At 42.1% G+C, this 277,118-nt stretch overlaps 12 protein-coding genes across 30 annotated transcripts; 6 read left to right on the plus strand and 6 right to left on the minus strand.

Annotated features, from left to right (window-relative positions):
* Positions 1 to 3,588: 3,588 nt before the first annotated feature.
* znf644b (zinc finger protein 644b) lies at positions 3,589 to 29,367 on the minus strand. Of its 2 annotated transcripts, XM_047586329.1 has the most exons (7): positions 29,222 to 29,367; positions 26,052 to 26,101; positions 11,376 to 14,039; positions 9,428 to 10,000; positions 8,011 to 8,133; positions 7,366 to 7,462; positions 3,589 to 5,504 (listed from the first exon to the last, which is right to left on the minus strand). In XM_047586329.1, the coding sequence occupies exons 3-7, from the start codon at positions 14,023 to 14,025 to the stop codon at positions 5,366 to 5,368; spliced, it is 3,582 nt and encodes a 1,193-aa protein (XP_047442285.1). In that variant the 5' UTR covers positions 14,026 to 14,039; positions 26,052 to 26,101; positions 29,222 to 29,367; the 3' UTR covers positions 3,589 to 5,365. The 2 variants fall into 2 exon arrangements, with proteins under 2 accessions (XP_047442285.1, XP_047442286.1); XM_047586330.1 differs by lacking the exon at positions 26,052 to 26,101 and having other exon boundaries at positions 29,222 to 29,324.
* A 22,668-nt stretch (positions 29,368 to 52,035) lies between these two features.
* tgfbr3 (transforming growth factor, beta receptor III) lies at positions 52,036 to 119,618 on the minus strand. Its single transcript, XM_047586974.1, has 17 exons — positions 119,394 to 119,618; positions 114,303 to 114,442; positions 97,285 to 97,472; positions 84,463 to 84,600; positions 77,565 to 77,748; positions 75,484 to 75,646; positions 74,906 to 75,053; positions 72,552 to 72,729; positions 72,131 to 72,408; positions 70,945 to 71,100; positions 69,038 to 69,181; positions 68,407 to 68,583; positions 66,031 to 66,324; positions 65,323 to 65,440; positions 61,237 to 61,272; positions 60,527 to 60,634; positions 52,036 to 56,344 (listed from the first exon to the last, which is right to left on the minus strand). Exons 2-17 carry the CDS (start codon positions 114,361 to 114,363, stop codon positions 56,226 to 56,228), a joined length of 2,490 nt encoding a protein of 829 aa, XP_047442930.1. The 5' UTR covers positions 114,364 to 114,442; positions 119,394 to 119,618; the 3' UTR covers positions 52,036 to 56,225.
* Positions 119,619 to 126,999: 7,381 nt separating this feature from the next.
* brdt (bromodomain, testis-specific) lies at positions 127,000 to 144,773 on the plus strand. 7 transcript variants are annotated; one of them, XM_047586195.1, is made up of 21 exons: positions 127,001 to 127,166; positions 127,289 to 127,499; positions 130,204 to 130,473; positions 131,102 to 131,239; positions 133,025 to 133,160; positions 133,413 to 133,534; positions 133,861 to 134,211; positions 135,843 to 135,971; positions 136,109 to 136,309; positions 136,410 to 136,591; positions 136,710 to 136,999; positions 137,131 to 137,241; positions 137,336 to 137,479; positions 140,147 to 140,202; positions 140,295 to 140,469; positions 141,606 to 141,676; positions 142,594 to 142,657; positions 142,749 to 142,855; positions 143,233 to 143,426; positions 143,553 to 143,772; positions 143,864 to 144,773. In XM_047586195.1, the coding sequence occupies exons 3-21, from the start codon at positions 130,282 to 130,284 to the stop codon at positions 143,927 to 143,929; spliced, it is 2,949 nt and encodes a 982-aa protein (XP_047442151.1). In that variant the 5' UTR covers positions 127,001 to 127,166; positions 127,289 to 127,499; positions 130,204 to 130,281; the 3' UTR covers positions 143,930 to 144,773. The 7 variants fall into 7 exon arrangements, with proteins under 7 accessions (XP_047442155.1, XP_047442152.1, XP_047442153.1 ...); XM_047586199.1 differs by having other exon boundaries at positions 127,000 to 127,499; positions 142,597 to 142,657; XM_047586196.1 differs by having other exon boundaries at positions 127,000 to 127,483.
* A 1,190-nt stretch (positions 144,774 to 145,963) lies between these two features.
* On the plus strand, positions 145,964 to 160,273 carry ephx4 (epoxide hydrolase 4). The gene is made up of 7 exons (XM_047586219.1): positions 145,964 to 146,575; positions 149,510 to 149,595; positions 152,379 to 152,536; positions 154,802 to 154,930; positions 155,336 to 155,439; positions 156,816 to 156,964; positions 159,367 to 160,273. Exons 1-7 carry the CDS (start codon positions 146,333 to 146,335, stop codon positions 159,605 to 159,607), a joined length of 1,110 nt encoding a protein of 369 aa, XP_047442175.1. The 5' UTR covers positions 145,964 to 146,332; the 3' UTR covers positions 159,608 to 160,273.
* Positions 160,274 to 161,225: 952 nt separating this feature from the next.
* btbd8 (BTB domain containing 8) lies at positions 161,226 to 183,613 on the plus strand. 2 transcript variants are annotated; one of them, XM_047586929.1, is made up of 19 exons: positions 161,226 to 161,313; positions 162,253 to 162,370; positions 163,175 to 163,354; positions 165,930 to 166,054; positions 166,369 to 166,486; positions 167,680 to 167,769; positions 168,411 to 168,491; positions 168,577 to 168,673; positions 169,838 to 169,926; positions 171,634 to 171,736; positions 172,860 to 173,042; positions 173,157 to 173,327; positions 174,139 to 174,268; positions 175,183 to 175,244; positions 175,755 to 176,298; positions 176,980 to 177,064; positions 178,216 to 178,340; positions 178,491 to 180,416; positions 182,821 to 183,613. In XM_047586929.1, exons 2-19 carry the CDS (start codon positions 162,267 to 162,269, stop codon positions 183,318 to 183,320), a joined length of 4,713 nt encoding a protein of 1,570 aa, XP_047442885.1. In that variant the 5' UTR covers positions 161,226 to 161,313; positions 162,253 to 162,266; the 3' UTR covers positions 183,321 to 183,613. The 2 variants fall into 2 exon arrangements, with proteins under 2 accessions (XP_047442885.1, XP_047442884.1); XM_047586928.1 differs by having other exon boundaries at positions 161,230 to 161,335.
* Positions 183,614 to 184,110: 497 nt separating this feature from the next.
* On the plus strand, positions 184,111 to 188,078 carry LOC125009523 (protein SPO16 homolog). 2 transcript variants are annotated; one of them, XM_047587558.1, is made up of 6 exons: positions 184,111 to 184,283; positions 186,294 to 186,393; positions 186,627 to 186,720; positions 187,456 to 187,627; positions 187,764 to 187,842; positions 187,928 to 188,078. In XM_047587558.1, exons 2-6 carry the CDS (start codon positions 186,328 to 186,330, stop codon positions 188,033 to 188,035), a joined length of 519 nt encoding a protein of 172 aa, XP_047443514.1. In that variant the 5' UTR covers positions 184,111 to 184,283; positions 186,294 to 186,327; the 3' UTR covers positions 188,036 to 188,078. The 2 variants fall into 2 exon arrangements, with proteins under 2 accessions (XP_047443514.1, XP_047443513.1); XM_047587557.1 differs by lacking the exon at positions 184,111 to 184,283 and having other exon boundaries at positions 186,194 to 186,393.
* A 127-nt stretch (positions 188,079 to 188,205) lies between these two features.
* Positions 188,206 to 195,505, minus strand: LOC125009522 (glomulin-like). Its single transcript, XM_047587555.1, has 18 exons — positions 195,177 to 195,505; positions 194,819 to 194,944; positions 193,465 to 193,575; positions 192,943 to 193,051; positions 192,445 to 192,694; positions 192,226 to 192,316; positions 191,975 to 192,141; positions 190,897 to 190,950; positions 190,789 to 190,819; positions 190,609 to 190,698; positions 189,909 to 189,950; positions 189,725 to 189,798; positions 189,370 to 189,454; positions 189,144 to 189,253; positions 188,873 to 188,936; positions 188,651 to 188,786; positions 188,444 to 188,538; positions 188,206 to 188,352 (listed from the first exon to the last, which is right to left on the minus strand). The coding sequence occupies exons 1-18, from the start codon at positions 195,222 to 195,224 to the stop codon at positions 188,257 to 188,259; spliced, it is 1,779 nt and encodes a 592-aa protein (XP_047443511.1). The 5' UTR covers positions 195,225 to 195,505; the 3' UTR covers positions 188,206 to 188,256.
* Positions 195,506 to 209,615: 14,110 nt separating this feature from the next.
* gfi1ab (growth factor independent 1A transcription repressor b) lies at positions 209,616 to 214,598 on the minus strand. Its single transcript, XM_047587787.1, has 6 exons — positions 212,907 to 214,598; positions 212,209 to 212,397; positions 211,389 to 211,765; positions 210,941 to 211,078; positions 210,626 to 210,791; positions 209,616 to 210,502 (listed from the first exon to the last, which is right to left on the minus strand). Exons 1-6 carry the CDS (start codon positions 213,016 to 213,018, stop codon positions 210,324 to 210,326), a joined length of 1,161 nt encoding a protein of 386 aa, XP_047443743.1. The 5' UTR covers positions 213,019 to 214,598; the 3' UTR covers positions 209,616 to 210,323.
* A 1,260-nt stretch (positions 214,599 to 215,858) lies between these two features.
* Positions 215,859 to 248,881, minus strand: evi5b (ecotropic viral integration site 5b). Of its 7 annotated transcripts, XM_047587782.1 has the most exons (21): positions 247,669 to 247,871; positions 240,593 to 240,825; positions 236,030 to 236,219; positions 233,244 to 233,468; positions 232,992 to 233,066; positions 232,780 to 232,905; positions 232,541 to 232,684; positions 231,177 to 231,266; positions 230,872 to 230,969; positions 230,432 to 230,492; positions 230,300 to 230,353; positions 229,215 to 229,247; positions 228,669 to 228,827; positions 227,728 to 227,859; positions 227,484 to 227,624; positions 227,190 to 227,348; positions 226,040 to 226,186; positions 225,750 to 225,845; positions 220,594 to 220,689; positions 219,735 to 219,744; positions 217,547 to 217,743 (listed from the first exon to the last, which is right to left on the minus strand). In XM_047587782.1, exons 2-21 carry the CDS (start codon positions 240,742 to 240,744, stop codon positions 217,694 to 217,696), a joined length of 2,238 nt encoding a protein of 745 aa, XP_047443738.1. In that variant the 5' UTR covers positions 240,745 to 240,825; positions 247,669 to 247,871; the 3' UTR covers positions 217,547 to 217,693. The 7 variants fall into 7 exon arrangements, with proteins under 7 accessions (XP_047443732.1, XP_047443731.1, XP_047443733.1 ...); XM_047587776.1 differs by lacking the exons at positions 219,735 to 219,744; positions 247,669 to 247,871 and adding an exon at positions 248,590 to 248,881 and having other exon boundaries at positions 215,859 to 217,743; XM_047587775.1 differs by lacking the exon at positions 219,735 to 219,744 and having other exon boundaries at positions 215,859 to 217,743.
* A 2,155-nt stretch (positions 248,882 to 251,036) lies between these two features.
* LOC125009656 (60S ribosomal protein L5) lies at positions 251,037 to 255,476 on the plus strand. The gene is made up of 8 exons (XM_047587788.1): positions 251,037 to 251,180; positions 251,655 to 251,724; positions 251,818 to 251,933; positions 252,190 to 252,324; positions 252,453 to 252,655; positions 254,268 to 254,445; positions 255,079 to 255,167; positions 255,318 to 255,476. Exons 1-8 carry the CDS (start codon positions 251,178 to 251,180, stop codon positions 255,415 to 255,417), a joined length of 894 nt encoding a protein of 297 aa, XP_047443744.1. The 5' UTR covers positions 251,037 to 251,177; the 3' UTR covers positions 255,418 to 255,476.
* A 196-nt stretch (positions 255,477 to 255,672) lies between these two features.
* On the minus strand, positions 255,673 to 264,269 carry LOC125009653 (divergent protein kinase domain 1A-like). 4 transcript variants are annotated; one of them, XM_047587786.1, is made up of 5 exons: positions 263,780 to 264,256; positions 257,262 to 257,396; positions 257,048 to 257,155; positions 256,793 to 256,972; positions 255,673 to 256,711 (listed from the first exon to the last, which is right to left on the minus strand). In XM_047587786.1, the coding sequence occupies exons 1-5, from the start codon at positions 263,831 to 263,833 to the stop codon at positions 255,899 to 255,901; spliced, it is 1,290 nt and encodes a 429-aa protein (XP_047443742.1). In that variant the 5' UTR covers positions 263,834 to 264,256; the 3' UTR covers positions 255,673 to 255,898. The 4 variants fall into 4 exon arrangements, with proteins under 4 accessions (XP_047443742.1, XP_047443740.1, XP_047443741.1 ...); XM_047587784.1 differs by having other exon boundaries at positions 255,673 to 256,972; positions 263,780 to 264,265; XM_047587785.1 differs by having other exon boundaries at positions 256,793 to 257,155; positions 263,780 to 264,261.
* Positions 264,270 to 272,765: 8,496 nt separating this feature from the next.
* On the plus strand, positions 272,766 to 275,176 carry si:ch73-389b16.1. The gene is made up of 2 exons (XM_047587193.1): positions 272,766 to 273,112; positions 273,233 to 275,176. The coding sequence occupies exons 1-2, from the start codon at positions 272,932 to 272,934 to the stop codon at positions 273,448 to 273,450; spliced, it is 399 nt and encodes a 132-aa protein (XP_047443149.1). The 5' UTR covers positions 272,766 to 272,931; the 3' UTR covers positions 273,451 to 275,176.
* Positions 275,177 to 277,118: the final 1,942 nt, after the last annotated feature.

Here is a 277,118-nt window from a genome sequence, read left to right on the forward strand (position 1 = left end):
GCCTGGTTCAGACAATAAAAGCCTGAATGAAAAGCAGCACTTGGAAGCTGGCAGACAACGCCGGTCTGAATATCTGCTCTTGTTTGAGGATAACCATAAAGAGACAGTCAATCAACTATTTAATTATGCCGCTTAAAGTGATCTCAAAACCCAGGAGTCGCGGAGTATCTGATCATTACGTGTAGACAAACAAGAATAAAAAGGTTTGACAAGAGGCGAGAGGCTGTTTCGGGAGGGCCAAAAGGTTCATCTGAAGCACATTTGATCCTTGTCAAAATATATTGATTCATGTTCTTTCAAGAGACAGTTGATGTCTTCCTTAATTTCTGACCGGCCATCTGGACTGACTGATGAGAGCAGACTCCGGTTTTCTTTGTAGGTGAAGGGCTAATATGGCAGGAAGTCAATAATGGCTACGGAAACGGTGGATTCCTGCAAAATGCTGACATTTCTTTGGATGATTATTAAGGAAAAGGATGGGGGAGGAACAGCGGTGTTTTAGTAGCCTGTGTGCATATTTACCATATGAAATACTGAGGTATCGCAGGTGAGGTTCGCATAGGTTTCGGAGGAGCGGCTGGCTGGCCAGCCGCGGTGGATGCAGACCGGGCCGTAGGTTTCGTGAAGCTCCCCTCAGCCACAATCAGTGCAAGCGAGTTTCCTTTGGTGTATCCAGAGGTGAATAATTTATGGGAGGATAAAAGCATTTGTGGTTGAGAGCTAGACAGTCAGACAGTAGAAGGAGGATTGGAGGGGGAGGGGGGGCATCCCTACCCACCACTACCACCACCACCACTTCTCAACCCTTACCCAACCCCAACCGAGCTCGCTCCTCCGCCGCGCGGTGGCCTCCACACGATACCTCCTCGGACGGCCGCTTGAAGTGCAAATCTGTGTTCTAACTTGTTCCCGGTGCCTGTCAGCATGTTTTCCTCTTGTCAGCAGCGATTGAGTGTGGGCCCGCGTCACCCTTGTACCACCGCTGTAACAGGATCATTGACAGGCCAGTGACACTGCCCGACCAGATAATGGAAACCTATTGATTTTTCTTCTCCTTTTTTTTTTTTTTGTTCCCTTTTTCACACAGGCAGTCTGTGGCACTTGTGAATAACTGGTCAAAGAACGGGTCGTGATCAATGGTCCTGACCTCTGGGTCGCTGCTGCTAACCGAATGGGAGGATAAAAATGAAAAAAAAAAAAAAAAACAGACTGAATGCGCATATTGTCGAGAAAGACGCTGCGGCGCACGTCACGCAAACAACACACGGAGGTCATTTGCTAAACATGAAGTCATGTCATGATTTTAATTAGCTAAATTTAAGGAAACTGTTACCTCTGACTTCAGCCTCCCTCTTCCCCTGTGTGCCTGCGGTTTTAATGGCGAACCCTCCAGAGAGGAGGCCTCTTTGATACCCATGGCAATGATAAGCACGCATTGACTGCCTACCGCTGGACCCCCATGGCAGATGGCGAGTGCAGGTCCTGCAACAACACATTTCTTTCTGTCAGCCTTGTCCCTCTATGCCCCCCACCCACCCCTCCCACACCTCCCCGCTCCCTCTCCAGCCAGTGGAATAATGAAAAGCCCAATTCTGGTCATGGCTAACTCAATCTCATTATAATCTCTCCTCTCTTTTTTTTTTTTATTCATTCAGCCCCTTGGGATGCTGTCTGCCAGTGATGTGGCTTTCAACCTCCAGAGAGAACATCTTTTGAAACAGCCAGGAGACCTAATGAAGTCACAGAGTGGCACAATTATTTCCCAAAGAAGGAGCATTAATGTACTTCAAAATTCCCTCCGGAGGAGCATGATGACAATTGGTTTGTACAGCTTTGATCGCTGCTTTAAATACTGCCCAAGATAAACTGCAGGGTTAGCCCCCTTTGCCACTGGTAAGTAGAAAACCCAGAAGTGGCTATCAAGCGTTAGATACATCACATATACAGTCGCCTGTACTGCTGAAAAAAAAAAAAAAAAAAATGAGAAGAAGAAAGTAGTCAAGTTCAAAATACTAAAAATTACTTTCCATTGGGAATAACAGAAGTGCAAAAGTGACACCGAGTGTGCTCGTTTCAGCCAACGGCGCTGCAACAAAATTCGTTAAACATAACAAATAGAACTGGGTCGCGTGTTGTGGGGCAGGGGATGATTCATTATCGCATGAGACACCTTTAGACAACCGAGAGTGGCAACTCCAGCTGCTGCTAAAAGTTGCATCTGCGCTCGGTAAATCGGAGACACTTTGAGTTCTCGGAGAAACGAGAATTATGAAATCATCCTGACGTTCGTACTTGTTTTTACCACTGCTGGCGGGGCAGATTCGCAGACCGCGGCGCATGTTAAACACCAGTCAGCCTTAAATTGTCTTCAAGAAAATCCACCAGAAATTCCACTTTTTTTTTTTTGGTTTGCTTTTGCTGAGATCTTTCTTTATTACATTTTTTTTCCCCCTCCACAGATTACGCGTTTCTGCATCCGTGTTTCCTCCCGTCAGAGAAATCATTTTATTGGAGTTAGGGTTCTTAAAGGCAACAGTCATCTGCATAAACACAAACACTACAGATTCCTAATATGTCATCGCTAACTGCGCAGCATAAATCCTCCGCAGCAAAAGGTGAAATCATTCAGTTGTTACGTCCATGAAGGAAGCAAAATTAGAATTTATTGACGTGACAATATAAATTACAGAAACTGGTTAAACATTTGGATAAATATATCTATATTTTATGGGCAAAATCTAAGTGAATCTATATGACACCAGTGTTTCATCCTTCCTGTGTTCAGAACAGCCTTGCCATCCTTGAATTCTGAATTTGCCGGGGTTGGGGCGGGTGTCCACAAGGCCCTGAAAATGCAAAGGCATGAGGCTCATCTCTTCCTTGAAGGTTAGCTTCACAACTTTTTAAGTCTGGATGTAAAGAAATCAAGGCCTTCCTTGTACGCTTCCTTACCAAACATTTGCTAGGATGCTTCAGGAGCCTGTGTTGACTTCTTAAGACGACATCCTGCTATGAAGTTGCAACTTTTGTTGGAAGGAATTCATGCCCTCTCCTCCCTTGACTGAGCAACTGAGCCACAGTGGAGTAGAGGGATGAAAACTTTAGAAACTTTGGAAAGATGGCTGATGATTTTGGACACTTCCTGACCAGCGCGGACAGGCGGACATACTGCAGTGCAGCAGCCATGACCATGACCACACAGTGATGATAAACTCTTCTTTTCAGCAGCATCTCTACTGATAAACACCTGTCAGTGCTAGGTCAAGTTTAATATATAACACATATAGTAGGTAGGGGGTCCCTACTTAATCAGTCAAAACGTTGAAGAACTCTGGTTTAAGCCATTTCCTAAATTCATAGTGATGCTTTTAAACCGTGCACGTGTCTAATTAATGGCTATACAATCAGTTGCCTACAAAAATTGTATTAGAGTACGACAAATAATTTTATAATTAGAGAAGTAGGACATAATAAAAACTAATTTAGTAATTTAGTGAATTCCTAAAACTTCTACTGTAACTAAGAGGGCGCTATGACAACAATGTTAAAACTTCCAGTGTGACAAGTAAATAAATGCATGATGCAGAATGTGAGCAAACATTTATTTGACTTAGTTACACTAACATTTCTATGCTATTTATTAAGTTGTACTTTATTATTGTTAGTATTATAAAGTGAAACATGAGTGTTTTTGCAATAGGTTCAATAAGAATCGTGAAAAGTAAAAACGCATAAAAAGAACAGAAAAAAACAGACATGTAATGATGACATTTAAAATGATATCCCATCTTGGCGATGTCTTAAAGTGCGGCCCTGTCTCTCTGCAAGACGAGCACCAAATCGTGAGAGCTGTTAAAAGTTTGGCGAACACGTTATAGACAGTTTCTGTTCTGTTTAATACCACAGATGTTAAGATGGTTTAGTATGAAATTTAAGTACGGCGTCTCTTAATTACAACACATGCTTACCGACACATGAACCACAAGCAGAACCTTGGATGAACCCAATTACAGAAAATGTCGATTTGAACTTTTCGCGTTCCAACTGCAGAGTTTTCTCATTATAAGAAGCTGCTACTTTGCGCATAATGAGAGGCAGATTTCAGAAATTACACTGATTGTTGAAGGTTAAACCAAAGAACAAACAATGACAGAACAAGCGGTTCCCACATTTATCACAGCCTTTTCATAAAGAGAGTGTCTCTCTCTGATGCAGGTGCAGACGGGGGGAATTCTACAAAGCGTCTGCAAACTAATGCCTCTACTGAGCGAGAGCGTAGCTGAATTGGATTTTGTCTCCAAAAGAAAGTCATGAAACTCATTTAAAAGCTAAGGCTTGTCTATTTCTACAGTACAGAGTACTCGTTTTCTTGCTCGTCTTGTTGGGATAAAAAACTTCCGATAAGCAAAGTCAGATAATGTTTTTTTTTTGCTTTTTTTTCAATTTTAAGTTTTCTCATTATAAGAAGTAGCTTTGTTATAATAACAAGGCACTTTATATCACTCCAAAAAGAAAAAAAAACCTGTAAAAACACTTTTGGCATGTCAGCAAACACGTTTCTAAAAGAAGGGGGAAAGTCACCGCGACTGTAACGGTTTTCGCTCTGAACATTTTATACTGAAACACGTCCTAATTTCAGGCAAAGACCTACGTGTGTGCTGTCGTAAACCACCGTCACTAGAAAAGATAGCGTTAAAACGGAATTCATACGTTTGTGCTCATTCCAGACCAAGACTAGCATGCGTGTCATGACTAAGAACTGATTCATGCAGACAGCTATGTAGATCTTAGCTCCATGGCATAAAAAAAAAAAAATGAATAAAAAAAACAAAAAAAACAACAGACTTTAGGCTAAATCAGTTTTCAAGTCACCTGAGTCGTGTTGATATTTCTCAGGGATGTTTATCGCTGCGCCGGCCACATGCTGACACCATGACAACATGTTGACATTTACGCAGTAACAGTCGCAGCTGTAATGTGTTACGTTTAAGGCAACTCTCCCCTCTGCATGACTGCCGCTGTGGTTCAACCACCGCTGTCCGAAATTCAAATATCAGCGAACAAATATGAATTCTGTGACGTGTATTAGCTAAATTGATAAGGCAAAGCGTAGCATTAAAATATTCTATCCTATATTCTAAAGTTTTTGCTAATTCGTACAGTATGAATATTATAAACTATTATTTAACAATGTGCCTTAACCGTTATATACAGTTTTCCTTTACAAACTGCAGGGATAATGTATATATATTATATATATTTATCTCTCTCTCTATATATATATATATTTAAATAATGTGCAATTTCAGGAGGCAACTGGAAGTTCTAGATGGGTAAACGTCTCCTCACGACACATGCTTATTTTTTATTTTGTGATGAAACCCAAAACCTCTACCATCCCCGTCCCTGAGTGGGGCACGCTGGTGTGCAGAAGGTGCCTCTGTAAGTGCTTGATCCAATCCTCCTGGACAGACAAGGGACCCTGGAAGACTAGGTCACAGAATCTGCAGATGTGGAATGAGGAGACAAAAAAAAAAAAAAAAAAAACAGTCAGTGCTCACAGGCCGAACGCACAAACATTCCACTAAAGCAGGTTGAAAATGACCAGTGGCCAAAGACATGGTTTAAATTGAGCCTATCTTCCCACATAAAGAGAAAGGATAAGGGTGAGGGGTAAATGTGTTGAGGTGGCACTTGTGTGCACCAGTGATGGATGTGCAGGCCAGAACCAGGAGGGAGTAATCAAGAGCACATTGGCTGTGGCATATCATACTCAGTTTGTGCAGTAACTACCAAAGAAGTGAAAGGGGAAAAGCATAACATAATGACCACCTTCCTAATACTGTGTATGTGTACTACCTTGTTCCTCCATAATACAGTGCGTTTACATGCAGAGCTTAATCGAGCTATGCTCAAAATTCGACTTTCTCACTACAGTCCTTGTCCCAGTTTACATGCAGCGGAGAAAATCGAATAATTGTTCTCCTCCTCCACACTAGGTGGCAATACGTGTCTTTTCAGCGGGTTAATACCACGTATATATGGCCCAATTTCCGGGTTGACCCATTATGTGATATAATAAACTAGAGTCGCTCATGCGGCGGACCGGCATCTCAAACAACAACCGGACGGATATTGGTACATTTTTTAATCTTGTACGTAATGTTCGCACTATTTCTGGTGGAGGTAAGATCCGCGCTATCCCTCGACGGCTCCGTTTATCTTCTTCTTCTTCTTCTGCGATTGTCTTTCTTGGATGTTTTTGCTCCGGGGTCACACGCCAGCGCAGTGGTAGTGGAGCATGCGCACACGCATTATCCGATTGAAAAGTCCAATTCAATCGAATTATCTGGGTGTCTCATTCGGATAATGAGAACTCCGATTTTAATCGGACGTGTTTACATGCACTTAACTTCTCCTGTTATAGTCCGATTAAGGCAATAATTCGTTTTTTTTTCACATGTAAACGTACTGATAGTTGTGACTCATCAGAGAATGGGCCTTCTGAGGGTGTCCTGTGGAGTCTGGCAACAATATGATGTTAGTGGGGGCATTTGGGTCCTATAGGTTGAGGGGAGGGGCCTCTGTGGATCAGGTTTGTTCCACTGATACTTGATCAGTTTAGGATGTAGTAATTTGGAGGCCATATCAACATGATGGCTGCTGCCATCAAGGAGTGTCATTTCTATGGGGTGGAGGTGTCTGGTCTAGGTGGGTGCTACATGTCTAAGTAACATCCACACACATATGCCAGGTCCAAACATTTTCCGGCAGAACAATGTTTTGTCACACGATGGTCAGTGTTTTTCACTTCACTCCGTCAGTAGTCATAATGTTATGCTGATGTATAGCAGCCTGAAACCCACAGAGCAAGCACGAAAAACTTCCTCTTGACGGGAAGAAACCTTGAGCGGACCCATCTGCTTGAGGTCAGTCGGGTAGAGACAATCAGGGACATCAAAAAGGACCATGCAGTGTACAACTGTTTGAGAACAGAACCAAGGATGGGAAATATATAAGATTCCAAAAGGGTTTGATTTTCTATCTAGCACATGCACAGTCGTTGTGCTTGTTGTGTGTACAGTGGATGCAATCAATAATTTTGGTGAGTGTGTTGAACAGCTCTGGAAAGGAAGAGGTGTCTGCAGTCCTTTGTAGTAGATGACACAATGTACATCACATGGACACCCACATATGCGCAAAGTTGAATACAATGAATATGGATTTATTTGTCTTCCAGTTCAATCACGGTTTTATGCCAGGTTATCCAGCTATTGGCCCAGTGCACGCAACATATACTGTATATAAATATAGCTGGGCAGAGAAATCTATCCACTCTGGTCCATGTGTAACCAATCTACGTACCTGCAGGTGAGTGTGTATATCTCTGTGTTCATGGAGGGTAAAAGCTTCCTCTTTAACCCAGGCCTTGGTCTTGGTTTCTTCTGTTTGGAATCATAGCCTAGAAAGTAAAATAGCACTCTGTGTTATCTCGGGCGATATAGTTCGTTATTACGACCAAATCTGCCAAAAATAAAACATACGTAAATGTAAATTTGTTTAAATTTAGGATGTATTTAGGAACAGGGGTCTTAAACGTTTTTCATACCAAGGACCCAAAACTGATGGAGAGATTAAGTAGGGACCCCCTACCTACTATACGTGTTCTATATTAAACTTGGCCTAGTGCTATTTATAAATATACATTATTATTATCATTTTGCATTCAATATTAAGTGATTCAAATAATACACCGGTACAAATATGTATTTTTTTTTTTATTTCAAACATGTGCAACAGAGATAACGTCTTATTTAAAGAAATTTTAATTTGTGGGGGAAAATTAAAAAAAGAATATATATATATAAAAAAAGTGGCTAATCAACCAAAGATTTTGTGATATTGAAGATCCCCCATAATGAAGACCTATGATTTAGGATGTATTTAGGATGTATTTTCAAACCCATTTATTTAGGATGCATCACCACCATTTCCTTCCTCGGAACTCACCTCGTTCTTCCAAAATGGCTATCCTCTTCCTGTGTGCAAAGGCTCGCAGATGACCTGGGAGCATGGCAGCAGAGGGGAAGGGGTCTGTGCACTGAATACAAATCCTTTTTGAATGGCATTCCCCTAAACAAACAAACAAACAAACAAACAAAAAACATGGGAAACTTATGTGATTATACTTGCCATTTGCTCAGTCTCAAAGCGTTAATGGAAGGTGTTCCTTATAAAATAGTTTTGCTCCAATCACGGTCCGGATTGTCAGAATTTAGACCTGTACGAAGATGAATTGTAGGACAGCGTTTGAGCTCATGCAGTAATTTTATTAAGCAAAACCGTTAGTCCCAGTGTGCGCTAATGTCTTCCTCCGCATGGTTTCATTCCAAGCGCCTGGTTTGCTCTCTCCTGTTTACAAAGTGTTACTGGGAAAGTTTAACACAATCTTGTGTCTTCGGGGGGGCTATTTTCGCATCCAATACACACCTCACAAGAGTCACAGAGGATTCATAAACTACACAAACACACACACACACACAACTCTGTTCATCCTATGACAGGAACCGGGCTCTGCTGAGCATCACTGGCTGCTAACAAATCTTGAGAAGTGGCATTGTTAAGTAGTTACAAAGAACATGACTCTATTTTAGCTTAAAGTAAAACTATGAACAATGCTGCAGTGATAAAAAAAAAAAAGTTAAATCTGAACAAACTTGATGTATTTACATGACACGACACACAGAAAACACTGCAGCAGTAAAATAAATAAATTCACTTAAAATGCATCTTTACAAAGAACAATTTGATTTGAGAACTTTGTGCACATTTGTTTGGTACTTAAAGAAATTGTGCAAACACAGATGATGAAGCTTCCAACTCAACATCAAGAGCATCCTATGATTTCTTTTGTTTAAATATATAATAATATATACTTGAAAAGCACTTTGCCAACATTCCCTCTACAGATTGTGTTTGTCTCACAGTTCTAATGGTTGTGGTGATCCGTGCTGAGCTCCTGTAAATCAGTAATAAACAGCTCATTTAAAATCGATATCAGAATGCAGGAGTTGTCTGCAAGCGAACCTAATTTTCTACGCTAAAATCTAAAAAAAGACACAGAACTAATTTTCTGGCATTGCCACCCTCTGTCAGTGCCAAACCTGTAGAGACGTTCACGGTGATGTCCAAAAACTCCTGCTCCAACAAAGTGATATTCACAACATTCAACCATTCAGATTCAACATGAAATAGATTGGACGCTGTTAAATGAATTTGATTTAATTATTGTCGAGGCCCCACGTGTACTGGATGTGAGAATAGAGTGTGTTATAGGGTTCTAATAAGGTTTATTATTAGCTAGAGGTACACTCCCAAAGGAACCCTGGGGAGGAGGGGGGGACATTTAAGCAGCAGGAATCCGTACCTTGTTCCCAGTTCGGTTCCACGCTGGTCGCCCAGGTCTCCTCCATGTAATCTTTGGTTATGTTGCAGATCACGCTGGTTGCATAGGTTTCCTGCTTCTGTTTCTCTCCAAGCTCCACACTTTCCTGTTTGGTTTTGAGCAGTTCAACTAAAGTGCTTGATGGCTCCTTAGGGCCTCTTTGTGCTTCTACCTGTAGCTTCGTCCTTTCCAAGAACACCTCTGCCTCCCGTTTTGGTACAAAACCGTCCAATATAGGACTTCTCACCCCATACTCTGTTTTCACTGGTATGCCTGCGCGCATAAAGAACAAGTCATCTCTGCTGATGAACTTCTGAGAGGCCGACGTATGTGAGGGGAACTGGCTCTCGTTGAGGACCTGGAGGATGTCCCGGTGCTCCTTTTTGTCCTGTAGCAGTTCATTTAGGATGCACAGTGGCGACTTACTGCTGCTCGAGACGCTTCTGCCTATTCGTTTCAGGTGTCCCCTGACGTGGTTGGAGAGGCCAGTCTTCGTGTCAAACCAGCCGCAACACAGGGGACATGTGTGCTCTCCCTGGGTTTGTGGTTTCACAGCTGTAATACAAGACACATGGAAATAGTATGTGTTTGTTACAGACGTACAAAAAGGTCAAGGTAAATAGCGCTATGATTTTTTTTCTAATGCTTGACTGTAAACAACCCCAAATCTAGAAAAGAGTGAACAGAGCCACCCACACTCTAAGGCCTGGCTGCCCGATCTGGGGCCCATTATATTTGGCCCTTGTCCACTGTATAATTTTTTTTGCTGCCGCCAGCGCTCGGGAATCTGTGCTCACTCACTGCACTTGCTCTCTTTGAATACTATTTGTTAGTGCACTTACACTCCTGGCCAGAGAATAACATTGTGGTACATTTATGGTGAGGGGGGCGCTGTTGAGCTGCTGCCAGCTCATATCTTGTGAGGTGAAGAAGACCAGCAGGAAGTGAGGACACAGATGGACCGTGTTTGGCGGTGGCACAGGCAAACGAAAATTCAAAAACAGTTGGGGAAAACAATTATCTTTTTACCCATTCGATTCCACCGCAGTGTGTGTTGAATTGTTGTTGAATTGTATGCCTAATGGGGGCATGTTTTGTCCTGTTTGTTGCACTAGTAAGCTCAGTACTGATTCCATTTCGGGCATGTTTTTTCCCATGTTACTTGCACAAAATGTCTCTGTATTTCAAGATGTACAGTAGGACCAACTCCTAGTAATGATCCAGGTCCGTCTTCTAATATTTCAGAGTGCTTCAATTATTTTTCTTATTTGCAGACGGCAGATTGATGTCCAGTGTTTATTTTGCACATGCATATTAACTTAATGTACTGCAAAATTAACGTTTTGGCCCACGACCCTCTCTCAATTTTGGTCCTCCAGTGGGAAGGATTTGGGCACCTCTGGTCTAAATTAACACCTAGGACTTAGTACTTTGTAGTGGGAAAATATATTGGCTATAATCATGGCCATGCATTAGATATACTTAATGGTGTTGCTAACATAATCTGTAATGCCACAAACTAATCTTAGGCCTTAAAAAAACAAGCTTCTTACGAAGCAGCTTCAGTCTTCTATGCCCCTTCACCCCATTATAGTTAAAGCAGGTAATGTGGATCATACAGTGTTTCAAGTAAGCAGTCTCAGAGTGTTTTCTTTTCAGTGCATCATAGGAAACGACGGGTCCTGACACCAATGGAAAAAAACACATTTAGCTATGAGCTACAACGTTTTTCTGCAAACAAGCTCCATGTTTTACTACATCCACCATTAAATGGTTCTGGTACGTAGGACGCTAGGTAGTTGGACATGCTAGTATCTAGTCTTCCTCCAGGCTCCAGCACAATGCACTTCGCGTAGGCACATGCAGAAACTGAAAGCTTCACAGGCCTTAGATCAACTGCTAAGCTCTAATGGACAATTGCTGTTCTCACCTTTTCTCGTTTTCCTCATACCAGTAGGGGTCCTTCGGCGAACTCGTAGCCGGCGGTCCCGCAGCGTCACCTGCTCTGGCGTGACCATGTGTCGAGCGTCGTAGCTCAGGCCGACTCGGTGAAGGTGCCCTCGCACATGATTGGACAGGCCCACCCCGGATTCAAACAAGGCAGGGCAGTAAGGACAGGGCCTGTGTTCTACGGCCGGCGTAGGGAAAATATCAAAGCGGTCAACAGGAGATGTAACAGGCAATTCTGGGGAATCATCACACGCTGTAGTCTCGATATACTCCTCCTTTATTATGAGTTGCTCTATGTCACTACAGTCTTCATCACCATCATCCGAGAGTTTGTGGGGGCTTTGGTGTTTGGCTGAAAAGCTCTGCCTCTTTCTGAGATACCCCTGAGCATACGGGATGCTTTCATTCTCGTTGCTTTCTAAGAAGCTGCCTGTAGCCTCGCTGGTGACATCACTGAAGTTATCGTCGACCTCGGAGCTTTTGCTCAACTCCCTAACTGCACACTGTTTCTTGAGCCTCTGGCTAAGTCTGGGCAATACATTACCATTCATACTTTCAATAGTGTTATGCAAAGGTGTTGACATTTTCCTCATTGATGGAGAATTTTGTTTTGTTTGAGCTTGCAAAATCCCGCTTGCCGGGTCGTTCTCGCTTCCCTGACAGAACATCTGGTCTAATTTAAGCTTCCTGGCTGATAGAAAAGAATCGGCGGTTGCAGGACAGATTGCCTGCTTTGAGCTGCCAAAAGCCTGGCGGCCATTGTTTTCTTCTTCTTCATCTTCTTCGTCTTCTACACAGGTGAGATCAGTTGCCGCATCGAAATTTTCGAGCTGTTGTAGGAGTAATTTTCCGTGGTTGTCTATTCTCCACAAAGATGGCGACAGCGAGTTTATGGAAGGAGAACGTTTGGCTTTGTCGTTAGGCTTTTGAACGTACATGTCTCCTTTTCTTTCTTCAAAAGTAGACTTGAATGGATTGGGTTTAAATGCGGCTTTTTTGGGTCGGTCAGTTAACTTTTTATAATCACCGCAGCACGACTGCTGCCGCTCTAGCTCGGGGTTTCTTTCCAGCACTGCTTTGTCTCGACTAGTAAAAGAACCCATTTGAAACAGAACACAGTTCGGCCCCTCTGCATCATTAGTATGAGTCATTCTCCTGTATTTAGGCTGGTGTGTGTTGAGGTGTGTGACATCCATGTGCGCCTCGAGTGCCTGCTGCGTTAGGGTAATGTAGTTGCACTCCTCACAGAAGTAGTAGTGCTTCAGATTATCATGTGTTTTGGCGTGCTGGACGGAGATCTTAGGACAGCTACAGTCAAATATGCACTGAGGGCACTGCCCTGTGGTGGCCCCGTCTTCAAATTCAGTGGTTTTGAGACCTTTGATTTCCTCCATAAGTTTTTGCAGCCTATCTCTGTGAATAATGATGTGTCTCATGAGGGAGTTGCTATCACAGAACAAACGCCCACATTCCCTGCATATAAAGGGCTGTGAAACAGTCTCACTCTTCACCTGATTATGCTTTCCTAAATGATACATCATATGTCTATGGAAATGCCTTTTTTTCTTGAAATTAACATTGCATATTGTGCATGAAAAGAATAGTGGATCTTGCTCAAGTTGCTCAATCTTCGGCTGTTCCACTTTTGCGCTAGCACTGTTTTCATCTTCAGGGTCATTTTCCTCATTATAGGCTTCCTGTGCTGTGCTATAAATACGGCGTTCAGAGTCTAAAGCTATGTTCCTGGAAAGGTCTTTGGATGGCATAACTGAATGTTTAATATCAAATTGTCCACCCGGAGATTGGTCTTTACTGCCAGTGTCAACATTTTCAGCATCATTTCCACTGCAGAAATGAGCGTAGCGGTTGTTAACCTTTTCTAGACAGCCTGACAAGCTCTCTGTGTATGTATTGTGCTTGCTGTCTCTTTGGTGCGTCACGTTGGTCTCCAGCCTTCTGCCATCGTGTAAAAAGCACTCTCTAGCTGAATCCCACCTGATTACTTCAGCATTATCATAACCATCCACGGAGCTTCCTGGCCATTCCGCGTCCCGCAGAGATCTTGTTTTTATTGTCTGTTTTGTCAAAGGTTGACTAATGTGCATTTGGTCTGCACTGTCACCTGACTGTGTGGAACAGGCCAGTTTAGACTCATTCTCCTCCGAGTGAGACAGTGGCGTGTTGACACCTGGCTGTGTGGCCAGTGTTTTTACGATGGGCCCCGCTGTGTTCTTCCAAGCGTCTGATTGAAGCTCACTAGGTGGTGGTAACACCTCGGGGCTCGTGTCCTTCTCCGCTTGCCACGCTGCATCCAGGACACTGTTGGATAAAACAGTGCCTTTGTTCAGGACACAGTGTACCTCTGAGGTGGGGTGTGAACCAGGTCCATTAACAAGTGCTCCTGAAGGCAATGAATTGCCTGCATGGGGAACAGCAGGGACACTGCTGTATACAAATGGATTCGGCTGGGTTCCATTTAAAGGGTTTTCGTGTTCATCTGAGGACAGACCTGCAGCATTGTTCTTCAGGGAGAATGTGTGACTCTGTAATGGCTCCTGAGTACGACCTGGGCTGTCAGACACAGATTCCACGTCTTTGTCCTCTTGTGCATTTGGCTCCAGATCAGACATAGTAGCAGTACTTTCTGAAATATAAAAGAATGACACAAAATCATTACGTGCACATCAAACAAGGCGAGCAAAGCGTGCAGTGACAAATAAGCATGTTCCTTTATTCAGGTGCAGTCTGCAAACATCCATACTGCAGATTCAAATGACAAAATTCAACACTGATGCACAACAGGTATAATAATCAAATTCTTTTTTTTTTCCCTCCATCATTCTCACCAACGTTGTCGGACTGTTGAAAAGAGACGATTTTGGGCTATTCCCACTGCTCCGCAAAATGAGAGAGGCATTATTCTGTGCCGCATTATGATTTTCCAACACCCGGTTTCACCACCTCTATTCACAACAAACCCTGCTGTTAGCCCCTGAATACCCTGGCGAGGATGCTTAATTATGTGAGCGTACCTCTGGGATACAACCTTCCTGCTTCTCCACCTAAAGTTCTCAGTCGTCTGCTAAAATTGACCAATTTCCATGGGAACAAAGTACACCTCCAATGAGATCATATTGCGTCTTATCACTCTGTGATGGTGCCAACACAGAGCCCAGCATGAGACTGTTGTTACTTGAATCCTGACAAATTGGCAGGCACACAATCTGTCTTAAACACAAACACGGATCCACACAAAGAAAACATACGCTTTTGCACATACACATGAACAAATTCATTTAACGGTGCTTGGATTTAAGGCACAGTAACTCATTTTTGTTTCATAGTTATTTGGGGCGAAGCGGTTTAATTAAGAGTTTTAAGTATAATAGGATTACAATTAGAAATGTGTATGTTAGATCTTATAACAGATTACAGTACGCCGTCCAAAGCTGATTTGGTTTAAAATGTATGCTCAGTGGATTTGACATCCAGGGCTGGCCGCTCTCTACAGGAAGCCGCATTGCTAACGAAGTGGTAAATTCAGTGTTAATGAGTGGCTTCACTGTTACCACCTCTGAGGTAAAACCTTCCGAGCTCCATATTCTCCCCATCTGTTGTGGTGTTAGAGGTTCGAAAGGGGAACAGACGCTCTCCATTTAAAGTGAACTTCACTGTTACCCCCAAACGGCAGGGTGGCAAAACCATCAAAATGTCTTGGTTGAAAATGTGCAAGCCTCATTAGCAGCCAACTCACACAGCCCGCTTCTATATATAACGAACGGCGGCTCAACAGAGAAGCAATTTTTAAAAATGCATTTGCTTCTATTTACTTCATTTAGTCAATGTTAAAAGGCTGACTTTGCCTTGCCTGAAGATATTTACAGGGATTATGAGCTTTAATACAGTCGAGCTATATGCACGGATCAATCTGCTGTGAGCTTTCACTAACGCTGCCTGGCATCTTCCCCAAGACACTTGCCTTATTTTTCAGATTGGTATACGAGATTTCGGAGCAGCACCATCATCACCGTGTTCTGTTAAACAATAAAAATAACAAACTCAGTTATGTGCTGGGAAGCTGGTAGATTGTTTCTTAACAATCTGTTCTCTTGTAGTGTTTTTTTTCCCCCCATTGACACCTATTGGGTATCTCAATTTGTGAACAAAAATTAATTCTGCAGAAGCTATACCCAACCTTCTACAACCACACCAACCAATGCATCAGCCCTACGACAAATTCAGCATTTCTAACCTGATGTCGTAGCTGATTTGTTTTACTAACAAGGGCAAAGCTCTATGTAGGTGTCATTGTATCCTGTAATTGGAAAGGCGCATAATAAAATGCAAACGCCACATTTATAACAATGAGAGCGCTGATGTGTGCTTTACCACCTGCAGAAGTGAACTCGAGTCAATTTAAGTTATCGAGTTAATACGATCTCCTGCACCACGCTCCGAGTGTCGGTGGGCTGGGAAGCCTGCCATGTACTCACATCAGTATAGCTTTGAGTCTGGCTCACAACCGCAGCACACGCAATGACATATTCTCTTTCATCTCCCTGTCATTTTCTGCTGTGAACAATCTAATTTCATGAAAATACCACAACTTGTGGCTGTGAATTCTTCTTCCCGAACTACTTGTATCGTTACACAGGATAAGGAGCAGTTGTACGAGTGTTCTTTTAGGCAACATTCGTGTAAGAGCAGGTGCGAACCGCTAAAGAGACAAAGGTCCACCTCTGTTACAGTGAGCGCGAGGGTCAAGTGTCGTCCTGAGACCTGTCAATGCAATTTTGTCATTATTTTCTCCACGTGTCAGGAACCGTCTATATTGTCAGGTTGAAACCCACAGCAGCAACGTAAAGATGACACTCCAGCTTACCAGTCATTTCAGACGCGTTGGAACACGCTAGAACAAGAACAAATGGTAGGTGAAGAGAGGAAATCTATGGTTAACACGGCAGAAAGACTTGGAGGAAGACCTAGCTAAAGAAACTACTAAGAGACAAATACACTGGAGAGGCAATGTGCAAAAACATGTTACATAAGTTTTCTTCTGATTATATTTTTGTAGGTGTTGGAAGAGTAGGTGTCCACATTTTGTTATAAAACATACATACAAAAATCTACAGAAGAGGAATCGAGAACATATTAAATAAGGTTGATCTGTTTGTTTAACCTGGAAAAAAATGTGTTTAATACTATATACATATATTATATATGCAGTACATGTACAGTATATACTGTATCTATTGGTCTTTTGACTTTTAGTAAACATTCAAAATCATCAAATCGAGTAGTAGTCGAACTGTTAGCTTTGTTGAATGCATGAAATATAAAGACTTATAGAATATAAGAATTAACTGTCTTCATTGTTTAACCACAGAAATTTTCTGGTAGCTTATGTTACACCATGTGTTTCTGGGTAATGATCAGCCAAGACAAAAGTGTGGTGAAGTGCTTTAGCGGTGAACATTTTGTTTTGGATAAAGAGGCCGGAAACACGAGCCTGTTTGTGTTTCCCCAAACAGCAAATTACTGTCATGGATGCAGGTTAGTCATTTACTTTCAAGTACTGTAGCCAATTTATTAATTTGGCCTCTGACAGCTTTAGTAGCAGTGATGTTAACCTCCTGAGACCTGAGCCTTAGTTTGCTGTGCATTTTTAATTTCTTCAAGGCATTTGGGATCAATAGGACCTAAGAATAGCAGTATGAAAACTAAGCGTCATCTTTCAACAGTAACAATGTCCTTACATGTGGACACTGGGATTATTTCATTATTTACAGTATAATAAAGTGAACAATGTGTGACAAAAAATATAAAACGCTTTGTTTTAACTCCTGTACATGGCTGAGCGAAACCAGAATTGCAAACAATGAAGTCCCAGTGTCCTCAAACGAGAACTTGCTAATTAGTGAGATTGTAGCTCGTTACTACATTTGTTAAATTTGCAGGACATATCAAACATGAAATGTTAATAAGTAGAAATAAGTAGAATTTGATGGGGTTTTGCTCCTCGTCCACTTTTGTCCTGTGATTGTCTGTAGCATGAGTCCGCTATCATGTTTTTAGTGACTAATGTATTGACCCTTTGCTACCACTAGATGGCAAACTAAAGTGGCCACCAATGAGGACAACGGGTTTAAATGAACCTAAAACTTAATGTCCCCGTATGAGGACTCAGGGTCTCAGGAGGTTATTGTTAATTGCAAAGTTCACATCTGCTAATCTAATGTTAATTTTTAGTGTTAGTATATTTTTTTTCGATCATTTGTTTAAGGTTAAAATATTAATACGCAAAACATGTAGCTTAATTAAACGTTTTTGTTGTTCCATATCACATCAAAATCTAATGTCTTTGGATAAAAATAAATGTTACAGAGAAAACAAGCACAGAAGATAGCCAGTAAGTTAAGTGATAAATTAAAATAATAATTACATGTAGGTCTGTGTCAAAAGATTCAGTCTTGTTGTCTACAATGTTCAATAGGAAATAAACAATATCATAGAAGGAAATACATCGGTTGTACCTGCATTTGCATTTTCTTAACTGTTAGCTGGAAAAAACGCAACGCCAAACTTCAAGTCTTGTGAATAGAACCATCTGACTGAGCAGGAAGAGTTGGCGCTGTAGGCCTGTGAGGCTGTGAATGTCCAAGCAAATTCCTCCTTCCCGTTCAGCTAAACACCCAGGCTGGCAGCACAGTGGACACAGCGCCAAAGACCAACTGAGTCCAGTCAGCCAAACCATTTCAACTGCTGGAGCTGTCTGTATGGATCAACAGCCAACCTTAATTCCTCTGCCATTGCCTTAGCTGGAGAGATGCCGAAAACGAGAGGAGGGTGGGGTGGGGGGGTGGTGGGGGGGGGGGGGGGGTACGGTCCCTCAAGTACTGCACTACACAACTTCCTCAGTTAATGGGATCTATTGATTTATTTGACACAATGTGAATTTATGAAGCTGCCTCTTTAGTGTGAGAGTATCAAAGCGTGGCTCAAAACAAACAGGCAGAGATTCAGCTTGACACTCCGGTAATCCCAAGGTGAGTATGTTCTCTCAGTGAAGGTGCCACAGTGAAAAAAAAGAAGAAGAAGAAGAAGAAGAAAAACGTTCACTGTAATAAGTTGTTCTTCTGCTATCTTAGCCGCAGCATCAAGCCGCCGAACGAAACAAACAACGCGCCGCCAAATCTTACTTTTTAATGTAATTAAACGGCTTGTCGCACAGGAAAACGTGAAAGCACAAAAAATTCGTAAAACACACTAAATTTCTTAGATTTGCACGGGAGACATTAAAGCGAGCATGGCTTTACGCAGCATCTTTGCCGGGATTACATACTCTTTTATCCCACTGAATTCTTGTCACCCAAAGGTCATTTCCATAATAATGGTCTCCCTTTTCCCTAATGGGATTTTGCCTGTGATTATGTATGCCAGCGTCTTGTGCAGACACTATCGGCCCTGTCATCCCGAATTGCACAAATGTAATTACACAAAGCCTTTGATAACTAAACAATGTAATTCACTGCTTGAGTGAACATGTATATTGGACTCAACTGATACACTAAAAAACAATATGAGTGCCATAGGCGGTGCGTTCCCGAGAAAATTGCGTTCTTTATAGTAAGAGCAAATTAAGTGGCAGCGCGTGCTCTTACGACAACAATACCTGTGTTCAGTCAAGTGATTTAATGGGGAGATTCACAGAATCGCGTACGCGGCAACAGATAGCTAGAGATCAACATTTTGGGGAAACGCACTTATTCATCAGGGAGGGAAATGAAACCTCGGAACATAACCTTAAACTACAGTTTGTTGAGCTATGAATACGATAAGATTGTTTTTTTTTTAATTGATATATATTCTACAATCATTATTGAGCAATAGCAGGACTGAACGAATATTGTGTCTGATAAACAATAGCGAGGCCATAGCAGGGAAGCTAGCCAAGTCCCAGAAAGAAGATCCATTGTAAATGTGAATATTTAGATGTGGCAAAACCTATAAAAAATTACTGTTTATTTCTTTATTTACGCACAGGTGAAGTAATGATGACGCAGTTCCATTAAGTGGCCCAGACAGCCATGAAGGTTAACCACAAATCACAAAGGCACGTCAAGTGAAATCGATCCCTACTGTGGTATGTCAGAACGTAGGCTGGGACAAAAGGCTTCTTACGTCAGGAGTCTCCAGCTCACATGAAACTACAGCTACAGTAGGTACAGTGTCACTAGATCTTCTGTGGCTTCCCTGGACGGCCTGTGTTAAGTGTGTGTGGGACTACGTTGAGTCCAACTGAAGCAACACAAAAATACTTCCACAATCTGCACAACATCCTACATCAAAAGACACCTATTATCATGCAAACTCATGTAATGAGTAATGAGAAAATAATAACAGCTAATGCCTCTAAAGCAACCAGTTACATTCATGCTGACCTGTGTGCAAATTTGTAGGACACAAAATTGTCTTTTTTAAGGGGATGTTATGGCTTCATTTGACTTTTTTTGGATTTGCAAACCACTGGCACATTGTATAAAATAAAATAATCAGAAAGTAAAAGCTATCATAGTCTGTATTTGGTTCAAGTCAACTATTAGACTGAATCTTTCAATCATCGCACCAGGTCTAGTTAAGAAAGCGAATGGGCATATTTCACATCAATCAACCTACGAATTAAATCATTTTAAACTGTAAAATAATACATGAAAAAAAACTGTGGGGCTTTAAACATGAGCAACAATCAAAAAGTTTCACTGTCAGGAGAGCAGGCAAAAAAAAAAAAAAAAAAAAAAATCTGCAAACTAGGGCAATAACGGTCCAACTGTCAAGAGCCATAGGTGAGACTGTGTGAAGCTCTCCAACCAAAAACAATCTCTGGCCAAGGTTCATCACGAGAAGAAAAAAAAAATAAATCCTCTTGAACCCGTCCACAACAAACTTCTCCCTTGCTCTCTCACTACTAAATAAGGGAATGAGTGAAATGGCTGTGATGGTAGATTTACTGATGAAAAAAGGTGAAGCGAGAACATTCGGAGTGATAAAAGGGGACAGGGAGCGAGTGACAGTTGGGTTAAGACAGAAGTCATGTTCAATAGCAGGTAGAAACATCAAACGGCGAGTTCACAGGAAACCCATGCAACCTTGTCTTGAAGGAGGATTTTCTGTTGTGTGGAGTAGATTATATCTGTTCAAGCTGCTGACACGGCCTCATTTGCTGCCCGTAGTGTTGGAGGGGGATTAAACGATATAAACTTTAAAGCTTTAAACAATACCTTTCAAAATTAAATGGATTAAGGGAGGGATGTCTGATGGGGATTTCCCAAGGCTTTGTTAGTTTTAAACTCTGCTCCTTTTAAAGGGGGGAAGAAGGGGAAAAGAAAAAAGAAAAAAAAGAAAAAGAAAAACACGGCAGTTAGAAATTTCTCAGGCATGTGACCGTTTTAATGAGGCTGCTCTCACGTTGAGGAGGGCAGTGGGCGCAGGAGGGCTGCCAAAGCAGATGGCTCTCATAAACATCATATCTGCTCTGTTTAGATACATGACTTCTCATCTCCCAACACTGAGAGGAAAACAAACCCGACCATCACTGGAAGCACTACCCACTTGCCTGCTTTTGGCAAGCTGCGCCGGCTTGTTGAAATGGCACATTTCCATTTCCTGCATTTCTCCTTCATGACAATATGCATGAGCCGCGCAATTGATATACATAACCTCTAATCTGCCATAAGTATGCAGAGGAGATGCAGCGATTGCGGCGCGTGGGTATTTTTGTTTAGTGCCAGTTAGGATGTTGACTTTTATTAAATGTTATTATTACCATATAACTGAAAGTATATAAATACAAAGCCAGACGCAGAAGTTGCTGCTATGATTAGGGGCGCGCTCGGATGCTTTCTCCTTCTTCCTTCCAGTGGAGATGGGGGAGAAAAAAATAAAAAATAAATTAAATATATCACAAAGTTTGTTGCTGCCGCTTTGCTGTAGACATGTGACCATTCAGATGAAAGGGAGTCGGTGTCAAACTGCTCTCCGAATTGAGGACAGGCTCCACTTTGCCAAGCAGACATCAGTGAGCTTTAAATTTGGAGGCATGTCAAGCATCGCAGGTGTTAGGATCAAATCTCTCATTACCTTTCTTTAAAACATAATGTGATGAGTGCACCGTGGCAGGTACCAGGGACTCATTAAGTGATCCCTCAGTAGTCACCTTGAGTTCTATTATTAGACCCGGACAAACAACTCCAAACAGAAACTGGATCAAGTGTTTATTTATTTATTTTTTATTTACTTTGCAGCCTGTGATTGGGTACGGAGCGCTGGGAGCGACTAAAATAAGCACCGCTGTGATCACGATACGGTCAAAGACGTGACACGAGCGGCGAACAAAGAAGGAGAAGAAGAGGGCTTCTGAAGAGGCGATGCCAAAACTGTGGCTGTCAAAAAGTCGCACGGAATTCAGAGGCCGACAAAAGCCTATTTATCTAACTCTATCAGGAACAAGTGGACAGCTGGAGCACAGCAGCCTTGACAGCAGTGGGATTCCCTTGTCATTTCCCAAGGTCCACGCGCTCACACTCGCAGGCGCATGTAAGACGATTATTCAGTACTGCTTGTCAATTGCACCTTTTCAACCCCGGATCAATGTGTCGTCTTGCACCAGGGGCCTGCGCGAGCGCCAGTCATTAACATGTGAGTGCCACTCTATCAGCTCCAGCTCCAAATAAATCAAAGGGTCGGCCACAGAAGAAAAGGGGCTAATATTTCCTCAATAACCCCAGAGAGACACCATGGAGAGATGCAAATTGCCTCCCAGGAGACCCCGGGGGATGTGAAGAAGAAAGTCGCTGGGAGGCAACGGGAAGCTAATGAGTATAATGGTAAATGTATACAAGGAGTGGGAGAAAGCCCTCTCTATTCATACCAATTAATACAATCTTATCAATGGAGGTGTACTGTAGAAGGAGGGCCCACGTCTAACCCCTTGCCCTCCTCCCCACTTGCACCTCGCAAGCGTCTGTATTATTCAACGCGGGCCAGGCTACGGTCATTAGCCCTGTGGGAGGCTGGGCCAGGCCTGGGGAGTTAAGGAGATTTTAAAAACCACTCACTCCTCACATCAAAACAAATCGGGCCAAATCAAAGGGGCTCAAAAATGTCCTTTCTTTGAGGGATGAGGGAGGGAAACGCCATTGTTGTGAAAACCTCCTTTAAGCAGCGTCCATGTAAAAAATGGAAGAAAACTAAAAGATAGCAGCAGCTCATCATTCATGCTGCATTTGTGAAAAAAAAAAAAAAGGATTACGGACGATTAAAAAGTTGAGGCATGAAATAATATAATTTTAAACCTTAATAGCATTAAATATGCGTAATAGCTAGAAAAGTATGACACTGATATATTTAATCAGCTAAATAGTGCTTAACAACTGTGACATTCAACCATTCATCATTTTTTCTGTATCATTAGCGGATTAACACGATTTTTTTCCCCTCTTTTCCTTGTCAGAAACGAACTATTCTCCTGCAGCTGCTGATGCCATGTCAAAAACCGACCGAAATGTGCATTTTTCCATTAACTATATTGAAATCAAATAAGTGTTTCCTGGCGCACGAACCAGGAAATAACATTTAGGAATTATTTCAGCTAATTTATGAAATAAGCAGAATTCCTTGGGATAAATAAATGATAAATAACCTCATAGCACTTCAGTGTTTTTCTTTTTTTTGGTAGGGGTAGGCGTTTAAATTTACACCTGCGGTTTTCTTCTAAACAAAGTGATGATTTTTTGGGGGGAGTTGATTTAACCACCTATTTACTATATACTAGAAAATACAAAACGTACTGTCTAATACCACGCGTCACCATCAGATGTCACATGCGGCTTTGGAAACTCAATGAAAACGCGACAAAACAGGCAAAATATAAAGTTTCAAACCTGATGCTACACAGCTCACATGTTCCTTTAAAGATAACAAAATGTTTCCCAAAGATACCTTGAAGGTGTCTCACGGATATGACAACAAAACTCCAAAAAAATGCCATAAGGTACCTGTAAGTGAAACTAATTAGCTTTACTGCTAAAGAAACCGGGAGTGCGATGAAGTGAGCGTTTGAACCACCTGAAAAGAGAAAAGAAAATGCGCCAAAAGCACAAGGAGGGCTGCCTCGGTCTATCGATGTGAAGGTCGCGTATCGGGGTGCAGAAACGTACCAGACAGTGTAACTGACTGGAGGAAAGATTCGCTTCCTCGAGGTCTCGGAGGAGCCTGAAACGAAGGTTAATCACTATATAACTTTCTACATGTATAATCCTACACTCCACATTTCACTGTCGGTAGAAGCCCTCCGTCAGCATAAATGCACCTAACCTGTGCCCCGCGTTGCTCAAATCTCTAAAATATCACATCCAACTCTGAGAATAAATGGGAAATTAATGAGGAAAGCGTTGAGCTCAACCTCAGATAGGTATCGCAGACGGGGTTATCTGCCTCGCCGCTCGCGTACAATGGAGTTTGCTAATCCCAACCCTCGAAGATGGAGGTTGTTTGGACTTGAGAAATGTTCAGGGGGATAAATACGAGGCTATACTGATATGAAATTCTTGCAGACTTGTGAGCATTGGATCACACCTAAAATATAACATGAACTGCATGAATATTTTTACACAGAACCACAACTGGATACAATGGAGGTGCACAAAATGTGACATAAAGACACACTGTGCGCATCCATCAACCCCTCTTTTAATTACCCGTCTAATTTAGATATCAGAGGCGCACCTCGTTCAGTGACTACACGGGCTGTTTTAACTGATCGCGTTTTAATTCATCATACCTGAAGAGTAAAGGCTGAGAGCATCAGTGATCATATTCTGCCCCTTAGTGGAGGAAATGGTCCATAGCCCGAGACAAACCGAATAACAGGAGGCTTGATCTGCAGAGGCCGAGCAGCCAGACGGATTGTGGACAGGGGCAGCTCATGGCTCAGCGCTTCATTTAGTCTTTGATGGGCCGCAACAGTCCAACCTGCCCGCGAATTAAGATTCAAGTAGCCGGAGTCCGTCTCTCCTTTAAAAAGAAATTCCTCTTCAGGAAGAAGTCACTCCACGTCTCTTTAAAGGGGGGGAGTGCCACTCAATTTATATGTAAATTCAGATGCGCGAACATGAAAAATAGCCCAAACTCGAAACTAAATAAAGAAAGGGAATCCATTCTTAGGATTAATTGCTGCTTTTTTTTCTTCTTTTTTTTTTGATGCTTTTTATATAACCAGACTGCTTCATGTGACAGAGAAAAAAAACTAACCCTAAACATTCATCCAAAATACATTTCTGCAAATCCTTTAACAGCAGAGCTGCCGTCACAAACGAAGGACATGAGAAGCTTTTTCATATCTACACACTGTTTGGAGCAGCTGGTGGATCTTCACAGAAAAGGTGAGTGGGAATAAGACAAACAAACAAAAATGTGAGCGGATGCACATATACATACAAAAGCACTGAAATATGTAACACTCAATAAATCCTAACCTTGTCTGTCAAGTTTATTGCATTTAGGCGGCTGAGACTAGAGCCTCCCTTATATAAAGTAGTAAAACTGGAACTTTTTGAGGTAAAGCAAATAACATAACATGCTATGATGGCACCTATTACCACAAGACTGCTGTAAATACTATAAATACATGGCAACACTAAACATATGACTAATAATCACAATTTAAAATGAACAGCTGAAGCACAAATCTACATCAAAACTCCTTTAAATGGATAAAATCATACAAGTATTATAGTTTATATGCATTCATTTGCTCAAACTCACTTCTAGACGAACACAGCGTGTGACATCTTGGCTCATATCGGACCGTTTACTGGGTCTGTTGCCAAAACAAAGGAAGAAAACTCCGAGCAGTACCAGCGCGTCGCATTAGCTGATGGTACGATGCCAATGTGGTGGCAATTTCCAGCATCACAATTCGCAAAAGTCACTTCCATTTTAAGAAAATTAAACAAAGACTAGGGCATTGTAAATATTAGCTGTGTATCACTGATTCTGTTTCACACTGGAAAATAATCAACAGCCAACTTGTCACTCTCTACAACCTGCCAAGTGTAGGAGTGGGAGCAGTGACACATGTAACTGACATCTCAGATTTAATTTGACTGGTAATCACACCCAGCTATAGTTTCAGAGCATTTCACACGTCTGAGCTACAGTTTCAGGTGTTAAGCTGGTAAGGAGACACGCGACTGTGCCTCTGAATGATAACACCTCTTCAGAGGCGGTCACATTTTAGGTTTATGCTCCGCCATTATGATTATAATAGATAATGAACGGTAGAAGGAGAAAGTTAGCTTTTCAATTAAAATCCAATCAACACTCGCTTTAAACTCAACTTTATTTGGTCAGATACGCTCGCTTTGGTTCAGAGGCCACCTGAAACAGTTTACGAACCGGCGCGGTTCACTGCGTTTCACCTTGTTGTGATTCTTGCCTGAATCCTAAAGCATGCGCTGGGGTAACATCGCTTCCAATTAAAGACAATATTCTATTATTGCGAGGTGCGTTCATCTCGTTTGAGTGTCTGAATAATTATGCGTTACCGCTGAACAGACAAAACAATTACAAAAGAACCAGTTGACATGTGCTTGCTTACCGGTCTGCGTCAAGGGACTGATTCCACCTCATTGTTCTTAGAAAACGCACCTGTCACAGAGACACGAGTGGGAAAGAAATGTTAAGAAACTTTGTTAACGAGGGTCACATGTCGCACCCTACACAGGGCGGGCTTTGGTAAGATTTCAGAAACATTTTAGTGTATTGCATTTTAGTCAATAACTGAAAGTTAGAGATCGTATCTCTTTAAAACTACATCAGAGACACAAAATTATGCTTGCAAAGTCAGATTTAATTATATAATTAAACAATTTTATTTTTATGGGGTTTTTTTCATGGGGTAAAACTAATTTTCTGGTATTGCCGTGCCGTCTAAGGAAAAAAACACATCACTGCAAGGTGTATATGTACACAGAAGCAAGCCGGGCCTACAGTGTGATTAGATCTTAGTATAAATTCAAAAATCCATCCACACAAACATTCTCCTCCTGTAACTAGATAATCCGGCCAAAAGTTAGAGTAGAAACAATAATTTTATCTCGAGTCTACACAAGATCCTTCTCTTAAGCTGACGATTCACTGTCCAAACTTATTCGCATTATAAGATCTGACTAAACTCTGTGCACAACGATAAGAAGACTGTTGTAAATGCAAAGGCCAAAGCCTTTGATGAGATGGTGGTTTCCAGATACAGACATGTTACTAGTTAATAGCAGGTGTAAATGGGGTAAATACTGAATGTACCTGTCTGAACCAGTCTATTTGTCACAAACTGGGCCTGCACATTTGAAGAAAGTGCCCAGTAAAGAAAACTTGTTCCGGCGCTGCTGTATCGTCACAATATGAACAGTTTGTGAGAGTAAAACTATCTGCATAACATTGCATCATTTTTTTCGCACATTTTCAGGCTCTCAAATGTGACAGTTTCCCATTTCCCTGCTTTTATGTGTTTTTTCCCACTCGTTTTTGGACTGTTACATGAACAAAAAACATCACCTCAGACTGAGAAAACTACATTCCAACATTTTACATGTCAGACTATAATATAATAAGTAGTTTTGGCTCAGAGGAAACTGAGCCTAGTATGTTTATCGCCAAGGGAAACACCTGCGATGGATGGTTTAACGATGTTCAGTGTGATCCTATGAAAACACGCCGCCCTTGTTTCCTTGCATCTGATGTATTTCTGCAAGCCTCAATGTTCTTGGTAGGTGCATCTGATTACCAAAATATCTCATCTCTGCAGCTGTTTCTCAGCTGAGTTGCTAATTCAGGCCAGTGTACTCCCATTTAAGTAGTCCCAGGTGTCTTCATTTAAAGCTGTGTAAGCAGCCAACCAGGCCAACAGAGAACACATAACTGTTTGCTATGCTGAGCATTCAGGGACTTCAGGCATCTTGGTTAAAATATTTGACCTTGTCAAGTGACATACAATCAATTTGTGGATAACACGCCTCAACCATCTGATTTATTTAGACGAGCAGTTGACTCCTTCAGTCTCTGCGGTATACTAATGCAGTAAAACCAACACTAGGCCGTTAAGCTGCCGCTGACTTCTTTCTATAGCTGTGTAAGCTCATCCTTAGACACCTGCAGGGAATGATGGACACACTTAAGTAGGTCTACACTTTGATTTTACAAAACCTCCATTCTGGAGCTAAAAAGCGTGGAAGAAATGCACATAATGTGGACGAGATGAAACACCTGAAACCCTAATTTTGCTCTGCTTGTTACCTCTGCTCTCAATCTTCTTATAAAGCGGCTGTCTCAGAAAACCACAGGAAAGGAAGACTTTATTTTCTACTGGTCCTTAATGAAAGTATCATGAAGGCTCACCACTGACCAATGCCACAGTGAAACATTGTTTATTTAACCTCCTAGACTCAAAAAGAATCCACTTTTGAACAAATATTACATCTTGAAATGCAAAACCAAAGTTGTGTTCAGATGTTCAAAACAAGCCTGATGTAGCTAAAGATCGATTTCGGTCTTTCAACGTCACAATTGCTGAGGCAGCAAAAAAATTAAGTAGAAAACCCTACTGCAACCCAGGAATTGTGCTATGACCTTTCCATTTTGTTCCAAGTCTGTATTATTTCAGTACAGTTACAGACAAATCTGAGAAACGCTATATAGCAAATTGTATTATGATAAACCCTACACAGTATAATGCACAATTCCATTCCGTGGATTTTCTTTCGAACTACTCTCATGAGTTTGGGTCAGGCACATTTAACTCCAAACCAATTTTGTTGATACATGCAGTGTTTGGGAGTTTCTGTCCTGTGATAAATATGTCTTCAGCAGTGTTTATGCCAAGATGTGCATCACAAACTATTGCTCAACCTGTGCTGAATATTGATGCAAACACCAGCTGCACTCAAATCTGAAGACAGCTTACATGATTTTGAAAATCCAGTGGTAAATAATTTTACTCATAGTCTTCTGAAAGCATCTGAATCACTCTGTGGTTGGTTCTGTGACGCCAGATGTTTGCTGTGACACACACTGGAGCTGGCTGTAATGTTAATCTTTTACTGCAGGTTCAACTCAACTTATTTTAGACACGGAAATCTTGGCTGCTTGTGACTTCCATACATACAGTACTTCCAGCAGCTGAATTCAACTATTATTTTTGCTACAGGAATCTTGGCAGTTCAGTGTTTCCATACATGGACGCTATCATTTAAAGCCAGTTAAGATAACAGGCAATTTAAAGTCAGAGAGAGAAGACAGAACCGACAGATCAGTTTATCAGAGGACCTGAGCACCATCAAATGATTTCATGTCCAGCCAAAACGACCAATATTGCGACGAACGTGCATAAATTCACCAGTTTCCAAGTCGAGACAGTTGCTGCAGATATCAGATGAGCTACCTCAGTAGCTACTACATGTGACTTTCTTTTGAGGGGCTATGCGACAGTGAGGCGGCTGCTCTCACTGAGCGAAATGTATCAGCAGCGACGTCTCGGAGGAACACCGCGGTGAGCGTGTTTAAGTTAAGACTTTAAAAAAGAAAAAAGAAGAAGAAGAAGAAGAGGAGCAGCACCTTTCACGCACGGTTATCAGTCACTGCGGCGTTTCTACCTTCACGGAGAGCTGCGACAGTGACACATCACTAATGACTAATGACCGCACCTGGCTACGCCGTATCCCTGCGCCACTTCAAACCGAACAGCAGCCCGTAACGCCTTACACCTTGCCTTACCTCGGGACGACCGCGCGTGTCCTCGGGTTTGTCATTGCACCTGACAGCGTCTCTCTGCCCCCTCACTTCCAAGAGCCTGTCGCCATTTTGCTGTTAAAATCGCGCAGGTTACTCTCCGGTCTGGAGGAGGAGAGGGGATGTTCACGGTGGGAGGTAGAGAAATGAGCGCCACCCAAAAACCGCACACCGACCCCTTACGTCCATTTTAGTCCCCCCGCCAGAAGAGGAGAGAAGAAACGACGAAAAATAAAAAATTAACTCGACATTATACCGGGAAATGTCCCAAAAAATATCAGGTAGATGTGTATTCTAGCTTATTAAGTTTATGAATGAGTCAGGTGACCTTGGCCCAGTTAAGAAGGTAGGGACACTAATAAGTGGGATGTCTCTTCAACAAAATGTGCAACCTAAAATAGAAAACAATACTTGTGATGTGATCCATATTAAGCCATTTTATATTACTATAAATCAGGGTAAAGTAGTCCACAATAAATACGTCTGCCCTTTGGGTTTTAACAAACCACAACTGTGTCATCCACCACGTGTAAGAGGTTGAACTACAAGCAGGACAGGAAGGATCCCATTTCCCACATGCGACCTTGCGCTGAATTTTAAAGCGGCTCAGATGAGTGAGTGAATGAATGGATGACTGCGAAGCGTCGCTGGTGAAAATGTGCCACTGTTGTATATTTAATGTCCAATTGGTCTCGTACAAGTAAAGCAGTGAGCTTTAACCCTCATTTAAATTGTAGAATAACGATGCAGAATGCATGCTGAAAAATGCATTATTAATACCGTCTCATGGTTTCTCTTGCCCGAGTGTTTTGCATGTTTTCAGTGGAGGAAAAAAAAAATAGATATCACAAGGCTTTTTCAAACTTCATGAGTCAGGGAGAAAATCCTACTATCCTAAGTGGGATTTGGAGCTGAAGAGCAGTTTCTTTCAGTGCTGCTTTACATTATTTCCATTAAACAATCCAGGAGCAGGGGCTTTGAGCATCGTTAAATTCATATCTAGTTATAGATGTGATATGAACACCGATCAGGCAGAACATTATGACCACCTTCCTGATATTGTGTAGTCTCCTTAGTGCAAAAAAAGTTCATCAGGGAATGGACATGGGTCTTCTGAGGTTGTCCTATGATGTCTGGCAACAGAATGATGTTAGTGGGGGCCTAAAGGGTCCTATGGGTTGAGGGGAGGGGCCTCGGTGGATCAGGCTTGTTCCAATGCATCCCACAGATACTAGATCAATTTGTAATCTAATGAATTTGGAGGCCAGGTCAATACCTTGTACTATTTTTCTTTTCTTTTTTTAGTTGTTCCTAAACTGTTTTTGTGTATCCGGCTGCATCCTGCTGGGGGTGACTGCTGCCAGCAAGGAGTGTCATTGGGTGGGGGTCCCTCGTCTGGTCTTAGTGGGTGCTACATGTCTAAATAACATCCACATGAATGCCAGGTCCAAAAGTTTCTCACCAGAACCATGAATTGTCACAAGACGGTCAATGATATCTAAACTAAACTATTTGGTAAAAAATTTTGAAAAGCTGCTGCATTTGTTTGCTCCACTTCATTTGCATCTAAATGTGACTGTAAACCCTTGAAAAATACAGAATGGCAATTACACTTAACATTATTCCTGACTCTACACTAAACGCAATGACATGTTTTTAAGCTCACTACACAGTTATTGTGAGGAATAATTATAGTTTAGCCAGTGCTCTGAGGGAAACTGAGCCTATTTGTGTTAACTCCATCACTGTGGCAGAGTCAAATTCACAAACATGTGAAATATTTATGGGATCAAGCAAACAACTAACACATCTTTGGGTGTACATTGCTTTGGTGATTGCTATTATCAACAGAAATAGAAATAGTCCGCACAAATTTCTCCCAATCTGTTGAATATTTATAGAGAGGGCAAAAAAAAAGGACTTATTTATTTTTGCTAAATTATTAAAAGTGCGGAATGCAGATTATTAATCATTAATATTGATATTTTTGCGCAACTGTAAGACATAAATATTTGGGCATAAATATTTATCTCCTCCATGCCAGCGCATATTAACTCTTGGTTTAGCTCCTTATTCAACAGAGATATGTTTCCTTCAAAGCTATTTCCAAGTCACTTACTGTATTTGTGCTTGCCTCTCTGTGATCTGAGCTCATCATTGTACCCACCTACATGGCAGAAAACACAAAGCAATTCCGAGGAGTGTGTTGTCTTTTTGTGTGAGATATAGGCATTGACACAATCCCTCTGTTTTCAGAGCATGAAATAATTCTTTTAATGGCCTGCCAAGTGCGCACTCCAAAGTTTGATTTTGCTCTGCAAAATGAGAGCAAAAATCTCGAACAATTTATTATGCTGTTTGTGCCTCGCTTCACTAGTTATCGTCTGCAATTTATTTCCTACCTTGGGGTACTGCGAGCCATTTTTCTCCATTTTCAGTGGCTCACTTTCTCATTCTTGATCCTACACGCTGCTGACTAAACTCCTGCCTCCAGCCATGGTGTTGGAACATCACAGAAAACTACATCATTATGCTGAAGCTGGTTAACAAAGAGAGGCAGAGAACCGGTTTAAATCACAGGGCACAAGACACTATGTGAATTACCGAGTTCACTAACTCAGATGCAGCGATTCACATATTCCCTCTCCAGTGGCGCAGGTGAACTGGCTCCGCTAATGAAGGCTGTTCCAGACCTCAGTTGGAATTCAAGGTCAGCACCTGACCACTCTGCACTATTTTAAATTCAGTTTTTTCTATTATAAATTAAGCTCCAGTTGAAACGTGAGTTCCATGTCTGCATCAGCCGACCATCAGTGATGACCTTTTTTGTTTAAAGACATTTATTAATACATTATTTACACCTGTACTCTTCTTACCGTCACATGTCATCATGGGATTCCAGAAAATAAAAGGTTGATAGTTTCTGCACTGACGGGATTTATCAGTAATTTAAAACAGACATTGACAAGAATTTTGATTTCAAAAGCCGGTTGTCCGTGTTTTTGTCCGAGAAGCGGCTGCTGCAAACGACTAGTGCAAAAATCAAAGCAAGTATCCAGTGACTTCGATTAATAGTAGCAGAAGTGGTAATACAGCGATATGATGTGTTCGGATTCACACAGTGACATGAGTAGGTTTCTTCCGGGTCTGTCTGGAAATCTGCACATCAAATTAAACTTGAAAAAGTCTCTGCAGAGCATCCGGTGGTGACGTGGCTTAATTTTAAAGCACAATACATTCAGAGGGCACTGATGCATTTGATGCAGTTCGACCTTGTTTTTGTGCTGTAGTGCAAATGCATCCCATTGCACTGCTGCCTTTGTGACATCTTCAATCGGCACAATTATTTTAACCACCATGTCAATTTAGTGTGGTGCAAGGGTCACCAAGTTAAATAAATGTATTGGACAAGTTATATTGATTATATACATGCTAATATCGTTAATTGCTAAGTACACCCTGAGCACCTCCAAAAAGACTTTGGTGCTCACCAAAGTTGCGATTATTGTGGCCTTTGCGGTCCTCAGCACGTGTCTCGCTGCCTGGTAAACGCTCATGTTATTTCCAATCCCCAGTTTGCAACACAGTCACACTGTAGTCTCTGCAGATTTTAGACTCCACACATGGCCGCGTGGAATATAATCGAGAGCAGAGTTGTGATTTAACATAATAATGCTCCAAATCCCAGCTCTCTCTTTCTTCCCTGCAGTAAGGGGAAATTACCACAAGGTGGCAGAGAGCAACCTGCTGTACCCCTCTTTAGCACTCTTTCTGAAATGAGTCTTATTAACTACCATTACATCACTTGCTCACAAATTGTAGTTTGATATGCAAAACGATTTTTAAATGCATATCATATGCTGTTTTAATCCTTAATATCAGTAAATATGGCATATTAGCGCTTTTAATATTCTTAAGAGATTATCAGGCACTCATTGCCTGTGTGCTTATGCAGGGTGTGAGCATTATCAAATATTAATTCTTCTAAACTCGCTCTTTTAAGAGGACTTCTTTGATGTTCGTGTAATTTTTCATCGGCTAAGCAGATCTCACACAGTGGTATCTTCTGGAAAGCAGTGGGCCATAATTCATTGATGAGCCACGTGTGGAGCGCGGATATTCACATCCTCATGCTTATGCAAGATCTTAAACAGCTCTGTGTTGTGGAATGGATATAACAGAGCGGTGTGGGCTGCTGGCTTCAGACTGACTTAAAGGGCTAAGCAGAAGGCGAGGAAAACCGATGCGTGCGAACTTTGCGGGCCTGTTCATTTAAAATGCTTAAAAGACGGCGAGCGGAGTCACTTCAAACCCGTGTAGACATTAGGATGAATTACAAGACATCAAGGATTTACAGATTAATCCTTCCGAGTTTCTTCTCCAAATCTGTTAACAACTGAAGGTCAAAGTCATTATTTCTTTTGTCACCGCTGTGAGATAAACAAGCAGCACGACCGTGACTCCAGTCATGTCTACTTGACGCAGAAAGAAAAAAAAAATGAGGAAGAATATTACAGAGGCAATTACGGCAAAACATAAAGTTTAAGGTTAACATTTTTAAATTATTATTTTTTGACAATGTTGGCCCTTGGAGTTTGGGAATTGATCTCTCTGTAAACATACTAAAGCAAGCGAGATTGACATAAATTGCGCAGACGAAGCCATCTTTTGAGCGCTCGGCTTTCTCTTTCATGTTGCCTCACTTTGGGGGCTGAATGCTGCTAATAAAAAATGGGAAGACCTTGGGCAAGTAACACTGGCTGATTAGTTTCGTACACTGGAGACGAGAAGCGCTTTGGAGTCTGCGATGATATTTGTTTTCTTTTCACAACATATCTGAGGAAGAGAAATAAAGGGAATGCTTAAAGTTTCACCGATGTGTTTGTTCTCTTCAAAGCCGAGAGAAATCTTGCGAGTCCGTGTCAGATGTTGTGTGTGCATGCTCATTATTTCAATAAAGCCCACTTTGCCTCCTGTGATTGCTCTATAAAGAGAATAGCGGATGACCTTGGCTCTGTTGTTAAGTTAATGCTTTTGCACAAAGGAATAACAGATGCCGGCTGGGATAGCGCCGAGGTTACGGCGGGACCCCCTGTCCGCCTTGTTAGCGGGACCGCTGCCTCACGCTCGCTAGATGAGTCCGCGGCAGAGTGTGGCCCTCTGGAACGTGTTTGAGTTGGTAATCACACAAGACAAACAAGGCTCTTCTGTAAAGTTTCCCACTAATGGGATAATTGATTGACAGTCTTTGAGCTTTCGCGCAGTTGTATTATTTACTGGTGCACTTGCACACTGCAAACTCTTTCAATTTAATTGAGAGACAATTGGGCATAAGGGCAACGTGGCCATGTGGGGAATCAAGCAATGGGACGGTTTTAATGATTCCCCCACCAGAAAAGTTAGATTCGCAGTCTCTCTGCTCTCTGATCTCGCAATGACAGTACACTACGAGTCATTTCATCGCTGATAGTGATCATCTATTCCGTGAAATCCCATCCCAGTTGGATATATATATATACACATACAGTAGATGTATTATACTATATACGCGCTGGCATCCAGCAGGCCGCTCTGTGTCAGTTCCACTATCGCAAATTAATTCTTTTGTTTTCCAGACAGTAGCGGTGCAGGAGTTTCGCTCGGTTTCAGTGGGAGTGTGGCAGCACATGATGTACTTTTTTGCTCGGAGGCCACGGCCAGTTGTTTCCCCAAACTCTGGCACGACGAGCGCACGCGACGAGCCAAGCAGCTTCCTGTACACCCGGCCGCCATAATAAATGCGCTACAGTACTCCGGACTGTACTGTACTGCTGTGGAATGCAGACTTTGGCCCTAGGTTGCAGTCTGCACTCCTCCACACACTCATCCCTCTCACTGGCTGTCTGTCTGTGCCCAAGGAGTTCAGTCGAGCTCAGATGCATCTCAAAGTGCACTGCGCTTTTTTTTTTTTTTTAAGGCTGAGTACGCTACATGTGTGCTTACATTCACACACTCCGAAGGAAGACTCCCATATAAATTTGGGGTCTAAATCTTGAAGATATACGATGCATGTTACTAGCTGCTACTTCTTTTAAAATTGTTATGGCATAAATTGGTAAAATGGAGAAGAAACCCAGTGAAACTCACCCTATCATTAAAATATATTCATTGTTTTACTGCTTTTGCCAAATACGGGGTTAAAAAAAAAAAGCGTATATTAATTAAAATAGAAGAAGACAAAGAAAAAAACATGGCTGCTGAGTGACACAAGGTACAATCCTCAGCAAAGTCGATGGTCCAAGCTGTAACGGTGTAAACCAAGAAGAGGCAAATGTTTCCTGTGTGCAGCAGTAGCTGCAGGTGAACACTCCAGCTCCCCTGAAATGGCCCGGGGCAACTTGATGTTTGAAGTTAGGAACTCAGAGGTGGATAAAACATCAGTGTCGAGTGCAGATGGCCTAGATCATTGGGCACCTGCAACAAAATCTTCATCCAATCCCACATCTAGGAAGTCATTGTGATGTCTTCACCGCACACAATACTATGACAACAATACTGTGTTAAAGCCAGTACATAGGCTATATTTTCCGCTAATGTCCTTAAAAGGCTACATAGCTTTAGTCGGGGCCAGATACATAATTAAAGTGTGAGATAGATGTTAATTACACAACTACAACTCTTCACTGATGCATGACCGCACGGATGAGCCCTTCACTGGTTGATACAGTTGGATGAAAAAGTAGAGTGCAGAAAATGTTTACTTTCTAGTTGTTGTGTTGGTTCTATGGCAGTGATGTTTTCTGCCCTTAAACCCTTAAAATACATTACATAGAGCATTATTTTTATTTTATCGTTATTTTTGCTCACAGTCCCACATATGCACCTAATATCTCAAGTAATAACCAGAAACTCATAATTGAAAGGGATCTTATGATGCTTCATATTACTGTGCATCCTTTACCACTGAAGCAACGCATCCTCTGCGACTCTCCTTTAATGGCATTCAATTGCCACCAGGGGGTGCTACAGATGAACAAATTCATGTCGGCGACCCCTCGATTTAATGGGGCGGTGATACTGGAGTAAATTGTGACACTAGAATATATATATGTATATTGCAGATGCTGCATTAACCGTGTAACTGTGAAAGGACACACCTCATTGTTATGAATGCACACGTAAAACTTATTTTAAATTTACACGCAGTTTAAAACTGAGGATTATATTACAACAGTGTGGCGTGTGTGTGTGAGAGTTCTTGTACAGCTATCTTTCTGAACACCAGCCTGAGTTATACGCCATCGGAGTGAGGACATTTAGGCAAAGTGAGGACATTTTGTCCACTCCTCACTTTTAAAGGTTCTGATTAGGTGATGACTGAGGTTGAGGGAAAGGGTTAGGGTTAGACTCGTAGTTGAGATGGTTAGGGTTAGGGTAAACCGGCTTGGAAATGACTGTGCCAATGAATGTCCTAACAAAGATAGCCATACAGATGGGTGTGCACGTGCTCCTGCATATTGCGTGCAAATGTTCAATATAAGCTCCAATGTATCTGGAAAGCATGTGTATGCACCTACAAAGAACTGGGTGACTGCCAGTGTGCGTGTGTGCAGGCATATGAATTTTGTAGAGATGACACAGTTGTATAGTTCAACTGCACTGACCTCAGCACATCAGCCTTAAATAGAACTATGATGCTGCACGCGTTATCTCATCTTGCAGTTTGTCCTAAAAGAGCTCAAGTATGAGCTCACCGCTACAGTTTCACCTTCTGACACCCTCTCTTTTCCTTTCGTACACTCTGGCACACGCGCAACGGAGCCTTAACTCTTGCCACATTTATGACAGAGTCTGAGTCACAGCACACTCTTCATCTTTTATTTGGACCGGTCGTCCTCCGGGACAACTTCTTCAGCCGGATGGTTCATCTGCTGCGTCTGTCCCTCCTCCTCCCACCCCCCCATCCCTGACACTACACACAGAGAGCCCAGTCTGATGTTGCGCAACCCCCTTCTGCTGGTTCCCATCCAACGCAAACGTTTTCTGCCTCCACAGTGTGTTACCACTGCCCTCTACGGTGCCAACAAACACATTTCAGGCAGCGGCAGAAGCTGCGCTTAGTGCCATGTGCGATCCCGAGGAGTTTTCTCCGTAAAAAAGCGAGTGCAGTCCACGGCTTTCGCCGGCCCCCTTATAATGAACAGGTTTGAATGATCAATAAACAGGACTGTTTCTGTTGGAACCTGAGCCCCTACACCTCTCGGGTCTTTCCTTAAACTGCTGAACACAGATTGCCAGCTGTAGCTTTCTTTATTTAATCATTAGATCATTAAAGGTGCTAAATGATGCCACTCCTCTCGCTGGAGGTGAACCAAGCACAGCTGACTTGATGGAAATTCTATTGAAACTGGTGCTGAGCCTAGTTCCAGTGGAAGGAAGCTTCAACTTGAAGTGGAGAGAGTTTGCTTCCTTCCATCCCCAACCTGGATATACCAAACTGAAGGAGCAATTAATAAAAAGAGGGTTGTAAGATTGAGCTAAAGCTTCAGAATAGCTTTAAATTTACTGTTGCATATGTATCCCAGGATAAGAGCAATGTGGCAATGTGAAGATTTGTTGTTCTGGAGGTATTCCCTTTAATATGTCCATGTCTTTTTAAAAAGTACATATAAAACATAAAGATGGAGAGGCCAGCTAGGTTTATCTGAGGCCAATTAGCAGACATCCCCAGCGATTCTCTGGCCCAAAACACCGTGCAGGCAGGAGTCTGCAACGAGGATGAGTTATAACTCTCTGTCCCGTCTGGAGGAGACGCTGCTCCTCTGCCAGGAGATTCCCAATGGGAGTTGCTTCCTCCACACATCTGGATGGCCGAGCTCGTCCTTGCTCCGGGACCCTTAGAATTAATCTGAAATGCAACATCTGCGAGGGCCTTTTTAACCGTGCCATATTTTCCCCCCCTCTCTACGGCTTGGTGTCTGCTCACTGGGCTTACACCGGGCAGCCAAGTCTCTCCAGGTTCCAGATGTTTTTTTTGTTGGTCTGCACGGAAGAGCAGGTGGTTGCCGAACAGCAGGTAGACCGCAGCTTCCTGAAGAGGTTAAGTCCGGGAAGACGCCTCGCACTAATTCAAAACCGTGACAGGGTTCACCAGGTAACAGACGGCATATTCACAAAAAAATGACAATTTCACCCAGAAACACTTTTGAAGTGTCTTTCAGTCCCAGTTAGTCATTTTCTGCAGCTTCAGGAGCTACTTCAGCCTCAGTGTATTGCTCTGTTAAGCCATTTCCTGTTTACCGGGTTGAAAGTGAGGATACATGTGACAGGAGTCTGTCTGTGATGCAGAAGACGGCTGATGTCATTTCCCTCATTTAACACCCTTTCAGTCACATGCGCCGAAGCGGCGTCAACCTGGAAACATCTGGCCCAGATAAGACGCGCTGCACATGCACATTCGAGCCTCAGCCTCACACAAAGCAAGTCAACAACAGGCCGAGCAGTTTACTGTGCGAAAAGATTAATTCCCCACGCAGATCTACACCAATCAACATTTTTTAACGACGCTCGATAAGGCAGCTCCTCGCTCGCTCCGTGCAAAGATCGGGTTTGATATTCAAACGGGGCTGAGGGAAAATGTGTGTGGGAGCGCCAGCCAACAGCCTAATTGTCAGTTGCGGCTAATCTAATGGCCTAAATATGCTTTATAAGACCAGGGGAAGCTTTTTGTGTGTACGCTGCAGTTCTGAGCACAACAGAGCCTGAATCTTAACGATTGCCCTCGTGATTATGTTTACCCCTGGGAACGGAGATTTGGTGCGGCGGCCCGGGCTACCACAAGAGCTGCGCTGGCGTCATTAACCATGCAGTTTTACAACAGAACGGGCCCCTATCCGCTTTGAGGCCACCGTAGGCATGCGGTCTGAATCTTTACGCAACACACGACATTTCCCTGGCACCGGAGCTGGCATCGGATGCGGATCAGGCTCCGGTCTGCGACGCAGACCTGGGCTACACTGGCACAGTGGACCGGTTTTAAAACTGAATCTCCTCAGCTAATTGTCACGAATATACTTTATCAGCGTCAGCCCCCGTTAAATGCTTTTCATATCGGAATCTGACTGCCCCGTGCAGATAGAATCTTTCCACCATTTTGTTTTCTTGGCTCAGCACACTACAGGCATGCAAATAACACAAAAAGCTGGCACAAGTAGGATTGTTACCCAAAAAAAAAAAAAAAAAAAGGGAAAGAAAAAAAGAAAAGTAATGGTAAAAACGCTATTCATCTCAGCAGTCCCTCGAGTGAGTTATTGCGGGCTGGCAGACAGAGACAACTGCAATTATGTAACGTATTCACACTGAAATCTGTCTGTCTGCGACTGGATTGCGTAAAAGAAGTTTAAAGGAAACATTTCCTTGTATGGATTAACAACAATGTGTCAGGAAAAGCCGAAAGTTCACGTGGATTTGAGGGCACGTTCGCCGAGCGTTTGATGCTCTCCAAGAAAGCGGCATTCCGCGCGCGAGTAAAGTGACCACCGAAGCTTCTGGATCAACAGCGCAGGGAGGGAGATGAAGAGCAGGAGTGGTGCATTTAGCTCCTGCGGGGCACTGATGGAGCTCTTGGAAGGACTACAGACACCCCGACGGGGCAACAGAAAACCTTTCGAATCAAAGAGGACTGTCCCCGTCTTTAGTGATACGGAGTGCAGAAACCAGCATGCTACAGTTCTCCATCTGAGATTCAGCGCTTTGCCTCAAAGGGATGCTTTGAATTCTCAAGTGCATGTCATGCATACATCAAAGCAGTGGACCACACCATGAAGAAAAGGTCACAAAGTGGGCCACGCTGACATTCTGACCGTTTCATCTTTTGATTTGTTCTCTTATCGGGTCAGTTGATATTAGAAGAAGTCAAATAAGCTCATTTCACGTTACAATTGTAGAAAACTTGTAAAATGATGGAATTTAAAATTGTTCTGAAAGCATTTGCATATCTGATCTCATTCCTAATGTTATTCCTGTGGCTACCAGAAGGGGCCGCCAAAGTGGAAGATTTTCAAATTGAACACTTTAATGTCATCATTTTAAAGAACATTTACAGGCGTTATTTTAGGAAGCACAACTTTTATTTCACATGAGTAACCATCGAATAAACTGCCACATTACACATAATCTGATTCAACTCTAAAGGTTTTAGGTTCACGTCGAAAATCATATTACGTGTTAGACTAAACTGAGAGGCCAGGTGGCTGCCTCATCTTTGCTCACGAGCCGCACCATCACAGAAACATCTGAAAAAAGGAAAACGGATCTGGTGCAGCCGCAGCTTCGCTTTCACTAGACTGTAAAAGAGAAGTCGTGCATCATGAGTTAAAGTCCTTTGTGTCATTGTTCACGGCAAGTACAATACGCAGACGGACAGCTGGAGAAGGCGCTGACAGAGTCGAGAGAGTAACCTTGACGAGCGCAGCGCCTTCAGTAGCAGCAAGGTAAAAATGGAACGCGGAGCCCGGTCAGTCAGCACGCGGACATCGGGGACAGTAGCGATAAAACAAACGAAGGGCAGCTGTGAAGAAGGGCAGAAATAGAGCAGCCTTCATACAGTAAGGCAACTCGGGCAAGGTTGTGGAATCCATCGTTAGGAGGAAGGAGGAGGGCGTGTGTTTGACAACACAGGTTCACGGGCGCAGCTAGTAGAAGAGCAACCCTTGCTGCAGGTTGTGGAATATGATGATGATCAGCGAAGGTTTACACGTGCATCTGATTATTAGCGGCAAGCACAACTGCACAGCACATTTCTCTGTAAGAAGTGATAGATGCTGTGCTTCATAGACATTCCTTTACATAAGTTTGGTTCATTCCTGAATATTAGGTATCAAGTGTCATCCTGGATGATATACATCAGCTGACAGCGCAGCTGCTGAGACCAGAAATTACTTTGCCAATTTTAGGGCATTTTCATTTTTAGGAGGGCCTGCCTGATATATTAGGAAGCCACGGTGAGGTAGTAGACTCAGGTCTCAGGGGCCTCGTTGAATGAAATGCTATGATTGCAGGTAAAATTACAGTTTATTTATAATCAAATTATTCACTCCATTATGAAATATTAGCCCATCTGGTTAAGACATTGTGGTCTGTTATGCACAGCCTCCAGTCTGGAGAGAATATGTGTCTACTTGCTCAACTAACCTGGGCTCTAAGTTGCTATTAATGCAACCTGTCCATTTAAATGTGTTTGTTCATTTTTCTACCTTTACCTTCACTTTTTATCTAATCTTACTGTTGCAGCCTTGTGCTTATTGTGCCTGCGTGTGACTTACCTCCTGTCTATTTATTCTAGTTGACCTAGTGCAACATCCTGTTTCAGACCGACGCTCTGACGTCTCCCCCCGATCTGCCTCCCACCTGCCTCTTTCATGCAGTGACTGTGTGTCGGACACCAGTTGAGCCTCTGCAATCATCAGGACACCCGCTTAAATGTTAATTCAACTGACGTTCAGGACAGCCGCATCTTGTTGAGAATCTCTCGTCTTTGTACCACTGTCTGTGAAATTCAGACTGTTTGTGGCTACTTTTGACAAAAGTCTGCACATTTTGAAAGCTGGTTCTGAGCAACTTTGCTGAGATTTGCGACTTGTTCATTTCTTAAGAGCGTGTAGGATCTAGTTCTGCTGTTTTCTAGAAATTGAATGTTTACATTTACTAAGATATCCTTTAAAAAAGGTCCAATTTGGTCACATTGTTAAATGTGACCAAATTAAAACCCAATTTATCCAAATCCATGTTTTTAAATAGCTGAGAACAGATGCTACTTTCTATTTTGAAAAGTGGGAACAAATGCGCCTCTAATATAAAATATTAATATGCTAATATCTATGTCTATGTATGGGTGCCTTCGTCGGCCATCTTTGTTGGTGCAGCTATCAATACTACATGTAAAAACTGTTCAAATGTACGTGTATATACATGCACGTGTATTTGTTTAAAGCTACAATGTGTAGTAATTGAACATTTTCAGAGTCGTATATTAGAGTCTGGCCAACTCAAATCATGGGCGACATGTTTGATACACCACAGGGAAGATTCTACAGTGTAACCCTATAGGGCGGATGTGCTATATAGGTCTATAAATATAGGCCTATAAATGTTATTGCAAATCTCTGTCAATATGCAAAAGACCCTCACTTAAATATCCCAGTGTCTGCTTACTTTAAATATCTTAAATGAGTCTGTAAAATGGTTTGTAGCCCAATTTAAATATTAAACTAGTCTTAAAACTTATCAGCAACCATGGCAAAGTTAGGTGTCAATTAAATTTGTTTATCTATATGGACATAAATTACATCCACTCATGGGTTTTACATGGCGGTAGCTGCTATTTTTCTAAGCCTTTAGTCTAGATAACTAGCTAGCATAAGGCTAGGATAAGGTTTGGTTAGCTTCAAACCTAATTAGTTTATAAAGCGTTGTTGGGCATTTCTGAGATCAAAGTACACATTAATGATGTTACGACTTTATTTTTCCAATATAAAAACTTAAGAAACATCAAAGAGAGACATTGACATTTACCTCACATAACAGGGAGAAATCAGTTGACATCCAGTTCTTCCTTTTAATCTTCTGCTCCCACAACCTCCTCCGTTTTTGTTCACTGGGGAAATGGTGGAGTTTCCCCCATGTTTTCCTGATACTGTGCTGGAGCCATGGGCTGAGCAGTGTTGCATATTTTAACTTTTAATCCAATTTTATTTTCCGCTACTGCCCCTCCTCTATGGGTGAATATTAGTTACATGTATAACGTGGAGCACATGAAACACGTGACCAGCTCAGGACCAATCAGCTCGCTCAGACGGTCCATTCCCTAGTTGGACAGACTCTCTCTACTATACGGCTTGAACATTTTCTTTGTTTGATGCCATCTAGTGGTAAGGTTAAGAATTATACTGCAAAAGAAATTCAATTGATTCAATGAATAAAATACATATTTTTTTTTAAATCAGACTGAAAAATAAGCAAACTTTCCACATTTAATTGTACAGATTTTACATATATAAAAAAACGAAACGAAAGTACTAAAGAAAACTTCTTTAATATTATATCAGAACTGAAAACAACCAAAACATATGGATTTTTTTATTTTTTTTGCAGGGGCACACATCCAGGACCTCCATAATAAAACAGCGGGGGAGGTTACAGCTGGACAACGCATTAGCAGATCAACCGAAACACTGTCTGTGTGTCTAGCAGCTCTCACCACTGCCCGGCAAGGTCGCGACGCTCTGCTCTGCATCATATCCACGTCTGATTTATACCAGCGCCGAGGTGTTAGCACACCAGTAAATTGCCCTCGTTACTGGAAAATGCTGAACAAATGAAACACACGTGCGTGCTTAATCAGCTGAACAGCTGATGTCAACACGTGATGACGAGCAACATCACTGGCGGCCTCACAGGTGCCGAAAAATCTGGAGCGTTTCCATGGATATGAACTAATCCTGCGAATGAGTGATTTATCAAGTATAATGGATTTATGGGATTGAGATATGCTGTTGAGACCATATGATCAACGCACCCCTCCTGTGGCCTGTAACGCTTTACTTCCTCGTGTGTTGAGGGGGAAATTTTGTGCAGCTGGGCCCCAGCAAAAGACAGGAACCTTAACAAAAATGTGAAACCTAGAGATGGTGACACTTCCATAAACAGAGGTCACTGTGAATAATTTGTTTTGGGTCCTAACCCCGGAGTGTTTTTACTCTGCTGGCCATATAGGGTGTAGACTCTTTGCAGGGCAGTCCGTTGTTTATACCAGAGCAATCAGGCAAGCAGGACTTTTATGAAAATCAGAGGGCTGCATTTGACAAATTAGCAAGCCTGCTGCCGCTCTAATCCTGACAGCCTCCAGAGTATAAGAGAAGCAGATATCCAAAGGTGCACGGTTTGAACCTGGAGTTGCGAAGTTGTCGTGTACGGCCCTCGTTGCTGTCCGCAGGACACTGTGGATCTTTAGGTGAACTCGAGAGCAAGTCATGCCTGACTGCCAGAATGTATAAACACCCTATTGGTAATGAGGAGCTCTTCAAACTGTGTGACTCACTCCTAAACACCGGGAGCTTTTGCACCAACGCTGGAAGACAAATTAAATCAGGATGGATTGAAAACCAGATTCATGCTGTTTGTTAAAAGACGGGGAGGGCTCACGATAGCAAGAGGGGGAAGAAAGAAGAGACACAGACCACAGGCTGGTCTGACCTAACTATGACTGGGATGCACGGAAGAGTCTGTTATTAAGATTGCGAGAAGAGATGAGAGCTCCTCGGAGACTCTTTATGGTGATGTGTCTGTGGAATTTAGCGAAGTCCAGCCAACCTAGAGGGCCCCTTTGAGCGATACCTTCACAATTATATTCTGCTGTCTTACTGCCAATAACACGACCAGGATTGGAAGAAAATGTTCCATATTTGTCCTTGAGCTAGCCTAAAAACAGATGTCCCCTTTGAGCCTGGTAAACCTTCAAGTTAATCAATCAACACCAACTGGCTCCTTAGCCAACAAAAAAACACAAGAGCTTCTTTCTTTATTTGGTAAAGTAATACAAGAAAGCTGCAACTCTTACGCTTTGAAAGTGGCGGAGATGCACATGATCTTGGAAATCAGCTCAGGACCATGTAACAGTGTTGTGGTTTATGTGGATTTGGCAACGTTTTCTATGTGTGGTGTACACAGATCAACCCCAACATTAAAATTATTGACAGGAGAAGTTAATAACATTGACGATCGTCTGACGATGCAATGTTCTGCTGGGAACCGGATGGATGGACGTCACTTAGACCATTAGATCCCAAACTGATCAAGTATCTGTGGGATGATCCACAGAGGCCCCTCCCCTCAACCCATAGGACCCAAAGGCCCCCACTAACAACATCTTGTTACCAGACACCACAGGACACCCTCAGAAGACCCATGTCCATTCTGTGATGAGTCACAGCTGTTTTGGAGGCACTAGGGAGACCTACACAATATGAAGAAGGTGGTCATAATGTTATGCCTTATCGGTGTATGTTGAATTCCACCCACAATGCCACTATCTGTGATGAAAAGAGACAGCGAGAAGTTTAATGGTTTCTCAATAATTTAGCCTTTCTTCAGCATAGATCACAAAGCTTTGAAGATTTGCCAGCACTTAACACCCGATATATTGCAAATGATCAGACATCAGATGCATGCGTGCGTGATATGTTGCACTGTCAAACGATTAAAACCAAACACTAATTTGCACTCAGGTATTCCGTCTGGAATCTGGGAGTGTCCAAGTAAACACACTTGATGGTCTTTGTGTGGGAACATGTCTCTCAGCCTCAGGGCTGCTTGAGGCTTTGTGGGCCAGTTGGTGGAATTCGATTGGGAGACTCCCTCCTAATCCACACTGAGGTTGTTTATCTGCTCTATCGTGTCGGCCTGACAATCAAGTCATTTCGTCACTCAGTGACCTCGGTGATGCTGCGGAGGCTGTGTTGAATAAATGCAGTTGTGTTCATTAAAAATAAAGCGGGAAATCTTTCTCTCAAAAGCGTTTTGTTAATGGAAACTATATCACTTCAGAATGAGTTTTTTCCTCAGTCAGCCTGAGCTGCAGACCTGTGCAGAGCAGCTTTCTATGCTACACTTTTTTCTATTTTCTTAAACTACACCTCTGCTCCATTCACCTTTCAGTGCTGCCTCAGGCTGCGAGCGTAATTTCTACTCACATCTGTTTTCTGGATGACAGCTTTCACTGATCAGCTGGGGCTTCCTCTGGTCCAATGGCAGGAAAGGTGTGTATTTTCTCCGATTATTAGTCGAGGGCAGACATCTGGTTGTACTTAAGAGAGGGTACTTGAACCCGGCTTATTTGGTTTGGTTGCAGCGCAGATTTGAACTCTGGAGGCCTGGCAGGCGGTTCTCCGCACAGGATCCTGGATGGAAAAACAAATCTTAATGAAGTCTGGCCTTCGTTGCTGCTGCTGCAACTTGTGCTGTGTGTCACTTGTGGGCCCTGGCGGAGAACGAGAGCTGTGTTTTCAGGAAAGGCAAAGGGAACGCTTACCAGAAATCAGAGTGAGTGCGGTTAAATGGAAAAGATACTCAGACGTCCCCTATGTCGAGTCTTATAGTTGCATTTCTGCAAGAACACATCAAATTTATGTACAAAGTATTTTATATTAAAGGTAGATGAATTTCAACCTCTTGCGTTCAGTGATGAATCGATCGTCCTGGGTATCAGTTTCCAAGTTTAGCTCCAAGACCAACAAGTCTCAGTGAAGACCAATAACTTCTAAGACCAATAACAAAACTAAACGCTAACAAAATATGTATGTCATCTCAAAGGTGGGTTAAATTTCAGACCAGTAAATACTTTGGACTCTTGATATAAACTATGAAGTGTGAAGTTTTTCTCCTGATTAGTTTGGAATTTACCAACTTCATAGGCCAGAAGAGTGAACCCAGAGGGGGAAACACTGGTTTTCTCCACTTAAAATCTTCGGGTTGTGGATTAAAAAGATTTTTACATGCGACCCCTAGCCAAACATGTGCTTGATACATTATGCGTGTACTGTACCTCCTTAACTTTGGCTTTGAGGTTCAAGTGCTAAACAAAATATCCATCTGACATTCTGGACAGTTTTGTCTCCCTTTCGCCGGGTTTTTTGAACAGCTGTATCTGGCAACGCTGCATGGACACGCACCTCCCAAGTCTGTACAAGTCTAAGGCTCAAATCTTATTCAACAACTTATTCCCCGCAAGTTAAAAGAAATGAAAGAGGCAGATATGCGGTATTTTCAACACACATCAGCAAACATACCAGCGGGACCCATTAGCTGCCGAAACGTCATGTGCACCGCAGATGATATGCTTGTGTTGGCGCGGATCCAAATGAGGACAGCAAACGCTCCCTCTTTTGAAAATAAACTGTGGTCGAATCTCTTTCGCCCTCTTTTCCTGAGTTCTGAAATAATTATCCCCCCCCCCCCCCCCCCCCTCGATGGTTAGAGCCCTCGCTGAATTTTAAACTCTGTCTTTTAAAAAACAACAATCACAAAACAGGACAAATGCATTAACTCTTAGAGGTGCCAAAGAAAAACAGCATAGTATAAATGCACCCGAGACAGATTATGGTTCTGGATTCTGATGTTTATGTGTTACATGTATTTAAAAAAAAAAAAACAAAAAAAAACACTTCTTATAGTGGTTAGAGTCACTCTGGGGTTTATGCCACAAGCTGGTCAGGTGTAAATGAACGATGTGTCTGCCGAGGCCACGTGCGCCGCTATGCTTCCCCTAAAAAGTTACGACCTCAGCCATACCAGCGGAAACACAAACTCCCAGCCGCCTGAGATGAACAAATAAAAGAGTTCTTTTCACAGGAAACTGTTGGGCCGCTGCGAGAGGACGTCGTCTGCTTTGTGAGCGAAGATGTGGCCCCGGTGGTGAGTGAGCCCTAGACGAGGACTGAAACCTCTGTCTCGACATTTATGTTCGCTGTCTCCATTTGAAAGTAGCTCTCTGAAATGGGACAGTTTGTCCAAACGCTACAGACGTATGAACTGGAAGAGGCCGCGAGCACTGGCTCATATTTTCCAGTGTGTTTTTGTTTTCAGTTTGGATTGCGGCTCGGGCAGCAAACCAGTCAGTAAAAACGAAATGCATTTTGGAAGGTCTCCGCTCCGTGTGCGTGTATGTGTGAACATGATGATCGTGTATATTGCACATGTGCGTGCAGATGTCCAGCTTGGAGACGAAGACAAAAAAGGAAAAAAAGAAAAAAGAAATACAGAGAAAAGAAAGACCTTAACATTTGTTGATAGAGATATGTTTGTGGTACTCAGCTAGTCGTGACTGAGCCTTTTTCTTTTGGGTAGTTGTAACTTTAGGCAACACAGTTTTCTCTTCTTCTTTTCTTCCAGCTCTAGAATCATGCTAGTGTTTTCCAGCAATGAGAATGAGGGCCTCAAATGTCAAAAAAAAAAAAAATATGCACATGCAGCCCCCATGTGCCACAATCCAAACAGAGTTTGCAATTCAGCAAATTGAGCCCAGTTTTATGGATTCTGGCAGCAATATGAAACATAGCCCATATTTTTGTGCAGCACGAGAACCAGCTGTGATGTGGGGCTAAAGTTAGCACAGCTCAGTCAGGGGGCTTCAGTTTCAACACAGCAGGAAAAAAAACAATTCCCCCAACAGGAAAAGTACGCTAACTGGACCAGATAAGCACTTTTATTGCTCGGGCTTGTTTGACTTTAACACAAATTTGAGGAATATGACATCATAGACTAGCAAAGCCTCTGTGTATATTACTGTACGTGACTCAAGTGTTTGAATTCATTGGTTAATGATAATAGTGAGTGACGTAAGACTTATGGGGAGGATAATGAAACAATGGGTCGCTGGGGACAGATGAGTCAAAGTCCTGACCTCATGTAGGTGTGAGACACCCAGAACTGAGAGCAGGGGAATTTTTTTGATTGTCATTTTCAGTGTCTATTTGGAAAGTTGTGCAACATCTCTTTGTCTTCGCACGCAACTGGACAGTCCTCCGACCAATCAGAGCCATTTAGTTGAAAATAAATTCGAACTCCCCGATAAAGCTTTGATTGGCCTGGCAGGTCTTTGTGGGAACATAATCACTTCCCACTTCCAACCAACATTAAAAAAAAAGAAAAGATTTTGTGGACAGGGAAGCTCATCTGACTTCAGACCAGTCAGATACAGCTTCATGACTGAAAGACCGAAATAAGTGACAAATGGGACAATTTTAAAGAAACACTAAATCTCATTGTCAAGAGGCTTTTCCTGATAATGGACCACATGCATCAACCTGAACGTTGTGGCATGGATGTGTTTCAGTAGCAGGTATAACCTAGTCTTGGACATCCAAGGTGTAAATGGAGTTACCCATCAACGCTATAGTTTACTTTAAAGTAACAATATGTATTGTATGTACCTCACTAAATAATAAAATGACCATCACCATCATGGATGAATGGCTTCTTCTACAACAATGCTGCATGATTTCGTATGAAATGATCGGTTCTCTTCTGTTTGTGTTCTCTGCCTGTGAGATCCGGCCGACTGACAATTGTCCAATCTCGGTTCAACAGGGAAGCAAACACATTGTGTTACAGATGTGACAGCAAGCAAAGTAACTGGATCAGAGCCACCTTTTGATTTTACCCAACCTAGCATCGACATGCTACAAATAGGCTCCACAAACAGGCCAAAACTGATTTTAACCCTTTAAAGTCTGAACGTGTCGCTGGTGATATGTTAAAGCACGCTGCGTTTGAATTACTGTAACTCACAGTGGTTTGCTCTGTTGACAAAATTCAAAGTGTGGCTGAATGCTGGGAAGATTTACTTTTGTCTGGAAAACCTTGTGTAACCAATTTCGTTGTTACCAACAAAGTCCTCAAAACAAATCCCTCTTCCTGGTGCTTCCCAGTCTTGCGTCGCTCCCCAACCTGCCGCCGACAACAGTGAGTGCGTCATAATTACCGTAATGGCAGGTTTTTTACCGGAGAGCGCAACTTCCCAGTGTTCAGCCATGCTTTGAATGTTGTCCATCTGTGAGTTACAGTATTCAAATACTGCAAGTTTTTTTTTTTTTTTTATGCGCAGGTTGATGTTCAGGTCTTAAAGGGTTAAAACAGATGCTGAGTTGGCTAATTTCCTATTGCATATACTGCCATTATTCGACTGATTTAGTAGTGACGGCAATTTAAAGAAAATGCACGCTAACACATGGCTATGAGTCATTTTCTTTTTAAACTGGGGAGCTAGTGGGTCCTGAAAAGTTGTAACTTCAGGGGCTGTCAGGATTATCAGTGCCTACCGTACGTGTTCAACTGTTCAGCTAGCTATCTTTGACAGAATTATAAAACCAAAAATTAAGCATAGGACTTATCCTTGCATACCCCTGTTTCTAGTGCTTGTTGGTTGGAGTGTCCTCACCCTGGCAGCCTGTTTGAGCGCAGTGTCTGGGGAGGAGGATGTGGGGGCGACAACTCTATGCAGTGTTTTAATTATACACCTAATGCATATGACTAGCTCCAAATACCCGACAAAGGTGGTCTTAGGTGGTGGAGACCAAAATAGAGCAAAAAGGAAACATCCAATTTGCATTGATCAGGTGGTCGTACACATCAGCAAATTAAGTCTGGAGTTTAATGTTGAATCATGCTGAAAGTGCTTAGAGATGGAGGAACATGGAAGAAGCTGCTGGTGCCATGTGTATTTTTCTCCATTTAAGATTTCCAACAGACAGGGGAGCCTCTGCAGCTGACCACACGAAACAGGAAACAGGAACAGGAAAATCATAAATCAGAGTTATGTAGTAGTTCACAAGAACATACAGCATCACACTTAAATTAGTCAAATTCACCCAAAATTGAGTCAGAATCTGAAAGTAATTTCAATTAAGCTGCAGACTGTTGTCAGATTTCCTTCATATTTTTCTCGAGCCCTCTATTAGCAACTCCCTTGACGGGATCCTTGGAGAGCTCGAAGGCTGAGTGAATTTTAAGCACGAAACCTTGCAGACGGAATACTCAGCCAAAAGAAAGTCTCAGTTAAATGGGGTTTAAAGTAGTGAACAGTCTCAACAGCGAGTGCAGCAAGTCAATAACAACCTAAATTACTACTTTCCATGACTTTTTTCCGTGAGATGGGCGATTTCTGTGTCCATGTACAGCTCGAACAAAAAAAGATTTCCTTCCATACCATGTAATCCGAAGTTTGATGAATTTATTTTGTGTAAACTGAAAGCACAAACACAAGGCGATGTCCCCCGAGTCTGCTTTTAGTCTGAGCTCATCGCTCACTGGATGTCAGGGTTTTTCTTCCAACTACATCATAGTTGTGTGTGACTGGACACTGAGGCACGCTGTGGGGGTAGGTACACACAGTCGCTCAGATGTTGCACACTATAAGGTCCAAAATATCTCACTTAACTTAATTCAAGTAATTCAGTTTAGGGCCAATGGTCTGGTCTAAATTAGCCCGGTCTCCCCCGTGTCGCTGTTTGGAGCTCTGGCAGCCGTGAAGCAAAAACAAAAAGCCCTTTTGAATTTGATCCTGTATTTGTCATGCACTATTGTCTGGGGCGCATGCAATCACGGACTAAATGGATTAGCTGGAGAACAACAAATTTGTGTTCCACGTACCCAGAGGGGAAAGATGGAAATGAAAATAATTACATCACAGTCTATGGCCCGATGAGCGCTTGTCGAGAAGTTGCCTGGATTAGTCATCGCTTGGACAACGGCCTTCGCAGCCCGAGGATGCCTCATCCGTGGGGCCAGACCGGGGAAAATAAAGATACAGATATGTGACATCTTGAAGGCCTGGAAAGGGGTCAGAGGGCTGATGGATTTTGTACCTCTCAACTCAAACATGTGCTGGCATAACATGAGGCTGCTTCAGCATTTGCTCCTAGCCTGTTATTCTTTAGAGGCTGCTCCGAGGCATGCTGCTAACAGCTGCCTCCAAGGAGCTCTAATCAAAAGCAAAGATGATTGTTGGGGGGGGGGTGGGGCAAGGGACTCATGCATCGCAGTGGTCACCCCACACCCCGCTTTGAAAACCTCCAGCCTGAGGTCCACATGGTCTATATCATGTTATGAGCTCACCAGAGATGAGTCATGACTTCACCACTGCAGAGCCAGGCCTAACACATCATTATTGCAGCTCATTCTTCCACGCTGGATCCACGCAGGAGGCACGCACAGTGCCCCCACCACATGGCAGCGACGGCGCAAATGAACACAAACGGCCACGTCACTCTTGTGAATTATCATGAAAATTTATTGATCGTAATGGGTATACAAACGTCATGCGTATTTACAGCGTATATAAACACATATAAACATTTCCAAAAACCAAAGGAAACAATAGTGGCTAACTGATGTTAAACACATTTACAAACGCCAAAAAAACAAAAAAAAAAGACAATCTTGGCATCATGCGGAAGTCTAACCTCTTCATTGTTTTCTATTTTTTATTTATAAAACGGAAAAATGAAATACGAAACTGCAATAAAACCTCAACGGGGCCCCTAAATCCAAATCTATAGAACTGAAAAAACTCACACACTCAATACACATTCATAGAAAAACATGAGGTAGTCAATTTGTTTAATAAAAAAAAAAAAAAATACAATCAACAACTAGATGTATGGTTTTGTGCTCCAATTACAGTTGTTACAGTTGTTCAGCATTAACCGTGAGTCGTTCAGTGACCACTTCCCTACATGCATTGTGAGAAGCCCGTTTGTGTGGTACAGCATCAAAAATTTGAGATCGATAACACAGCATAAGACTATCTATGTCTGTTTATGGCCATGAGGGAGGAAGTGAGGGAGTTCTTCCCAGCATGCACTGGGGCAAAAGGCAAGGAGGAACGTTAATAGCTGAACAGCGACTCCCTGTTGTTAACTTTGACCGAAAGAATGTCGCTCAATGATGTCAAAAGAAAATATTATATATCCAGAGCTCGATATTGAGGCTCGGCCTCTTAACAGCATGACACCACGAAAGGAGGGGGGTGATTACATGTGGGAGACAGGCTCACCACAGTCGATAAGAGAATCCGCAAAACTACAGGAATGTCAGAAAACCCCAATCCCACCGTGACCACTGATTATAGGCTGTGGCACAGTTCCCTCCTGCAGCACACACTTGGAATATTCAGTCCATCGTGCAGCGGGATAAACCATTTGTTGTTTGCAATAATGCTACGTGCTAACAGCGGCACATTGCACTATTTAAGCAAACTTTATGAAACAAAGGTTTCAGCTTGGTTTTGGCGGCGGACACATCTGGCACAAAAGCGGATAAAAAGCACTTCTAAAACATCTCAGTACAAAGTGCGATTGGAAACAGGATTGGGATTGGATTTCTAGAATCAAATGAAAACTGGATTTTATCCATCTTGTATCCTAACACAGATACCTTGGATATAGTCCACTTCCTCAATCCAGATTTGGGTTAAATCCTCCCGTTTGATTTCATATTTTGAATCTTATTTTAAGGGTATACGTATATGCCATGTTTTTGACAACTTAAGAACCGAAACAAGTCGGGGATCTGGGTTTTTTACGACAAGACACTAAAACAACCTCAGAAGAATCATCATTTAATGTCACTGTACAAGAATATATACTTTAATGTGCTCGATGGTATGCAATGGGTATCGAAGGTATATTCCATCTTGAAAAGGTTATAAAACATCTGATTTCTTTACTTCATATAAAAGTTATTTATACAAGCAGTGATCCGTCTGGAACGGCTTCAGTAACGACTTAGTATTGCAAAGTAGAAAAATCTAAATGATGCCCAACCAGATGACAAAACGTGAGATTTATTTATTTATTTATTTTAAAGAAAGAGCTGTGTTCCATGATTCAAACATACTACTACTATAATATTCACTATAATCTCATTACATGTTTTAAGACACATCAGGTAATATAAAAAATACATAGTGTCTGATCCGATTTTGTGTTATAAATAGTAGTATTCAATTTTCAAGTGTCATAAACCATGGCATGAGGCTTTACTGAATATTCTAAATACTTCCTCCCACACACACAGACACACGTCCTGTACGAGCACATCCGTAATTCACAGTACTTACACACATATAATATAGATTTCTCTTGGTAAATATATTCCAAAATATAATTTTATACACAAATATATAGATTTTTTACTCTCTGTAAAAAGCTTTATACATGTTTACATAAGGGAAGAGAAAGCTTCGAGAGAATATACATTCTGCTTTTTTCTTTTTTTTTCTTTTTCCGAGACCCAGTTAAATCGTTACAGGAGAACCTCCCTTTGCGGATTCAAGGGCCCCAGTTTGTCCTCCACATACACACACATAGCAAACATTCATATTCTTCTGAGAGGGTGGGGTAGCCGCGGTGTTGAAGTTTGAAGAAAACATGACAATATATGTCAGTAACAATGAGCTTCAGCTTATTCAACACAGGATCAGTGCCAGGATTTAAACAAAAACAAGAGGGATGAATAAAATAATAATAATTGCCTTGCTAAAATGACAATGACTTGGACTCTGGCTGAAGATAGGGTATCACCGTTTTATCACAAATGAAAGACTTTCAAATGATCCTGTGCTTCTTTTTTCAATTATTTGGTCTGGGCTGTATTTCACTTTTCTTTTTTTTCAGATTGTTTAATAGTGGAAGCCGTGAAGACGAGCGTTTCTAACGTATGATAACCAGTTCACATCCTTTAAGATTAAAGTATAAAGTTAAATCCATCATCATTCAGCACTGTGATTCATATTTCATGACTTTGAAACTGAGAAATTGCGTTCGTGGACTGAAATGGATCTGTTAACCCATGTCAAGAGACGGAAAAACAGAATTTGCCTACATGTCTGCAGATTCGACTATTTACATTATTCACAAAAATATACAAGTCTGGTGAGAATAATTCAACATTTGGAGATATGCCGAGTGTAAGATGAAAAGATCAATGCCACTTTAACATCCCTACGTCGAGTACAGGAAGCGGTTAGCGTAGCTTAGCATAAAGACCGGAGGAAGAGGGAAACTGAGGAACCATTCAACAAGAAGTTAGATCATGAAAGTGCCTCTAATGTGGTTGATGTTTTTTGTTTTTTTTTTATGCTTGTTAAGTGTAGGATTAAAGAGATCGAATGCAAATTTTTATCTTAAAACACTTAGAACAGATACAGGTGGTAGGTGATGAGCTAAGATTAGCATTTCAAAACCACACGAGGGGAAAAAGTTAGCAATGAGTGTCCAAAGTGAAAGTTGGTACATGAATGTCTTCAGGTTTTTATGTTAAGCTAAACCACAACCACCCACTGCCTGGTTTTAATTAACAGACAGAAATAATGAAAATAAGTGGGTGTAGTTCTGTGGTTTAACCGTTTTCTTAAAAATGCCGATATCATGCTAAGCTAGGCTATTTACCACCTGGAACCAGCTCCATACTCAACACATGAGAGAGCTAGCCATCTCCTCATTTACCTAGTTCCAATAACGGCTAGTAAAAGGGATCCATAATGCCGCTGTTAAGTTGCGTAACATGAATGAAACAGAGACTCAGCATTAGACCTTTAGCTTAGACCTAGATTTTGTCTAATATACTATTATACATATTTATATATATATATATATACTATATGTGTATGAGTTCACTATATAGAAAGAAAAAAGTCTGAAATTAATATAAAATGAAGAATTTTATCAGCATATCATTCACATTTACCTTTCACATTTTTTTGGCGTGTTCTGAATACATTCAATAACTACACTGTCATTTAAAAGCCATTGTCTCTCTGCGCCAAGTCACAGACTGACATACTGCACATCTGTCCGCATGTTAATAGTGGTTGCTTTGCTTCTTTGCCCCTTTCTCACTTGCACATCATAAAGTAACATGTTATGGTCCAGCCATCAACATCTCACTTGCTGACATCACTGCAGCCTTATTGCGTTTGCTCACTACTTGGAGTACACCTGTTGGGTACAAGCAGCCTAAATCACACCATTTAAGGTCAAAACAAAAGGCTGGGATCTGGAAAAAAACAAAAAAAAAAAAAACCCAAAAAAAACAGCATTTGGATTAGAAATAAATGCCTGGACATAAACTCACATTAGTTTGAGTTCTTTTTTGTTGTTTGTTTTTTGATGTGAGGCAAGCCTGCCAAGCTGTGTCTCGGAACTGTTACACACATTAACACCAGGGCAATACATTTGTCTGCGCACACTCGAAGTGGCGACAGCTTTACACAAGAACTAAAAGTGTTTTATATCTTTTTCTTGATTTCTATAATCACACTTTCACTCCGTCGCGTCCCATCCCCAAAAATAATTCCTTTCACGGAAGGAGATCAACAAACCGGTTCCTGTGAACCGTTGGGGCCCTTCCTGTGCTGGCGGCCGGGCTGCGCTTCCTGCTGGGTGGGCGTCCTGGGCTACGCTGTGCTGCTGCTGGAGCACGGCGTGCTCTGCGTACTGCCGATGCTGTGGGCCGCACTGCTGTTCTCCGAGGCAGGCTGAGGCTTCTGGACCGGCTGTGTGCCAGCTGTCTCACCTAGACATAAAGCAGGAGAGGGAGTGGGAGCAACGGGGAGGAGAGGATTGGACCAAAGGGACAAAGCAAAAAAAAAAGAGGAATACCGTTTAGTGAAAACTAGAGTTAGGTAGTAACATGATGAAGCGAGGCGTTTAAAGCTTCAAACCGAATTCCTCTCTAAGCTCTGTAGCCTCCATTGTTCGTCTGTACAAAGAAAAGATCTATCATGTGTTAATCTCCTTCTGTTTACTATGACTGTCACTTTTTGATATAAACCTTGCACTGTAGCTCATAAGATTCCAGTATTTTCTTGCACAGTCCCCTGTAGATGAATGCATTCTTGCAACACAATGTAATTCTCAGTTTACAGTCTTTGCTAAATGTTTAAAGTTATTCAAGAATCTCTCATGGGCTTCATCTGCCTTAACTTGTAATATCTTCAAGTGTAATCTGCCACGGGGTTATCAGCTGCCGGGCCCCGGGTCAAGCCCTTTCATACCGCTGGTATTTTAAACTAAAAGAGGTTTCCCGCGTTCATGGAGTTCATTTCTTTTGTTATCTGGGATCGATTAGCCTTTCTTTAGTGGATAAAGCAGAACAAACACGACACAGGACCCCGTGACTGGAGCTCAAAGCACCGACTGGTTTATTGTTCTATGTCTAAATAAGCATTTCGTTTCTAGACTCCCGGGATCCAACGCCTTAATGATGGGCACATAAAAATGCTCATGTCTGTTTACAAAAAATGTCTCTGACAGACAATGAACAGCTTTTGAAATACGGCCAAGTCTGTGTTTAATTTGAGTATCTGGCACAATTATTACTCGCTAGCGTTCCAGCGTCTATCCTCCCAGAAAAGTAGACAGAGAGAGAGGAGAGTATTCTGTTCTCCAAGGCAAAGCTTTGTCTATCTAAAGTTTGTGCTAAGTGTTGTGTGTGTTTGCAAGAGTGCTCGCATATACAGTATGACAGGCAAATGTATCCACAGCAATCTTGCATCCTGCTCCCTCTCTCAGGCCCCTCCGTTCTGCTAATGTTTACCAGAACAGGGCAGCTGGCAGACTTTCCCTCACAGGACCGAGAGCTCTACAAAACAAAGGGACTTGGATTCACCTTGTGCGTCTGGGGAAATTTAAATTCCCAACCCTAATATTATCTTTCTTCGATAGGGAAGATAAATGCTGCCTTTTTATGTCACGGAAACAAAGCGCATGTGTGAGACTCCGTGCGCAGTTGTTGTAACTGATATCTCAGGGGTAATATGCCTTAACAGTCTCCCTCTTACACAACAGCACAGTCATCAGTCTAAACTTGGAGCAACTTAAAGCGATACAATGGCATGATACATCTCAGTGTGAGTGTAATCACTGAATGGACTGTCAAGAATTATTGCTGACAACTCATTTCAGCAGGCTGGACAAACAGCATTGTTTTGGCGCTCCTGACTAAAAAAATCAAATAAATCGAAAAACCTTCAAAAAATCCCTACTGATTCCTCTGTCCTCAAAGTCTCAAATGAATGCAGACACCTATACTTTCTCTAAATCACATCTTCGTTTTTTTTTAAGGTCGCAGTTCACAGTCATGCTTGTGGCTCTGCAAAAGCTATATTTTAGACACGAACTACTTTGAGCTAAATGCTAATGTACACAACGCTAATATGAAGATGTTGAGCAGGTAAACTGTTTTCCTTGATCACCATCGTAGTAAATGGTGACCAATACGCTTTTTACTGGTATCGCAGGTGCGTTCGCTGATTCATATATATATTTTTCCCCCAGCAAGATTTACAGACAGGCGCAACCACAGGCAGCTGCTGGAGACACTGAGGACCCGCGCAGCCCATATATTGCCCCTCCCCCACAAGCAGAGTACCTGCACCTGGAAGCTGGAAAATGGGCTAAGCTCTATTTACTTTATCACTCAGCACCAACACATTACAGTCATTAGCAACAGTCCTAACTTTTAGTTTGTTAGGTAAGAGTTTGCTGACGTCTTTTTCTCTCTCTGGCAAGCTAATAGTGCAGGTTGTTAATCAACCACAATAACTGTTTATGTTTTTGGTTAAATGGAGACTTGTAGCATTTGTTGTCACTGTGCCATTTTTATCATGCGAGTGGAGGGAGAAAAAGCAGTGTCAGATCCAAATATTGTCTCACAAAAATCAGCTGCTCGTATCGGCCAATGCTGATGTAAAAAAAAAAACAAAAAAAAAACAGTATCGGCCGTAAAAAGTCCATATCGGTCGATATCTAGTGCCTAATTTAAAATAGTTGTGATGTGTCCGTCTAGGTACAATGTATATCAAAACATTTCATGTCAGTTCATCCAACAGCGATAATTTTAGTCTTTATTCAATAGTAAAACATTTCCCGTTATCGATAAAATACTGTTGTGAGTATGGTTGTCGTCGTAAAGTAATGTAATGTGACGTGGGACAGCTGGTCAGATGTAAATACTCTAACAAGGGCCTTATTGTTATTGTTACGTCAGATGACTGGGTCGTGAACCATGAAGGTGCTCTGTTGGGTGCTCTCGGTCTTGAATAGTCCAGTTCTTGGTGAATCTGAGCCGTTTTACACCAACACAGGGACCAACAACAGGAAGTGGTCGTCCAAATGTTTTGGCTCATCAATGTCTGGATCTTACAGCAGACAATGTTTGAAAATATTCCTCATGTGAGTGATTCAGCCTGTGCATGCTATTAGTCTAGTAGCGTCTTTTGTGTGTAGTCTGACCAGCTGAGGAGATGTGGAGAGCAGATTTCTTGGAAGAAGTGACTATATCCCTGGCACAATACAGACTTATTGTAAGTGCCAAGACAATGAGCAAAATGTCAGAAAATATAATGATATAGTCATGTTGCTGTTTAAGGAACTTATACTTCTTATATCCTAATAAGGAGTTGAATAGTATTGGATATAAAAACCCAAGGAGAATCCCAGTGATTATGTCTAATTTTAAATAACAGGAAAATTGAATTTAAGGCAAAATCTCTTTTCATGTTTCATCACTGTGTACGCTGGTTTAAAATAGACTCCGGAGTGATATTTTGGGTGGTTGTTTTGGGGGATCTCCATCTATCTATCTTTACATAGGACTGCACATATTGCCGTATAAGGTCATTTCAGCCAATACGGATCAAAAAATCCTTCCAACGTGACCAAGAGCCTGTTTTAATAACACCAACAGGAACATGTGTCTTTCACTGAAAAGTCTTGGCCCCGGTCTTATTTTGTCCTAACTTCTATCTTTACACCTGTTCCCTGTGCATGTTTACATTTGTCATTGACTATCTTTGGAAAAGGATTCCAAGGATTGTGTTTCTTGGTTGGTCACCCACTCTATAAAATCCATAAAGATGAAATAAAGAGGCTTTCTAAACAGAAGCCAATACCAATATTGTGATGAAGATAAGGTCCCTAACATGTGACAGCTGTTTTTTAGTGCGGAAAGAAATCCTGTTCAGTAAACACTTGTTTTAAATGTGATGAAGCATGAGTGGAACACTTTGTAACAACCATTCAGACTGTCAGTGTCCGTATCATCGTCACATTTATGATATGATTTAGTGATCAGTCGGCCAAACTGAGAGCTCTTTATAAACTGTAAACTTGTTTGGTTTCTGGAAACCTTTAAGTCTAAACTGAAACCTCTTAACCCTCTTCATCAAAGGAATCCGTGGAGAACACGGGGCAACAGGTCAATGACACAGAGGATCACCAGTCAAACACTAAGGCCAACGAGAACAGGGCAGCTCTGTGTAACGATATACTCAGCGGGCTGCTCGCAGCATACTTCCTCTCAAGGATCAGCTGGGGTCAGCAGGCTGGGGACGATGGGGAAGGTCTTGGCATCTAATGGACAGATTGTGTGTCTTTTCCTGTGAGCGCCCACTAAACCCAACAAGGGGAATTTCCAATTCAGCCATTGTACTGAGAATATTCGCTGACCACCACACAGCCCTCAAAACACTCAAAGACAGGAAAGAGAAGAGCTCTTGCTGCTGACCAACAGGATATATTTACAGTAGAGGAGTCAATATGTTATTGTGAACCGGCCTCTGTCAGCAGCAGGATGTTTGGCAATAGCAAGCGGCACATTTCTGGCACGGAGGGCCTCGGACATTCCTTCGCATCTTATCTTTTCATTAATGTAGAGAGTTGAGCTGGGCCGTGCAACAGCAGGTGAAGTACCTACCTGTGTGTGAGTAGATAAACCACAGGGCTCCGGTCAGCAGAGCCCCAATCACAAAGGCAGCAAAGGCGATGCCCACCACAGTTGGAGTGTCCAGCACGTAGAGCGGTCCTGGGAAACAAAGCAGCGCACCGTTAATATGTATGGCTTTCAAACGCACAAACTAATGTCAATATTAAATTTTAAAAAATTGCTAAATTATGTCATGAATAAATTCTGAAAAACAAACATGGATGACAGATGAATGACCCTGGACCATTCAGTGCTCAGCCAATCATACGCAACATGCTAACGTTAAGCTAGTACGCTCAACATTTTCTGCTAGTTAGCTCTAGTTAGCAAAAGAGCAACAATGTCACAGTTGGACACGTGAGAGCTTGCAATCTTATTTAGCATAAGCATTCATCATTAGCTAATGCTAACAGCAGCTAGCTGAATAAACAGATCATCTCTGTTGCTATTTGAGTGAGACAAAGTAACACAAAATCGTGGAGACCAACATCAAGACACTTGAAATAAAAAGTGACCCGGGTTAATAATTTCTTCAATATTTGTTATTTTTGAGTTTATTTATACATTTTATACAATCTATTCATATTATTATTTACTTTATACTTAAAGCTACTAGAGGACACTTTAGGGCTCCGCATGAAAACATGGAAGAAACAATGTGGGTTGTGCAAAGATATAATTTTACACTGTACTGTACCTACCTTTATCTGTAGGATCTTCTGGATTTTCAGGATTATCTGCAAGGTAAAATTGAATTACATGTCAGCATTTGTGGGCTGTTATGTGTGTGTAATACATGGTCTGAGTCAGCCTGTCAGCCACAGTCCAGAGGAGGAGATTGCTGATACCGCACTGTGTTGATAAGCAATTCTCTGTGGAATGTGATACAGAAACCTGAAGCAGGAAAACAGTGAAAGAGCAGCCAGTCTTTAAGCTGAAAGCCTCGTCAAGGATGAACCTCCTGACTCTGACCAGTTCTTCTTCATTTATTTCAAGCCATCTGGAAGTCGTTCAAAAGTGAAATTAGCTGGAATGATGACTTAACAAACAACACAAAGGCACTTGTGTATGGGCGAACTCAAGAGGCAAACTTGGTGCATGTCCAAGACTCTGACACAATGGGCGCTATTCTTGGAAAGAACACCTTTAAGTTTTCATCTCGCATAATGGATGATGACAGGTCATCAGAGAAGAGTATAATTTCAGCGGGGACGATGGCCAGAGGACGTCCTCTCTGCCACCCGCCGCCCCATCCCACTGCTGTGTGTTATCTGTCCCAGTTTACTTGTTGCGCTAAGAATGTAGAGAGAGGCCATTAACGCTTGCTAGCTCACAACAGCAGAACAGAGCACATTTCAAATAATGCCTTGGCGTGTGTGTGTGTGGAGGGGAGGGGGGGCAATGCTCTGCAGGTTGTCTGTCTGGTCTTGACTGTTCCCTGCTTCGACAGAAACAGACAGCAGCCGCGAAGTTAAACTCATGACTAGTGTTTGCGTTAAGCTGTTGCCAAAGTCGGAAAAGCACTGATATCGCTATGAACGTCATTTGTTTATGTAAGTTCGTTTGCTATGGAACGAAAGAGCCCTCCTACGTAATGACTTGTTTTTGTTCAACTCCGACCTTTCCTCATGGAGACCAGAAACCACAGATGTCACCTCTGCAAGACTCCTGGCGCAGGGTTCAAATGTAAAAAAACAAAAAGTTGAACTCCATAGTTCAAAGCTTGTTTCTGAAACCAGCTCCATATGGATTTTAAGACTGCACTTAACTTTGCAGGTTTGTCACAGGTTTATACTTTTTTTAATAGCCTCAATCTGCTGAGGCATTAACCCTTATTCCTATACAAATGCAAACATCCCTTGATTCGGACCATAGGTCTTCAACAGAGGGTCTACTATGTACTGCAGGGGGCTCGCAGAGTCTTTGGTTGATTGGACATTTTTATATACATTTTTAAAAAATTTTCACATATAAATTTCTTTAAATACACGTTAATAATAATCCAACACATTTTAGCAAAGGGATAAATGGAGGCAGAAGACGTTATCGCTCAGTCAACACTAAGCTTCCTGTACACAGTAGGACCCACCCCTATCGCTGCTGAGCCAATCACGAGGCTGCATATCATACACGGACTCTGTCAGGTTCCCCGCCATTGGCCAAGAGCCCATTCAGTCCTGAGGTGAAATCCAGAAGCACGCTACAATATTAACCGAAGGGCAGGTAACAGTGCAACACCAAAATGGTTTGCTTTGTTTTATTCTCTTTATTTTTAACTTAAATTGTATGTTTATGTTTACCCCACTTGCATGGCCACAGAGGGGTGCATTTCAAATAACATTTAAACCTGTATATTTAGAAGCAGCACTCGGTCAAGTTTAATATAGAACACTTATAGTAGGCTGAGGGGTCCCTACTTAATCTCTTAAAAAGTTGAAGACACCTGATTTAGACTATTAAAATCATACGATTTGAGTTTTATAGCTACTTGACATCATGCCACTGACTACTGCAGCCCCTGTGGAGAGCAAAAACACATAATTTAGAATATCTTAAGATGATACATCATCACAGACATTTGTCCGAAAAATCAGCTACTTAGAAACATGAAGCAACATGAAGGGCTAACGCATTTATATTTCATAAACTGCAGCTCCAGCCACTCCAATATGTTTTAAATAATACTCCTGATATCAAAGTGTTCTCCTCTCCTTTAAACTAAACGCTGCTCGTACCAGTGTAATGATCCCAACTGCCAACTGCCAAGATAAATTACATTTTTCAGCTCTTTCAGAACACTACCAGATACATAAAAAACGGCTTACTGATATTGTGAAGTGGTAAATCTAATTTTGATGGCAGGAGTTTTGAGGATGTTATGTTTTTCCATGCACCAAGCTGTCCAAAAGTGGCTCTCTTTGATTTGTAGATCAAGTTAAGTTCCTTGGGATGCAGTCCAGTGCAGAACTGTGGCCCTTGAAAAGGCCGTTTGTTTTGCTTGCCGTCCTAGCATAAGAGATGCCTTTGTATCAGAAGGTATAAAGTCTTACTTAGATTTATTTTTTTTCACAGTGTTTATGGCATATCTGTGTCTACCTACTCTATTCCATGGAAAATAAACCCGCTGCACTGGTATATTGGTGTGGGCCCACGTTAGTTTAGGTCACTCACTTTGTCATTACAAATTTCATAGTCCCTGTTCACCAATATTTTCAACATCAACATTAAATAATGACTCTGTCCATATAATATCATTTTCCCAGTAGTGTTCAATTAGACTGTAATAAATCCACCCAGCAACCCTGACTCACTCTACGGCTTGAACGATACAGGCTGTTTGAGGCCAATACCAACATCGATATTTCGGCAAAGAACATGATTTGCATTATTGATTAACTCATCAATTATTACAGAAGAGTAATAGAAATTCCTTCACAATACATATGCCAATGCTGTCAACATGAACGTCCAGATGTGCAGACTTTCATCTGCCACTGGAAACTCATTGCCACGCTTTAAACGTTGTGCTGACATCACTCTGCAGCAACTGGACTTTAAACTCCAACAGTTTGCTCGATGTTGTTGCTACATTTAGGATAGGGGTGTTGTTCATTGATGTGTTTTGATTTTGGATAAGGAGCTGGGGTTTCTTTTGAAATTTCATTTACAGAAAGGATTCCAAAAGGCATCGAATAAAGGCAGCTGGACATTTCGTCACTCATCCTAGTAGCGTCTACAGTTCTGTGAGACTGGTGATGTTTAGAGAAGGTCCACCTCCGCTTGAAGGACAGTTGGTCCGATATATGACAGTTGGACCGATATATGAACATGGCCAACACTGGCCATGTTCATATATCGGTCAGGTTACAGATCACACACATTACAGTGATGTCATTTATATCAAATCATCACCATATAAAGTTGAATCAAACTGACCGCAGGTCTCTCGTTGATGTCATTGCTCAGAAGGGATGATTATTTCAAAAACCTCTGGCAGTCCGCTTGAGAATGGGCACCCATGGGTTACATCGGCCCGTCATAGTTTAGGTCATAATAAATAAAATGTAAATGGAAGTGACCTCAGGCCCTCGTCCCCTGCACACTGCTCCCTCCCTCTGATCACACTTTCAGCCCCTGAGACGCTGTGATACAGCGAGTTGGTGAATGACGAGGTAAACAAGTGATGACCAAAGGGCCTTCAGGCTCCGGCTGGGCTCCCAAACCCAACAAGAGGACCACCACTCCCCTTTTTTCCCCCTCTCTAGTGGAAAGGGGAGGCCACAGTGAAGGGTCTAAGTGAAAACAACTGGAGCTCAGTAACTGTATGATTCCTATTTTTCCACATCTCCTTCAGTGTGGACTGATCCAGAACAGCAGTACTGGGACTTAGCTTCAGCACACTCCCCTTTACTACAGTCAGCCATATGCTGGTGTGTACACGCACCTTAAAACACACTATTGTGTACAAATGTAAACAGCCTCAGGCTAATGCATACCAAATGTGCGCTGGCATTCGCAAACAATCGCACAAACTTACACACAAAGAGACGCACTGGAGTTAATGATGACCAGATGCAGAAAAGTGATGTGCAGCGTTTTGCGGTTTGGTCCGATCTAATAGCGGTCTCAGCTTTCTCTGAATTCTCCATTCGGATCCAATTCTTTCTTTTCTCCAGGTTTCTTATCACACCATACATCCTCATAACTGTGGCCACCAGAGCTTAACCGTGCTGGTGTCATACACCATACAAAGATTTACATAGTGTTTTCTTCCCCTTCTCACTAACCTGTTATGACTGGTACATCCACCACAACCAGCGGCTTAGTGGACACCTTGGTGTTCATCGCCATGGCCAAGATGTTGTCCAATGAGAGAGAATCACAGCGCGCACTGGGTTTTAAGCACTGTTCAGATAAGATGAGAGAAAACAAGAGGATTAATAGCGGCAGGGAAAAAAAAGTCAGAAAAGGGGATTTGCAAAAACAAACACATTTCTCAAACGCAAATGCCTCCTGTCATACCTGACTGTAAGTTTAAACTAGGAAATCAAACAAATGACAAAGTTAGAAGCCTCAGTCCGACCTTGATTGCAATCAGAATTACAATCACAAGTCAGCCCCAGGCCACTGCTCTTAACACTATTTTTGAGGCAAAATGAGAAAGTAAAAGAAAACGATTGTGTGAGCTGGAAGTATAACGCAGTGAGAAAAAAATGAAAAATGACGACGTCTTTTTGTTCAACAGCTGGACACCTGGCAGCCGAGCATGGATTCATGTTTCCTGCTTAGCGCTGAGTGCAGACCTGACAGTGACTGGCTCAGGTCAGCCAGAATAAAGACAGAGCACTACAAGACTGGCTTGAAATCTGTCTCAAACCGACCCTGCTGATACTATACGGCTCTGGAGAGACTGAAACAACCTTGACGGCTTACACGGCAAAATCAGCAAACACGCAAACGAATAAATGTAATTTGGAGAAGATTATGCTGCATACCAGTGGTAGTTCTTGCTTCCCCTGGGATCTCTTTGAGCACAAAGACATCTCGCAGTGCAGGAAGAGAAGGGACATGTTGAACTTTGAGTTGAAGATGAAGCTGAAGCGTTTCTTATCCATCTTAACGTGAGGGACGGGGAAGTCCCTCTGAGGGTAGTATTTGACGGAGTCATCCGTGGGGCAAACCGTCTCAATGAGTTTGTAGTCCGAGGCCACGCTGGGGTTGGAGTTGGGAGAAATGAAGCATGATATGATGGTGAACCCCAGCTCTGGGTCGGATGCCGCTGATGTGACCTGGAGTGCACGAGACAAGGAAAACAATGATAATTTAAGGACACCAACCATTTATCATTTGTCACGTCATGATCAACGAGTGAAACTGTTTATTCAAAGAGCTGAGAGTGAATACCATGAGCTTTCTCATTTATAACGTTAAACTTAAAACGAACATTCACTCTTAAACATCAGTATCTGACAACATTGTAATTTTACACCCACTTAGCAATAACCAAGTTCATCAGCTTGATACAACGTGAATGTTAAACAGAAAGTGCCACGTTTGAGTTGTGTTATTTGTTCAGACAAAATTTCTAATTAAAGTCGAGTCTGTCGACATTTTTTTTATCAAATGGGAGTAAAATATGAAAGGGGTCACTTGCAGTGTCAGTTCACTGTCACTGTTACAGCAGTCGTTTGCAGAGAAACAACTATTTCACCCAATGTACGCTAACTAACGCACACCAAATGAAACACAGACAATGTCAGTGAACAGCTGGTGAACACAATGGAGCATTCGGCAGATAAAGAGCTACATGCTTCCCATGGGAATGGGGAGAAACCACATCAGATCTGAAAGTGAACACTGGACTCTCATACATCAAGCAGACCAAAAAGTTTTATAACGCATTATTGATATCAACTACAAAGCTACATTGGGAAATGCTAGCGTCAGTACTGTTTTAATGTGGCTTTTCCAGCTACAAATGTTGGTGGGTCAGGAAAAGTTTGAGACAGAAATATAACCTTTATTCTAATCTGGTTTTCAACAAAGAAAAATCAATAAATATATGTACACTGATCAGACGTAACATTATGACCACCTGACCACCTTGTGTAGGTCTCCCTTGTGCTTCCAAAATAGTTGTGACACATCAGAGACTGGACATGGGGCCTTCTGAGGGTGTCCTGTGGTGTCTGGCATCAGGATGTTGTTAGTGGGGGCCTTTGGGCCCTACGGGTTGAAGGGAGGAGGCTCTGTGGATCAGACTCGTTCCAGTGCATGTTTGTTCTGTTTTTATTATGTTTTTTTGAGATCTTCCTAAACCATTTTTGTGTTTGTTCCTGTGTCAGGCTGCAACCTGCTGGGGACCACTGCTGCCATCTTAATAATGTACTCTACTGATTCCCAAAGTCACCTCCGGAAGCTGTAGCCTTTGGCTCGATAGACAGATAATGGTCTGGTCCAGGTAGGTGATACAAGTAGCATCCGGAAAAGTGACGTACAAAGGTTTCTCAGGAGAACGTTACATTGCCGCAAGATGGTCAGTATTATTTAATTCTCCTGTGGTGGTCATAATGTTATGTCACATCATATCCATCTCTGTTCATTGGTTTGTCAAATTCCAACCACTGACAGGGTCTAGAAATGAAAGCAAGGGTTGCCCTGAACCTCGAACCGCTTCACTCAAGTAATATTTCAGTTGCTCTTTAGATGGCAGAAACAGATTTCCATCTGTTACCACAAGACTGCCACTGGTGGTATCCTCATTAGAAAGGTCTTGGCCAGGGTAAAAAAAAAAAAAAACTCAAGTTTGCATACACATGCTGCATATTTACAACAATATATCAAATGTCCACCACTGTTCTGAACAAACACAAGGCCACTCTGTGTGCATCAAAGTGTACTTGTGCACCTTTTGACCATTGCTTCAGGTCAGGTCTCAGCACAGTGTGAGTTTTGGAGTCGGGGTGGTGCCATGGCCTTTTACACAGGCAGCTCTTTGTAACCCACTGGCTTTGTGTCCACACTGTCAGAGAAGCATCTCCTGCTGATATCATCATAAATCATCTCTTCAAAGGGCCTCAGACTAATAGTCTTTATGGCCAGCATAATTACTGTTGCCAAACAAATATTTTAAACTAGACAGACATAGAAACATGCAGAGAGGAAATGCAATGGATGTGAGGATTGGAAGTAGGTATTTGCTTTTAGCCTCAACCAGACAAAATACAAACCATCCTTGAGAATGCCAGACTGAGAGATCAAAGCAGGAAGGATTAAAAGAGCTCATATCCCTCCCAAAAGCTCTAATTTAGGGTTAGAAAAATAATACACCTTTATTCCGAAACTGTGATGTATTATAAATGAAAACGTACCTCCACAAACACTTGCTGGTTTTGTGAGACGGTGAAGAAAGCCTGGTGCGAAGGATGGTTGAACAGTTGTGTGTTGTACAGCTCCATGTTAAACGTCATGTTGTTGACCGGTGGCTTTGGGATCTTGGGAATGTATGTTTGGGGGGTTTCCTCTGGCTTTTTGTATGTGCAATTGAACTGCGAGGAGAGGGAAAAAAAAATACAAAGCCAAGACAAACATCAGCAGGGATCTGACATTAGATTCCACCGCTTGACACCCTCACCTTATGTGTGTCAGCCTTTGACCACATTGAGGTGGAGCAGAAAACAGGGAAGAAACTCAAGAGATGCTGTACAAACAAAAATAATACGTGGGAGATGAGGAATGGATGAGACAAAGGAAAACTATTCCACAGAGTGAAGGAGACTGGTCAGGTCAAGTTCATTAAATGGATATCATGGAAAGAAGGGATGATTGCAAGAGAGGGAGGAATATTTACTAGCACCAGGGGGCTCTGGGAAATTGAGTTCTTTCCAGTTCTGCCTGATTTAGTGTATATAGAGAGATAGTTTATCAGTGATCTCACATTACACCATGCAATGAGGTGCAACTCTCCGAGAGAAAGTACCACAATGAGTCCACTGTCTTTACCTCTACGATGGTCGGGTGCTGTCTTGGTTCTGAAAATGTTTTCTCTAACGCCACTGGGAGCCCCGGGATCACCACGTCCCCAGATTCCCGATCCTCAAAATCCATAGGTCCACCACTCCCGTCCTCGGCATGACTTATCACAACCTGCAGTCCACAGAGAAGTCTGTTACTGACGAAACTTAATCCACATCAGTTAGCAAGTCAAGAGAAAAACGATCTCCAGATCATTTTTTTTTTTCAGAGTAATGTTGCCTAATTCAGCAGAGACGGTAATCTTTGAAAGGGGTCTATATAACATTCTCGCATGAATGTGGGAATGTCCTTTTGCTTCAGCAGGACGAAACATAAAACATCTCCCGTTTCTCAGAGACACGACAGTGTTCTGCTTTAGGAAGAAAAAAAAATGTTTTTATGAGGAGAGACGACAAACTTAATCTGAAAACACTAACACGGTTGTTAGCTGGCCTGCCAGTGGTGCCACTGCTGAATTAAATCACCATATCACAGCACAGCAGAGACAAAAGGCAAAACAGATTATCTTTGATGTGCGGGGACCCAGACAATGATAATTAATCTCTTTTGACCAGAGGTCAGATGCCGTCCCTGCATCCAAGTGCTAACACAAAAGATGACCTTGGACAGGAGCCCAGTTTTTCAATCCGCCTCGGACAGAAAATATGTTGTTCCAAATTTCTCCCCACAAAAGATTTCAAAAGGTCAAGGAGGAAGTGATTCATCCTGCTTGTTAGAAGAAATCCGCTGAATGAATGCATTCCATGATAATGAAGATAACTGTGGATGTCAGATATGAATGCTGAGTACCATAAAAAACAAGTCTTGACATCGCATAAACAACAGATATGTAATGTCTACTCATATTTCGTGACAGGAATATAAATTAAAGTAATACTATTAGTATTACTGTAGGCAGCTATGTTCCACTGTATACAAAAGAGGACAGTTTTTGGACATATCGGTAGAAAAACACATCAGAGACTTAACATCTACATGACATTGACGCTCTTAGTTTGCATTTCCCATAGCAGAGCTGACATTTGAGAACCAGCGTTGCTAGATTACACGCTATCAACTTTGTGGATTGGTTACTGACTGGAAAGAGTCACAGATCTTTACTGACTAATGGACTAGGTGGCTTTATTCTGCCTTTTTCAACAAACAGTGAATGGCATCAGATATAGGTCTTCAACAGGGTGAGGTACTGCGGGGGGGTCGCAGAATCTTTGGTTGATTGGACATTTATTATATATGTTGTTTTTACTTTCTCCCAATTTCCTCAAGTACACATCAACATGAATCTAACATATTTTAGTAAAGGGATAAGGGACAGCTTAATACTGAATGTAAGATGATAATATTAAGCAGCACTAGGCCGAGTTTAATATAGAACACATATAGACCCCTGTTCTAAGACATTTGTATGCTAAAGGGATAGGCTAGCATACTTCTGTTTTCCAAATTGAAGCTAGGTACTCGCAAAGGATTTGTATTGGAAAAAGAAGGCTGGATGTTAGTTTTCATCCATTTAATTTCAGCATCTACTTTCCCCGTCACGGCTCCAACTTTAAGAAATGTTCCACACATCATGCTTTTTCAAGTAAGCGAAGGAAGTTTTCCACTTGGAACGCTCCATATGAAACAGCTTACACCGACTACATGTGTCATAGGAACCGAAGTGAAGTAATGTGATCTACATGCTCTAAATGTTCAGAACACACACACAAAAAAAATAAAAAATCACAGAAGAGGGCAGAACACCAATGTAAGGGAAACAGATCATACAGCTTTGACAAAATTAAGTCAAAACACAGAAAGATTTTTAATTAATTTAAATATGCATCGGCATGAGTTTACTTTAAATAAAACATAACACCAGATGCTATACTCACAGTGTTGATGTGGAGGACCATTTGGCTGTTTTGCATGGGGAATACGGTGGTCTGACAGCCAGTCAGAGAACTTTCCAGTGTGTAGTGGGTGGCATTGACTGTTGCTTTGCATTCAGGGTCTTGGAGGGCGAGGCTGGCATTTGTAAATCCGTTTGCCTGAGGAAACATCAAAAAGTGACAACATTGGATTAAGATCAAAAATGCTTTTTCTTTATTTACTCGTTTTTTTGGAATTGTAAAAAAAAGAAAAAAAGGAAAAGAAAAAAAGTCAAAGCGGTTGTGTGAAACTTTGAGTTCTCAGAAATAAACAAATCCCACAAGGTGGTCTAGCTCCAGTTCCTAATTACAGTCTATGCCAGTTTCCACTCTGTGATGTGGGCTGGCTGAGTTGTCCCCATGTTCAGACGCCAAATGCTTGGAACAGCTCTGCTCGCTTCAATGGGGACGATTCATTTCCTACTTTTTCCTGTTTTAGATTTGCGTAAGTGAAACACGCTTTTCTTACTGTATGTGGGGGTGAAGTCATGGCAGCAGATAAGGCTGAGCTCTAAGGTGGACATCCCAAATGGTAATCAACACGCAGCCACTTGATTTGTGTGTGTGTATTTAGACAGTTTCATAACTCGCCAATTGTTCAGATTGGCAGACACTCGGTTCTTTAATAAAATCAAGAACACAGCAGCATGGATGTTTATCCTCGCATTTCTAATCAAGTTCTTAATTGGTCTAGACACTCCTGTTGTCTGTTGGTGTCCTCTATCTCTGTTGCTTTTTGTTGTCCTTGTCACAGTTTGTCACATCCAGTCTGTGTCGCATGAGAAGAACCGATGCCTGTCTGGATGAACAGACTGGGAACAAATTTGAGACGCGCAATCTTTGAATATGAAACCATTGATGACATAGAAATAACACGAAACTCATTCAAATAAACACACTGGGGCTTTTCATAGTAAACAATTTTGAGTAATACTTATACAGTATAAATAATAATATACATACAATATATTGCATATACAGCCCTTGTTATTTTAGTCTGAGTTTTTGGCTCTGTGTATATTTGGACAAGTTCATTATGTCAAAATGTGAATCCTAAGTATTTAAAACAATCATTAATTTCGGCCCCAACGCACCAGTTACCAGTCCAGGGTGCACTCTTTACCCTTTGTGATAAACCATGCCAACTCACTTCCAGGATCTCTTTGGCAATGCTGACCACCATTCTCTTGGCCTCACAATGCACACTGAGGCCGCTCAGAATGGCCTGCTGCACCTCCGATGCTCCGTCCCACGGCTGGTCGCCAAAGTCCGGGGGCAGTGGCAGGTAGGGCACGTCAGGCGAAGATGGGGGAAATGGAAAGGGCAGACCAGAGCGTCGCAGAGCAGTCCCAGGTTCAGGATGAGGACTGGAGTCACGCAGGATGGTGAGTTCGGGAGGCAAGCGACTCTCCAGAAGATCCACCACATCTGGAAGACACACATTTTCATACTAGTTTCTCAAGTACAGCGAGCGTCTTGCATTTAGGTTAGCTAGAATTTAAACACATGAGCTACTTTTACTTTTGCCGCAGCATCGTTTACAGGATTTAGAGGATTGTTATTCAGATTACCTGGCTCTCTAAGGCGAATATTGAAGTGGTTAGCCACAGGAGTGTTGGTGTAAGACGTGACTGGACTGTAGCCATGCTCCTGTGCCCACTTGATCAAGGCTTGAGGACCTGATGGCAAGTGCTGCTTCGGCAGTTTTGACACGGACATCTGTGAGCTAACACTCACGGTATCAGAAGCCTGTGGAAAGAAACTTTGTTACATGTCTTCCATCCAAAATAAATACGGCGTTGCTTATAAATTAGAGTGAGTTCATTTAAGATCACGATTTACAGTTTAGGTGTAATCACAGACATTCAACTTCAAGTCCAATCCTGCACTTATTCTGCGTCAAGTGTGAATCATGTGTATGAGCGTGAGGTAATGGGCGTGTCACAGCTCGATCAATGCTGAGAATCCGACATGTAAGTTTGCTCCTAAAATTCGTGTCCTGCCCTGCTGCTCCCTCTGAGAGGGAGGACTCATTCTTTCTCACAGTCGTTTCCCACAGATTCAAGGCTCTTGAGCAACACGGAGGAGAACATAGTTTCTGACAGAAGTGAGGCCTTGGCTTTATGAGGCCATCACACCACTTGCATAGTTGACGACCTCCCAGACACTGGTTGCACAAGCGCGGCGTAGTGTGTACCACTTTTGTTGAGTAAAATTTAAAATGTAGGTTGTTCAGTGGTTTGAGGGCTACAGCATGACCGCGTTAATGCTGAAATTGCAGGGATGTAACATACTGTAGATAAAGATGAACAATGCTACTGTCAGCTGTTTGGACCAGGTTGTGTTTCACACAAGAAAAGCTTAAAACAACTAAACTACAAAAAGCATAAAAACTACTAACCGTAACCCTAACTCTAACCCTAATTATATATCTGCACAGTTCCAATGCCCCTATTCCTTTGCATCAGTTTTGATTCTTTTGTTCGTATTATAGCATTTGCTAATTAGCACTATGCACAAAGGCTGACTGTAACCATAGTAAATAAATTGAAATCTGGATCTGCTGATGGTACTGAGAGAAAGCCAAGCTGGTTTGTCAGTTCCTTATGAGTCGATTATGAATACTTGAGTGAACTTTTATGGAAAGCTCTGAAGTGGTGGACCAGCAGACTGACTGGCGACGTTGTTCCTTCAGCCATTCTGCTAATACGGCTGAAAATGTTGAAATGTTCATTCTGCTAGATGGATAACTGCACGTAATCCAGTAAAATAACAAAATATACAGCTGGATTATCTAAAATTGAAACCCACACTTAGTACAGTACATGCCAAACTGCAGTACAAGCTGTATAATTGGGTATATTTGTTGAGCACAGGACGCATGACCATCGATTTGCAACTCCTTTCAAGTTCCACTGATAAGTTTCACACATTTTGAGCTTTACACTCAAACAACCTGACTGGCTCACTGTATAGCCTCAGCTAGGCAGCTGTACAAACACACTGCACCTGGTAAATGTGCAGTGTCATGGCTGCAGCAGCAGCATTACACACTGAGGAAGCATGAAAACCCCTCCACTGGAACCAGAACTAAGAACAGAGGCTTAGAGAGCAGGCAGGTACAAATGAAGAGCAATCTCATGAGCAATGAGTGTCCACAACATAGCAAATGATGTCACATGTGAAACATTTAGAAATGCACAATACCAGTGAGCCTCTTTCAGTTTCTTTTCACTGATTTATTCACCCAAGAGAAATTCGGAAAAAATATATATGCTTGGACAAGTGCCAGCTCTGTATTGACATGATCTACAGTTAAACTACTACTCCAGAGTTTGCACAGGTGTCAACTCTTATGGGTTGTCGGGATCCTGAGAGACTTGTGTAGCACTAATGAAGATTTAATTTCAAAACTATACACTCATTCTCAGTGTTGATATGTGCAGTGCCATAATTCTAAGCTAAGGGTACTGATATAGTTTAGTTATTAGCCAGTGTTTGTCTTTCGCATAAGAAACTGCCTGAAGCAACTACTGCTCATAATTTCACATTATGAATACTGGGAAGCGGCGAGGGCTCTGTGCAGTTCAAGTGTTGCAGTAGCCTTGGCCGTAAAAATATGTGATGCCCCCGCCACTCTAGCCCCCGGCTCTCTGCGAGCAATGACAATCCCTGGATCTGTCACGATGAAATTTCACAGTTCCTCCAAACCTGTTATCCCCACCCTGTCCTGCCATGTCGACCAGGCGCCACTTCAGCATACATCTTGGTGTGACAAATTCTCTGGCCAGCGGTGCAAAGTGTTGACAATTCTGCCTGTGACATGACTTGTGAGGCGCTATGATGTGTGATTCTGCTTTGTTTTTCTGCAATGCAATAAAAGATCTCCAGTCACGTAAAAGCTTTTGTTATGCTGCTAGCTTACCACGACATTCAGATTTCCAGTCACACTGTGGGGTTTGATGACCCAGTTGACAGACTTGGCGCACTTGAGCAGCAAGACAACATCACGAAACACCGGGGCATCGTCCTTCAGAGGCCGTAGATCAACTATGACATCCACCTGGAAAGCACTACACGAGCAGAGAGAAAAACATTTCTGGATGGTTGGGTTGACGTAGCATTATTGTGCCTCTTGTGTCTAGCCAACTAATTAAAAGGCTGGACACACTCCCAGAACAAAAGCAGACATATGCACTACAGACCAGATATCACAGAGTGAGATACAGCACATCTACCATTTCATTCCCAGATTTGCAGTCTTTTGTGTGAACAGAATAATCACCCCACTGGGAAGTGAAGACATTATCTGGCAACCTGGACTTTGAGACCCAGTTTTGAAATATCAATATCAAAATCATCAAGTGCAGAGTAAACCCCCCCTCCAGCTTTATGTTAGTTCCCATCAAAAACAAAATCCACTGAGGTTAGTGAGAGCATCCTGACCTCAAAAATAAACCATGACAGCATGTATTCCTGGCTTCAGCTGCTTTGGCTGCTCACCTGCTGGAGTTGGGGGCTTGGAGCTCGATGATGTGGACTTCTCGTTCTTTGTTGGGCACGGACAGGACGCAACCCTTCGATGTCTGCGGCTCCTCGTAGCTGCCCAGGTAGTTCAAGGACAGGAACTTGGTATCAATTCTGCAGGTGTCAGGAAACACTGGATCTGAAAGCGACGAGATGTTTGTGTTACTGCCCATGGGATCTGTGAAGATAGTTTAATTCGCTGAAGGAGAACTACAGCTTTTTGTTACCGATCCACACATTAGAAACTGGGGTCAGCAACAAAACAGCACCCTCCTGCATTTGGGAGGAAATCAATTTCACACTCAAGGAGACTTTAGTAGTGCGAATGTTTGCATTGACCCAGCTGTTCCAACTGAAGCACTGAAGTTTCCGTGCAACTCTGCAGCTGGTATTCCCATTTTCTCTCTTTTCAAATGTAGCACTAACAAGGCCCAGGACTGTCAGGGCTTTACGCCCAACAAAGTTTTGCATGCTCTGGTTGGCATAACCAGCCTTCCTATCAAGGAAACATCTCCCTTGATTTTATGTGGGAAAACTAAGTGAGGAATTTTATCAGAATTACTTCGCAATAACAGGAAAATAATACCCAGAGACATTTTTAATCAAACCTTATTGTGTTTTTTCCTCTGCTTTCACAACTATCAAAAAATTCATTAACTTGAAAAGTTGGGCTCCTTCTCAGCACCCAGAAGAAAACAACACAAGGCAGATGCTTCCTTATTTGGTGAACAGAACTTTGGACAAATTGTAAACTGAAGGCTGGCACCTTCCTCTCCGTTACTTTGAGAGCTAAGAGAAACCTTGACTGTGGGCCCGGTTAGGAAGGTGAGAATCTATCCAATTTCATGAAACACTACTGAAGATGTGAAAGAGTGGAAATCTAGAGGTTCTTTACTTGAAGTAAACATATTGGCACTCTGGGATTTTGCCAAGCCACAGCCCCTAGTTACATAAGCCCAGCGCTTGAAGGCTGGACAGCCGCTCTGCTCTCCACGGCAACTAACAACATACATAGAGAACCAGCTCATCACCAGCAGTAATGGAGCCATTACTTCTCTCCAGACAGGAGCTTTGCTTTATCTCTGTGTAGTGAAAGATACTGATTAAACAAGAAAAACGTCCTGTCTGAAAGCTGACGAATTATGCAGTTGGGTATACTGTCTGTCGGCTGAATGAAGAGGCCTAAAGAAAATGAAGAATTGAAAGGCGGCATCTTGAACGTGTGAAAATCGATCATAGCCTCCCTTGAGAATCCCCCAACACTTCTGCACTTCAAACACACTACTCCCTCACCTTCTCCTGACTCGTAAAAAAAATGGAAAGGTGCAATTCATTTTCCATTTTCTTTTTGTCTGCATGAGAGCTATTTTATAAGAACTTAGTCTTCGATTGTACGCGTTTAGATCGCTTGCATTGTTTGGTTTACGGCCACATACATTTAGGTTAAATCAAAATTGGAAGAAAGTAGAACTGAATTGAAATGAATAAAATGAATACGTGGAGCACCATGTAGTTATTTATAGATTTAAATACAGTATAAGTACATTATTGATCATTTGATAATTTTTCTTCTTTTTAGCCTATATATGTGCATATATATATATATGTATATTATTCTCTCTTTAGGTCTCATTTATACATTTTATGTTTACATTTTTTATATAATTGGTGCACCTCAGGCCTTTGATGAATCTAATTTCAATCCTGTATATGTGTTGCACAAGTCTGAATTGACATTAAACTTGACTTTGACTTGACTTTAAAGTTGTACTTGTGCCAGAATACTACCATTATACATCATGAATCCAGTAACCTTGCCAGGCTGTACCAGGCTATACCAGTGGCAGGAGCCTGTTATGTAGTGTGAAGGGGTGAACGTCTGCTGCGGAAAAGAAGTTCTTTTCCTCGAGTAGCGCACGTAAACATCTAGCCAGGCCTAAAACACAAAAGCGAGGTAAAGTTGTGAAAGCTAAAGGGGAATGGATGGGCGTGTGGGGGATTGGGCGTGCCTTGGGGCCGCGAGCTATGTTTAGGAATTTTGTGAATGTGGTGCACACCTTCTCCGACTTTGATGTAGATGGCTTGAGCCATCCTGAGCTCAGAGAAAGAGGTGACTGCACTGTACTTCTTCTGGGCCCAGTTGAGTAGGTGCTCATTGCCGTGGGGAAGGGTTTCCTTCTTGATCTGAGTGAAGACAGAGAAGTTTTCCGGCTTAAAGTAGACCTCTGAGCCTTCAGACACCTGGGGGAGGAGAAAAGGTACGAGTGTTAGTGGACAAAAGAGCTGCTGGGATGAGTTACCAAGTCTGTGCAACATGCTTTCTTCAGTTTGTTAAGATCAGCCCTAAAGTAAGAAGACATAGAATAGGAAGGTATTTCCTATATCTTATGTATTGTATTTAACCATATAACTAAGGCGACAGTGACATGTTTGTTCATTTATTGGGAACAATATACACATAAGAGTCAAATCTACTTCGCTCATCCTTATTTTGCCACAGAAATTTGAGGCTGTAAAATGAAGCAACGGCGTGTGGACTGAAGCTCAGTCCTTCCAAAATTAAACCAGCTCTTTAAACACATCCCTCACACTCCATCCCAGCCGTTATTGCGAAGCTTCCACAAATATGCTCTGCGTATTTTAAACACATGTTCCTCGACACAATAAGGTGTCTGGTTTCCAGTGTTTATACAGTGTGCTGCGTAGCAGTGCGTCATCACAAACGTGTAGGTGAGCAGCAAAATGGCCACAAGGGGAAACAGAGAAGACGCAGGACACTTGACGGTGAGCTAATCTGGCAAATACAGTTACACATAGCCAGCGAGTGGCACAACTGAATGTGTGATTTTGAAAACACAGACTTGTAGAGATTTGTAAAGGAAAAGACGAGGAGAGTAGCCTGGCGCAGTTTAGGAGGGACCACTTTTGGCACATTACGGACTTCGCCCCATATGCTTCATTTCAAAGAGATAAACATTCACATGTGCTGGAAGCCTACTGCACAACCAAATGAGTCCTACATAAGGTCTAGACGGCCTACCTCATTTTATTTCAGTGCTTGTTTTTCTTTCTTCCACGGTATCCTATCTGTGTGCTGGAGCCGAACCACTCCTGGCAGGCCAAATTAAAACATGAAATCCCTTTGTATCCAAGAGGAATACGTAAGACAATGTTTTTGTGAAGATCTTATGAAGTTGTCCCCAAATTGAAATCACGCTTCAATGTTAATAGTTAATAATATCCCTTTGCGGTGTTAAACATTTTTCAGACAGAACGTTTCAAATCCCCTCATGCGCAACATCTGTCTGACCTCTGGACGCTCCTCTCAGTGTTCCTGGCATTGTCACCAGAGGCAGTAAATACTGGGGCCTAGGAGGCAGACTCTATCGAAGAATTCAGGTTGACTTTATTTTTAGTGTGTTTACTACAGCGAGAAGTAGTAGCACAAAGAAAAATGGTAAAGAGGAGAGGTGTCGCCCCGTGCCTCCGAAGAGGGGGTGGGGTTTCTTCGCAACCCGTGCCAAGCTGAACAGAGTTTATCAGTTTAATTGCGGGACCACGACCATAATTAGTCGCATAGAATTAGAGGGGAAAGCCTGAAAGCCAAATTAGCTCCAGGCCTTCCAGAGCTCTGAAAAAAACCTCAGGAATTCGAAACTGGGAAGTGAGCGACCTACTCTGGGCTTTAACAAACTCTCTCTCTCTCTCTCTCGCTGACAGACCAAAAAGTGCTGGAAACCAAAAAGCAATTTATGTCAGTGGCTTAAACAGAATATATAAATATAAACATAATGTCCTGCACACTATTTATATATGCTGTCATTCAATACTACAGAGTTACATTTGTTACTGTTGCACTTGCGTAAACCCTCAAAATTGCAGTGACTTCATGACACTCGGTACGTTTGCATGCACATGAAATAAATGAATAGTTGCCTTAATCCGACTTTAACTGGACAACTTAAGTGCATGTAAACACGTTACTCCAACTAAAATTCTCATATCCGATTAAGATACCCGGATAATGCTTAGTAACGCTTAATCAGACTTTTAACTGGACAACGTGTGTGCGCATGCTCCACAACCGCTGTGCGGCTTTGACCCTGGAATAAAAACATCCAAGAAAGCCGGTCGCAGAAGAAGAAGGTAAACAGAGCCGGTAGAAGAACCACCTGAGGGATAGCACACATTTTATCTGCACCGTAAGTAGCACACATTAAGTACCAGATTAAAAAAAGATGTACTATTATAAATCTTGTTGTTGTTTGAAATGCTAGTCTGGTGCATGAATGACTCTTGTTCATTATATGACGTATTAGGTCAACTGAAAAGGGGACCGTAATAACCTGGTATTAACCCGCTAGTGTGGAGGAGGAGGACATGTTCCATCAGTTATTTGATTTTCCCCATTGCATGTAAACTGGGACAAGGACCGCATTCAGAATGTCGAATTTTGAGCATAGCTCAATTAAGCTGTGCATGTAAACGCACTGACTGTGTCTGATTCATTGCCTCGAAACCAACAAAAGCAAAGGTCTCATGTCTATCGAGCATTCTTCTGAGAACCAGGCTGCAGCCAGTCGCCAAGTACAGCATAATTTCACTATATGAAAACAGAGCTCATCTCTTATTGAGCAATTTGTTGCGCCCGCCGCCAAAAACCGTCCTGAGTGCAGACTTCTGAGCTGTGAAGACCTTTTAATGTGTTGTGGATATTACTTTGACTCTAGAGTAATTCCTCAGACTTGGCAGTTGAGAGCAAACAAAGAATGTAGAGGGAAAGCTAGCCGCATACCATAGGGACTGAAACTCAGGCTTTCATGTCCATAATGGTACTTGAAGGCCGTCATGTTACTTCAGCAACTCCAACGGCAAATAGTGACTTCACTAGCTTGAACATTACATACGTCTACTCCATTTATGTTGTCTATCTATTGTTATAGACAAATGTGCCTGTGCCGAGGATCATGCACTTATGGAAAACATTAAACAATATATTTCCTGTCTTTTCTGCCTATAAGCATCAACATATTATGACCACATGTGCAGTAAAAAGGAGAAGGCATGCCAAATGTTTGAGATCAATTATCAGAGCTGGAATCCTCCACAGGACTCTAACGAAGCAACACCCATTGCCTGGGAAAGTGCAAAAAGCTGTTTGAAAAATAAGAGGTGTTGCAAGCAGAGATGGGTGACGGAAAGTGCTCAAAGGGTTGATAAAGAATATGAGCATGCAATAACTCTCCAGTGATATTAACGTGGTGAATGCATTTTGTGGCAGATTTGATCGTCTCTCTTTTGATGAGATACGCGGAGCTAATCACGCCGCTTGCTGCAGATGTGCTTATGTTCCTGTGAACTGGCGGGCTATGTTGTGGACAAAACAATACCATATGTCTCAGCGCCAGTCTGGAGCGTTCCTCTGCCATTTCTGTCTCCAAATAAAAACCAAATAGTGGCTACTCGTGGTTTCCATTAAAAATTACAGTGAGGAAAGGGTCTCAAGCGAGGGCTCACACTACAAGACTTCAACTAATGAAAGAAATACAGGAGTGAAAGGCAAAGCTTGGCAAACAAACAATGAGCAAGACACAAGCCAACATCAAATCTCAACTGTGTTGTTCCATCAAGGGCCATAAAACATTTGCTCCCAATCAAGCATTTCAAGCGGAGATGCAACGCGGTTCTCTTCTACAGAAACCAATGCATACATTTAGCCACAACATCAACACACCACACTCCGCGTCTCAATTCAAACCCGAGCGTCCCTTTCGTGAAATAAATGTTAATATTTCCTGTATTTATTTTAGACCTATGATGAACTCTGCCTGCTGCTGATTGACAAAAAGTACTGCCGCGAGCATGTTTTACAACAGAAGTCTGGATTCTGGCATTTTGAAAGCCGCCAGGGTCCAGTGGCCAACAGAAAGTGTGTGCTCAACATCTCTGAAGCTTTTCCAGGCAGCTCATCTGGGGCCGCGTAGGCCATAGCACTGGGACCAGGAAACAAGGACTGGCAGGCCTGATTCAGAGCCCCATTAGCCCAAGGAAACAGCCCCTCCAGTGGAAAGGCAGTGAGGGAGGTCTGGCAATGGGTCTCTACTCTAAGTGTTAAGCCCAAAACCAGCTACTATTGACTCTGTTTCTCTGTGCTCTCAACTCAGTAACATCTCACTTCTCCACTGTGAGCCCAGATTAGAAGGTTTGGGGACTTGGTAAGGTTCCTCATACTGTGCGTCACACAAGCACTTCTGCACACTTTTAATTGACCTTCAAGTCAGTACGAAATACGAGCAAATATCTGAGCTAAGGGTTTGTAATGCTTCCATATGACACAAGTACTAACTAGCTCCACAAAGAAATAGAAATACACGATTTTTGCTTAATTTCCACTTTGACAGGTCATCAGTTAATAAGACTTCTGACTGCGACACAACCTCAGTTTCGTAGTAAAAAAAAGTCTTCAAGTACAAATTTAATACGCCTTTCAAAGAGTCTGCAAAAAACTGGTGTCAACAATCTGCATTTTTTGTTAATTAGCTACATGCTTGCAGCTGTTAAATGGACACAAATCACCAGTTTTATTCCTTGAAGAAGTGACTATGAATCTGTTATAATTATCATTGACATGCACATTACAAACTAGCTGAGAATAGCCGAGCATGTGTAGCTGCTGTAAATTAATCTGAGAATGCACATTACTCTAGTACAGGGATGTTTCTGTCGGCCACCACCCAATCACCAGCTTTATCTCTTGAAGAATGAATTATGAATTGTCATCATTATTATCGACATTCCCGTTACAAACTCTGCATGTGACACGGAGGAACAAAAAGCTTTACAAGCACAGCTACAGTTACTCATTTAGTGGCCGGTCAGTTGCAGTTTATTAGTGATGGTGGTGAAAGAATGTGTCCTAATTAATTAATGGAAAAGACAGCGTTCTTTCATGAGATGTCAGGGTGGTGAGGACCTGAGAATGAAAGGAGCACCTGGGACTCCTCTAGTTTACGGCCGTGGGCAGCCGTTGGATGAGGTACCAGCAGGTTGCTGTTCCAGAAGGATCGGTGCTGTCGCTCAAACACAAAATACTTAACGCTTTATCCAGCAGAGCCCCCCATTAGTCGGTCAGAGCTATTAGCGACGCTTTGTCTGACTCCGTAGGCCTCCTACCTCACTGCTGAGATGTCTTTTATCTGTTCTCGCCCCACTCGAAAAACTGCTTTCCTGTGTCAGACACATATCAAACTGAGAGGCCATCAGATAAAGCTGAGACCTCGGTTTTGTCTCAAGAAATACACTCCCTCCATTAGCTGGGAATAGCTGAGCATGTGCAGCTACTGTAAATTAATCTGAGAATGCATATTACTCTAATACACTTATCACTTTAAAGAGTAAATTTAGAACAGTCTACATTTCATTTGAGATTAAGCAGAAGTAACAGCTCTTACTCGGCAAAACAAAAGCAAGGCTGTCCAACGTCATTACGCAGAAGCAGCTCTGCGTGTAGATTGTAATGATGCCTTTCAGCTGTTTTCTGTCGGCCACCACTGACAGGGGGAGACACTTAGCGTGATGCTGACCTGCTGGTCTCTACAGCAACACTCATCTCATTGGCTGCACATTATCGCAGCTTAAGAAAACACGAGCAGGCCAGATGTACATCCATCCGTATGAACTGCATCAGTTTCTTTTGACATGAGAACATTTCCATTAGTACAGGAAATAATAATTAAAAGGCCCTCATCCATCATGCCCTCATGTAGTGATTTTCTTCCGATGGATACACTCCAAGAAAATAAAAAAGCCTTTTTCTTTCTAAGTTTTTATGATTCTCTTAAGAGAAAAAGTTTTCTTTGAGCGCAAGATGAGTAATAACAACAATATCTTGGCTGGAATCTCTCCAGACGCTTTATTGCACAGGGATCACTCGTGACGCAGAGGTGATGATTACCAATATGATAGTGTGACGAAAGTTACTGTCAGACGAGCCTAAAGGTTTCATAAGGTCTAGTAGAGGCATGTTAATAGTCAAAAGTGGAACAAAACGTTCTTTATGCAGTAAGATACACAGTGGGTAGCGCAAGGATTCTGGAATCTGTGCATATTCTCTATGTCACACTGGCTTTTATGGCAGGATGTTTTGAGGTTCGAGAAGTAAGCAAGAAAACACCGGACCACATGTGGAAATCATTTGTGTACCTGATGCTGCATTCTTGGACAATGCGGCGAAAATGATAACTTCGGGGGAAAACACACAAAATCCTCCAGAGTGTATCAAGGCAATGAGAAAGCTTTCATGGCATTAAGGCGAAGTGAATCCACGGCTGAGGATTTTGATTCACATTTTGCTGTGATATTTTTATGAGATACACAGGCTTTGAACAAGAAGACATCAGTTTTTATATTTTTTATTAAGTTTCCCAGAGAGGCCCCCCCTCGGTACCTTTGCTAAATATATCTGGTTCCCCCAGGGACGTATTTCTAGCCACACTAAGATACCTCTTAGTAAATCTTCCTGTCTCACTGATTTGTACCCTAGGCCTAACAGAAACCTCTGTCTCCGTCTATTTTGATAAAGCCAGCATTAGTATTAGCGTTAGGATTATATGAGTTCAGATCAGATCAGTTTTACATCAAGTCACATGCCTGAAGACTGAAGGCTGATCATACAAAGTTTCATCACGTTTAATCTTGTGGGACCACACCTCCCTGTTGTCGTACTAACTACCTGCGCAGTTATGCCATAATCATACAAGAGACAACGTTCAGACCCTTCGCATGCGAAACTTGTTTTGGAGTGCAGAAAGTCCTCCTGTGCAAATTTACACAACTTCAAATATTTTCCTCATAGAAAACGTCTACTGAAAGGGGGACTACCGTTCAGCCTGTGAGGAAATGAATACACAAGTTTGGGAGGAAGGATTTTGAGGCTTTTAGGGATGCTGGACTCACATGAAAGATGTGTTTGATGCGCAGCTCCAGGTTCTCTGCCTTGACATTCCAGATGAGCGGTTGGGGGGAGTTGAGCACGAAGACCAGAGGCTTCTGGTGGTGCAGCATGGACTGGATGGGCTTCAGGTGTAACTCAACCTACCGAGGGGGAGAAAAAAAAGAGGAGAAGTCAGAAGGCACATAACAAGAAAATGTTCGCACATTAGCTGTAAACTGAGGGAAAACACAGCGAGTTCAACATCAGTCACGAAACACCTTTTATGTTTCTGTCTCTCTTATGTTTGCGTATGCATAATTAGAATTATCAAGTGATACACAGCTACTATCATGACCCACACGTAACTCTGTTATGCTGTAGATTGTTCTTCTTTATCGGGCTTTGTCGGTGTTTATGTACTCACTTTGCTGATAAACTCACAAAGACGGCATGCTGCGTTCTCCCTAAAAGGCACTTGCTTAGCTCTGATATGTAGCCTCAGCGGGATCTGAACTTTCACACAGTGGAGTCTTTGTTAACAGAGGGAAAAAAAAAAATAGCGAGAGCCGGGACTCTGTTACCATCTCTACAGCATGCAACTATGCCTTTGGTTCTCAGACTGCCATTAAAATAGATTTTCACAGTCTGTTAGTGCGGCAGGGAAAACAAACTAACTCGCATGTTTTGGGACCTCAACTGTTGTTTTCTTGTTTCCAGTGCCTGGATGGTTTGGAGAAAATCGAGTCACTGAAACCAAACTCATCTCACGTACCTTTCCATCATCTTTTAATTTTTAAATACTGCCCTATTGACTTATTAGCAATTAAAAATTCTCAACTGAACTTGTAATCTCAAAGGTTTAGTGAACTGCCTGACGTTCTTCTTCTTTAAATGTTCTCATCTGTATTTTCTCAGGCTAATCAAATTAACCCTATTCCGAGTGTCAGCAGTACAAGCCTATAAATCACTAATTCGAATCACAAGGATCCCCATTATATGATGTAATGACCCCTACAGTGACTTAATCAGTCACAGTCTGCAAAACTATTGGCCTTTTCTCTTTATAAAAATGTAGCCTTTGTGCTTGCATTGGAACTAATAATAGAACAAATGCTCTACATTACAGTGATAAAGACTGTAAATATTATTTGACAGAGTGAGCGTTTGAAAGAGTTAGCACCGTGAAAACGGCACTAATCTGGTTGGATGTGGTTGTGGGCTGCATGTTATCAAGATGGAAATCTAAATGGCAAATGGAAACCGTTAACGTTTTTCTGGGACGCTGCATTTCCCTTACAGTTATACTTATTTCTGTCATTACAAATCATTAATATACGATACTATTTTACTGTATATCTAGGAAGCTAACCATAAACTGTGGCATGTGCCCTGAACCAGAATAAATGAACTGTTTAAAATATTTAGCTTTAATCCCACTGTCAACTATTCATTTTCCTGGTCACTGTTACAGTTAAATGTGATTTAATGAACTAGTTCATTAGAGTATTTATTATATATGTGGTCACCTTACAAACTCAGGCCTCATTCAGACCTGTACCTGCCATTCTCATTGAAAGTACATTCATTTCAAGTAATTTTTTTTTAATTATTATTAATTGTCCATCCCTGATGTTATTTTAGAAACAGAACACAAAACCAACACCGTGTTTGAAGCAGTAAAAGGTTGACAATTGGTAGTAAAAGGTAAATAAAGACACTGGTTATTGTCAGGAGTGGGAAAAATATCGATATGGCAATATATCGCAATATTTTTTCTTCCGATACAATAATGATTTTAAAAGAAAAAATCGTGTTCTGGTCCGATCGTGTATTGACTTCCGCACCTCCACCACCACTCTTTCTGTACAAGTGCAATAAATTGGAAATGGATCATTTGGATTAATATTGTTTTTTGACCCAATTTGTTCAGTGGATTATCACTGTCATCTGATGCAATGTGTATTTTAATCTGCATTTAAAATTTCTCAGTGAACTATGTAGAATATTGCAATATATCGCAATACTATAATATCGCAGTAATGTATCATATCGTGACCTAAGTATCGTGATACATATCGTATCGTGAAGCCAATACCCACCCCTTGTTATTATTGAGTTAACACATAACTCCACTTGGATCCTAACCAAATGCCGATGCTTTCATGACGGAATCACCAACAGTACTGTGCTCATATTCAGTCATTTAATTTGTTAACTCTCGTTTAGATTTATTTATTAGTTTAAATTAGCTACAAGGAATAAACATCACAGTGCTCTTTCCTTCTGTAACTTGATCATTTACAAAGGTGGGTGTTTAAAAGTGGTCCTTAATGTGACCCAGGACATACTACTAGTGTTCATACTAATAAAGGAATCCGGTCAAATGAGTCCAAGAACCACCTCCAAATAACTCAAATTCATCCCCAGTGCGTCCTTGATGTGTTCACAAATGCACTCTAAGCTGGCCACTTGCAATTGGATTCCCCAAGACGGATGTCAATGCAAGGTCTGAAAAAGGGGCCTCAAATTAAAACCCTCCAGGCTCCGAAGGGGGGACGATCCCCACAGTCCTTCATGCTCTCAGTAAGCAGCTAAGAAACGTTGAGCTGTCAACACTGGATCAGATTTCAAAACAGTTACCAGCAGTTTGACATACAGTCAGTATGAGGTGGCAACTTTTGAATGTCAAGACTGCATTTTACAATGACAAAGTAGTTATATAATACGAGTTAAAATTAGTTTAGTTTTGTTTACAGTAAAACCAGCTGTGCCAAAAGGTGCTAAAGGTGCTTACCTCAGACTCTAATGAAAATAATTTATTTAAACTAAGATCACTGTCTTTCACAATTACTACAGGACCACGTAATACCAATTATTATTATTTTTCTGTCATTGTAAGGAATCATTTTCATTCACCTACAGTATATATATAACAGTATAGTATTTCCATGGCTATTTCCACATTTATCTCACTTAACTTCTAATGCGGTGAAGTCAAAACTGCAGCCAAAGAAACACAGACATTCAATATGGCTGCAGCAAAAAAATGAAAAAAAAGAAAAAAAAGAAAAAAAAGGAAAAAAAAGAAAAAAGAAAGAAATGTTGGTTTCACGAAGACATTAAATTATATGACAATGAATTGTCAACTCAAACTTCATGATAGCAGCAGCATTACTAAGAACTATTCTGTCATTACTGTTTGTTTATCAGGTAGACCTGTGCTCAGTCTCTTTTGACATTTCCATTTTGACGTCTCCTCACTGCAATAGGGAGACATTTACGTCAGCTATGAACTATTTCAGCAAAAAAAAAAAAAAAAAATTAATGAGGAGTACAGAAAATAATAACAAATTGAAATTAGATATCATTTCAGCTGGCTAAACTAGCGTCTACCCTGATAGAGATACACTGCACCCAGGGAGGTCTCATTTCTGTATGCTGACAGATACGCTGTGTTCAAAGACTTGTCACTGTGATACTGCATGAAGTAATTTAGCAAGAAACAGCAAAAGAATAAATAGACGGGAAACTAAGCATCAAAGCCCAATTATCAGTGCTGCACAGATGTAAGCCCTGGAGGACAGCAACACAATCCAGAATGTTTAGTGATCAATGAAAGTGCTGCGAAAATCGTTAAAATGTCCCTCCAAGATAAGAAAATGGAAGAAATTACTAAACGTTTATCTATTTATCTATGAGCCAATGTGGATGGTGAGCTCTGCTCACGCTCTGTTTTTTATTTACTCCCCCCTCAGACCAGACTGGAAAAAGCGAATGTATCGCTCCTCTGAGAATAGCAACAACCAAAGATATAATCATACCTGGCCTGGCTTTGAGGCCCTGGCTTTGAGAGATGGAAGAGGGAGGTAGCAGAAAAATGAGAGTGAGGGAAAGAGTTGTAAAAGATGAGGAATTTTAAACCCAGACAGAATCATTTCCAGGAGACATGAGTCACCTGCAAACACAGGCATAAACAAAGCTCTTAAGAGGAAGTGTCGAGAGGCACCGAAGGTCAAAGGGGGTGAAAGTTGTGGTAACTATTATCCCCCCCCCCCAAGTTAACCCAGTAAACAACAGTAATACCAATCTCAATCAGTTACGTGTTGCACAGTTTAAGTGGTGATGAGTACTCCACAGCAGCTGGTGTTCATCTCTGTCCACAGAGCTGCGTTTATGACGTCTGGTAAGGTTGGTGGGCATAGCAACAGGACTTGTCATGCAGCCAGGGTGTGGAAAGAAGAGGTGCAGAAGCAGCAGGCATCAGAGTACCTCTTGTGGTGTTTGCAAGGATCAGGTGGCGTTGAGTTGTTCGTGGTGCTGGCGACTATCTTCAGTGTCTGCTAGGGACAGGAGGCAACACCTGATTGATTATCAGAAGGCTGGCAAAGGGCTTTGGGGGTCCAGGCGGTATGTTACAGTCGAGGGGCGGGTTTGCCAGCAGTCCAGGATGGAGGCTTGTGTAGGCCTATCACATTACTGAAATTAAACTCCACACTAGGGACGACAGCTGTAGCAGGATAAGCAAGGCCCGTCACAAAGCTTACTATTAGTGGTGGCAGCATGTGTAAACAATGAACATGCTAGAAAAAAAAAACACAAAATCCGTATCAACTTTAAGCTCCGAATCACCTCCAACAACAAAAACAGGGCCAAGGGCAACAAAAAAGAGAAAAGATAAATCATACAAAACCTTTATTGTTTAACAAAGCCACATGGTTGGATTTAGATCCTGCTGATGGCTGTCACTGAAATTGTAATGGGTGATTTGTTTATTCTGTCTTGAGCATGTGGTTGTAATTTCATGACCTTTAAAGCAAACTAAGTTGCACCGTGTTTCAAGTGTGCTCCATAAAAGCTGTGCATCAAGTTACCTTGTGATGTGATACCACCATTACTTTCATGCTGAAATATTGCGCCGTGTAAACAGCAGTCACGCTGCAGCCAAAGCTCAGTATCAGCTCGGCTCAGCATCCTTGCAGGAAAAGGGAGTTTCCTTTATTGACAGAGCTAATTAAGTGTGCCTGATGAGCACTCTTAATTCGGAAAAAAAAAAAATAAAAAAAAAACTTCCTTTAATTAGCCAAAAAGTAAGAATAATCTGAGAGCGCACTTTCCCTCCCAGGAAATAATAAGCAAGTTGGGAAAGAAAGTAGGAAAGAACAATGCATCCAGTGACACTAATGAGAATGGCTGGCTGGCTTGTTTTGATATCCAAGAGTACAAAAAAACAACGTCAGACACTAAACTAGATGGACAAACTGATGAATGCTAAACCCTGGAACACTGCTATAGTTGAAAACACACAGGGCTGGCTAGAAACCCGGTTAAGAAGTTAGCTTAAAAAAGGTCTGGGACCAATCATACTTTGTTATCTTATGTTGCATGTATGTGCGTGCGCCTTGTCTGTCTGGATCTTGGTTTTTTCTGGATCAGTGAGGGCGTACAGAGGGAAGGGGAGCCGGGGCAAGGGCACTCAGTGACGGAGGGGAGGTTCTTATCAGTGCCACCCACATATTTGAGTGAGATGGGGATGCTACCTGGAGCCTTTCCCCTGGACTGTGATTTTAATCAGTCTGCACTCAGCTAAATGCCAAGACGGAAAAAAAAAAAAGAAAAGAAAAAAAGAAAAGACGTCAAAGTGAGATGGGGCGCCTGGATAGCAATCTTTAAGTGATATGGCAGAATAGCAGAACATGCTGAAAAATATAAAAAGGAGTGAAACGGCGGGGTTGGGGGGTGGGGGCAGACGAGGGTCAGGAGGTCAGGTTAAGATAAAGGATTGACTGAATTTTTTTTTGTTAGTTTTTGTCAAGGAATCAGTGCGATGTTGGGTTGGACTTTGATCCTATTCGGTCAAACATTCCTTCTGCTATACAGCAGAAAGCTAGTTAGCCTAACATGCTAGCATGCCAGGGGGAGGCTTAATGTGCTATCTTCTACTTACTGAGAGGAGTACAACCTTAAGATCACAATTCATCCTCTAAAATGCAGATTTATTTTTTTTTTTTTACGCTTAAATAAATACATCACTGGATTGGTGTGCGTACAGTTTGTCTTGTGTGCTAGCTCCGCTCATATCAGTGCAAGCGTTCTCGCCAGCTGTTTGGGTCCGGTGAGCTCTTCCAGCTAGTCATTCACAGTGTAAGATATCAGCGAATTCCAGCTGATAAAACAATCATCTGCTCTGCCTCACCCTGATTCAGAGCCAGTGGCTGCGTTTGATGTTTGACTTTGGTAAACTGATTAGAGAAAGACGGGCGATTTGAGATATCGCCGGCCCCTTTTGTTTATTTTTTACCCTATCACCAAACTGTATGCCCCGACAGGCCTCTTTCTTGAGCTGTTTATTTTCGTCGACAGTCCGCTTCGACTTGGGAACAAGGCGTCGGCAATATTGGCAAGCATTAATGCACATGTGTTTGCGAGGTACGAAAGGACACTTTAGGCTGTGACAGAAGAAGCATGTGGAAAAATGTTCAAGCATGATACCGTCTCCTTTAAACCAGAGCAAAAGGGAGAGAAAATAATACTTCGTGGTGAGGTCATTGTTTTGGTACGAGCTTAAGTGGCAAAACACCAACACCTTAAGGTCAATAGTCAACCCACGAAAAGATATTTTGCCTCAAAATCCCGAGGGGTTTAAAACTTGGATGAAATACGAGCAACAAGCAGAGTCTGCAGTGCAGGTCAGACTGACTCACTCTCATTTTGTGCTCTTAAACTGCAAGAGTAGACTGTTTTTATAAATTGTAATTCAGCTTTTTTCGAAAATATGAAAATCATCCTGCCCGTTATTTGAAGAAAACACCTCCTCCTGAAATACGACCTGGCACTTCAGGCTTTACTATGGTTTACCAGTCCAGCCCACAGTCACTTTAGTTGACCTATCCACGGATACCGCTCCTCTGGCATGTTTCCCTCCCACATGGGTAGAGGAGAGCAAAGGGTTTTCTGTTACTCTGATCAGAAGACGCACTGAAGCTGAAGAAATCATCACGCTTTATTTCAGAGTCGCCTGGACGACAGCCATTGTCAGTGGTCATTTTATTGAAATGGAGAGTGAAGAGTCTATGAAACAACAGCCTACTGTTATAGAGAGATACTGAATAATATCCCAGAGCTTTGGGGGGGGGGGGGGGGCTGAAATCGCAAAAGAGTTCTGTAAGCCGCATTTTTCAATCAGTATTGTCTGGCAATGCTCAATGGATACTGTCTGGGGAGAATATTATTTCAGGATATACAAGAAAGTGACTGAGAAGTGGTTTGATTTGCTGAAATATCATTTAATTAATCTTTACCAATGTTACCAGTACTACGAATAACAGAAACACTAAAATCAGACTATTGTAAGGTTCTACAGACAAGCTAACATTTAACATTATCACCACTTAGATAATCATATTATACTATCATCACGTTATAACAGCATGTTAGCGTTTACTAATTAGCGCAAATCCACGGTAGCACGAAAAGAAGAGGCCAACAGGGTACCGTAATCATTACGTTTTAAACTTTTTGAATGTATGTACATAAATTCCAGGTGATCCATCCAAGCCTGGAAGACAACTAGAACTCTACGTTCTCACAAAATATTTGAGGGGGAGTTTCAGTCTGGAGTTGTTCCGGTTGCGACGCCTTCTCCCCGGTGAAGATGTGCTGGGCTGGGGTCATATACTGTACGTCATCGGAGCATCTGAACTTCAGCTGAAGTTCTTTGCTACAGAATGGCTGCTATCAAAGAGGTGTATAAACTGGGCTACTGTGTACGTTATAAAAGATATTGACCTTAACAGAGGAGCAGTCATGTGAGATTGAGTGAAACTGATATTATTTGTCGCTCTGACTGGTTGTAGGACTATCAGTTTGAGTGAAGAGGTATTTTTAGTTTTCTCTTCTCGCCAGTTGAAACAGTATATTCAAGTACACTGTACGTATCAGCTGTGATGATCATATAAACTGAAAAACTATAAATGCAGTTTACAAGTTGAGCTGTTCCCCGTTAGAAACTACTAAAACATTGATAAAAATACTATTTGTAGTGTTGGAAAACGATATTCGTGGCATTTAATTTCTCAGAATAATGTGTCCTATTTACAGCATAGAAGGAAACGGCAAACCATAGAATCATTAGTGAAATGAGGCTGCACCCACTGTGACTATTACAAATGTTGATATAAATTTCTGATTTTATCAGTTCATTACAATAAATTGTTCATTTCTTTGCGGAAATTACCGGAACGTGAACCAGGCAGTTAAAGACTTTGTTAGGAAGCTGTTTGAGTCATTTGATGTCTGTGCGGGAACACTCTAGAAACTCAGCTCTGCTACTTTCCAAATAAATTCTTTTATGTTGAAACAAGAGCCGAACAGCTGTTGTTACTTGTTAATTTAAATCAGCAGAGACCGTATTAAATACCAGTTATTTAAAAAAACACACATGATTCTTTTGGATGCAAAGACAATGAGGGGAAACTGTTGATTGCACAGCTTTTAGCTTCAATCCTACAAACTCCTAAACTGAAAAATATTACTGGGGGTGGCTTGGGGCTGCCTGCCTGAATCATTAGCATATATTTTTTAGCCACTGGCTGTTATTGTATGGTCAACGCATGTCCTGCAAATGTCAGCTTTTCCCAGACGAAGCACTGCGCACAGTCACTACAGAGGTATTCTGTTGCACTTAATAACTCTACTTTGGTGTGGAAATTGGCCAGGAGCCAAAGTGTGTATTCTGACTCAGGCCCAGCTGTGCATTTCTTTCTGTGGATAACAGTTCATACCCACTGGTTAATACCCATACAGAATGGGTTCACTGGTCCAGGCAGGAAGCAATTCATTGCTCTCACGTCTTTACTTAAAATATGGACGAACTGCAAGCCATGACTTTCACACACGGATGTGAAAGAGATGTGAAGCAGGCCTCACACATTGCAGCTGCAGGATGCGTGCAACTGCGCGAGTGTGTTTGAAATTGACCATGGGATTACCCTTGTCCATATTAGCCCATGCACGCCATGCGCAGCCGCTGATTTATTCCCCTTACCTGGTCAAGGCTTTGCAGACATGTTGTGAGAGTCGCTCGAGCACACCGTGTTCCCCACCAGATTCTCAACCCAGACACTCAAAGCTCAGCCACAGGCACCTCTTGTGCTTCAGGTCGTCATTCAAAACATCCAAATACAGTCTGTTCCGAGGCCCCAGACATTCCTCCCCCAGCAGCAGCAGCGGCAGCAGCAGCGGCAGCAGCAGCAGCAGCGGTGAGGACGCAAACTCAGAGAAAAATCTACATAATCACACACTGACCAGGCACCTCTCTACTGACTTAGAAAATAAGCAAGGGCTACCCTCGCCAAAGCAAATACAGGAAAAGACCAATTATGGAGGGGGATCAATTTGCGCACCTCGAAATCCGACAACAAAATTGGACAAAAAGGCTGAAATTAAGAAGGTTCCCTGAATATTTCAATGTCAAGTTGAATTAAACATTCCTCGGAAGCACCAGTATCTTCACATATAATCTACACTTGTGATGAGACCAGAATCATGTATTTGCTGAGAGTAAATATGCCCTGTTTCCTCAAACAGTGGCCATGTGCGTCCTTATTTAATTCATCTGTGGAAGGCAAAAGGGCATTATTGGAAGCAGACTTGTACTAGAGGCTGAATTCCTTCTGTTGATCTGTATAATTAGTCATGTTTTAGTGCAAAGCCTCGATCTGATCCACCCCTATTTACTTTGTTAAAGTCAGAGGATTACACTACTAAAACAAACTCAAATATTCATGCAAATTAAATTAAACGCCTCTCTCAACGGACTAGAGTCATTATTGTGATGTTTACGCTTGTTTTGTCCGGCATATATATGGAGGTCGACCTTTGTTTATTACTTGAAAACCGTTTTTAAACTGACTGCAGTGTCTGTATGTTTAGTTATGTCTTATTATTTAAAAAAAGTATGGATGCACAGATGAGAAACTGATCATTTTGCAGTGTTTTGAGCTTATTCGGGCGTTCTGTTTTGCCTTGAAACTGGGAGGCTGTTACAGAAACTGGAGTTTATCTAAACTAACTACATCTGTAGCTTCATCCTCCTACGCAAAGGAGCATGCTACAAAATTTTATGAGGCACCTTAGAAGCCAAATCGTGCTACTGTTAGACATTAAAGTAAATCATTGAGTTTCAATGATTGAAAGACACCGTTTCTTTTCGGGACGTAAGATCAGAAACTTGCAGCAAATGAGAGAGAAATGAGAGCAACTTCTTTCAGGTTTATTTGCTTTCAGAAATAAGGAAAAGGTTTAATGACAGACTTCTAGTGTTCCAAGTACAAATAATCAAGAGCAATAAGGTCTTTTTTTCCATGAGGGTTGGAGAGAACATCCTTCACTAAATGGGGCCAGGGATTTAAAGATTCCACTTATTTCAAGGTATAATTTTTTCCACGGGATTATCACCTTCTATAATCATGAAAATTCAGGGACAGATTGTGTCAATGAAGCCACGGCGTGACGCACTGCGTGCCCTCCGATGCAGGACCGTTGAAGGCTGAGGAAGGACCTGCGTCTTAACAGTGCAGTCGGTGCCCACGTACAGATGGAAATGCAATCAAGATCAGAGTGGGCAGAGAGCCCGAGTGTCCTTTAGGGGAGCTTATCTAATCATAAGCAGACACCTCCAGTAACAGAATGAGATTCTGCAGGGCCACCTAATCTCATCCAGAGCCAGGGTGACTTTCCGCAGCCAAGGCTGTAGGCAGGGGGAACAGACAGCTGGATTCCTGCCTCCTCTGCTTTAGTCCTCACTTGACTGTCGAGGTGGTGGGCTACCAAGAGATGGACAAACTGACCTCATGAGATGAATTTCACAGACTCTAGATATTTTACAGGAACACTCTGTGTGCAGCTTAACAAAGAAACTTAAGCCTCCACGCACCGTCTGAAGATCTGGCTCGCTAAACTAAAAGAGAATCAGGGCGAGAGCTCCGGAAAGTGTAGTTAAGTCAATAGTGACGACTCTGTACTGACGAACGCACAAAGCTCGACTGTTCGCCTCTTTTCACTTTGTTGTAACTTCCAATAAATAAACTGTTCAAGACTGAGACATGTTACTGCCAGTATTTGCCAGTTTGACTGTGTTTATGAATCATTACCTGGATCATCACTTTCGACAGGAAGATTTCCAGAGCAAGTGAAAACAATATTTAGACATAAGTCTTGTGGGCTACGTACAATTTTGACACCAGATGAAAAGAACTAGGCTGTACCCCGAGGAGCATGCAGTATGTTTTCAAGGATAATATTAATGGTTACAGGTACAAACACAAATACAGCAGCGTGACACAATAAATGTGTCTAATTTCACCAAACACCAAGCTTTTTGATGCTATTTAGAAAAGATCTCACTTTAAATCCGCTAAAAATCTACAAATAAGGGTAGCTCATTTTGTATTGCGCTGATGCTGAGCCTGTTTCGTACTTATTGCACATGAACACCAGTAAAATTAAATTGCAGAAAGATATCTTATGCTGTTTGTGATGCAAGATAAAGGCAATTTCAGCTTTGACCCTAAGTAGCTTCACAAAAGGGTGTATTAAAGAACATTTTTTTCACTTTTCATCTAGATTACGCTGCTTTTCTTGAGGATCATGCATGAAAAGTAAACTTTGCTAGAAAATTCTGTGTACATACATAGCTGGGTATGTACACAGTACACTGCATTCCTCTCAATTTGTCATCGGGCTATTCAACGTGTACTGATAAGTCTAACACAATTTTAAAGTCCGTAAAAAATAATTTGATTTAAACTGAGAAGACAAATAGTATAAGTACCTATAATCTCTAACTCTGTAAATTAGGTTCACACAATAACGTTTGAGAACAAAGGAAGCCATTGAAGCCAGAGTAATTTCTTTATTTACCTCGCGGTGTAGCTTACTCACACACACAGCGTTTCTATACGTTGGCCTCGGCAACGCTTAAGTCTACTTCAGCAGCAAAGTGGCAATGGCAAGTCCACACATGCTGCGTTTCTCACCACTGTGACCGAGGGGGATGATACTTGGTACAGTTCAAACTCCAGACGCAGCGTTTTTTTTTTTTTTTTTGTTGAAGGCTGACGGCCCCCGTGATTCATTGTCAAGCTATGGCAGATGGTTGAGAGTGCAGCCACAAAATGCGCCGTATTAACACCTGAAGACAGGGAGTGGTCTCTGTCGTTTCTGACATCACTTTTATGAACGCTGCTGAGAGATGTGCTGACAGAATGAGAGCACCGGTGAGATCGGTTCAAAACAAATAAGTGGTCGGACAGAAATGGAGTGGAGTCGCGGGTTTTCAGAGCAGATACTGACAAAGTGGAGGAAATATAGCGAAGAGATGTGATGGGCGTGAGCGACGTCGCTGATGTCAGAGACGAGCTCATGTTGGAGTTATATTGACTACTGTTTCTTAACATTCTAGTAAAATATTTCACAATCTAGTCAGCAGCTTGTCTCTGTACTACTGTCTGACCTGCATAAGTATATACTTGACATGCCAACACATGACCCAGAAGATCCCCGGCTACATTACTTCCCCTATTTCTCCTGTTTTGTGGGGACGCGTCAATGAACTTCACCGGGCCACATACAGTATATGGGACCGTGGCTTCTGCCAAGAAACCTCCTCTAAACAGAGCGAAGGACGATGAGGGAATGAGCAAAGTAGGAATATTTACTTCAAAAGACTATACAAAACTATCTGCCAATACATTGTTAGGATTTTTATCATTCAAACCTCAGTAATAAACGTTGTGTGCAAAGTTTCTCAGTGGATTATTTTAGTCCACGGTCTGAGGATGACTCACTTTTGCCGGAGTGTTGTCTGGTCCCTCTGGAGCATGCCCTCTGAGGTTAATGATGTGGACCTCCTGGGGCAGGCTGGTGGTTCCCCTGCTTGCACACCCTGAGAGGGCGGTGAAACTCTTGAGGACAGCTTGCACCGGGTGTCCCGTCCCCACCGGCAGCAGCTCACATGGGCTGCGAGACAAAGGCCCTTAAGTGGAGGAAAGAAAGAGGAACTGTGTGAATCAAACACAACCAAATGTGCATCTCTCTATCCATCTATAGGAAAATGAAGGAACATTTAGTCACTCCAGGGAACTGATCATTCACAATGCCACCCATTACTCTAAAGACACAGATAATGTGGTGAATGTATTTTATCTACAGCTAATCTTCATTCAGAAAAGCAACAATAGCCCACAAGCTGTACATACAATCAATGCACCCTTTCTCAATGTCTTACTGAATCATATAGACTGAGTAACAAATATGAAAGATATAAGCCAGCCACACAGTCACATTTGACCTTTAATCACAGTTTGTGTCCTAGATTTAGAAAAATGAGGTGAAAAAGGTCTACACAAACGACCTAGTCCTCACTGTCCACATCTATATACGTCATCCCGTGCAGAGGAGTCGAAAAACTGGAGCTCAAGCACTTGAGAGGTGCAACAAAACTGTCAAACAGAGCAGCCGGCAGCAGGAAGTGACTACAGTGAAGTCTGGTTTGTTGGGCTTCCATCTGAGTTTTGTACACAGCCGTTTGTAATGAGCAGTACAGCCTCCTATGAATGTCTGGAGAGCTTGACTTAAACCCAGATTCATTTTTGTTTACAGCTTAACTTCCTTCCTTCCAGCTGCCACACGCTTTCAGGTGGTCACCACAGCTTGGTAGCTTCTTGGACGTAAACTAATGTATTAAAATACAGAGTCAGTGAGTAACTTCCACCTAGAACCGTCTCCCATAGAGTCAGGCTGGTACAAAACGTGCTGCTGAGGTTTCACTGACCAAACAGTACCTAACAGTTTGCCCCCCCCCACTACAAAGTCATGTATACTATGAGAACGTATGTGGCCAGGTTTTCTTTTTTTTTTCTTTTTCCCCAAGGTCAGAGCTTGCATTTTAACTTGCAGCCTTATGCCAGCCAAGGCATGCTCACATTTCAAACACATCACACTAAACATCCAAAGGCTGCCAATAGCAATCAGATGGAACATTTGGAAATAATTAAATTGAAAGACAGCTAGATAACAATGTTAAATTCCCCCCAACTGACTCTAAAAACACAGTGCCTCAGCAGTGGGGTACAGCTAGGGGGAAAAGTTATTCCTTTTTTTTTTTCTCCTCTCCGAACACATAGCTATTGTTTTCTCTTTCCGTGCCGTCCAATAAGCCTATGTTAGATCAGCACAAAGCCAGAGATCATGTATGGCAGAGCCCCCTCCTCCCTGTTGTGAGAAAAACACAGACGTGATATTATTACCATATTTGTCTTCTGAGACAAATCCCCATACTTTAACAAATATTCTCTACCTGGAATTCAGTGCAAACCCGCAATATATATATATATATATATATATATATATATATAAACATGGCAACATGACTGAAGCGATAAGCACAAATCCTAATGGCAAAAACCTGTGGTGCATCAGTATTTCAACCCCCGCCTAACACCCCCCTCCCTTTTCCTCCCAAAGGACTGCAGCCTATTCCCTCCCTATCCATGTCATCACATCTCACTCCCACAAAACGTCTGAGGGCACTTCAACTCACTTTTTCCTCTCACACATGGAGAATAACAAACAATTGCCAGACAAACAAAGAAAAACGTAGTTCTTTCTGGGAGACTGCCAAAAGATTACAAAACTGGTAGGGGAATGATCTGATTTACAAAGTGTTTAAAATGTAACAGAGCAGAGACGGAAATGACTGAAAAAAAAAAAAAAACATGAAAAAATATGAAAAAGTAGGCCGTTCAGCGTGGCGTGCTCATGCAGAATCTGGGAAAGACGGCCCAGAAGGTTCAATAACTGCCCCGAAGCAAGAAATCCCAACAAATACCAACTTTTTATGGAAATAGTCGATTCATTATTCCCAGAAGAAGATTCCTCGTGATTTGGGAGAAATCCCTGACTTTTCAGTTCTGTTCTATTATTTGCTTTTTACAAGACGTTGCCATGGCAAAGTGTATCAACGAACAACAAAAGCTTGTGTTTTAATAAAAATGCGAAGTACATAGTCACAGTCCGCAGGGGCTTAATGTTCAGGATCCGTCCAAATCTCCATTTGTACAAAGGAAATCTTCACAGAGAAGAGTCCTGATCTGATACACAGACTATAACTAAGAATGTTGTTGACCCTAAGAGGGAAGAAATGGGAGATATTTTATATCAGATCTCATTTCATTTTTATGGCCATTCCTCTGGTGACACACGGGGCAAGTTTACAGTTTTAACTTGAAACTGATTTAGACTTATTATCAAATGTATATTTTGTCAGGTAGTCTGTTGCTGACAACTGGATTAGAGAAAAATTATGTCTTCAGTGGTTATATCAAACTGAAATCAACTGAGCTCTATTGCCATCAGATATGTTATGCTATTACCATTAGCCGACAACCACGGAAGCCAGAGAAAAGTTATAGAGGAAATAAAACTAGCATCTGCCAGCCCCGCTGCAGCTTTGCATCTGCTGTCACCTTGTCTGTCTGCCCTTCTCCCCCGCTTGCGCCTGCCCTTCTCTCAGTAATCTTTCTTTTTCCTCGGCCATCAGCGGAGCACAGAGTGCGTCCTGTCCAGCTGCTGCTATTGCCTTTTAGCTGGTCTGGCCAAACGCCCACAGCAGAGGAATGAGAGAAGCTGTTGTTCACTTTGCCTGAAAAACAAGTCCAGTTTGCTTCCACCAGACACTCTGCAGACTATACCGCAAATATCTCCTTAATCCAATAGGTGCAGCAGAGTCTAAACGTAAATCTAATACTGTGAGGTCTAAAACGTCTTCACTGAGATGACCCCACAGCTTCAAATTATTTGAGTGCATTTGGTGTAGAAGTATCTCCAAACCTCTGCATATTACATTAACTTTATCTTTATACGCTGCAGATTCATTTTAAAATACAAGAGCAAGCGTTATCCAAGACGCTGCAAGATGCACGAGACAAATAGTACTAGACCTATGTTAATCTGTAAGTCTATCTTAACCCAGTCAGTTATGACAAGCTGACCTGGCAGTCAACCCAAAAAAAAAAAAAAAGGAAAGCTGTAACGGCTTAAGTCTGACAATGTCAGAAACTGTTGAGGCTTTGGGAGCAAAAGCTAGAACAGACAACGCAGCCAAGATGTGATCGGGCCTAGCAGACTCAACATTAACATCGTATCCAATCCAATTAAATCACATTTCACAGTCATATAAGTGAAGCTTTTAACATTTTTTACCACTGTATACAAAGTTAAAACATGTGACTAATGTCTGAACGCCCGTCGAAGTCCATTCTCTAGTTGTTGTGATGTACGCAATAACAAAAAATCCCCCGTGGAGATTAAGCATACTTCTATCACAGATAACAAAAAAAAAAACAACTTTGCATGCTTCTGGAACTTAACCGACAATGGAAAGATCTGAGAGAAAATGTTTCCATTTGACAAAGGTCTGAACAAGCCTAAAAACCACCCACTGACCCTCCAACAGCTTTTGGCAGCACAGGCACACCTGCAGCAAACAGCCCAAGCTTCAGAAATAGATAAGACTTCATTTAGCAAATAGCGCAGGCACAATCGAAAGTTGCCTTTAATGTTCAAATGACTTCAACTCACAACTGAAGAGGCTCATTCCGGAAAATAATCGTTTAGGAGAATTCTGTGGTTTTAGCTATTAAAGTCATTATTGAGATAATAAAGCCTCGCCACTTTTTCTCTTTTTGACTGTATGTGGGCAGAGACACAGGAAGCAACAATGACTCAAGCTGAGTTTTAAACAACCTACTTTAGCTTGATACTCCCGGTTGCCATGACTGTATCACTTATTGTGCTATACAAGATCGCAATGCAACTCGGGTTAGTTAGACAAACAAGTGTATCAGTTTCAGTCTGGTGAGGTGGAGGTGTAAACACTATTCGTAAAGTAAGATAAAAGCAGATAAAATGTCAAACAGCATTAATGTAGGAGAAGAAAACAGCTAAACTGTGACTTGAGGGAGCAGGGCTGCTGAACCATACCCTTTAAATATACCTCAAATATCCATTTAATGAGTTTAAAGTAGTTGAAACTACAAGCAGTGATCTGAAACTACAACTGACTCAAATTCGCATTGTAAATCTCTTTTTGGCCCTTCATGTTCCTGTGCGCCGGTGGCGGTTTTTAGCGGTGCATAATTTCTCCTCAGTTCACGACCCAGATTCCCCGCGGAGTGACTGATTCTAAACAATGAGTAAAGCCCCTGAACATGAAAGACAAGCACCAGTGATTGACATGCACCTTAACCTACTTTTCTTCTCTCCCTAACCACCCCGAGTTCAATGTTTATTTCTTTAGTTATGCCTTTTTGGGGCTTAATATCAAATAGACGGAGGGTGATTGGAACAAAAACACTGGATATTGAATGACAAGAGCACGTGCGACCAAAGTGTATTTTCTGTAAAAAGATATGAATTATATTCTTCTATTAATCTTCATTATCTATAATGGATTCAGGCTTGACTTTGGTAGTATTCGTGGTAATTCGTTGAGCTAGTAAATCCATATTATAGAGGGAGAGAGACTGGACAAATACTCACTTTTGATATATTTAAACAGTGTGAGATCCAGGCAGTGAAGTCACTAGACACATTTCACAGTCCTTGGCAGGCTACTTCTGGACTATAGCGTGATTTAAACACTAATATCACTTTCCTGACTGTCATTCCAGACTATTATATCATTACAATGAAGAGGATTAGGAATGGTGCTTTGTATTTTTACAAATTTCCCCAGCCTACAAGCCTTGCTGAAGTTCAAACCAGGCACCAGAATGGGGAAGAAAGGGGATTTAAGCGACTTTGAACGTGATATGGTATGGGCTGGTCTGTGTATTTCAGAAACTGCTGATCTTCTGGGATTTTCATGCACAACCATCTCTAGTGTTTACAGTGAATGGTCTGAAAAAGAGAAAATAACCAGTGAGCGGCAGTTGTGTGGACGAAAATGACTTGTTGATGTGAGAGGTCAGAGGAGAATGGGCAGACTGGTTGGAGATGATAGAAAGGCAACAGTAACTCAAATAACCACTGGTTACAACCAAGGAATGCAGAATACCATCTCTGAACACACAACACGTCCAACCTTGAAGAAGATGGGCTACAGCAGCAAAAGACCACACCGGGTACCACTTCCATCAGCTAAGAACAGGAAACTGAGACTACAGTTCACAGACTCACCAACACTGAACAATAGAAGATTGGAAAAACGTTGCCTGGTCTGACGAGTCTCGATTTCAGCTGCAACTTTCACATATCAGGGTCAGAATTTGGTGTAAACATCATGAAAGCATGGATCCATCCTGCCTTGTATCAACGGTTCAGGCTGCTGGTAGTGGTGTGATGGTGTGGGAGATATTTTCTTGGCACACTTTGCCTCAGCCTACCTGAGTGTTGTTGCTGACCATGTCCATCCCTTTATGACCACAATGTACCATCTTCTGACGGCTACTTCCAGCAGGTTAATGCACCAAGTCACAAAACTCATATCATCTCAAACTGGTTCATTGAACGTGACAATGAGTTCACTGTACTCCAATGGCCTCCACAGTCACCAGATCTCAATCCAATATTTCACCTTTGGGATGTGGTGGAACAGGAGATTGGCATCATAGATGTACAGACGAGAAATCTGCAGCAACTGCTTGATGCTATCATGTCAATATGGACCAAAATCTCTGAGGAATGTGTCCATCACCTTGTTGAAAGTATGCCATGAAGAATTGAGGCAGTTCTGAAGGAAAAAGGGGTTGAACCTTTTACTAGCAAGGTGTATCTAATAAAATGGCTGTTGAGTGTAAATTGACAATATGAAAACTACAGGTTGCTACGTAGGCCTTAAAAATGATGTCAACCAGCCTAAATAACAAAACAGGCAACACACTTAAAAAATATCTTCAAGAATTACAAGATTTTTGGGGGGGAACAAATAAGAGTTGCCTGGTAGTAATGCTGTAATGAGTTTGTAATATGTTTTGTATTTTATTTCTCTGATAAATGGAACATAACGTATTGGTCGGAAAGTGTGGTCATATATAAATAACCACAAATACTTTATGAGATAGTAAAAACTGTATATTGACACAATTACGGCTGCAGCTGTTTTATTTGCTCTTCTTATTATACTGGAAAAATCCTCCATTCCCTTACCTCCCAGTAAGACATCTATTCTCTTTCTCAGTTGAAATTGGCCAGTTGCCTTATTTTATTTATTTTTTCACTGAGCAATTTTAATTTGTATTTAGGGAAAATTGTCCATCTTATATATAGTATCATTAAAACTGCTCTCTATTTAAAAATCTGACTGGCCTCCATATCTAAAATGAGCTTTTTGTTAATTTTACAATGTTCGGACCGCGTATTTTTATCTTTACTACCACTGAAATGGGAAGCCTCGAGAGCAGAACCGTCAATGCTAGGTGGTGGAGTACATTTAACAATACAATCCTCTCCTATCACGCTGGAGATAAGCCTCTCTGTTTCCAGAGAATGCACTTTGTTGCCTTCCACAGTGCGGCACCGAGCCAAGACTTGGGTACAGGAAGTGATGTCAGTGTGTGCCAGTTAGGGACAAATCAGATATTCCCACAAAGCCATTTCCGAAAATAAACAAACAGAACCTTCCCCCCGTGTGTGCATACACATCCTCACATGTCTAGTTCCCAGTATTCCTTCAAGTTCGATTGTTTTCCTTTTAGTCACCAAAACTAAGAAACAACTATGTGAGGACTACGCTGAGGGGTTGCATTTTTTTTTTCTTACTGTATACTTGACCGATAAGACATAATAAGGCAAACTTAAGTCCAAGTAAAACATAGGGGTGGCTCTGTTTCAATATATCTGCTCCCTAGATAAGGTATGCCAGTTCCCATATGAAAAAAGGAATTAAATGAATCCTCTGGTCTCTTTCCTTTTTACTGCAGGGCATGATTCCCATGGACCGTGAGCCACACAAACCAGTTTAGGGAAAATAATATTCTACCCGCTTGTGTTTTCCTAAGGGGCTACGGCCTAAAGAATCACTAGCTCTGCAGTGTTGACATTAGCACAGCCCACTCACCCCTGAACCTTGAGCCACTACTACAGGAAGTGAGTAAATCCTTTCATAAGGGTAGTGCAAGTTCACATCGCTAGGCTGCCTATGAAAAGGATTTATCTGTGGACTGTAAAATCGGATGCATAAGAGGAGGAAGCAAGAAAGGGCTGAAGGGAGGAGGGCAGCGACGGGCCCGGACTCCATTACTTTAGGGAAGTTGTAAACTCCCCCATCAAAGTGTGAAACCTGAGTCAGATATCCTGCAAATCTGCCTGTAACGCAATATCAACTCAGCACTCTTTATTGGTAGACTTATGCGGTAATCTTGTCAACTGGAAAATTATTGAAAAAAAAACACAGTTATTTTATTGGGTTAGATTTTATCTACTAGACTGTATGCTTGAGCAAGCAGACATGCTTTGTTTTCCAAGTATGTTAACAGGTGCCGAGGCAGTAAATTACAGATGTGAAAACTTAAGCAGTTTAATTCTGTCATTTGTGAAAAAGAAATCATTGAATTAAAGGCCCGGTTTTGTGTGTGTGTGTGTGTGTGTGTGTGTGTGTGTGATGACTTGGTGAGATGACACATATTTTGGTGTAAGCTGTCACTCCCTAAAAGCACATGCCTTAAGTTATTAGTTACTGCCTTGATGTTAGTCATTGTAGATGCCGACACAATACAGGGAGTGGAAAGCTGCGTACGCGCCGCAATCCTGCAGCAGTTACAGAAAAACGCCAAATCCCAAATGACCAAATAGTTCACTGATATTAAATCATTTTCAGAATTATTTCTTATTTAGTTAGTTAACAATGGATTACTAATAAACAGCAGACACCGCTTACGGTGGTGATTTTTCTAAATGAATGAAGCAAAACTGATGAATCCCTGCTGAGTAGGCGGTTTTTAATGCGTCAACCACCCATGACGCATTGTGTGTCCACACTCCCAAAGGAATGAGCTGAAATGCGTCCTAGAGTCCAGCTCCAAATGTGGTCCGAGATCGGATCACTCGATCTCTGTGCGTCCTGGGTGTGTTCACACCTCTACCTTCAGTTAGTTTAAGCTGTTAATGCGAGGACTGAGCGCGGTCTAAAACAGCACAGCTTCACATAGGTGCACTAAGCACACTCTGTTACTTGGCAGGTAGGCCGTTCCAGGAAAATTTCCACAGCTCCTCTCTCCTACTCAGAGTCTTCAGTCTCATCGTGTGACTCCAGATCTCGAGGGGTAATCACAATGCTGGGAACATGGCTCAGTGTGCAGCAGTACTCCCTGTTCTAGCTCTTCGTGGCTGACGGCATGTTTAAGGTCATTGTCCTGCTGCAGTACAAACGCGATGATTGCACCGCATAAGAATTTAAATATCTCAAGTGCGTTTACAGGGCAGCAGTAGCTCTGTACGTTGCATCAAATGGTGATTAACTGCTCGAAGGTGATAACAACATAGTTAACCGAGAGAAGAAGTTATTTTAATCTCATTAAATGATAAGCAAATGGAAACTCTATTGTTGTTGAGTAATGGGGGGAAAGGACAGCGTTATTTCTCTCTGCCAGCTACAGAACAGGCTCTGAGTTTATCTTAAAGGACAATAACTTTGTTGGATAATGATTCAGTAGTTTATATATCCTGCAGAATGACAGGTGGGTGAAACCCCGACAGTGAATTTGGTTATTATTCATCAGACAGATGAGGAGGGCACCTGTTGGCAAACCATCAACATCGGTTGAAGGAAGAAAAAAGAAAGAAAGAAAAAAAAAAAACTACATGACCAATTACAAGCAGCGTATGTAGCCACACGCAAGCAGAGAAGACAGAAGTGGGCACATTTCTCCCTACCTCTAAACGCAGACATAAATCAGAGGGCTTTGAAGAGATAGATGACAAGGCTAACTCCCAGAGGAACACAGGAGCCACTGTGTAAAGTGAGACAGCTGGGAGAGATCGAGCATATGTGTGCATGCAACTAAAGACTTTACTGGCTGCGCTGCCACTGTATGTCTTTACTGATGGGCGCTGACATGTGCTGTCTGAACCTATAACATCAAAGAACAAAAAAGTTGTCAGGAGAGTCACGAAACAAAGACGGGCTGTTCATCTAACGATCTAAAAAGTTACGAAATTAGTTCACATATCCCGAATACGCACACAGTACGTACAAAGTAAGAAAAATTTTTAAAAAAGTAAAGTCACATTAATGATTTTCTGTAAAAGAGGGTTCAGATATGAAGCAACACTGTCGCGTTCTGAGCCGTGAGCGTGCCATAGCAACAGCGCGGCACAATTATATCATAATCGCGTGAGATGGTTTCAATCAGGCCGTCACACGAATATTAAGACACAATAAGATGAGCGCCACAGTCAACAGCGTGCAACTAAACGCAGCCGAGCAAATGGAGAGAAATATCTGTCCCGCTGCTCCGGGGGGCATCTCTCTCATCAATCATAGATGCCTGCAAAAGCCGTGTTCTTTGACAGCAGCTTGGCGGGGGTTTGGGAGCAGCCTCTTCGTCTGCAGCCGCAAAGATTCAGAGCCAGTAGGGGAAGCTGTGGGGAGCTGTGCCCCGGGGTCAGCTGTCCTGTCCGTCCTGACATCCCTCATTTCATTTGCGTCGGATCATCTGCCTTGCCAGAGTCCGTCAACGTAAAGCGTTTAATAGAATCCGCCGAGTGGATGTAATGAAGAGTGGATCTGGTGGGAGTTCAGCTTGAACGCATGTGGCTGAGTTACTCTCTTCTTAAAACAAAAGTTGTCATGTACAGAGGTTAGAGAACATGTTGGAGATAAGTTAAGAGCAAAGACAAGACTACATATCCGACAATAATTTAAAATACAGAAATATAACATTACTGTACGATTTCCTCAACTCATTCTACTCTAAAACTCACAACTGAATGTTTATTGTACCATGTTACATACTGATCTTCATCACAATTATTGTGTTTTTAAGAAACTGAATTAAATTTAGTGCATTCAATTGACAAAAACAGACAAACACACCCATTAATATCCACTAAAAAGTCGTGCTGCTCAGTTAGGTTAGGGATATGAGAAGATTTAGCTATATCTGTAAAAGCTCCTGTGTTTTTCTTTTCAACCAAGCAACCAAGACTCGGCCCGGAAAATGTCGTTCCCTTCATCAGTACTCATGGAATAACAGGGGCCTTTGACAAGCAGCAGGTTGCCGTCAACAGAAGGCACACACTGAGACAATGCCGGGCCTTTGTGCCAGCGAGCGAGCCCAGCGCAGAGAGGTGGCGCTGAGGTTCAAGGGTGAAAGAGCTTTCACAAACGCTGGAAGAGGCTACATTCCTCCGGGCTTCTTGAACTTCACAAAAAAGGGAGGACAAAGAAGAAGAGCGGCTTGTCAAATGCCATGCTGCCTCGTGTGTTAACGCGCACAAAAGGGGCCGTGGGAGGGCGCCTTAACTGGACAGTTAACAAACGGAAAGTGTGATGAATAACCGGCTGGTTAGATCAGACACCAGACAATAAATAAGCCATCAGGAGCATTCCTGGAGGAAGTACAAACATTGGTCATACACGCACACAATATACATAATGTTGAAAACGCTACAAACTTGAGGGAAATACAAGTGTTGCCAAATTACAGTGTTTAAAGTTGTTTATTTGTTGCTATGTAGATGATTCAAATGACAGGGCTAGGCTTTTTTCACCATCGCGGCACTTCGCGCAGCACAACAAACCAGCCTTCCAATTATATGTGAAATTCTGAAAAACAAGTGGAAATGGAGAGTAATTCCAAGCATGTGTGTTTGTGATCTGAAAGTATCAAGCGCGGAGAAGGACCTTCTGTCATTTTTTGGACGGACACTCCGGTTTTCCAGAGGATCATTCCAAATCTGGGACATGGTCTTTCAGCGGGAGTCATCTGGTGGAAATGGAGTGGGGAAGGTGAGGCCCCGGGAGGGGATGGTCTGATGAAAGACACCATCTAAAGGCCTTCAGCTAACATCCCATAATCGGGGTTATTCCAAGTCACACACCCAAATTCGGCGCCATTGCAAAACGATGGAAGCACGCTACACTAAAGCGAGTGCCACATACATATAAATATATTTTCTTGCTGCTTCTGTTTCTGAAGCTTATCTGAAAAGAGGGAGTCTTTTTTTGTCTCTTTCTTTTTTTTTTTTTACTACTACTCCTCTCTTTCTTCAATGAAGTCACCATCCACATAATTCTCTCTCCAACTCCATCCAACTCTCCCCAGATTCACTGCTGCTTTTTTTCACATTACTATGAAACACAATGGAAAGCGCACAATCACCCCAGCTGTCTTCTATTACCGACTTTGTCTAAAATTATTTACACGCCTGCTTACTGGAACTACGGAGAGAGAGAGAGAGGGAGGGTAGGGGGCGGGATTGGGTTTACTCCTGCAAGACTTGCGTAAGCACTGTCTTAAAAGATATGATGGATGCGGAGGATCGGGATTAGGTGCGCTTTACCGGCATTGGTTTGTGAGTTTAAAAGAGTTTGCGAGTGAGTTAAATGCCCCGGCGCTACGGTTTACATGGCGCTGTTAATTAAACTGGTTAATTTAGGGGTTGCCTTCATTAAATAAACAAACGCTATAAACAGACAAGGCCAGAATGAGTGCCACCTCCTTGACAGCACTGTTAAGATAAAGGCTTCGCCGTGGAGGAGGGCAGAGCTGTAATTAGACACACTCAGGACTCCCGTTGCTATGTAAACATCCCAGCCACTCTGCCTCACACCGCACTGCCTCTGTGCTGTGCTGCTCCGCTGCTCCTCGCATGAATCACTGGGCAACATCTGGTTTAGCACGCTGGAAGGGACTTTGTCGGTTTGGCACGCCGTGCGTGTGTGGAGTGTGTCGACTTGGACCAGACGACCCACGCCTGCGCCTGCCTCTCTCCTCCTCCTCCTCCTCACCCTTCCTCCCTCCTCCTCCTCCTCCTCGTACTGGCTGCCCTCTCATATTACACTGGTTGCACAATGCATTTTGGCCCTAAGTAAGCATTGCGGACATAGAGACAAGACGTTTTGCTCAACTGTGGGGAGGGGAAGAAAAAAAAACAAAAAACGTTACAACCACTTCTGGCATCACGGTGACTCTTGTCTGCCAAGGGTATTCAAAAATGCAGACAGATAGTTGAGTTGTTTACCGTCAAGCCTGAAAGTTGAACATTTGGACTGTGGCGACCTATGCGGTTCGCAGTTAATAGCTCTAGACACATTCAGACTAATCACCTCATAATCCATTCATCAAGCCGCGCGATAAGTAAAGTCAGGGTAGACGGTACGGAAAGGAGAAACGCGCTCCACACTCTGTTATATCTTTTTCAGCGAGCCACCGGCTCGGCCTCGTGCCTCTAATATAACCAACATCCTGCCGGAGCCGTTGTTGGCAAGTGCGTCAAATTAATACCTGGCAGGGCTCCTGCCAGACTTTATTTCACTACAAAATCCAAAGACAACCATAATATATCCTTCTCAAAGTTACTATTATGGCAAGCGGAGGATGGGGCAACCACAAAATAGTAGTTGTTGTGTGCGCGCGTGTGTGTGTGTGTGCGGTGGTGGGGGTCTAAACAGCAAAAAAGAAAAAAAAAAAGAAGCGGAGTGAAACACCAGAGCAGAGAACTGAAATATGGATGTCAAAAAAAAGAAAAAAGAAAAGAAGAAAGAAATATGGACGTCAAGGTGCTCTCAGTTTGACTTTTAAGAGTTACGGGAGGCTCTGATCCTGGATTGCATTACGCTGAAAGAAGACTCATTGCAGACTAATCTAAACATTACGTAAGAGCACTTCTGACAAGTTTAAAGGCAGATGTGACTGTTTACACAGATGCTGTGAGATAATAGAGGTGGTTAGCAAGAGAAAAGAAAGGAGGCTGATTTAATGGTGCATAAAAAGATGAATAAAAATTAATTGTTGAAATGTATAACAGGTCAAAGCCGAATTGTTTTTAACCTTGAAATTGAACCTAGACGTGTTATTTGGCCCTTCTGAAAATGTAAGTGATTGTATAACTCAAGGGAGTCAGTAAATCCACACGTAGACTCACTGCCAATGCACATTAGAGGAAAGGGCATTTGGTTGTCCAACTGTAAATATCTGTCCCCTGTGACGCAGCATAACAATGCGCCGTGCCAAACGAGGAAGAATTTAGAGGAAAACTTCATACAGGACTTCATTGTGTTCGAGATCCTGGTATTGTGGGAGAAATTATGTTTGCTCTACCCACAGCGCAAACTGACTACGCCGCTATTGTCCGTACAAAAGTCAGCTCGCCGGAGCGCAGTTCAAACCTCCAGAGAGCAGGGAAGCACGTTTGGAATAATAACCTATGGCGGCCATCAGACGGAAAGTATGAAAAACACGAACCACGCATTTCTGGAGCGCTTGTTATGCAGCCCGCCTCCTATGGGGTAATTATTCCTGCGCTGCCACAGAAAAATAACACAAGATGTTGCAGTCCACAGCTGGAGTGAGGTCAAGGACAGAGCAGTAGGTTTAAAAAAAAAAAAAAAAAAACGTCTCTGTACACAGGACATCAATTTGGCCTGTGCCAGATTGCAGCTAGCTTGGCAGATTTTTCATCACGCTGTGTGGCTGGGTGTCAAGCTTAGGTCAGAAAACTAAATGTTATGGTCGACTTACCAAGACAAGAAAACCACAGTGGTATTTTGAAACCAGTGTGGATGTTAAGATGGCAGTTCCACTAATTACATCTAGTGGCACCCCAAGTACTTGAAACTCCACCCACTTCTAACCGATAATGGTTCGGCCGCAACTCCTAACTACTTATCGGGTACAAAGGGGACAAATGCAGTGTCTCCTGCAAACAGACTTTGGTTGAGCGGGCTGTCCAATTCTATATGTGGTGTATTAAGAGACATAGTTGAGCTTCTCTTTGTGTATGTGGTGCTACAATTCAGTATCAAGCGCTTTTGCGTGTGCATAGCTTTAATGTCAATTCTTTAAATATGAAGCTAAATGTTTGTTTGAGGACTTAAAGAAAACAATTCAAACGATTCAAAAGCCCCTTCCCTAGTCCCTGCGGACGACATTCCAGGTACCGAACAAGAAAACATACAGGAAAGCTGAAAGGTTCCACCAGTCTAATTGGCTATCCAGTTGGGTTGTTTTAAATGTTTCCAGGTCGCAACCAGTCACTGATCTGGTAGCAGAAGACGTTCGGAAAGAGATTACTGTAGCTAATGAAGATTTAAATCTACCTTTCTGTCTTTCCCCCCCGGCTCTGTGTGGATTTTCTCCGGGGTACTCCGGTTTCCTCTCACCATCCAAAGACATGCTCGTTAGGCTAATTGGTGACTCTAAATTGATCGCAGGTGTGAGTGTGAATGCTTGTCTGTCTCTGTGTTGTGTTAGCCCTGTGATGGACCGGTGACCTGTCCAGAGTGTACAATGCCTCTCACACTTTGACAGCTGGGATGTGCTCCAGAAACCCTGACAACCGTAGTGATTAAGTGGTAGTAGAAGATGGGATGCGATAGATATTAGGGCTGAAAGTAACACATTCACACAGATTAAACCATCATTACGATTAATCTGATCAAAAATGTTAATGCAATCAATTCATCTGCAGTGCAGAATGACTCTGAACATTAGTTTGTCCAAGTAGAGTTACCGTCGCAAACGGGCAGTTAATAGTAGTGCAGGCAGCGGAAACAAGCCGATAAAGATGGAAGAGGCTAAACAGCAGGTTAGACCTCTCCATGGGAAATTTGAGTACAAAAAAACAAGATGGAACAGTCTAATGAAGTACTATGAACACTCTGCAGGAAGGCGTTTTCTTTTCACCAAAGCACTTCCAGCTTAAAATACCGCATTAACACGAAGCATACGTAGCTAACGTGCACCTACCCAGAAACATAGCAACCCGCTGTGGCGACACAGAGCGCAAGAGCTGCGATTGGTCCGCGTGGTCGTAGCGTGTTTCAGCTATAGTATTTTCATCCGCTTCTCCACTGCCGCGATTTTCAAAATGGTTGTTTTGGATCAATAAAGAATGGGTAAGGATAACTGAGGAGGTTTGGAGATACAAACGTTTGTATGACTCTGGGTTCTGAGGGGATTCCGCTAGCACTTCGGCTAACGCCTCGCGCAGTTTGAGACAAACCAAGACAGAGACAAGCTGGCAATGCTGGCTTCAAATATCCGTCCACTCCTTCAACCGCTGTTCCGGGGGAGAGACTGTTCTCAGTTGCAGGAAACACTGTAAATAAGCAGTGGAATCAGCTCCCCTCTTGGACAATGTCAACAAGTTAGTTTGTCTTAGTAGCTGCGGAGGAGTAACAGGGCCACGTTAATGTGGATAAATGTTTGTTTAATAAAAGAGACAAAAAAGTTGTGAAGTTGTTTAAAGTTGTGTTGTTGGAACTGTTGAAGGTTAAGTGGGCGCATCTTCACTTCTTTCTTGAGTCTGTTTTTTCTCATGGGAACTGAAACACAACTAATATAGCTTAAAAATGAACAGCGTTTAAGCGTAATTAATTGAAATCAATCCGCAGCACCCTGTGATTAATCTGATTAAAAATTAAAAGAGAGACAGAGAGAGAGAAGACGGGAGAGGAGGACAGCAGACAACATGTTACTCAATGGGAGAACCAGTAATGGAAATAGGTATTATTTAATAATTCCTGTTAAAAATTTTTGGGTGTGCCTCCTTCCACATGCAAACATGCCAGAGCTATCACCGCAAATGTAATCGAATTCTGTGGGAAACACTGAAACACTTGACTCTGGCAATCCCCTGAATCGGACTGAGCACAGATAATCCAGCTCCTCAGAGAATGAATCTTAAGGACTTGATTCCTTGTTGGTCCCTTAACTTCACTTCACAAGGTGAGCAGCAGGTCAACATTTTCTTTGTATATATTCATTCAGAAAAATATTTGGGCCAAATTTTTCCAGGGCATTCACAACCCCAGAGGATTGGTCACGGTCACAGGCATAGCAAACGATCCCAGAAAAGTGCAGCAAAATGATGCCAACAAGCGTCTTTAAAGTTATCATAGTGCGTCAAATCACAATACGAAGGTTCTTTAATTGAGTCAGGGTTAGGGTTAAACTGAGAAATGAAATTGAAATGACATTTTTTTTGACCTTACATCTTACATCAATCAGTCATCGCCTCCTGCAGAAATAATCTCAGGCGCAATCAACAATCGAAAACAGATAGAAGTGACTAAGTAGTGCGCAAAGATAGATACAGCCACAGATAAATAAAGTAAAGCTTGTAGGGTGGGTTGTGGAAGTAAGTGGCCACATTCCAAGCTCCACTTTATTTAATTTGACACACTGATAGACTGATAGACCGTTCTTTCTTGATTATTTTCTCCCTTTGGTTTGTTAGTTTCATTGCTGTAACATGCTGAGCTTTAGGCAGTATCTGAGTCTCACTCCAACCAATCAGACAGATACGAGACCTGCTGAGTTTTGTATTAGGATTGAATGAATCAGCACTTTCTCGAATGTAAATCCCCTGTACTGATGACTCTGACAAGCACTGTCTAGAAAGAATGCTGGGAGAATGGGGAAAATCCCACAGGGTGGGAAAACTGATTGACATCACATCACCTCAAGGCTTGGTGTGTAGTAAATATAAATTTTTCCTGAAGAGAGCATTCCTGAGTTGCATTGGATTTAACTGGCTGGCTCAGAGGAATGTAATTATTTGTAGAGATATAAGTCATAACAGTTGAGTAACTCTGGTGGTAATTAGCTTCAACAACATATAAGTAAAGAGAGGGACATACCTGCAGATGCAAGACAAAATATTGCGAGGAGTAAGAAGGGGATGTGGGATCTTCTCGCCATTTTATTATCCTTCCAGTGTGACGAAGGCGAACCGTTCCCTCTCTGTGTGGGTCTACAGGAAGTCACCTTCAAGCTCCAGCTGAAAAGTGAACAAAAACAGAAGACGTCAACCGGGAGAAGCGGGTCGAATTTGAGCGTGTACAGTCAGCGGGAAGCGGGGCTTTGCTTAATGTACGCCGTGGGAGTGATGAGATGAGACAAGAGGAGCTGCGGTTTGGAGACCAGGGGATTAATCCGGGAGGGTTAATTGGGGGTCGTGCATGCACGCACCTTCCCGTTGCTGGTGGCCAGTCACAGCGTGTGGAGCGTGTGGAACGGCTGACCGGCTTGCTGGGTGTCAAACACTTCGGAGCATGCCACAGGTTATTAACGCGCTTTAATTTAGAGAGTCAGGAAACACCGTGACTCTCCGGTGGGGTCTTGAGTAAGCAGATTAGTACCACCACACTAATCAGCATGACCTTGCCTGAAGCTTAAAGTTCAGTCATCCAACCCAAACACTCACTGCCATGTACTTTTACACACTAGGGACATTCAAATGATGGGAGATTAAGTCGGGACCACCTACCTAATTTATGTGTTCTATATTAAACTCGGCCTAGTGCTATTTATAAATAGACATTATTAGCATTTGGCATTCAATATTAAGCTATTCATATAATACGCAGATTCAAATATTCCTAAATATTATTTTATTTCAAACATTATTGCAACAATAGGGTGGCCATGCAACTGCAGTTAACATAAACATACATATACTTTATATACCATGCACAGTTAGCTTCTCTTCTGCTAATGTTGCTAAAGTCTGGGATTTAATCTGGGGACTGAAAAGGCTGGACCTGACAGAGCCAGCGTGTAATATGCGGCCTTGTGATTGGCCTAGCAGCGATGGGGACGGGTCGTACTGTGAACAGGAGGCTTAGATTGACAGGTCTAGTGTTGTGCTCTAGTGTGTGAAACTGTGACTGAAAGATTTATATAAAAAATGTCTAATCAACCAAAAATTTTGCGACCCCAATTCAATTCAATAGTTTTTAACGTGTAGTCCTCGTTACCACTGAATGACCAATACTAGTTCTAGAAGATATTTTGACTTGAGTTCATGTAGAGACATTTTTTTTTTACTGAAATCCTGAACAGACCTTATGGCTGAAAAAGTTTTCTGCCCCAAACGCAGTGAGTGAAGCCATTCTCACACATGCCCTGCAACCCAATGTCCAGTTGATCCCATGTAAATAAAACAGGTCAGCGATTTCACAATGCATGAATTCATAGCGGGCCTAGTGGGCGTTCCGAGTTGTGTCATGTTCTGCCTCCTCCACGATAGCTTCTGCCAAAAGTTGAGGGCGCGGGCAGCTTACATACGAGCAGCAAGATGGGCTTGTTAAAAGAACAGGATAAAACCTGCCGATCATCACTCACACACGCCATATAAGGCACTGACATGCTCCACTCAGTGGCACACCACAGAAGATGGTGGTACCTACCGACACCATCCTTTAAATGTCACTGAGCTGGTGCTGTCAGAAAAACCCACAGCAGCCCACAGTATAGACACACTTTCCAGAAATGCGCACACTTACCTATGTCACAGGATGAGTTTAGAGAAACAGAGCAGATAAGAAATAAATTGGTCATGCTGTTCTGACTGCGATATAATCTGTGACTTAAAATCCTATTATATCCGAATGAATGCAAGTAAGCCTTTCTATTTCTAATCATCCAGGCCTTTTTTTTTTTTTTTTTTTTTTGAATGGCTGAATCATACCGAAAAGTGGATTACTGAAAGATTCAATTGCTACCAACACATTCTGGAGGACCACTTTAGCTCAGGCTGTTACTGGGCATGTTCTGCAGCCACAACCAAAATATTTTTCTACAAAGACGAGGTCCACAGGAGAAGTCACGCAAACTACTTCTCAGAGTGATACCTGGCTCTTGGCAGCAAAAACTGTAACTGTAACTCACGCCGACTGTCAAAGCCAAGGCTGCTGTGGCAGGGATCGCATGCGTTCACTGATTTAAGGCAGCGCCTGTGACTCAAACAGTGCCATGTGAGAGAAACAGATGTGCAGCCACGGTATACGGTGAACCGTAGAGTGTGAATGACAAGTGATGCACAAAGTACAAAGGTGCGTCAATCTGCAGCGCAAGCGGCCTGCGCAGGACAAAGGCTCCTTTCAGTGTGCGATAGCTGCAGAGGCTGGGAAGTCATTTTGGAAGATCATGACAAATATTACACTTTCAGCGAGTCAGGGAGAGCCAGTGCCCTCTGTTTGATTTATGCACCTCCTTGACATTCATCTCCTCGCTGACTAAACAAACCTAGACTGTGTTGCAATACCCTCTGAGGAGCAAAGACCAGATCAAACGAGAGCTACTTTCACAACTAAGACAAAACAATATCTTAGCCTCCTGATGCATTTCAGATTGGATTCAAGTTTGCACTGGGGTGGAAGATTCAAAGGGCTGATGGAAAGGAATTTGTATTACATGAAAAGATTTACACAGAGACTTTTCAAACTTGTTTTGGGTGGCCAGGGACGTTTTTTTTTCCTCCTAAGAGCTCCGTGCCTCTGTGCTTGGTTTTGTTGCAGCAACAACTTAAATCACCTCATGTGACTTCTTCTCAACCCTGACCGTCTAAGCCGAGCAACTATTTTAACCCGGAGGAGATCTGGAAAGTACATCAGGACACGAAGACCCCGGAGTGAACGTATTGCACACTGCTGACACCAAGCTACATATTTGTGGTCGCTTCAGTGTCAAAGGCCTGGATTATATCTGTGTCAGCGCGTATGCACATACTGCAGTTAAGTGCTGTTAAGAGCATTGGGCATACGCTACGTTCGAGTAATCACAAAGCCATGCGTAAAAAAGGAGAGCAGCAACACAAACGGCTCAAGCAGTGCCTGCCAGTGTTACACGCTGCATGTTGTGGTGTATGAGTAAAACGCTGAGACTTACTAATCTGACGCCGGCCTTGACGTCATGCTGTTGTTCGTGTGGTTAAGGCTAAGAATCATGAGTGATTCGTGAGTGTTTGCGAGTGTCGCTGCTCTTCGCAGTGTGTACGGATCAGGGCGACAAACAGCCAAACTTCACACACATGAGCAGTCATTAACCTGATTGGAGCTGTTCACACACAGGTAGGATCCGCCACAAGCATCCTGGAGTTAATTCTCACCCTGGCAGTCATTCTTCAAACATTTATCTGTGTTCAACATGTAGGACCCAAACTAGTGCATTTACTTACTAACATGCCAGTTTGATAATAACACTAAGAAAACAGGAGCAGTGTAATTTAACAGCCCTGCACTACATCATACCTTCATGACTCATTATGGTATTCAACATTTTTCTTCAAAATAACTGAGAGGGCTGTTGATTCAACCTATGACAACCCCATTTTAGTCAGGGAGCTAGGTTAAATACCAGAAACACTTCAGTGTTTAATTCAATCCAGTTTAACAGCGCCACAAACTAAAACCTCCAAAATGACCACACGGCTTAATCGCCACCTCTCTGACATTTAGACAGTATCATCACCTCCAGACTGAAACGTTTTTCTCCCTTCAGATTAAGATTTCCGTTGTTGTCATTGCACGGTGCCCTGCAATGACGCGAGAAAATGAAAATAAACCTTTTAAAATGACTGCAAATTTTTTTTCTTTTTTTGTTCAGTGCTTTTCAAATGTGCATCTTTTTGGAGTTGCATCTCTTAAACAACTAACGTATGAAGTGAAACGTGAAAGGAACATCTGTGCAGGGGGATTCCTGCAATGCAGTGAAGATGTGTTGATTAAATGTCAATACACAATATGAATATAGAAAACATTAGTGGGACAGCGGAGCTTATTTTCCAACAGACTGATGCAGCTCTGAAACTACAGTGAACGCTACAGAACTTCTTTCATACCATCAATCAACTCCATGTTATCCATGGGACTGGAAACTATTGCACCTGACTATCATTCCCATGTATATACTGGATATTTTTCTGTCTCTATTTCTTGTACATTTCTTTATATGCCAATTCTGTACTTTCCCCCCCCTTTTTTTGCTTACACTATTTTCCCTTTTATTTGACTAGATATAACTTATATTTTATTTCTTTTTTTTATTTGAATATTATTTTATCTTTCTTTTTACATGTGGTCCTTAAGAGTGTTTCTTTTATGTGCAATGAAGCTACTGTGACCAAGAAAATCCACTTGTGGATCATTAAAGTTTATCTAAGTCTTATGAAAAACATTAATTTGAATTACAAAGCCTTTATATGTCCCGAAATGGGGAAATTGCACTTTACACCAGCATACAAAATAGCACAGAAATAGCAAGACTGAAAAGTGTGGTGAATAATAAAATAAAATAGAATAAAAAAAAAATACAAGTGTTGGCCTGTATACAAAAAGTAATGAATTGCGCATGTGATTGTCGGATATTGCACAGATAAACCGGGTGTAACTGGGTTATAAAGTTGTACACACCACAAAGTAAATATGTGCAATATCACCGCATAGTATTGCACATATCGAGAATCAATATATGTTATATATTAAGTAACGATCAGTGGCTGAAACTGGGTTTCTCCGTTCGTTTACATGCATATAAAAGTCCCATTAATCTAAAATGTTGCATCCATGCTTTCCGCTGACAGAGTATCCCGCTGCTCTCTGGCTCTCTGCCGGGGAATACCTCCCCGGATAAACACTGTTTACCTGTTTGTTTCATGCTTTCCTTCCGTTTACTAGTAAAACACGATCAATGCTGCGAAACCGCTGGATGTAAACAAGCCCGTAGCTCCGAGAAGAAGTAGGAGAAGAAGAAGAAGCAGGAGGGCTACATGTCAGCGGACTCGTGAGACAGATGTTCGGCTGGATTTATGGGGCGGTTAAGCAAACACAGCTCGTTGGGAGAAAAATAAAATTAACATTTATTCACAGAAACTGACTGGCAGTGTTTTGATAAGCCATGCTCTTAAGTAGATAAGCCAAGCGGTTACTAGTGAAAACGAGCGGACGTACCATGCAGTCTTCAGAAAATGCCAAAGTAAACTTGGTTTGAAGTTGAAGTCGCTCCCGTTGCTGCGGGTATCAAAGAACACTCTTATCTCGGATGTAGTTTCTGAGGGGAGAACAAAAAAACGCCGCGGACGGACGATGCTGTGGTGAAATTCGAGGAAAGTGTAGAAAGAAACGGCCCTACTCGCTCAAAGTTTTATACAGTTTACTACTATCTATCTCCCTTTTGACTCTGGGCTGCATCTGGGGGCGGGGCTTGGAGGGAGGAGGTTGCTCTGTGAAGGAGAGGGGCTGCGGGGTAGTAGCTGTGCTGTCAGTGGCTGCAGCAGAGCGGCTTGAAGGTTCCTCTCTGGAGCCTCTGTAGGAGTCACCCGCTCTTGCCTAGAGCAGTCGTATTCACTGATCAGCCACAACATTAAAACCACTGACAGGAGAAGTAAATAACGTTGACCACCTTCTGGCCAACTTCTGGACCTAACATTCATGTAGATGTAGACATGCAATGCTGCGTGTCTGTGCATTTGTCACCTTTTGTATTTTTGTACCGTCTGTCTTCTGTGTTGGTGAGCCGAGGACAAGTTTCCACCTCGTTGGACAACATAAAGTTCTGCTCTATTCAATTTTAACACCTCGAAAATGAAATGAAATTCACTAGATCACAAATTGATCAAGCAGGCACCCCACTAACAACATCCTGTTGCCAGACACCGCAGGACAACCTCAGAAGGCCCATGACCATTCTCTGATGAGTCACAACTGTTGTGAAGGCTCAAGACAGACCTATACAATATCAGGCCATAATGTTATGCCTGATCGGTATAAGTATAGAATTATTCATCCATCTGAGACATTTCAGTGCACAGTCATTCCTTCTCGTGTTCGGATTGGACTGCACAGGTCAGTGCTGTCACACGGGAACACATGGAGTGGTCCTAATCAAGAGCGGTGTTTTGTTTTTGTTATTATTTTTATTGTGATGCTGCAGCTACAGGACATTAAACCTTGAGAGAAAAAGCACGGGAGATGCCGCTACTTAACCTGAGCACGACGAACCAACTAATACTTGTCACTTTAATACATTTATCAAACGGCTGCATTTTTAAGACATTTTGCCTTTAAAAATGTAAGACACGAATTGTCCTTGAGCATTAGTGCATGAGTAATAAGACACAGCAACGTAAACACCTTAGCAGTTGTGGTTTTAACCGACACCCTCACCACATGCGAGTGCAAGAGCAGTACTGTTGGTGAGAAACGTCAGGGACAGCTGCAGGGATCTAATCTAAGCAACAATTAAGGAAACTGCTACACGTCCTGGCCTCATATGCTTCTACGTCTCTGTGTCTGTCTCTCTGGGATGTGCATTCTCCCTATGATCAACCGTCTATCACAAGGCACCTCAAGCAGTCACCTAGTGGATCTGGACCAATCAACACTTTTTTTTTTTTTTTTTGATTAACACTCTTGTCAAAGAAGTGCTGACTGGTTTGTAAGGTTTCCAAGAGAAAGTTGTGTGTTAAATTCTGGAGATGCTGAGCCCAAGTGAAAAACTTAAAGCAACAGCGCATAACGTCTGTCTCCCCCTAGAGGCTGTGGAAATAATTTCACAAACCCGGTGGACACCTGCAGTGCCATGCTAGTTGCGAGTTAACAGATACATAAGCTACTCCAAATCATTCCAACCCTATTCAGTACGCAGTACAATGTCAAATGCCCTAGGATACCGTGATTCTACATGAGACAGAACAACACAGACTTCAGACATCTGTCTGAATTTATAGTAATTTGAAAGATGACTACTGGGCAACTATTAGAGAAGATTATAGAAATTAAAACAGACACATTGTGGCATCACTAATATGGAGCTGACAATGAAAATAATGGAGCTAAAATATTTGTAGTTGTAAGTTGTAAAGAATCTCATTTGTACAAAAGAAGCACTTTCATATTACATTTTAAAAACCATGACCCCGTTAAAAGAGAAACATTTATTCCTTTTAGTATAAAATAATGCAGGTAGACAACAAAGAAAATAATTATATCATGTGCATTGCTTCTTAAATCACAACAACACAATTGTAATCCTTGTTTCCATTTGATGTTGTTGTTTTAGTCTGCGGGTAATCTCATAAATAATGACTGGAATTTATTCAAACCTCTACAAATAGTGCACTCAGTGCCCTGTCATGCATACACACAACCTATTCCCGTTGTATTTCTCTTGATTTTAGGTTCTGAAGCGGTTAAATTTTAGTACAAATGCCAATGTTATTTGGTATAAGTTGCATATTTTTCATCTCAGTCATTTTCATGTTTAGCTTTGGGGTGGTTTCTAATATTAGGATGTTCAAGTATTTTTTTTTTTACAGCTCTCAAAAGACTTTTTTTTTTTGTCAAATCCTTTCATGTCATCACCCCATAACCCCAATCGCAGGCACTAAACTGTATGTGGAATGATTTCCGCGCGTGAAATCTTGCACCCTCCTGAACAAACACTTGAATTGCTTTGCCTTGATAGCAGACTTCCAGTGAAAAGGAGATGCTGTGTGACTGGGTACAACATAAATGTCAGCTCAGTGATTCACCACTAATGAGATGGCACCTGTGACAAGAGGGAAGGAAACTTTTGTAGTGGAAAACACACAAAAACACACTGATGCGCCTCTTTGGAGGGTTGACAAGGAAATGCTCAAAGGGATCAAATTATTTTACATCTCATACATATGCATGTCTCCGTTAAAGCGTTCCACTTTGTTTATTTACACTGTGTTGGGGTTGTGAATACAGCTGAGATGAAGGGGAATAGAAAGCGCAACGGTGCGTCAAAGCTGCGAGCAATCTGAAGCGTCTTCACATTCCATTAATGTAACTCCAGTCCTTGGTTTTGTATTGACCCAGTTGATTGTGGGAGCTGTCTAGTCCAAACGTTCCCCCGTCACAGATACCGCGCTGCTCACAGTGCAAATGCCGAAAAGTGTCACTGCAGAAAAGAACAAGCAATCGTGGGATGTAGTTGAGTCGTATTACAGGCAATAATGATACAACCTAAGCTACATTTTTAAACAGAATGAGAAAGATGTTGTCGTCTGTGCTGTGTAATATTGTGTCCTGCATCGATTAATGCAGCAGCCCAAACCTTAAAGGATGTAGCACAAGCATGTTCACTGACTCTGTATTATCAACCTTTATTGGGTGTGTGATTTTTACGCTACTGTTGGAGTTATTTGTGCCTTTGTTATTTCTTACATGAGCACGAATTAAAGCCTGTGTCTCAACACATGGTTTTGTGTTGTTCTGTCCCGGGAGCATTTTTTTGTGTAAGAAAAACAAGTTATGTTTTTATATCAGGTAATTTTGTTAGAATATGTTAACTCTGATTGTTGTCCGCATAATATCTTCCCAAAACTTCAATAAAAAAATTAAAAAAAAAACAACACAAAAAAATGCTATTCTAACAAACGCTGCTATTGAAAGCAGCTGTACAGCCTGGATCAGGCTTATTCCAGAGCATCCCACAGATATTTGATCAGTTTGTGGTCTAGTGAATTTGGAGGCCAGGTCAACACCTTGTGTGTGTCTTCATGTTTTTTGAGTGGTTCCTAAACCGTTTTTGTATGTGTGTGTGTGTCTGTGTCAGTCTGGTCTAGGCGAATGACACATGTTTTAAGTAACATCCACAGGAATGCCAGGTCCAGAGGTTTCCCAGCAGAACGTCAAGATATAATAAGATAGTCAGCCCATAGTCACTGATTCAGGTATTGAACTGAACTGATTGATTGTGCATCATATTGGTGCTTGAAGATAATGTGAGACCATCTCTCTGAAATTTGAACCTGGACAAATCCACCAAGAAATTACTCAAAAGGACAAAATGAGAGAAAATGGAACGACACAGATGTGACTACCACCAACCACTACCACTTTTTTATAGAGATGTGATAAAAAAAATAAATAAATAAATAAAATAAACAAGAATCACCAAGCCAGTGTCAGAGACTAGTGGACAATTATACAAAAGCCATCCTTTTCCAGTGTGTGAGTATTATGACACCATACTTTTCTCTGTATCTTTAATGATTGCTTTGCTTTGAATCAGATTGATCTAATCTTTTCACTACAATAACGTGTTATCACTGTGAGAATCCCCTTTGCTTTGTCTCTGGTCCAGCAACATCTTCAGGCAACTGTAAATATTTGATATGGGCAGGGATTGCCATTGACTTGACTTAAGTTGCAGGGTGTTATCAGATGGCCAGAGTGAGGAGGGATTTGTAGTCACACATGCACTGAGTCACGACAACGAAGGCAAAGCCAGTGTGAACCTCACTCACTCCAGCTGGCTCTCCGTGCCGAGCTGTGACACTGAAAGTTACCCGGGCAGCCTCTCACATGTTGTCAGTTTTGATTTCAAAAACCTATCAGTAGCAGGAAAGATGGGATGATTTTCATTGCGTTGTACAGCTATGGTTTCACTGACAAACCGTGTTTCATTTCCTAAATCATCGCAGAAACACATCTGATTTCTATTTCAAATGTAGGCTTTTGTCTTAATTCACATTTAAAACCAAACCACATGCTATTTGACCACTCCAAACATCCTGTGAATGGATTTCCCGTCTCTTTTACCAACACCATATGGGGCACATTATTTTCTACACACAGCGGGTGAAAAGGTTTTTTTTTTTTTTTTCCAAATGTCACTGATTCCTGCTTGAAGCTCTTGCTGTTTCTGTGTCATTTTACTTTATTTATTTTTTTCTTCTCCAAGAGATCCGACTCTGAAGGCAAATAGTTTCTGGTAACACTAATTCAACGTTGCTATTAAACAAGCAGACAAGGTATGTGCAACGCCGCTCCTGCCTGCTTTCTATTCAGTGACATCTTACAAACAGTACACTTTTACAAAATATATTAAAGTGTCTCCAATGCTCGCACAAATTCTGATGGACAAAGAGCAGTCGTGGCTAAGCTCACGCTCAAACTGAGCAGTAACATCCAGCTCTGCATGTACAGTGTAGTGCAGCACACAAATATGTGGTTTCTGTTGCCCTCTTATGGATGATACAGACAGAAATAAAAAACCTGCCCAACATGTTTCTTAGTCTTTAATGACTAATTCAGACATTTATGAATGTACATAATATCATAAGTCACGGCAGCAGTGGTGAAAGGCATGCTATCGTTTACACTGGAACCAGGACATATCTGTTGTCGAGTCATAACCCGACACCAGACTGAGAAGGCTGCCAACTGTGGCACATTAAATGATGAAAAGTGTGATTAAAATACACTCATTTGCCAGTTTCTTAGATATACTAGTGAAAAAGAGTATTGTAATGGACTCAAACCTCCTCCATGACTGTTTTAATGTTGAGTTTGTTGACACAGTGTCAGAAAGGTGGTAATTCAACTGAATGATTATTTAGCAGAATACTGAATGAATGAATGAATGAATAAATGAAACTGTTATTTGTCCTTATCTAACCCACTGACAAAAAAAAAAGAAAATAACAGAAACACGTGTCAGCACAACACAACACACTTAAATAAAACATCTGCCTCTAGAATAGAAAACGAATGAATTAATGGCACTCCCGTTTTTTTTTTTAAATAAATGCTGAAGCTTCTTGAAGCTGAGAACCAGTGCAGGACTGATTTTCGTACCTAATGAGCTCACATTAATTCCTGCTTCATTTCTGCAATGTTCTGTAAAATTGTAGTCAAAACTTTGTAGAAATGGCTCTGCTCTCTCCACTATCAGTAGTTCATTGTTCTGGGCGTGTTATCTACTCTGATTTATGCTTTTGGTTGGTAAAAGGGTCAGTTTCTGCAGGATCTTGACACGTTCAAAAATTCTCCAAAGTGTCTCTTATCTCAAGAACCCGAGCTTGTTTTTGTTGGCCTTTATCGTACTGTGGAGTCGTAACTCACTGAATTTGGGGAGGATTTCTCAGATGGAAAAAAATATATATAAATAAATAAAAATGAAGTAAGTAGTGCCTAATACAAAATGGAAATATTTCCTGTCAATTTTAAATTATAATATATCACTTCATTACTCACGGCGTTACCCAAATATCACAGTATCACTGTTTGTTGAGCTGATTCAAAGCATTTTACGACCCTGATATGTGATAAAGCAGAAGTACAAAGTTGAACAAAAATAAAATACCAGTGCAATACGAGTAGTTTAAATCAGTACTTCAGTGCTGTACTTGAGTCAGTGTACTCGATTAGCTAGCACTGCATGTGCTAACAATGGTTTTTCCCGCACTTATTTTGAGGAGTTTATATTTATTCCTTCTCAAACAAATACCAGTTGTTACTCCTCACTTTTGAAACATCAGGGGGCAGAGTCTTTTCCTTTATGACCTCCTCCCTTCTGTACAAGCTTCCTGTCATTGTCAGGGGAACACACACTGTGTCAGTGTTTGTGGTCAAATTCAAACCTCATTTAGCGCATAACAGTTCCTTCCCATTCCTTTCCCTTTCCGAACTTTCACACATTTGACCTTTCATTACTAGTGATGACTGCTACAATGTTACATATCTTTAAGTGGTGCTCTCCCCACTGTATCATTTATGCTCTGCGTAGATTATTAGAAATGAGTTTTCCTACAGTGGCATCTCCAAGGCTTCTTGATGAGACTTGGAATAGTCTGCATTAAATCAAACAAAAGAGAAAATTACAAGAACAAAAAATACATTATTACTACAGTCCTAGTATGTTTTGGGAAAAAAATGAAGTTGCATTTGTGCATATAGATGTTTTTTTCCCCTTTTGATTTATTTATTTTGCTTTGCAAATCTTAATGTTCTGGAATTTACCGTGAATGTGCAAGAGTTGGTCCCCGGCTAACAGACTGAGCCTTATCTAATAGAATCTACATAACTTTGAGAAGCCAAATAAGCACATGTCAATTTACAATTAAACAAAACAGTAAATGTTTTACTGAATCGTTTGGGGGTGAAAAAGCCATAAATCACAGAAACAGCCCACATGTTTCTGCAATTAAAGCCTAATGGCGCCATCTTGTGGGAAAATAGAATATATAATTTTAGTCCTTTGAATTCCAGGCTGAAAAGTAGTTTCAAATGGGTTTTTCAAGTCTCTTTGGTAAATTAAATATAATTAATGATGCCTTTCGGTAATGTCATATTCCTTCATAAAACGTCCGCGGTTATGTTTTGTGCAGAATTTCTTCTTCACAGGAAGTAAACTCATGTCCACTTTGAGTGAACCTTGTAAAGAACCATATCGCCAAAATGCTCTTTAATACTGCCAACTCTCTCCATGCAAAACTAAAACTAAACTATTAAACGTTAGTAATAATATAAGATCTTCGCATTCATCGCGGCTCATTTAATTTTCCATCCGAAACATTTTGCGAAAGAAAAAAAAATGCAATAACTGGGATTTGATTGTAGGTGCTGCTGATAGCCTAAGCTTTTCTGTAAAAGTTAATATTCTCGTGGCATATGTTACAACAATTATTTCATTACACATGCTTCCTGTGAATATTGGTTGTATGGTAGTTTTATTATTAGACTATTATTACTATTTTTTAATTCTGTTCGACGAAACCACGTTTTCCTGTTTTCGGTCGAGACTTGAAGTCATCGCTCCGCCCAGAATTTCCCGTTGCTTGTGGTTCATCGACAGGACCATTACCTCCACGACCATTATCAGACAGACAGCCAGCTACTGCCTGTTAGCGGTAGCTACAGCTTGCATTTATAGGCAGTCAACCAGGCGGGCGGCAATATTTGCAAGAGGTTTGGCATTATTCAGTCACAACTCCAGCCGAGCGACCATGCCTCTGGATCATTCGTTGAAATAGAGTTTCCATTTTGTTTCGAACAGCTCAACACTAACCATTACCTAACCCATTTTTAAGGATTCTGTTGGCTACAACTTTGCAGGAGACGAGTGGCAAATTTTCTAAAACGAACGACCCAGTTTAGATCCCACACTGCACTCGTGTTTAGACCAATCAGTCCTAGAGCCTGGAGTAGAGGGCTATAAATTTGAGGTGGTTGCCGTAGAGACGTCGGCCACTGGAGAGTTGAACGCAAGAGCCCCTGTATGGGAGGTAATATATTAGCAAGGTAATGACTGATGCTCAAATGCTACATTTGACAAACGTAGAGTTGTATTAAGGTGGTTGATGCGATTCTATTGATACATCTGTTGATTTGACCGCTGGCAAACTAGCGAGGAGACCATAACCGAATGTAGCCACGTCGGAACAGCTAATTTAGCTCGACGCGTTAGCCTGTTTTACGTTAGCGATGCCAGATTAACGCTTAAAGTGTCTGGAATTTTCGCGGAGAGTTATGCGCTTTATTTGGACAGACACGATGTCCCAAACGTGGGAGGGAATGAACAGGGACTATCGTGACGGGGCAGTCTTTAGCCAGTTTGGTAACGTTAGCATTATTTTAGAACTGTTGCCAAGCTACAATAGCTAGTGCTGTTGTTCATGTTACCATCGCGACATCGATATAACTCATCGAGCGATATTGAAGCAACGTACGTGTGTAAACGAAGCACCGAGGCCTGTTTTTGTCACCGTCGCGCACTTCTCATTTTCTTTATGCGTTTTAAATTTGGCGTGGGGGAAGTTGGTTAACGTTAGCGAATGAACTAACCGGGGGGCGTGACGGAGGCTTCACGTGTTGGACCGAGCGCTGTCAACAATGCAGCATGCGTCCATGTTTGAGGAAGAAGTCAGAAACGAAAAGAAACGTTATGTCACAGTGATCTGAAGACGATTCGTAAAGAGCGACGATCTACTCATTAACATTTAGACTCATTAAATTATTAGATAAATGTTTATGATTCAGGCTAAAATAACGTTTTCTTTTTGCCCGATACTAACTAGTAAATCCAAGAAGCTATTGCAGATGATCGGGATTATTTGACATATCGACACCCTCTTAAAATAATGTAATATATGATATTTTTTATTTAAATAATTTTGTCAATAAAATGAGGTAGGCCAGTATTTTAAGGGATGTCGATATGAAAAAGTAATTCTCTTGAATCTTTTAATCAACATAATTTGATGGTTATATATTGTCCCCAATGACAGACTCATGAATCATTTATTGTCATTGTGGTAGCTCCTCCTCAAGTAGTACATATATATATATATATGTATATATATATATAGATATAATATAAACATTAGAATACTATAAAATAAATAAGCTGTACAGATATATACATAAAAATAAGACAGTGTGTGTGCATTGGGGGTAATTGATTTCACAGATCTCGATAAACATTTTGCTACATTTCTGTGTTTAACATAATGCCCTTTGTTCAGACTAACTGAATGGTGAGTGTGTTGAAGATATGATTGAAACAGTTATGTACAAGTCGACCAGAAGTAGGAGTTAAACATAAGATGAGTACTTCTCTAATCCTTATATCTGTTATGTTTCTATACTGAGGTGTGTCTTTCTGTTTGAACCTTTGTTATTGCCCCAAATAATGGCAATTTACATGTTTAATAGTCTGTAAACCAAGAGGTGTATGAAAAGCAGACCACAACACTTTTTCATTGGTTGACTAAATGGGTCGGCTCTGATGTTTTCAAAATAAGATAATCTTTATTTTATCCAACAGTGGGGAAATTTGCTATGCTTTGCTAAAAAAGAAACAAAACAAACCTCAATGAATGTGAATGCCAAATAGCACAACTCCCATCCTTCTTAACTCAAGAAGTATACAACGAACACTAGATTTTTGTGTACAGTTCCTGAAATTAGGCTCCTATGCTCCCTGAAATTCACCCTGTCATTGCACCTACATGCATCCAACAACAGGACAATGTTGGACTTCCCTGCACTCATTTATATGTGAAAAAAGACTGTCCTCATTTGTCGTCTCTTGAGAAAAATAAAACGCACATAATATACAAAGAACTTGCAATGTAAATTATTTTGGGTTGGGATGGCTGGATGGGACTTAAATGAAGATATCTATTGGTTTTATAGCTGCAATGTTGTTTTTTTTCTACCCCGCTTGAGCCTTAAATTATAATTTGAGATAGTTTTTTTGTTTTGTTTTGTTTTAAAGGATTCATGAAAGCCATTTTTCTTTGTTCCTTTTTCAGTATTTTAGTATGGGGAGGACATACTGTAAATTTGGATTAAAAATGAGGATCTGTTATCATCCACCTTTGCTGAGCTGAAATGTACATTTGGACGATATCTGCGGGATGCAGTAGGTGGCAGTATTACTCCTGTATATCAGGAAAGAGCCTCTTAAGCATTCCCTTCTATCTCGAAATGAGAATCTATATTCTTTCAGATTTTCAGTCTTCTATCTGTAAATGACATACCGATAAATGGTACTGAACATACTGTGGTCAAAAGCTAATCCCTCAGCGTTATATGTAGGGGAGGGGAAGTCACATGTTTTCCTTCTGTATGTACTGGCATCATTTTTTCCTTTGTCTTGTTTAAAAATGTAAAACTTCAAGTAGGTGTTGGAAGGTTGTAAAGGGCACCGGTGTGTAACAGGTTATGTACATGTCAAAATGGAAAAGATTCTAATAATATGCTGCTAAATTATTTCATTATTAAATTGAATCTGTATCCGTTTCAAATGATGATGAGGCAGATGTCAACAAATAGCTAATTGTTGTATTTAAAGTAACCTAATATCAGTGCTTGTTTGCATGCCTAAGTACGTAAGATTTATTGTCTAGAGGCATCATATGTTCCAGGATTGATATAATGAACTAGAAGTTTTTTCAAAATGTACTTAAACACTGGAAACTCCTCTTCATTCCTCACTCAGGAAAATGTGTGATGAGCTCTAAGTTGCAGCAAAGCTTACTCCGGACAGTTTCCCGCTTCACGGCCTTTGGACAACACAATGTCTGATGTGAAAGTCTGTCCCACCGTGAGTCGAAATCCCCCTCCACCAGAGGTCGTAAATCCCAAGAAGCCTGGACGTGTAACCAATCAGCTACACTATCTGGACAAGGTGGTCATCAAAGCTTTATGGCGGCATCAGTATTCATGGCCTTTTCGCCAACCAGTTGATGCAGTGACGCTGTGTCTCCCAGTAAGTTGTAAAATTTTAATTATAACATTGCAGTGTGAGTCTGAAATATGTTGCTGTTGAGCTGCCTTGAGGTTTTTACATTAAAATCTCTAGAAGAAGGCTTTTAGGAATTGCATTCATGCCCTTTCCATAATGCTGATGAAGCAGATCAATGCCAGCTAAGTCTCTGTGTTCTGCAGTGTTATTCAACCTTTAAATGTATTGGCTGTATCAACATGACAGTGCTGGTGCATCTGTAGCAATGGAGACATAGTAGCTTACTGAAACTAGGAATATGGAAAGCCTAGGGAGGGGAATACAGAAGTAGAATAGAATCTAGAAAGCCTTGTAGAAAAGTTTCTGATGATCCAGTTAAAAAGAAAACCTGCCTTCAGAGAAAGGATTACAATCTACACATGCAAGTGAATGAAGGCCACAGGAAAACTTGGATCCCTGTTGATCTTGCTTTGCTTTTTTTCTCACTGAAAGAAAAGAATAGACTGTAGACTGCAGGCATACCTTGTAGGTGCTGTGTCTTCAAAAGCTTGAACCTAAAAATGCATTTAACATAACTTGTTTACTGTATTGATTGCGTTATGTCTGGTCAAGGAAGTCCTGTATGTATGTCAGCGTCTATGTTCTCTTTCAGGATTATTACACAATTATTAAAAACCCTATGGATCTCGGCACTATCAAGATGCGCCTTCAAAACAGATACTACTGGCAAGCCCGAGACTGCATACAAGACTTCAACAATATGTTCACCAATTGCTATGTGTACAATCGGGTAAGAGCATACTGCTGTGTAACACACTAGAATATACAGTGGGGGAAATAAGTATTTGATCCCCTGCTGAATTTGTAAGTTTGCCCACTTCCATAGAAATGATCAGACTCTGGTTTTTATGGTTGTTTACTGGTTATGGGTATAGACAGAATATCAATTGAAAATGCATAAAAAACACACAATCTAAAAGTTATAAATTGTTATGTATTTTATTAAGGGAAATAAGTATTTGATCCCCAACAATTCACTTAGAATTCAGGCTCCTACAGATTGGCTGGTGCGCATGTGGCACACAGCTGTGCTCAGTCAACTAATTACCAATACTCCTGATCTTAACTCGTCATGTATATAAAGCACACCTGCTCTAAGAATCAGTTTCTTACATTCCAACTTCTACAGCACCATGGGCAAGACCAAAGAGCTGTCAAAAGATGTCAGGGACAAGATTGTAGACCTGCACAAGGCTGGTATAGGTTACAAAACCATCAGCAAAAGGCTTGGTGAGAAGGTGACAACTATTGGTGCCATTATTCGCAAGTGGAAGACCCATAAAAGGACCATCAACTGTCCTCGGTCTGGAGCTCCCCGCAAAATCTCGCCTCATGGAGTGAGGATGATGATGAGAAAGGTGAGGGAGCAGCCTAAAACAACATGGCAGGAGCTTGTTAATGATCTGGAAGCAGTTGGGACCTCCGTCACCAAGAAAACAGTTGGCAACACACTGCGCCGTTATGGATTGAACTCTTGCAGTGCCCGCAAGGTCCCCCTGCTCAAGAAGGCACATGTACAGGCCCGCCTTAAGTTTGCCAGTGAACATCTAAATGACTCAGAGAAGGCTTGGGAGAAAGTGCTGTGGTCTGACGAAACCAAAGTTGAGCTATTTGGCATTAACTCGACCCGCCGTGTTTGGAGGATGAAAAAACGTGAGTATGACCCAAAGAACACCATACCCACGGTTAAGCATGGAGGTGGAAACATCATGTTTTGGGGCTGTTTTTCAGCAAAGGGTACAGGGCAACTTCACCGCATTATGGGGCCAATGAATGCAGCCATGTACTGTAACATCTTGGACAAAAACCTTCTTTCCTCAGCAAGAACACTGAAGATGCCTCGTGAGTGGGTTTTCCAACATGACAATGACCCAAAACATACTGCCAGGACAACAAAGGAGTGGCTCAAGAAGAAGCATATTAAGGTCATGGAGTGGCCTAGTCAGTCTCCAGACCTTAACCCGATCGAAAACCTGTGGAGGGAGCTGAAGCTCCGAGTTTCCAAGAGGCAGCCAAGAAACTTGAAGGATTTAGAGACTGTTTGTAAAGATGAATGGGCCAAAATCCCTCCTGCGCTGTGTGCAAACCTGGTGACCAACTACAAGAAACGTCTCATCGCTGTGCTTGCCAACAAAGGTTTCTCTACAAAGTACTGACTTGTGTTGTGCTTGGGGATCAAATACTTATTTCCCTTAATAAAATACATAACAATTTATAACTTTTAGATTGTGTGTTTTTTATGCATTTTCGACTGATATTCTGTCTATACCCATAACCAGTAAACAACCATAAAAACCAGAGTCTGATCATTTCTATGGAAGTGGGCAAACTTACAAATTCAGCAGGGGATCAAATACTTATTTCCCCCACTGTATGTAGAGCCTAAGATGCACAGAAATTATCTGAATTATTTAGTGAATCCCTGGGATCTACCTTTGCAGCTTAAACAAACTTTCTAAAGAATAAGCATTGCAATGGATTCTTCCATTTCAGCACCCCTGTTTTCTTTCCACAGCCTGGAGATGACATTGTTTTTATGGCGCAGACCCTGGAAAAGATTTTTTTGCAAAAATTGGCCCAAATGCCCAAGGAAGAGTTAGTTACAGCAATCACTGGAAAGGAACCAGTGAAAGGGGGAAAGACAAATACAGGTATTTTTTGCCTCGGGGGTTGAAATTGCATCAACACACCAGCTGACACACGCAAAAAGGCACAACACTGTGCACTGTGTGTAGAACATGCACTAAAGAACCAATAATTGTTTTGCTTATTTATGTTTTGATTTTTTTTTCTTTTTCTGGTGGTATGAAAATGAGAAGTAAGAAGTAGATTGGGATTGCACTGATTCATTGGCAGTTCATTGGCCATTTAAAATTGTATTTCTTTTGCCTGTTGTGTCGCAGGTGCAATAAAGCATCAACCTCTCATGTCAGAAGTTGTTGTCCAGCAGACGGTGACAGTCATTCCTCCCGATGTGCCTGAGTTGAAGCCATCCACCCAACTCTCTGCACAAACTGATGCAACAGTAAGCATTTTATACAATTTCAAATGTGTTTATATACAGGAAAGAAGTTGTCATTGTGGCCTGAGTATAGCTTTGCTCATTATTTCTGTAAGAGAATGCTACGACTATGAAATCGAGTTTTATTTTGTGTGGCCACAATAAAAAGGTCAAATCAATTTTCTGCTATAACTCAAACTCTTGTGCTCCAACTTAGGACATCAAACAGTGGCTTCATATCATGGTACAAAACTGCTTTGTTGTGGCAGATAAACTTTCTCTATTGCATGAAACGTCAGATTGAATAATAATCTTTTAATTCTCTGTTTCGTTGCTTTCTAAATTTTCAGATTAAAAAAGCTGTTAAGAGGAAAGCACACTCTGCAGCCTTGACCACCTCAGCAATCACCAGCAGTGAGATGTCCCCTGTTAAGGAACATTCAGCACCTAGCACACTGTTCTCACGGAGAGGCAGTGGAAGGCCCATCAAACCCCCCAAGAAAGACATACCTGGTGTAGAGTTCAAGAAGGTCAGACTGTCTGAGCAACTCAGGTGCTGCAATGATATCTTGAAGGAGATGTTCTCAAAGAGGCACTACGCATATGCGTGGCCCTTCTATACACCAGTTGATGCAATGGCTTTGGGCTTGCATGACTACCATGACATCATCAAGCAGCCTATGGACCTAAGCACCATCAAGGTAAAACTACTGCTCAGGCTGAGTAAGCAGAGCACACAGTGGTGTGAAGAACTGTTTCCCCCTACCTGATTTCTTATTTTGTTTTTGCAAGTTTGTCACCCCTAAATGTTTCAGATCATCAAACAAATTTAAATATAAAACAGATAACACAAGTAAACACAAAATGCGTTTTTTTATAACAAAATACAAAACTACATGGCCCTGAGTGGAAAAAGTGTTTGCCCATCCTGTTAAAACATAACTAAAGTGTTGAGTATCATACCTGAGTTCATATTGTCTAGCCACAACAAGGCCTGATTACAGCCACACAGCCATTATCCACAAATGGTGAAAACATGGAACAGTGGTGAACTGTACCTGGAGTTATTACCCAACCAAAATTACCCCAAGAGCACAGCTCTCGTGACTCATCCAAGAGGTCACAAAAGACCCCACAACAACGTCCACAGAACTGCTGGCCTCACTTGCCAAAGGGACAGGGCAAACATGGCCTGCATGGCAGCGGTCCAAGACCAAAACCACTGCTGAGCAAAGAGAACATAAAGATTCATCTCAGTTTTGCCAGAAAACATCTTGATGATCCTTGACTTTTGGGAAAATGCTCTGGACTGACGAGACAGAAGCTGAAATTTTTGGTAGGTGTGAGTCCCATGACATCTGGCATAAAAGTAACACTCCATTTCAGAAAAACAACATCATAACAACAGTAGAATCTGGTTGTGGTAGTGTGATGGTCTGGGGCTGTTTTGCTGCTTCAGCACCTGGAAGACTTGCATGATAAATGGAACCACGAATTCTGCCATCCACCAAAAAATCCTGAAGGAGAATGCTTCAGCTTGAGGTCACAAACCGATGTCCGGACAAACTTGGGTTCTGCAGCATTACAATGATCCAAAACAAACCAGTAAGTCCACCTCTGAATGAAGACTTTGGAGTGGCCTGGTCAATGTCCTGACCTGAATCCTCTTGAGATGCTGTGGCATGACCTTAAAAAGGTGGTTCATGCTGAAAAATCCTCCAATGTTGCTGTATTACAACAATCCTGCAAAGATGAGTGGACCAACATTCACCCACAATGCTGTTAAAAAAAAAAAAAGACTCATTGCAAGTTATTGCAAATGCTTGATTGCAATTGCTGTTGCTAAGGGTGGCCCAACCAGTCGTTAGGTTTAGAGGGAAATCGGGACAGGGTTTGGATTTTCTTAATAATAAAAAACCTTTATTTAAAAACTGCATTTTGTGTTTCCTTGTGTTGTGTTTAACTACTATATAATTTTGTTTGATGATCTGAAACATTTAGGTGTGACAAACATCCAAAAAAATAAGAAATCAGGAAGAGAATCAACATTTGTTTAGGCCACTGTATATTCTTATTGGCCACCTTATAAAGTTTATGTTGCCATGACCAGGTTGTCCCACTTTAGTTCTTGGAACTGCATAATGTCTTTGTGAAATGCTCTTCATGTCTCCATGCCTAAATGTACTGAGTTGCTGCCATGTGATTGCCTGACTAGATATTTGTATTAACCAGTAGTCGAACACATACCTGATGAGATGGCCAGTGAGTACATTATTTTGAATATACTGTATTTCACTCACATTTTCCTAAAAACAAACTGTTACCTCCTCAGAAAAAAATGGACCAGCGAGAGTATGGGAGTGCAAAAGAATTTGCTGCTGATGTCCGTCTGATGTTCTCCAACTGTTACAAATACAATCCACCTTCTCATGAGGTGGTTTACATGGCAAGAAAACTTCAGGTATAGTTTTAATTATCATGTCAGTAACGAATTTCACGCATATCATAAAAAAATAAATAAATGTGAAAGTGGGCCCTTCATTACTTTATTGTTTTATAAGGTTATTAATGTTTCAAATATATGTTTGTCTGTCTCAGCAGGATGTTTTTGAGGCCCGTTATCTGAAGGTCCCTCAAGAACCTGAAGGTTGCTCCATGTATTGCCATCCAGTGGACAAGGGAAAAGGAAAGCGTTTTGGAAGTCTGTCAACCTCCACAAGTTCTGAAAGTGAGAGCTCCTCAGAGGCAGACAGTTCATCAGAAGAAGTGGCCATGCAGCTGGCCCAGCTAGAGGAGCGGGTTGGTGTTACACACGACAGTAACAGTGCCACTGGTTTTTGGGAAGCTGGGTAGCTTGGTGAACTCCACTTACCTGTCTTATTAATGGCCGGCTTTTCAGCTGAAAGCTGTCAGTGATCAGCTGAAGAAACTTACCCAAGAGCCTTTGATGAAACCAAAGAAGAAGGAGAAGCTGAAAAAAGAAAAAAGATTAAAAGAAAGACGTATTGCTCAACTTAAGTACAAATCCTCAAAATGCATGCCTGTTGAAGAAAAAAACACAAGCGACCAGACCTCTTCCTTGTAAGTGAGACCCACTCAATTGTTTAGTAAAGCTTGCTCACACAGTGCGATAATAATGAACTTTGTGTACTACAGTACATGCTCATCATAATGTTACATGTTTGGTATACATGCGCAGGCATGGCAGTAAATATCACAACCATGGAGCTCATGTAAATTGTGAGGATGAGGTCCTAGCCACACCAATGACGTACCAGGAGATGAAGCAGTTGAAATCAGACATCGACATGCTGCCTGGCGACAAACTGGGAAAGTTGGTCAACATCATTCACGCCAGGGAGTCTTGTCTGCGGGATTCTACTCTTGAGGAGATTGAAGTAGACTTTGAAATGCTCAAGCCTTCCACACTGAGAACCCTTCAGAGGTTTGTTGCAGCGTGTCTGAGGAAATGCAACAAGAACGTAAGCAGTAAGTACAGCTCAGTCCTGCTTTACTAAATCTTTACTCTACTCGGCAAAGACATTTTTTTTGGATTTACCTCAAATTAAAGCTTATTTTCACAATGAGAAGCCACTGTAATTATTTCTACTGTACCTCAGAGAAAAAACTGATGAAGCCTACGGGAGGAATGCAGACTGGGAAACTGGATGGTGCAAAATCTCAGGTTGTCAGCAAAGAATCGCTGCTAATTAAGAAAAAGAAGCCACTAGGTAAGAAAATGTGATTAAGAGTGTGGTCGCCACAATTATGCTTCCGCATGTGGGGAGAGGGTGAAAATATTCACTTTGCTCTCTTTATTGACAGGTAAAGTCATGGCCTCTCCTGACCTCAGCTGCCCTTCGCGCCTCAGCGACAGCAGCATCAGCTCATCAGTCAGCTCCTGCAGCAGCGGCGGCAGCGGCAGTAGTAGCGACTCTAGCACTTCTGATAGCAGTGACTCTGAATCAGGTTAGCTGCTCTCCTCAGCCACCACCTCACCTTTGTTTGACTCTTCCCTTTTCCCTCTTGGGTGCATCTCTGCTGAACTGCAGTCCCGGTTTTCTCGGTTGCACACGGAATATTAAATCATTTTCATGTTTTTATGCAATCACGAGGCGTGCTTTGTTTTTATTTCACACACACTTGTTATTAGCTCTCTACAAGAATGCGGTGCACGCATCTGTACCAGTAACATCTGAGACTACTGTGACGACTTTTGTGGCATGGGGCAAGTATGCTGCACAATACCGGTGGCACAGATGTAAAGTTAAAGTCAAAACTAATACCAGTCTGAAAAGCAGTATCTCCCTGCACCCTCCAGCTGGAAGGAAGTTTGTCTGCCCCCATATATCATCACTAATGGGCATACGATGTTCAGATGCCAGCTTCTTCCATTATAACAAAAACTCTTAATTTTTTTCTCTCTCTAGTGATATGTCCATTTGTCAGTATGTTTTTAATTTATTGGGTTCTAGTTACCTACTAGCTGTTAGTCACATGGTGTGTGAAATAATGTGAAGGCTCCACCCATTAAGCACCTGCTGGTGGCCTTTTTAAGCTTTGTCCTACTTCCTGTTCCTATGCCCTGATGAAGGCCAATATGAAACATATGCTTTTAAATATTTCTTTTTGCCATGCTTAAACAAAGGCTTTTTATACTTTTTTCACCCAGAGTTCCTTTGCAATCTTTTCTTTTTTGATCCCTCACTTCATCTGTCGCAAGTAGAGCACCATTGTAAAGAACCTTCTTAATACCTTTGAGCTTATTTGCTGAGTTGTGCTGATTTGGTGTTGTGAGACATTGCAAAATCATTGGACGATGTAGTGGCTCTCATGAAGACTGTCCCAGGAAAGGACGTCCTGGACAGTCTTCTGCTGCAGAAGACAAGTTAGTTAGAACAGAAATTCACAATTTAGATAAAAGTCTACATCATTGCTGTGAATAGGGCTCTGAACATCAACCTTGAAGATGAAGAAAACGTCTTGAGCCAAGGGACATACTTCCCTGTGTGGCTCCCACTGCGAAGCATGGAGGACTATCATTTGTTCCACATTCGGACAGTTGACGAAGAAACAGAGTGATGGAGCATTGCATCACGTGACCTGATCTCCATAGTGGCTTGACCTAAACCCATCCAAGATGGCTTTGGATGCTTTGGACCACTGAATGAAGCATTGAAGTAATGTGCTGGGGTGGGATGTGGACGAGCCTGTTTGGTGGACAGTGTCTCTTTTCTTTACAGCGGCTTTGCTTTGGCAGCCTGGTGGAGATCTTCTTCGTGGATGGTGGCTCCCTCATGTAGAGTGTTCCTCCAAGTGCTTCTGTTTTTAGCTAAGTATTCCCAGGAAATGCTGTCTACATGGAACTTCTTGATCCTGCTGATCTGAATATTGTCCTTGAACCTCTTTTTTTGACCTGCAGGAGCTTGCTGACCTGTCTTTAGGTCTAAATAAAGGACCTGCTTTGATAGATGCGTGTCAGGCATTTGAACAACATAGCTAGCCCATCTCAGCCAGTGTTTAATGATGATGATGGCGGCAATGCTGTTGGTGTGTGCTTCCTCCAATACACTGCTGTTAGCGCCCATGTCTTTTCAGGGAATTCTGCGTAGGTACCTGTGATGGTAGGACTCCAGGACTTCAGCTGTAGGAATCCATGTTTCTGCATCCTATAAGAGAGTGGGCAGGACGACTACTTTGTAAACCAGGAGCTTGGTCTTTGCCAGCAAGTTGTAGCTTTCAAACGCTTTTCTCCAAAGCTTTGTAACGGCCCCACTGGCACAATGGATGTCATGGTGTACCTCGCTGCACCTCGCTATCAATGTCCACCTTGTTAGAGAAGTGGCTTCCTAGGTAGGGAAAGTGGTCTACATTTTCAAGAACTACTATCAACCAGTGCATGAGCTCCTTGTTAGGAAAAGCATACAACAGTTGGCTGGGATTACTATTAGAGTTTCAAATTATAAACACTTATGGAATTCCTTGGCGTTTATAGTCTATACTGACTATGTGAACCTATCCATTGTGTTGCACCTAGATGTATTTTTTTTTTTGTGCAATTTACCAAAGCTAGCTTTTATGTTCTACCACCACACTCGTCTTTTACCCGTTCCATTCATTTTTTCTCTCCTCAGTAGAGGCTTTATATAGAAGATGGTTCTTTACTCTTTCCTCCAGCCACCAGATAAATTGTATTTCAGTTTTCTGTTCAGTGGTGTCAAACTGGCACAAAGCATTCACTATAGAAACCAAACTCAAAAAAAAAAAAGGCAAGAGATTCAAGGTTATTACTTTGGTTTATTTTTGAAAAACACTTACATAAACGGTTGTCTTCTCACAGCAGAGAGAAACTTTAGAAAGAAGGCAATTTTTAGGGCCACTTTTATTGTATATGATTTTTATGTGATTACATAAAACCAACAATCTACCCCCTCCTTCAAAACGTTGTGATGTTTGAACACAGTTACTATGGAGAATTAATTAATTGGTGAAAAGAAAATTCGTATGTTGCTTTAGTGAGACTTGAATCTCAATAGCAAAATTCATGATGGTCATTTTCAGGTGATGCTGCAATACAAAGGACTATTCTGTCACATACCCCCCTAAGTGACTTTGAGTTATTTGCATGTTTTGCAGTGCGAAAAGCAAAGCAGCAGAAGTCTAAAGATCCTTCCCGAAGGTTTAACAAAAAGGTCAGTACATTCACACTTTGATTCCTGCCCATCAAAATACTGTAAGCTAGTTGGTTGCAGTGAAAAATTGGACCGTCATGCTTGGTTCAAAGGTGACGTGCACTGCCAGTAGTAAGCAGACATCAGTGGGAAAAGATGTGACAAAAGCCTCAGTCAAGAATTGTCAGCCTGTTCCTCCTGGGCATTCCTTGGTAGCAGAAAGTAAAGGCTACCCAACACACCGCAATGGAGGCCGGGTTTGTGATGAGCTCACCTTATCACCTCCAGGTAATATTTACATCCGTATCCTTTTTGACCATCACATAAGAAATGTATGTTAATTTGACTCAGTAATTTCAGCAGGGCTTGACATTAGTTTTAAAGGCCAGTGACTGACGTTTTACTTGCCCGACAACCAAAGTTGGTCTGAAATGCTAATTTGACATTTGTAAACCTCACGGCTAATTTCCAGACACTGTAAAGAATACAGCTATAGGCACCAGCTAGCCTTGTGCAGCCAGACTCAGTGTGTGTGACCACATCGCTGTTACAGTATTTATAGCAGAAAGCCTGCTCAAACAATTTGATTGACCTGGCAGATCTTTTCTGGCGCATAATCAATTATCAGAGCACCTCACCACAAAGAAATTGTGGGCAGGGAATTTGATCTGGCTTCCAGGCTAGGTGCATTTGATTTATTTTTGTATTATTTTTATATATTTTTCATGCATTTGCTACCTTGTTTTATTAAAACCAAGTTGGCAATTACCCAAAATTAAAAGATAGCAGATGAAATTAGATGTGACGTTTTAATATTTCAACTTATCTTCTGTTGCTAGCAATTCTAAACATTTTTGCAACCTAATGCTTATTACACAATGCCAACATGATTTCATGTCGGCACTTATCATTCAAATGGCAATCCCCAATCCCTTCATTTCAGTGCCTTTTTCCTTGTGGAGTGTGAAACAATTCATTGCAATTCTTTCAGACTCTCTCTGTAGGAATTCTGCTGTCACCTTGGGTTTGCTTTGTTTTTTTTTTGTTTTTTTAGTTAGTTTTATTGCCTGTTTTTTGCGTAACTGGTTTTGCTGTTTGGAGGCTGTTTCTGCGACATAGTCAGAAACATGCCCTCGGAGTGTTCGACCGTCTCACCACGGGGTAACATTAATGGCTAGCAGAAGGCAAACAAGGACAAGAGTCACTCCCTGCTCTCCTTGCCTGGCAGCTCTGTTGGTGTATGTGTTATAGGTCATTGAGAGTCAAAAAATATGAAGGGCTTTGTAAACCTCTAAGGTAAAAAGGTAAAAAAAAGAGCAATGACCTTGCTTTACTGCCACCTGTGTATTACATTTCACAGCAGCTCCTTGCTTCTAATAATGCAGTGGTGGTGTGTTAAAGATCAGTTCCTTTTTATTTGACAGATTTGTCTGCCCTTTTATCTCCCATGGCGTCCCCTGGAGGTGTGCTGGACTGGGCTGTCGCCAGATTTGAGGTATTTAAAAATAATCCCTCATGGGGAAATTCTCTGTGCATTTGACCCTTGCGTTGCTTCACACAGTAGTGTGTGCACTCCGAGCAGTGGGCTGCCACTTGAGCGATTCGGGGGGTTGGATGCTTGCTCGAGGCACCTCAGCCCTGGACAAACCTAGGACCCTTCAGTCCTAAAACTGCTTCTCTAACCACTACACCACAAGGTTAAACCTCCACACAGTGTTATTTTGACACAAAGACAGCTTTTCGGCTGTGCACTCATGACTCTTACTGTGAGCTATTGGCTCTGTGAAGTTTTTACAGTGCGTCTAATGAATGCCTTATTGCTCATCCACGTAATAATTTAGGAGTGTGATTAACCTACAGTCAGCACATTGTGTCAGTGGTGAAGTACATACTCTATAATATGACGCTTAAGGGCCAAGTTGCATTTACTTGCTCAGTAGATGTGCCAAAAATAGGACCGCTGATTTACTAGAGGTCGAGTCCAAGAACTGATTTATCTACTGATAAAACAACAGTGGTAGTTTTATACGAGAGGTCGGAAGTATCTCTTTGTGCCGAGCTTATTTGGCAGACGGAATATTTCACAGGCCTGCCTTCGTAAGGGACATGATGAAATGCAATTAGAATTTATATCTGCTAATCACCTGGATAGTTTCCATGCCTTTTGCTCTTGATTTCAATATAGCGTATAGTGGGGAAAATCCTACCCCTTGAGCCAAATAAATAAATAAATAAATAAAAATCAAACTGTAAATGTTGGCAGCTTTAAGAGTGGTAGTTCCCTGTATCTAATTCCTGCCACAATTTTATGTGTGTAGTAGTTAAATAGTTGAATAGTTCTTCTGTTTGGGCTATTATACATGATGCCTTCATACTTGTCGACCATTAATAACGTCAAGGTTTACCTCTCAGCAGGGTGCAGTGCTGTCCCCTCTTAGAGACAGCCCGCTGACGTGCAAAGATGAGACGGGGTCCAGTGAGTACCTTGAGAACTCTTACTTTGACGTCGCCATTGTTAATGCAGTAGTACCTTTACAGATCATCTCTTTTTAATTTGACTTTGCCAGATTTCAGATACCTTCAGGACGCCCCCGATAGTCAAGTGACTGATCTGTCTTCCACCAACACTGAGAGTAAAACTGTTGAAGAGGACAAAACGCAGCTGCCCAAAAAGGTTAGAGTTACTTAACCAAGTTTACTATTTTATGAAACTGTAGCGATATTTTACGTAGTTTTTTTTTTCAAAAACAAGCAGTTTAACTTATACGATAATATAAAGGAGAAGAATTTTTAAATTGAGGAAATGTCTCAAAACATCAGCAGATTTTCACACAAGTGCTGAAAGTCTACAAAGAGGACCCAGTTAAACAAATTACACAAAAGATACACAAGATACAAGATACAAGATAATGAGCCAGTATTGCATATCAGTGAGGGTACCTACAAGGTTACAAGTTCGTTTAAAGTCCATCTGTTCAAAAGAAGTTGTTTCCAATCAATGTAATGAGATATAATACATAGGTTGCAGTTACTGTGATTTGTTTTCTCCAGGACATTGTGCTAAAAAATGCTGAGTCTTGGGCGAGACTAGTGAGGCAGTCAATCATCCCGTGTGCAATCAAGTCCTCCAAAGAGAGCTTTGAGCAGTTTCGTAAGGCTGCCTTGGAGAAGGAAGAGCGTGAAAAAGCTCTGAAGAAGAAACCAGCGGATGAAAACAAGGAGGAGAAGGCTCCTGAGAAGAGCAGGTGTTCACACAGAAACTATATTATATGCGATTGTTGTTTATGTGTCAAAGCTACGATGTTCAGCACGATTGCCTGTGAATAATGTTTAATTTGGAGAGCTGTGTCTAAGTAATTCTGTCCATCTAGTCTCCCAGGCCCATGTAAAACAGAGCAAAACCCGAAGCCCGTTAAAGACGATTCTGACTTGACTGAGAACATTTGCACAGAGGCTCCCTCGGATGCTCCCGAACATGCTGAGCAGCAACAGTCTCCCAAGGAGGCGCAACCTTCGACTACGCAGTCCGCTGTGGATAGGGAACGAGAGATGGCCCGCAAAAAAGAGCAGGAACGTCGCAGGCGAGAAGCCGTGAGTACCTTCGTCTGGGCTTTAATGAGACGTCGCTGTGCTGTAAATGGCATTTTCAAAAATGAGTTGTGGTTTCTTTCTCTTTATGTAGATGTCTGGCATTGACATGACTATGCAACGGGACATCATGACTACATTTGAGCTAAACCTGGACTAAAAGTCAGCTGAGATTCATCTGAATTGATTGACGTCTTGATGAGTAACCAGAGCTGTTGATCCTTTCTATTGGCACAGAAGATGTGTATGTTCTTGAGAGTAAAAATAAAATCAGTGTTAAATTGTGGAGCAAAGGAAACTAATCCATTAAATATGGGCGAGGCCATTAATTTGCGTATGATAAATGTCTGCACTAATGCACTCTTGAATTTGGCGTTTTTGGGGGTGAAGCACTGTCATAAAAAGCAAACTTGAATCTAACATTTTCTGCATGTTTTTTTTTTTTTTTTGTAGTTTTCACATTTGGATGAGTTGTTGTCCTACAGTTAAAAGTTAATGTATGACAAGCTAATTCATGCACCCATCCACTGTAGTTACGATGCCACATTGTGTTGTTTACTTGAATATGCAGTGTTGTTGAGTTGTCTTTACCACCATGTTTCAGTTAATCCCGACTCTAAAATACACCAAATGTACACAGAACGCAGGTTTGTATGTATTACATGTCTTTAGAAAAACCTTTTCCATAACGGAAACATATATTTTGATAGGTAGGTAGGTAGGTAAGTAGGTTCTCTCCAAGGTTTCCAGGGTGGAATTGACTTAATCTCAGTTCCTTATTTGCGTTGCTACTTGAAGACACTGTACAACGTTGTTATCTGTACACGCACTGCACTTTGTTGTTCATACAGTTGTGGCTGTTCCAAAGTTGAATTTGGGCATTATCAGCGTATTCTGTATGTTACATTTTGTAAATGTTAAAAAAAATAAGAATTCCTTTCTTTGTTTTTTTTTTCTTTTCTTTTTTTTTTTTTACTCCAATAAATAAACAAAAGTAATTTTCACTACGTTCTCTGTATCTTTATCCTTACATCATTTAAATCTGCAGTACAATCAAACATGTGGAGGTCCCTCACTCTCTGCTTAGTTCTAGTAGGTGGACCAGACTCAGAATCTTAGTTTTCTAACTTTTTGGTCCATGTGGAATAGAATATGCTTGATTTTGACCATTTTAAAGGCTAATAATGCACTGATAACCTTCACCGAGTAGAAGGAGCCAGAAGAGGAGTGACCATTAGCCCCATCATACTCCAGGAGTGAACAAGATGTCCTCCTAATGATCCACCTCACCAGAGTCTATACCAAGGACACTGGGATGTCATTCAGACTCGATATACGGTAACTGGATAAGACTGCATGGTGGCGAAGAGAAGGACAAATGATCCAGAGTGAAGGGGTGGAATTCCCAGTAGGGAGCACACGGGACGCCATGATGTAAGCTTGTCATCCACGGTGACATTTTACAGGATGAGACAGGTGAGAAAACAGCAGGTCTGTGGAAGGAATAAGATCCAATACACACTGAATATATACATATTCTTTTTTCCTAACTTGGTCATTGTTTTGACTCCATATAATCCATCACTTCGGAGTATAAATGTCAATCACTTACACCGATCAGCCACATCTACACTAATTCAATCTTCTGCTGGGAAACTTGGTCCTGGCATTCATGTGAATGTTGCTTTGACGTTGTACCACCCACCAAGACCAGACCAGGCACCCCCACACCACAGCAAAGACGCTCCTTGATGGCAGACATACACAATATTAGGAAGGTGGTCATAATGTTATGCTTGAGGGGCGATTCGTGTAGCCTAAACTTTGTTAGCTGTCTGATTGAGTTGACTCCAGCTGTGATGGTTAACACAATAATTGACCCGCTCTGCTTTGTGTGCTTAACAGGACATGGCAGTCTCACACCTGCGACCGGATCACGGCTCATTAAATATCCATGCGCAGTCCCACCTGCCAATTAACCCACGGAACCGTACGGTGAGCACATCTGAAATAACTAATTATTTCTCCTATTAGCTGAACTAATGTTATGTTGAACCTGCACCTAGTGGTTTTATTTTATTCTATTTTATTATTATTATTTTAATATTTAAAAAAAAAAAAAAAAATGTTATTTTTTTATTTATTTACTTGCAGTCTTGTTGCCATAACAGCAGTGCGAAGCCGGGCCGCTTTACAGTCTTTTCTGGGGAAGGGGGGGGTTCCCGTCGCCTTACAGCGCCTCTTTAGCTGCGCCGAAATCACCGTAAAGCTTCGCATCGAGCTTGTTCTTATTGCTCGGTTTCCTACTCGCCTTGTGCCGCCAGCAACGCCGTCTCCTGCTAAACAACCGCCGCTGTCACACGCAAGCGTGAAATCTGACGTGATGCCCTCGCCACCGTCCCATTCAGTCGTTTGTTGGGATCCTCCCTTCACACAGTCGTGCGTATGCGCTGGTAACGAAACGACGGCAGTGTCAGGGCAGTATTTAAACAGAGGCGACCAATTAACAGAAAGAAATCAATAGGTAACGTGATCCGGATCGATTCCCTGCGGCAATGTAAAGATGGCGAGAGTGCTCCACAACTTGCTGTTATTTGTAATCAGACTTGCGCTGAAAATCAGAGTTTTGGGGTACTGGTCATTGATATACGGTTATTGTGCTCTTTGCGCCATCGTAGCCCTGCTGAAACTTTGGTGGAACATCGTCTTAAGGCCGACAGCCACCTTCCAATGGGTTATTCGTGAAACTCCCCCGGCTTGTCTGAATGACACGTCCTTGGGAACCCACTGTTATGTCCGGATCAAGGTAAGACGCACACATAGACACACACACATGGACATGAAAGGCGTCTGGTCCCTGTTAGGGGACGAGCCCATTGTGTGTGTGTGTGTGTGTGTGTGTGTGTGTGTGTGAGAGAGAGAGAGGAAGCCCCTCTTCTCGTGTGCTGCTGCGTTCACACGTAAAACACCTTTGTGTGCTGTGTCGCATCGTGAAAAGCCAAACGGGGCCAGGCTTCTTTATGAGCTGCTAAATCGCGAGGCGTCTGTTTATTTCTTATTTATGTATTTGTTTATTTTGCTGCTGGCTGGAGTCACGGTTCGCTGGCTCCGAGCTCAGGTGGTGCTGAAGGAACAGCTCCTCCGCCCCGCGTCTCCGCATGCAGCCTCTAACTACCAACCTACTGTATGTGTTCAACATTATGTAATTAAATACCAAAGCACGTCCGTCACTAAATCCCAATCCAAGACAAAAGCCCCGGCGTCAGTGCTCGGAGAATTGTTCACATGCTTCACTTTCTAAGTACTTAATGTATGTATATAATGCAAGTAACGCGCTGCATCTAATTACCAGCGAAACGTGCTCAATTAATGACAAGTATCACACACTGTTCCCTGCCATTGTTGTATTATTAGATGACGTTGCTATGCTCAGTTTACCGGTGGACTGATGTTATTCAGTCAGTCCGAAGAAATCTGCCACTTTATAATCTGCTTGGCAGTTGAACCTGTGTCACATCTAATAAGACACTTATACGCGATGCTTTCGTGTGAAAACTAAATCTGTCTACAACTTCATCTAAAAGTGCCTAGTAACTTCAGATGTTTAGACAAATGCATTAGAGTCAAGTGTTCTGTTGTCGTTTCTAACGCAGAAATGTATTGAAGTGGGTACAAAGTAATAGACAAAAAAAAAAACTGCCTCAAACAATATCTAGATCGCTAAATGTGTCTCTAAAGTTATATATGGGGCGTGTTTCTGGAAGAACACTCATTTACAATCATCATTTTTTTTCAAAAATAGATTAATCAGAACAGATTATAGGCTACTATACGGATGCTCTGCACATAACAAAAGTTGAGCTCGTCTGAAGACAATGTAATATGAACGTTATATCAATATAAAATCAAAATATCATTTTAAAAAAAAACATATTTTGAGCCTGCTCACATACTGCAGCGAGACAAAGATTAAAACAAAAAGCTGCCTATATATCCATGTACATGCTGCATCATCAGAGATCAGTGCTGCTTTCTGATATAATCGGTGAAACGTCTCAAAATCTTGACAAAATTCACAACATTAGTCAGATGAGGAATACCTAATCCAATGAAATAATAATGGTTGCAAACTTATTATTCAGACAGTTGTAAAGAAATAGCCCCCAAATAGCCCTGGAATGAACATTGTATTATTTGGTTTGATTTATTACAAATCTACAAAGCACTCTAGTCCAAGGAATAATGTTTTAATGTGAGACAACGATTGTATCTATGGTATGGAGAAGTCCATTGGCATCTGTGAACACACATGTGCAGCATCTATTAGGAACCAATCAGCCACCACCTAAAACCACTGACTGGTGTATACATGCTGTCCCACACCTCTGAATTCCTAATGTATTAATGTGGTGTATTCATTACTGCCGATGTTGTTATTTTGCATCGCCTGCGATTTGATCCTAAAACTTCAAGCCTTGCAGGACATGCATAATCAGAGTGACCCTGTTTAAGTGATGACTCAAGATGTTTCTGTTAAAATGCTTCATTTTGCAAAAGTTAAATCCACCCATATACACAGCAGCTTATCCCCTGGAGGGTCACAGGGCGGTGGAGCCTATCCCTGCTGACATTGGGCGATGGACGGGGATATCGCCTTCACCCCGGACAAGTTGCCAGTCTGTCACAGGGCTTACACAAAGAGACAAACAACCATTCACACTCACACCTACCACCAGCTTGGAATCACCAGTTAATCTGACAGACACAGAATTAAAGAGAACATGCAAACTCTGCACAAAGCAGCTCCGGGCCGGTCAATGGGTTTAAACCCCAAACCTTCTTGCTCTGAGCCATCAGTGAAATGAATGCCGACTGAATTTACAGCCACTCCAAATAAAAGTTTTGGTCATTATTGGCTCAGGCGGTGATTGACGTCCCTCCTGTGCAGAGTGAATTCAGTTATATCACACCCACATTGGAAGCTTTTGCTGAAAGAATAACAAATTATCCAGAGGCTGAAAGGATCGTTTCAACTTCAAACTCTCTTTATTTAAAATCTATAGAGAGTGCAAAAGCTTTTATTTGAACACAGTCTGACACTTGAGCCCTCACTTTAACTACCTAGAAATACTCCAGATGCTCTTGAGCATCATTATATGTAATTTTCACCAACTTCCACACCTGACACATTTGGGCTTGTTAATCAACTGAACGGCTGAAATCAGGAACAATTCCATATGTATAGACTGAGCTATGTTTTTTTTTCCTACATTGAGTTTTAATTTTCTGACTTCCACAGTGAGATTAATCGCGATTAAATACCATTCATTTTTAATCGATATTAATATCGTACACTGCAAACTGAGTATTTTGACATATCATTTTTAAGATGTTCACATGATTGTACAGATTGATACAATGTAAATACTGAAGCTGTATGATGTATATATTTGAGCTATGGTCATCTGTCCAAAATAGCTCAAAGCTCAGCAATGGTTAGAAAATGGATAAAAAATGAGAAATTAAGCATTTTATTGTCTACTACTACTACTACTACAAAAAAGATAAACCGTGTGGTTACAGTACCAGTTAAAGGGTTAATAAACCCCATGCAGCTCCACACAGTAACAGTCCTTTAAGACTGCCGACTTGTGTGTCGCATTCATCGAGTGGCTTTTTGACAAGGCTGACAGCTCGGTGTTTACGTTTAAGTGTGTTTATGTGTCTTCTTTCCACCCAGGAGTCTGGCCTCAGGTTTCACTACGTCGCTGCCGGGGAGAGAGGAAAGCCACTCATGCTGTTCTTGCACGGCTTCCCCGAGTTCTGGTAGGTCAAAGGGAAACCGGGGTTGTGCTAACAGCGGGGGCTCCCGTGCACTCGGCTGCAAAACACTGCGCGAGATGTGTTTTTGCCCACTTGCTTTGTTGTTCGTCGCACCTCTCTGAAATGCACCTTCACTGTTGGAATTCCTCCACTGCAATGTCTCAGCGGCACCGTCATAGTAAATCTCTTGCGGTCTGGCTCAAGGGGCTGCAAATATAAATCCACGCCATCAGAGGAGTCCTCATTCACGGGCAAGATTTGCCATCGGGGGGATAGAGGTCCAAAGCGTTCAAGATCTCTTCCTCCTGATATGAGATGAAAAATGATGTTGAGCGTTACGCCTGGATTGGGGCCAAAGAGGTTGTCAAAAGCTGTAAGCCTGTCCATATCTCCGGCATACTATCTAAGCTGTGGACAGGACAGGGATTAATTAACAGTGGAGGGGTGCCCTTTCTGCTTCACTTGCCGTATTCTTCACAGGAATGAACCGTGGAGAGTGAGATGGTGAGAAAGGAGTCTTAAAATGTGCTAATTCCCTCTTAGAGATGAGAAGGAGTGTGAGTGTGTGTGTGTGTCAGGAGGAGGATGTAGTGGTCCAAGGGGCTTACTTAGCTTCAAACCTCATCTATATTCTAACATCAGAGGGTTCAGTGCCGGGATCTTATCCTGACTCATCAGAATCCCTGGCAGAGCTCTGCATCTCGCTTCCCCCATCACCCAGCCGAAGAGGAGGAGAGGCAGAGATAGGATGGGTGGGGGCTGGGGGGTGTTCGGGCTTGATGAGCATCTGCAGTACAAGACAAGATCTTCAATTAGGGAAGTCGTCCCCGCTTCCGATTGATCGGTGGATTAGGATCTAAAACAGCATCTATTATCCAGAGGTGACCTTCGCTCAGCTGGAAAAACAAACCCAGTCCCAGCTTTATGAAGATAAAGTTTATCTGAGGCTATCTCATAATTTTGCACACTAAAAAGGTGCCCCTCTTCTAATTTTGCACATCAAACTCAGCCTAACCATCGTGGACAGTTCTGTTCCGCCTGCGAAAACAGTTGCGTAACGTGCCGTTTGGGGCTCGGAGACTCCAAGTGTTTGACAGAAAGCCTGCGTCGCAAACTTGTCGATTGGAGCTGAATGAACAAGCAGATTTCCACTGCAGAGAAGTAAATGTATGAACTGCATTGTGGGAAATGTGGTTCTTGGTGCTTGTGTCCATCGTAGGGACTAAAAGTCCAAAGTGGAAGTGGGTTTACAGTTCTGTCCTTTCACCATATGGAATCTAAGAAAAGTAAAACTGCATAAACAACATGGACTACGATACAAGTTGAAGAATGTGTCTACAGGCTGTTAACAGTCTTGAAAGTTATTGAATTCAGTCTCCTTAAAAAGGCCTCTGAAGGTACTTGTGACTTACAGGCTAATTAAAAGTGTTGTCAGTGTTGTCTACAGAGCCCTCAAAGGGTCAAAATAAGAATTTATTTGAGGACTACATTTCGCAGGAGTTTTCTCGCAGTTTCTCTCGACCTCTGATACACTCCTGTGTATTACAGTGTCATTGTGCCCTCAGCTGTCATGCACAAGTTCGCACCATTGCATTGAAAAAAGAAAACTTGAACTGCAGCCTCAAGACGGCACAGCTGACACTGCTGCGGTGGTTGTGCTTCCGTTGTTGCAGTTATGCCTTTGCAATGACTTCAGTGTTAGTAAGGCCACGCATGTGTTGGCTGTGCGTGCACAGCCAGGGTTGCTCTTCTGGTCAATCATCACACCGAAGCTACTGTGTTCTTCTGTGGTGCGTTGGTAACACACTGCTCTTTAAATCACTGGAGGTTCAAAAAACAGCACCTTCGACTGAACACCACAGCAGTAGCGGAGGTCTGAGCACCAACCATATGATCACAGCTTCATCATCACAGCAGCTGCAACTGTGCTCACTGACAGCTGCTGGAGACAACCACAGGCCGGCCCTTTAAAATGAGCGATGCATGCTAAACCACGCAAGCCAAGTTATCTCTTCTTTTCTCTCCCGCCTTTTGTAGCATGCATTACCTTAGTCCATGGGTCTTCAACAGGGGGCCCATGACCCCTAGGGGGTCCGTGGGGGTACTGCAGTGGGGGTCGCAAAATCTTTGGTTGATTAGACATTTTATATAAGTACGTATATATATATATATATATATTATTTTAAATTTTCGACCACAAATTTAAAGAGAGCCTATTCAGTCCCCAAGTGAAATCCCATGTTTGTGTGTATGTTTATGTTTACAGCAGTTACACCGCCTGCCCTATATAATTATTTGGTTCTTACCAAGACAAAAAAAAACTTTAATTATATAATTTGTCTTGTTTTAAGAGTTAATTTCAAGTGTTAAACTTGCTTATTTCTAGATTTAATCTTAATTTAAGAAACCTCGTCAAGTGAAATTATCTTGCTGCATGGACAGATAATTTCACTTGCTTTTAGTACCTTTACCCTCAGATTTAGTGTTTCTATCCTGTTTTTAGACCCCCCCCCCCCTTTTTTTTTTGCAGTGTAGTCAGTTATACCTGAACTGAACCCACACATCAACTATTAACAAGGGTCAGACAGCTGAGCAGAACCGCCAGCAATACTTTACAACATCTTGCCATCTGATTAATTTATTACATTGATGTTTGTCCCTGCTGAATTAAACTGCATCGTGCGATATTGGAAAGGTGTCAAAGAGTCTCAGATTTAACCCGAGAGCTGTGCAGAAGTGCTGAAATAAACAAAATGTTCATTTCATTTCATCTGTCTGTGCCTCAGGTTCTCCTGGCGCTACCAGCTGCGCGAGTTCAAGAGCGAATTCCGCGTGGTGGCCATTGACATGCGGGGCTACGGGGAGTCCGACTTGCCACTCTCAGCTGAGAGTTACCGCTTTGAATACCTGGTCACCGACATCAAGGACATCGTGGAGTACCTAGGTGAGCGAATGGACAGTGTTTTCCCACAGCATCTTGGCACAAAAATAAACTTGTTTATGAGTCTTAAGCTGCGGACAGCCCTCAGGCCTGCGGCACAGCGTGACAAACTTCCTGTGACTCATTCACATTGTGCGGAGCCACAGCCCCACAGCCTGCTGACTGCATGCTAACACTAGCAAGGAGCTAGCCTGGGGGCTGTGCACACATACCAGCATCCACTAATGATCATTTGGCTAGAATGACATTTTTTGCTCTTTTGCCAACCGGCACATTACACTCTCTGAAGCTGTCATTTCAGCTCTGCATACGCGCTCTCTATGGCAATCTGTTTTAGCACTGAAATGTCAGCATAGATTCCCAAATGAATGTGTGTGGGAGCTCTTGCTTTGTCTTCTCCTTCACACCTGTCACCACATATTCTGATGCGCCACTGCGGCTGTTTCAGTGCCAATTACATGAAAATTGAAACATTAATTCCAATATACAATGCCACTTGTATTTTTTAAAAAGAAAACATCAGCAGATTTCCCAAAAGTCCTGAGAGTAGACAAGGAGAATCCAATTAAACAAATGAAGCTGAAATATTGTTCTCCTTACATATTCGTGATAAGCAAAAGTATGTGAAACCTTGTTTTCAGTGTCCGGATTGTGCAGCTGTAATAACTCTAATTCTGCAGCATTTATCAGGATCTGTCTTCATTCCTTCAGCATCAAAGACAAATTACAATTGCAGTGTTAATTTAAAGCTTTTGCTTGTTAACAATGACCCTTTATCGTAGATGCAGATCTGGACACACTGATGAAAAGAAGTCGCCTGTGGTCATGGGACCTCACTGACCAGACGATCACACGCTTCCTTCGCTAGCCAAATTAGCTAAACGGATTTGGAAGCGAGAAGAAAAGCAAAGGCGGCCGTTATCAGTATTTCTGGTGCATTCACAGGCAGTTCAAATGCTCCCGATAATCTGCTTGAACTGTTGATTAACTCACCAGTTCGCTTCCAAATGCCAGCAACTGTTTAACAATTGTATCATAAACTAAAATGAAAGTGGACATTAACTGCGGTGGAACAAGCTATAAACATTCGTTTAATACTGACGTGTTCTGAAATCTGACATTCTATGTTTTTATTATAGTGAATGAAAGTCCAATATTATTTCCATCATGGCTCGGTCTCTTCGGGGAAATGTCTTATTACTGAGGCCTTTATTTCAGCAGCTATTTGCGAATTTGGTTTGTTATTTAGTTTCCCTGAAGAGGAGCACTAAAAGTACAGGGTGGTGAAATATGTGATTACATTCAAAACAATAAGCTGAAAGGTTCTGAAGAAATGAGGGGAAGTGCAGACAGTCTGTGATTCTCCGTGGACTCATCAGTAGGAAATGACCCCTATCTCACTGCACACAGTTGGGTGGACCATTTAAAAATGTAGTATCGTGGCTTTAATTAAAGAAGTCAGTACAGGCCAAACTATTTAGACCTATTTAAGATGCAGCCTGGAGACACAGGAATGACTCATGAATATGTGTTTTTTTTCTATATGTTCCAAACAAAATCATCTTAGAAAGTGATTTTTTTTTTCTTTTAGAGGTCTATAGTTGATGTTTTGATATATAGTCCTAGCTGTCACTGCTAATTACTTAACAGCCTGTCAGGATCTAAGCACTCAGTAATGGACGTAGCTGTGCAAATTATTCTCTTGATGGTCGTCTCGGTGGAAGCAGGCTTGCCCTGATTGTATCGTAACTGATGTACTCTAATCTGGGATCAGATTGAAGGAGTCTCTCCAACTCTCTGAGCCCACACGGACACATTCAGAGTACACACTCGGCGCAGTATTTATCAGTATTCTGATAGGAAACAAGGCAACAAACCCGAAGGACGGGAACAGGCGCAGTCCTCTGTTAAAAAGCGGCTCCTTGACTATATGAGTTACATGTCTGTTCCTCCTTAAGCACACATCATATCAGCGCTCAGATGAGGCTCATTGGGCTGATTCACGTTAGCAGGTGTTAATGGAGCTGTCGCAGGTAAGAGGATTACTTAAACAGGGACTGGAGCAGTAATATGATGAGACTCACACCCTGACCTTGGTCTGCATTTGGCTGCATGTCATGAAATACATCTATTTGTGTGCTCTCTGACGGAGAAAACCACCAGTAAAAAAAAAAAAAGAGAGAGCTGTATTGATTTTTGGACAGTGTTGTGTTTTAAGGTGGGCGTGTCTTAGACAATAAAAAACCCTTCATGTGCTTTTCTTCCAAGGGTACAACAGATGCTGCCTCGTCGGCCATGACTGGGGCGGGACCATCGCGTGGCTGTTTGCCATCCACTACCCCGAGATGGTGACTAAACTCATCGTCCTCAACTGCCCCCACCCGTCCGTGTTCTCAGGTATGGCTCGCGCACACAACGCCACCAGATCCGACGTTCCTGTTTGTGCTGTGAAGGAAGCCCTGTTTTCTTCCCGCTAATTAGAGAGGGTCTGGTTTGGTTCTTGGGTTGCTGCCGTAATTATGATCATTAATTAGGAGGTATTATTCCTTCAGTTCCATGTTTGCATCCATCTGGCAAATCCTCTCCTTGCCTTGAGGAGGAGAAGATGATGAGGAGCTAATTACAGGAGGCTACCGTGGAGATGGAGCAGCTGGGGCAAAGTCACAGAGAATCGCTACATCCTTGACTTTACGGAGTGATAACTTGTGCTTTAATTACTATCGGAAAAACTCAATGTCTGCCTCTCCTCTCCTCTCCTCTCCTCTCCTCTCCTCTCCTCTCCTCTCCTCTCCTCTCCTCCAGATTACGCCCTGCGTCACCCGAGCCAGCTGCTGAAATCCAGTCATTTCTTCTTCTTCCAGCTGCCCCGCTTCCCCGAGCTCATGCTCTCCATCAATGATTTCAAGGTAGCCTGTTGTGTGTGTGTGTGTGTGTGGGGGGGGGGGGGGGCTTAAGTGGTTTCAAGGTCAAGGTTGTGTGTGTGTGTGTGTTACTGTTGTGCATCTTGCGTGTCTATTCGCCACATTATTTCTGTGGCAGGTCTATTCTTAGTGTTTGCGTCTAGTGCAGACTCTAGACATGTCCCGCAGAGGAAGAGATTATTGTGGTAAACAAAATGACCAACTAATCCTGCAGGAAATATGTAGATTATAGATTATTACCCGAGCCATGCAGTGACCTGGTTATTTCGACAAGAATTAGACGGCGATGTTGAATTATGTGTTATTTAAATGTCATTAAAGTTATTGGGAATTGTTATTATTCTCTAAAATCAGAAATTAGGTTTAGGTGCTTTTAAGCGACTTCTTGGAACCAGAACCGCATTTATGTTTCAGTTTAACTGAAGATTAGATTAGTTGGCTTATTTAAGTGAGGGATAGCTCTCCTCTGCAGAGTAAACAAAAGCCAATTAGCCCTCACACAATGTGTCATTTGTTGGATCAATACAAACCCTCATTGTTTTTACCCTGTTAAGCAGAGCAGCGACTTCTGGCTGTTGTTTTATATCTAGAGATTTGTAAGAAAATCAATAAATCCCTTTTCCTAAAACTGTTAAACTACTTATTTAATTTAAATTTCAATGGCTACTTTAGCTGGGTCCAACAGCATTTAGTAAATTAAATGACTTTCAAAATGTCAGCGTGTAGGAAGAATTGAAAAAAAAATAGTGTTGCCTCTAAAATGCCTGTAATTTCCATTTGGTTTAGTTCAGTTTTATTTAGACAGAGTCAATAACAGCACAAGTTGTCTCAAGACGCTTTACACAGAACCTGCAGCGCCTGAACCCCCCCCCCCCTCCAGAGCGAGCACTAAGGTGACGGTGGAAAGAAACAAAGGAAGCAGCTCGTGGGGAAGGACCCATCTGCTTGAGGTCGGAAAAAAAAAGAGGGCGAAGAGAAAGGAGAAGAAGAGAGCGTCAGGAGCATTAATAATCTGAACAAAGCACACGTGCAGCATCTAAACATGATACAAGCAGCAAGACACATGACTGATGCATGAGAGACGCTTCTTTATAAAAGACTTAAGCATCGCAGGGTGTTGCTGGAAATTCAGTTTCCTGTGCTAATGAGATGTAAGAATGCTGCCATATGCCCATGTTGGATCTGACAGGAGTGGAAGCACAGCGTGTAATGTTGTCGAGCCAGCAGTCGCGGTGCCAGAGCTGCAGCTGAAGGTCATCAGGGTTGAATTAACCCCTGAAATACCTTTCTTTTTTTGTTTTTTTGACTCGCTATGCATAGACTGTTAGCGTTTTCTAGATGATATTGTGTCTCTGCTGCAGGCTCTGAAGTCTCTGTTCACCAGCCGCAGCACAGGGATAGGAAGGAAGGGCCGGTGGCTCACGGCGGAGGACCTGGAGGCCTACCTGTACGCGCTGTCACAGCCAGGAGCCCTGACGGGAGCCCTCAACTATTACAGGAACGTATTCAGGTGAGTTCACCTGCATCACGATAGAACCTTCCAGAAATCATACAGAGGGATCTGGAAGTAACAGTGGTGGAAGAAGTATTAGATTGGATCATCATCGTGATGTAGTGATTTTTTTTTCTGGAAACATTGCAACTTCATGGTTGATACACAATGACTTTGTTGTTAACACTCTATAATTTTACCATTGAAACATTATGAGTCTTATTTTAAATACTGAAACTTCTCTCTAAACATATTGAAACTCTTTAGTCTTGAAACATTATCACTTCATTATTTAAATATTACAACCTCTTGAAACATTTCGACTTTATTCTTGAAACATTATCACATTATTCTTCATTTCTGAATCTCTATAAATTTATTCTTGAATCATTATAATTTTATCATTTAAATATTGTGACTTCACCCTTGAAACATTAGGACTTTATTCTTGAAACTATACAACTTTATTTTCTTTAATTATGCAAATGTATGCTGTCGCCACTCTTCCATCATCATGCCAGTACTTTTTTTATTTTATTTTTTTTTTTAGTTTTAGTTGATTAATATGTGATGTGATAGCAAAAGCATTTCATATACAATGTGTGCTTTCCAGAAACTTCATGTTATACACTTACATATGGAGTTGGTTACAAATTTAGTAGCGCCATCTACTGTTCTACTTTTGAAAGAGCAGAAAGTTAAAGCTCTGTTGTCAACTCCAAAACACACTCCAAAATTTCCATTTACACCTTCATCCTCACGCGTATGAATGTCGAGCAGATAGATGGTGATCGGCACAAACCTGATCACACAGAAAAGAAAGAAAGAAAAAAAAAAACAGTCCACCGATTTATGTGAACTGTACATGCATGGCTGGACGCACCATCTGCTCACTTCTCAAGCAAAGAGTAGTCTCAGAATAGCTTTATATTATGTAAAAGAAATCTCGCTGACCCATGACCAATTAGTCTCTACACAGGCCCATACCGTGTGCAGCTAGACACTGTGGACTAAAACAGACAGACGTCCATATAGTCAGCTTTAGATGTACGGGCGTGACACGGGAGCTGGAGCCTCACTCACGCTGATTTACTGACGCCGACGATACAAAGTGTTTTCCAAGTCTGGACTAGCTGGACTACAGAGAAACAAAGAACATTTGGTGCGGATGCATTAGAAATCTGGGATCCCAAAACACTGTTTCATGCTCAATTTAAAGACAAACACTGGAAAATAACGACAAAAAAAAAACAGACGTTGTTGTTGCAGTGTTTTTCTTCTGCCGCTTCATTCACACGTCATGTTGCCTCTCACCATCGGCATGTCTGCATCTTCTGCATCTACAGAAGAATAAATAGTGGAGGTGTTTATTCTACTCAGAACGTCTCTGCTTCCCCTCTCCGGGAGCACAGCACAAGATAAAAACACTTCATATCAGAGTGAAATAAATCATAGGTGTCGTTTTTGGAAGGAATCAACAAAAGGCAGGAGCTGACTCAAACGTCAAGAGTTACACTGAGGTGATAGGAGAGAAGTAACGGTGCAGCATGAGACGGGGACGTCGACACCTGGCAGAGGAAATGTGAAAATGATATCACCTAGAGCTGGGGTGTCAAACTCACACAGCCCAGGTTGATCTCAAGGGGACCGGACCTGTAAATAAGCACAACTCTGACTGTTTCCCTTTGTTTTAGTGCGAAGAAGAACATTATGAAAGTGTTTACATTTAATGAACGGCACTATTACAAAACATGTAATGAACAATTGGACGTTCTTTAAAAAAAAAGAAGTGCAATTCTTTCTAGTTCTAGGTCACATCTCTTACTAAAACTGTGTGAAGCCTAGGAATAGCCTTTACATTTATCGGGAAAAACTGCAGTTAGTGTCTTCAGTGTCATTTTTGCACTTTTGCAAACTGCACATTCATCCCGCGGGCCAGTTTAGACCCTCTGGTGGGCTGCTTTTGGCCCACGGGCCACATGTTTGACACTTGTGACTTAGAGGAATACAAATGGCCCCAGTAGACACTGAAACTGTATCTTTAAACAGAAAAAAATGGTAATTGTTTTAGCTTTTATATTATTATTATTTAACTCAACTAAAGATCTACAGACTGAATTATACTTTCCGCATTATTAGGACCCAGGTTTTCATTTCTCCTGAAAATCTGAATTGCATCTGCAGTTTTTCCTGCTTTTCCAGTCACTTTTCTCTCTTCACCTTTTTGTGAGGGTAGATTTATTTACGGTGGCTGCAAATCAAAAGCAGGGAGAAATCACAGATGTCACTTTTGGTTGGAATCGACTAAGCGTAGCGATCTAATAGATGCGTCACATGAAATCGCAGGTGCGGTTTTTCCACCTCAGACACATCCTTTCATCCCTCTCAAAACCTCTCACACTTTGACTTTTTTTCCGTAGCTCCCTCCCTCTGAACCATAGTCACGTCCGGTCCCCGGTGCTGCTGCTGTGGGGGGAGCGGGACGCGTTCCTGGAGCAGGAGATGGCCGAGGCCTGCCGCCTCTACATCAGGAATCATTTCCGCCTCAACATCATATCCGGGGCCAGCCACTGGCTGCAGCAGGACCAGCCCGATATTGTGAACACCCTCATATGGACCTTCCTGAAGGAGGGCGAGGGACGCAAAAGCTACAGGAACTAAATCCACAGCGAGGCCTCCTCCACCACTCTTTCTCCCCCTCACTTGCCTCCCACAAGCCTGGAATATGCCTGTGATACCAAGCGACATAGTGATAATGCAATCATTCTTTAAAAATCTTTCACATTTCAGATATTTTTTAAAAGACGTCAACAGTAAAGGAAAGAATCAAAGCACACTTCACCGGAGAGGACGCTGAGCAGTACGTGTGACACATATTCAAGATGTTTTTTGCACATGGCATCCGCCTTAAAGTTTGTCGGTTACAGCATTACAAATGTGTGGCAAAATCTCCTCGTGACTTGTATTGTGTGGTGCCTTTTAACTTCCGAGTTGTCGCGGTGTAAAGACGTCCTGAGAGATCGGGATGTGGCGTTGTCTGCTATACCTGTATGTTTCACTGGGTCGCTCCACTCCAATTGGGCACAGTCCTTTGAGAGCCATAACTCTCCCACTCCCTTTATCAGGTAGTGTTGTCAAAAGGAGTTTTCTGTTTTGTATTTTTTGATGAGAAGTAGAGAATGTTGTCGTCTTGATCTTCCTGTATAGAAACGTCAGTGATGGTTGATTATTGTACTATTTTGTATCTCTTCCTACACACTGCATTTTGAAATTCGCTGAGCCAGGTCTACACCATTTGATTTTATAAATAAACTCACTAAGTGTCAATCTGTCAGACTACAGTGCTTTTTACAAGATCCTCCCTGACTTGGGGAGATAATAATAACAGCGGTGGTGCGTTTGAAGCTGAAAGGAGAGAACATCGTGCCCCCATGTGTCTTTTACACTGAAAAGATGAAAAACACCAGGAATAGAAGTAGATGTTATAAATAGCTTTTGCCTCTAAAACATTTTTAAAAACATTTAGGTGTTTTTAATTTGATATTTATACCTTCACTTTGTGTTTATATGAAAATGAATTGTTGAATTCTCAGAATTCATGAAACATTATATATATTTTTTAACAAACCCATTCGTTTAAATTTAAACCTAACATATTTATCGTTAGAAAGTTGTACTAATGCTGCAACGGATCATTGTGCAAAAGGCAGCATCTCACTATGTAGCCGTGCTTTTACCTCCTTTGTGTTTCTGGCTGCTACTGATTCAAACATTAGCAGTGACGTTACACTGACATCATGTGGTCACAATGTAGGATACAGCCAATGGATGAGACAAGTACGTCAACACTTCGCTGCATTAATGGACAGTCGGAAATATAACAATTACATTACCTAAAAGATAATAAAATATAATAAAACGACCCCAGTAGAAAACTATTTTCTTCTTGGTCAGTATCTTTCTATTTTTCAATGATGTTTTAATTGATTGACGAATTAATGAATTGTCTCTCAGTCGTGTCACTTCCTCCATTTTTTTAACAAAGGTTCTCATTCAGTAGCTGTAAATAAATAAATACATTTGTGACACAGATTAAACTGTGTCTATTAACTGCAATAAATATCCAAATAATCACTGATGTCACACATTTCCCCGCCTTAATGCAACAAGCAAAGTAATAATGTGTTCGTTTTTGGAATTTCGAGGTTGGACCCGGACCCTGAAAGCACCACGGAAGGCCGTTATTAACTTCTACTGCGCATGTGCTGCTGACTGACTTGTCCCCTCCTTCCTCGTCTGTCAAACCGTCGGTTCTTGTAGTGGGAGGTGGTGAACAGCGTGCAGCAGCAGTGATGTCAACAACGACGGTCAGTGGGTCAGCCCGATAATGTAAATACTTGTTTATATTACTCACTCTCATTCCAACAGTCTCTGGCTGCGGTTTACTTGTGTTAGCCTATATTTTATCTCCAAGCATTCAGAGAAAAGAGAAGATAGCTGGTAACGGTACCTCATTTCAGCTAGCGCTAGCTTGCTAGCTTCGGGAGGAAAAACGAGAGTGATGCTGTTTAGCTAACTGTGCAAAGCAAACCGTAAACCACACACACACACAAACAGAAAGTACGCGTGCACCTTAAGGTATATTCGTGATAAACGTGTGTTGTTTTGGTTGAAGATTTCTTACATTTTTTTTTCAAAATGTGTGACTGGTTTCTCTTGGCGGCGCTGTCAAGGTTTTTTTTTTTCTGGAATCCAGTTGAGGCTGAACTTATATTGCTCATTGCTCATCAACGATTGTTATCGTTGCTTTAATTGTACTGTTAATTTAATTTGTCGTTATTATAACTTTACAAATTTGCGTCGTTTTCACGATCAACTCTTCCTCTTTTCATTGATTTTTGCCAAAACTGGCAAAATAGCGCCTCTCTGGCTTATAGTGATAAATAGACCTAAGTCGATAGGAGTGGCCAAAGCTGGTATTGCAGTCTTGACAAACGGGGCAAATCATGTCAAGTCACTCAGGGGAACTAAGAGAAGGTAACAGCGTAGTATATTCTTGTATTAAGTGTAAAAAATATTGTTTTAATATGCAAGAGTACATTATCGTCACGATTATTTGATTGTTAAGTAGTTCCAGTAGCTGTATTTGTCACATTGCATCCTGTTACAGTGTTTTTAGACAGCCTATCCCGTTTGGCCTCCCCAGAATACGCACACACAGTGTGCCAGCAGATATTATCTAGTCCTGTTTTGCTGGAGCTTTTTCATGAAGTCACAATCCAACATGTCTGTCTTCCCTGTCTTAGAGAACACAGTAAACATGATCACCACCGAGGCCGCGAGGGAGTTCCAGGTCAAAGAGCGCAAATACAAAGAGCAGCTGAAGAGATGTTTATCATCTGCTTTGTCTACAGACCTTAATAGGTGAGTTGTGCGATTGTATACACTGACCTGCAAAAGCTTCGGTTACAAGCCTGGGTTAAAGCCTTGCAAAGTTGCCAAAAGATGGAATTGATTTTGTGATTTTGCAAAGTCACTTGACCTGTTCTTGTCAACGAAGAGACTCTAGACTAACTTTCCTTTGTGAAGATTTTGTGTGTTTGGGGGGGGGTGCTTTCAGGATCATGCTTTGCTGATCCTGAAAGCATGTACCTTACTTTATTTCCCCTTTGTCTCGATTTTGTATTTGCTTTGGGCCAAGCATTTTGTGACGTGGTTTTGAAAGCAGAAAATCTATTATTCTGTTACATTATGGGAAGTGAAGGATTCGGCCTTTCTTTGAATGTGCCCTAGTTTAATGGAAGTATAATAATAAAATGTTGGAGAACCTTTTCAAACTCATTTCACAGTTTTTTCAGAGGGTGTAATTTTGGGGATGTGAATTCCTTTGCTGCAAAAATAGCTTGTCCTTTTGGGCACTTCACATCAGATAGTGACAAAAAGAGACACGGCACCAGTATTTGAACTCTGCGCACCCAACTGGCCTTAAGCTGCCTGGTTTCTGGGTCACCCAGATCAGCCACTGAGGCAGGATGAGATGTAATGGTGTCAAAGAAGTTATGGACTGCCTCAGGATTCTGTGCGTATCATTCTGAGGTGGAAATGTGGCCAATGTCTGGCCTTTGTCGATTGTTGAATGCATATTTAATATGAAAGATATCCAATAACTCACTGTTTATTGTGTGACTGGAAGCTTTCCTCAAAGAGTGTTGCATTATATTTCCCCAGGTTGCTGCAGGAGGAGCTGGAGGCCGATGTGTCTCTGTATGCTGGCTCAGGCTCCGTTCGAGCACACAGAGCCATACTGTTGGCAAGAGCTCCTCATATCCTCAGGGGACAGACGCACAAAGATCCTATCATCATCCATCTGCCTGGTTGTGAGCTGTCTGGCCTCAAAGATTTCCTTAGGTAGGAACTAGGTTCTTGTGCAATTTCTGATTTAGACAGCTTCTACAAGGGAATGCTTTGATAATTGCTGTGATTACAAGTATCGTCCTAAAACCTTAACTGGCTTCTAGTAGAGGGGTGTTGTAGCCATTACTTATCTGCATTACAGTTTCGGTGCCTCGCTGACAGGGGGCGCCAAATACACCATATTTAATCTGTAGGGTTTGTTTTTGTTTGTGTTTGTATTTTTGTTTTGATGTGCATAGATGCTGCAGCTAGTAAATAATACATTGCACATCACTTTTTCATATTAGCTCAGAGACACTCAAATCCCAAATCTTCATAAGGATCTGCTGTTGGATCTAGTGATGCACTGGCAGCTTCTTTCACTCATGGAAAGTGCAACTCTGCAAACTCAACTTCCTACTGCCAACTCGTTCAATGTTTAACATCTCTAAATATATGATTCACATAAGTTTATTGCTCCATATTTAATGACTTTTCCTAATTTATTAGGGACACTGAAACTAGCCCCCACATAATATATATTATTATTGTTCTTGATAATAGGGGTAATAATAAGTTTTTTATACTAAATGTTATATATAATAAGAATAGGAATTTAGAAATGATATAATGCCAAGTAAACCTATCTCTTTCCAATTTAATGTCAATCAGTGAGATTTTGTGGCGATCTGCATATTTCTGCAGAGTCAAGTAATTATCCAGGTATTCTGGATGTATATGTGGTGGAGGGGTTGTTTTATTTAAAGAGCTATTTAGATTAGATTGTCACCAAATAAACAGAAAGCGCCTGATGCTTGGGAAAGTTTTTTTTAATCTTTTGGAGGTTTAAATTCCTCATTTTCGAGGATAAAAAGTATTCATTCGAATGTAATAGGAGGATTAAAGATAATTCCATACAGAGTTATATCTGCTACTATGGAACATTATTGTTTCAGATATTTCCTTTTTTCTCCCCATTTTCATCAGCAATGAAACAATAGCAGGATATTGGAGACGCTTGGGAGATGAAAACACATTTAGCACTTAGCAAATAATCTTATTACATATGGGTTTTAAAAAAAGAAATGAAATAAATATTTTAAATTTTAAGTCTCACCACAATCAGTTGAGGACAAAATCAAAGAAATGTTCTGCTTTTTATGCTCAATAAAAGCTAGTTTTGCTGTGTGCTCTAAAACTAGGCCACACTGTGGTGCAGATAAAGGTGAGCTATAAAGAAACTGGTTCTAGTTCAGGCCTTGGTTTTCCAGTTGAATTCTTCTGTACTAGGTCTGCAGTTTTTCTAATATGGAATATTGGAGCTGGTTTTTGGTTGCTGTTGTGATTAGTAGGTATCACCTGTGAATCCACATCATGTGTATTTGATAGGTGGCAAAATAATACACTCAAAATTGAATGTGAATTTGGAGGATCTCTTTATATCAGCCAAATAGGAAGAGGAATTTTGATGTCCAGTATGAACTGTTAGGGATGGTTATAGCATTAATTAAGCATTAATTGTTTAAATGTATATGTGGACATGTGAGAGGAAATATGAACCTGCCTGTTAACCCCTAGGCCTCTGATATTTAGAGGGTGATCCCACTGATATTAAATGAGAAAGTTCTGGACGAAGGAATCCTTTTGTGGTTGTAGAGATCTAAATTCGATTGTAGTAGCCTCTCTCTCCCCTCTGCTCTTACAAGACTGAAACTTGAAGCCTGGTTTTTACAGGCTAAGTGCTGTGGCTGGAAGTCTCCCATCAGATTTGTTCTGAGTATGACTGGCTCAGAGGCCCAGGTTTCATCAAAGGGTTCACATCAGCCATTCGACCTGGCAGCGTTTGCGACTTAGACCCTGTTGACACTTGTATTAAGAAGCGTTCTGGGTGATGTGATGGACAGCATCCAGTACGTGTGTTCACACCTGACACTAGAAGGCATCGTCACACACGTCCTGAGAGACCACTTGTGATCAGATCTCAGTTTTGCACTCTGTATGAGTAACTTAACTCCATATGGCTGCTTTGTATACATCAACATGAAAAACATGGGTAGTTCACCACATGTCAATACCGTTTATTGATGCTGCTGCTACTTATAGACTACTCAGAAGACGGCCCGGAGACACATCGTGTGTTGCAACTGCAGAAGGAATGTAATCACAAGTGTCCCAGACTAGCCCCAAATGTGGTCTGAGCAACTGAATCTCAAATACTTTCTCAGTGCATCTTGGGTGTGTTCCCTCTTAAGATCAAATCCTCTGGGACTCATGTTCATTTCAGGGAAAGGATTGTTGTTTTGCTCACTCTTTTGCTTCTTTTACTACAACCATGGTAAAAAAAAAAGCTGCTATATAGAGCAGTGACAGAGTTTCATGGGGAAAACAAGCATTTAGGGAAATAGATCCTGGAACTGCTTGTCTCTGATACAGAGTAACTTTATAAAGTTTACAGTCATTTTATTTTTAAAGTCCTCCATTGAACAACTCAAACACAAACTCCTGTGACGTTCAAGCTGTAGCTGGGTGTATTACTGAGTTCACGGTGCATCACGTTAAATAACTTTCAGAGCCTCCTGTCACCCTGCAGGCGGCTGTACACGGAGGAGCAGAGCATGCGCTCGGTCGAAATAATCCCAGATGTGGAGGGCTCCATGCCAGAACACGCTCTTTGTGTTCCCGACCCGGCACAGCTTCAGACTTCCTCTGACTCAGGTAAAACAGATCAACCACCCTGTGGCGGGTTTATTCTAGGTTATGTGACCGTTCAGCCGCCCTCCTCCTCCCTCCACTTTCTTCACGTCATGTTGTCTCAGCCGTAATCCATTTAAGAGCTAATCGCATTTAAATCCCCCGCTGCCATTACTACTTATTAAAGTGTGGCCATGCTACAGATTATTCAAGATTTAGTTCTGGGTTTGTCTTCCAGTGTTTTTCTACACATAAGTACTCATACATGTGGCCTCGACGGATTAGTGTACACCTAGATCTGTTCTCTTCCTCACCCTGTCCTTCCTGTGTCTGTCCAGACGGTGCTGTTCTTGAGCCGGCCTCTGGCCTCGGAGCTGACCTGCTGGGTCTTTACCAAAGAGGAGAACAGTGTGATATCACCATCCAAGTAGCAGAGCAGGTCTTCTCCTGCCACAGGTACAACATATTTACTGTCATCCAGTCACATTTTCGTGTCATTGCGGCTGCTTACGTGGCGACAACACGGTCAGTTTAGATAATCACCGCCACATTTACCAGGCGTTAAACACCACAGAGGTCTCACATGTGTTGTAGATTGGTGAATGTGCAGGAGCAATAGGCGGTCATTATGTGATGCAGAGGTGGTAACAGCAGCAGCAGCAGCTGGTAACCATAGAGACAGGCTTCTCCCAGCTCCTGCTCAGGGGAGCAGCCAGTGAAAGCTCATCAGAGAGGAGAAGCTGGGCTATTTTGTTGGCTGCTCTCAGGCAGTGGGAGCTGTTAACAACCAGAGTCAGGGCTTCCCTAGCCCTTCACCCACACACCCACTTCACTGTATTTACTCATTTATTGACATCCGTGAACACACATTAACTTTTTATTGAGGAGACAAGGTGACAACATTAAAATACTCCCTCCCACACACGAATATTAACAGAATTTATGATGCATTTAGCAAAAGATCACAGGACCTAGTATTTATAAAGTTGAGAGCTTGTCCACTTCATATAACGTAGTTAAAGTTTAGAATTTGATTGTCTGGTATGAAGGCTGAAGGCAGAGGAAGTTTGTCACTGTGGTGTCAGCTGTTGATCCCTGTCTTGATTTACACCAGTAAAGCTAATAGGGATTTGAAATAGACCAAAGTACACAGTGTACAGTAGGGCTTTGTCGATCAAAATATACATACATATTTATATTCTCAGTGTGGCCCATCCTGTACAAAGTTTTATGATATATGTTTAGTTTTTTAGATTTTTGAAATAAAATGTGGGGATTAATTAGACTGTAGTGTATAGTCTGTGTATGTAAGTAACCATGGGACAGGGCAGATAACAGGAAAGGAAAGCGTTACAAATGATTAAAACCTAATTTGAGTTTGTAAACAAAATTTGCATCACTTAAGTGAAGCTGCTTAAGTATTCTGTTCCTCATTTGTTAGACTACATATTTCCATTTCAGTGACAATACAGTTAGGCCAGGGAAAACAAAAAACAGCCTCCAGGGAATAAAGAACACAGTATATTTTTTTGTCCTCTTGCTTGTCACTTCAGAGCCACTTAAGTACACACAGTCCCAGCAGATGACATGTGAAATATTAAATGGTGGGAGGATCTGACATGCAACTGCCTGCTCTATTGGGTTTCTAGGGCAATCCTGTGCGCACGGTCTCAGTACTTCCGAGCCATGCTGAGCGGGAGCTGGATGGAAAGCTCCAGACAGTGCATCACTCTGCAAGGGTAAGACACTGGGCAGCAGACTAAAATCAGCATCACGTAGCAGCAGCAGCACACAGAGATCGATAATACACATCCATTCCTGGTCTGACGATTCCATGTATCATTCCTGAACAACACAGCTGAATTACAGCATATACCGCATTCATTATTCATGCCTCGCCACAGAGGCAGCGCTCTCCTGTATGAGGTTTCACTCTCAATGCCGTGTTTTAACTCCACATGCCCGAAAACACAGACACGCAGCCACCCGCCGCTAGTGAAATCTCAAATAGTTTGCTCAGATTTCTAAGAAACCAGGTTGCGGTGTTCTTTTTCATCCACTGCCTGCCGAAGAGCCCCCCACTGCCACCCGCAGTCTCATTCTTTCAAAGTGGCAGAGGCAAATGAGGCCCATTTTTTTCCTGCAGGAAGGAGCCTGTCACGTTAGCGTTACTGATCTGAGGGTAATGGGAGGGGAGACACGGCTGTCACAATGGAGAGGGGGGGAACCTGTGAGGCAGACACACACGGATCAAGAGTTGAAGGATAATAGGCAGCCACAACAGGAAAATACACAATGGATGTTTCTTTAAAAACATTATAGTGCGGCCGGGTACATTTCTGTATGTTGATCTGTGATGATTTGTGTTAACTCTTCTCAGCTTAGGACCAGATGAAATGGAAATCCTGCTCCAGTTCATGTATGGAGCCATTGTGGATCTGCCCAGCGGAGCCAGCGCCAGGTACTATATGTGAACAAACAGGCCGAAACTAGGAGACAGGACCAGAAAACAAGCTGACCTATATGTGATGTCTCCTGTCCCACAGTCAGGTGGTGTTGGCTGCAGACATGTTGGGTTTGGAGGGACTCAAAGATGTAGTGGAGATGGTTCTGACCCGAGACTATTGCCGCTTCTTCCCCAAGGTCAGAAGTAGTGAGTGCCTTAAAGAAGAAAATTTGTGTTGTGTTGTATGTTTGCAACATCATGAGCAATGTTTATTATTAAAACGTGTTTTAAGAAGACTACACAGATATTAAGTAAAAAATTGAACCTTTGTAAAATTTTAACTTGATACAGAACATCTTTGAGATTCACTCACATTTAATTAAATCCTTTCCAGAAGTAATTCTTTGTTATATAATAAGGTTTAAAATCAAATCATTATCTAGGATCATTCATTTTTAATTAATTAATCTATCTAGGAGTCCTTAGTTCGATACATATAAAACAAAGGGCCATATTTACTAGGCGAATGAGTGCTCTAGTTTTCATGGAGGTTGCTGTTGCAGTCTGTGTATTTAGCTCCTGATCTCCTTAGACAGCAGCCCGTTACTAGGCCAGCTCCTGGACGACGCCTCTCTCTGCGTGAAGGAGACCTCAAGGCGTAGTCCAGCAGTGGGATAACATAGCACCATCTTAAATCTTAAACATCTACAGAGAAAACCTATTGGAGATTGTGTAGATAGGGGTGTTGGGTGTTGGGTAAATGCATTTGGGGGGAAAAGGGGAGTTTGAAGTTGGACTCTGAGGTCACAGTTAATTTTACATTACATTAAGTAAATATTAGATCCTTAAGGACTTTATTTGGGTGTCTAATAATGGGATTATACTATGTCTTGTAGCAAATCCGGCAAAACACATTATCAGTGTCTGGTTAACTTGTCTCCATGTTTGTCTCCATTATCAGTGTATACTTTCTGTCTGTTGTTATGTGTTGCATCTAACTAAGAATTATGAGCTATTAAAAGCCTTATTAAGATATTAATATAAATTATTTTGAATTTACAGTATCTGCTCTGTTCAGTGTGGTGGTCTCTAGTAGTCCAAAGTTTGAAACAAAAGATGTTTGAGGAGGATCTAATATTACGGCTGAAAACACAGAGAACAAATCATTTATTTTGCTGACACTTGCCTACAGTTGACTTTGTTCTTGCTCAGTTTCAATAATAACGTCTAATTCCTTAAACCTAAAATCTTATCTTTACCATCGTGCAGTATCATGTGCTAGCACAGTATGTCCTCACAGACTCTTTGCCCCTTGTACTTGTTTCTCACATGTTTGTGTCTTTTTCCTCCTGTGTTTGCAGTCACTTGATGGGGTTCAGAGAACAATCCTTGAGTGCCTGTCCCTTACACATGCCTTAGGCCTTGAAAACCTCCACGTCCTCTGTAAGAGGTAAGGGAATGCACGCAACATTTAACGAGACTCGCGCAGCTCTGGAGGCTCGTCTTACATCTCGGAAATCTATATAAAACACATGAATAATAGGTCACGTATTATTTCGAAAGAAAAAATCTAAATATAATCACATTCTTTTGTTTTTTTTTGTGACAACAGTGGATTCAGATATTATCACATCACATTTTGCACTCTGTACTTTAGCATCTTGTTGCTAGGTAACCAGCAGGTGAGTTCATAATACAGTTGCCAGGGCGAGGATTAAGATGTCAATTATTTCGATGTGAAACGCAGCACTTTTAGGTAAATTATGATCAGCATTTTTGTAGTAAATACGTACAGTATGTTTGTCATAAATGTAATTTCTAAATATTTCTGTTAAGTAAAATACATTTCATTACACATTACATTTTATTGTGGTGTAGTTTTTTCTGTCATTGATTCATTTAAAGTGCAATACAAATTATTTCCCCATCTTAAGCCTTTCATTGACAAGTATCTGCATTAATAACCACAGAAATTAAACCTCATCACTCATGCTACCACAGCATGATTTGACAATTACTACATGTAGACACTAGTATTCCACTAGTAAACAGAATACCAGTGAAATGTCAATAAACAATTACATCCATTCATGGACTCAGTCAGTAGGCTAAAGCTGGAATCAGTGTGGGTGATACTGTTGAAAACTGTGAAAACTTGTTCTGATTGAGGTTTTGAGGGATGTAAATGTACATGTCTATATCAGATCACCAGTGTCCCAGTAAACGGTTAAGTTGGAATCACTAAGGAGAAAGATTTCAGTTGGAGCGAAGCAATATCGTCCATGATAACATAGTAGTTTTTGCAGACTTTCTTGTGATCACTAGTATCGTTTGACTTTTAAGTGTTTAACTGCCCCGTGAATGATCCCGGTTCTACTTAACGTCAGCGCAGTCATTTACGTTTACATTTGGTTGATTTACGTGAATGAGACTGATGAGTAGATGAGTGTCATCTGAACGCTGCGTCAGAGGAAGGATTTAACTAAGGGAAATCTTCTTTTGTACATAGGCTTGATCAATGCCACTAATCTGATTCAGTTTGTTTACTGACCTGGAATTGGCACAGAATCTAAAATGTTTCGAAATCCTCAAACATTTCAAGTCATTTCCAGGTTCGCTGCTTTCTGTTTGGTCTCATAATCCCGGAGATTCTGCCTTTTCTGTTCATTTGTGTGCACACAAATGCAGATTATTTGTCCACTGAGTAGTCTTGTCGCTCATACTACTACCAGTGTCTGCGGTGTTGCACAGCGCAGCGAGCTGGCGAGAAATTAGTGAATATAGGTCAGGGGAATAGGATGTGTTGATCGGGGCTGTGAGGCGGTTTTGATGGCTCTTATTTGAAGTGGTGAGCGGGTGTATGTGTGTGGTATGGGGGGGGGCCACTCTTGCCGTGTTGTCTCTGCTGAGTCTGATGAGTCACGCAGCTCTGACGGGGGAACCGAGCAGCTCGACTCCGTGCAGCTACGCATTACTGAGATTTCTGATTCCCACTCATTCATTCTGTTCTACCCCCGAGCAAAGCTCTGCCGTCCTCAGCTCGGTGCCTCGGGGTTACACTGCAGAGACATGGAAGAGGCATCCATGAATTTATCGAGCTGACAAAAAGTGAACTAAAAGTGTTCTGTTCCTCTTTCTCTACGCTGTATATTTCCAGGTGGGTTGCTGAACATTTTGTGAAAGCATGGTGTGAGAGGAACTTTTCCCTCTTGCCTCCTGAGCTCCACAGAGCCTGCTTAACTGCTGTAGCTGAAACGATGGTGAGTTGTCCGGAGCAAATATCATCAACCCGTTCACCAGTGTTTATCCACAGGAAGGAAATTTGAACCTCATCTAATTAAAGATGACCTTTATTAAATTCTCGGTTATTAAAGACAGGATCATTTAGGAACATGATGTGGAAGCAGACAGCTCGTAATTGATAATTGAGTCTTGAGTCTGTCTTTTATCTGTCCAAAGGAGGTGGCGTGCCTTCTGTGAAGCAAGACAAACATACTGTTGTTCACTGTTGGCAAGCACTGAAATCGGGGCCCTGGCCAAGAACTGTTGCGCTATTAAGGGGGAATCCCTTCACTGATCAATACTGGGGAATCTGGGCAGGAACGAAAGAGTGATTTTATATACACTGATCAGCCACAATGTTAAAACCACCAGAGCATTGACTGCTGGGAAACTTTTAGACCTGGCTTTGGTGTGGATGTTGCTTAATCTGCTTTCACACAGAAAATAGCGCATTGCCACGGGATTTTCTGACCAGGGTCGTCCCGCCTTGGTGGGCTTTCAGACTACCAGCAGTCGCGGGTGTGGCCTCCCGCTGTGAGAGCTGCGTGACTGTTTTCTTATCTCCCTCTCATACATCAACGCATTGACAGCGTCATCATTACGCATTTACGTGTGCCAGAACACTGCGAGGTAAACAATGGACATCATGGATGTCAGTGAGTCGAATGTTAGCGTTAGTTAGTTAGTGTTTTGTGCATTGCAATTTTGTCTCTTTTGCAAAGTATGCAAACTCAGTGTCAGAGCGCTGACAAAGGTGTGGCATATCACTATATGAGCTGTATAGAAACACAGTCGCGCATGCGCAGTTCACATCAGGATTCCCCGATTGGTGGGATTTCCTGAGCATCACGAGCACGAAGATCGTGTAGCTGCACATTTGATTTGTTTGGAGAAAAAAACAATGGAAAAAAAACGCTGCCCTTCAGAGATTGGTCATGATGAGATCAACAGGAAGGCTGATCTTATGGGAGTGGGTGACCAAAACAATATTAGGAATCTGGTTTTAATGTTGTGGCTCATAAGTGTAGGATTGTACCCATTTGACTTTATGTTGTGTTGTCACGTAGAGAGTTTCTTTAGCTGATAGATGTTTCCACTCAGACTGTGCAGAATGCAGTAACCATGCTCTGTGGCACTGAGCAGTTGCTCGGCAGTCTCCCTGAAGTGAAGTGGGCCCAGCAGGTGAGGAGCCTGGCCACAGAGCTGCAGGACGAGAGCCTGCGTGTCATTGTCCAACACTTTCCCAAAGTCACCCACACTCAGGCCTTCCAGGACCTTCGGAGGGTAAGGTGGTGTTGAAGCCATGCTAGTGTGCTGAGATTTTTTTTTTTTTGATGACCTTGGAGTGTATGCAGCATAGGTCCTTATATTTTTATTTATTTTATTTATTTTTTACAGAGGGAAGAGTTTACCACAGAGCCGACACTGTTGAGGAAGCTGTGTTTGGCCATCAGGGAGGGTGTTACTGTGGATAACTGCTGTGATCTTTTTACTGCGGTGAACTGTCTGTGTGGAGATGACTCGGAGGAGGATTTTCACCTGGAGCAGCAAGGGCAAAAACAAGACGAGGTGAAACGAAATAGATTCTTACTACGTCATTCTCTGTCCATTGGCATTCACACCTCATCGGTGCAGTTACTCTTTTATTTCACTCCATGTGAGCTCTTTAGATTGGCGACATTAAAATTCAGGGACAAGAATGTCGTGCAGAGAACATCCACAAAGGTCGTCCTAATTTCTGTGTTGTTTTATCAACAGGTATTAGAACGTTAATGAACTACTGCAGCTCATTATGTCCTAAATTGTAAACTTAAAACTTGATATGCTCGGTGCGCTATGGTCATTTGCATTAATAAGACAGTATTATTCAGTTATACAGCTATGTGAGTAGGCAAGTTAAACCTGTGAGATGACTTCTGTGGAGAAAGTGACCTGGCTGATCGAGTTAAAGCGCATAACCCCTGTAAATACTGTACAGTATGGCAGCAAGGATTAGTCTGAGGGAGACAGTGACGTGTGCCAGCAGCCTTCACTAATCTGTGGATCTGCTGGTGAAGGGTGTGCACGTCTAGTAAGCGGAAGAGGTCGAGTTGGCTCCTCCCTACCTTCCAGCACTGTTTTTTTTTAAATTTTTTCTTATCTTCAGGCGTGGAAAGGGGAGTAGGGGCATCAGCCAGTGACATCACAGATTTCGCTCAAGTGGATCCTGCAACAGAGACTGAGGGGGGGGGGGAGAAAGGGACAGCGAAAGGGAGAGCAGGGAGGAGGGAGGGGTATTTGTTGCCATGGTGAAAGGTTCTTCAAGCAGCTGCTGATTCGCTTGTGCTTTAGTGCGCCCCTTCCATTCTTCTCCTCCCTCTCTCCTCTGTATTACCGCCAGCCGTTCAGGCAAGAGATTTGTACGCTGCGTGGGCGGCTCTGGACCTTCCTGCTTCAGACCTTTTACGCCGTCCGCCACACGCAGGGATGGGAGGCTCTGTCGTCCAAACACAGAGAGAGGATACTGGCAGGTAAAGAATGATTTTTTTTTTCTCTCTCTCTCTCTAGACACACACAAGAGGTTTATACTGCAGTGGGTATGTGTGTTTTTTTTTTCTTCCTCCCTCTACCCAGCAGCCTAGTGCTGAAGCAGAGGTTCTGCATCATTACAGATGAACTGAAACCCTTGAAGCATATTCTTTTGGCTCATTAAACACGGTTTCTTTCAACGTAGCAACATGGCTACTACTAATACGTTCATTGTCTGGTCAGAGCTGTTTTTCTACATGTTTTGCTGTGTTTCTGGGGCTACATTGTAACTGTCTTTGGTTGGTGAGTGCACACTGACACGGCAAATGCACCAGATGCGCCATGCTTGTTTTTAATGGATGGGAGTGTAAGGCTGGATCCCTTTTTATGTAGCCATTTACAATAAGATTCTGCTTCCTTACTTTTGAGCTAGTAATGCGATAAAATGCGCTGCATGAATAATTTATTTGGTTGGTATCGGCCTGCGACTATCACTGATGCATTGCATGCGAATGCACTTCAATAAATACATTTCACAAGATGTATTTTTAATTGGATGAGATAAATCGTTAAGTTGTGATATTGTTTACGTGTGAAAAATAGAAATGGCAACGCTTTGTTTGAAAGATTGCTCACCAGACACGACTGACCAAGGATCAATCCATTGATTTAATGTTTGTTTCCTTACAGTCGGAGGGAGGGGGGGGTAAACACCAGGGTGTGGAAACAGGGATTTGTGAATGAAAAGAATGGCCGCTCTAGCTCGGATAATGACGGACTAAGTCATCGTCATGATAAGAATTGGTGCAGCCCTTTTTGTCTGTGTTATGCTCAAATCTGAAACATTTGTTTTACTGGCAAATGATTATTTGCTTATTAGTGAGTTAATTTTCTTTTTCTTGTATTTTTTTCACAGATGCTATTGATAAAGGAGACAATCGAAGACTTGGTAAAAAACCTGTATTCACTAGCTCACAGGTAATAAACGACTTTTAAGTCTTGGTATTTTTGGAGAGACAGAAATAGTTTTATTTGCTAATAGGGACTCTGATATGGACTTGCTGCCATATGTCATAAATAGCCCACCCTCACAGCAAAGAGACACAGTGCGAAATAAACAGCAGGGCCTCTCTTAACAGATGTATACCTGAGATAAGCCTGACGGAGGTGATCCAGATAGGGATTGCCAGCATGTAAGGCATGAGTGCTTAAGAACCGTGTAGCTCTCGTAGATATGTCTGGAAAGGGTTTTGTCTGGTCCATTTGGGCTTTTTTGCGCAGATTGGAAGATACAGTTTCAGGATGCATTTGTTTCACTGACTCTAAAATGAAATTAGGACCAACAAGAAAAAAGTACAGTTTATTGTTCCCATTGTTAACTAAATAATGTGAAAGTAATAAATGCAAATACCAAAAGTTAAAAAAAGATAATTATTCAGTGTTTATGCAGTACATAGAGTAATGCAATGTGCTCATCTTTTCCTGCAGTCAAGGGCTTTAAAATGCCCCTCATCCACACCTGAGAGTCCTCCTGTGCACAGGACACAGAGGGTGGTAGAAAACAGAAATTCTGCCTCTCGCAGCGCTGCATCAGCCATGAAGTCCGATGGACTGGGGACGGCGAACAAAGCTGGAGACGGCCACTCAGCCAAGGCGAAGAATGTTAAGAAACCAGGAGACAGGAGTGTAGCAACGAAAGCAAAGACCGCAACAGCCGGCACGCCAGTTGTCAATGGCACAGGTGCTGCTGGGGCCAGGCGGGACGTAGCCAGCGCCAATGGCCCCAGAGGCTCTCATGGGGCTAAAGAGCAGGACAGAAAGCCAAACCCGGGTGCGAGGCCGAAAACGTCTCCCCCGAGCTGCACGTCCACCAGCCAGACAGCGGCGATGAAGGCTCAGAAGAGCTCGGCGGGAAAGGCTGACAACACTGCCGGCGCCACCCAAGCCCAACCCAGCGCTTCATCCACATCAGGCAGCGCCTCGCCAGAGAACGGCGCCAGCAGCCCTCGCAACGACGCCCACCCCATTCCAGGTTTACACTCTTTATTGACTTCTTTACGTTTCGTCATTGTGACTAACCCCAATTAGTATGTAGTACATCACTGCTGCCAGGCTGAAGTGTCAGCTCCAGGGATAATACTGCAGCTGAAATGTGAAAAGAACTGCAGACTAATTAGTATGATGAATGCTGTGCTATGGCCAAGAGGGAGTTTTGGAAGACAAGGTCAGTGTTATGTACAAATGTTGATTTATCAGGAAACAAAGTGCATGTGGCTGTCCTTTGCAGCATGCTGGTATTAGACTAACAGCAGAGGTCAGAGCTTCTCACAGCTGTCACACAGGATGGCGTGACTGATCACTTGGAGCGTTCGTGTTGAGTGTAGCTCTTAGAAAGATGCTGTAATCCCTGCTGATATTCGTGCTCAGAGCTCAAGTGGGCCTCAGCTGGCAAGTCCCACTGGTACAAGTGAAACATGTCTTACTGAACTCCACCCTGAAAGTGACTGTCTGCCCACGCACATTACACTGTCCGACTACATAACACTGGCTCCTCTGAAAATTAGAACAAAGCAAGTGGAAAGAAACAGGCGTCGAAGGGAGAGGAAAGAAACAAAATGTTTGTGTAGTCTCGGCTGACTGATCTTAAAACTATTTGCCCTGATGTACTTTTGCTTATGGGTGTTGTGAGTGTGATTCATCTTCTGTTTTTTAGGTACAAAATCCAAACACCAGGCCAAGGCGGTGAACAAATCCCCACTGACAAAACCTCAGAGATCTGATACAACAAAGAGCAGCAGGTGAGGTTTATCAGTTAATTTTCTCAGTGTAACAACTTGATTGTGGGTGCACTGGACAGAAATGTCACTTTACAGCTAAAGGTCTATACATAACCGAACTTTAAAGAGTATTATTCTGCTGTTAATAAACAGTGCTCAGTTGCATGCTTCCTTTTTGCAGTTTCTAGATGTAGAGTGAGCTATACACCCTTAACTTTAAAGAAGTCTGAGCCCAGGAAAGAAACCAAACATGCAAACATACTTTTACTGTTTTATAATGTAAATGTGGGGCAATTATGATAGGTGCTGCAGCACGCTATCCCCTTCTGCTGTTTTTAGGTCACATGTAGTTGTCAGGAGGATAAAAGCAGCCGAATTGTGTATTTTGTCAAGCCTCTAATGTGTCCTTCAAAGATGGTAAAAATATCTATTTCACCGTCAGCATCCAAAGTCTGTATCTTGGGAGCACATTAATATTTAATTGTCTCCGCAGAAGGCAACCGTGTAAGTTAGCAAATAGATAGCTGACTGCCTAATGAAACATATATTTGCTACATTACTGGGTTGGCATTTTTCTTGAAGAAACATGTGGTACAGATAACATGTTCCAAGAGGGCAGTCTGGCACTTAGCACTTCTAACCTGACATTGAATGACAGAATTAACCATTTGTACACCATATTTTCAACCAAACCAGTAATACCATCAACCATCAATTGTGACAATCAGGTAGGTTCTGTAAAACGCTAGTACATGAAATCTTTGTGTGAGTTCACACTGTTGGGTTTTACAGAAATTACATGAGAGAATGTGAAAAGCTCTTCAAAATTTTTGACCTTGAGCGCACAGCAAATCTCAAAATGTGTTCTTTTTATTTGCCTCCCTAAAGTAAGTTTTTATTAAACGTGAGGTAAGAACGTCCTTCAGAACGACACAAGCAGTCTAAACAGTCTCCATGCATTGAAAATCAGCTCATGACTCAGAAGCTTGCCCTTGAGAAAATGGTGAAAAATAGCATTGATGCCCGGCACCAGTGTTAAATATGAATTAATTTACTTTCCCTGCAGCTCGTAAAAGGGAGTATTAGTCAAATGGAATATGGCGGTTTCATTTTTTTTCTTTACTGTCGCATTGTTTGTTAATGGTTTTGCCCGTCTGTTTTATTACTTGCAGTCCAACCAATAAGTCAAGCGTGAGAGAAGCTAGCAAAGCCAAGGCTGGCGCAATGGAGAAAGCGTCCACTGGAGTGACAGCAACAAAAGCAGACGCCAAGGGAAGGAGCACAGCAGACCACCATGGTGAGTCCTACCCTGCCTCAAAACAAAACTAAAATCACAGATGACTGTTTGGAAATTCAAATAATATGTCAGCTTCTTATTTGCTTGATTTGCTTGTCCGTCAATAAACTACAGAAAAAGATTAATGTTCTATTTTCATTTTGGTTTCAGTCTCCAAACATGGGCCCTCAATGAAGAAGCCAGCTTCCCCCAGGAAGGAGGACAGCAAAGATGGGTCAAAATCCTCAGCAGCAGACAAAGCAGCGAGTGAAGCCCCTAAAAAGAAGATCACTAAACCTGTTTCAGCAACTGGGGCTGCAGCTAAATCTGGTGCTAAACCAGCAAAAGCCTCTTCAGCCCCCTCCAAGCAATCCTCAGTAACAGCTGCCAAGTCTGGACCAAAGCTGAAAAGTACTGGTGAATTATCTACAGAGAAAGCCTCACCGAAAGCCAAAACATCTGCTGGTGCCTCCAAGAAATCTGAAGCCAAAGGAAGAGAAGTTGAGAATGGTAAGAAATCAGACTCTAAGGCCGAGTTTGGTCCAGCTGAAAACTCTTCGGTGGAGCAAAATGAAAATGCAGAGGCAGGTCCCTGTGACCATCCTGCAACACCCAGTACACAACCAACGAGCCAGGGTGGAGGTGAAACGCCTCATCTAGACTCCGAGCCAAATCAGAATCTCCAAAACACTTGCACACAGTCAGGAAACACTAATGGTGCAGGAGATGAAACCAGTGTTACACCAGCAGCTAAGAACAGCCCCCAAGCCAAATCTGCCAAATCGAATGCTTGCAGACACTCTGAAGGGAGTAAAGTGAAACCCTCTCAAAGCGGTGTCATCCCCGCTCACATCAGTGGAGTGCAGGTCCATGAGATGAGCTCCCCTAATTCCCCAAGAGACAGTGAACGCCCCATAGACACCCCATGTAGCATAGGAAGCACCGACACCCCTGTAGAAGACTCCTGGAGCGGCATCCACCATCAGGTCAGCCCGGAGTCTGAGACCGGCAGCACACACACCACTTCTTCTGACGACATCAAGCCCCGCTCGGAGGACTATGACGCAGGAGGCTCGCAAGACGACGACTGCTCCAATGATAGAGGCGTGTCCAAATGCGGCACAATGCGCTGTCACGACTTCCTGGGTCGTAGTAGCAGCGACACCAGCACCCCGGAAGAGCTGAAGATGTACGAAGGCGGGGCCGGACTGAGAGTGGAGGTGCGGTTGCGTGGGAGAGAGGCGGAGACCACCAGCGAGGAAGAGGGCGTGAGACAACGCCCTCGTTCCTGGTTGCAAAGAGACGAGGTTCAGGTAGAAGAGGAGCACTCGGAAGTTGAGGCGACTGTGACTATAAAAAGTGTCCCTGACCACCAGCTTTTCTCCTCTGAGGAGGAAGAGGAAGACGATGACGAGGAGGAGACGGAGGACGAGCGGTCAGAAGTTGAGGTTATTCCTGGTCAGGCTTCGCTTCCGCCAAGCGAGCCATCGCCGCACTTTCAGGGGATCGTCAACCTAGCTTTTGACGACGACGGTGTGGACCAGGAGAACGACCAGCCCGACTACCAGTCCTCGTCCAACTTCCGTCGCTCAGTGTTGCTGTCCGTTGATGAGTGTGAGGAGTTGGGCTCAGAGGAGGGTGGCGTCCAAACTCCGCCTCAGCAGCAAGACGATGCCTTGACCCCTTGTGACGTTTTCGAGTCTGACTCTACAGTTCAGTCCAACAACGTCCCTGTCAGTGACCAGCAGAACCACTCGCCTCATCAGCTCGAAAATACCAGTACGAAGCACAAAGAAGAACAGACGGAAAAGTCTGTGTTCCTTACTGAGATCCAAGACCCCATGCAGGAAGAGCATAATCATATCAAGACGGATGGAGTTAAGTCCAGCTGTCCTCCTGTGGACTTTGACACTAGAGACCTGCCTCCCCAGGAACGCCCATGTCACCTGGATCTGCGGCACACTGAACAGTACAACGGAGGGATGAGCAGAAATTACACCCATCCCTCAGAAAGCAAGAAAGCTGATTTACACCTAGACTTAAATGAGCCTCAGCTCACAGGGGACTCTCCTGTACATGCCGCACAATCTCCAGCAGGTAATGTATGATCTATGGACTCTTCCTAGACCCCAAATCCATCTTATCTCCCCAAACTCCATCAGTGAAGGTGCAGCTTATCCCCGCAAGATTCATGCTCCTTTGTTCTGATTCCTAAACCTTACCTTACTTCCAACGAATATCTTACCCCACCTTCAGAAAAAGGATATTATTGAGTATACTAGTTTAGTAACTAGTTACAAATACAAGTTCAAATTCAAATGAAATCTGTGGTCATCATATTTCCATAGACAAATGCTCACTCATATCGCTCCCCACTGATAGCCGTTCTCAAATTTGAATTTGCAACATCGGTATCCTTTTAAAAGATGGAAATTGGTCTCATCAAGTCAGTAAACCAAAACTGTACATATTAAACAACTGAACTACCTTTAGTCAGAGGCATTTAAGCCTGGTTTAACTCAACAAATAATGAAAGCAGTGTAAATTTCACTAAGCCTGACCATAGAATTGTATTTGTCTAAAAGAATCTGCCTTGTGACAAGGCACGTGATATAGTTACACCGATGCACTTTTTATGTACATAAAATAAGATTTTTTGATTACATCTGTTATTTCTTTTATGCAGTGGAGTCTTTGGCCTTTTTACGCCATAGATAATTTGACATAGTCGAAAGTGCTACAGTACAAACAGCATTTTAACATCAATATATCCTCACAAAACTCATTTCTGATTTGTCGGTATAATTACTAGTGCGCTGTTGAGATAAATTCATGCCATGCCACTGATGGTGATATTCCTCATCGCCTTTCCTTTTGGAAGATGCTGCTACAGCTATGGCATCTTTCCTCACCCATACTCCATAAGCTTTGCTTTGATTTGCTTTTTTTTCATGAGGGATAATTATGTTTGCCTTTTCATTAAGAACACTGTTTCTGTTTTGAGAATTACAAACCTCTAGCTCCATAAGCTCTTCATTTGTCTGCGCCATAAAGGACAAACAAATCAAGATCTTGTGGTTCACAGTATGAAATGCACTAAAGCATCACTGTGCGCCGCTTGGCTCCTCAGTGATGATGTTTTCTGTTTACAGTGATTATACGAGCATCTGCAAAATTATGCCAGACAGATTTGTTGATGTTAAAATGCTATATTTAGCACCTTTAAAATCATGTTCAGGTAAATTACAAGCAATCCATTGTTTTTTGTTTTTTTCCATATTCTGGAGAGCGACTACCTGACATTAAAGTTTAAATATACGAAATGTTTGTTTAAAACAGACAAACACTAAACTGCCACTGCTTCTCAGAAGAGATTGTTAAACTGGGAAACATTTTTTCCCTGCATTTCCGTGCAGTTTTTGTTTATTTGTATTAAAGAATGTACCTGTTCCTGAGTTTTTGTTTCGGTTGCTTTGTTTTACTTTATTTTTTTTTGCACTGCACACCTGCATGCTACTGTTAATTTGTCATTCGCCATTCTTTTTATTTATGTGTGTTGATTTGATTTTCCATTACCTCCCGTCATACCCAGTAGACTTGTGTCTAGATGCGTAGATGTCCATCCTTTTAGAAAACAGTGATTTGTTGTCTGTAAGCTTTCGTTCGGTAGGTTTCGTGTAGTGTCAGTAGCCTCCTCTGTAAATGTCGCGTGTCCAGAGCAGCTGCCATGGTTCTGTCATGTCTCTCTTTTTTCACTACCTACTATAGTCAAAAAAGAAATCCTGCTGCACCATTGCCACAAGTCAAACCCGATGCAAACGTGTATCATTTTTGTTTTCAGCTTCAAGCGGTGTTTAGTTACGTCTGCGTTTGCCATTTAGGAAACTGTTAAAAATAGGAAAAAGAAACACGTCAAAAGAAACATGGTGTTGTGCCATCTTCTGTGCTACTAAGTAGAGCGCTGTTGCTTGCATTTAGATTTTTGTGACAGTATTTAAGTCTGTTCCTTAGGTCTGCCTGTCCAAAGACCTGCACGTAAATGTCAAAACATATCACTGTTACTTCTGATAAATGCAAAGTTCCCTGGTGCTGGCAATGCATGGTTAACTTTGTTTGAACAGGTGGATAAAGAGATGCATTCAGAAAAACATTCCTCTGTACATTACCTTTAAAGCAACTGTCTCCCCTTTGACATGACATATTTCAAGTGATACACTTTGAACTAATGAGTTTAAAATCGGTGTTGGTAATGGTTTTGCCATTTCGCTGACCACCATGTGATCATCTGTATCACTGCTTCTCCACTGTGTTGTCCTCACCTGGACATCACTGTGGATACTTTTTTAAAGGGCACAGTTGCATTAAGGATAAAACTTTCAGTTGTCTGTGTTTTATTTTCGTAGGCAGTGACTAGTCTATGAATTGGAAAAAAAAAAGAAAAGAAAGAACTGTGGAGGAGTCATTCAGTTTGTCATTTTGCAGTATTGTCAATTGTTTTTAGGGGACAATGGTTGTGACAGATTGGATCAAACCTCCAAACATGACCGCCGACCATCCAAAGTCCTCTCTCCCATTTACGAGATGGATGTGGGAGAAGCCTTTGAGCACTGTTTGGACAAGGACAGGAATGTTAAACAGCAGGCAGAGGAAGAAAAGCACACACGGGACGGGGATGAGAGTAGTGAGTTTGCCGAGCGGGACTGGAGTCTGCTCAGGCAGCTGCTCTCAGACCACGAGTCCAACCTGGGCATCATAAACCCCGTTCCCGAGGAGCTCAACCTGGCCCAGTATCTAATAAAGCAGACGCTTTCCCTGTCGCGCGACTGCCTGGACTCGCAGGCCTTCTTGTCCCCGGAGAAGGAGACTTTCAGACGCTGGGCGGAGCTCATCTCGCCCATGGAGGACTCCTCCACCAGCATCACTGTGACCAGCTTCTCCCCGGAAGACGCTGCATCGCCACAGGGGGAGTGGACCATCGTGGAACTGGAAACACATCACTGAGTACACAGAGGACACCCTGCTGGACAGTTGACGCCTTCTGCTTGAACTCTGAACATCTTTACATGGATTTTGTCCAAGTTTATTATAATTTCTCATCTTGCTCTGTCTCTTTATCACGTCCCTTTTTTTCTCGGACTCTACAGAACTCTGAACTTTTTTCCATTCGCATTCCCCATCATGCCCTCCGTGGACTCTCCTGACACAAACGGGGCTGTTTTGCATGCTGATATTTTTGTATGTTTGTCTGTTTAATTAGTGTCGCTTCTGAAGCTCTAGGAAGCTCAGAAAGGCTCGGAAAAAAACAACTACATTACTTTCTCAGAAATTTTATTTCTTGAAAGTCTTCTGATATGTTTGACTGAATTTCTTAAAGAAAAATAATATTGGCCTACAGGCTTGCATTTAGTGTCATACAGAAAATAAAGGTGTTTCTGGAAAAAAGAAAAAATGTTTGTGACTGTTAAGTCATAGGGAGATAACCAGTCAGGGCAACATGCATGCTGTACTATGTTTTAGGATCAGGATTAGCCTTTATTCTGTAATTTTCAGTCAGTTTGACCTCTGGTGTTTTGTGCAGCACAATTAGACTAATTCACTTGTCAAAAGTATGAATCAGGAAATGCCATCTTGCTAGCTTAATAGCATTATTGCCAAGTCATATTTGAAAACAAGATTTTTAGCAAGCGCATTGGTATTTTTATTGATATTGTAAGAGCCAAAAAAAAAAAAAAAAAAAAAACGACGTAGGCAGTTATGCCATTAGGCTAGAGATTTTCTCCTTCCTGTTTGGCATAAAGGGAGTAGAGCTTTTTACACACCTGTGCTCATCCTGACATGACAAGTTAAACGTTCATGCCAATTATCATCAAGCTCTGCTGGAGTAATTAATCAAGCGCAGAATCAACATTAGCAGTGAACAAGTCTCCTGCGTCCACAGGAAAACACGTATGCATCGATATATGGGTGAGTTCCTGGCTTTTACCTTTATTTTTTCTAACTTTATATCCACAAACTTCATCCAGAAATGTGTAACATGTCAGAGTCGTATATGAGAGTCTTGCCAACGCAAATCACGGGCGCCATGTTTGATACCTCCGAGGGAAGATTCTACAGTGTGACCCTATGGGGTGGATGTGCTACGATGAAACAAATCGCTGGCCTGTAGATGTTATTCACTGACTGTATATACTATCTATAACATATCACAAAAAAACGGAGGAAAAATTATGTGGTTATGACGAGAAAACCGGGGGAAATTATGTCGTTATCACGAGAAAACGGAGGAAAAATTATCTCGTTAACAGAAGAAAACGGAGGAATTATCTCATTATCACGGAAAAACGGATGGAATAAAATGTATGTATGTATGACCCTTAAGGGCTTCCATACCCAGCGTCTACTTACTGTGAATATCTTAAATGAGCCTGTAAAATGCTTTGTAGCCCAATCGCCTCATCAGTCACGGAGCTGTGTTTACCTTCTCAGTCTGACGTGTTCATCCATCGCTTTTAAAAGTTTGAAATTAAATTATAAATACTCAGAAATAGTGGAAATTAAACTCAACTTACTGTTATTTAGTATTATCACTATAACATTAGCACGCTAGTTATAGTAACTCACAACTTAAATTACATGCACACAACCTTAACTAATTTGCAAAGAAGTGTTTTGTAGATTAAGGTACACATTAATGATGGTCTGCCTTTATTTTTCCTATATAAAATCTCAATAACGTCAAAGAAAGAAAGTGACATTTATCTCACATAATAGGGAAATATCAGTTGACATCCAGTTCTTTTTTTTATCTTCTGCTACCATGCTTTCACCGTTTTGTTCACTTTTAATCCAACTTTATTTATTATTTTGTTACTATCATTATTTATTAGTTATTGCCACTTCTCTATGGATGAATATTGATTGGATGTATCTAACATGGCGCCCATGAAGCATGTGACCAGTTCAGAACCAATCGGTCCATTCACTAGTTGGCCACGCTCTATAAACGGCTGTTTCACGTGATACTGCAGCGGCATCTAGTGGCCATAGATATACACACACTAGATGCCGCATTCTGGCTGGTCAGACAGTATATACAGTCAATGGACAGAGTCAGACCTAGTATCAATGAACCCAGCGTTGGTCAGATGGAGTTGTTTTTTCCTTAAAATGTAAAGTGCGTTATCAATTAATAATAATAATAATAATTATTATTTTTATTATTATTATTATTATTATTATTATTATATGATATATATCCCTCTGCGGACAAGGAAACACCATGCAATGACACGATCCATTCTAATCTTATTTTATTTGAATTTTCTTGTGTATTTATTTATTTATTTTAAGTGTTTACTTTTATGTGCAACGAAGCTACGGTGGCAAAGTAATTTCTCTCGTGAATCATTAAAGTCTGTTTAAGTTTAAACTTATACTTTTTAGGTCGAAGTGTTATTTAACACATACTCTTCCTTTAACTATATCTTGTTTTATTTTGTCCATTACATCATAAACTCTATTGTGTTATTATAATTAAATATATAATTATGGCTGTTTTAATTGCCAATATCAATCCGTTTTGAACTCCGTTTCGACAAATACCTACAGGCCTTTCAATGGCGTTGCACATTATCTGCATTTTTAATTAAAACCTATCTATGTTGTATCGTAAATATATATCTGACATTTATAATAAACCAAACGGATAGAAAATCGGTTGAAAATTCAGTGAGTTATGATCAATTTAATCGTTGATATACCTCTGCCTCCGTGTACAAAACACAGTAAATAGACCTAGTATATACAGTCAATGAAGTGGACACGGCTTCCCCCTGCCCAAGATGGCGGCCGTGTTGACGCATCGTTCCAATGGACAGAGGCGGCATCTAGTGTACATATATCTATGGTGTATATATCTCGTGGCCTCCTGACGACATGACAACAGGTTGAACCGTCTCGTCGTTGTCGCCGCAGGTCCACTATTGATTTACTTTTTTACCAGGAGCCAATGGCAGCACACAAAGAAACAACTCCTCCGTGGAAAACAACGATTGTAGTCAGCTCGTCTCTTCAGGTGATGTCAAGTTTTAATTTTTAACCTGTGAAAACAGTTTCGACAGCTTCTAGTGGCGGCTAATTAAATAAATAGCTAGTTAGCTACTGGCTAATTGGCTACCGCACTCCTTGCAGAAAACAAGTACGAATAAGTTAAAAGTGTTAAAAGTCTGTGAACTGTATTACAATATTTTACATATAAATTTAATTAAAATTATTTTTTATAATTTGTTTGTTTGTTTGTTTCAACAGAACCACGAAACTAGCAGGATGCTAAGCGCCCAGCAACACCGGATCAGATTTTCAGACAGTGTCGAGTCCGGTGTCTTCATTTTTCCTCTCTCAGGTAAACGCGAGGTGTTTCAGTAACATGGAGCCTTGATTTTAAACCCACCACTGACAAAGACAAAGACAGGAGCGCTTCAATCAACTGCCATTGAATTATTAAAAATAGAAACCTTAATTTTTCTCCATCAGCCCAGTGTGTCATAATGATGTAAGCCTTGTTGTTCAGGTGTGAAAACGGTGGATATATTGTGTATCTGTTATGGCTGTTCAACATTTGTTTTTGATGTGATGACTTCCTATTCACTGCTTATTATATATTTTAATTTGACTCCAGTCACTTGTACAGAAAATACTTAAGTAAGCCCAACTGTACAATATACATCACACTTAGAAATAAATAAAGAAATAAAACGATTTAAAAATAAAGAGCGAGAGCAGATACTAACGGACTGTATAGTGAGTATGTACAATTTATGCAGTTGTTGTGACTCATCAGAAAATGGACGTGTGTCTTCTTCTTCTGTGGTGTCTGGAAACAGGATGTTGTTAGTGTGGACATTTGTGTCCTATGGGCTGAGGGGAAGGGCCTCCATGGATCATCCCACAGATACTTGATCAGTTTGGGATCTAGTAAATTTGAAGGCCAGGTCAACACCTTGTGCTGTTTTTCCTGTTTTTTGAGTTGTTCCTAAACTTTGGCTGCCATCAAGGAGTGTCATTGCTATGGAGTGGGCTACACGGTCTGGTCTAGGTGGGTGGTACATGTCTAAGTAACTGTGACTTGCTTGCCTAGGTACTGCGTTTCTGTTGGTTGACCCTGAAGACTTGTCAGAGCCTTTTGAGGAATCAGGACTCACTGAGAAGATAAAGAAGTTTGTGCAAGTCCATCGTAACTGCTTTCTGCTTCTGCTTGCCCCCTTTAATGGGAAAAGGGAGCTCCAAGTATTGGCTCTCGTTCAGGACAGGTAGATAAGATAATTCTACACCAGTTTTGCTTGATGGACAGAAAGGTGACCAAGTTTCCAGTTAGACAGGCTGTTATTCATGCAGTCAGCAGTCGTCACCACCTCTAATAACTGAGTCAGTTTTTGTCTCTTTCAGATTCTTTGGTAGCAATCTTAGGATCCTGCCTGTAAGAAACGATGCTGAAATTGTCAAAGGAATGCTGGCAATAGCTAAGGTAAAGATAGAGGCAGTTCTGGACAACAAACTAAATCCGTGCTTTTGTTAGGCCTTGAAGTAAACCATTGCTCATTCATCCGCAGGCCACCAGTAAACCACATGTAGACCGTATCAGGGAGCGGATGTGTCTGGCTAGGGCTCACGTCGTTGAACGCAGCCCTGTGTGGGAGATGCTAAAAGACAAACTGTGAAGCTCAGCAGATGATACAACATGTGTTTTTGTTTGTTTGTTTTTATTGATGTTGACATGCGCAAGCAGAGGCAAAAAGATGTTTCAACATGCAGTATTATTACAGGTTGATCTGTTTTTAATAGTTTTGGCATAGGGAAATACAATGTGTGCCTGTCTTTACTAAGTGAAAAAAAATAATATAAAACTGTGTTTGTAGTCTGAAGGGACACGGGCGCAGCCTCAGTTTACGTTGGCCACCTTTTCCTCTGTGATCTCTTCAATACGGACAATCAGACTCTCCATCAGGTCAAATGTCACCAGCGCACTCTGCAACACCTGAGACACATAAATAGTCATGTAATAGTGAGCTAAACACACAGAGACTGAGATCAAACTGAGAATAAACAAGAGAGGAAAATGTCTGTACCTGGTGCTGGACCTCTGGGGACATCTTGGACACTTTCTCATGTTTTACTGTCGTGCTTTTGACCAGTCTGTTGGATCTAGCAGCATCTCTGGCTTCTATAGGGGAAGGCAGCACAGATACTTGAGTGTATAAAATCAGGCTATTGTACCGTTTGTGACAGGTTATTTTAGTGCGGTTTAGTTCCACAGATTAGCAGCCAATCCCCACCTTTTGCTTTTAGCTTTTGGTTCTCCTTCAGATCTTTCAGTTCATTGGAATAATAGGCTCTTGACATGCTGATGCACACGCGCAGCATTTTTAGGTATTCCTCTTTGATCCTCCACAGCTCTTCCCACACATCGGCCTGAAGGTAGCGAAGGTAGAACATAAGCTTTCTGCATTAAGGAAGCTGGCTGGCAGACGGGCATCTACAGCCACGAATTGACTTACGTTGCTCTGCAGTTCTTTGTCTCTGATGAGCACAAAGCGGAGAAGACTCAAGCTCTCCATTATCCTGGATAAACAAACAAACAAAAAAAATAAAGCATTTCTAAATGGCTCCATCTGGATGTTGACTTGCAGTTGTTAGACCTTTCTCTCCACAGGAAATAAATGTATATATAGTCAAATATAACCAAGACACATACGAATGCTTAGGGAAATAGAGTGTTTTAATGAATTGTGACTTGCAAAGACCTTAAAAGTTGATCTCATTACTCACTTGTCCATACTGTTGAGCAAATCTGTCTCGGCTCCCTGGGGTAAATTCAACACCAGTCTTAGCAATGAGAGAAGCTCCGTTCCCAAGAACCATTCATTGGCATTTCCCGGCTAGAAAAGATTGAAAAGATCAGTTCAACCAGAACTGAGGTCAGACACAAAGGTGGGATCTTGTGAGTTATTGTAAAACCACGACTTTTAATACGCCCACATCTTCAATCTGTTACCTTCATGGAGAATTCTATCTGATTCCTGATGTTCTTGATTATGTAACTTTCAACTCCTGCGTGGCTGCTTGTTTTTAACATAAATCTGAAAAAGAAGGATTGTAAGTAGTTGTCAGAAGAAAAGATATAAAAGCAAACGGCAAAATAAGAAGATAAACTGTATGCAGATACTTGTTATATGACATAATTTAACTATATTGTATAAATCTGTAGAAAACATCAGGTTGTTGTAGGAACAAAGAGAAGAGAAGAGAGAGAAGTCAATGGGAAGTCATTACAGCTAAAACAAATGTTGAGCACTCGTAACGGATACACAACATGCTCGTTGATTTCACACATGAACATTTTTCCTCACCTGAAGAACTTGTGCTTTGCTTCAACGTCTAATTTATTGATAAATAGCTGGAAAACCTGCAGTCCTGATTCTCTCTGGAGAAACCGCAATGATACAAAAGGGGAAATTTAAAAAATGAGAAAGTGAATACCTTTCACAGTACTGTTTAATACATCCCTCCAATCAAACATAACTGTGAACTCACCAGATGCTGCAGTGGGCAGTCAGTCAGAACTTTACGCAGGTTCTGTGAAAATCAGCACAAAACTACTTCAGCGAGTGGTCAAATGAATGCTCACTTACAGTTCAGTAAATTGGCAATTTTGACAAAGTTTCTATTAATACGCCGATCAGGCATAACATTATGACCACTGACAGGAGAAGTAAATAACTCTTCTGTTCATCTTGTGACAATTGAATGTTCTGCTGGGAAACTTTTGGAGCTTGCATTCATGTGGATGTTATTTAGATATTTACCACCCACCCGGACCAGACGAGACTTATGTTTAATTAAGAATAGCATCATATTTTCAAGTAGTTGAAACCTGCTCCTACATCCAATTTACTGTCAGAAAGTCTCGAATTGATTGACTCTGATCAACAGCTTATTTTGTTGTTGAACATTACTGTGGAAGTTGATGAATAATCTAAAGGGCGTTTTTTGCATGTTAAGCAGTTAAAGTGAAACATCATCAATCGTTTTTATTGTTGTTTCGGCCACTTTACAAATGATGATGCTGCACTGCTGGTGCAAACTTAAAAAAATGTCAGTGTGACTGAACCGAGATCTGAAAAACTCTTTTCTTAGTTGTTGTCTTGTCTCATCCCTACAAGCTGCTCAAGTTACCCTTCAATACGCTGTTGCAGTAAACATATTACTGAGTCTGATGACATGCGTGTCCTACCTGCGGTACAGTATTGAAACTGTTCAGGTCCAGTAGACTCACTGGAAGGCTGTTGTCCTCCACACTCTCCAAGCTTTTGTCAAACAGTTTCTGAGTTAAAAAAAAAACACACACTTGATACACACTTGATACTTGGTCTTTTGTAATCTGAGATTTTTCCTCACGTGGACGAGGCCTTACCAGTCCTTTAAGCAAGTGTGATTCTTTTTTGCTGTCGAAGAAACAAAACGACATCAGAAAGCAGTCGTTTTGAAACCACGTTCACATGATATGGTAGTGATAACGTACCTACTGAGCAGCTGATTGATGTATTCCATGTTGCACTGAAGAACAAATACAGGACTGAAATAGTAGGGAAAGCGAAAGGCAAAGAGTTTGTCACCGTGCATTTACAAATGTATCCTCTGTAAACTCCTTTTGAGTTCAGACAACTTCTCACAAAATAACGTTTAACCCACAGACGATATTGAGTTATGGAAATGATCTTTTCTTCTACCTTTGACCTGCTTAATATTTGCTTTTAAGTTGATGACTCATGAAAATTAAGTTGCTCCAAATAGTTTCTTCACATTATTTAAATGAACTCTTTAGATGTTATGTGCTTGATTATTAAAGTTATGAATGTAGTTTTTTAAGTTGACCTTCAATTAAGTTGAATTATATAACGCTTTATCATAGACAGAGAAGATGGTTGGATACATACATGGATACGTTGGATAAGCGTTAGAAGAAGAAGATGAGATGAGTTTCTGATCACGCAGTAAAGATGGAGGAACATGTGTCCTGAACGACACTGATGGAAAGCACATTTCAAAGTGAGTATATTTAATTTATGAATAATTATACTGGTGTATTTGGGAACATTCTCAGTCGTGTTGTGACTGACAGTGGACTGACAGTAAGTTGTTCATCTTGACTGATTCATAATTAAAAATGCTGTTGATTGTAGAAGAAAATGTAATTCCTGTAACTCAGTATAGTCTATTGGTTAAAGGTGAGTTCATGAGAAGTTGTCAAAAAGACTAATGGAAATTGTTGATTTTCTTTGTTGAGCCAAAAGATTTCTTTTTGCACAGAGACTTAAATTAAAATACAAGTCATCAAGTCAATTGTCTTAAGTTACCAGTTCATTGCCAAGTGATGCAGAAATATCAGTTATATTAAGTTGATCTTAGTACCAGAAATGTTAAACCATCAAATATAGTTTGTAACTTAAAAGTTTAATCTAGATCGGTATTTTTGCTTTTTTGCATTGTGACGATACATTTAATGAAGTGGTTGTAACAGGTCCTCTGAATTGTTTTTAGAGTGTGTGTCGGTGAGTGTGAATCATCAGACCCGACCAAACGATGGCTTCTCCTCTGACCTGAACACAGCTGGGAAACTCTCCAGGGTTATGAGCTGCACAAACAGCAGGTAGGCCAGACATGCTCGGGACTCCTTGGACTGACTGTCGTCCATCAGAGGACTTTTTCTCAGAGAGCTGAAGAACAGGAGCCCTGAAAGTGACACTTTGATGGCAGGTAGAGTGACCTGCAATGCACACATGGGAATTAGAGCACTGAAACAAACAAACAAAAAAATCAATAATCATTCAAAAGAAGATGTTGCACTTACCACAATCTCTACTGCAAATAGCCACAAAGGTGATTTTCTGTTTTGATTCAGTTGAGCTTCAAGCAAAGGCTCTCTCAAACTCCTCATGCAGCTAAATGGAAATAGTAATTTTTAATCCATTTATTATTTCCTGCATTCCCACAAAGTACTTTTAACATCATATAATAGTATTTTAGTCACTCAGCCCCAAATAAAACCATTCAGACTTGAGAAACGTACAATTTCAGAAGCTCAGTCTTCAGCTCCTCGTCGTCAGCAGTCGCCGCACAGCGTCCACCTTTCCTCTTAAACTCTTCGACGAAAGTCTTTGTAAACACAGTCAAGGCGGTGAGGCAGCGACACAGGCCGTACTCATCCGCCTCCTCCTGCTGCTGGGTGTAAGGCACAGGCAGCCGGGACAGCTGCCTCTGCAGGGCCGACAGAGCCCGACCCACACAAGCTGCCTTCCTCTCATCCACCCTGAGCAGGACTTTTTTAAAAAAACATGGTTAGTTATCCTTAGTGTACAGCAGGGGGAGCCAAATACCATTTTAAACCACATAAAAGCACAATTTCACATTTACCATTTCAAACATCACAGTGATGTTTGAAAGAATGTCTGTTAAACCTCATGGAGATGATGAGTAAATGTAATATCTGATCTAGACTTGATCAACCACCATAGAGACATATCGACTCATTTCATACAACATGTAGGGGAACATGTGGGTGTGTTACCTGTTTGAAGATGTGGAACCAGGGCTTCAATGGTCTCAGAAATGGCACCTGGATCAATGTCTTCAATAATTTCAAGGAAGCTATGCAGGAGTTCATGTGGTCTGCACGTCTAGACACCAGAAAAAGAGTTTTCAATGCAGGAGTCTTGAATGTTTTTCACCCCCAAACTGATGTGGAGATTAAGTGGTGTTTATGTGTTCTATATTAAACTTAGCCTAGTGCTATTAATAAATATACATTATTATTATCATCATTTTGCATTCAATATACAGGTTCAACTATTATTCTTTTTATTTCAAACACATGCAACAGTAGGGTGACTCCATTTCTTCCTTTACTAAAATATGTTGGATTCAGGTTAATGTGTATTTACAGAAATTTTAATTTGTGGGGGGGGGGGGGGGGGGGGGGGTTATAAAAAATGTCTAATCAAAAAGATTTTGCAACCGCCCCTGCAGACCTATGTTTTAGCTGATGTACCGGAAGCAAGTCTCGTCGCTGACGTAAACTGTTTGTGCCTACCTTGGTGAGGTGTCGGGTGGCGGCCTTGCAGTGATCGAGACTGTTGTTCTTTTTAACTTCTTCATTAACGAGATGTGCCAAGAGGCCACAGCCCATAGACGTCACAATCCCCTGCACGTAAGAGAAAATGATCAGTATTTATCAAGGTTCGCATTAAAAAAAAAGAGAGAGAAAGACCCTGTGTGCATGGATTTAGTGTGCCTTCCTTTCCATTTGCATGTGCCGCTGCATTAACAGGTGCATGCAACAAGTGCAGTTTCACACTCCCTTTTTTTTTTTTTTTTTTTAGAAAGATCTGACAAGTGCAGTGTGATGTGCCAGGCTGAGAAGCAAGACGTGGAAGTGATAAAAGTGGTGTGTTTCGGTATAACCAAGATACCTAGGACCGCAGAGCTTTAAGAAGCCACTGTGGCTGAAATCAATACAAATAAACACACATCTTCAGGATGGTTGCTAGCGTATCTGAGACTGGGTGTCTTGGGCCATGAGCTTCCATCCCACACCGAAATCTGAAACTAGTTTATTACGAAACCACAACTCTCTGCTGTGCAATCGAGCACAGCAGAGAGTTTAATTTTTTCATTTTTAATTGCTAAAAGGTTTCTTAGAAAGAATGATCCTGTGTGATCATTGTTAAAGGTCGAATATGAATGTCTTTAACCTCAATTTAAACCCACGTAGCTTTTTATCTAGCACACGTCTCGTTAGAGCGATAGCTGATTCTATGTTCCCTGTAACTAGTACCAAATTGTAGCTTAACTGCACCATGGACACACCTTTTTTTGTTTTTTTATTAGTTGAAGTTTTCTTGTAAGACAAGTCCGTCCTCTTTGGTGCCAAGGTTGAAGGATTTCTCATTTTATAATCAATCATATGAACCTCCCTCGAGAGTTTTCTATCCTCAGGAAAAAAAAAAGAAAAAAAAGAAAGGGAGTCAGAAATGACACGTGCTTCTAAAAGTGCGCTGCACATAACTGCATGAAGCGTGGAGAGATGGGACAACCAAGGGCACTTAGAGGAGTGCCGTATCTGCTTGTTCTCCCTCCACACCTCTAGGGCAAGAGGGCAGCATGCACGCGGAGCAGTGGCTGCATCTTAATGCTCAACATAGCTGTGAGTCAAGGAAGTGGCGCCTGCTGCCGCTTCGGTAGACATGTGGCTGTTGCTCGTGAGGCTGCATTGTAAGTGTATGTGTTTTTTTTTTTTTTTTTTTTTGGTGCCATGTGACAGATTGACGCTGTCGTTCTGCTGTCACTGCATGTCTGTGAGGTGTAGTTGCACCGCGGCGCTTGTGAGGATAGACCGCGGACCTGGTCAGCTTCTGTCGGCCGTGTTGGTGCTAGAAGAGATGTACCTGGTTTTTCTCATCCTGTATGAATTTCAGGAGTTTCTCACTGTCGCCCCCTTTAAGACAGGCCCATCCCAAATTCTTGAACTGCTGGCGGTCCTCAGGCTTCAAATCTTCTTCTTGAGTATTTCGCTAAGTACAAGAGGGAGGATTATCATATTTCTTCTGTCTGACAAATGAGCTTCAGCATTTCCTTTAGAAACTAGGATGTCATGTGCAACCAGTGGATGCAAATTTGAAAATACAGATTTATTTCCTGCTTCAGTCTCATGGTTATACTCCACTGGGACATTAGGACAGGTGATCATGAGCGTACATAGCCTTGGCTAAATTGTATTGCAGGGATAGAATTTTGTCGACTTACCCATCTCTGGATTATGTCATGCACTTGATCTTCATTCATCATCAGCATCTCCTCAGCCCTCACCAGCAATCCTATTATCAATATGTCCCCTTTTTTTTTCTTTCAACACAGCACAATAGGGGCTGTGGCAGCGATAAGAACCAGTGTCAAAAGGACCAAATACGTAGCTCTCCTGATGCCTCGAGGGAGAGGGAGAGATTCACTCTGTAAGGAACACAAACATAAACCTCTTATCTCCCTTTGTGCTTGACTTGTAATAGGATTAAACCAGAGCAGTTCTCTGTGGCCGCAGAAAATGTGGAACCGTCTGGAAGGATCCGGGGCCGGTAACACTCTCGGTCACATTAAAATAAATAGTGCAGCGTTTGACAGTTGTTGGGAAAGATTCAGATAGTGTTACATCAGAAATCCCACTTAGTTTGTAATCGATCTATTCATATATTTACTCAAGTGTTCCTAATTTCCTGTAGTGTAGGTGGGGATATGCCACTTGAGCGTCTCTGACTAAAATAGAAATGTGTATTCTCATGTAGCAGCGTAGCTCCGTAACATACGGAGTGTTGCTGAGAATGACCCAAATGACAGAAAAGTAAAAAAATGATTAGGGAAAAGGATGTAAAGCGGGGGATATTAAGCTATCCTTTTACTAAAATATGTTGAATTAATGTGTATTTTAAAAAAAATAAATTTGTGGGGGAAATTTAAAAAAAAAAAAAGTATATAACTGTACATATAAGTATATATATAAAAATATGTAATCAACCACAGATTTAATGACCTCCCTGCAGAGGATCCTCCACGTACCTCCTGTTGAAGGCATGTGATGCAAAGCATGCAGTGCTGCCTGTTAAACAGTGGAGGCAGATTAATGAGGCGGTTATGCGTGACTTCCTGGGTCAAAAAGAGGAATACACAGTAATAGTTGAGTCAGTCGCTTGATCTCAACGTCACTGAACTTTCACAGACGGAACAAAACCAAAGACCTTCAAACAGCATGTTCCACACCTCAGGCAGTCCTTACACGTCGAGTAGTGAAAATGAATGGTTGTCTCACTTTTAGATCCTCCCTCCATGTCGGATGTGAACAACCGAAATTAAAAGCAACCTAATTTAAAGTAGATATCACTAAAATAACAAATGTGCCGACGTCTAGAAATATACGGATTATTCATGTCGGAAAATGCTGCTCACAGACCAGAAGGTGTTGAATGTGTGTGAGCAAATGTGTCATTGTGACCATAAAGTGCTTCGTGTGCCATAAAAGACTTTTGAGACTTGTTTTTGGTTGACCGTATTAAATAAATAAATCCCTCTGTCCAGACTCTTCTATAAAATTAAAAGGAAAAGCCTGTCATACAGAGAAGCGCAGGGATTAAGAAAGACTTTCCATGATTGCTTAATGACAACATAGTGCTCCTCTGTGGAAACACAAAGGCTTCAATCCTCTTCTCCCCCCCAGCATTCGTGTGTGTGCGCGCGTGTGTGCGTGCAATACAACAGAAGTACAATCACTGACTTCCTGCTTCGGGCCCGACAGTGCCAGAAAAAGGAGCAGCTCAAGTCCTGATTTCTGATGAATAGGTGGAGACGCGTATTTGAACGGTTGGATTTAGCTAACATCTGCCGGTCAGGTTTGCTCTCTGTATTGCCGTGTGATGAAAGCCTTAGACAAAAGCCACAAAGCAAATACGGCACATAGACTGCTGCTCACTCCTTGTTTGTCCCTGATTTTGTCATTTTTAATTGCCGGCTGATGAGGGTGCGTCTCGACAGGGATCCCGAGAGCAGGAAATCGTCAGGAAATAGATCCGTACGTGTCTGTGTCTTCCCCTCCATTTATCCCTTTACTAAAATATGTTGGATTTATGTTAATGTGTATTTAAAGAAATTTAAATTTGTTGTGGAAAATTTAAAAAATATATATAAAAAATGTCTAAGTGCTGTTTCTTAGAATGATGTTTCACACTAAAACTATTTCTTTTTAATACATTACTTTTCCCTCCCTCGGGTTTTATTTGGCACAAGAATTACACATAAGGCTTGGAATAGATACAACACTCAATGTATACAAATGTATTTTAGCCTAAAATAGCTTGACATGAAATGTTTCTGGTCAATAACACTGTGATTTTTACGACTATTGTATCTAATGAGTGATTCATAGCAGTGATCCCTATCCAACTCAGGGGGGCACTGTTTGTCTGAGGGGGTCATATCAGAGGCTGTAGAATGACTCGGTGAATACATATAGACAGAGGTGGTCAGATTTAAGTTAAAGAAGAAAAAGTAAACGTAAAACCTTATTTTACTCGTGGTTAAACTGTTCACCAGCAAACATATTTTTGTGATTTAACACTCAGCTCTTTGTTAATCAGCGTGGGCAGATTTTACTGTCACCTTCTGATTCAGATGTCATTTCATCTGGATCGATGCGTGTGCGACGTCACCTTCCTCCCACCCACATTAGGCCAGTATGATGTTAAATAGTACTCAGTGTGAAAAGTTCATGCCTCTTGCCAAATAACAAGTACGTGATAGTTCATTATTTGAATGAATATAGTGACTTTAATAGAGATAGATGTAGTTTTTTGTCAAACATTTATTAAGAAAATTTAATTTAGCCTATTTTTAGATCTTTTTTTTCCAGCACTATTTATGACATTTTCTGAATTTTCATAAACCAAATAATAAATTCATTCATAAAAAAGATATGCAAATGAATCGCCTTTATAATTGAACACAATGTTATTTGCAGCCTTTACGTTCACCTCGTGGTCCTTTTCCCTTTTTGTTTTTAACTGTGACACATGATCTGGATCTTTACACTCGCAAAACACATTAGAGCAACTTGTGAATCTTATTTGGTTGCTTCAACTAACGTATCGGTTTTCACGAATGCGTATCCAGAGCAATCCTGAGATCAGGTGGACGCGCCTTATGACAGTCGGAGTACCGTCAGCATGTGGGGAGCGGTCGGCAGCGTTCGGAGGCATATCTCAGGTCACTGATATCACATATCCATTTATATTTAATTCGCCGGACTACAACAACACAGTTGTGTTACAGTGTGTGAAGGGAACCCGTCCAGCTCTGATATCCGAGAGATGAGACCAGGATCCTAGTGTTAGGTTTTATTCATTTTTCTGTGCGTGCATTTTTTTTTTTTCTACAGTGAGATCTGAAGGTATGGTGTGTGGTTTTTTTTGGGGACTTGACTGTAGTTTGCTCCTAAATTTGAGGAATGAGCGGGGCCGACTGTATCATTTCAGTCGTGCAGCAGATGCGTGCAGTATTTATGGAGCAGTCTAGTGTACAAACAGGCAGCAATCCTATGAGAGCGAGATAAAGCCTCTCCATTTTCCCTTTCCATTCCATATTTCCTTGGTGACCTCTTAGAGAGCAAGAGGTTCTAAGTGAACTATTTATCCAACCAGATTCCCCAGGAGGCCTCGGCAGACTGCTGCAAGCTCTCCTGTCTGCCCAAAACCTCCCCAGGCCCTGCTGTGCTTGTCAGGAGAAACTGCCGTGTTTAGGGCCTCTCCCCCGGGTCCTGCTGCTACAGCTACACTGCTGCTTTCTGAGCCACGAAGAGGAATTTGATTTTAACCGTACTTTCATTTTTTTCTATTTTTTTTATTTATTTTTTTATGCAGTCCAGATTTGCTTTTGTGATTGCTGCCTTGCTGAGAATCTGAAATGAATCTAAATGTGTCATAATTTAAAGTCCCTCACAGTAGAAGATGTTTGCTCATTTGCCCTCAATTGATATCTGAAGAGATGTTAATTAAAAACCTCTGACTGCAGGTCAACACTGTAAAAAAAAAAAAAAAAAAAAAAGTTCTAGTATAAGATGTGTTATTCATGCATGTAACATTATTTCTTATTGTTACTTATTCTAGCTGTTGGAGAGCTTCGTTTAAGTCATTTGAACACAGTTTACAAGCTGGTTGTATGTTTTGTCTGCAGAACTATTTGCAAACTATGACTTTAATTCCAAAATGAGCTTTTAAACTGACACAGGCCGCAGACATTTGATCTCTTGTCATTAATTACCGTACATATTTTTTTTCAAAAATGGAGAGGATTGTGCAGGACTTCATCTCGCTGTGAAACTGAAAAGATATGATTGCCTTCGGTCTGAAGATACCTGTAACCATGATTAATTCACACTTGAATTTTGTCTCATAAAATAGAGTTGCATCTTTTGGGCTCTAATGAAGATCCATTCGCTTCCATTCTGTTTGCCTGACAGCTGAAATGAAGAGATATTTGAAAACCTCTTAACCGTCTTTGTGCCGTTAGTGATTACCGGGGTCAACAGTTCATCAACAATCAAGAGCACATTCACTGAAAGGAGGAGGAGGTTTGGTCTCAGTTTATATATAATACGGTAAATGAAGAGGAAGTGACTCAGTAGATTGAAAATGTGGTAAGTAATAGCTGATTAGCTGATTTAGGAAGTTTCAGCTCAACTATTGGGTCTGAAAACCAACGAAAGATAGTAAAGATTATCAGATTAATAAATAAAATGCAAATTATCACATTTGATAAAAACGAATAAGTTGAAAGATACATGTGATTTGAGTGAGACTCATCTGAGTCCTTGAGATGTGGAGGTGAGTTTACATCAGAAGTGGGAACCTAGAAGTGGAATATCTTCAGGGGGCAGGAGATACCCCAGTGAACAGAGAGCTAATGGAGACGACGGCCTCACCAGGGAAAATCTTGACCTTGGCCCCTTTTTGTAAAAGCTTCGGCTCTGTAGCAAACAATTGCAGGGAGGGGCTGGACGGGGAGTGGTCTGAGTGTGTTTAGTGAACATCTGTTTGTTGCTGTGATGCAGCCCAGTCTTTCAACGTGCCGTAAAGCACCTTTATGCGCCAGTGTGCTGTGAGTTGAAAGCTCCCAGTGTGAGACAAAGGTCCGGGCCGGGACGCCTCAGCCTTTCCTGAGCCGCGGCATCTGGTCTCGTAAGCGGGCGACGCCGGGGGAGCGGCGACAACAAAATCCATACGGCCTGGACCGTACACGCGGACTCCGTCGCCGCCCGCTCGGGCTTTTTGTAAATCGGCATTTTGATGACAATTCCCAGTGTCGAGTTGTTCCCAATCAATACACACAGAGCAGACACTTTAACAGACATAGATAACTGGTGCTCGCCTGCTGTAACGCCGGGCTGCGGAGACCGACACCCTGTCTGACTCTGATCAATAAGTGGTGCGGCGCACGGGCTCGGCCCTGCCCGCCCCGCTGTAACACGCGGGCCACAGCAGCGCGGTAAAAACTGCCCGGCAACTCCCCAAGGTGGATGAATCGGAGATGTTACATGTGAACTGGCTGTCAGAATGATTTTGTCATCTCCTCTTCTCTCCGGTGTTTAAAGATGCTGACACACAGTGTTTTGGGTACCAATGTCTTGTCGGAAGTGATGGAGGCTTTTAAGCCTCTTTTTTTTTTCTTTTTTTTTTTTTTTCTCAAACTCCCTTTATCCATTTGAGTGTTCGCTCGAGTGTGTGAATTTCTATTTCACCTGCCACAGATGTCTCCTGGCACCTTCTGAATGCTCACGGCTTCCTTTCAGGTCACCTGATCCGTACCCTTCTTTGAATTTACAGATGTTACGTTGTCTTTCACTGCCGGTTGTGAAGGTTTCTCTGTTGTTTGTTGGCTGCATTTATGATGAAAGTTAAGTTTGATACAGGTAATCAATATTTGCATATCTGTTATTTTACAGGTCAGGTTGAGTAATAATGATAATAATTATTATTATTAATGGGTAGACGGCTCTGAATAAGGATAAAACCCTGAGTAAAGTAGACCAGATCAGATTCAGCTTGGGGTCATTAATGTTTCAGAGGATGCCAGAGGGAGAATGGGAGAGTCACTGCTCTGCCGGGATCCATTTCCTTTGACTGCAGCTTTGTCATTTTGGATCAATCCCATCATACGCTGTCCTATTGTAAAGCGACTTGTCTCTAAATGGAGTGATTGGCAGCGTACTGACACCTGATAAAAACAACTAGAGATGCTTGGTTTGATGTTGAGCTTTAACGGCAGGTCTCACCTTTTCATTCTGATCGCTGAAAAATTCAGGGGTCTAAAAATATTTCGCGTACTGCTTAAAGACACGCAGGAGTTTTTCAACAAAGACATTAATATAGTAAAGGATTTCCCCCTTTCTCTTTTCATCCTCCCCACCAGTATAGACCTCTGGGGCCCGTGGAAGTACTTACCATCCTGCTCCTCTATGCGGTGATCCCCGCGATGGCGTTAACTCCTGCTTTGATCCTGCTGCAGTCTGACACATGACCACACAGACCCCTGAATGGGCATTAGCGCAGGCTTCAGCAAACCCAACATCTGTGCCTCCCAGCACTGCCACTGCTCAAATCATTCATTAAATCAGAACACAAAAAGTAACTTTACGTGAACGCCGCGGCATAAATATTTGATCGTGGCTGAGAATAAATCTTTGTCATTTTGTGCTCCCGTCCTCTCGCCGCGGCCTCCTCTTATAGATCTTCCTCGCCTCGCTCTCCCTCTTTGCTATTTAGATGCGGGCACGTGCTCGGCTCGGTCATTTGTGAAACGGATCTTATTAATTTTTTAGACGGATTCATAGCTACAATCAGGCCCCGGATAAGGCGGCGGCTGTATCACGGAGTAACATCGTGTGCTGCCGTGCCGCTCGCAAATCTTATTCTGTTTGCATGCATAATACAAGCTGAGAGAAGTTTCGTCTGTTATTTTGACGGGGGCGTTAAACTTCCCTGAATTATTGCGCACATTTGGTCGGCAATTGCGATTGTCTGTGTGCACATCTGAACATTGCAGTTTTGATTTGAAGAACAGCTCAGACTAGAAAACGATTGTTTGTTGGTCACTCCAGGATATAAGTTTGTAAATGTACTTTTTTGTGGGTAGCCTGTGGCTTTACATCTGTTATTTCACCTTTTATTACGTTTTTTAATGATTTATTTATTTTTTTAAAGATTGATTTAACCCAGATATACTCCTGAGGCCTCTGAAAATGGCCTGTGGGTACCAAGACGTGTCCAGCAGAGCCTTTAAATCCTCTAAGTTGGCTGTGAGACTTTTATAAACTCATTGTCAAACATACATCCTGTCATTGGTTCCTCCACTGCTGACCAGAAGCACCCGACATGTCAGAGTTGCTCAGGCCCAGGTCTAATTGTCCCTCACCCACTTTGTCTCCAACAAAGTATAAAATACCACTCATTAGATAAGTTGTCTTTAGTGTTTTTCAGGCCAAGAACACCAAACTGATGGAGAGATTGAGTCAGGACCCCCTACCTACTATATGTGTGTATGTGTTCTATGTTAAACCCGGCCTAGGGCTATTGGTAAATATATATTATTATGATCATTTTACATTCAGTATTAAGCTATTCAAATAATGTACAGGTTCAAATATTCGTTTTTTAAATTTCAAACATGGAAAAATATACATACATACATGGGATTTCAGCTTGGAACAGAATAGACTCTCTTTAAATTTGTGGGGGGAAATTAAAAAAAAAAAAAATATATATATATATATTACACAATCAGCGGTCATCAGCGACCATCCTGCAGTATCTCTGCGGACCCCCTGTTGAAGACCCCAATGCATTAGATACTTTCAGTGCTAATATGAAAAGAATATTTTCCCAGTTTATTATCTGAGTGACAACTTGAAACCCTGTTTTCATGTAAAATAAACCTCACTTCGAAGCCTCTTAGAACCAAGACCAACTGGATAATAGAAACAAATCTGAGCTCAAACTTTTTAATTTGTTTTCAGGAAAAGAAAAGTGTTGAGCTTTTAAAAAAAGCACAGCCTTGTGCTCTTATTTAAGCCGTGTAGCATGCAAAGATTTGTGCAGCTTTACGTTCTGCACTTTAACTCATCTCAAATTCTCTGCCGCGTAAAACCTTTTATGAGTGAACAAGAATATCATCTGCACGCTAAAAGGCTGCTCAGCTCTCTCTTTCTTGTCACTTGCGTTCAGAAGATTTCTCTCTCTCTTTTTTTTTTTTATGTGGGTTTTCTTTTACCCCCAAAGACGAGAGAATCTTTTGTTATCAAGCCTTTTAACCAGAGTGGATCCTTTTAATGTCAACTTCAGGATTCATATGTTATTAGACGCGACTTGTCTCTAAAAGACAAAACCAGGCCAACAAGGTAGAAGCGCTGCGTGGCAGCTGATACAGTGCGGATTGAACACGGATGTACAGGATAGCAACAGAAACCTTTGTACAGGTACAGCCTGGTGAATCAGATGCCCGGAGAGGAGGGGGCTTCTGACTGAGGAGTGGCATTTTTGTTCCAGAGTGACAGCTCACATCCAAATAGTCTAGTGATATGTAATGCTAAATGAACCGTATAAACATGGCTTTAAATGAGAGGACAGCCTCAGCAGTCCTTGTGGGTCCCCATCCCAGCCTACTCCCTCACCCCATCACCCCCTCTCTCACACACACACACACACACACACACACACACACACACACACTCCCCCTCCCCTCGTGGACTCACGCTGTTCAGGGCCCCAGACCCTCAGAACAGAGGCCGGCTAATGGAAAGCTTTCAAGGCGGCCGGAGAAAAATGTCGGCTCTCATTTGGCCTCCATCCCTTTCCAGTGTCGGCAGCGCGTGTGCGTTCGTGTGTGGCCACGTCTCGAGCATCGCGCGCAAACACCTTGGGACACGCCATTATAAACGGGCCTGGAAAGGGAAAACACCGTCTACACCCTGCACACACATCAACACATACAAACACACACACGTACAAGCATGTGTTGATGTGTAAAAATACATATATAAAATGTTACAAACTGACTGGATTAAAGTGGGTAAATAAGAGGAAACTGATCAACTAAAATCAGGATAAGCCAGTAGCCGGGTTTACGTGGAGACTTTTATTCTCATTCTGATTGAAGGGTTCAGGTCAGCTGTTTACACGTGAGGTGATCTGTTCTGATGTGATGTTTACATGAACCACAACTTATAATTGGAACGGCCATTTAACAGACATGTGACATGTGCAGATTGATGAAAAAAAAAAAAACGCAGCTGATCTCTCGTCTAATCAGTGTAGTAGCTGCTATTGTTCTTACGATTTTATTCTTAAAGCAACACCTTGATTTAGAAAGTTTGTTTGGTCATATCCACCTGCTGTTGTATTGTTTAGCCTCATAGTGGCCGGTCTTCAAGGTTTTCCAGCAGTTCTGAAACCGATGCACGCTTCAATCTGTCTCGGCTTCAGTTAATTTTTGATGGACCTTCTTAAACAGTTCAATATTTCTATTTTTTTCTGTTGTCTAAGCGTGCGATAATGTCTAGTTCTTTCAGAGTTGTCATTAAAATCAAGCTCTCCACGCAGCCGCAGACCAGTTGAGGAAATGTCACTCGAACATCAGTGCACATTTACAGTGGGGGAAATAAGTATTTGATCCCCTGCTGAATTTGTAAGTTTGCCCACTTCCACAGAAATGATCAGACTCTGGTTTTTATGGTTGTTTACTGGTTATGGGTATAGACAGAATATCAGTCGAAAATGCATAAAAAACACACAATCTAAAAGTTATAAATTGTTATGTATTTTATTAAGGGAAATAAGTATTTGATCCCCAAGCACAACACAAGTCAGTACTTTGTAGAGAAACCTTTGTTGGCAAGCACAGCGATGAGACGTTTCTTGTAGTTGGTCACCAGGTTTGCACACAGCGCAGGAGGGATTTTGGCCCATTCATCTTTACAGACAGTCTCTAAATCCTTCAAGTTTCTTGGCTGCCTCTTGGAAACTCGGAGCTTCAGCTCCCTCCACAGGTTTTCGATCGGGTTAAGGTCTGGAGACTGACTAGGCCACTCCATGACCTTAATATGCTTCTTCTTGAGCCACTCCTTTGTTGTCCTGGCAGTATTTTTTGGGTCATTGTCATGTTGGAAAACCACCCACGAGGCATCTTCAGTGTTCTTGCTGAGGAAAGAAGGTTTTTGTCCAAGATGTTACAGTACATGGCTGCATTCATTGGCCCATAATGCGGTGAAGTTTCCCTGTACCCTTTGCTGAAAAACAGCCCCAAAACATGATGTTTCCACCTCCATGCTTAACCGTGGGTATGGTGTTCTTTGGGTCATACTCACGTTTTTTCATCCTCCAAACACGGCGGGTCGAGTTAATGCCAAATAGCTCAACTTTGGTTTCGTCAGACCACAGCACTTTCTCCCAAGCCTTCTCTGAGTCATTTAGATGTTCACTGGCAAACTTAAGGCGGGCCTGTACATGTGCCTTCTTGAGCAGGGGGACCTTGCGGGCACTGCAAGAGTTCAATCCATAACGGCGCAGTGTGTTGCCAACTGTTTTCTTGGTGACGGAGGTCCCAACTGCTTCCAGATCATTAACAAGCTCCTGCCGTGTTTGTTTTAGGCTGCTCCCTCACCTTTCTCATCATCATCCTCACTCCATGAGGCGAGATTTTTGCGGGGAGCTCCAGACCGAGGACAGTTGATGGTCCTTTTATGGGTCTTCCACTTGCGAATAATGGCACCAATAGTTGTCACCTTCTCACCAAGCCTTTTGCTGATGGTTTTGTAACCTATACCAGCCTTGTGCAGGTCTACAATCTTGTCCCTGACATCTTTTGACAGCTCTTTGGTCTTGCCCATGGTGCTGTAGAAGTTGGAATGTAAGAAACTGATTCTTAGAGCAGGTGTGCTTTATATACATGACGAGTTAAGATCAGGAGTATTGGTAATTAGTTGACTGAGCACAGCTGTGTGCCACATGCGCACCAGCCAATCTGTAGGAGCCTGAATTCTAAGTGAATTGTTGGGGATCAAATACTTATTTCCCTTAATAAAATACATAACAATTTATAACTTTTAGATTGTGTGTTTTTTATGCATTTTCGATTGATATTCTGTCTATACCCATAACCAGTAAACAACCATAAAAACCAGAGTCTGATCATTTCTATGGAAGTGGGCAAACTTACAAATTCAGCAGGGGATCAAATACTTATTTCCCCCACTGTACGTCAAGACGGAGCCTGACTTCATTCCAATTCAGCGTTTACATGACTTTCAATCGGTTTGGGAAAAGGAATATTCTACCCCTGTGAAACCGAATGAAATATCACTCGGTTTGGGATTGTTTATTCCGACTGAGATGTTTATATGGAGCATTATCATTCGTTTTTGGCTTCTGAAGTGAAAGGCCCGTGCATGTGTGTTTCACCCTCTCCAGGCCAAGGGAACATCAGTCTGTTGCTTTGGATGTTACGTTGATGAAAGACATGGTTAAAATTAAAGTTGTGTTCAAACGTTGCACGATATGAGTCCAGGATTTTGCAACAGCTCTTTAGAAACATGTAATTGTGAAGTTGCTGACTTGTTTAAATGTTCAGATTAACAAGACACAAGGCAAGCAGGTTATCAGACAATAAACTAAGATCAGTTTCTATCTTCTATGTTGGTGTAAAACTCTCTAAAACGGTGTAAAACTCTCTAAAACAGTCTAAAACCCATAGAATGCCTCCTTGTTCCATGCCGCACCGTTCAGGTCTTTCTAGAGTGTCAAAGCCGCAGACGGTGCTCCAGGAAGAAGCTTGTTAGCCCGAAGAGGCCGACTCTCGCCGCACGTGTTCAGCCTGTCAGCTGCCTCGATGATGTCTCTTGTTATTATTTTCCCTCTCATTCTGCTGCCTTTTCTTTGCAGAGTCATGAATAATTTGTGTCTACGCCTTGTTGCTCGATGACAGCTGTGCAGTTGGTTTGCAGTCTGTTTTTCAGATCAGGTGAATAATGAATAAGCCTGTGCAACAAAAGAGCCGTGTCCTATATGAGCCCTGCCTCTGTTCGCCTGTCCCAGGCTTAGGTGGCGTGTCAACCAGCGAGGGAGGGGAGGAGGGGGACAGGTGAGCAGGAAAGTCCGCCTGACGTAGAAACTTTCCTCAGCTAAAGAAGCGTAAACACAAGGTGCGAAAACGGCTTAGTTCACATCTTTCCATCTCCCGAGGACGTCCCCTGCAATCGGGCACATTAATCAGTGCTGTTTCTCCGGCGCTCGCCCTCAGAAACCCGCCGTCCCCATCAGCTCGTCTCACTCTGCAACTCGTCAAACCTGTGCGAAATCTGCTGAACGGAGCATGCGAGCAAACGCCGCAGTTATTATTACAATACACACGACCGGTCCGCTCACCCTCGGGGGGCAAATAATCACATTTGCTCTCTGTCTTTATCTCTCTTAAAAAAAAAAAAAAAAGTTAAACAGCGCTTAGCAGATGTTTTCCAGATATTGACGCTTGTCAGCTGCGTGGGTGTGATCTTCATCTCTTTTTTTTTCTCAATGTTTTTCTTTAATCTATGAAACGTTGCATGTGATGCCTTAATCATTCTTTCCTCTGGTGCATCAGCCCACATATCACAGTCATAAATCAGGAGCTGGGGTCTGGTATCTAGTCTTGGTGACTTGCGGTAACGTCTCATCTGTGTTTTTCAAGCAGTTTTTTTTTAAAAAGACGTGTTACATTTCTTTACGCAGGGACTCCCCCGGTAGTTAGATATCCTTGTTTAGGTCCAGTTTTAAATTCACGCAGCTTATTATTGTGATACCAAAAAACGATGTGAAACGGAGTGCGTCTCTAAAAAATCTCTCTTTTATAATTCATGTTTAAGTTTAGATGAATAAAAAAAAAAGAAATCACCAAAGACCACAGAAGCCAGACCCTGAACGGCCTAATTGTGCAACTGTGTCTGTCAGGATAAATGAATCCAGCCATACCTCTGCATGAATGCATGTGTGGTTGTGTGCGCAGCATGGAGGAGCGTGTGAGCGTTCCTCCGCCGCCGTGTGCTCTTACGGGCCAAACTGCGGGCCCTGGATTTGAGCCTCAGACTGCAGCGCTCTGATTATTCGCCCGGGTCGAAATCAATCGAGCCGGATTCTATTCATATTTGATATGCCTCGGGGCAGTGGGGTAATGGTTTAAAAAAGTATCCACCCGTGCCCTTGGAGGAAATCTGGTCAGCCTAATGGCTCGTTTTGAAGATTTTCGCTTGAAGAGCTTCTCTCTGAGATTGCGCTTGAAGACCTCCCTCTCTGAGGGAATCCAGCTCATTAGATAGATGCAGATGTTGGTAAATAACAAGATCCTGTTTAGATGCTCAAAAGAAAAAAAGATATGAGAGGAGTTGAGCTGACGGGTACCTGCTCTGCCCAGCAGTGACACGTCACACCTGAGGTAACACACTTGCTCACGTCAAAGGGCTGGTGGCCTGAGGCTTCCCGAGAGTGTTAAATGCACTTAATGGAAAACTCTGCTTCATTCCAGCAGCCAGAAGTTCCCCAGTGACCAGATTCAACATCGCTCACTCTGAACAGAGTGAGGCCTTTTTCCTGCAGCAGCCTCTCCCTCTGTAATTCAACTGTAATTAACTGAAACAGTCTTTCTTTTCTAATCAAATATCTCTTGTGTTCCACAAATTTATTTCCATTCAAGGAGAGTGAAGGATGTGTGACTCACTCTGAGCCCGGCTCCAGCGAATCCCACTTTTAAATGAGTCTGCCTCTTCCTGTTCTCTTTTCATCTTCGGCCTTTAAAATATTCAGTGCGTTCGCAGGCCTGGATGTTGTACAATTTTAGGGGGAAGTGAGGCATAGAAAATCCTTGTGTGTCACTGATTTCAATCAATGTTGAGAGAAGACGGCTAAGTGATAGTTCCTCTTTTTTTTTCTTTTTTTTTTTTTTAATCTCTCCCTGCCTCTCTTTCGCCTCGTTGAAAGTGGAAAAGATGAGTCGGTGAAAGAAACCCGGTTATCAGTGAGACGCAGTTTAGATCCGTTCGTAGCCGCCTGAACTCACCCAACCAGTTTAATCCAGAGTGGAAACCTTCTCTGCGACACATATGTCGCGCCTGGGATATGTTGCCGTGATATTTTCAAAAGCAGTTTTCTTTGGATTAATTATTCAGTTATTTTCTGCTAATCATTTATTTAGCACTTCTGAAACTTAACCTATATCAAGGGGTTTATCCCTGGCACCCAGAGTGGGAGGGAGAGGAACAGCTGCCACATGTGGATGACCTTTTCTGGCAAAACTCGTTTGTTTGTTTTTTTCCTTTCTTCTGAATAACAGCCATGAGGGTAAGAGGCATTTGGGTAACGGTTAAATCTGCTCAGATTGTTTGAGGTCTAAACACATGGCAGCAGTGGTCAAAACAAACAGCAGCCTGTGGGCAATCACAATCACGGCAGCAACGTGGTTAAACGGACATTTTTCATTTTCTTTAACGCTCCGAAAATTAATTGAGGATTTTGAAGTCGTTTATGTAATAATTAATAATACTTATAATAATTTTTGCTCTGGTTTGTAACGTTAAACCTTCCAACCTTTGTATTTTACTGCCAACCAAAAACTTGAGAGCCGTCGGTGTGAGGGTTAAAAGTCATATTTATTTATTCATTTTTTTAAACAACAGAACTTTTATTCCGACAATAAAATGTGCAAAGAAATTATGCACGAAAGGAGGAATGAGGGCTGCGGGATAGAGCTTCTATCTGTTTGCTGTTTGTTAAATCACACAGTCTGGGGAGGCTGTTTTGCCAGCATCGCTACCAGCTCAAAACAAAATACCTCCGTTCTTTGGAGGAGCGCAGATTTCCATCTATCTTTCTTTGTGGCTCCTCTGCCTATCCGGTTGTCAAAGTGTGAGCACAAATATTTTGGGTTAAAGACCTGCGCACCATAATTTTACTTTTTTTTTTTTTTTTGATGTCCGTGTGTGCAGTTCACAGCTTATCTCTGGTTTTCCTGGGCCCGTTCTTACAGTCCGCAGCAAGGTGTAATTGTAATAGTTAGTGTTGCTCATGTCTGCACACTTGCAAAGTCTGCTTAGTCTCACCCTCGTATACGGTTCATTTAATAAAATAAATAATTTACAGTCGTTAAATACATTTCCAATGCACTTTTACAAAGCTGAAAATGGATCTTGATCCGAGAAATGTCCTCAAGCCGGAAGATTGTCTAAAACGCTTTTTGTCTTTTTCTTCATCCACTTCAAAAACAGGACATATTTGTGCGGTGATTTTTTGTCTTTTTCTTTCTTTCATTCTTTCTTTTCTTTTTTTTTTAAGTCCTGCTTCATTTCAGTCCGTGCTGCGTCTCCTTGTGTCTCCTCAGATCCACTTTTCTCTGGAAGCCTTTGCCGCAGAGGTCGCAGCCGAAGGGTTTGTACCCGGTGTGTTTCCTGCTGTGTGTGATGAGGTTGGAGCTCTGGCTGAACGCTTTCCCACACACTTGACATTTGTGCGGCTTCTCACCTGCAAAACAAACAATTCGCTGTGATTATTTGTTGTGGGGGATTTCTGCGTTCAGACCTTTACGCACAGGAGCGGCCTGTGACGCACAGAATAGATTTAGATTTTTTTTTTCTTTTTTCTAACCTGTGTGGATGAAGGTGTGTTTCTTCATGTCTGACTTCTGGTGGAACCTTTTGCCGCAGTACTGGCAGGGGTACGGCCGCGTGTCGGAGTGTATGAGCAGATGAGTCGACAGCGTGGACGAGCGCTTAAAACTTTTACCGCATATTTTACAGTCGAAACTTCTTTCCTGAAACGTGAGCAGAGGCAGAGTTAGTCACGATTTCGAGTCAACGCACCAACCCTGACAGGAAGGCGGCTTGATGACAAGATGCAAATAACTATAAAGAGAGAGGAAGAAAAGGTGTAGACGACAGGATGCCGCGTTCAAAGGTGTACCTGAGAGTGCACGGCTTTGTGCTGCTCCAGGCTCACTGCGTGTCCGAAGGTTTTTCCGCAGATCTCGCACGCGAACGGCCTGGTGCCGCTGTGCGATCTGCGGACGTGGACTTCCAAGCCGTGCGGAGTGGAAAACACCTGAGGAAGACAGTTCATTTGAAAGAGATATTTAGTATTTTATTATTATTATTATTATTATTATTATTATTAAAGATAAATAAATAAGATTAATCGATAAATTAAGTCTATTGCTGGCCCTGAGGTCACAGGTCAGACACAGCTGCTGCAGCAGCAGCACTGTGTGTTTGTTTACGGTCACATTAATCGTTTAAGCTGCTGCTTGTAAATAAAACTATTGGTATTTTCGTCACAGGTTAGTTAGTGCAGTCTGATCCAGATGTCTGTTTGTCCCTACAAAGCCGGGGTGCGCTGGGATCTCCATCCTCACCTTGCTGCACTTGACGCACTTGTAAGCACCGTTAAGGATGAGGCTGGAGCACAGCAGGTCGGATGGAGCCTTCACATTGTGAGTTTTTCCATGCAGGCCCGCTTCAGGAAACAGCAGAGCAGCAGCGTGCCTCCTGTAGTCGCCATAAGCCTCCTCTCCCAGAGGCCTGTCCCCGTACAGGGCCGGATGGGTGCTCCTGTCCCCATAGAAGGCCATCGCGGCCGGGCCCCTCTCCGCCTCTAAGCCGGGGTGGAGGCTTTGCTGCACCAGGGGCTTCAGGCCCGTCCCCGGGTAGCTGCTCCAAGCGTACGGCCGGAAAGGAACGCTGAAGGGCTGCGTCTCATCCACCAGAGGAGACAGCGATTTCTCCGAATCAACTGGAGTGAGGAGCAGATCAAAATTTAATGAAACCGGTGACATGGCGGAAAGGGAGCATTTCCAGGGCCCCACGGGGCCTCGGGTGGCTGATGTAATGCATGCAATGCTATTGCAATATGGAAACCAGGAATGTCAGATTAAAATAAAATAAAATAAAATAAAATAAATAAAACTTAGGATCTATATGCATTACACCAAATCAACAACGTAAAAAAGGAAACTCTTATGATAAACTACAGTTAAAACGTTATGTGGAAGAATAAAAAACAGTCTGTCACAAAGGCCCCACGTAAATAAACTAAAAACTATACATGCTATAAAAATGAATATTTCACTGAAGGGCTATATTTGTTATAAAAATTATAATATTCCAAGTGTTTCCTCTCTGGACCTAAAATACATTGCAGCGTCTTATGAGGCGTGTTTGTGTTTCTTTCTGTACCCGGCGACGCAGACGGGGACGGAGGCCTCCAGAAGTCCTCGTAGTCCGGGGAGCGATCGCAGAGGCTTCCGGCGCAGCTCAGCGGAGATTTGGGGGAGTAATCGGCGGCGTCGCCCAGGTGGGAGTCCGGAGAGAGGCCGTACGCGTCCACGGACGCGTCGGTGTCATCTTCTGGCAGTTTGTCTGCTTCTGTAAGGGCGCACAGGACAGTCGCGTCTTCGAGTAAAGTGACTGATGCTGTTTTAAAAATGAAATACCGGTGGACTAGCCTATTATATAGCAGATGCGCAAAGTTATTAAACGATAAAAGCATATTTAAGCTTAATAACAATAAAAATAAATCCGCAATTTAATGGTAAAACAACATTCAAATAAACGCTTTGCAGCTGTTTGATAATTTTCCACGATCGTAATTACGGTAATGTTTAACAGGCCTATTTATAAGGGTGATCTTTCGTTGGTGTGAAATCTCACTTCTCGTCTTCCGAAAACAAAAAAAAACATCACACTCATCTTTCTTTTCCTCGTTTTCAAGGAAATGCTTTGAAATGCTGTTAAGTAAATCGCACAAAGTGTTCCTAGCCCGTAGTAAAATCAATTAAAATTACAATCACAATTGACAGTTTAGTTTGTCCACGTATAACAAATACACACGTACAATATTCGAGCAGAAAAGAAAACGGTGCCACTTTGCATACCTGTGCATATGTGCGCCAGGATCGTGTCCAGCCTGCTGTATTCATCCTCAAAAGTTCTCGGCTGGTGGTAACTGTGCGCCTTCTTACTCTTCACCAAGAAGGAGCGGGGCATCTCTGAACTAAGACACTGACGGTAATCCAGCTGCAGAGAAGGAGTGAGACCTCCTGTGTGCGGTGCCTCTCGCTCGAAGATTTGGTCTCCAGTGGTGGGGAGGTAGATGTGGCTCCCGAGTGCTTTAAGAGATTTCAACCTGGACACGGAGCATGCGCACAACCCTCCGTCCCGCCTGCCAGGTGTCGTCCGGACAGGTGTCACGGAGGCCCCCGCCCGTCGCCCTCTGCACTACAAAAAATATCCGCCCGCGGTGTTTTAGTGAGTCGCGCGTAGTGGTGGTGCGGTCGCAGGTAGTAGGAAAGCAGTCTGTGGTGGGGGCGACTTCTTGTCATGGCTGCTCGCAGTAAATCCACTCATTTCGGAAGTTTACTTGCCGAAGTGACGCCTTTTACCTTTGTCCTGCTTGTGTTACAAGAAACACCCGAGGAATTGACAGAACGTTTTATTGAATGGCCTTTAAAGAAAATCGTACCCTAAGTCAAAGGCTGCCAGCTCACTCTGACGTCTTTCCTTTCCTTTTTTTTTTTTTTTTTTTTTTTTTGCAGTGTTCGCCCCGCCGCCTGGAGCTGAGGCCGGTCCCTCGGATCAGACTGCGGCTCGTGTCTCCAGAGGTGCCCGTGGCAATCAGGAGAAGCGATAGAAGCTTTATCGGCGTTGCTGAATCTTTTGTGGAGGGATGGGGCGAGAGGAAACGCGGAGGCGCACCCCGGGGTGTCTTGCTGAGAGCTGAATGTTGCACGTAGTGGTAAAATAAAGGGGTGGGGGAAAGTCCGAGGCCACCGCTGTTCACTTAAACTAACCAAGTGCTATGTCACCAGATGTCGCAGGTTTGGCGAGTGTCTGGTCCGAGTTTAGCCTAAAAATACACACACACGCGCGCGCAAGAGAAAATAAATTAAAACCAATATATATAAATGCACCTTCATTTCCTCGTGATTAAAGATATCTTTGGCCCCAGGGCTCCGCGCACTACAAAGTGTCCTGGAGCTTTGTCCCAGGTCCGGTGGTCAGTGGAGCGCTTATTACGCGACAGACACCAGACGTCCTCGCGCCCGAGTTGACAGTTTCACATTACCGTGGGCTTCTCCTCTCGGTGGGAAGAAGTGACAAATTGTTCTCTGTTAGCAGACCAGAGCGCCTCTTTAGCGTCATCGCGTATCAACAATAAGAACGTGTCTTTCATCCAGTGCAGATGCAGTACATCGATCTCGAAACTGACAGCGACAGAGAGGATGCACTGATTACCAACTGTTACTGGGAATAAAAATATAGACGAGTTTCGCGCCATTTATGGACTTAAACCTTGTATTATTTCAGAGCCGCGTCTCACCACACAGCTCCTTTCGGCACGCATACTGGGCGTCTTTTTTTTCTTTTTTCATTTACACCCACAAGTTTACTTATCAGTAAACCAACTCCTCCATAGTTGTAAAGGTTTCACTAAAATAGAAAATTCCAGATTGGTTTCAGGAACCTACAGAAACCTTCTAGCTATTTGCACAGCTTCTGTGCGAACGCTTTCCTTTTAGTTTTCTTGTTTTTTTTTTTTTTTTGTTGTTGTTTTTGTTTTTTAGAAATAGGCGCTCTAATGTAATTTATTTGTAATAATAAAAATTTATTTGTACTCTCCGCCACAGCTAAACCGGTATCAGTGAATGGAGGACAGGAAATCAAAGGGCCACATGTCCAGTCTCGATTAGACATATCACTGCCGTGGCATCCGGACACCGTTTTGGTGAAGACACGATGGAGATAAAAAGCGCCGGCAGTAGACTAGGCCCCGGAGCCCCGATAGGAGCAATGGCGGCTTCGTTGCCCGAGAAATCAACTGTAATCAACTGTAGCATACTGCCACAGATGACAAAAACAAAAACACACAATATAATAATATTAATAGCAATACATCTAAGAATTTTATCTTCATGCTTAAGGTCCACAGTTTTCAATTTCTGAAAGTAGGCCAAGATTTGATTTATTTTTTAATATGGTGATGTCAGTCAGTTAATTTCTTAATCGCTTCTGCAGAACTGATTGAAATATATATATATATATATTTGCTATCAGCTGAAATTCAGCTTTAAAAAAGCCCTTGATGTGAAGCTTGATGTGAAATCATTAAATGATTCATGCCTCCCACAGCGCACCACAGTTTCTGGTTCTAACGCAACCTTGTTTAGAAAGTAGACTTAAAGACGCGCCTCTCTGTCTGGTCAATAACACGTTTTTTTTTGTTTGTTTTTTTGTTTTTTTGCATGAGGCTAATTTTAAACCGTAACATTCAGATTAATGTTGATTAAAACAAACGAGAGAGAGAGAGAGAGAGAGAGAAACGGATTTCTGTGATTGCACGCCTTTGCGCGTGGCGCCTGCAAACTAAAAATAATAATTAAAAAAAAAAAAAAAAAACTCTATAACCGAACGAGCGGCTTCTCAGCGCTCCGTGACAAATATATCCGTAAGCAACACCAGTCACCGCAAAATTAAAAGCAGCTTCACACTGAGCTCACTCTGACCACCGCAACTTCGCAGCCCTCAGCGTCTCATCAAAAACCCCTCTGCTCCGGAGTTTGGTCGGTAATAATACAGGCCTGCTCAATCTGTCAGGGCCCGAGGAAGAGTGGCGCTCTTTGAAAATGTGGTTTTCTGCTTGAACTGATTAGAAGTTGAGTCTAGGTGAGAAATCACTTCCTGAAAGAGAGTCAATCTATGCAAGAATCTTGAGAGGAAGGCAGCGTTGACTAAACATCCCACATGTCACAAGCGTCTGATACATTTCGGTCTGCATAAGCTTTGACTCAGCTCGGCTTTACTGTCACCACTGAAACAAACACCAAGCAAAGGATTTATCAACATTTTATTGTGAACTCATCACACACACAAACGCACACACACACACACAGAGAAAACAATCTCATTTAGTTTCCAGAGTGTGCCGGCTGCTCCATAGTGTTGCTATGCGTGTCCTTACTGCACTACAGACCCCAAAAAAAGTGCCTTGACGTGTTCCTCTCCCATTAAACAACACTCAGCGTCATGAAAGGGACATCGTCATTATCTCAGTCTTTTCGGTTTCCTGGACATGTTGACTGCATTCACACTCGCTGTGTTTTTTTTCTTTTTTCACTGAATACAGGATTTAGTGTTCATTAAAGACATTCAGAGAAATTCACTTTGACACATCCAGGTCCTTGCACTTAAAGTGGATGAGCACACAGTGGATGAGCACAACACAGAACACGGTGCTCGCTTTGGTAACACTCAGCAGCTCCTGATTCCCCTCCAGATTTTTGCGCACTGCGTGTTGCATTGCCTCATCTGCCAGCTCGCCTTCCCTCGGACTGTCATCCATTTGCGTGCAAATTTGTGGTAGAAAACTACATGAAAGGCGTCACTCGGGTTTGACTCATCAGCGAAGCCACTATTGGCTTTCTCATTTCTCCTCATCGCGAAAGTAAAGCAGGGATCCTTTTAGAGAACAATAGCAACCGTAGCTAAGAAATAAATCTGCCCCCATCTGGGACTACGGTTGTTTCTGTTCGCTGATTAAAAAAACAGCGTGATAAAGGATTCTAATGATCGGAGAGTAATTCTTCTAACAGGAAATCACCGCGCATGTCTCAAAAGCAGGATCCATCATTTGTGTCGCCATGTCGAACTAACGCACATGTCCCTTTTTCTCAGGTGTACAATATATTCCAAACGTCAGATATGCAATAGATACATATGTTCAAGTTCAAAAAAAAAAGGCAAAAAGACATGATACACATTTACATATCTACATGTACGCAGATGTCACATTGACCCCGGTGAAAGGCGTGCAGCATGTGCTAAGGCCAAAACGTCATCAAGCCTTCGCTGGCTGATAGGAGCGGCTTTGATACCGAGCTCATCAAGACAATAGATATTTAGATTTATATATATATATATATATACACACTCATACACACACACTCCTACAGTCCTGCCTCTGAGTGATGGACACTTAGTGGTAACGGCATCGAGACATTTCTCATGTCCATTTATAAAACGCTTTAAAAGTATAAAAACACGTTGGATGAAGTGTGTAATGTAGCATAAAATGTTTTATTGCACAGTCTCTGTGTCTGTGTTGTACCTACGGGAGGCATCAGAGGAGTGACACAAAGACCCCCCCCCCCCCCCCCTCTCTGTGGCCTGGTAGAGTTAGATATGCTCCACATTATTTGAACTTGTGCTGAGGTCTAGACTGACCTCTGCCCCCGTCAGTGGTGTGAGACAGGCCAAAAAAAGAAGAAAAAAAAAACTGCAGAAGGGAGGTAAATAACGAAATCTAAATCTGTAAGTGTGATCCTAGTATGAAATGATGATGCATTTCTGTTTTTCGAAGTTCGGACGCAGACCCCCTCCAGTGGAGCGGCCGCTGGGAGCACCCTTCCTCCCTCGGTCAGGGTGCCGGCTTGGTCACACGGCCGTGGACTTGTGGCTGCCGCTCTGAGGGACGGAGAGCCGCAGGGCCTCCCCGTCGTCCTCGTCCTCGTCGCTGTCCGTGTCTCTGAGGTTGGCGCGCAGTTTGACGCGGCCGCCGCCGCCCCTCTGCTGGCCGTCCTGGAGGGTGGCGTCCTTGACGCCGTCGTCATCCGAAGACTGGTAGGACTCGTCGTCCCCCCCATAGTGATTGACGATGTGGATCCCGTCAAAAGCGGACTGGCCGGCCAAGCCCCTCTGGCCTTTTAAGCAGCGAACCTGCGAAAGTATCCGAGATGAGCGTTAGGAGCGGCGCAAACGCTTTGGTAAGCACGCAGAAGTTAACCAAACACACACACACACACACACAACTCATTCTGTTTAGCTGCAATCTGATCATATGTCAGTGGCTGAAGTCAGGACTGATTTCTCTGCTAAAAATAACAAAAGATTAAAAAAAAAAAGATCTTTAAATTGATAATGTTCATTCTGCTCATCCAAGCGTGCAGCATGCAATCTGACAAAAACAAAAACAAGCATGCTCACCAAAGCATGTTCACATCTTAATTGTGAGAGTAAACAGATCAGGCAAAACATTATGACCACCTTACTAATATTGTGTAGGTTTCCAAAACAGTTGTGATTTATCAGAGAATGGACACGGGCCTTCTGAGGGCGTCCTGTGGTGTCTGGTAACAGGAAGTTGTTAGTGGGGGGTTCCCTGAGGATTGTTCCATATTTTACATGATCGGTTTTGGATCTAGTGAATTTTGGAGGTCAGGTCAACACCTCGTGCTGGTTGTCATGTTTGTAAAGTAAAAAAACGTTTCTGCCAGGCTGCTGCCATCAAGGAGTGTCATTACTAAGGGGTGGTGGGTGGGGTAGGGGTGTGGGGGGGCTGGTCTGGTCCACGTTGGTGGTGGATCCCAGGTCCAAATGTTTCCCAGCAGACCACTGAATTGTCACAACATGGTCTCATCACCCGTCAGTGGTCTTAATGTTGTGGCTGATAGGTGTATACAAATGCATGTGACTCGTTTTATTAAACCTGGCGTTTCATTCTTGTTGAAAACGTTTATAGAAAGTTATTAATCTGTAACTTTCAGATCGAATGTCAAATAAAATGGACAAAAACACGCGGCTGTATTTAAGGGAGAAAACAGAAACTGGGGCAATATCTGAGCACAGTGAATGGTTGGTCTGATATTTTATCAGCATCTAGAGTGTTGATCTGTTTCATCAGAAACTCACACAGTCATGTGAGTAGCACCCACAAATGCTCTTATTTAAACCCCAACTCCCCACAAGTCCCTTTGAACCTAAGAAGCTACTTGGATGAGTAGTGAAACATCTTCGGGAAACTCTTTTAGCGAACTAACACACAGGCTGCAATTCAGACAAAAAAATAAATAAATAAAAAATCCAATGGGAACAAAGAAATACGATGTGAGCCCACTACATGCTGCACATCCACAGGACACAGACTTTACAGTTGGTACACACGAAGACATCAGGATGATGCATTTATCCTTCAGTCCAAACGGGGAATGCAAACAAACTGACGTTGTAATGAAACTGAGAGAGAAACGTGCAGTTGTTGGACAAAATGTAAAGTTTGTTTCTCTCTCGGCATGTGACGAATGTTCCAGTGTGAATGTGTGGCACGGCCCTGAGACAAAGCCTTCGTGCCAGTTCATTAGGTACACTGGCGAAAACAGCCCTGCACTAAATCTTAGCTTCATGAATGATTGAATGATTTGAATTCAGTTGTGTTTCCGTGTTGGAGCGTTGTGCGGTTTCTGTGTGCGGTGCTTCTGAATCTCACTGCGTTGAACCAACTCTTGTTTCTATTATTCCGACGACCCTATCGTAGTACGTTTCCTCAGCTATTGAACTATTTCTAAATCCTATGATGTGGCTTCAATTCTTATGCTTTTTAAAACGTTTTAGGGGGAAACCAGATATGTAGTGTTTACGTTTTGTTTTATTTGCTTGGGCGGCCGTAAAGCAGAGCAATTTGAATACAAAACTGAAAAGGCTGTATTGAAACATTTATGCTTGATGACTCAGTTTTGCAGAGAATAGACGAAGACGTCCAGAGTCTATGTCTGCAGTCACTTCCCTGAGCGTCTCTCTGAAAGCATGCACGTCCGTATCCGTACTGTTGCCATGGATTTAAACGACGTTTGGATGAAAGCTGTAAAGCCGGTGAGGTGAGGGTGAACACAAAGCCGGGGGGTTTGAAACCGTGCAGGTTACACTGAACTCACCTGGGTGGACCTGCCATGCAAACGACAGACATGTAGGAAGAGATGCATTCAGAGGCCAGTTCAGAGCACAATACGCCATAAACCGGATAAATAAGCCTACGTTTACTCGCACCTGTCTAAACTTGGCTTTCCTGTTGTCGACGTGCAGAAAGGAAAGTGTGATCAGATCAACATATGACGGACTGCAGTCAACATTTCCAGAAGCCTGATTCAGGCTTGAGCTAAAATTGTGAGGGAGGATGATGGTGGGCCTCACCACCGAGACACTCTACTTTCAGGTTTGCTCACCACAGTCGCTCTTAAAGCTCAAAGATGACCAGCAGGCAACACTGAGGGGAAGTGACTACGCTGGGGGCATCACACTGGTCAATAAGCAGGAGTGGACTGAGCAAAGAATAGAGGTGAATGTCTGAGGTATCAAGACTTACAAACCTCAGATTGAATTAATCAGTGCTGGCATTTATCTTAAATCTAAATCTTTTTTTTTTTTTTTAATTATTTATTTGTCTTCTGAAGGTGCATCAGCTACGTTTGCACCCCGGCCGAGGGCTGTGATAAACTTGCCGAGGCCCCGTCGTACGAATACGTGTAGCTTGTGTTTGTTGAACGTGCAAACTCCGTACAGGAAGTCTATGGGTGTAGTTAACACTTCTACTAATCTGTTAGCCTCAAAGTAAAACCATATCTGAAGAAATCTTTCGAAATTGTGTGAAACGCTCGATCAAAGAGGTGGCAACAAAAATACAAAATCTGAACCTCTACCTCAAAAAAAGAAAAAAAAAAAGAAAAGAAAAAAAAAACAAATAAAAAATAAGTTGGTGCGATCGGCGATGGGCCCCCGTTGTTGCTCGAGTCTCACCTCGTGCTTTAGCTCTGCTATTTGATCTTTGAGGTCGTGGATGTACTGGCTCGAGTCTGTGTGGTTCAGCTGGCCTTGGACTTTTCCTTCTTCTTTCTGTTGGGAGGAGAGACGTGGCTTTAAAATGGCAACTGCACCTGTGATGAGAAGTGTCTTCCCTAGACACTGTGTGTCAGAAACACATGAATACATGTCTAATATTAATTGTGCTGAGCTTTTGCACATGCACGAGAAACGACAGGATATACTGGAGCCCCGCTGAAAGACAAAAAAAAAACAACAAAAAAAAAAACAACAAAATCACACGTCCCCTGCATGTGTGGCGAGTGAGCGAAGTGACAGATGTCTGGGGAAACACAAAACAGTGTCATTTGTGCCCGATTTCCTCCCGGGGCCCTGGGGATGAGGCTGGTTGTTAGTGCTAACAGTTAAACAGCCCATGTGATGTTTACCTTCCTGAGTGAAGACATCTGCAGGCATTGGAGAAAACACACACACACACACACACACACACACACACACACACTGTATTCAAACCTCAATATCTCACGAGAACCCGCCGCCGCTACAGTGAATGGCGAGGACTTCAAAAACAGGCTGTAAACGCAGGAACGCTGACACAAAAAAGGGAAGACGTGCGCGCAGCGAGGGGTGGGGTGTCGAGGTAAATAAGTGAGGCCGCGTCTTCGCCAGGTGGCCAACTCCCTAAAATACAAACAGGCTTTTTTGATTCCTGTGGTGAGGTGGGGTTGAATTTGGCAGGTCCCAGTAGACTTTTTTTTTCCTTTTCTCAAGGAGAGATCTAAACAAGTGAGATTATTCCAAGTATCAGTTGTTTTTGAGGTTTTGCTGCTCCAATAACACTGCAACAATAAGTGCAGGCAGTTAATAAGACTTCCTCATGCTCAGCTGCGTGAATCACCAGGTGCCGGGCTGTGGCCGAGGACGTCAAACGTCTCAAAGAAACGCGCTCCTTAATGTCCCTCGACTCACTGTCGTTGCTTTTTAATTACGTCTGCATCTAATGATCTGGGAATCCGTTACGTTACCGTGGCCGCAATCCATCGATGACCCTTTCAGTACAGAAGTTAAATAATTAATATTCAAAGATTCCTGCAAGCGCAACAATGATTGTAGACTGTGGCTCATATTTTGTGTATTTCCCACACACACACATATAAATATATATATGAAAAAAAAAAACGACAAATACAGAGCAAGTATCCAGGAAGTAAACAAGCTTTTAAACTTTTCGTTTAAATCTCTGAGTATGTTATAGAAACCTCAAAATAAACCATGCATGTCACCTTTGGCAGAGTCTCTGCTTCAAGATGAGAAACCACTTCCTATCCGGCCCAGAGACAGTGGAGCTGTGGCGTTAAACAGAGGCCATGACTGCTATAGTGAAAGAGCCCTACACCTTTCTGGTTTCACTGATAATGTTTTCCATCGTTAATGAGTTGTTGTTATCGATGTTTTGCATCTGTCCATAAAATCTCTGCAGAATTATCTGGTGCGATACCATGAGCATGATGTTGAAAACTGACTGGGCCTGCATCAACACCTGCAGCTCCTCTGACTAAGAAATGAGAGTCAAAAGTTAATCTGGTTACACTCTGCCAAACTGTAACCGACAAATCATCATCTCAGAAGAGGAAGCCCAGAAACAGATTTTTTTTTTTTTTTTGCATTTTCTTCTTATTCAAACAACATCTTTACCCACATGCTACAGAGCCAGTAACCAAACCACAGACCAAGGAGGCATAAACGGCACACTGATTTATTACAATGCTCATGGCATAAAAAAACTAATTTGCGCGAAGCTTCTGCAATAGACGTTCTAGGAAATACTTACGAGATTAATGTAAAGAAAAAAAAAAGGTGCAAATAAAGTGCATAGTTTCTGAATGCTATTGACATACTCATTTCAGCGTTCATTATGCAGATTCTAAAAAGCACCAGGGCGCTGGTGGTAAGCTTTTGGTGTTGCATGCTTTTGCTCTATCACTTAGTAACCAAACCTCAGACCACACTGCGTGATTGTGTGTGCGCCTGTGAAGCAGAAGAAGGCATGTTTTTTTTTTTTTTCTTTGTAGGCGTCACACTTATAAATAGCCCAGGCCTCCAGCTTACTCGATCTGAAACACCTTTAACTTATGCATCTGGTATATATTTACATCAAGACTTTAAAAAGTCTCTGAATTCACAGATGTTTCCATCAGGCCCCTTTCAAGGAAGTGTATAAATATTACATAAATGACGTGTAACACAGAATAGTGTGACCGTAGTCTTGTATTAATAAAAGTGTTTCGTCAGTGCGCAGTATGTCAACGATTCTAACTTATTCCACACTGTTCCAACTACTGCGTTGCAGCCTCTCTGAATCAGTTGGCAGAAACAATAAATACCACGGACATTAACGCTGGGATTGCTGCCACAGAGTTACGTGTGACTGTTTGTGCACCTGAGAGACATGTTTTGTTGATTTTGTGGACTGAAATAAGAAATTACTATAAATACAAGCCAATACGAGGAAACCAAGCGCAAAAGCCCCTTATACTTACGTGTCAAAGCAACACGACTTAGGTGGCAACGATCAAGTGATGACACCTCCAGAGATGATTTAAATAAATATGGACGAAACAGCTGACTGCAATCTGAAAATGAAGCCAACTGATGCAAAGCAGGGGGAATATCTAAAAGATATATATAAAAGAACTCGGGTTTGCAATTTCCGATGCCTGAAATGTCATTAGGAAATGACGGTTAAGCGAAACTTTAAGACAAAACTGGGCAGAAAGGTGAAAAAAAAAAAAGAAAAAGAAAAAACATGACTGCAAAAGAGCTGCAAGTAGGTGTGTCCGGTGCAGGAGCAGCGGTGCACTCAGCAGAACTGATGCATCACAGGGTTTCAAAACGAGCGCCGCGGTCAGACGACGTGAAAATTGAGCGCTTTAGCCGCGATCCCCAAAGGTTAAAGTATCTGCACTGACCGTGGCCCGTTCACCGGTGCCAACGTGTGTTCAATTGCAACAGGCCGCCTTAAAGCACACGTGTAAACACACCGGGATGCACCGAGCGCGCATTTCCGATCCGACCGGGTTTAGAGCAGGTCTGGGCAGTGCGAGAGCGTCCCGGTCACAGCCGTGCATCATTCATTCACAAGGAAACACACGACCGTTGTCATGAATCATCATCAAAAGCAGCGGCAGTGATCTCAGGAACTTTGTGGTCATTGGTGAGCAACCCCCCCGCAAGTTCTCAGAGACGCGGCACCCGTATTCACAGTGGTCAAGGGAACTGTTGCGTCGGATGTGTTGATTGCCATCTCAATCTCATGCAAGTGTGCAGCGTACCACGAATCACACGCACAAGCAGACGACCAATGATCGACTCAACTGCATTCCTCAACTGTCTATTTCTTATGTATTGTGTGTAATTACAGTTGCAGGCTGTTTGGCTTCTCCGGCACACGCTGTATCCAACACAGCCCCAGTGCGATCGCTCAAGCCCTGCTGAGATTTAAGAAACCAACCAAAGCCGATACAAACTGTCCACTCGCGCGAAAAGGATGCAACTGCTGTCGAAGCTGAATGTGGTAAACACTGACTGGAACGGAGATGCTATGACATTCAGCTTCTGGGATGTTCATCGATTCGCAGAGCTATGTTCCACATCAACAACTCGTGAGTCAGCGAGCTTACAGACCGACGTCACAGCAAATCGTGAATAATTCCGAAGTAATTTCGTCTTATAAATGTATGTGGGTTCAGCAACAAGCAACCCAAGTGTCAGACGCTGACTCATCCGAATCATCGCAAAAAAAAAAAAAAGAAAAGAAAAAAGAGATCTTGGTTCATCTGAAAACGTCCACATATTCAACCAACTCAGAAAAAAATCCGAAAAGAGCAGATGCGAACGCGTCTGACGACGTATTTATCGACTCTGAAAACTGCGACGAGGCCAAACTCAAATATAAATCGAGCGCGTTACACCGCAACAAAATTTGCCCCTTATCTTCAGCGGCGTTCACACAGATCCTCGCTGTTTTGCGGGGGAAGTACACAACGAGGGGTACAGAATGGCACGAAAGCGTGATTGTGAGAGACAGCGTTGTGTCACTCGAAAACACGCGAGGACGACGGGAGGTTCCTCTAAGCAGCACTAAAGTGTGACCGCTGTGTGAGAGGGGCTTCCGAAATACAATTTTAAAACCACAATTCTGTTTACATCACAACGAAAGCATCTCGAGACACGTTCACAAGTGTATAAATGGATCCGCATCCATCATCTACAGTTTGCTTACACACAACACCGTTGCCTACATGTTGCCAAACACACACACGCAGAATTCATCAAGTAGCTTTACTCAAATCAAAAGTGCGGTGTGCGAAGTGTTGAGCCCCAATACAAGCCTAAGGTGAATCAAGATCGGTTTTGCGTTCGCCGCTGGAGCTGCAAGAAGAGGCCTGTATTTGTTTTGGTCATCCTTGTTGTTGTGTAGCATGTTACATTTGTTTGGGGATAAACACGGCTTCGCTCTTTCCTGCCGGCTGAGGCTCGTTCTTACAAGGAGCGAGACGTGGTTCATGCGTGGCCGGCTTCGTTAAGCTGCTTATATTTAGCGAACGCACAAATAATGGAAGTGACGCAAAAAATTTCAAATACGGACAAACGGGAAATACGACTTTATTCTTTATAAGGCGGCGGGGCCATCTTTCTTTGGGACAGATTTATTTTTAAATTTGGGCTGCTTCCTGAAAACAGCATGACGTATAAGTAACAAGGAAATAACAGTGAAGGAAAAAAAAGTTATAATGTCAACCAAGGTGCTTCATGAGGACTGTAGGAGTGTGTGGTTGAACTAGATTTTATTGACGCTGGTGTCTCCTTGGTAACGTAGGCAAACAGCACATTATCTGTGATCGTATTTTGATAATTTTATTTGTGAAATACTGATTGGGGGACGGAAATTCGCAAAATCATCGTCACCCATCAAAGCCCCAGGACTAGTTGAGAAACATAACTCTCGTCAGTTTATTATTATACTTTCCTGCTGCGGCTGTGGGGAGTTTAAATATGTGTAATGTGGTTTGTGAGGGAGTTGAGAAAATCCAAGCGCAATAAAGAGACAAGAGCGTGAGCTGGGATTTTACCTGAATTTCAAGTTCTGAGATCTGCTGCTGGAGTTCAGCCATAGCAGCAATGTTGTCAGCTTCCCTCAGCCTCACTGCCATCACTTCCTCCTTACTCTGCAGAAATTAAACCAGAGGCGACAGCGCACAAAGATCAAATCTCAAAACTTTACACGTCAACTCAACCCATTTGATTTTGATTGAAAGGTCGGGGTGGTGTACTTCACAGATTGTGCCACAACAGAGCTGCAATGGTTTGTGTGTCAGCAGCTGCAGTGCGAAGCGGTTCACGTAAACAGCGGACTGCCTACCTTGCACTCAATCTCGGCTTGTTTTCGCTTGATCTCTTGCAGTTGCACGAGGAGGTCTTTGTTTTGCACCGTCAGTTCTTGAACGCGCCCGTGGAGACCGCGGTTCTCCTGCTCCGACCGCCGCATCTGGTTACTGTGAATCTGATTCTGAAGGAGCACAAGATGCATACAAAGAAAAAATGCATGTTATTTTATCTACAGTGGATGAACAATTAACTCTTGAACAAACTGACAAAGTGGTGAGTGCTGCTTAAAACTAACTTTCTGAAAACAGACGACTGCTGCCCTCTGCTGGCTTTGTGTGGCAGTACAAGTATAGAATTCCCTTCATTTCCAGCTCATTGTCTGCTGTGTCTGATCTGAGCTCCAACTAGTTTCATCAGTCACCGGTTTTTAACCAGTCTTGTGTCTCTACATGTATAATATGCAGGGCTTAAAGCACCGTGCCGGATCTCTGGCATGTGGCATTTGATTGCGATTGAAAAAAAAGAAAGAAAGAAAAATAATGTTGATGCAGGTTTGAGAAGTCAATTGAGTTTGTCTACCAATGGAATGAGAGTAACACAGCTTTTCCTCTCCAAACTAACATCACTAGCCAAAAATACAGATAAATAGCTGGTGCACATATTTTAATGCTCAGCGAATGGTGACAATATACCAAACTTATTTTCTTCTCCTCCGAGTTAACGTGTACGTGCTGATATCAAAGTCTGAAATTTCCAAGTTGAAGTATAGAACTTCTGAATGTTCATGAAGGCATCATCTAAGCCGGAGTTTTTTCATTGAAGTCACTGTTGTCGGAAAGATGTAAATCTATGACGCTAGGAGAATGTGTCCTAACTGCAAACAAAGGATTTAAAAATAGTAATAATAATAATAATAACTAATATTAAATGTTAGTCAAATGTTGCAATACAGTTATTTTTATATAAATTGAAACTGAAATAAATGGTTAAACTGCTAATGGAATAACTCCTCAAATTAATGATCTTGAATGTGTTTCATGTATAGATGGAACTGCATAATTCGCTAGATACTAGTGGAGGGGGGCTCCAAGGAAAAAAGGTTGGGAACCACTGCTTTAAAATACATTTAATACCCCAGAAATCTCAAAATAAATTCATATTGTTATAACGGCGTGACCTCTGACCTGCGTCTCGAGCTCCAGCATTCTCTGTCGGGTCTCTCTGAGCTCAGCCTGGGCCTCGGCCTCACGCAGCCTCACACTCATCAGCTCGTCCTGCAGCTCAGTCAAAGTGTTCTTCTTGGGGCTGTCCTTCCAGCGACCGGCCGTGCGTGCCAAATGACGCTGGGGACAAGGTTTCCAGTCAGTCTATGTGTCATAGATATTTGCACCGCAACTATTTTCATGAGATTTGTCACCAGATACTTGGTCCATGACTTTTTGTCTTATTGTTTCGTAGGCCGACATGTTGCTGCTCACCTGCCAGTGCTCTTCCAGATCTCTGACCTGTTGTCTCAGCTCTTTCAGTCCAGTCAGAGCCTCAGCTTCCCTCAGCTTCACCCCGATCAGCTCCTCCTGCAGTCTCGCCACATTGGTGTCATCCGGTAGAGATGTGTTCCTCTAAAGAAATGGTGTAAGAAATGTGTTTACAACCGATACACGTGAATGACAGACTGACACAGACTTTAGATATTACAGTGTCAGCACGTGTGAGGCGTCTCACCTTTTCCATATCAAGGATCTTATCCTGCATTTCCTTGAGAGCACACTGGGACTCTGCCTCCTTCAGACGGGCCTGCACGAGCTCCCTCTCGAGCTGCAGGACGGACTCCTCAGAGAACCGGTTGGCTCCCTTCTACAACCAACAGGACGGGGGAATAAGACAAAAGACAAAATATTCTTCCTCCAGCGATGTAAGACATATCCATAAAATAAATAATGGCAGTCTAATCTAACAGTCTCACCTAATTCCACATTCAACCCGCAATCATCTGATAGAAATAGACCGCAAAGCTCTCCACACTCGACTAGAAGGAGCCAGACCTTAATTTCAGCTGACATCGACCATTTAGCCGCTCGCTTTCACATAAATAATTCACGAGCGCTTATTGTGGGGCAAGACGACAAATTATGTAAAACACGGCGATGCCTGCGCATTAACATCTGGAATCCAAACCATCAATAATTAAGAACGTTGACAGATCTGCAAAAGATGCCGTGAACAGGAGCCCGTGTGTGAAATCTAACATCCTGTAATGCAGCTGCTTACGAATTCATGAGCGCATTTCAAAGAATGCGGGAGACTGAAAAATGGTGGCAAAACCGTGGAGTACACCGTGTCCCGATTTGAATTCATGCATGCCAAAACAGATCATTACCCAAAGCCGATGTGCAGAGTGAGAAGAGCCCTGTGCTGCCACTGCTTGGACTTTGTTGCCAGGCAATAATATGCCCCAGATCCCCATGACACATCCGAACTTTAGTCAAAACATATCGTTACCGGCCGAAGACTCGGTCGTAGAGGACCATATAATCTTAAAATGGTCACCTTGAGGTTTTGCGCGTCACAAACAGATCTGGGAACTATCTCAGTCTCACTGTCGCTGACGGGACCTGAGCCGGTGCAACCTGCCGGCCCCGGGGGGACGCCGCGTCCCTTCTTACCGCTTGTGGCTGCTGCTGCTGCTGCTGCTGGAGCTGACTGATGGTTTTCTTGGCCTGCTCCAGCTGAGCACTGGCCTCCTCGCTCTGCTGTTTGACCGTGGCCAGCTCCCGTTTGACCAGGTAGTTTTCCTCTGCCTCTTGAGCTCGAGTCACTTGTCCCTTTGGACATAACCAAGCGAGGATGGGGTGGAGTGAGCACGTCAAGAAGTCAAAACAAATAAAAGGGCGGAATGGGTGGACAAATCAGAGAAGATGAGGGACCGGGTTTTCTGATGACATGCTTGTTTACGCTCTAAGATGGGATCTATATTTTTAATTCCTAGGCTTAATGTGTGCGTCTCCCGCCTTTTCCAATTTGTCCCAATGTGGTATTCCATGCATTTATTAAACAGTGTAATCGACCATCGTAATCAAACGCTAGATTCTGCATTATTATCGTCTTTAAAGGTGCTAATCATAAGCATGCAACGCTAAAGAGAGATGGAGAGAAGGAAGAAGAAAGGTGCAACATAAGTTATAAAAGTAAAGAGAAAATGAGGCATATACCTGGATCAATCTATCTGCCAAGGAAGCACTTTCCTACAAAACAGAAATATCAACAGGAGACAGCAGAGAGAGAGAGAGAGAGACACACAATCCAGAGGACAGTTTAAAGCACACACAAAAGAACAATTGGTTGTTTTAAAGAAGAAACGCAATGTTCATTTTCCCTCTAGAGAGAGTTGTTTACAGACTACGAAGTTAAAACATTCAGAGGTAGAAAATGAACATTGCGAGTTAGCGCGGTGAAAAAAAAGTGGCAATAACAAGCTGGTGGCAAAGAGAAGAATGAGGCGGTGTTGATAGCACAGACGGGTTTCAGACAGGAAAAAGCACAGGGTAGCTCCAGTTAAAACTGAGCGTGAAGTAGAACTAGAACAGAACAATGAGAGTTAAGAAGCGACATGTTTCACTAAACATGATGAGCTCTGGGATGATGTGGTTGGTCAAAGCGTTTCAATGGTTCCGGTTAGTGAAGGGTTAAAAGGGTCCTGGGAGTTATACGACAGAGAGAGAGCAGCAGCCTCGGGCTGGATTTAAATAACGGACTCATTTAGGCCACAGTGTCCCTCCCTGCAGGCGGTGCAGCAGACACCCTCACTATCCACGGCAGACCTCATGCATGGTGCCGCTACCTGGCAGCGGTCGCGCCCGCTCGGAGAGACGCGGCGCGGCGCAGAGTGATACGAACAGCGCGACTTGCCATGCAGTGCTGTGTATCGACTTCAAGCGTCAAGCAGCCTTGTTCACGTTCAAAACAGGCTTCTCACAAAGTCTGTTTCGGTTAGTGGCGTCTCGCGACTTGACGGTCACCATGGCGACCTGCAGTCCGAAATCCGGCAACGTTTCTGATGTTATCTACAGTCAGAACGTTCACCATACCAGTCAACAACCAGCTTGTCACGTACACGAGCGACTTTCGACTAACGCAGCCCAGTTAGTGAAAGACAAGACTCCGTCGTTAGGAGAGATGCATGACGCACGGACATACACGGCCGGATGGGTTAATGTGAAGTTTGATGAGCGGGGAGCAGAGTCTGATTTGATTTGTCTGGTGTCGGAGCACCTCTGACAAATAGCGATGCACTCACTTTCTCTAGTGTGTCTATCCTCTGCTTCAGGAGCCTGTTTTCTGTCCGCAACCTCTGCAGAAGGAGAAATTACAAACACGTGAGACAAAAGTACCGCAAAATATCACACCGGGGACTTCGACGTCTACCCACCTTTATCTCCACCTGTTCCTCCATCTCTTTTGTTTTGATTGTAGTGTATTCTTTCTCTAACCTGAAATAAACGTCCCAGAGAATCAGTGAAAGAGTAAAACTAGGCTAGTGTGAGCAGTGGCACAGAAACAAGGCAAAAAGTATCAAAATGTTTTGCAGATTTTTTTTCAAAAGATATTTCTAACCAGGCAAAGAATTCCTAACAATTTCCAATGACTCTTCCAACTCTTAAATTTGTCTCAAGTGTTGAATATTCAACATATTTAGTAAAAGCTGCTGTGGAATTCTTCAAGAGTTATAAAATCTCAACACAGAAACAAGTGACAGTTTGAATTGTGAAGTAAATGAATAAATTTCCAGGCTCTTGTGTATGAATATAAATGTAAAAGCAAAAAAAAAAAAAAAAAGAAGGCTGGTAAGGTTAAGAGATGACAGCTTACTTTTTCATCTTCTTGGCGTTGTATTTAACCTGATAAGCAGCCTGAATGACCTTATCCGGTCCACTGTCAAGTTGATGAGGGATGACCCTCTGAAAATGCTGAAGCACAACAAAGAAAGACAGAGACGGGATAAGTGACTACGTATACCGCTGTCCACAGGTGCAAGCTGGGATGACACATATCAATTAACTGGGTGTGGTGAAAGTTCCTCCCTTGAGGGTGCAGCAGATTTGCAAAAGTGCAAAATACAGCAGAAATGTGAGCTGCCGGAATGACGAGTTATGAGGAGGGTTATTGTGATGTACCTGTAACATTCCCTCCATGTCGAGCTGGATGAGTTCAGTTTGGTTCATCTGAAGGATGGCCAGTCCCACACGGAAAACGATCTCCAGACCCTGAACAAACAGATCAACGTAAACCAGAGGAGGAAATTATGTTCTGAATTCAAATTTAGCTCACGTCTCAGGAGAGAAATAAAACCAAAAACAAGGAAAATTAAATGCAGACTATACTGTTTCCTCCAACAGGTGGCACTAATGGATAATCTTTCCTTCACAGTTTAGTTGACTTAAGGGGTTAGTTTGGTTTCTTTGAAGTAGGTTTGTATGAGTTCCTTGTCCTACAGTAGATGGTGACTGACATGGCTCCAGTTTGGAGAAGCAGACGGGAGAACTGGCACTGAAGCGGAGCTGTGAGCTGTCGTGAAAGGGTTCAACAGCAAAACCTAAAACAACGCCCGCTCAAAAAGTCAACATCAGTGTGAAGGTGTATTTAGAATATTATCACAACTTCATCTTGCTACCTTTCCCAACAGGGAACTGAAGCCTTTTCACGACTCCCTTCAAAGATACCAGACTCAGTCATCTTACCTTGCATAACTCTGAGGCTGCTGTCCTACCACAGTGTGACGCTGAGGTTTCAACACGTTAACTCACCAAAGTCATACAGTAACATAAATTATTTAACTGATTAATGCAGCAGTGGAACGTCTACACCAGTGTGCTGCGTGGTCAGACTCATTTACAGGCGTTCCTGGCCTCGCCTTAAGAGGCTCAATGCACTTTTAGCAGATGACCCTTCAGTGTCTGCTCCTGCAAACTGGTTGTTACATTCACCATCTACTGCAGTTAATACATTAACAAAGTTTCAAAACAGTGGAAGAAGTGTTCGCTTTAAACTGGATTTAATTGAAGTGACTTGACACAAAACTAAACTCTTCCATCTGCAGTTTAGATACTTTGCCTGACTATTATCAACAGTGGCACTCAGTAATAATAAACAGCAGTTAAAGATTCAACATATTCCCCTCGTGCAGCAGAAACGTTGACTTCGTGCGAGTACGTGAGGTTAATGATAAATGGTTCATTTCTCTGTAAGTAATGACAGTGAACCAAAATGCGCAAAAGCACAACTTCCCCCAAAAGGACGTTAACTATAATTAATAGTGTGATTCAAGAAAAGCCTGTATTAGATCACAAACATTACAAACAAGTAAACATTAAAGCCAGAACTGTGAGACTATTTGCTCCAGAGCGTCAATAATACAGAAGTTCAATGCAAGCTCAGTAAATCAACCTACAGATATGTAAATATGCAACTTCTTGATAGACTGGTACATGTAAGTTGATCGAGATTCTCATTCAAAGTAGGCGATTAGCTTTTGACTGACCTCACACATGAAGATATCGAAGATCCTTGTAGCGACGGGCAGCGGGAAGGAGGTGAGGAAGATGGTGAGGAACCAAGAAGAGGCGTACATGGAGGTATGAAAGCTCTGAGCCTGGAAATGAATGTGCAGTTCTGGGAGATGCTCCTGTGAGGGATGCAAATCAAACGGATTTACATCGTTAGTGCCGTACAAGACTTCTTTTGTCTGACTGGGCTCGATGGCGAATGCGTGGGCTCTACCTGGATCATGCACTCAAACTGGTACATGCAGAGTCCCAGCTCAGCCATGCTGGGTTTGAAGAGCTCTCGCAATCTGTAGTCCTGCATCAGCTTTACAAATACGCAAAACGCTTCCTCCTCTGGCATCTAGAACGATAAGAAGGGAACGTTAAACCTCAAAACGCGTCAATCACAGATACCAAACGTGCATGTGTGGTGAACATTATTATTACCTGCATGAGCAGAAGTCCTACAATGAACGCACTTCCCTGACAATAGCCGACTTCACGGTCCACCAGAGAATATGCCTGTGGTATGATAAAGAGAACACGTCTGCTCAAAAATCTACCGAACTTAACTTACACATTTGTTTTTCCACCCTGAAACTGTTCATCAAGCCAAGTACCAGTTTTTGTTATCTGTACACATGACTGATCAGTTTGCCTGCCTACAAACAGGTTCCTCAGAAACCAGAGGAGATGTACCTTCATGACGTTGAAGAGCACTTCCTGGCCTAAGCTGTCCTTCTCCTTGAAGAACTCGTGCTCGGGGTAAGTGCGGGCAATGTCCCTGCGAATCAGCTTCTCGCAGGGCGACGTCATCTTCAGGAGTTCTGAATACTGATCCTTGATGGGCATGTTCTGGGCGTTACACAACAGCTGCCACACTATTGCCCGGAAGTGGTGTGGAATCCCTTTTCTGACAAGATCCTGTGGAAAAAGATGGTACAGATGGTTTTATGGGATTTATGGGAGTGTGTGCTGAAGTGCTGTGTGCGTGTGGATTGAGTGGTTGATGGTGTTATTATAATACTCTTAAAATGTATTGGACGACATTAGCAAGATGGAAAGCGTAACAAATCACGGATAACCGTTAACGTTTTACAACATAACGCTGGTGAAACAAGGTTCATAGGTAATGGATTTCGACCATCATTCTGGCATAAAAACATTTTTATGGAACTGTTATCAAAACCACAGAAACAGCCCACCATAAACATTCACCAGCTTGCTTTACTCGTATAAATTTCATCGTGCAAACATGTAACGGACTGACTCAGCCGATTCATCGCTTTCCAGCTCACTGTTGTGTTCCTACCTCATGTTGTGAATGAAAAATATATTGCTTTCATGCTGCACGGTGTATTACAACAATTACTACATCCAGGTCACTTTCAACGCTTCACTAAACTGTAATGGTGGGAAAAATTTAAATACATTAATGAGGCATGTAAAAAAAAGTAAAAAAAAACAAAAACACAACAGCCTACTGTGACAGTAGGGTGTGTTCATGCCCTAATATTTATTTTGTCGTTTCAACATGGCGTGCACCTCAATAATACACTTTCCATTGCCAAATATAATATTTTCAATGAGGCACTCATGGTTGTAGAATGATTTGTTTTCATATATCACTGCTGGCACAATTTGATTAAGCAATTTCCTGTGCTGACAGGGAAGACTTGTCTTTCCTGCTGTGTTGAGAGTGCATATGGCTTTTTGTGCGTCTGCAGAGCATCTGGTCAGTGCAGGGTGCATCTGGAGCAAAGGTCCACCCACACAGGCTTTCAGCAGGGGATCCCTCTCCCCTCCCAGAGGCTAGACAAGACAAACAGCGCCTTGTTCTGCAGTCAAACAATGCACAAGCTCATATCTTGATTGTTGAACAAAGAGCTACTTTAACAATCCATGTTTTCTATTCCTTCCCAGATTCAGACTTATAAACACACTTATCTTCAACAGCAGCAGGTGTTGCAAATTTTGATATCCGATAAGAGATATTCGACTGTGATCTGACACGCTGAAAAGACGAACAGGGGTTTTGCTGACAATCACAGAAAAGTCAAAGTTCCTTCCCCCATGTCACTGGAAGTGGGTTTTATTGCAAGCTAATGGGAAAAAAATCATCAATTCTGTGGAGACCTCAGCAGTTATGATTAATATCCCAGGCCGCCTACACCCGTCTGGTGATTATTGCTTCTGTTAAATTACATAATGCATGTTCACTGGTCCTTCGCAACACTTCCCCATTTACGCACGCAAGTAAGATGAACAACAGAGACCCCACCCCGGCTGGAGAGATATAAAGCCTTCAGACATAACGACCATTAAAATCAATGCCCGTACAGAGTTTTATATCAGTTATGCAATTTACCAAAACGTGGCCTGGAGCGTCACTGGCTACGAGATCACCGTGACTGTACGGGCGATTCCAACTTATTTAGTAGCACTGCACATTAACAAACACTTCACTGGAATGCCGTTAGTGACTGAGGCCCTAGTAAGGAAAGTCTGGTCACATAAAAACTCTAAAGCAATTTGACTGCGGTACAAACTTGACCTGATCAGGACCTGGTTAAAATGGCAGCATATATTCGCTGCAGTGTGAAGCAGGATAGTACATTCAAGATGTGGCTTTAAAGACTATTTGCATGCTCTACTCTCTAGATAATTACCATGGTTATGAGTGAATGTCTGCACTAGTCCCAGATACTGGACCTTCTCTCTTACTTGCTTCCCTCTCAGACACATCTAAGCCAAATTAAGACTCTTACATGTATTTAGTGATCATTTTCATTTGGGGTTTTCTCCGTGTGAAATAAAACCAAACCTAGGGGAAGACGCTCTTGTTTACAAATTCATCCGCTGATTTGAACGAGCGACTCTGAACATTCAAAGTGTCGCAGCTGCATCGGGCAGTTTCACATCAGGAAAACATTTTTCACAGCGTCGCTCTGCCCGTGGTTTGTGTGCGGTTTAAACTGAGACTTCCACGGCCACTGGGCACAGGGTTATCACAAGACTTTGCGGAGTAACTGTAGAAACAAGCAGCCTAAAATTAGCTTCAAATGTCAAGAACTGAAATAACAAGTTCAAGGACAACAGCACCTAGGACAAAGATAGCCTTAGAAATGATTACTGGACCAAGTAAACATTCAAACAGATAGAGCCATTGTAGCATTGAAGCCAGAGCTTGTTACAGTTTCCAGTCGAATACCAGTGGATAACAATAGAGGCCATGTAGCCTAGATTTGAATTGTAAAATTTAAAGTACATCCACTGCAGTATCAGAATAGAATAGTAGAATAATGCACACAGTTTTATTATTCTCAAATTGGCATTAACAAAATCAGCTTAAAAATATATCTTTCTATTTTTAATAGTATGAAACCTGCACATCTTCTGCAGACAGATCAAATGTGTGCTAATAAGGCCGGGATACAGGGAGACCTGACTATTTCTTCACAGGTTGTCATGTGCGTTATTCTCACCTTAAGCTGCTTCTCTTTCTTTTTGCGCACATCCTCCCACTCGTTGACAATTCGCCCCCACAGGATCCACGTGTCCTCCTCCAGGTGGGACAGGTTGGAGGAGGCGGACGAGCTGGACACCAAGGAGGCGCCGCTGTTTCGTCGGGAGCCATTCATCGAACGTAGTGACTTGCTGTCTGTCTCCAGCAGCCTGTGGTGAAGGTGAGAAGGGGGATATGCTGTTAACAAACTGTATACGGACACAGAATTTTAAATGTCTTTCTTCAAATCATTCAAAAGGGTTTATTAGAGTAAGACATACTAAGTAAAATTTTCATACACAAGTATAAATTGTTTTGGTCTTCTACTAACCACAAAATACAGGATAAATCAGTGGGTAGCCACATTAATGTCACAGTGACTTGAAATCTTGGTTTAAAAATCCTTCAGTGTAAAAGGAAAAGCAGCTTACACATTTGGAGGAGCAACAGATCAAATTAACGCCTTCATTAAATAAGCATGAGCAATCACTTGATGCTAATTTTCAAGTAACATACACGCCATCTATAAATAAATATACAGGTACAGGTCGTCTGGGGAACCGGGGTCATAATGGCAGGATTTCCCAAACCACTCAGACATGGAAGAAGAGGTTAAGATGTTTACTGTGGGTCACAGTACGTTCAACACTGATCAGAATAGAATAGAATAGAATAGAATAGAATAGAATAGAATAGAATAGAATAGAATGCCCTTTATTGTCATTTTACAGTGCAAAAAAAACACAAGTATGTACAAAATAGTGCAAAGAAGGTATCATTTACAAGGATTTACAGCTAAAGTTAAAATACTAACAAAATAATGAATGGAAATGAATGAAATGATCGAAAATCCTTCTTTTTTTTTAATGAAAGTCAGTTAAATTCCACTGGCAGCAGCGAGTGGCAAGAAAAAGCCAATCCAGCCAATGTCAGTGAAATATTTTTAACTCATTATATTAATCTAGTTAAGCGTTTTGATCCATGTGAAAAGCTGACGACATGAAGCCAGAGCCGCGTGGCTTAATTACATCGCTCTTATCAGTTTGTCGCTGAAGCTACAGACCGTCCCGATCAAGGATCAGAGAGGAGAAGCTGTGACTCCCAACCTGTGTGGCACCAAGGAGCTCAAAACACACAAACAAAGGCTCAGACACCTGATCTCGGAAAAAAGGCCGAGGCCTCTGCACTGGAGCCCATGACGTCACCGAGCGCGCTCCCAGAATGGCTAGGGTTACAGCCAAATTTGGGGTGTGGGAGGAGGAGGAGGAGAAGTGGACGGCCTGAAGGAACAGCCAGCAAGAGAGCGTCTTCACTTGTGTTTGAAAGTGAAAAAGAGGTGCATCCTGTAGCTAGATATCCGCAGGAACTGAAGCATTTCAACTAACCCATCACGAAACGTCACAAATGACATCAACGCTCGGTGTGACACACGAACCGTAGCATATTTACAGGCCTGCTAATAATTCACCAACAGTCAAACAAGGGCCTGAACCTTTATAAACAGAACATACGAAAAAAACTAAGAAAATTAGTTTTGATCACGCAATATTTGCAGTGATTGAAATGAAATGCTGATTTAATCGGGAGCTTCAGAAGTGCAACAAAGCCAATTAAAATAACAATATTAAAAAATACATTTTCTGTCAAGTGTCTTCAATTTGAAGCTCATATAGCAGCAGAACAGGTTGTTAAATACTACTACCTTACCAAGATAAACTCATGATGTACTCCACATGTCTCTGGTTTCTAGGAATTCTTGAACGGTGGCATGTCTGATTTCCAGATTGTCGCAGTCAATGCAGGAGTTCCTCGTCTATGTGACAGTACTGAACAAATGCCTGTGCCTTTTATCTGCTCTGTCGGGTACAAAGGCCTCACTACACACACACAAGCACTGGGTAAGCAACTGCAGGATGTGTCACAGTTATCGGTAAAACACATGAATAACAAAGTCCTCCCTCCTCCTGTCGTCGCACCTAAACGCCTCGATGGCAAAGTGATAAGATTTGTCCATTATGTGGGTGTCGGTAAAGAAGAGTTTAGTTTATGTATTTATTTAGGAAACACATCGCGACGAGCGTTTCAGGCCCTTCTGGAGCAGCGATATTCGAAGGCGTGCGAGTGAGTCAACGACTTCTGCATTCAACACAGCTTTCCTGTCTTCTTCACGGGACTTAGCTGTGACACAATCCCCCGTTCTGAACATCACACTTGGTTTCTACGCTGACACAGAGGGCACCAGCCATGGGTGACACTCGCAACAGAGAAAGAATTCACAGTTGGCGACGGAGTGATATTGCGTCACCCTCTAATAGTACTTTAATCTGATGTGGACAATGAGCACCTCTGGGACAGCGCGCTGAATCCTCCTCACTGATCCAACATGCAGCCAACTAATCTACAACCACACATGCTGTGAAGCAGCGTTTTGGAGCCGAAGGTTAGAGCAACAATAAGTTCTCAGTTTTCTGTCCCATTTCCCACCGACTACATGTTGAACAACCTGAATCCTTCAAACTGCAAACTGTCAAATGTAATAGTTTACCACCTGTATTCTCTGGTTTCGCAAGTCGTGACTCGTTCAACATCCCTCGTGTGTCTGTGTGTGCCTATGAGGGAGGGGGGAGATTTGTGGCATTTACAAAAGGATCGTCTATCCCAGTCAGAGTACAGCAGACGTGAAGAGGAAATCACAACAGAGGAATCGTGTTAAGATAAATGCCTGAAATCTGTAAATAAATTGTGAAATTTCCCCGTTTGAGATGAAAAAAAGCATCTTTCTATCCATCTAAATAAAACAGCAACAAGCATTTAAAGACACTGCGTAAAAGTTCAGCAAAATATTTATTGTATCCAATGCATTTGGTGGCATTAGCGTTACTTAACATTCATGATCATATCAACTAAACTGTTGAAGAGTATCTCACTGTAAAAAGCACACACACACACACATCAGAAGCAATTGTACTTCCTGGGGAAGTTTAAATTGTTCGGGCTGTGCAGGAAGCTGATGACAGCCAACAAGTCGTTCACATTTCAAATGAGCACTACAATCTGTCAAGAACAACTCTGAATAAGAGAATAACTCAGTGTCCAGTGTTAGATCATCACCTGCCTTACGTACAGTCCAGGGCACACAGGGGCAAATGGGGTCAAAGTCTTGCAAAGGCTTACGTCAGCAAAGTCTCATTCCCCAGTTAATGTGTTAACTGTTCATTATAGGTCTCATTATAGGGACTAGGATTGGGCGGTAATACGGTAATAAGGTGAACCGGCGGTGTCTTTCAAAAGCAACGTTATCAGTTTCAATAGCATCATTACAGTGCACTAATATAGGAGATAAGGATTAAATATAAGTTATAAATAATTCAATGCCTAAAACTGATTCTATGTCCACTGTCGGTTTGTGTGCGGTGCATCCTGCGCAAAAACTGTTCTGGATCGTTATGTTAATTTAATTGTTTGACTGTTGTATTTGCATTTTTAAGAGCTAATAAGAGTTGTTAATATTGTGCACATTATGTTGTTATTGTTTCACTATTAGTGTTTGGTATTCAGTTTCTGAATGGTGTAGGCACAAGCCAACAGTTTGGTGATGCTGTCGGGTCCGTCCGCGGCACGTTGCGTGATCGTCGTGTATTTGGTCCGTCCTGTGTGCAAAACCTCAAAACCCACCGGGAGCATTTCAAAAGCGCCCGTTTAGCTGGCCAGACTTTGTTTACTTGCTCAGATTTGGCCAAATTCTCGGTGTATGTTCTGCTAAACATGCTCCTACATGTGTAAATACGCTGCATAGTTAAAAAGTTTTGCTTTTGTCTCTTTTTACGACCGTCAGTTTGCACGGGGTATTTTATTTTGAAAATCCACCGGATTTTCTTTGTATTTTCTGTGTCTGGCTTCCGCCCACTCAAGGTGGTGTGTGTACATTGACGCTGCTTCAAAATTTTTAATTAGTCACGGTAATACTGTATACTGCAGTAAAAGGTGGAGACGGTGTGAAAGCATCAAAATGTGGACACCACCCAACCCTAACAGGGACATTTGTTTTATTGTGCTGATCATTAAAATGAACTAGTAGCTTTAATGTGCAATGACTTTAATTTCCTGGTCTTGTGAAATAACCATTTTCATTCAGGTATTGAATGAATGAACAGACTGAGTATATGCACCTGCACAAAAAAAAAAAACTCACACTGTACTACAAGTCAGAGGAAATATTCTACATCGGTGACATGTGGTACCACCAGTCAGACGACAATCTTTACCCCTAGAAAATATCTAATGACTGTTTTTCTGACAGATATCACAATTAGATTTTGAACTTAGACATGTGTCAAGCTTCAGTTCAGTATTCACTGTGTAATAGATATAAACCATGTGGTGGAGCACTACTCATCCATTCAACCGTGAAAATATTAACTGCTATGTACTCAGCAAGAAGAACAAATAGAAGTTTGAGTACTGCTCTGTACTCAAACTCTGAACACGTCTTCCACGCGTACGTGTGTTAAGTGACGAGATCAACTCTAGGCCGACCGCTCACCTGTTCTGTTCCTCGAGCTTGGCGAGTAGCTCCACATCGTCGGGACTGAGCTGTCCTGGTGAAGACGGTGAGAGGCCGGGCGAAGACAGAGACGTGGAGGAGGAGGTAGCAGTGGTCTGCAGGGACGTGGGCGTGGCCACCTGGCTAGCCATCTGACTGACCGTGTGCGACACAGAGTTCTTCACCCATGAGAGAGTAGAACTCAGCTTACCAGCAACCTTGTCTGTCGCCACCTGCAGAAGACAAGATCGTACGACCGTCAGCACTGAAAAAGAAACCGGGTTACTCATTTATAATATGCAGTTGTAAAACCTCTCAAGGAACAGCCTCAGATGACGAGTTTTTAAAATCTTCCCGTCAATTGTGTGAAGCGAACGTTCACAGTAAAAACAACATTTATCAAAGCTTTTAGTTCCTTTTACAACATCAATACATGGCAGCACCCTCCCTTTAGTGCTTCACTACCCGTTCTGTTAGAGCAGCACCAGCAGTCAGGATCATCTGGATCGATGCAGCTGCTTAGTTCACAAAGTCAGCATTGGCAAATGAATTTGTCTCTTTCTGATCGATACTGTAAATCACTTGCTTGCATTCCAGTAACAGCGTGTTGAGCAAGGCCTGAATCGTGGGAGCTATTATTGGATATTCTGTCGATTTAAATGTACCCATTTAAAAATAAGACGCTCACTTTTCATCCACGTCATTCCACACACATTTCAATAACAGAAGAAACGTCCATTGTTTTCTTCAACATGTGATAATTCAGTTTTATTGAGGAAGAGATTATGATGCACAACTTGCCGCAAAACTACCTACACTTCCTACCTGCTGTTCCAGATAATCCAAAACCAGTGGCTTTCAGCTGCTTTCCGCGAGTAAATCCAGCATGTACCCATGAAAAGAACCGCTTCAAAACGATAAATTAAACGCTGCTCTAATTTTTAAAGTAGTCCACGCTTCTGAACCTTTGACCAACTTAATGGCTTTATAGTCATATGCTGATCACATTCACAGGACGGGTCAAAGTGCTTGACAGAGCTTGATAGGCTGGAGTCAGAGTAAATAAGGAAGTGTATTCGTGTGCTCAGCAGGAAGGAATGAACTTCATACCTGAGAAAAAAAAATAGCAGTCTTGCCTTTGGTTTCAACCTAACAGGAAGTCCGGATATTGCTACTAGGCAGGAAACCAATAACTCCATGCACTACACTGAACAAAATGATGAGTCACTCAGATCCACAAAGGACCAAAGGCATAAAGAAGGAGAAAAATAATGGAGTAGGATAAAAAAAAACGTTGCGTTAAAAGTGAAGATAAGAATGAGCCAAGATAGACTGAAGAAAAACCAATATACACACACACTACAGGCCAAAAGCCAAGAAGCTACTTCAAGTTTCTGTTGCCTTTGTTAAAAAACTGCTGTGAGTTAAATGTATTTTGGGATGTATTTACTGCATAATCAGACTTTGCTTTAATTGATACGAACCATCTTCCTCAATTTACCTTTAGGTGCACATTAATGTTACCAGACCACTGCTGAATAAATGTTAGCAAAAGAAAAGAAGGGCTTTAGTGTCGGGGTCAGAAGATTTGCAAGAGCCACAACTTCAGTGCAAAAGTTAAAAAAACAAAAAACAAATCACAGTTTGCATTGTTCACTGAAACTCTTTGACCTTTGAGAGTCTGAATACAAATATCCCTGGTGGAACGAATGCCTCGTATATGTCATGCTGCTGCAAGCAAAGTCTAAGCAAACAACAAAAACTCAAATACCTGGTAATTACAGTAAAAATGTCTTTTCAAAAGTTAATCATGTTTATTTTGATGCAAAGTATACCAACAGAACTATGATCTTTTATGTACAAATTTGATGCTGCTGCCAAACGTTTGGCCTGTAGTTTCAGTCTATTATAGTTATATAAATATATACATATATGCATATACATATGAGTTATATAAGGTCTATGTTGTGACTCGAAGCAAACCCTGAACTCTCAAACAGTAAATATTAGAAAAACAAATCTGAGAATAGCTCTCGCATTGTAATTTTCTGTCAAGACCAATGTTTTCATGTCATTACACAGCATGAATGAAAATATGATTTTTCCCTACATGACATTAACAGGAGCTTCAGGGGGGCATGTCTGTTCTGGAGTGGAGAGAAACAGGAAGTTGGTACACGGACTGTACTATTTTCATAACAACACCCAGGTCCTGACCCGTCACCGTGGGGTCCGTATTTACTGACCGTTATCAACGATACGATGATAGATCCTCATTCTGTACGACAATAGGGTGCCTGCATTAAATCAACATGCGCAATGTCATTTAACCTGCAGAAGGTAACTTTCACCTTTAAGTGTAGGGAAGCACAGATTTTCCTACTGTACAAACAACATTTCAGTCATTTGAAGGTTAGTTTTCAATGTGTGACCACACAATGGGAAGTACAAATGCAGAGCTAGATTAGAACTAGAAAATTACTGACATGACAGGCAAATGATGGCAACACTTGTCTTTCAGCATTCGCTATTTGTTTCTTTGGGAGAAACAGCTATAAAAGTTTCTAAAACAATAAACAGCCCTCTTACTAGTCAGTGACTTTCACACAGTCTCCCACAAACTTCTTCTTAATCCTGAATTCAATAACTTGTTTCAGGGAGTGTATCTCTGTGCTCAGGACCAACTGTGGGGTCCATATTTACTGAGCATCATCAACTATATGATGATCGATCCTCATTCTGTATGAGTGCAGGTCGGCTGGATTAAATGAACATGTGCAATGCCATCTAACCTGCAGAAAGTAACTTTCACCATCAACATTTTAATGAATATCTTCATCAGTTTGATTCTAGTATGAGAATTTCCACATTTACAAAAAACTTATGTATCAAGTACGAGAACATGAAAAACGTATTAATCCACAACAGATGCTGTGATAATGAAAGGGACTTGAGTTTTTTTTTACCCCCATATTACCCAGTACATTTGTCCTACAGAGACTTTGAAGGTGCATCTACTAAGACTGGGCGTTATGACACATGATTATCATGTATAATCATGTGTTCACAGCATTTTTGCAGAGGAATTAATGCAGTAGATTAACTAAGGATGGACTATTTTACTGTGATGATGAGTAAATATTGCCACGCTAGTAGTAAAACTGGTTTGCATGTCCCTGTTGTAGCACTGCCTGCTCCTGTGGAAATCCAGGGAAATTTACAGCTTGGAGATAAAAAGAAAAAAGAATTAAATGCTATCAAGACAAAATGAAGAAACGTGGACAATTATGGTTTCATTTATTTTGACATATTTAAACTGCTATGTCCTTAATATCAATAGCAGCACGAACGGCTACCGTAATAGTTATAGTCTGCGCACAACTTTTTTTTTCTCATTCATAAATAGCTAAAATTGGGGACATTTTCGAGGGACAGGTCATCTAAAACGTAAACTGTCTGCAGAAATCGGGAGACAGCACAGTCTTCTCGTTCTGTCGCTTCAATTTTTCGGACCTTTCCAACTTCACCACACCTGCAGTGATGCAGTTGCACCGTGCATGTTTGGAAGCGCTACCTTGAAAATGGTCCGGTCTGAAACGGTGCCACGCTGTGTAATCAAATACACTGGTATGCCAGTATATTAAAAATTCATATCATAACAAAATCAAAATACCAGTATTTAGTCTAAACCAGTGTACCGCCCAGCCCTAGCAACTACCTAGACCTGCACATATTTGATTCAGGTTCAAACTGTTATGGAGACAGATAATAGAACAGCACACGTATCCTCATCCTGTATAAAACAAGATCTTCCAGAGGTGTGTGCACTGCAATAATAAACCTCTTTGTCACATTACAGTATACATACTGTTGCACCCTAGCAACCAGTAAAGTAAACCTTATAGACCATTCATTGAATCAGTTCAATTAGGATGATCTGACAGCATTAGCCTGTGCACTGATTCACCTGAACACCACTTTAAATGAAGCAACAAATTAAAAAATAACTACAAAACAACGCACGAATGGCTGAATGTGCACACTAACAACAACGGCCTGTGCCGAAAAACTACACTCCTCAAACTGTATCTTCCATGGATGTTGCTTTTCGCCCTACCCTAAGCTTTGTTCACCACTGAGTCAGGCTTGCATTGTGTTGTCCAAACACACCCCAATTGAAAGCAAAAAGAACAGAATGTAAGGGCATGTGGTTTCTTCAAAGACTGACTTCCAGTGTGAGATGCCATGCGGAACGAACTAAGGAACGAAAAGAGGAACACGTAAACTAAACATCACGTTAGGCTTGCCTTATCGGCATGTGCTCTCATCTACATTTGAATAATCTCTTTGATGATAAACATCGATATACAATTGTAGTGACAAAGTAAATCCCCTGGTAATAAATTATTAAATGTCTATTAAATTACCTGAGAAACACATCTAGGGAGCAATATTTGAGCAAACCTAAAATTTAATCAAGTCAATACATGAGAAAGCCCTGCTCTGACAGACGCCTGTGTCCAGGTGGCCTTGGGAGACATTCCTTCCAGCAAGCTGAGCCAACTGAAGCAAGGCTTCCCCGTAAATCCTGGACACAGAGATTGTTGCTGCTTTTGTTTGCCAAAGAACTCAAAGGGGCCCTGAGATGCAGTGTGCATAGCTAATGAAGCCCACAGCAAGGCATGAAGAAAGCCTGAGCGAAATAACTTCAAGGCGAATGGGGAAGTGAGAGAGACGAAAGGAAGAACTGAGAAGTACTTTTTCTTCTAACTCAAAATGTGAAGCAGCTTGCACTGCTCAGACACACACCAGGCAAAAATAAAGGGGACTGTCACAAACGCTTAAGCCTGGGCAAATCTAAAACTTCTGAGTTGAGTTGAGAATATTTTTCATAGTCATCACCTTTCCCATTTCGAAGTCTGGACATTACATAAGAACAAACTTGCCTGGCCCATCGAGAGAGACCATGGTCATATTCTGGGGAAAAACCCGGCGTCCATGTGCTTCGTGAGGCTGTTAAAACACAGGCCTGACTTATAACAACACACTTACACTAAGGTGGAAAGGCCTTTCACTTCACACACACGCACACGTGCGCGTGAGGGAAGTAAAGATTTTCCTACTGTACAAACATTTCAGTCATCTGAAGGTTATTCTTCAATGTGCGACCACACAACGGGAGCTACAAATGCATTATACATTAGAGCTAGAAAAAAATTATTGACAAGAGTCTTCACAGGCAAATGATGGCAACACTTAAATTTCAGCATTTGCTCATTGCTTCTTTGGGAGAAACAGCTATAAAAGTACAAGAGGCAATTTTCACTGCAAATATGTTCATGTGATCTGAAATGAATAACATTAAAGATGGCTGCAACTAATTGATATACTGCAAATGTATGTGGAGATTGGTAATACAAGGGCACACTGTGTATTGCTTTTTACTGTAAGTACTATAAGTGGGTGACAAGGTCTCTGAGCAAGAAAACCACAGTAATTTGAATATAACAACCAAAAAAAAAAAAAACAAGGGAGTTTTATTTTCCATCACAGATGCTAAAGTCCTAGAATTGTATCAAAATACCGCAAATGTCACAATAGTTATACTCTGTTCCCAGTTATTTACAACCGTAAAGCAGGTGGTTAGCGCATAAAACAAACGATGTTCTGTTCGTCTTAGTAACATAAGATTTATTGTAACTCCTTGATCTGCGCTCGTCAGCGTCTCCACGTCTCTGCCGGAGCCAGGGGCCACAGTAAAGACAGCAAAGCGCCCTGTCCTAAAAGCAACAAGCACGGACATGCGTATCCTTTGACATGGCCGTCCCAAGCCTCTCTGATGCGAGTGAGGGGGGAAAAAAAAAAAGTTTGTAGAAGCATGACCACATAAGCCACACTCATTAGTGTCCATGAAGCTACTAGTTAGTGCAAGGAGGAGAATTCGGATAATGGGAAGTGTCAAGTTTGAGTAGAAATGACTACAATATAACAAGAAGGGTAACGAAGCTGAATATTTTGCTCAAACGATGAGCAAAATACAGTTGGAAACATAAACATTACTTGAGTGATATGTTATATTGCATGTCTTGATATTTACAATACATATATAACACTGTCATATGTCCAGTAGCAATATAATGTATTTAAAACAGCTACAACTACACTTCTACGTTACTTATAACACTCATTTTGAAGGGTCCAACTCAATGGATTACATACAACTGTTACTTTACAATCAGAGACGCCTTGTTTCTATTGGGTTAACGTGCTGTGGGATGATGGTCAAGTTAAAGTAATTAAATCAACCAATGCATCAGGGGCCTTCGGTATGTATCAAACTGGTGCTTCCTCCTGCAGTAATCTTGTCTTGTCAGTCGAGGACTTTCTGCAGCTTAAAGGTGTTAATCTTTGTTGCGTTTAATGTCCACTGCCTTCTCTGGTCACAGCACTGCTGCAACTCCGAGTTAAAGATATCCTTGGCTTCAACACAGACAATTTATCGCCACGGCTGGGCAGTTTAAATCCGCGGCTCAGACTTGCACACATAACAAACATTTCGGTGTGCAGGCGATGAAGCCGATGGACCGATGCATTAGACGCAGAAAGTCCCATGTTCCTTTTATGGCTCGACAGTGTTGTTGAGCTGAAATGGAGATCTAGCATCAGATGCAACAGTGTGAGCTCCACCGTCGACGAGTTGGACGAGACTACAGCAGGGCTATACACGTTACACGAAAACGTCAATGTCAATATAACCCAGCAGAGATAAACGACACGCTCGGCTACATTGTGTTTTAGTTCCAGGCGATAGTCGGAGTCCTTCGCGAACCAATTAGAAGTTCAACAGCTAGCGTTTAACCCCATACACAAGCGACAGAACAGGCATGCTGTGATACGAGCTAATATCGCTAACAATAACAGTGTGTGTGTGCGAGTTATGTGCTGACAATCTCTACCACTCAGATGTAATGTCACAACACATAGTGATAACAACTGCGAGTCTTTTTTATGAGTTGAGCTCGCTCCAGTAAATAGACAGGGCCCGAAGGAAAAAAAAAAATAAGACTACCCTTTACCTTGAAGCGTTTTTAGCCAGCCGCAACAAACGTCGTCTGCTTCCCATGCACGAAATTATATTCCTACTATTATGAGAAAAAGGGTGGTTTTCCAAGCGTCCCGCCGCGCACATATATGTGTCTTATTCTCCCGGATAGTCCGGCTAGGTTTCCACTACGCTAGCCAGAGTGAAGTTAGCTCGCTCCCATTGACTCCTGGGTCCTGCCCATGCAGCCGTATAATACGTGTACACACACAGTTGTCTGCAGACGGATGGCGGCCTAGCAAATGTTTACATCGCACAGAGCATGCGCCAACTCGGAACAGCACTGCCACCCAGTGGATGCGCAACAGCACTTACAAAAACCAACTTCTTTTCATTCATTCACGAGAAGGCTGACTCCATTTCCAAACAAAGACGAGACGTACTGTCTAGGCTTTGTGGACAGCCTGGCCTATATTTGCCCCATTATGGACATTAATTTACTCTTACTCGCCCAGTAATGGCCTTTAGCGGTTCAGACACAAATGAGTAAAAAAAGAAAAAGAAAGCCTTTTAGTCTTTTAGCCTTTGTTGTGGAACATTTTATGGACTATGTTGTTCTAAAAATGACCAATTAATAGATGGTGAAACGTTTAGTTTACATCAACTCGTTTCAAGAAAAGTTATCTTAAGTCAGATTTGAATTCTTACTTCATAGCGTTCATTCTACTCCAAAGTTGGGGCCAGAGTCGATAAGATAAGGTGATTAAGAAAAGGCAGCAGTCAAATTACACTCATTAAGGCCTTCACTAAGTTCCTGTGTAAATGCAACATTACTCTGTTACAGTTTACCCACACTTTAACCTTAACTTCAGCAAGGCTTTACAATGTACATGTATCTTGAAATCAAAGAAAATAATCCTTATCTGACCGGTATCGGGTCAGTAAATCATCTTACCTGAACTTCATTGATGTGGGAAAAATAGTTCTGTTAGAAAAGACCTGAAGCTGTAACTCTTTGGTGTCTGGACGCTCTTTCAGTCAGAGCATGCTGTCTTCATTGTCAACACAGAAAATATCCGAAATCATTTTTGAAAAAAACAAAAGTTTGTTGAAATGCTCCGAAAAATAGATCTGTAATCCTAGTAAAATACAAAACAAAAATGTACAGGTAATCCTATCTATGATGTGCTAATAACTAACTAAAAGTCTCTTCACGCAGCTGACTCTCACTGAGCGAATTATGTCAATAGAAACTCCAAATAAAGTTGCCACATCACAGCAAAGTGCACTGCCTCGAATCACATACCAACCACACATAGAACCAACTTTTCAGGTTTTACATGAGAGCTGTGACGCATGCCTTTTGTTGGCCGGTAAGACACTCCTCTTGTCACAGAAGTAGCTGAAGAGCAGATGACGTTGTAGGCTACGGTAGGCAACACCATGGTGACGGCAGCCCTCTGAATGTGATACGCTGACAAAACAATCCCATCTCCGCCTGTCAGACATAAATTATTACAGTTATGTATATATAACGCTAAATAGTGCTGTTAATTTCTGAGTTTGCTCAAGAGGAGACATTTGAGGCCCGAAAAGAATAACTCACCAAAACATAAAACAGATGCATTAAAATATTAGGCCACCATGAGAGTGTGCATTTGTCTTTTATGAATTACATCTTTGTAATATGTCACCATTTGTCACACGAGCTGCAAAAGTCATAATTATTGTGTGTTGTTTTTAAGTCACAGCTACATGGTCATTTTTTTAAACTTATTTTTTATTTGACAACTACATACATACAAACACAAACTTAACAAACAACAAAGAGATGTATATTATATACAGTTACACTTGCTTGTAATTATTGAAATCGAAAGTCTTTTTCCCCCTTCATGTTGAATATATCTTTGTAAATATTAGTCCGTATTCTTGTACTTGCACGTCATATTTCCCCTAGACCAAATCTCGTCTCCATTCCGTTAGCCTTGATCAGCATTATCTTTAGTACGAGTGCTTTTCAAGTGAAAAAAACAAACAAACACAGAGTACATGTACTTTACAAGTAAAAAAATCACCAGTACAGAGTACATGTACTTTACAAGTGGAAAAAAAGCAACAGTACAGAGTACGTGCACTTTACAAGCAAGAAAAACAGCAGTACAAAGTACAAACATTTTACAAGTGAGAAAAGTTTTGACCATCTTTTATCAAACAAGTCTGTTTTCAACTGGACTCTTGCTGTGATTTTCTCCCTGATAAACACATTTTTTACCATATCTCCCCATTGTGTTATACTTGGAAGCTGTGGTTTCAACCAGGAAGCTGTTATTGTCTTTTTTGTGATCAGCAGCAGGATTCTTAGTAAATGTTTAGAGCTCTTATCTGTCATACTGTCAGGAATTATACCCAAAATGTACAGTGCCGGTTCCATAGGGAAATTAATACTCATATTCTGTTTAATATCCTTCTGAATAGTCTCCCAGAAATCTTTCATGTAATAAACGGAGTGTTGAAGTGGTGTATTTTTACTCTCCAAAGGAATTCCCTACATGGTCATTTCTAAAACAGAACAGAACCGCTGCATTATATGTGTTTGACCACATTTCTAAGTTCAATGTCACTTACCGGGACTCTATTTTTCTTCTCTGGAAGATTCTTTAACCAAAACTATGATATCACATAACTGTAGAACGTGAACACGTGTTCCTGCTTTATTCCCATTTATACCATCTATCCATGCAGCAGTTTTAGTTTCATTTGTAGTTTTGCACGTGGAGTCCTGCCACCATGACAGCCAACTACATGATCTCTGTCCAAAGACATTTCTCAGAAGAACTTACTGAGCTTGCTGTAAACAAACCATTGTATTTCTTCTTCAGTATAATGTAGTTTTCTCTAAAATAGGTCACAGTTGGATTACATTGAACAATCAGGAGATTAACTTTCGATTACATGCCCTTTCAAAATGTTTTCTTTTTTTCTCAGATGTAGCAAAACTCAAATATCATTCTTTGCTTCCTGTCTTGCAGTGATGTCAGTGATGCTAATGCCTGCTTTCTTTAAACATTGCTTAAGTAGCTATCTGCCAGATAGCAGTACTGGTAGGAGGTGGGAAGGGGATGCCCAGGGCCCCAATTGACTCTAGAATTGTCTCTGAATGTATGGAAAGACCAAAATTCATGCATCTTCTACAGTATTTTTAAGGAGATGTACCAAACTCAGTTAATCATACTACATTATACAAACTAAAACAGAAGAACTTGACTTGGAAAGCAAAGTAAAATGCCATGGTCAAGTTTAAATCGCTTCCTTGGATAAAATAAAATATTTTTATGTCGAGTGTGTTTGATTGAAAAGCCGCCCCAGCTCGATAGGGGGCAGAGTGGCAAATCCACCGCAGCATGGCGTCTGTGCTTCTCATCCTGTGGCACGGTATTTACGGCGCATGCGCACGGCGATCTTCCTTTTTCCAGTGCAGCGGAGTCAAGACCCAGTCTTTGGCTCCGGGCTCCTTCATAAGGAGACAAAAAGACTGCAAAAATGGTTTGTAATTCGTCCAAATATGTGCCTACGTGCATACCTAAGGCATACATTTAGTGGTCCGTGGTGTCAGAAGTTTAAAAACATGCCGCTGGTGTTCAGATGAAGATAGATTCTGTCCTGCTAATGCCAATCCGGGTCTGCTTAAACGTGGCCTAACTGCTGCCTTCACTAAGTCATTACTTCCTGTTGTCTGTTGACCATTTTACTGTGATATTTTCACTAGTGTGTGACCAGCTAGTCTCTGTGGTCACGTCCCCTTATTTTCCATTTTAACCAGCTTTACAATGGTCCGTTAGCCACTTAAATCCTGCTTAGCATCTGTGCTAACTCGCCTCGTTCATTTCCATTGGCTCAGCATGCTAACGTTAGCCGAGTGTAACGTCACCCCCTGACACTGACAGCCCCACTTCTGTCGCGCTAACATTTTTAAACCATTGTTTACCTGTCGCTGAGTCGGTGTATTCTGTCTTGCAGGGTTTTGTTAAAGTGGTGAAGAACAAGGCCTACTTTAAGAGGTACCAGGTCAAGTTCAGGAGGAGGAGAGGTAAAGACACTCCTCACAAGCACTGACAATTACGTCGAGGATGTTTTATACTTCTGCTAATAATAATAATAATCATTGTTGTGCTCTTTGTAGAGGGAAAAACTGACTACTTTGCTCGCAAGCGCCTGGTCATTCAAGATAAGAACAAGTACAACACACCCAAGTACCGGATGATTGTCCGTTTCTCTAACCGGGACATCGTCTGCCAGGTAAGTGTGCACTGATGTTTTTCCACTACAAGGGATGGGGCTCAGTCCATGAGGAGCTGAGATGTTTAAAAGGACAGGGATCACCATTGTATTAAGAGGAACTCTGTCTTAGTTCAGTCTATGATAAAGAAACGTGATCACGAATGCACATGGTCAAATCCGGATGCGGAGACGCACACATTGTGAAGATTTTTAGCAGTCCATGTCAAGAGTGTTGTAGGTTTTGTGAATGTTTTTGCCTGTGATTGTGTCGCAGATTGCCTATGCCAAGATTGAGGGTGACATGATCGTGTGTGCTGCCTACTCGCACGAGCTGCCAAAATATGGGGTTTCCGTGGGCTTGACGAACTACGCAGCAGCTTACTGCACTGGACTGCTGCTCGCCCGCAGAGTAAGTCTTTTTCATGGTCATGCATCGATCCCAAATTGAGCGAGGAGACGGAGAAAATGTTTGTACAGATTTGAGTGAACTAGAATTTGTTTGGTTGCTGACACAGATTTTGTATTTTCTGTCCTCAGCTTCTCAACAAGTTCGGTCTGGATAAGGTGTACGAAGGCCAGGTGGAGGTGACAGGTGACGAGTTCAACGTGGAGAGCATTGATGGTCAGCCAGGCGCTTTCACCTGCTACCTGGACGCTGGGCTTGCTAGAACCACCACAGGCAACAAGGTGTTTGGTGCCCTGAAGGGGGCTGTGGATGGAGGCCTGTCCATCCCACACAGGTAATTATAAATGGAGATTAACCTGTCCCACGTTCAGGTCATAAGCACATCTGGATGTTATTAAGTGTTGTACTATATGAATGAATGTTTATGTTAGAATAGAAAGTAATGAAAACTTCCTGAAAATGAACTAAACATACAAAGGCAACCGTTAAACATACTCGTACAGTAGTTGGAAACAATTATCTTTTGTCTGTCCTTGTGTTGAAGTTGAACCCTAATCCTTTGTCATTGAAAGCCTGTTGACAAGCCTGTGTACAAATAGCTCGGGTAGCTTTCTTTTCTTGGTCAGCCAGACCTTTTTTTGACCCAGAGTTGGTCTGAACCGGTTCTTTTGGCAACTGATAGTGCTCCTTCAAAGGTCTTACAGGCCAATTAAGTCATTGATACAGGCTTGTGGTGATGGACACCAGAATTAACGGTGATGTAGTCATCATCAGAGTGCTGTGGAATTGAATTTGTTAACAACAAAATAGCTCTGGTTGTGGGGCCATCCAGTTGTGTGCAGAGTTTGTGCTTTCATACTGTCTCACTCTTGTGGTTAACAGTCACGTGACGGAACATACAACCTTATGAGGACTTTTCTGTCAATAAGCTTGTATTTTCGCTCTAAAGAGCAGTTCTTTTGAATTGTTTGGATAGAGCACGTACAAAAATACCACTGACAATATGGAGTATATTTGTGGATGAAGCTGTATGCCGTTTCATCTTCTGTGCAGGTGGTTTCTTTTATTTCTAAGTATGTTTTGAAGCAGTTTTGTTAAATACTGACCTATATTTGCTTTTTGCACAAAATATCTAATGTTGGGGGGAAAAACGTAACACTAAAAATCACAACTGATCAGTAGCTGCCTCCTCTAGACAGACCGTCTGGCTGGCACATGTCCTCCCCAGCCATCCTCCTGACAAAGGTTGACCGGAGAATACTAGTCAAAAAACCACCTAGCAATGATTATAGTCCCGTGCACGGATTTTAAACGTGCGCTGGACATTACATTCATTATTCCTGATGTGTACGTCTCAGAATTTAGTTGCTGTTGGGCTGTCTACACCATGACTCACTCATCAGTTTTTTTGCATTAAGGGGCGTTGTGACTTCTGCATTAATACACCATTACACCTGACAGATGAGTCTTCTATTGGCAATTAGAGGACGAGCTCTGAAAACATCTCGGTGCAATCACATTTGTCAGTTCCCCCGGCTTCACAGACAGTTACTTGGCAAAGGCTGGATTTGTGGTATAAAACACTGCATCACGGTGTCACATGATCGTATTTATTCAAAATCTCTTCCTGAACTAGAAATGGTAACATTCTAAAATCGAGGATGTTCTTACATTTTCTTACACCTGACATTAGAGTGTGACATCTGTAGCTATTATGTACCTGTTGAGATGTGCTAACAGGATCTGAGCCAGTTTTAAGGTTGAAAAGACATGTGTCATCATGCTATTGAGCCACTTAAATATGCCAAGATCCGTTTTGCAGAGTATAGATGACTGAAAATGAATACCCAGTGCTGAGTGCAAGATGTTCGAGTGAATGGGTTGATGTGAAAATTAAACTGTGAAGTTATCAATTATGTAATTTTTTTTTCCTTCTCCCCCTCCAGCACCAAGCGATTCCCTGGATATGATGCCGAGAGCAAGGAGTTCAATGCTGAGGTTCACCGCAAGCACATCTTGGGCATCAATGTGTCTGAGTACATGAGCTACCTGATGGAGGAGGATGAGGACGCTTACAAGAAGCAGTTCTCCCGCTTCATCAAGAATGGAGTCACCCCTGAATCGGTAAGTCCTCTTTGTGCGTTACTAAATTGCCTTTCCATTCTGAACTGTGCAGCACTTTCAAAGTGTGTCTTGATGAGTTTGAAACCTAACCTCAAGTGAACTTGGTCTCCCAGTAATGGTGCGGTTATTGCATTCTTTCAAAATGAAAGCCTACAATTAGTGGACTATATGTGAAGTGCCTTCAGCATTTAAAGATGAAACTTGTACAAACCAGATGCTTGATTTTATCCCCATGAGATTATTGTTTTACAGTTTAGATAAAGGTTTTCAGATACACTTATCACTTCTCAGCCTCTTTCATGTCAGTTATTCCACACTGTGGATTCAATTTATAAAACCCGTTGCCATGACGCATTTTGTGTGACGGTAAATTCTTGGATGACGCACTACAGCGTGTCAGGAGTCATCTGGGCAGAAAACTTAAACGCTACTTCAATCTGCATTTTAGAACTGTGTAAACAGGTGCATCTTGGTCCGTGTGTAAGTTAGGGAGGATACGTATTTGATGCTGAAAATGTCTGCAAATGAACACGTCAAATACTAGGGTGAGTCAGTTTTGAAGAATGTATTATAGGAGCTGAAGCTGATCCGGAGTAATTTGGACAGGAGACTGAGCAGTTGTCTGTTTTTCAGATTGAAGGAATGTACAAAAAGGCTCATGCTACCATTCGCGAGAACCCAGTCCATGAAAAGAAGCCTCCCAAGGAGATCAAGAAGAAGAGGTGAGAAATGCCTTTTTTTAATTCTAATGTTGATTTTGGTTTTAGCTCTTGTCTATTAAGGAAATACAGAGGCTCATCAGTGTTTTTAAACTTTTTTTTTTCCCTACAAAACTGTGGTTAAAACTTCGTTGTTCTGTTCTTGTTACAAAGGTGGAACCGTGCCAAGCTCTCTCTGGCCCAGAGGAAAGACCGTGTCGCCCAGAAGAAGGCCAGCTTCCTCCGGGCTCAGGAACAGGAGGCTGCAGATTGAGGTGTTGGTCTGCTCCTTTCATAAGAAACGAATTTGTTCAAATAAATCTATAAAACACATTCGTTCCTCTTGTGTACTTTTTCACTTCATTTTTGGTACTATTTTACTTGCAGTGTAAATGATGACACCAATTTTAATACTGAGACTTATTTTTATACGATTCTAGGAAGCTAAAGTCCTGCAGTGAAAAGTCATCATTTCAGTAAACAATGAAATTAAAATTAAAAGGACATGAAGGGTATATACAAACTAGAGTGTAGGTTCTTGATTTAAATTTATTAACTGCTTTCAAAAAAACCTTGGTTTGTTACTGTGACCTACATGTAAATTGACCTATATAATTTAAAAATTAAAATAACATTCTGACAGCTGTAGAACTAAAAATACATCATTGTTATATGGAAGTGGGATATATTTCCATGTCAGTTTTACTAGGAAACGGTGCGACTCAGTCTTTGTGCCAGTTTGTTGTGCTGGTTTATTAGGAGTCTTTCGTGTGAGAGATTTTCTTCCAGAGCAAAGTCTTCAGGTTGTTCAGAATTAGTGAATGCTCAATTTCCATCTGTTCTGCTGAACCTTTCAGTGCGATGCAAGCGTACAGCTGCTTCTCGAGCTCCTCTCTCACGTCGGACGGTGCTCCCCTCAGAATGTAATCTTTGAGCGCTTCGCAGGCTTTGGCTAAGTTCGGCCTGGCGACCTCGGGCGTGCAGCGATGCTTGGTGAGGTCGCAGGAAGTGAGGCAGTCGGACCCGTAGAGGCAATCCTCGTCCACGTCGCAGCGCTGCTGCCTGATTCCTTCCTGGAAGATGGCTTCGGGAACGATGTAGCGCGCGTCCATCACCTTCAGGTCGTGGCGGTCGTTGTAGCCGAAGCTGGCGGCGCTGACGTCGCACATTATGAAGCTGCCGAAGGTGCCGTGAAAAATGTCCTCGACCAGCTCCAGCAGTCCGATGGCGATCTTGGCCTTGTGTGGCCAGGACGGGGTGAACCATTGGTCCATGCTCCGGCGCAGACCGGCGGGAATCCACACCTCCATGATCCAGGGTAGACTAATCCCGTACAAGGGGGAGTATGGCACCTTCTCCATCACGTACAGGTCTCCGCAGAAGCCCAGTAACTTGGGTGTGTGCTCTCTGTCTTGCAGGACTAACGCTAACAGGAACTCGTTGAGCTGCAGCAGAGCCCACGTGGAGCGGGCTTCTGGTAGTGAGATGTGGCCGTCTTTATTGGCATCTGCTATGGATAATACTTGGGTTGCCAGGTCTGCGAGGTTTGCCCGATCCCCCACTTTGGCCTGTAAAGAAACGATAAAGGTCTCGAGGCGAAATAAGGCTCTGAATACCGACTGTTTTGTGTTTAATGGAGCAGTCCTGACCTTTAGGTGGTTGTGGATCATCTCCCTGAACTTCTCCACAGAGGTCCCCTTGGTGGGCTTGCTGAAGGCCGCCGACGCCTCCTTCTTTGGCTCCATCTCGCCTCCCAAATCGTAACGCCGAACCTCCTCCATCTGGCACTTAATGACCCCCTCTAAGTCTCCCCAGCTCCCAGAGTAAACCTGGAACACACAAGGGGTAGGCCTGAGCTGGATTGACACCAAGCAGACTGGGTGGGAGTGTGTTTTGGGACTGACCTGGCTGTTGGGTTTCGCGGTGAAGCACTTTCCCAGGTAAAGTGTCTCTTTCTCACACAGGCTGCTGCAGGCCGACCCGTCAATGACTCCCTTTCTGTACTTGTCACACTGAAAAAATATATATATATATATTTAAAAGAAAAATCACAGTATACTCATTTTGCAGGACGGGATCTGAATGGGTTGGGACAGATGAGGGAAATTAAATACCCACTATTGAGTTTTTGCAGTCGTGCCCTCGGCACAGCTCTGTGTAGGAGGAGTACTCCACGTACACTATCCAGCTCCCCACGAACACTGCCAGCCAGGAAAAGAAGAGGTACTTCATGTGTTGGTAGGAGAATCTAGCCTGTTGGCAACAGATTTGAAAGGTTCAAATTACTGTAAGAGGAGCGAATATCAGCTTTAAAAAGTCATTGAAATTGTGACTTAGTAGTATTGTGTTACACTCAAATGCTAATGCTGTTCAGTTATGTAACAGTTATTTCCAAAAAAAAAATAGCAGGGGGCTCTGACTTAAATCATGTGCAGAACTCTGAATGCTCCAGTGTTAAGATGGATTTTTATTTATTTATTTTTTTTCTCCAGATACATGATGAGAAGATCATGTTTGTAGCTTGGGGCCAGTTCATCATTCTCGTTTTTCATATGATAAAGCACACAGCATTCTCTTGAGTGACCCTTGCGCTAACCCGACTATTTATATAAGACATGCAAAGTTTGGGATGGGAACAGAAATGCAACACGTGACAGGGCCACATGCTGTCACGGCTCCGCTGCTCGTGTTCAATATTCAGCAGATTTTTCACACATTAAAGTCAGTTGACTTGTCCACATCCTCTGGAAGTGGTTGTATAATGTCCCCTGTGGCCTAAGTATATTTGTGAAGTTGTGACAAAATTTTCAGCTGTGTATCTCAGCTCACTATCACCTGAATAGCTATTCTTCAGGCCGTTCTCCCGAGAGGGAAGATCAGCATTTATGGGAATGCAACTTCCAATATTTCAGAGGCTTTGAATTTTTATTTTTGTTCATTTGTTTTGTCTTTCACTCTAATACAGATGAATTATTTTGTATCGCTAACAAAGTAGGATATTCATCGAATTATATTAATAGAATTACCTTTGGTGGGAATGTGAGAATTAATTATTTGGTGGCCAAACTTATTAATATTAATTAATTTTTTATCCTCTAAAGCGAAGTCCAGTGAGATGGCAGCATTAAGCTAAGGTTGATCTTATTCACGTCCTTGGCAAAGACACCAAATTTTTCCTGACGGTCAGTTCAACACTTTGCATGTTAGCCTGCTGGGTAAAGTCAGATTGTAAGGGTTTATTTAATTAATTGGCTTTGCAAAAATAAATAAATGTAGCAATTACCATTTTATTTTTGGCCACTTGGGGGCAACAAAACAACTTGTAAACAGCAAAATAATAACAGCATATTTTGCTGTTTGTTGTTGTTGTTTGTTGCTTAGTTTCAGTTTATAGTCATTATTTTTTCATGCTTTTTGTGTTGTTGCAGCACTGCTTATATTCTCCATCATCTCCAGACAGGAGGGAGAAAAAAAAATCAGTCTCTCAAACCATTAATCTCAATCCACTGCGTGCACCAGTTGCTAGTGTTGTCACAGACATTTTGGAGCTGGGCAGAATGTGGACTCATCAGAGATTTTGATCTAAAAAAGAGTGGCCTGCAGATCGAGCCGGTGAGAATAAATCTAGTATGTAATGTGTGCGTATGTGTGATGGATGGATGTAAAACAACCAAAACAAACAAAAGAAAAATGAACTAAAGGACTCCAAAACACCAAAGAGCGATGAAGAGAACTATTGAGCCAGACACTCATAATTTATAGTCTCATAATAATTAAATGAAGTAGTGCAGCCAAGTACTAGGATAGATAAATGAGGTATTGCAGTGTAACATCCTGAAAAAATACAAAGATTCATGTCCTACTTTCTCCTAGGTAACTGTGCTCTCCACCACATTCACCAACAGAAACAAAGCCGGTTTTAACAAATACTAAACGCAGAATTGCCATAAATGAGTATTACAGTATGTGCATTTAGAGATCATGTTGTGCTCCATATAAAAACTCCTTTTAATTTATGTTAACAGCAGTCATTGGGTCAGTTAGTAGGGGAACAAGTCCCTAATAGGAATACGAATTAGCCCTGAAATGAGTTGTATCACAGAGTACATCATTAATGCAATTGCTTCTAAATAGGTGCTCTGTAATTAACAGTAAATGCTGTTTGCAGTCTGGTGGAACATTTAGCGTGACTCCAGACTCATTACCTTGTCCTTTGATTTTCTTTCCAATCCCCCCGCTGATAAAATATACAGTCTGCCTGGATCCATAATGGCAGCCATCCAGCTGGAGAACATTAGTGAAAAATGACTGACTTTTAGCAGTCCCACTTCCCCGTCTATTAATGATTCTTGCGTTCGGCGCTTGACAGTGATGGACTCCCCCGCCTGCCACCCGGTGCCCCTTTTAGTTTATTGGCATTAGTCTCTCGATCTCCATCTCCCTTCTTATTTTTCCTTTCTGTGACACTCTGCCCTCCTCCTCCTCTTTTTTTTTGACCCAAACACAACGGAAGACAATTTAACCATGTAAGAAGACAAAGATGTGTGAGATTTTTTTTTTATTTTTTCTGTACAGTATCTGCTTGAACAGTAGGTCACACTGTATTTGTCATTAGTGTCTCTTTTCAAATGGAACTTCCATCCATTTTAGGCTTTTAACAGAAAGCGGACGGAAGAAATGAGCTCTAGATGTCGTCGTATTTTGAGGAGAAAGAATGCCGCGTCTGTTTGAGGTCGTGTCAGTCATTTGTCCAGCTGTGGGCAGATTATCACACCCATTATCGCAGACAAAGGCGATAGCAAGCGGTTGACGTTTCTGCAGACACGGAGGAGCATTTGCATTCAAGTAGAGCTGTGTTTGGACAGCGGACAAATGCGAGTCCAATATTCACTCCCCTTTTAGTTGCTTTGATTTGCGCCAACTCTCGGGAGGAATAACTGGCTCTAAATGTTCCATTATGCTCACCAGCTGGTTGCCAACTCCAATATTTTCTTTCGCTTGATTCCGTGAAAGTACAGGACTGTGTGATTATCAGAGCGTTTTTATTGTGTGGACGAAAAACTAGATTGGTGACAGTAGTGAGAATAAATGTAAACACTAACGAGCATCTAGGACATGAGTTGGGTGATAATTCCCTTTGTGGTCACATGGTGGTTTGCCCTATTTTTTGCTTTTTAAGGTTTGCATCCATATTATTGCAGCCTATTTATCTTTCCTATAGTCAGTCAGTCTGTCTGTCTGTCTGTCTGTCTGTCTGTCTATCTATCTATCTATCTATCTATCTATCTATCTATCTATCTATCTATCTATCTATCTATCTATCTATCTATCTATCTATCTATCGTACATATGCAAATCTTATAAATGTTTTGCTTATACTGATTATTTATTGATTTCATTAGTGTCATTTTGTTATTTATTAATGTTATTTTATTTCTAATTATCTTACACCAATTTTTCATTTTACTACTGAAAACCAATAGCGACTGTAAAGCACTTTACTACAAATGCTCCCATATGACACATTAATACTGTATATTTAATGTATATAATATATAAACATTTAACCTAAAAATGTTGATTAGTGCAGCTTTAATATTCTGATAATGCTGTATTCAAATAAAACTGAAGAAGAATTCTGCATTCACACAGTTTCACTGGATAATAATTGAACTTTACAGTTAACGGGCACAAAATGAGATTGTGATTTCACTCATTCACTGTGGCAAATAAAAAAAAAAACTTTAACTGAGATCAGATTCACAGTTTCTGCAGTAATTCTCCAAACACCTCTCAGACACAGAGAAAGGTCCAGTTACCACTGACGAGCTATTTGAATGTGGTTTCTGCTGCTTTATCTATCGATTGGTACGCTTACTAATCTGACCACACGGCCTCACGGCGAATTTAACAGCACCGGCCACAGAAGCAAGTGCTGCCTGTACCTCCCATCAATTTTTCCGTAGGTGAAATGCATTAACAGCAAAAAAAAAAAAAAGAAAAAAAAAACATTATGGAAATAACACTCTGTGGGGGCAACAAACGTAGGCTCGGCCTTTTCCTGATCAATAATTTGTGGCTTTCATTTCAGGTCTGGCGGATGCATTTCTGTCCTTGGGATTATGTATTGACCCTTTGCGAGCGGCGAGAGTTACACAAACATGGCTAATGAGCCGGTATTGATTGCGGCTGCTGTGACAGCTATTAATTAGGGGCTGACTGAGGACTGTGGCCGTGTGCTGAGCTGGGTGGAAATGGTGGAAATGGCCCGTCTTCATCTGGTTGAACCGTTTCCTCTCCACCTACACGCGGTCCCGCTAGAATAGAATAGAGAGCTTCTGTCACGTCAACCGGGGAGTTTCTGAACATGCAAAGATTCATGGTCTGTCTGTGTTCTCGCAAAGTCCAGCTGATGCTCAGCTGCTAAAGCAGAGAGGAGATTAAAGCTGATCATGAGCTGCGCCTTACTATTCTGACACTTGGTTTTTTTGCAGCATGCGCGCCATTCATCCATTATGTATGATCATAAAGCTATCCCTCTGAGGTTGCTGGTTAATGGGCTGCTGTGCAGAACTTCAAAAGACATGAAAACAGAAGCTGGAGGAGATTTATGAAGAGTTTCTTCTAACATGGCTGATCTGCAAAAGCGGCCTGACGCCGTACGCACGCAGAGAGTGACCCGGTTAAAATGATGATGGGAAGGATCACATGAGAGAGCACCAGTGCTTCTCCACTTTCTCCTATGAAGTCTACGAAATGAAGCCACAATGTGCACACAAGCAGTACCAAGATGTAACTCATCGTGGTCCAGACGACAGGCAACCCCCCGTCACACACACACATCCTACCCCCAACCCCCACCCTCACACAAAGCACAGATATTCATGCTGACTCAATACTGCGACATGTGAGCGTTATTTAATCGGCACTCACTCTGTCCGTCAACAAGCTAGAAATGTAAAAAACAAAAAAGCTGAATGTCAAGTGCACACAATAAATGCACATGTGTGGCGTTTCTGCAACGACTGCAGCTTTCGGTCAGAAGAAACGCACTCCCGTATCTAAAACCCACAAGCCCGGGGCGTAATGTGTGAAAACGGGAGACGGGGGCTGCTGAAAATTTAAGTTGGGTTAATGCTCAACATTTAAATCACTGTTAAATCATTCATCGCTGAAATCGAAATGCAGCTGCGTCTTTCACAACGATGTTCTTGCTTGCGCGTGGTTGCAGCCACAGAGCCTTTTCTCAGTTTCTTGTAACTGTTCCTTTGATGTGGAGAACGTAAGCCATGACCAAGGAGTCAGAAGTGCTGCAAATTCAAATATATTGATGCTGTCACAGCTTTTTTGTTATAGCTCTTGTTTGAATGCTCCATTTTGGGAGAGAAATGTCATTCCTTTCTCCATCTGCTGCATTTTGTTCCAAAAACTTGAATGAATCAGTTCATATTAAATACAGGTCACTTGACGAATAAAATAGGATTGCAATATGAAAATCATGGCATGTACCTATGTGGGATGTTTGGAAACGGGAAAGGAAAAACAATACGCGATACGATAAGTGATCTTTTTTTTTTATTCCTTTTTATAGTATCATTTGTCAGTTGCCAAATCCAAAGACGGAGAAAACAACAGAATCTGCTCACGAAAAAAGACCAAAAATGTTGCACTTCAGAGGAAGTGGCATCTCTCTAAGGATCCCTGAATGACACTTCTTAAGTTGCCACTGGAAGGCTGGGGTGGCCTAGAAAACTGAGCATTGCTCATGGTTGTCCCTTGAGACTGGCTGTCTCTTCCTCCTTACACCACACTTGACAGTTTTTGTCTCTTACACGGGTAAGGACAGGAAGCAAGCCTCGGCTGCTGAGACAAAACTGCTCAACCGATATTACAGATGAGAAGGAGCCGGATGTCCCCAATTAGAAGAACAGTCAGGTGCTGTGGTCCGACAATAAAATTAGACATTTTGTTTTTACCCTCTCAATTTGAGTCCTATTTTTTAATGTGTGGATCTTGAATCTGTGTAACCGAGACCTCCACCTGTCCTTGAGGGGCTTCCCCGGCAGTTTACTTTTACTTATGAGAAATGCCACTTTGGACTTCACCTAATTTCGCTCACATGAAACTGTTACATAATGGCCTTCAACACCTTCCCAGATGAAAGCGATCGGGGCTCTGCACGCATCACATGCAGGTCTGTTTGATCCAGGTAGGACGTGAAACAGCCCACGGATCACGGATGTATCTCATTTCGTGGCGCTAAAACTATGCAAGCAGTAAAAAGACTAATCCAAGGTGATCCTAAACTTTGCCAGCCCCGGAAACAGCCTCCTCTGAAGGTACAGCTGTGCCATCATGGAAGTGGTTGCTACAGCAACGGGAATCAAGAGGATGGTTGAGTCCCGTCGAGCATCAAGTGACTTCATGACTCATTTTGAGAAACCTATGCAGCAGCTGCTCGGTAAATAACCAGCACGAAGGTCAAATGATAGATTTAAATAAATATTTAGCACCAGTCAGGCGCCACGATGCCCGCGCGGGCTACCTGTAACATCGGGCTGCGGGCAGACAGACAGACCTCCAGCTGGACCTCGCACCAGAGCAGAGCGGGAGAGAGGGATTTCCCAGAAGCTTACCTGGATGTACAGAGGCTTTCGCAAGAACCCCCATGGAAACAGACCTCTTGCCATGGCAAACGCAGAACATCTCACAACAGCCGCTGAAGGAAAATTGATTCGGGCTACATTTGTATCAAAGCAGCGCCCGTCGGTAAAACCGCGTTGGATAAAATGTAAACCATCACTCAGTCTGTCCGCAGCAACGTGGATGCGCGTTTTGGACGCGGAGAAGCGGCAGACTGAGCTGCGCCGCCGACTGCAGCGAAGTCAGACTCATATTGGGCCAGGCTCATATGTGAGGAGGGGGGGTTGGCGTTGTGACCAATTACAGAGGAAGGATGGATACCAGTTCTCTGTTTTATTCAAACTGAAACGCGCTGCTCCTGTTTTGGTTCTGGTTTTACATATAGGGGCTTGGTGTGACATAATCAAATTGGAAACGACCAAAACAGTCCAGTGCATAATGGAAAGTTAGATGCGAAGGTGCTGCAATAAAATTTAGAAAATCCCAATTAATATTTTGGGTGACAGCATGCAGGGCACTCTTCCTGTTTATTCTTCAATGGTCTTTGTTAATGGTTTAATGCTTACATGAGAAACGTTTAAAATGAGAATAGATAGAGGAATTATAAGATTTGCATATGTACAAGAGATAGATAGATAGATAGATAGATAGATAGATAGATAGATAGATAGATAGATAGATAGATAGATAGATAGATAGATAGCCTACTTCTTTTTTAAAGTTACATTTTTAAGGATTTTAACTTTGCCTTTTCACATTAATAGAATCTGACAAGAATAATTTCCCTCATGAAGAAATTCTTTCTCCGAATTGAACATTCATCCATTCATTCACACAGCACTGTGTGCACTCGGCTGCCACCTGTGTGGGCACCTGGGAAGCAGCTCTGTGGTTAGGAGGTTGCTCGAGGCACCTCACACATGGACACATAGGGGATGGGGATTTCAAATCTGCAACCTTATTATCCTATATCTTCTTGCTCTCTTGCTACTACTTCACGGCTCCCCTTCAAGACAATATCCTTCTTAATTTAGTTTTGTGCAAGATTGTGTAAAAAAAAAAAAAAGAAAAAAAAAGTGGATCATCGCCTTAAATGCCGCATGGATATGAACAGAAACAAGCAGCTTCCTAGAAAGTTGTAGATATTACATAGTTAGATCTGCACACACCACTACTTTAAAGCACACAAAGCACTGGTATTTTTCTTTTATCATTTCAAGTACTGAAGAAAAACAGAAGCGGAGGATGGCACAGATCTCCTGAGGTGTTCCTTAGGGATGAGTCTCACACCTCAGAGGGAGGCTTGTCAGCACAGGGGGGGAGAGGAGAAACTGTTTACTTAAATACAAAAGTGGGATCATGAATCCCTTCGTCCTTCTTTTGGGTTTGGCCTACATTTGCATGAAGTGCGCTGTGCGTGTTGTAAGGGGAGTAGAGGAAAACCTTTTATTATGTCTTATAAATTAAGAGATTCAAGGTCGTAAAACCGCACCTCAGGAGAGAGCACCATCGAAAGGTAATGGGCACTCCAGTTATACGGCATATTAGCAGGTGCAGCACAGCCATTATCGTCCATCAAAGCAGATAGCAGCCTTAACTTTCTGTGATTCTTTGAAAACATATTGCCCGGTGTGTCTTTACAGTTAGGCATGGCAGGTTTAAATAATTCATGCACACAGAGCTAAAATCTTTATAGTACTACTACTCATCACCAGATGAGCCAAGGGCTTTTGTTGTTGTTTTTTTGGATGTTACTTATTTTTTTAACCGAGCTCGCTCTGTGTGCCCTTGCTTGCCGCCATTTTTGTGTATGCCTGTGTCAGGCTGCATCCTGCTGCAGGTGGCTGCTGTCATCAAGGAGTGTCACTGCCACGGGTCGGGGGTGCCTGGTCTGGTCTAAGTGTGTGGTACCCATCTAAGTAACATCCACATGAATGCCAGGTCCAAATGTTTACCAGCAGAATGCTGAATTGTCACAGGATGGTCAAAGTTATTCACTTCTCGTGTCAGTGGTTTTAATATTGTGGCTGATCGGCGTAAACCAGCTCTCTTCAGGTGTCTGGTTATGATACACATAGATTATTATGCTCAAAATGTAATAAAATAAAGGTCATCTCCACAAACATGACCTTTCAGATTGAATTCGCTCTCTCGAAAACATCTGCATTTCTAACTTAAATTAAATTTACCATTTATTAATGAGCAGGTCTGGGCTGCAGGATTGTACAACCCACACCTGCTGATTACCTTGTTACCTTTTTACCAAAAAAAAAAAAAAAAAAAAAAAAGCAAGCACAGCAAGTGTCTATCCTATAGCCTAGCAGAAATTATCATTATTATCATTATTATTATTATTATTATTTGGCATTTGTAGCGGATAGAAATCTTTGCCAGCTGATGTTTTAATGTCTGTGGATGTCGATTCTTGTGAGAGCGATTCACCACAGTGAAGTACTGAGCAGACACAGTCCTGAGAAATAAGTTCTGTGAGTCCTCCCCCTCATGGTGAAACTTCTGTATTACAGATTTATAGCCAACTTCTTCACTTTGACACTGAGTGAAAAAGACGGGAACATTTAGGACATGTGAGCACGGGGTTTATTCTGGTGGAGTGTCAGGACGTATTTTTGTCAAGTCACACCAAGAAGGTATCGCACTCTTATAAAATCTTTCTTTCAGTCATGCATTGGTTCCTTTCCATTTAGCTGTTGACTGTCTCATGCTATTTTTTTAATATTTATCTTTTGAGCTTCAGAGCGACAGCAAAGTTTGCCTCATCTTACGGTGGATAAATCCACTAATACTTTATGCTTTTTAGTTTAAATCACAAAATTACAGTTTGGTCCATATATATTTGGACAGTGATCAACACACTTTTATACCCAATATGGTCTCAGCTGTAATTTGATGGTATTTACATCCACATTGGAGGAAGGTTTTATGAAGCTCTTTAATATGTAGCTGCTTTTTCAAGGGACCAAAAGTAATTGGATAGTTGACTTAAAAGCTATTTCATGCAAGCTATTCTCTCGTCTTTTAAGTAGGTTAAATATGTGGAGTCGATTCCAGGTGTGACATTTGCATTTGGAAGCTGTTGCTGTGAACCCACAGCATGAGGTAAAAGGAGATGTCATGAAAGTTCAACAGACTATCCTGTTAGAAATAGGAAATCCATCAGAGGGGTAGCGGAAATGTTTGGAGTGGCCAAATCAACAGCTCACATTAGCACATTCTGAGGAAAGAAAAACACATTGGTGACCTCCTCCGGAACTCAAACTGATCGTATGATCCTTTCCACTGGGAAGAAAAATGCTTCGCAACATCCATCCAAGTGAAGGACCCTCCTCAGGAAGTAGGTGTATCAGTATCTACCAAATAGAGTCAGAGTACAATAAACAGAAGATTGTGTGAGAGTAAATACAGAGGGTTCACCACAAGGTGCAGACCATTAATCAGCCTCAAAAACAGAAAAAACAGATTAGGCTTTTCCAAAAAATGAAGAAAGTATGCAGAAGGCACACGACATCTTCTGTGAAACATGGTGGACACGGGCATGCAGGACTTCCAATAGCACTGGGTCACTAGTGTTTGCTGGTTATGTGACAGAAGACAAATCCATCCCAAAGTGTACAGAGATATATTCTCTGCTCAAATTCAGCAAAATCCAACACAGTTTATTGGACGGTGCATCATAGTATAGATGGACAATGACCCAAAACAAACAGCAAAAGCAACACAGGAGTTTTTCAAGGAAAAGAAGTGGAATATTCTGCAATGGCACCAGATCTCAACCCAATCAAGCGCACATTTCTCTTACTTAAGACAAAACTTAGGGCAGGAAGACTAACAGACAAGCAACAATCGAAGGAGTGAAGGCCTGGCAAAGCATCGCAAAAGAAGAAACCCGGTGTCAGGTGATGTCCATGGGTCCCAGACTTCAGGCAGTCATTGCCTATAAAGGATTCTCGACAAAATATTAAAAATTAGCATTTTGTTTATGCTAATGTTCATTTGTCAAATTACTTTTGAGCCCCTGAAAGACTGAAGAGACTTTGTGTAAAATGGTTGTAATTCCTAAACGTTTCATAGATATTTTTATTCAACCCCTTGAATAAAAGTCTGCAATTCAACTGCATATTAGTTGCTCAATTTCAGATCTAATATGATAACATGTAGAGTCCAAATCATGAAGATTGTGTTACTGTCCAAAGCACATGGTTGGACTGGGTGACACACTTGAGACTTTACCTCTAATTCACGCACATTATCTCAAACAGATGACAATGAGCAACATCCAAGACACTATTGTGACCTTTGGGATATATTTGGACTTAGGGACTGCACAATCAACCCTGTGACTAGTGGATGGCCTTCTCTGCAATTCTATAACTAGTGATCAGAAATAGACCTTGGCCGACTTTATTCTTCAAATGGGCCGACTGCTGAGTGTAGCATAATGTGCTTAGTGTGGCCGTCACATTGTGTGAGAGTGTGTCTATGAAAGCACCTCATTATTCTGCACGCACACAGTGGTCAAACAGTAAATGTGATGCGGTCACATATGAACCACGAAACCTCAGTCTCATGGAGGACATATGGGCTACCTCAACATGCAGGGCACCCTTACTCTGAGACACACGACATCTGGTGCAATCCCTCACAAATGGTTTAATTCAGCGATTCACAGCCTTTTACAACTCAGGACCCACTTTCAAATGTCAAAGATTTTCGCAACCCACTTCTGAACCCATAAATACAGAGGCCATATAATGTGTTATCAGTTTTTTTTTATTGAAGATTGAACATAAAGGACTGAACTGAATACAGGAGAAACATGTTGGAAGCTCCACAGTCACTAACACAGCGTCTGTAACACAGTCACATCAGTATTACAGTTTTCGAGGAGCTGTACACACACACACACACACACACACACACACACACACCCATCAGTCATTCAAGGAGCTGTCCATCAGCACCATACAGATATCAGAAATGACAAGCAATGGGTTGTCTGTAATAGTCTTAAAATGATTAATAAATAACAATGAAGAAATGCATTCTCATATATAACAATTTGACATCCAGTATCAGATCCAAACAAAATCCAAATATCAAAAGAAGACCATTAAATCCATATAAATGATGAAGATAACTTCAATTTCAGCGAAACCAACAACATCAAAGAAACAAAACTAAAACATTGGACTCTTAAAAAATTCCTTTTTCTTTTTAAATTAAAAACTGCAGTGGATCATATTACGAGGTCAAACCCCAAATATCAAACGAAACGATTTTGTGGTCCACTTGCAATATGGCTGACACGTTGGGAATCACTGGTTTAATTCATTCAGCCACATCTGATCGATCTCATCTTTTAACATATTCCCCTTCGAATATTTCATAGACCATGCATAGAAACATATTTGAGGAGCAGCATGTCTGGAAATATGCTGTCCTGGCTTAAAATTGCATAACAGATGGTGTTCGTCGCTTTGAGTGCGTGTCATGGTAATTCGATGACTCATGTTTTCACGATGAGCCTGCGGAATGACTCTGTGAAATAAAGTGACCCATTTACGTCTCCCCGCTCTCTCTTTCTGATGGGGATTAAACAGATCACCACTTCTCAAAAGTGGAAGTGTTGAGAGCAGATTTAGGCGGCTGAAAAGACGTGATTAGCAAAAGTTTACATGGGCTGCCCCTGACCTGATTTTCTACTAGAATTAGCTACTAGAACCAGAGTGAGATTGATTTTCCTCTCTTCTTCTGTTTCTCCACCTATCCAAGTAGCAGATACTTAACTGTGGGACAACTCCAGTCTGAGGTGTGAATGGGGGTGTGATTGGAGTCTCTAGCCAATGGCTCCCTAGAGTAACATTCATCGGGGAAAGAAAACAGGATCAAAACACATTCCTCCAATTACAGGTAAGAATATGGTTACCAAGCAAACTCATGATCATTTCTGATAGCTACCATCCACAGAATTTCCTTGAAAAAAAAAAGAAGAAAAACTCACCAGCATTCAACCTGCAAGAACCCAACAAGTCCAGTTACCCTTGTTTCAACTTGTAGAGGAGATGGTGGACGTGTGTGTGTTTACTCCGCACAGCAGTGACAAACAGCGACTATACACTCTGCAGTCATCACATGATCCGGCTCGTAGACCGTGATTAGCTGGTCCACAGTCACTTCTGATAAATTATTCTGTATGCTTTATTTTGTCATGTGCATGTATCGTGACTTCCAGAAACACAGCGGCTTCATTGTTGATCAAGCTGCATTGCATTTCGTTTTAGACATTTTAACACAGCAGTCTTTTGTGGATCAGTTGTCGAACAGGATTGGCCTGAAGGAAGAGGTGTCTGTTTTTCTGAAAAATATTATATATATATATTCTGCTCATTTACTGTTTTGATGTTGAGATTAGTAAAATTGTTACGGGGACAAAATTAAGTGTTATTCAAAGACTATGACATACACTAATCAGGAATAACTTTATGACCACATGTCTAATATTGTGTAGGTCTTCCTCCAAAGCCGTAGTGATACCTCAGGGAATTCAAATGGGCTTTCTGAGAGTTTCTGTTGTTAGTGGGGGCCTGTGGGTCCTAAGGGTTGAGGGGAGGGGTCTCTGTGGACCAGGCTTGTTGCAGCGCATCCCGCAGATACTTGATCAATCTGCGATCTGGGGAATTTGGGGGCCAGGTCAAAACCTTGTGCTGTTTTTCATGTTTTTTGAGTTGTTCTTAAACCGTTGGTGGCTTCAAGGCATCAGGGAGTGAGGAGTAAATGTTGTCAGTTCTCTTGTTAGGGATTTTAAGGTCGTGGCTGCGGGTCGGTGTAATGTTTACTATGGTATAGCTCGAAGTAGTGTACATTAAGAAAGGTGAAGCAATTGGTTTTATATTCTCTCACACTGAAGAAGAAGAAGAGAAAAGCCAGGGACCATAGTGGCAAAGTAATAATAGCACAAATCTTGAGTCACTCATTAAACTAGGTTGTTATACTGACTATGGGATAGCATCCATGTACTTCTAATCACTGTTATAATCGGTAGCTGCTGATTAGCTCTGCTTGAAGCCAGAGGCACGTGTACATCTGTGCATGAGACAGAGCGACACAAGCGAGCATGTTAAAATGGTCCTGCTCCATCCATGCACGCTCTGGGTTTCAAGTCAAGCATGCAGATAACATAATGGCTCCCTTATTATTTGCTGCATCTGCAGTCGCTGTAATTGCACCGTGTAGCCAGATAGCTGGTAACGTTCTAACCTTCCTACTCAACCTTGCCACTCCTCCCACTGCAGTGCACAGCCAGTCACCAAAATAGAACACCAAGCTGTGCCTCAGGAAAATACCTCTTTACAGTGTGGTTCATATGTTACTGAACATTTAGGAGGAAAGTTAAGGCCTAGTCAGTAATGAAAAGTGTCAGAGATCAACTGGTTCAGACAAATTTTAAAGGTTTTTGATCTTAGTCAACATGGAATGCTTTGGCCTCACAAATCTGAATTCTAAAATAAAGACAGACAAAAAAAGACATCAAATATATAGTATATGTTAATAAATGTGCCGTAACAGTGTACGTGGTATATTAATGACCTTATCTGCCTTCTAATAATGCCACAAAGGAGCTAGTGAGAGATGCTCGTTGTTTTTTTAATGGATCAGAAAAAGCCCTCCAGTGAACGGACCACCAGCTACAGACCGGCAATATATACAGACATCTTTACAGTGTAATATCTTGGGAAATCATTCTGTCATTCCCCCTTTTACACTGCGAATTAGACGAGAAAATCAATACAAGGCTGCTAGAAACGGTTAGCGTGTATATGCACTATGGTGCACAGGAAATGGATCCCTGGAAATGGAAATAGCTCGACTGGCTTTTCCAAATGTAACTGAAGTGTGGCTTTATACCAGGACCTCTACAGCTCACTAATAACATAACATACCTCAGCTTGTACGTCAACCAGCCACATCATTAAAACCACTGACAGGAGAAGTAAATGACATGGATCTTGTGATGTCACTTCAGTGTTCTGTTGGGAAACTTTTGGACCTGGCATTTGTGTGGATGATACTTAGACGAGATCGGTTGTTTAGTTAAATGAAAAATAAATAAAGCACAATGCTTGGCCTGAACTAAAATGTGCAGCAGACTTCAGTCCACGAGTTTAGTTCGGATGTGAAATATAGAGAAGGGTTATTATTTGCAAACCATCTGGCTACTGACACAGAGTGTTTGTTTGTGTGTAAGTGACTGTGGTGGAAATATTTCACATTCTGTGATTCTGTACTCGAGGTGCTTCATTGGAAACAGTGTCTGGGTGTAACTTTACTCTGTGGTACTTTTTGTCACATGCAGCGAACACTGCTGACCCTCAACAAGTGTGTCGGCTCCGTTTCGCAAATGTTGCGCAATTTTAAAGAGACCTGAAAGTGAAAGATAAACTGGCTTAACTAGTCCAAAAGATACAGTCTAGTTTTAGTTTTATAGCGCAGTCATTTCATGAATAAACCAATATTTATTAGCAAATGTCACCTAATGAGAGATGGCGGATACATTTTTCATGACTTGACCTTATGTGTGGCACACAAATGAATAAAACATTCAAGGATGCTTAATATTGGAAATATGATCAACAAAGTTTGATACATAGTGTCTAAAGTCTTCTACAGAAAAGCGTGTTTTTTCTGCCTGTTCACAGACCTGTCCTCAGTTGACCACAAAATGTTTCAATTCAATTTTCCATACCTATACCGATACATATAACTCTCAAACGCCTGTTCTTCCTGAGATTTCTGTTGAGTAAGTGTGAAAATTGTCTTTTTGTTTTTCTCTCAAGGGCTTTGTGAAGCCAGTCTTATGACTTGCTAATTGCAATGGTGCGTACTGAGAGATGTCTGTTTTCAGATGACTCCCAGGCATGTGCTGAGGTTACGGCCTATAAAAAGCCAAACATCACCAGCAGTACAGTTGAACTGCAAACAAACACGTGTTTTACCCTCTACTGAAGCAGAACAAGAAGCCTACGCTGGTCACAGTTTTTCACCAAGGTTGCTGGCTGTTGCGCTGCATGTCACTCGGTGTCCTTGAGTAGAGTTTTAGGCCGTGCCGTTCAGACTTTTAACACTCAATATGAGTAAGGGCTTCGGTGAGCTGACTCAGAGGGAGCAGGAGCTGCTGAAAATTCGCCGAGACAGCGACACAAAAGCTGCCGAACTGGTCAAGATGGAGAAGATGCTGCAGCAGACTAAGAACCTCCTGGATAAGAAGACACAGTCCGGCTCAGATAGCATGGGCTACCAGGAGAACATGGGTCTGTGTCACAAACACAGCTTTCCAGCTGCATGCTGTAAACACTGGCTCTTGTATTTGCATGTGTTTGATGTGTCTCAATTTTCTCATTTTCTGTTGCTGCTGCTGCCGCTCGCTGAAGTGGAGGACCTGGAGGAGAAAGTGCGCTCCAACAGACGACACAGGAGGAACTCCCTCCATCACACACAGATGCTGGAGAGTCAGATGAAAACGGTGAAAGGCGAGCTGGCTGGCACGCTGGACCACCTTCAGGAGCTGAGGAACGTGCTGCGCCGTTCCCAGCAGAAGGCAGAAGAGCGCAAAGTCGCCATGGAGAAGCTGGCGGCGGGGCTCAGGTGAACGATCCGCTCTGCAGCCACCCTCTGCTCAGAACCAGCTCCTGACCTTCTCAAGCCACGACACTCCCGGCATCTTACATCCCGCCAAAACAGCTGTACAGAAATTACATCTAATAAGGCCGCGCTTAGAAGAAGAGACTTGACCTGCTTTTGCTGATCTCCTACATCTCTGCAGCGAGGCTATGAAACGTCATCGTTCGGACTGTGTTGCTGATGTCAGGTAGCCTCTTCTCGCTTTTCCTCCTCATGTATAAATTTGTATTCTAAGGCCCTCGTGTTGACAGCGGCTGCTTCTTTATGTCTTCTGGAAGCAATCAAAAGGCGATCATAAATCACAGTTGCATAAACCGAACAGTCTGGATCCGATACTACATCACACGTTCGGTTTTGCATATTTTAGTGATGAAGAAGAAGAAGATTAAGAAGTGTTTTTCAGCTCCTAAAATATATACCTTGAACTATAGCTGTTCCCTCAGGATGTCGGTGACTTTCACACTCTTAAGCGTGCTCCTCCTCTGTTTATGAAAATGCCCACAGTGTTTTACTGCCTCGTGACCTCACATTCAGTGAAACCTGACAATAAATAACGTGTAAATTCTTACAAAATGACTCTCATATATGGAGATTCAGCATATAAACTGAAAATATGTGTGACAAGGCAGGACAGTGGTCCTTTTACTTTACTGTCTTTAGAAAAGTAAATTTAGTAGACAATTTATTGTCAGGAGTTTAAACTTGTACTAGAAGTGGACCTCAAAAGTGTTATACAGAAAGAAAACACAGTATAGATTCCCTCTGGGATCAATAGGTCGTTGTTTGTTTCCTGTGGTGAGTCATCTGAAAGCTGTATTTGTGCCTTCCCTGTGGCTCAGATATAATCACGCCTAATTTAGTACAGCTTGTTTCACGCAGAGTCACATGCTGTGAAGTTGAGGCGGGGGGGGATTTCATTCTCTGACCCTGACCTTTCAACTTATATTTATAACACACAAAAAAAAATATTTGAATGGCTCATTATGTACATCTACTGTGTTTATGTTTCAAGTTTTTGATTCTGAGAAATGCTTCCTGCCTTCTTAGAACTGTTATGTCTTATATGAGTATTATATGAATATACTGTATATTTATGTATAAGTACCTGAAAAGCTTTTTGGTATACGTGTTCAACTGTAGTGTTTTCTTCACACTTTCGAATCAGCTAGTCCAGAGGTGGCTTCTGAGAGAAATATAGATGTTCACAACTAATGAGCCCACAGGGGGCACTGGAGATTTCTCATAAACTCATCTGGGAAAATAAAACATGCAGCATGCTCCTGCTTGCTTTTTTCTTCCGCGAGACCACGCATTAGGATTCGGTTGATTTGATTTATTATCCCAATTATAAGCGGGTATAAGCTAGTTGCCCATAAATATGATTTAATTATTATTTAAGAGCTTTTCAGGTAGAGATAATGACAATTATATAGGACTATTTATAAAGATTGTTTGTAAGCTGCGACATATGTGGCTCCGGCGTACCAGGTTGTGCAGTTCCCTTCACCTACCCATATGCTGAAGCGTCTCTGAGCAACAGTGAACCCAAAATTACCCGAGCTGTACGGACCAGTGCTAAGCACTACTGTAACCCGCCTTAAATAAAAATACTGTACAAGTCTTGTCCAGTTACATGCTGTATCTTGTTTGTTCCGTCCGTCCAAATAAAACAGACTACTTCAAACTGTAGTTCATTCTTTTGCTCTGTGCAGTCACTTCCTGCGGTCTCTGCTGTTGCCTGGCAACCTCATAATGATGGCAAGACACTGGAAAACAGCGCCCTCGGCAAAGAAACACACACTGACATAACACCACGGAACTTTGTTGGTGAGGTTTGCGCAGAGCTGGCATGCTAGCGTTCAACCAGACTGTACCTCTGGTTCAAGATAAGATCACACACAGAGGGGAAATTAGCAGGACTGTGGCAACACATAGTATTAAGGACAGTACACACAAGACAAGGAAAAGTAAACACTAAACAAATTAAATGTGGTGGTTAGCACTGATGCCTCACAGAAGGTCTGGGGTCTGGGTTGTGTGTGGAGTTTGCATGTTCCCCCTGTGTGGGTTCTCTCCAGGTACTCCAGCTCCCACGAATGGCCTCTCTGTGTTACCCCTGCAATAGACTGGTGACCTTTCCGGGGTGTCCCCCACCTCTCGCCCAATGACAGCTGGGATAGGCTGCCCCATGACCCAATTATAGAAGATGAGATGAACCTTTATACACATCCGGTCTGCTGTCGTAGGCTTTGTTGCACAGCCTCGCAGCAGCAGGAAGGGTGACCTTTGGTAACAGCACGGGTGAAAGTGGTCGGTTGCCACTGAGATGCTGCTGTGCCACTCCATAGAAGGTGGACCACAGCGTCGTAAAAGGGCCTCAGGGGTGCTCCCTGCACTCCGAAGGGCTTAAGTGTCCTTGATCTCCTTGAGGACAGAAGAATAAAAAGTACCTAAGATTTTCTTTGAAACCGTTGTGAATTTACTTTCATGAAGCTCCATCATGCACTTACAAGTTTAGCCTAGCGTAAAGACCATGGGGAAAGCAAAGATGCAAACTATGGCCTTAGATGTCATCACCTTGAGGTTGCCAGGCAACCAGCAGAGGTTCCTGCAGGAAGCAGTTGCACAAAAACAAGTTGTCCGTCATATGGTGCAACCCCCCATAAACCTCCTATAATTTGTAGTTTTACAGAAACAAAGATACAAAGTGTTAGTTCATGTTCTATAGAGCTGATAGCAGTTTCAGATTTTTTTTTAACATATACACAGTCAGGTATTCTCTTGCACAATTTACACCGCGTTCTGGTCAGCTGTAGCTTTATGTGTACAAGTGATGTTAATCTTCTCATGTAACTTTTGTCAGGAAGAAATTCTGTGAGATTTTTTCAGCTGCTGTTTTATTTTGCATTTAACACCAAAACTCTGTAATTTGTAAAAGAAAAAAAAAACAACTGAAACCTGATTTCCTGTTTTCTATGCAGAGTCCGCAGCCTTCCACATTCAGCTTTGTGTACTCGGTGCTTATAGATTCAACACCTGCTAGTCACTGATTCAGTCAGTTTAATTAAAGCTGCTGAGACAAAACAGGTTATCCTGCCTGCCAACGGGATTCATTGTTCAAGATTGATGATGTCTTGGAACGTACGGAACTGCGGCACCGCCTGCTCATGTTAATCATAAGTGTTATCAACTCTGTGACTTTCAGCTACCATATTATTTAGTCATGCACTGATCAGACCAGACATAAGATAAGATAAGTTTACAACCACCAGCTTAATATTGTGTGGGTCTCCTTTGTGACCCCTGAGGGTGTCCTGCGGCATCTGGCAACAGAATATTATTAGCGGGGACCTGTTGGTCCTGTGGGTTGAGAGGAGGAGCCTCTGTGTACCAGGCTTGTTCCACTTCATCCCACAGATATTTGATCAGTTGGGATCTAGTGAATTTGGAGGCCAGGTCTAAACTGTTTTTGTGTCTGGCAGCTGTCATCAAGGAGTGTCATTGCTATGGGGTGGGGGGTGCCTGGTCTGGCCTAGGTGGGTGGTACATGCCTAAGTAACACCCACACGGATGACAGGTCCAAAAGTTACCCAGTAGAACATTGTATTGTTCTAAGATTGGGCAAGTACTGCTGAA

The sequence above is a fragment of the Mugil cephalus genome, chromosome 6 (genome assembly GCF_022458985.1).
Source record: "Mugil cephalus isolate CIBA_MC_2020 chromosome 6, CIBA_Mcephalus_1.1, whole genome shotgun sequence".
In the NCBI taxonomy this organism is placed as follows: Eukaryota; Metazoa; Chordata; class Actinopteri; order Mugiliformes; family Mugilidae; genus Mugil; species Mugil cephalus.

Coding starts and splice junctions, on each gene's coding strand:
- brdt (XM_047586196.1), top strand. CDS start 130,282: ATGTCTGATGTGAAAGTCTGTCCCACCGTGAGTCGAAATCCCCCTCCA. Junction 140,203..140,294: donor CCCGAAGGTTTAACAAAAAG/GTCAGTACATTC, acceptor CTTGGTTCAAAG/GTGACGTGCACTGCCAGTAG. Junction 141,677..142,593: donor GGGCTGTCGCCAGATTTGAG/GTATTTAAAAAT, acceptor TTTACCTCTCAG/CAGGGTGCAGTGCTGTCCCC.
- LOC125009653 (XM_047587783.1), bottom strand. CDS start 263,833: ATGGCAAGAGGTCTGTTTCCATGGGGGTTCTTGCGAAAGCCTCTGTAC. Junction 257,397..263,779: donor GAAAGCCTCTGTACATCCAG/GTAAGCTTCTGG, acceptor TGTTGCCAACAG/GCTAGATTCTCCTACCAACA. Junction 257,156..257,261: donor ACGACTGCAAAAACTCAATA/GTGGGTATTTAA, acceptor ATATTTTTTCAG/TGTGACAAGTACAGAAAGGG.
- evi5b (XM_047587776.1), bottom strand. CDS start 240,744: ATGGCTAGCCAGGTGGCCACGCCCACGTCCCTGCAGACCACTGCTACC. Junction 236,220..240,592: donor AAGCTCGAGGAACAGAACAG/GTGAGCGGTCGG, acceptor CCTTCACCACAG/GCTGCTGGAGACAGACAGCA. Junction 232,906..232,991: donor TAGGACTTCTGCTCATGCAG/GTAATAATAATG, acceptor TTATCGTTCTAG/ATGCCAGAGGAGGAAGCGTT.
- LOC125009522 (XM_047587555.1), bottom strand. CDS start 195,224: ATGCTGATGATGAATGAAGATCAAGTGCATGACATAATCCAGAGATGG. Junction 193,576..194,818: donor TACAGGATGAGAAAAACCAG/GTACATCTCTTC, acceptor TCTTACGTGCAG/GGGATTGTGACGTCTATGGG. Junction 189,254..189,369: donor AGATAGAATTCTCCATGAAG/GTAACAGATTGA, acceptor AATCTTTTCTAG/CCGGGAAATGCCAATGAATG.
- gfi1ab (XM_047587787.1), bottom strand. CDS start 213,018: ATGCCCCGCTCCTTCTTGGTGAAGAGTAAGAAGGCGCACAGTTACCAC. Junction 211,079..211,388: donor AGTGCGTCAAGTGCAGCAAG/GTGAGGATGGAG, acceptor TGTCTTCCTCAG/GTGTTTTCCACTCCGCACGG. Junction 210,792..210,940: donor ACAAAGCCGTGCACTCTCAG/GTACACCTTTGA, acceptor CTCACGTTTCAG/GAAAGAAGTTTCGACTGTAA.
- LOC125009656 (XM_047587788.1), top strand. Junction 254,446..255,078: donor ATGGAGTCACCCCTGAATCG/GTAAGTCCTCTT, acceptor TCTGTTTTTCAG/ATTGAAGGAATGTACAAAAA. Junction 255,168..255,317: donor AAGGAGATCAAGAAGAAGAG/GTGAGAAATGCC, acceptor CTTGTTACAAAG/GTGGAACCGTGCCAAGCTCT.
- LOC125009523 (XM_047587558.1), top strand. CDS start 186,328: ATGGCAGCACACAAAGAAACAACTCCTCCGTGGAAAACAACGATTGTA. Junction 186,721..187,455: donor CTTCATTTTTCCTCTCTCAG/GTAAACGCGAGG, acceptor TTGCTTGCCTAG/GTACTGCGTTTCTGTTGGTT. Junction 187,843..187,927: donor GAATGCTGGCAATAGCTAAG/GTAAAGATAGAG, acceptor ATTCATCCGCAG/GCCACCAGTAAACCACATGT.
- ephx4 (XM_047586219.1), top strand. CDS start 146,333: ATGGCGAGAGTGCTCCACAACTTGCTGTTATTTGTAATCAGACTTGCG. Junction 146,576..149,509: donor ACTGTTATGTCCGGATCAAG/GTAAGACGCACA, acceptor CTTTCCACCCAG/GAGTCTGGCCTCAGGTTTCA. Junction 154,931..155,335: donor CCACCCGTCCGTGTTCTCAG/GTATGGCTCGCG, acceptor CCTCTCCTCCAG/ATTACGCCCTGCGTCACCCG.
- tgfbr3 (XM_047586974.1), bottom strand. CDS start 114,363: ATGGCGAGAAGATCCCACATCCCCTTCTTACTCCTCGCAATATTTTGT. Junction 75,054..75,483: donor CAAGCCCCCAACTCCAGCAG/GTGAGCAGCCAA, acceptor CTGCTCGTGTAG/TGCTTTCCAGGTGGATGTCA. Junction 66,325..68,406: donor ACCAGCAAGTGTTTGTGGAG/GTACGTTTTCAT, acceptor CGTGCACTCCAG/GTCACATCAGCGGCATCCGA.
- si:ch73-389b16.1 (XM_047587193.1), top strand. CDS start 272,932: ATGAGTAAGGGCTTCGGTGAGCTGACTCAGAGGGAGCAGGAGCTGCTG. Junction 273,113..273,232: donor GGGCTACCAGGAGAACATGG/GTCTGTGTCACA, acceptor CGCTCGCTGAAG/TGGAGGACCTGGAGGAGAAA.
- znf644b (XM_047586329.1), bottom strand. CDS start 14,025: ATGTCTGATCTGGAGCCAAATGCACAAGAGGACAAAGACGTGGAATCT. Junction 10,001..11,375: donor TATGAGGAAAACGAGAAAAG/GTGAGAACAGCA, acceptor CTTGTATTACAG/CTGTGAAACCACAAACCCAG. Junction 5,505..7,365: donor ATATACACACTCACCTGCAG/GTACGTAGATTG, acceptor CCACATCTGCAG/ATTCTGTGACCTAGTCTTCC.
- btbd8 (XM_047586929.1), top strand. CDS start 162,267: ATGATCACCACCGAGGCCGCGAGGGAGTTCCAGGTCAAAGAGCGCAAA. Junction 171,737..172,859: donor CTGCTGTAGCTGAAACGATG/GTGAGTTGTCCG, acceptor GTTTCCACTCAG/ACTGTGCAGAATGCAGTAAC. Junction 173,328..174,138: donor AAGGGCAAAAACAAGACGAG/GTGAAACGAAAT, acceptor TATTACCGCCAG/CCGTTCAGGCAAGAGATTTG.